The sequence below is a fragment of the Simochromis diagramma genome, unplaced genomic scaffold (assembly GCF_900408965.1).
Source record: "Simochromis diagramma unplaced genomic scaffold, fSimDia1.1 OVJJ01000802.1, whole genome shotgun sequence".
NCBI classification, from domain to species: Eukaryota; Metazoa; Chordata; class Actinopteri; order Cichliformes; family Cichlidae; genus Simochromis; species Simochromis diagramma.
Genome location: NW_024387492.1, coordinates 13958975 through 14242531, shown reverse-complemented (window position 1 = coordinate 14242531; position 283557 = coordinate 13958975). Strand labels below are relative to the sequence as shown.

The 283557-nt window shown below is 40.3% G+C and overlaps 10 protein-coding genes across 18 annotated transcripts; 5 read left to right on the top strand and 5 right to left on the bottom strand.

Annotated features, from left to right (window-relative positions):
- Nucleotides 1-65962: 65962 nt before the first annotated feature.
- Nucleotides 65963-177527, top strand: gphnb (gephyrin b). 4 transcript variants are annotated; one of them, XM_040017568.1, is made up of 25 exons: nt 65963-66090; nt 100603-100681; nt 111923-111980; nt 112125-112217; nt 119558-119652; nt 120253-120319; nt 132831-133103; nt 134365-134499; nt 152074-152115; nt 153906-153980; nt 157796-157852; nt 160912-160954; nt 161873-162010; nt 165282-165374; nt 168442-168497; nt 169034-169153; nt 170580-170638; nt 170959-171112; nt 172704-172825; nt 173003-173090; nt 173286-173359; nt 173494-173561; nt 173686-173789; nt 175185-175281; nt 175778-177526. In XM_040017568.1, the coding sequence occupies exons 1-25, from the start codon at nt 66027-66029 to the stop codon at nt 175909-175911; spliced, it is 2388 nt and encodes a 795-aa protein (XP_039873502.1). In that variant the 5' UTR covers nt 65963-66026; the 3' UTR covers nt 175912-177526. The 4 variants fall into 4 exon arrangements, with proteins under 4 accessions (XP_039873502.1, XP_039873503.1, XP_039873505.1 ...); XM_040017569.1 differs by having other exon boundaries at nt 173494-173558; nt 175778-175911; XM_040017570.1 differs by lacking the exon at nt 65963-66090 and adding an exon at nt 93400-93720 and having other exon boundaries at nt 175778-177527.
- A 2623-nt stretch (nt 177528-180150) lies between these two features.
- pals1b (protein associated with LIN7 1, MAGUK family member b) lies at nt 180151-199257 on the top strand. The gene is made up of 14 exons (XM_040017575.1): nt 180151-180360; nt 183067-183548; nt 185438-185646; nt 188477-188554; nt 191277-191396; nt 192222-192383; nt 193635-193712; nt 193805-193988; nt 195386-195454; nt 195538-195609; nt 196171-196332; nt 196634-196836; nt 197105-197215; nt 198287-199257. Exons 2-14 carry the CDS (start codon nt 183221-183223, stop codon nt 198461-198463), a joined length of 1953 nt encoding a protein of 650 aa, XP_039873509.1. The 5' UTR covers nt 180151-180360; nt 183067-183220; the 3' UTR covers nt 198464-199257.
- An 852-nt stretch (nt 199258-200109) lies between these two features.
- atp6v1d (ATPase H+ transporting V1 subunit D) lies at nt 200110-204713 on the bottom strand. Its single transcript, XM_040017579.1, has 9 exons — nt 204504-204713; nt 202544-202661; nt 202178-202257; nt 202021-202088; nt 201893-201937; nt 201691-201794; nt 201228-201294; nt 201037-201115; nt 200110-200806 (listed from the first exon to the last, which is right to left on the bottom strand). Exons 1-9 carry the CDS (start codon nt 204542-204544, stop codon nt 200662-200664), a joined length of 747 nt encoding a protein of 248 aa, XP_039873513.1. The 5' UTR covers nt 204545-204713; the 3' UTR covers nt 200110-200661.
- A 100-nt stretch (nt 204714-204813) lies between these two features.
- eif2s1b (eukaryotic translation initiation factor 2, subunit 1 alpha b) lies at nt 204814-210535 on the top strand. Of its 2 annotated transcripts, none has more exons than XM_040017576.1 (8): nt 204814-204966; nt 207462-207704; nt 208658-208737; nt 208993-209144; nt 209233-209339; nt 209422-209519; nt 209609-209752; nt 209865-210535. In XM_040017576.1, exons 2-8 carry the CDS (start codon nt 207464-207466, stop codon nt 209988-209990), a joined length of 948 nt encoding a protein of 315 aa, XP_039873510.1. In that variant the 5' UTR covers nt 204814-204966; nt 207462-207463; the 3' UTR covers nt 209991-210535. The 2 variants fall into 2 exon arrangements, with proteins under 2 accessions (XP_039873510.1, XP_039873512.1); XM_040017578.1 differs by lacking the exon at nt 204814-204966 and adding an exon at nt 205046-205207.
- Nucleotides 210536-211089: 554 nt separating this feature from the next.
- On the bottom strand, nt 211090-223998 carry rbm25b (RNA binding motif protein 25b). Its single transcript, XM_040017572.1, has 17 exons — nt 223868-223998; nt 223256-223356; nt 222832-223049; nt 222676-222733; nt 222377-222537; nt 222102-222287; nt 221913-221996; nt 218834-219111; nt 218418-218535; nt 218032-218121; nt 217087-217160; nt 216015-216165; nt 215385-215796; nt 214059-214354; nt 213739-213837; nt 213599-213646; nt 211090-212058 (listed from the first exon to the last, which is right to left on the bottom strand). Exons 2-17 carry the CDS (start codon nt 223332-223334, stop codon nt 211966-211968), a joined length of 2445 nt encoding a protein of 814 aa, XP_039873506.1. The 5' UTR covers nt 223335-223356; nt 223868-223998; the 3' UTR covers nt 211090-211965.
- A 1279-nt stretch (nt 223999-225277) lies between these two features.
- hsp90ab1 (heat shock protein 90, alpha (cytosolic), class B member 1) lies at nt 225278-230922 on the top strand. 2 transcript variants are annotated; one of them, XM_040017574.1, is made up of 12 exons: nt 225278-225410; nt 226338-226481; nt 226583-226789; nt 226901-227060; nt 227380-227513; nt 227595-227900; nt 228009-228174; nt 228290-228480; nt 228979-229126; nt 229248-229516; nt 229964-230297; nt 230389-230922. In XM_040017574.1, the coding sequence occupies exons 2-12, from the start codon at nt 226338-226340 to the stop codon at nt 230505-230507; spliced, it is 2178 nt and encodes a 725-aa protein (XP_039873508.1). In that variant the 5' UTR covers nt 225278-225410; the 3' UTR covers nt 230508-230922. The 2 variants fall into 2 exon arrangements, with proteins under 2 accessions (XP_039873508.1, XP_039873507.1); XM_040017573.1 differs by lacking the exon at nt 225278-225410 and having other exon boundaries at nt 226332-226481.
- Nucleotides 230923-244822: 13900 nt separating this feature from the next.
- slc35b2 (solute carrier family 35 member B2) lies at nt 244823-252076 on the bottom strand. Of its 2 annotated transcripts, none has more exons than XM_040018233.1 (4): nt 251915-252076; nt 248007-248194; nt 247748-247908; nt 244823-246730 (listed from the first exon to the last, which is right to left on the bottom strand). In XM_040018233.1, the coding sequence occupies exons 2-4, from the start codon at nt 248083-248085 to the stop codon at nt 245798-245800; spliced, it is 1173 nt and encodes a 390-aa protein (XP_039874167.1). In that variant the 5' UTR covers nt 248086-248194; nt 251915-252076; the 3' UTR covers nt 244823-245797. The 2 variants fall into 2 exon arrangements, with proteins under 2 accessions (XP_039874167.1, XP_039874166.1); XM_040018232.1 differs by lacking the exon at nt 251915-252076 and adding an exon at nt 250096-250385.
- Nucleotides 252077-254048: 1972 nt separating this feature from the next.
- On the bottom strand, nt 254049-262645 carry nfkbie (nuclear factor of kappa light polypeptide gene enhancer in B-cells inhibitor, epsilon). Its single transcript, XM_040018236.1, has 6 exons — nt 261827-262645; nt 258588-258690; nt 257022-257232; nt 256639-256727; nt 255621-255869; nt 254049-254920 (listed from the first exon to the last, which is right to left on the bottom strand). The coding sequence occupies exons 1-6, from the start codon at nt 262147-262149 to the stop codon at nt 254852-254854; spliced, it is 1044 nt and encodes a 347-aa protein (XP_039874170.1). The 5' UTR covers nt 262150-262645; the 3' UTR covers nt 254049-254851.
- A 5151-nt stretch (nt 262646-267796) lies between these two features.
- Nucleotides 267797-273872, top strand: tmem151ba (transmembrane protein 151Ba). Its single transcript, XM_040018231.1, has 2 exons — nt 267797-268395; nt 270536-273872. The coding sequence occupies exons 1-2, from the start codon at nt 268306-268308 to the stop codon at nt 271976-271978; spliced, it is 1533 nt and encodes a 510-aa protein (XP_039874165.1). The 5' UTR covers nt 267797-268305; the 3' UTR covers nt 271979-273872.
- A 130-nt stretch (nt 273873-274002) lies between these two features.
- tcte1 (t-complex-associated-testis-expressed 1) lies at nt 274003-282574 on the bottom strand. 3 transcript variants are annotated; one of them, XM_040018235.1, is made up of 6 exons: nt 282493-282574; nt 281109-281239; nt 280894-281019; nt 280451-280788; nt 279149-279598; nt 274003-276646 (listed from the first exon to the last, which is right to left on the bottom strand). In XM_040018235.1, the coding sequence occupies exons 2-6, from the start codon at nt 281203-281205 to the stop codon at nt 276467-276469; spliced, it is 1191 nt and encodes a 396-aa protein (XP_039874169.1). In that variant the 5' UTR covers nt 281206-281239; nt 282493-282574; the 3' UTR covers nt 274003-276466. The 3 variants fall into 3 exon arrangements, 2 of the variants coding, with proteins under 2 accessions (XP_039874169.1, XP_039874168.1); XR_005694102.1 differs by adding an exon at nt 277484-277566 and having other exon boundaries at nt 276544-276646; nt 280451-281019; XM_040018234.1 differs by having other exon boundaries at nt 280451-281019.
- Nucleotides 282575-283557: the final 983 nt, after the last annotated feature.

Genomic DNA, 283557 nt, shown 5'->3' with positions numbered 1-283557 from the left:
GATGGATGCGATGTGAGCTGATGAGCTCACCGGATGCCGGTTCTCAGGAAAACTGAAGATGAATGAGGCAGAGAAGAGTTTCATCAATCTGACACTGAAATGATAGCTGACAGCAGCAGAGAAAGGAATAGTCTTTTAAAGATTTGATTGATTACTCTTAAGTCTCTTCTTGGCCGGGCTTCCCCACCATTACCACCACCACCACCAAACTGTGCATCCCTGTCTGGCTTTAAGACTAAAGTGAGCCAGGTCTTTGACTGATCTGACAGAGGAGCTCGGGCTCATCAAAGCGCTGTTCTTTTAAGTTATCTTTTAAAACTCATTTTTATCCCTTTTCTTATGAGTGACATTTTAATATTTTTTCATTCATTTTTTTTCCTCCCTGTATCGCTGTGCTTGTTTGCTCTGAGGGGTATAAAGCGCTGCATAACCCTGAATTCAAAGGTACTATATGAATAAACGTTATTGTTACTATTATTAAAATAAATGGCTCAGAGACAAAGGCAGTGGCAAAATCCATTTGGTTTAACTGAAAGAAACAATGTGTTCGGGCTTTTCAGGAGATGACTTGGAAGCAGGTGTAAATCCATAATGTGAGCATCAGGATTCCTGATTGTGATGCATTGTGCAAGGACAAATATATATATATATTGATATATATGACATTTCCCTGTTGCTGACAATCTTCAACTTTACATATGGTACACTAAATTTGGTGATACTAGATTTAAAGTACTATACCTGTAAACCTCCATTTCGTATTGAGAGCGGTGTGCAGATTTTTAGTTGAAAATAAAAGCAGAACACTGTTCACAGCAAGTTGTTTCACAAAGAGCACAGCTGGTCTGAGAGCTGGGTTATGCCACAGATAATTGAGCTGCAGTCGCTCGACTCTCTGTTTCTTCCTTTGTTGTAAACCAGTCAAAGCTCTTTGTTATACCAGCCACATGAAGACAGAGTGTGTTATTAGCAATGATGTCATAATAATGCAGGATAATGATGGCTGTGGATCTAATATTGTTATTATTGTGTACAATGGTGTTTTAAAGGATAATTGTGGTTTGCTTCAGCTTCGGTCTTACGATAGTTTATTAGTTTTGATCGTTAACTTCATCGGCGGATTGTTGTAGGTTTAGCTGGGAATGTGTGAAACTCCCTCTGATAGTAAAACACAAGTAAACCCTATCATTACAGAGCTCAGCCTTCAAAATGCTTTGTTTAAGGCTGTTTTTTTACCACTCTTGGCTCTGGTATTAGTGAGAATAGTTATCCTTAATGTGGTCTTTTCAGCCATAGCTCTCTCCATCAGCCACACCTCCCTTCTGCTCAAACTTTGGGCCAGATTTACTAACACACCCCTCCAGGGCAAACTGGGTTTTGGGCAGAGATGGGCAGTGACGCGTTACTTGTAATGCGTTGCTGTAATCCGATTACTTTTTTCAAGTAACGAGTAAAGTAAGGGATTACTATTGCAAAAACGGTAATTAGATTACCGTTACTTTCCCGTAGGAACGCTGCGTTACTAAAACCGTGATTTTTTTTTTTTTTGCGAGAATGTCTCATGACAGTGACGTAAGCGAGTGCGACTTTCGTGACAACAGCTGTGTGCAGATCAACAATGGATCATACAGTATATGGAGTGCGGGAGAGAGTATGAGCGTGCAGCGTTTAAAGCGTGGAAGTACTGACCTTATTTTGAGTTTGATTCCATAAAAAGTGACAAAAACATTAGCGTCCGTTGTGCGTGGGAAGAAAACTTCTTTTTACAGCAAAAAAACCCCTAAACTTCCGAGCAAACACAGAGCGCGCAACGACGTAATGGGAAACTCACAGAGAAACTCGCGGATTCTTCCACTGACCACTGCGGCACACCTGCACCAGGGTAAACCTCCGCCTACGCCACTCCTGCTATACAGGTGAAAATAGAGAAACAGGACCGCTAGTCTTTGATTTTATTTTCTGCTGTGTTTTACTTGCATCTATTTGAAAGAGTGAGTGTAAACACAAAAATATATTTTATTTTATGTGCTGGAATGTGCAGAAAATAGGTTTAAATGTTTCTTCCAGTCAGAGAATGTTGCATATAATAAAATTTTTGCTTGATGCATAAAGTTAAAAGATCAAAACTAATAAAACAAGTTTTAAAAAGAGACTTTTCCATTTGATTACATTTTGTATGATGGATTATGCAGAAAAAGTAGAATTGGGCTGAAAGATCTATTTCTTTATCACCTATTCAGGCTGTAAATCATGTTTTTAAAAAGTAACTAAGTAATTAATTACTTTTGAAAATAAGTAATCAGTAAAGTAACGGGATTACTCTTTGGTGGAAGTAATCAGTAATTAGTTACTGATTACTTTTTTCAAGTAACTTGACCAACACTGGTTTTGGGGGTACAAAAAGTACTGCCTGTATTTTCAAATAGAGCGCAGTGACAAGATTGGGTGGAGGGAAAACTGTAACTGACCCTGTCACATATGCATTTCTAGGAGTTCCTTTCTCAAGGTGTAAAATATAGGCAGGAGAGTATTTAAATCAGTCAAAGAAAGCAGATGGACTTCTTTTGTTTCATCTGAGAGGCTTCTTCAGTTCTTCGATTACTTAAAATAGGTTACATAATATGGTGAGGTAATGTGTCACAGTGGTTTCACCAGAAACACCTTGGCTCATATGATGAGGCACATGATTAATAGTGGGTCAACGACCCTCTTAGGGGGCAACCCTCACTAGGGTTTAAATACCTGGGACTCTCCATCATTTGATTTTTAGAACAGAAGATGAGAGGTGACACGTCTTCACGAAACAAAAGAAGTCCAGTGCGTTTGATACAGTGGTAGCTGCAGAGATTTAAGAGCACATGCTAGAAGAGTGAAATGTTTCTCCACTTGTGTCAATTTATTTGTGGTGCTGGATTAAAACATGATTTTTAAAAAATCTAAAAAAAAGTCTTATTTTTTGTGCTTGCCATTGAAATGAACTGACTGCACCTGTGTTTCGAAAACACTCCCACTTTTGTAAATTACCCGTAAAACTAATCATGCCTGTTAGTGCTGTTTTGAGATTGCCCACGGATGCTATTGTGCCCCGTTTTGTAAATCTGGCCCTTTGTCTTTATGAAGGGCAATCAATCTGAAAAAAGTAGGGTTAGGGAAGAGAGGGGTAGCTGTAGCTAACATAACGGATTTCATGTAGAGGGTGATTTCATATGAAAGGAATCATGCATTGCTACCCTAGCAGGTCAACAAGAAAAATACGGGGCTGGTGTTGAGCATAGCAAGTCTACTTTAAAGCAAAGAGTGAAACTAAATTCTCTGCTCCAAATGTGCTTAACTGCCTACAAACAGCTGTTAACATGAAATGTTAACCATCCATCCATCAATCATCTGCTTATCCTATTCAGAGGAGGGAGATTGAATATCTTGGGCAAAGGATCATGTTGCATATGCAGAAGCCAAAGAAGGATGCATTTAAGGAGGACGTGCAGGGAAGTGGTGTGAAAGAGAAGGATGCAGAGGATAGAGTGAGGTGCAGGCACACTATCCTTTGAGACAACACCTAAAGGGAGCAGCCAAAAGAGGGACATGATCCACTTTGCAGTGTGAAGCCCATCCCAGCTGTCATAGGGCAAGAGGCAGGGTACTCCCAGACAGGTTATCACAGGACAGTTCAGCAGTGTTAGAAAAAAATGTAATGCTTTTGTTAATGTTTAGATTAAAAAAAAAAAACCCAAAAAAACTTAGGCCTACATAAAACCACAGAGAATGTGATACAAGAAAACACTATGATGAGAATTTTAATTGACCTGTTGCTTCGGAATCAATTTGTTTGCAGCAACTTGAAATTAGTAGAACGTCTGTGCTGCACTTTTCCTCATTGCTCCCTGTTACACATCCAACAGCAACTTATACATGTTTAATCACAGGGCCATCAAGGTAATCTAGCAGCACCACCTTTCAGCATTTTCCATTAAAATGTTTGTCTGTTTGTTTGTTTGTTTGTTTGTTTGTTTGTTTTTTAGTAACTAACAGATGTGGAATAGGAAAAACAAGGCTCTGCTTTAGGTTTTGTTTCATTTTTATTCCGATCTTTTGCTCTTCCTGTTCTCTCATTCTTTAGCATTTGAACTCCGTGTCAGCGCTTGCTTTCTTATCTGAGAGGAGGATAAATAGAGAGAGATCGGCCCTGAACTAAAACTTACTAAAGCGATGCATGTGAACACAAAAAACAGCCTAATGAAAGATCCTTTATCTTTCAGTAATAACACACTCTGTAATTAACTGCCATGGCCGCTGTGCCTGGATTAGACTGGTCAATCTCTTGGCTTGTTCACAGCTTGTAAGTTCAGCTTGAATTCTTGCCATTTTTGGACTTGCACTGTAGTCAGCGATACTTCAAGGGGCTACGGTGTTATCAAAACCAATCAAAGTGATGCGAAATCTGCACCATATTCAATTTTAAAAAGTAATCTTTTATGCTATATTTCTTCTTGGATAGTGATGTTACATCTGACAGTAAACTAATGGGCAGTGTGTCAGTGGGACGTCTGCTGTACAGCAGAAAGAATAATGTTCCATAGGGGGATAAAAAAAAAAAAGAAAAGCCACTATCACATTGTGTGTCCACATGAAGCATCCTGCAGCAGCAGTGGAGAGAAGAGCCCAAATCTCACGGTCCCCGCCCCGCCTCCCCCTGCTGCTGCCTGCGGGGTATAGCCTGCTGTGATGACCATTAGCGTCTGGCTGAGGCTGCAGGAGATAACAGGTGATTTAAGGCCCTGTATCCCAACACAGCCAGAGAGAAATGGCCAGTTGCTGCTTATCTCCCCCTCCGCCATACTCCACCCACTTTTACATTAGGCTCCCCTATTCAAAGCCATCTGTCTTCCCAGTCAGGGTTTGATAAAACCTCCTGCGTACTTCACGAAGGGGGAGGAGCAGGAGGCTGAGGAGACACACGCCGCCACTCTGCCTGCATACTTATAAACACAGCAGTTCAGAGGAACACGGTCGAAGTCGACAACGCCACACTGGCTGAATACTTTATACAAGCTGACTTAGAGCCTGGGGCAACACAGTGGGACTCGACAACAATAGAGGCGCGCGGCACACAAAAGATACTGTACCTGGTTGTAAAAAGAGAGACCTGAGTGTGTAACATCACCCCTGGACTAATTGCAAATCAATGGCCTCGGTAAGATGAATGTGGTAGGGATAATAATTGCCTAGAGCTGCAGTACATCAACCATTCATGAACAGTGGCATACACCCATCACAGCACCGTCAACGAAAGCTGCAAAGATGTTATCATGCCTCAACAGGGAAAAAAAAGCATATGAGCATATATCAGCGATGGCTCTCAATCTCTGAGTAGTGCAGTGACAATGACAGAAATGTCATTTCTTCTGATTGCTCGGAAAGCGCCGCCATGTCTGTGGACTCGTGGTTAAATCTTAATGCCATAACATATTGTTACGCCTCCAGCTGGAAAAGGGATTACTTCATCCCTTTTGGACGTGCATATATGAGTAAATATCCGCTGTCTTTAGGGCACGAAAGAAAAATGTCTGTTGTCTTAAGGAAAGCGCAGAGAAGATCCAGAGAAGATTGGACGTAAACACACAGACAGCTAAATTCAGATGTGAAGCAAGGGTTGTATAATTGCCTAGTGTTTGCTGATTTTCCCACACTGGCGGCTAAGTGGGCAGTGGCTTTCTTCCTCTGGTCTCCACTCTGTAATTATGGTGTCATTGTGTGACAGCAGAATAGCCTTGGCAGCAAGTAAAGGACAGAAAGTCCTCCTGTCGCTGGACAAACTAAGAGAGAGTGGATTTTTTTTTTTTTATCATTGTCCATCGACCTTTCTCATCAAGCCTCATTTTCCCTTTCCTGTCCGCTACCTCTGTCCTCCATCTCCCTTCACTTCATCAAAACCCGGTGAGAATTTCAACTTAATGCTTTTGCATGTGTTAAATATATAAGGTTGTCTTCCAGATTATGCCCGAGCCTAGAGTGGATGGCACCACTGGCAGAGGTGGAGTGAGGAAATATACTTCTCATCTAGTATACGAGGAGTGAACCAGTAGAGTTAAAGACTTCCTTTAAGTCTATTTGACCCCAGCCCTTAAGATGATCAGGCTGAGTAGATGTCAGGGTAGCTGCAGATTAAGAGTCTACAGCCAGTCTGTAATTACGCCGGTGGGGGGGGGATGACACGACACGGTTATTGTGTCAGATTATTGTGTCAGACAATTATGAAGTCATAAATTCTTGACATACCTTTGCCAAGACACATGATAGACTTGTTAGAACTACCCTGTCATTAACTCCCTGCATTATGTCATTGGGAATAAGGTACTTGGAACTATTGCGTGCACAAAAAGAATAGTTTATTTTTTCTTTTTTTAAATGGGATGAATCAAACTAATTGTCTTACCAGGGCACTGATGTCAAAGGATGCCTTGTGTGTAATTGGGAGAAGCAAGAGGCGTCTGACAAAACAGCATTATGTTACACCTCGGGATGAAAACACGTTAGTCATGTTGGTATCTTTGGCTTCGCTATGAGCTTTGGACTGCTATTAGTCAGTGTCACAGACGGGCTGTGGAAGTTGACACATGAAGGGGATAAAAGGGGGGGGGGAAGGCAGATAGATTGCTGGGGTTTTTTTTGTCCATGTGCTGCTTTAGCAGTTATTATACGTTACATGGGATAAAGCACTTGTCATGTCTAACACTCAACTGTCATGCCTGACCGCTTGCATCGTTCAGAGCGGGGCTATTTTGGTGATTATGTCATGTATAGTGCTGTGCAAAAGTTTTGAACCACCTGTAATGTCTTTCTTCTTCTAGGAAAATGGGAAATAGCTGCAGCAGCTTATTGAAACATCCAAACAGTATACAAAAATGAGGTTTGTACAACTCCAACAAGCTTGAACGTCCGTAATTGCTATGACCTCCTTTATTCTTCAACTCAGTCTGAACTCTTTTAGACAAGCTTTCTTGCCACATTTTAAGTAGTCTTCAGGAGCAGTTTTCCAGGCTCTTTGAAGGACTTTTAAAGCTCTTCTTTGGGTGTTGGCTGCCTTTTCTTTGAATCTGTCAAAATGATCCCACACTGCTTCAGTAATGTTGAGGTCCAGGCTCTGGGGAGGACCTGTTGTACCTCTCTCCTGACCTCCTCATTACATACTGACCATGATTTGAACCAAACAGTTCAAATTTGGAATCATCACTCATCATCATCAATCATTACACATTTTTCACTAAGTGATAAGTGGTGTTTTTCATAGGTTCAGCCTAAGAAATGGGAACAAATGATGTGTTTTTGTGACAGGCTGCTAGCAACAAAATCAGTTTTTTGCTAAGTTTTCTGTTGTTAATGTTACTTGGCTCAAAAAAACAAACAAATAAAAAGCATTGCCTTAAAAACGGTCAGGTACAAGGACTGAACTGAAAATGAGTGAAAAAGCATCCAGTATTTTAAAATATACATATTTAGATGGCAAGCTTTGTTAGGAGGATGCAGCCACAGACAGAATTGGCAACAAGCAACAAACAGGCACAGATACGGGCTAATCACTGCTAAGTAACTTACAAATAGAATATTCACTTGATTCACTTGACGCCAGATTACTTGGATGACTGTTATTGTCATCAACTGCAAAGCAAGCCATGTTATTTGTCAGATAATGGCATTAAAATGCCCCTAAAGGCAGAAACACATTTGAGAGATTCAGTTCAGTAACTCAAATTAGCTGAGGTGAACCCTAGGAGACAACTAACAGCCTGTGTCACTACTCTCCTGTCACTCAGAACCACTAATGATGAATAACTTTAAAGATTACCAACATTTTTGCCCGCTAATGTAAAATTCCCACTATTTGTTTTTAAGCAGGAAGGAAGGATGACTCTGGAATCACATCAGCAAACAGGAAGGTGTGACGTGGATGTGGGCTGAACATTAAAACATTACAACAGGCAGACTGCTGCGACACGCTATATTTAACCATGCTCAGAATTTTAGTGTGCCAACATGCCAGCTTTTGCCAACACAGAGGAAACACCATTAGTGCGTTAAGTGCTGAATATATTAAAAATGTCTTGATTAGTTAGAAGTCGGAAAGCTAAAGTTAATACAGTTCATTTTGATGGCAGCATGAATATGTAAAGGAGAAGTCACCGCAAGCCTCTGGTCGCTAAGATATTCCGGTGTGGACCAAAGTGGGCAATTGACCACCTGAGACTGCCTCGTCGAGTGTAACGCTACTAGCACATGAAATTTAAAAAGCTTCTGACACTGCAGCAGCCAGGCTACCTCATCCCTTGTACCTGCCTCTGCTTATTTTGGCTGCCTCTCTTCTTATTACTGTACATTTGTCTCTGTCTCAGACAAATAATGCCAAAAAGCAAAATTGCACTGCATGGTGTATGATAATTGAAGTGCACTGAAAAAAAAAACAGAAAGAAAAAAAATGTCCTCCACTGATGGACTACGCTTGTGGCATTTCAGTAGAAATGTAGAAGCATTTGCCAGTTGGCACCCTACCAAGAAAAGACTTCATTCATAAATTTTCACAGCTACAAATTCACTGCCAGGATTTTTTTTAATAGACCCCCCCATCACCATCTCCACGCCCCCCGGAAATCTTTACTGGCCCCAGTTCCAGAAAAGGCTTTAATGTCACTTTATGCATATTTTAATCATGTGTTAATTCTGGCACGTGTATCCAACATCACCCCGCAATTATCCAGTTAATATTACAGGAAGCAGCAGTTAAAGGAGCTTTGGATGAAAGGTACTACCTGTAAGCCTTATTATGAATAAGCCCAAATCTTCCCATCCACATTAGTCATCGGAGTAATTCTGCAGATGATATTTTCTTCATTGCTTACTTTTGTTTCTCTCTTTAAAGGAGAGTGCTTTTAACTATTTACAGGATCTATAACTCTTTGATTCGGGCAGATAGCTAAAAACATCGTATTTGAACGTTTATTTTAAAGCGCAGCATTCTGTTTTGTCTCCACCCTCTCCGTGCCTGTAAAGTTGATTTGTGAGGGTAACACGGGCATGTGGTTCAGGCTTTTGAAGCCTGGCCCGGTGAAGTTTCTATAATTCCAAGCAGTTTATTTCCCCCTGTGCATATGGGTGAATTCATGGCGTTTGGAGGTTCGATTAGACATGCTGTTAGATTACTGCCTCAAGCCCCAGTCTCCCTGTGATGATGGCCTCGCCCTTGACCTGGTACTTTCCTGTGATCCTAGTCCCTGTCATCTTTGGGTACTGCAAGATGCTTCTGCTGTGTGTGTGTGTGTGTGTTATCACATTTGTAGATACGTGTGTGCGCAAGTCAGACATATTTCTGTCTTTCTTTTTCCAGTTTTGATGACCTGGAAAAAATGTCATACTGCCCCTTTTATTGCTGTCGTTTGTGTAACCCACCTGATCCTGCCGAATTGTCTATTGTTAGCCCTGCAGACCGAGCGCTCGGACATATTTCAGTGTGGCCTTGGTGACGCTGGTTCCAAGATCGATGGATGCCTTTTGCTCTCTTTGTAGACACTGTTGAAATTACATGGAGCTTATGACTTCTATTTTCATTCCAACTGTGATGCAAGCTGACTTTTGACCAGCATTACAGCCTGTGGTCAAATTGCATTTCAGAGAGATTGCCACCTCCCAAGCCAAAGCATTCATCAGAAATATTCTATTGATTAATCAAACCTTGAGTAATTTTCCTTGTTAGATTCCTGCAATTTCTTTCTAAAATAAGAAATCAGAAATCAAACTTTCTCGCACATGCTGTTCATGCTTTTTTGATTCTGACGGCCCCGTTCAAAGCTGTGAGACCTCGCCCGACGCCCTCTCACAGTGTGAGCGGGTCGAAATTACGAGCAAGTATATATTAGGATTCCTAAGCACGCTGTTCATCAGCTGCACAGTGGGGGTTATTTCATTCCCAAGTTTAGTGGAAAATTCAGGTTATTCATTTCCTCCCAGATGTTTGCCAATTTTCTTAACATCCATAAAATATACTCAGTACCTCGAAGCAAACAAGCCCCCTTGCTAATCATAGGTTACTCACTGAGAGGCTGATTTTAAAGCTGTCAGTTTCCATGCAAGATGACATAATTCTAATGTCACTCAGACAGAGCAGCACACAGCAGAGGTCTAATAGTGTAACAAACTCCATATAGAAAACAGTTATAGGTTTGGCTTATTCTCCCTCTTACTTTTCCTCTTATGGGTATTTACAGCAAAGTTTTCACTTTCAAACTGACTTTCTTTAAGTCTTGTACAATATCCACTTGATTCCTTTTTGCAGATTTCTTTAAATTACACACACACAAGTGATATGGGAGCTTGTAGCAATCAATAAGTGGTCAGACATGATAGTATTTAGAACTTCAAATACATTTTAATGTTTAATATCGTGCTAAAAATCGGCTAAAATGAAAGAAGCAAAAGAAGCGAATTAGCAGGCATGAGTTTGTCACTCATTTATTACCAGTCGGTCCTCACATGGTCTCAAAGACATTTTGTCAGCACTGCTAGTGTCTCCCAGATATACATGAGGTGTCATTTGGTAAGTGCCATAAACCCAGGGTTATGGCAATAGTGTGGTGAGGTTGTCACTCCTAATTCATCACATATGGGTTGTAAAGGACCCCTTGACATTGCATTCATCACACCGGGTGAGCTTTACTTTTCTCAGAGTTGCACCTACCGACAAGAGTGCTTTCTTAACTCCGGCCCGTGGTCGGTGAAAACGAAAGGTAGAAGTGAGAAAAAGGGAATAATAAAAAAGTAACTAAATACCAAAAAGCTTCCAGTCAGGATCCAAGTCACTTAAAAAAGCTAAAATGTTTATGGTTGAACATAAATATTTAATGTGAAGTTATGAGCTTGTTTAAAAAGTTTTGTGTCTCTGGCCTTGTACATTTCTACGTGCTGTGGTTGGTATATTTGTGACTACTTTTTAAAAAGCGAATATCTATACCTAGCATATCATAAAAACTCAAAGTTTCAAGGTATGCTAAAATAGGCTGGTTATTCACTTCCAGTATTTTTTTGCATGTATTATCTCGAAACCTTTCATGCCAGAACATAGTGTATAAATTTCAGCACTAAGGCTGTTACTACATATTGCACTCGAAAAATGTCTTCTTATGGTCAGTTTCCTCAAACCTTAAATGGAAATAAATGAAAATGAAATGATTTTGTGCGTATGACTTATTTACGATGGTTTAAGGGTGGGAGTTCTGCTAGCGAGGGATTCATCAAGCAGACATGAGTAATTCACGCATCTGTGCTGCTTTGCGCAGAGAGTTCTGTGAACACAGCTTGTGATAGGGAATAGCTCCTTGCATTAAACCTAATGTCCTTGTTATGATGAATAATCAGTATTTACGGGAGAGAGAAATGTTTTCATGGAAGCTACTTTCCCATGAAAGCTGTCCCGAAGAACGCAGAAGGGTCATGGTTGGTCCAACCCATCGTGGTTTTGACATAAATGTTTTTGTGTGTGTGTGTGCTTATACATTTTTTTCTGCTTTCCTGCTTTATAAGATGGAAAAAAATATGACAGTCTATGACATTGCATGTGCACTGGCTTGTTAAATTGTTAAAGTTTCTGCATGAGACATTGTTTGATATTTAAACTTCGAAAATGTTTAAATTCTTATACATGATTTTATAAGAATTTCTCCAAACTTGACTTATTTAGTATATCTGAGCATTTTGTCACTGTTTCTGTGGGGTTGTTAAATACTTGACATGGTGTTTAAGGGTTTAAAAATCACCACATTCTCAGCACATAGTTCTTTGGCTTCATTTTAACTATTGCAGATCAACAAAAAAAATACTGTGGAACAGATTGTGATGAGTACATACTGTATCTGACAGCCTGAATAATGAGATGCAAAGCAGGCCTGTGTCTTCAGATTGTCACAGGATTAACTTAGCTGAGTTTTTATTCATCCAGGGAATGGTTTTGCTGAGCAGGCGTGTTCCTTTGCATTCTTGTTCTTTTTTAACTCTGTTCTACTTCAGTATTACACAGTAGATTTCCGCTTCAACCACAGTAGTCCGCTGCTAGGTGCTAAACTTCACTTGGTCAATTTTATGTCAGATTTGTTGCTCAAAAGCACTCGAGTAGCAGCGGGGTAAAGACTTTTGTTGTCTGACAGGTTTTGCCAGGATGTTCTGGGAGAACCAAAATGATTTGTCTAGCCTGTGGGGCAGGACGAGACAGAAAGTAAGCTCCAGCCTCCTTCTAGATTAATAATGCAGTGACACTATTCAGGGTCTCCATGACTAATCCAAAGCCCCTGAGTGCCTCACTGTGGGATGGTACCTTCAAGAAAAGGATTGTCCACCATGTGGTCTGGGCAACACAAGCTGCTAAGAGTTCATAACGCAGAGCAAAAATCCCAGTTTATCCATCCCAAAAGAGTTTTTGCTCTGTCTGTTCTGTGCCACAGCTGCATAGAAGGGCCGCCACACAAGGGTGTCATGATCAATATTCCTGAGAGTGCCTGCCAAGGCTCCTCTGTGATGAGGTAAAGACAGATCTTATCTACCGTGTGTGTGTGTGTGTGTGTGTGTGTGTGTGTGTTTGAAAGAAGTGTGGATTGCGAGACACAGCGAGGGAGCAAGTGAAAGACAGATGGAGCAAGAGTTAGATGGAGAGAGTTCGACACTGACTGAACAGCCAGGCTCCATCGGAGATAAATGTAGGGGAATGCACTCTGAATAATTTATACACGCCAAAAATAAAATCAAAAACCTTGTTCTTGCTCCTTACAGATAGATGAGTTGCCTGGGATCCCGGGAGACTTGCAGACAAAGTAGCGAGGGTGGGAAATTGTGCTGGGACACAGCAGCATGCAGGTCTTACCTTTTATCCAGCTGCCATTAGTGCTACATGATTCATAGCGGCTTAATGAGCATTCATATTTCAACGCAGAATGTATTTTTAATTTATTTGGACTAATTTGTATGGATAATAATACAAACACAAGGTTGCATAAGCTCAGTTTACTGTTTGTGCTCCAAAAGTCGAGTTACCTTTATTAGCAGAATATACAAAATTACACAAAAGTATGTTTCCAGTCTGTTAGCACTAAACTGAGGCGCAGGCAGTGTACAAAATTTAAATGTCAAAGGAGAACTTGCATTTAAAGTGTGTAATTACTAAGAATCTGTTACAACTATGGCAACGGTATTGTTTTTTGATATTCTTTATTTCATTGCATTAGGTGCAGAGAACAGAGAAAATGAAACAATCAAACTGCTACTCACTGCAAACCTAAATGAAGAATATTAAATATTAAAAATGCATGTTGTGTATTTGTTTGCAGAGTACATGAATATATCCTTTTAAACTTCAAATGAATCTTGCAATAACTGGGGCTTATTTTTAAGATTTCCAGCCTTGAAAAAATATATATTATATACTATTTATTAATTTTTTTTTACCAAATGCAATACAGAGATCAGGTGCACTCAAGGCACATGGAGGCCCTTAGGCAACTGCAGGTTGCCCAGCACATTTGGACAAGGTGCAAATGGGATGTCTTGACCAACAGACAGCTTGATAGTCTCATGAATTTCTAACCACAGGGTCTGACCTTTTAGGCATGCCTATAGGAAATGGATCAGACTGCTATGATTGCACTCGCACATCCAGTAAGATATTAGTTTGACCTTGCAGAGACATTTGAAAAGTCCTGGAAGTTTCCTCTAGCGTCACAAAAGGGAAAATGTTCCTCTTTTAAACCCTTAAAACATTTCATATATCATTTCACTTTCAAATAAGTGCTGTTGAATCAGTTTCAAAGTAACAGCTATTAGCCACAACATTAAAAATGTCTGAGTAATACCATTTAGTCCCCCCTCCTCGTGCCCCAGAAACATTCCTGATAAGTCTGAATAAGGACAAAAAGCCACTGAAGATCCATTGCAACAAGTGATGGTCCGTGGATCACGCTTGTTCCAGTACATTCAGTTCAGTTTTATTTATATAGCACCAAATCACAACAACCTCTCAAGGAATTTTATCCAGTTGTTTTGATAGAAACCCAATGATCCTTATAAGTGAGCACTTGGCTCCACTGTAAAGAACTCAAGAGTCTCGTTCTCCAGCAGAACTCAGCAGACTTGACTGGGATCTGTGAAGTGTCTTTTATTATGCTCCTTGAACCAGTTTTTGCAGAGTGCATGGGCGCATTATTTTTTTAGCTGAGCCAGGACCGGGGGATTTTCAGCAAACCACTGCATCGTAAGTAGGTGAGCAGTGTTGTTTCACGTCATCTATCCTTGGTTTTAATGTCACGGCTTGTTGGTGTATATGAGTAACAGACAATGTATAGTACAGACTGCCTGTGTAAGCCCCTTATTTTTCCCATATCTGTGGCTTGCTACACAAAATAGCATCATGTACATCATGTAGTTGGATTTTCATTTTTGTTTATGTGCAGATTAAACAGTGTTTGGATGCTTTTAAATTGCAGGCAACTGTGTTTTTCTCACCTTTCAGATGGTGTTATCTCATTTTCCCAGTTTTAATGACCCCTGACCTCAACTTATTATTAGGTAAACAAACCTGAAATGTCTTGATTTCTCAACTACTGAAAAAAAGCAAATAAGAATACATCCCCAAATGTCAAATTATTCCTTTAACAAAGACACTGGGGAACATTTGGGAACATAGGGCTTGTGGCTCTGAAAGGAAAGGTGAGATTGATGTAGATTTAGAACTCCATTTTTCTGGGGTTAAGTAGGCTAAGAGTAAGACCCAGTGAAAAAGAGATGAAAAAAGACAGAAGCCTAGTTCTTACCGCATGGGTGACAAATTCCAACCTCCCCTTTTTCCTTTAAAAATGTACTACAGGCATCAGCTGGGGAAGCTCCAGATCCAGGGATTCACTCCCTGACAACACAGAAGTCAGCATTTCTTATTGCGCCCTTTAGTCACTCTGTCCAAATTCTGCCAAAAGCCCAGCACAGATCAACCACTAAGTGCCAGTTTTTGTCGAACTGCTAAGGATATCTCTTGTTCCACCATTTCCGCACACAGTGGGCTTTTTTTCTCTAGCAATCTAATAAAACATCTATCAGTGCAAGTTTTACCTGCTGAGTTAGATTTCCAGCAGTACCCACTGTAATTTCTTACACATAATCTAAAGTGAATGAGCTTCCTCTTCCCAGAGCAAAACCATATTTCTACTAAGGTTTATGAGATTTATGTCGGAAATCGTATTTGTTCACATTTTATTTTATTTTCAATATTTCTCCTGCTTTCTACATCCCAATTGCAAAAACCTAGACTTCAACACATATATCAGACATGAATTTGAAGCACTGTAAACACAGCGGCGATGTGTAAAGAAGTATTTTTCAGCCAATGCTCGGATCTTTAAAGTTTTACTTTAACTGATCACAATAAATTGTTTCCATATGGCAGCATCCCATTTGGTATAATTTCCCTTTTGAAATACACAGTTGGCGTCTTCCCTCACTGTCACGCTCTGTGATGGTCTATTTATAAACCTTTGGAGAAGTAAAAGTCATCCTGCCACTTGCAAATTAAATGTTTTGAATATGATTTAAGTCTATGTGGGGAATATTGATGGAGGTTTTCTTGTAAGGCAGCATATTTTAGAGAATTGTTCTTACAATAAATTATAAATTCTTGAACTCCAGCTCTACTTAAAAATCTATCAAGTGCAACATTTATGAGCAGAAATAATATTAGTGTGAAACAAATTTGCACGCATAGTCAATAATCATGCAACATTGCCATAAGGCAGTAGTTTAGTTCCAAGGAAAGTGCAACTTCTATTCCCCACATTTAAATGTTTTTCACGGAGTTTTTTTTTCTCTCTCTTTTAAAAGCCCATATAGTCAAAAAGCAGGTGCATGTCACCCTTACCCACCACACAAGTTTCAACATACTGCACATATATTCAAGCCAACAAAGTCTACACCAGTTGAAATCCTACTTTCAGTAACACAGGTCACCTCCTTTGTGCACTAAATACTATTATGAGCCAGTTAATAATTGCTCTGCTTGAATGTGGCTAACTTCGTGGGCAATTAATAAATTATCTTTATGGAATGTAGTCAGTATCCATATCTTGGTTCTGCACATTCATTTCTGGTGCCTGAAGATAGGTTGCAATTTAGATGCATTTTGCTGCCTCAGACAGAAACACAATAAGTGACGAATGGATAAAAATGAAAAAATATATGTAAAAAAAAAAAACCTGTCCTTTCCATAATTCAGGCCACAGATCCATCCACTCCACCAAGTTGACTAATTGTAACATGGAAGAACAGTTACTTGACTGGAAAAGAAAAGGTCCAATGAGACACAGGACGACTAACAATTAACCAACCACTGTCATGGGTGGGATCAACGCTGTTGTCAAGCTGTGCTCCATGACAGGGACGCTTTAAAAAGCTGGTGCTTGCTGACTTTTAGCTCCCCTGAGGCACTGCTGCTGAACATCAAATAGAAGAACATGCTGGCTTTACTAAGGCTAAACCAGTAGCCGTCTGTGCATTACTGATGACTTTACGTATTCATGTGGATGTGGTTAGCAAGGGAAAATATGTATATGTATATGTATATATGTATATATATATGTGTGTATATGTATATATATATGTGTGTATATGTATATATATATGTGTGTATATGTATATATATATGTGTGTATATGTATATATATATGTGTGTATATGTATATGTGTGTATATATATATATATATGTATATATATATATGTATGTGTATATATATATATATATATATATATTAGGGGTGCAACGATACACAAAATTCACGGTTCGGTTCGGTTCGATACTTTGGTGTCACGGTTCGATATTTTTTCGATACAAAAAAATGTTCATGCATTTTTAATTTGTCATTTATTAAAATTATAAATATATATTTTAACTCAAAAGTACAGTTTTTAAATTTAACCCTAACCCTTGTGCGTGTTTTTTTATTTTGACAGCGAATGCGCACCTGCGGACCACTTATGTGCAGCCCTGGTTATTTAGCTCATCATATTGCAGCCACAGAAATTCTTTTGTCCATGAAACCATAACGCTGCACTTTCTTTTTGTCTTATAGTCTGATTTGTCATAACTTCTCCGTTTTGTGGTAAGCTTTTCTTTGGCTGTCACTTCTTCACCCTGACCTGTCTTATTTGGCTCAGCAGAACTGAAATGCTTTTACACGCTCACTCACATAAGCTCAGCGATTCTCTGCGCGATCAACCTCTCACATGTTTAAGCTTGCTGCGGGAGATTTCACTGTATACATGTATACATATATATGTATACATGTATACATATATATATATGTATGTGTATGTATATGTGTATGTATATGTGTATATTATGGAATGCCCTTTAGGAAAATATTATATATATAACCCTAACCCTTGTGCGTGTTTTTTATTATATATATATTCCAACCAAAGTCTGAATATATAGAATGAAACTTGAATATATACAATGATCTTTTGAATATATACAATGAATCTTGAATATATACAATGATCTTTTGAATATATAGAATGAAACTTGAATATATACAATGATCTTTTGAATATATACAATGAAACTTGAATATATACAATGAAACTTGAATATATACAATGATCTTTTGAATATATACAATGAAACTTGAATATATACAATGATCTTTTGAATATATACAATGATCTTTTGAATATATACAATGAAACTTGAATATATACAATGAAACTTGAATATATATACAATGATCTTTTGAATATATACAATGAAACTTGAATATATACAATGAAACTTGAATATATATACAATGATCTTTTGAATATATAGAATGAAACTTGAATATATACAATGATCTTTTGAATATATACAATGAAACTTGAATATATACAATGAAACTTGAATATATACAATGATCTTTTGAATATATACAATGAAACTTGAATATATACAATGAAACTTGAATATATACAATGATCTTTTGAATATATACAATGAAACTTGAATATATACAATGAAACTTGAATATATATACAATGATCTTTTGACTATATAGAATGAAACTTGAATATATACAATGATCTTTTGAATATATACAATGAAACTTGAATATATACAATGAAACTTGAATATATACAATGATCTTTTGAATATATAGAATGAAACTTGAATATATAGAATGAAACTTGAATATATAGAATGTATGAACCTCATTTTTAGAGATGATGTGTTTCTGAATTCTCTGCCTTTACAAAATGGCATCAGCTGAACTATTTCAGTACTTTTTAGAGCTTGACAACTGTTTTGCGACAGCTGTTCAAATTGCAAATTTCCATAGTCCACTAAACCTAGTTGTATCCTGTGGTTGTACAGTGTTCGAACATTTACTGACAACATTTGAGATATGGCCATCCAACTAAACCCCAAGTCTCGCATGTCAGTCAGCTGAGTAGCTGGTATGTTGTACCTAAAAGAGTTAGAAACAAAAGAAGAAATATGTTAACTTCTTTCTTATTTCTTGCATTCATTATCTTGTTTGCCATCTCCTGACTTTTTCAAGTACCATACACATTATGAATGAATTTGTTTCCATTTTTATCACTTACCTTGGCCTTCCTCTTTGTGATGTAGAATGATATAATGAGCCCATAACATGTGCTTCAGCTTCTGCTCGAAGTGTTAGCTCAGTTGACATCTCCATCAGTGACTGATAAATTCCCTCAAGAAGTGTGCATAATCTTCTCCCGAAACATTTTATTGAACATTATCATGAGCACTAGAAATGTTGCAATAATGAAAACGTGTTCTTCAAGGTGACGTAGTATAAATTCCAAATTATTTCTACCATTTGCAATTTGAACAGCTGTCGCAAACAGTTGTCAAGCTCTAAAAAGTACTGAAATAGTTCAGCTGATGCCATTTTGTAAAGGCAGAGAATTCAGAACACTCATCTCTAAAAATGAGGTTCATACATTCTATATATTCAAGCTTCATTCTATATATTCAAGCTCATTCTATATATTCAAAGATCATTCTATATATTCAAGTTCATTCTATATATTCAAGTTTCATTAGATATATTCAAGCTTCATTCTATATATTCAAGTTTCATCTATATATTCAAAGAATTCATTCTTATATTCAAAAGATCATTCTATATATTCAAAAGATCATTCTATATTCAAGTTTCATTCTATATATTCAAGCTTCATTCTATATATTCAAAAGATCATTCTATATATTCAAGTTTCATTCTATATATTCAAAAGATCATTCTATATATTCAAAAGATCATTCTATATATTCAAAAGATCATTCTATATATTCAAGTTTCATTCTATATATTCAAGCTTCATTCTATATATTCAAGCTTCATTCTATATATTCAAAAGATCATTCTATATATTCAAGTTTCATTCTATATATTCAAAAGATCATTCTATATATTCAAGTTTCATTCTATATATTCAAAAGATCATTATATATTCAAAAGATCATTCTATATATTCAAATATCATTCTATATATTCAAGTTTCATTCTATATATTCAAGCTTCATTCTATATATTCAAAAGATCATTCTATATATTCAAAAGATCATTCTATATATTCAGACTTTGGTTGGAATATATATATAATATTTTCCTAAAGGGCATTCCATAGTATATGTATATGTATATATATATATATATGTATATGTGTATATATGTATATGTATATGTATATATTAGGGGTGCAACGATACACAAAATTCACGGTTCGGTTCGGTTCGATACCTTGGTGTCACGGTTCGATATTTTTTCGATACAAAAAATGTTCATGCATTTTTAATTTGTCATTTATTAAAATTATAAATATATATTTTAACTCAAAAGTACAGTTTTTAAATTTAACCCTAACCCTTGTGCGTGTTTTTTATTTTGACAGCGAATGCGCACCTGCGGACCACTTATGTGCAGCCCTGGTTATTTAGCTCATCATATTGCAGCCACAGAAATTCTTTTGTCCATGAAACCATAAAGCTGCACTTTCTTTTTGCCTTATAGTCTGATTTGTCATAACTTCTCCGTTTTGTGGTAAGCTTTTCTTTGGCTGTCACTTCTTCACCCTGACCTGTCTTATTTGGCTCAGCAGAACTGAAATGCTTTTACACGCTCACTCACATAAGCTCAGCGATTCTCTGCGCGATCAACCTCTCACATGTTTAAGCTTGCTGCGGGAGATTTCACTTGTCATGTTTGCATAGTAAGCTAACGATTAATAAGACGATGTCAGAGGAATTGGTGCAGAAATTATCATCACTCACAGATCAGTGCTGTCGCTCTCTATACACAGTTCGCACGATTGCAAAGTGAAAGCAAAAAAAACAAGCGCAAATTCAAACGCGACTTCAATATGTCACATATTGACAGTGGCTCACCGATGCCAATGACATAATTACCCAGCTACATTTCTGAAAGAATGCAAAAGCATTGACATATATTTTTCCTACAATAGCCCGACGGGCAGGGAAGAGATAGATTTTGGTAGCCCGACTGAAAAAAATCGCTAGCTCCGGGACGTCGGGCTAGCGATATTGCAAGCCCTGTATCTGATTGAGGAATCACTCATCTTTGGAAAAGAGAGTTTATTACAGAGAAATGGCTCTTTCCAAAATAAAAGCTATACTATCCGCTTCTTCTGGGCTATATTCTCAGCAGCATAAGGAGAATCATGTGCTAACAGCTGTCTAAATGACTCGGCTAAAGTTAGTAGCATGCTTGCTTTTTTTTGTCTGCTTCCACTTGTCTTTGCACTAGGATGATGTCGGCGTAAATGTGCAGTCATATTCGTTGTGTTCCCACTAGTGCTTTCAGGTTAATCTCGTTGAAATGACCTTAACGCCACAACACGGCAAATCTCCGTTAACGAGCTACCGCCGATCGCTCCGTGCATGGGGCTAGACGGCAAACACGTTAACGAGCTAACTGCGCTAACACACTAGTTCACACCAATGTAATTGAGCATTGCGTGGCACATCCAACATACTGTTTTACTTTAGTCCATGACTCGCTTACCTTCAGGGTCATACGTCACATGAAAACCAAAATAATTCCAAACGCCAGATCTGAATGTTGCAAGTAGAGCTTAACTTCTGTCTCGCTAGCTTGCCCTGCGCTCTTCCTTCTGACTATGCTGTCTGTGTTAGCGCTCAGTGGATCTGCGCTCAACAGTGCAGCCTAGGCGGAGGAGTCGAACACAGATTCACGGGCCGCTCAACACAGACAAGCAGCGTCAAAAGGAAAAGTGATAAAATAAATTACATGTTTAAGTGTGCCGATACTATGCGTACCGACCGAAAGCACGTAATCGAACGGTTTCAAGATCGATACGATATCGTATGCACCCCTATTATATATGTATATGTGGTATAATGTATATGTATAATTGTATATATGTATGGTGTATATGTATATGTGTATATGTATATGTATATGATATATATGATGTATATGTGTGTATAGTGTGTATAGTATGTTATCTGGTATATGTATATAATTATGTTTGATTTAGATTGTATAATTGTATATGATTAGTATTATGTATGTTTGTATATTAGTATGATATGAGATGTATAGTCAAACTTGTGAGTCTTTGGGTCAGATTCCACGCTGAATAAACTGGCCCACAGTTTTAAGTAGTGCTCACTGATTGGTAAACTAATACAAAAATGCCCTGGCTGGCTTCTAGAAGGCAATACAGGGATTCACTTCATAATTCACTTCAATGAAATAGTATGAAAATGTTCTTATAATTTAATTTCATCTACACTGTAAACCCCTTGGAGTGCTGTTAAATGCACACTCTAACATACTGTGGAATGACATGGCAAACTCTCACCAGAGACTATATAATAATGATTAAAAATAAATAGTTTCCCTTTATACTAATAATTATATTTTTTCTTTACAGGATTCCTCATAATTCTCGAGAAAGTACTCTCCAATTTTGCTGATTCTTCTAGGAAACTAATGTGTATATAGGCCAGCTTTACTACACACTGAATTTTTGTGTATCAGGTTTTACATTTCTAAGTTGCCACATGCTCCATGGAATAAAATCTACGCATGCTACCCACAAACCACATAAAGTGTCAGCCTGTCTATCACAACCTGGCAACCCTCAAGTCGATTGCAGGGGTGTGTGCGTGCAGACGCTCTCCGAATCAATTACCTCGCTAATTTAGCTGCTGTTGTTGCTCGCATCGCTTCAGCTTACTGGTCTGAGAAGTCACAGTTGAGTGTGACACTTTAAAATGCACCAAACGGTAATGGCGTGTGTGCCTCTCATCAAACATGAGTGACAGGTATTTGCAGTCCATCTTTACAAACCTACATCTTTTCTCCATCTGTTCAAACAACCTCCAGCTCACCAAATAACTTATCAAAGAAAGGTGCGTTAAAAAGCTGAGAGCTGTGTGGATTTATTTTTCCACAGCCAACACTGTCATGACTACAGCACTGTACAACTGCTGCAAATATCTGTCTAAACACAACACAGCGCCAGCCACGAATAATGTACAGCTAAATGAATGTATCCTGGCAGCTGGAATAAATCCTACAGAATTAACAGCAGGTAGATTTTACCTGGGTAAATGGATTCCACCACCACCTAAAGCAACTATATTTTGCAACCTAAATGATGGCAGGTAAGCATCGCTCTGCTAGGGGAGGTAGAAAATGAAAATAAATACAGCAACATGACAACCAATAACAAGCAGTGAATACTTCTACTTTCCTTTCTGTGCTGAGTTGTGAAGATCTGCCCTGTAGGCAACCAGACAGACCTGATTATCAGATAAATCATGCAAACCTGAACTAACGTGAATATCAGATTACTGTAAGAAATATGCAACTGGTTTAATGGAGCTATTAAGTTAATTTATGCACAGTAATCAGATGCAGTTTCCCCTCTTTTCACAGCATTTATGTCATTTGTCTTTAGCCTTAAAGGGTCACTGAGGCATTTATTTTTTTATTTTTTGTTAATTTATTTTTTGATATTGGATTTTAGTAGGAGACCATGAAAAATGAAGATTTATTGCAGGGTTTTAGCTGCTCCGTCTGCTGGCATCCGCTCAAATTAGACTAGTGTAATTACCTTTAAAGATAAAACAATGAGATGTTTTCAGTTCTGTTTTTGAAAAGCTGCCTAAGAAAAATATCTTGTTGTTTAGCTGTCAGTGTTGCGTTATGCTGAACAAAAATCATTTGGTGGTAATATCTCTCTGTTTGGGAAATAGCACAAGCGCATGTCCAGGTCCTGTCTCACAAGTCCTGCCCTCTAACCCCGCCTCTTTTCTCCTGGCCACTGCTGAGTGTGGGCTGAACGTGTATTCTGCTGACAAATGGGAATCCAATTATTTGATCTGACACTAAAGTGCTGACTTCACAGAGCAGGATCCCTTGGCCTCAGGAGTCCCAGGAGTCTGTCTGGTAGGGGTTTGGCCCCAGGGTGTGTGTGTGTGTGTGTGTGTGTGTGTGTGTGTGTGTGTGTGTGTGTGTGTGTGTGTGTGCGTGTGTGTGTGTGTGTGTGTGTGTGTGTGTGTGTGTGTAAGCATGTATTAATTATGTTGTAGTGACAAGAAAACACTCGTTCAAAGTAATGTTATCAGGGCTTTATATTCCCCAAACAGCTACAAGTTGACTAATATTATTAAGACTGTAAAGAAGCTATAATGCCATTTGCTTACCAAGCAATGTCTTATGGTTGTGTGGATGGTTATGAAAAGGTGCAATTAGCATGTCTTTTGTTATAGTTGTACAAATCTTCTTGAACCACAGATCCTACAAGAAGTTAACCCGTTTGGTTTTCTTTCTTATCCTTTTTTCAGCCAGGAATGTCTCACTGACAATGACAAAAATCTTGTTTTCCACAAGGTCTTGTTGGCTTATTTATAAAAATGAATTGAATTCTGAAATAATTCTTGACATCTGACTTATAAAAGATGCAAAGCATTTACCAAAAACTTGCTTAAAGAGTATGCTTTATATTGACAACGTGACGGCCAAGGTGAGAGTGGTCCTCCAGGATACTGATGTAAGTCAATGCAATGTTTTTGTAGATCTGCATGATCTCTACAAATCTTAAAATCCCAATCACATTAAAATGTGAAAGAATTTAAGACTTTAAGGATGTGTTTAATGATTTTAAGTCAAAATCTGTCTGACCATTCGTTAGCCAATGAGCGTATGATGCTGTACCACAGATAATGCGCCGATTTGAAAAATATGAACAAGATTTACCAAACAGACTCAATATTTTACTCAATATGACCCAAGATGAGTAACTGAGCCTATAAACTCACCAGTAAACTGTTTACAGAGATTAAAACAGAAAGACATTTTTCTGAAACCGCGATGACTGCCACCTGGTGGCATTTTGATAGAATTGCAGTTTTAAGGCACTTCTGCATTCCAACAAGGAAGCTACGTCCAAGTCTGTGAGGGGAAAAAACTCAGAGATAACTCATTATTTGGGTTTTATAGACTCATGGTGTACTGAAATCAACACTAAAGAGACACTAGATATAAATACTAATAGTACAGCACAATTACAGAACCAGGATTTGTAATAATACGCTGTAGTGATTTGTGAATCATAGATCATCTAGAGGTATACCATACAGCTTATGGTATTACCATAAGCTGCCTTACTGGCTTCCCACACAAATAGTGGGGTATTACATTTAGGCTGAAGTAAAATGCTTGTGGATATGGAAGATTAACTAAAAAGTTATTTTGCAGAATACTAATCTGCAAAGGCTGATATTTAATGTATTATCTCCCCATTACTTGGACCGCTTTAATCTACCTTGTCTTTCCAGGTCTTGTATCTTAACTCAACTTAAATCTGCAGCACTTCCCTGTCCAACCTCTTCAATTTTGAGGGATTTTTCTTCGTTTCCTTTTGTGTAGTGAAAGAATTTGACTTTGTCTGACCATATCTCATAGAGAGATAAGCCGAGTACAAGCCAGAGAGCAACCTTAAATCCAGACAGGACCTTCCTAGCAATTCTGGCGTCTATGAAAACTGAAGATGATTAAGTCTTTTTATTCAGTCTCTTTAAACTTCAAAACCACCTGAGAGAGAAAAAAATGGATTGGTGCCTGGGGGAAAAAGGTAAAAAGATGACAACAAAATTTGCTGGTGACAGAGCTGGTAGTCAATTGGTAATAGAAAAATCAATTTGAGCACTGGGAGAAACACCATTAAAAGGGAGAAGAGACAGTATCAATGGTCTTCTCGCAAACTATGAGTGTGTCAACTGCTTGGACAGACTTTCCTAATAGACTTTTTTTTGTTGGAGTCCAGTGGAAAGGTGGAGTCACTATTTTATTTTTTTTAATACAGCTTTTTTCTGTATGTGGATTTCATTTCTATACATTTCGATTCACACTTTCACTCCAACATCCTCAGACCCCTTTGTGGTTTCTCAGTGACGGTCTCATCTCATGGCCCCTAGCAATTCTGACAAAATAAAAGAGGAGGTAAAGTGACGTATGTTCTGTGTTTAGGTCAATTCTACAACATCTGAAGATGATAGATAATCTTTTGGTCAGGTACTGCAGTAAGTAAGTAAGTAAAGTAAGTAAAATATATCAGCAAGTAAGTAAAATTCAAATTTATAACAAAGTACAGCACAATAACAACTCTGGTCTGCACCATAAAAGCAATCCCCAAAATGTGCTACTTCATAAAGTTTTTACATCCATATTTTTATATTTAGGACATTTCGATTGCTTACACAGCACTTAACTTCTAAAAAACTTTGACAACAAAAGTGCTGACATATTTAGAAATGCACAAAAAACTGGAAATCTATACATACATAATGCATTGGAAAACATAACCTAATTTCCAGGCATTATATTAAGTGTGATACACCGTATAAAACTGGGAGAAAAAGCTGATATGATTATCAGTCCTGACTGCAATTTGGCCTTAATATTTTAAGATCCACCAATTTCTCACAGTTGTTCTTTGCCGCAGTCAGAAGTGTGAAATTTGTTTTTCCGCATGAATATGAAAGCTGGAAAGTTGTCAAAGCTGATATGAAAAAAACTCCTTCCACAGCAGATCCCTGAGAAACGTTTGCTGTGTGTTCTGGCTCAACAAGATATTCAACCAGGAGCTCTGCGCTCAAAGCCATTATATCCTCCACAAAATCACACTGATCGCTCAACAGTGGGCTGGCTTGGGTACACTCTGAGCATAGAGCAGAATGAGATGCTACAAAACGGCCTTCAGACCCTATCACGTAGAATAAAATGAGGAAGACCTACGAATGAGATGAACCCAAACAGACAGGCACGGCCAATTGAATCTGACAAGAAAATTAAATTTGACAAGATGGAACCAATAGAAGCAGCTACAAATATTTACTAGGATACTCAGGTTAGGTTTTGAGGGACTATATTTAAAGTGACAGCAACAGTATCTCATTACTTTACAAATAATACACTATATCAGAACCTTATGAATTTGGATTTCGTTATAGATCAAACCCCTAAAAAATTACAGCAAGAAGTTAAAAGTGCCACCTTCAGTTTAAGGTCAACAAATTGACAGCTTACGGGGTTTTCAGCTGCATCTCACGGTCTTCCATCTGCTCTGAAAGTGCAGTGGGCTTTTATCACAAGCTCCAGGGAGGAAAGAAAGCAAGCGGATCACGACTTGGAGTTTGTTTGTTTTGCTCTTTGTTTTTTGGTTTTTTGCACTGATACACAACTTAAGTGACGTATACACAGCAGGAGGCTAACTGTGCACAGAATCAGTCAGACTAAATCAGAGGCTAACAACTGACTAACCAAATATAAATGACGAACTTGTTTTATATGCATAGGGGCTTAAAGTAAGTACAAAGAAACAATCAGCAACAGAATAGGAGGGCCCTGCAGCTCAGAGAATCTTGATTTAAAGTCTAAATGTGGCATCATCCCATGGACCAATCAAAAGGTACAAATCAGGACTCAATGTGCTTTTACGAGCAGAACAATTGAACAATGTCAATACACCCAGAAAAAAATGATAAAGACACTTACCTTCATCTTTACTAAAAAAGTACTAAACATGTTGGAGGACCACGTTTAAACATGATTTGCTCACCAGATATTTCATTAGGTAATAGTTTGGATTCACTTTTGCGTTCAAAGATGCATTAACTCTTTGTGGTATAGATTTAAGAAGATTCTGGAAACATTGTTCAGAGATTCTGGTCTGTCACACAGTTGCTGCAGATTTGCCGACTGCACATCCATGATGTGAATCTCCCCTTCCACCATATCTCAAAAGTGCTCCTTTGGATTGAGATCTGGTGACTGTGAAGGTCATTTCAGCACAGTGAACTCAGTGTCATGTTCAAGAAGCCGCCTTTGTGACACATGGGTACACATGCTCAGGAATGACACTCATGTGGGCTGTGGCATTTTTAATGATGATAATTTGGTACTAAAGGGCTCAACTATCCCGGCACACCACCACCAGCTGATCCATTGATACAAGGCAGGATGGATCCATGCTTTCATGTTCTGTATGCCAAACTCTGATCCTACCATCCAGCTGTCACAGTAGGAAGCGAGGCTCGTCACATGAGCTAACATTTTTTCCAATCTTCTGTTGTCCAATTTTGGTGAGCTTGTGTTACTTGTAGCCTAGATTTCCTGTTCTTGGCTGACAGGAGTTGCAGCTGTTGTGGTCTTCTGCTGCTGTCGCCCATCAGCTTCACCGTTACGTTGTGTGTTGTGCATTCAGAGATGCATACCTTGATTGTAATGAGTGTTTAATTGAGTTACTGTTGCCTTTGTGTCAGTTCAAGTCATTTTCCGCTGACACCTGACATTAGCAAGGCACCTAGAGAAAAACTGCTCTCTGAATATTTTCTCTTTTTCTAACCATTCTCTGTAAAAATAAATAAAATAAAAAATAAAAATTTAAAAAACTAGTTGATTGTGTAGAAAAAAAATTTCCCCATTAATTATGGTCAAAGCTGGTTAAGAAAATAGTTTTTACTCCATTTAAGCTCAGTTCCACCTGGACCAGCTAAAAAAATCAATCTATATTTCACACATTAGGAAATCAATTATTTAATACTCCAACAGCCATACTTCACCAGGACTCAGCTGAGTACACTACATAAGCATGCCGTTACTTAAGAAGAAAAATACGTAAGGCTTTTCCTTGCTAATGGGGTATTTCTACTTTAACCAATTAAGGATATGAATATTATATAGTAAAATTCTCAGTATACAAGTATAGCAATCTTCCTATGTGGAGGTTTCTGAGAAGGGAAGAGGCTCCAGCTGCAGCAGCCAAAGATGAGAGTGAGCTGTTAACTCCCACACTTATCATGAGTTGAAAGGCTGCAATGTTCACTTCTCAGGTATACACACAGGTATTTCCACTCGGCTGGCTTCCATCTATCGTGTGTGACAGGTGCTCACGCGCTGGTTTATGATGACATTGTTATGGAGCCTGAGCAGGTGACAGTGCACGACGCCCAATCAGTTGCTCATCTGCACCTCTTGCATACACACCGACACATGCACACGCACGTCCTCTTCATTTTTTTTCATCACCCAATCATCTGAAGTACACCACACTCTCACATTTTCCCCCAAATGATGCCTTCCCTCCTCCTCCTCCTCCTCCTCCTCCTCATCTTTGTCTTTTCACATCTAACCAGACTCCCAGGTGGTTGCTGGATTAGGTTCATGATGCTGCGTTATGACACATAAATCAGGAAGAATATTAGAATGAAATCTGTAGGTCCTTCTAAGTAATTTCACATCAGAGTGATTTATAACAGAGCTGTGGATTGAGACAGATACCTGGAGGTTTGCAGAAGAGAGCGTCCTGTTGTGCTGTCGAAGTGGGAAAAGGCAATTATTTCTCCAAAGTAAACATGACTTTAATTGATATTTTAATAATAACCTCAGTATGCCTCAACATTGCAACTTTGTAACTTGAGAGACGATACATTTTATATTGTAAATGGCATGTAAATTAATATATTTGTAATTGTATTACCCTTCATTCTTTCATTTATGCTGGCCAGCTTCTCATTAAGATGGGAATGGTTTGTTTTGCTTTACCCTATCCAATCTGCAGCAAATGGCACCCATCCTGCTTATATTATTTACAGAGTTTATTTATTCCTTTTAGATTCCTTCCCATTTAAATATTCTTTCCATCCATCCACCCAGCCGCGTGCAAAGCCTGCATCCTTTCAAATGGCGATCAAACCACAATTCAAGTGGTTAAGAGAAGATTGTATAGCACTTTATGAGAAAATGTCCCTCAGATATTACGAGCTCACTCACTATTACGAAGTCATACTTACTGCAAAATTATGTTGATTTTGTAAATTATGGTCCCTACTAGTGTCCTTAGGGATGATAATGTAGGGAATGCTTTACTGTGTGTTTGACACGAGCACGCAGTATTTGTTTCTGAGTCAGTTCTCATCCTCGCTTGTGACTTCTGGTTTTAAAAGCCAAGTACGCAACAGGGAACCGCTTACCTTGAAGCTTCCCAACAGCAGCTACAGTGACTGTATCTATATTTTATATACAATAAATGTTCAGGAAAATAGCATAGCTAATAAATTAACAATGTTGGCAGTAGTGACATCAAACATTCTCCATGCTAGAAATATGCATCTTTTATTTACGGAACCCCAATCAACTAAAATAATTCCTCCCACTCTTTATTTTTTGTTCAACCTTTTTTTCTTCCTCACATGTGGTATTTATGTGCATCCATACAAACTGATATCTGTGCTCATGTCAGTCAACAGAAACAGATCAAGACTTCAAAGGAGCTCCCTTTTATGGTAATCTTTTATGGCCTGAGAACAAATCCAGGATGAAGCTGGCTCAACAAAACGTACAGTGAAAAGCAAACTGCTTGGACAGACTTTGATCCCCCCCCATATGATGTGTTTTAAAGCTAACAGATAATGAACACAGAGGCCGCAGCCACAGATCACATTTCATATTTCAGACTCAGACATCCTGGATGTCGGTACGAATACCCTTGTTTGCTGTCAGACCTTCCTAAGTTACGACTAAGGGGGGAGCATTAAAAACTATCATAAATTCCAAAATGAGCAGGTAGGGCTCCATCAGGGATGGCCGATGCTTAGACAAATGGAGATTTCTGACGCTTTGCTGCGTTTCAGCCCAAGTAATGAAAATTAGGTCCCTGAACACAAAAATGACCCTAAAAGATGAGACAACCCTTTGTCTCCCCCCCCCCCCCCCCCCCCTCCCGTTTCATCTGACAAGGATTATCGATTCATGAATGATCGTTCAGGGTTTGATGTGCCCTTGAAGATGCTCTCTCTCTCTCACACTCCATTGAATCTTTTATCAGGTCCACGTTAGCTGCATCTGGCTAAAAGTATGCATGATGCCGGGGTTTTTGAGGGGAAGGGGGGGTTGTAGTTTTTTATAACCTGCAATATTCATTCCCAGCTGTTTCATCCCCCCCCCCCCCCCGACACCCAACCCACCTCAATAGGAATTCCACATTTGCTGTAAATGACACGGTGAGCTGGTGCCTCCAGTGCTGCTCTGCAGTGTTGATAGACATCAATGAATGGGATTTATTTTTGTGCAGCCTTGGACTAATCTCCTAATAATGAGGTCCATCTGCAGCAGTGACAATAAGTACAGCACCTTCAGTTTAATACTCAATCTTGCTTGACACAGACGGCATCATACTGCCAGACTAATCCACTGTCCGATGTCACGGCATCCTAAATCTAATTTACCATTCCATTTGGGGCTCAGATATTGCAGTTGCCGGTACACCTGTTGATTGCTAACACTGCTCTGCTCGCGCACCCGCTTGACGGTACACACACGCACGCACACAAATACGCACACCCCCCGCCGCCCGTTCTCCCTAAAATGGTTTCTTCCACATAGTTTCCATAGCAACAGTCCAGTTTTAGTGTTCTGTTGTTTTTCCACAGACAGAGAATGGCTAATTTTTCAGAATGAGGGTCTTTGATGATAAAGAAAGCTAGGTTGCAAGATTTACATAATGAATGGCTGCCACGCTAGATCAGTCACCACCTAGCGCTGATGATTGCTTTTTGATGAATTTCTTTCCTGCATGTCCTCAGGAGCCTCTGCGGCAGAAGCCTATTGTGTCCAATAGCTTACATTCATCTATTTAGGTCAGTCTCCGTCTCTTTGTCCCAACGTAGCCTTAAAAATTGTAGTCTAAGCGCACATAGCCTAAGGACAAATGTCAGTGTGTCACTTGAAGAGAGCAGAGAGCAAAAGTTTCTGTTTTCAACGAGAAGTTGTGTTTTGTTTATTGTTCCTGGGTGTAAACTCAACACTTCGTGCTAACCTTTTCCCAGGCCTTGAAGGCCCTCTCACATTTCTATTTTTCTTTCTTTTTTTTCTTCTCTGCCCCCTGCCAAGTACAAAGAGTATATCTGAGTGCATTTTTGTGTGCATTCATACATATTTGTGTGTGTGTGCTGGCTGGGTGATATCATGGGAATGGAAGAATTTAATCACCTCCCGACAGATGTGTGTGTGTGATATTGATTTGTGGCTGTTTGGTGAGCACTGCTCCAGGCCCTCTGGGAGGGACATAAACCCCCTCTATCAAAGCGACCTCCCCTTGAGGTTTTGCGCCACACTAACACAGTGCATCCCATTTTTCAGAGCATGTTTGTGGGTGTGCGTATGTGTGTGTAGAGTACAAAGGTTATCCCAACGTACTCTTTAAACCACTCCGGTGCTCCCAGGGAGGACGTATAGTTCTCTGCAGATGGAAATGGTTGATTCCTCCCCAGGACAAAGTAAACCTTATAAATAAACAAAATTGGGATGAAAGTATTGCATAGCTAGTTAGAGTGCATTGAAATAGGACCAAATAACTTGGGAGTAGGGCAAGCATCCTGAGTATTTTGGCCAGGTGAGTGCTCGCTTTGATAAAAGGCTTTTCCTTTCTGCCAGTGAGATGGCTGAAATTACATGACCTCTAACGTGAACTGATGAAAGTCCGACCCCTGATGCACTGTCTCTTCTGCCTTTGTCTTTGCCAGCTTGCAGCTCCTTCACACACACCCCAACACACACACACACATGCACCTACTCCTCTTTGTAACTCTGGTAGTGCTCGCCTGGGCAGCCAGAATGGCCAAATGGATTGGAGAAAGGCACTGTGTTTACTGCCATGGCTAATATCCTCGTTAGCACTAATCTGTCAGGAGTGTGAAAAACGGGGTGAAGCATGGAAGCTGTTCAAAAGAGAGAAAGAGAAGGGAGGTATGGTCAGAGCTTGAGAGGGAGTTTAGGAAAGGAGTAAAAAAAGGAGAACCAGACATGCTGAATGACCAGTGGACTCCTCTGAGCACTTGATAGCTTCCCTGACGGAACGTGATTGGCTCATTAACCCTTCCTCCTCAAGCTGGCTACACTGCATGCTCCCCTGTAATGTATCCTCCACACACACACTCCCACATACATGCAAACAAATATGCATACTCATTAACAAGCCAGTGAAGTGGGCAACTATCCACATATAATCGCTTTTTTCATTAGATACACACAGACGATGGATCATTACACTAAGTATGTTCTCTGTCAGGCCTGAAACTTCAGAAAGAACAAGCCCTGACTGATGCTGTGTCATGCAAAGTTAAAATTTCGTACTGAGATTTTAGTATTTCTTCCATGCCTCAGTAAGACCTCTGGGTTTGGCTTAGCAATCAGAAGTAAAATATGACTTATTCTTACTGATCTTTACATGTAAAGATGCATCTTTTATGGGAAATCGTTCTGTATGATGTCTTTATTAATCTGATTATTTCCTTTGGAGCTGCTTTCAGCTGCTCCCTTATTCACAAGGGGTCACCACAGCAGGTGTCTCTACATGTTTGTTTCGAGAAATCGTTTTTTTAAAAAACAGATGCCCTGCCTGACACAACCCCAGGGCATTTCTGTCTGGACTTTTGCTGGGCATATGTGTAAACTACTGCACTACTGAGCCACGGTTAATGTTAAATTTATGTCCAGTTGTCCTAAAGTTGGGGATAACGCCTTCCTATCTGTCATTGCGCTGTGATTAACATTGCATAAATAATCTTGATACAAAACTACTCCAAATACAGATCCAACTTCACAGGCTCAGTCTTGTGATTTTTATGATATGTACATGTGATGAAAGTCACACTGTGGCAAAATGCAGCAAGGATCAGCACCCATTGGCTGTCAACTTGACTAGCTCACTGTTGTAGCCCATTTCTCAAACACGACCAAACATTCTGTTTTTTGCTGTCTCTCCTTTTTTTTTTGGATCACATCTTTCTTGTCAAAGCAGAAAGCTATTCTTCTTTCAGCTGTGAGTCATCTCTGCAGATCTGTGTCACAATTTCAAATAATAAATTGAAGTCTTGGACAAAAAAAATGTCCCAGTGCAGCTGTGAACAATCATAACGTCACTCATCTAGCGCGTTATCCTCTGTAAAATTCCCAAGCGGTGCCCGCACACTCCTGCAGCTCAAACTCAAACTGTGAGTGTATGTTCAAACTGCAAAACAATAATCACACATCACCAACTCAGCGTCCCCGTTTGATTTGTCATGTTTTTATTGTCATGTTGTCTTTGCTGTGATTTCTGAGCGGTACGGGAATAAATGACCGGGAGGTTATTAACACTGAACTCTGGTTGTGTTTTACAGTCACATTACTGTCAGATTTACATTATTGAGAACTTGAGGTTGCATGTGATAAATCCCAAGGACAAGGGTTGGAAAATGTGACTGTCTGGTTGTAAAACACTCAGCAGTGTATTTATTTTAAGTTATTTTTTACTGATTTTATTACCAGGTTGTTGATGGCAGGTCAAGTAGAGGGCAAGAATCAAACAATCCAAATTGATAGGTTATTTAATACATTTATTTTTTCATGGAATATTATACCTACAGTTCATAAAACAAAGCAAGCCAATCCCAGACAACTCCTGAAAATCTAAGGCATAGTTGCAAATATACTAGCTTGATAACGGAAAGCTAGTATAATAGTACAATGCAGTTGCCTTGAAATGAAGGCAACTGGATTTATTTTTTTATTTTTTATTTTTTGTATTCATGAAAACCTCTCATCCAGGGGGGTCCTTCAGTTTGTATTACTGAAAGGTCTTTACCTTACATTATAAAGCACCTTGAGGCGACTGTTGTTGAGATCTAACACTATATGTAAAATAATAATTTAAATTTAAAAACTGAAGGAGATCCATGATTAGTGCTATTTAATGCACTAATCATGGATTGCTTGTTTTATGGTGCTGTATTTGTATACACAAATTCAATTGGTTGGTAGAACGTTTGCTTGTGACACTGCCCCCTAGTGATTTTGAAGCGCTAAAACGTGTAGAAAATGGTCTGAAAAGGTGTCCCTAGGATGACCAGTAGTTGTTAAGGGTCTCATGATCCTAGGTTTGAACCAAGGAACGAATCATTACCAGCATAGGGGCCCAAGGTCTCAATCCGTTGTGCTACGTTGCCCCACCCACTGTCATATGAGTTATTAAGGTCAGATGCATCAAGGTGTGAATGGCTGTTGAATCGCCTGAAAAGAGAGCTCAAGCCTATTTTACAGGTGGACTTAGGACTTAAGAATACCACGACCTGGATGCATGAAACAAGATAGCACAGACAAGACAACATAAAGTGGCTTTTAGGGTTAGTGTCCAGTGTGAGGTTTGGAGTCAGCATTTATGAGGTGTACGTTTCAGGTACAACAGAGCAAAACTTGACTAGTTTATCCCTTTTTAGTCACCTAACACTGCAAGTTTTTTAAACATTTGAGTGAACTTATGTTAAATATTATGTTAGTTCTAATTTTAAGTTTTACTAATTCTGTAGTGGTACTAACTCCTACTTTACTTTATAACCTTTGGCATCTTTAGCAATGACTTAACATTTTTTCAGTTGCAGCATTGATGGCATACTACAGGGAGTGCAGAATTATTAGGCAAATGAGTATTTTGTCCACATCATCCTCTTCATCCATGTTGTCTTACTCCAAGCTGTATAGGCTCGAAAGCCTACCACCAATTAAGCATATTAGGTGATGTGCATCTCTGTAATGAGAAGGGGTGTGGTCTAATGACATCAACACCCTATATCAGGTGTGCATAATTATTAGGCAACGTCCTTTCCTTTGCCAAAATGGGTCAAAAGAAGGACTTGACAGGCTCAGAAAAGTCAAAAATAGTGAGATATCTTGCAGAGGGATGCAGCAGTCTCAAAATTGCAAAGCTTCTGAAGCGCGATCATCGAACAATCAAGCGTTTCATTCAAAATAGTCAACAGGGTCACAAGAAGCGTGTGGAAAAACCAAGGCGCAAAATAACTGCCCATGAACTGAGAAAAGTCAAGCGTGCAGCTGCCAAGATGCCACTTGCCACCAGTTTGGCCATATTTCAGAGCTGCAACATCACTGGAGTGCCCAAGAGCACAAGGTGTGCAATACTCAGAGACATGGCCAAGGTAAGAAAGGCTGAAAGACGACCACCACTGAACAAGACACACAAGCTGAAACATCAAGACTGGGCCAAGAAATATCTCAAGACTGGTTTTTCTAAGGTTTTATGGACTGATGAAATGAGAGTGAGTCTTGATGGGCCAGATGGATGGGCCCGTGGCTGGATTGGTAAAGGGCAGAGAGCTCCAGTCCGACTCAGACGCCAGCAAGGTGGAGGTGGAGTACTGGTTTGGGCTGGTATCATCAAAGATGAGCTTGTGGGGCCTTTTCGGGTTGAGGATGGAGTCAAGCTCAACTCCCAGTCCTACTGCCAGTTTCTGGAAGACACCTTCTTCAAGCAGTGGTACAGGAAGAAGTCTGCATCCTTCAAGAAAAACATGATTTTCATGCAGGACAATGCTCCATCACACGCGTCCAAGTACTCCACAGCGTGGCTGGCAAGAAAGGGTATAAAAGAAGGAAAAACTAATGACATGGCCACCTTGTTCACCTGATCTGAACCCCATTTGTTAAGTTGCCTAATAATTATGCACAGTAATAGTCACCTGCACACACAGATATCCCCCTAAAATAGCTAAAACTAAAAACAAACTAAAAACTACTTCCAAAAACATTCAGCTTTGATATTAATGAGTTTTTTGGGTTCATTGAGAACATGGTTGTTGTTCAATAATAAAATTATTCCTCAAAAATACAACTTGCCTAATAATTCTGCACTCCCTGTAAAGCCAAGAAACAGCAAAACTTAAAACATTAAGCACTGTGTTAGCATTGCTTTCATTCACAGTTGATAGCACTCCATTAGCTAGTAGCTTATTTTTAGGAAAGATTAGCCTACACTGGAAATTTGAGGACTTAAACACACTCCAACCATCCTTCATATATTTCAAACTCATTACAGATGCAGCAACTGTTACAACATGCATTCCAGCCCTGTATCCGGTCCCGTACCAGCAGACTGAGAGACAGCTTTTTCCATCAGGCCATCAGACTGCTGAACACTTCATAGACACCTCAGCTTCACTACTGGAACTTTAACATTATGCACTCCATACTGTACAGTAACGCCACTGTTTTGCACATGTCTCACTCTGTATATTTTATTTTATTTTATTTATTTTATATATTCTATTCATTGTTTACTCTATTTAATTTGTAAAATATGTGTACACACACACACACACACACACACGTAGAAAAATATTTAGTATACACATCCAGAAATGCATATACTATTATATATTGTACATATATTTATTAGTTTCAGATGTAGCCATTCTTGTATTTTGCTTGTTTACATTATTGTATTTTGCACAACTCTGTTGCTTGTGAAGCTCGCACACAAGAATTTCACTCACATGTGCTGTACCAATGTACCTGCACATGTGATGTGACAATAAAAGTGATTTGATTTGATTTTGATTTGATTTATCCTCCATGAACTACAATGGCTATAAAACACATAGTTAGAAGAAGGTTAACGAGCTTAGCAAAAGCAATAAAGCAGGATCAGACTGAGCAAATATTCTGTGGTATCCTACTGTGTTCCTGGTCGATTAGAAGGAGTAGGTCCATCCTGTGTCCTTGTGGGTTATGTTAGAAAATTAAAAGCCTCTGCCGTGAGCTTAACCTTTCAGAAACACCATTGTCTATTTTTCTTTTCCACATTTCTGCATTACCCAATCAATCTATGCCTATAGATTCATATGTCACCATACCATGGACTGCATTTACTCTTCATTTATATTATATTCTCCTGTTGTTTTTATCTGGTGTTGTGGAGTGCTTGATTTCATGTCTCTGCCTGATTTCTATGTAATCAAATCATTGATTTGCCCTCATCAAATCTCCATTTATCACCATGAAACTGGCTGTCTCAGTATGTGTTCATCAGAGTTACTCCAGGGGAAAGCAGACACAGCCTGCTCAGATAAAATGTATTAAAAACCTTGCAGCATATCCTTTAGTAGCCATTCTAGGCATGTTTTTGGTATGGCCTCAGTAATATGTTCGACAGATTGCATATGCATGCATGAACTCATACATGTAGGCCAGGGAGTAGGTCGTAATTTAAGCCTTGTGTGGCTGTATTCTTAACGTGTAGTTGTAAAGCTGGCAAACCACAATCACTTCTTCCCTGTCATGCAGCTCTTCTGGGGTGAGAGGCACCAGCTGAATGTATATTAAGCTCCATCTCTCATACTCTGCATGCTCCAACACCTGGAGGATGGGCCGAGCATCAGCGCCAGGGCTCTGAGTCAATATTAATCTGCCAATATGAAAGACTGGATTATCACTGGGGTCGATTGCCCAGGCCTCATGTAAGAGAAGCGTATAATGGAAGGGAGAGTTGGGAGGTGGGAGAGTGAAATGGATGGGGCTGCAGGTGGCAAGGAAGAGAGATCGAAAACTTCCAGTGCTTCTTTTCATGTGTCTTGCAAGTGCAGCACCCCACCCCCCACCCCATCCTAAAAAAGTGGCTTTGAATTGAGAGGAAGGAGTTAGGGCAGAGGGCGGAATTAAAGGAAGGGGGGGGGGTAAATATGATGAGGGACCCAAGGACATCGAAAAGGTGGCTGTCACTGCATGAGCCCATCTGCTGAGTGTTTGTGTGTACGCATCACACTAGTGCTGTATGCGTGTGCTGCGCAGAGAGAGGGTGCATGGAGAAGGTTGAGAAGGACAACCTAACCTAACATTAGCCTCCAGGCTTGACTAAGGCATGCAGTCATTTAGTTGCAATCTCCAAAGAAAAACCTGGAGGTTAAGGTAACTTTCAGTGTGATATTTAAAACAAATCTAATAAGGAAAACTTAAGAACAGTTCTGACGCTGTTCTTGAAACCATTTGTCCCTTTATAATTACAATGGAAGCTTTCCCAGACGAAAGTACTCTATTATTTAATTATCAGAGAGAAACCTGATATTTTAATCAGGAGTTGGAGGAGAGCAAATTAGAACTAAAAGGAAAGTGGATGTGGGACTTTATCAGGTTGTCAGAGATATAACTGATGTGTGAATATTTAACTGCTAGCAAGTTTTGCCTGCTACTTAAAAATTTATAGTACGTCTACATTGTGTCTTCACCTTATTTTTGGTCCCATTAGGTGGTTAGAAAAGAGTTTTAGCACATTAAATTACCTTTCATGGTACAGACCCAACAGATTTATCACATCACACAAGACTATTTTCTCGTTTTTATTACATGCAGCATGTAACACAGTGTTTCAAACATATAGGAGTGTGTTTGTGTTTCTATATCTTGCTTTTAAAAAATATGTAGCGCTGACTACAGCAACATAGAGGTTTATAATTTCAGTTTACAAGGTCAAAATTTAACATTTATAATAATCTAGAGTGTTTCGTGCATACTCTGGACTTTAGAGAGTGGAAAGAAGTGAACAAAGTGAAAGATGAAAGAAAGAAAATATGATTCAGTATCATGATTTAGCATGATATAGTTTAAGAGGTGTCCCCTAACTATGCATGTGTGTGTGTTTGCGCGCACATCTGTTCATGTGTCATCCCAGTGTGCAGTGACGGCTCTGAAGAGCAGTAAAGCATTGAGCAGCACAGCCCAGGCTGCAGGCTTTCTTCCAGGCCTTTATGCCTTCTCATCTTCCTCCCCACTGAGCTTAGCTTTGTCTCTATGTCCTTCTTGACCCACTGTTGATCTGTTCCTCCATTATCCTTGTTCTACAGAACCCTCTCCTCATGGCACACACTCCACCCCACAGGCTGCTGTCCCTATGTCCCAAGCCCGCTCCTCCTCCCCTCTTCACACCTCTTCTGGGCCAGAGATCCAGCTCCACCTCCTTGATGGCCCTCTCTGCACTGCGACACTCCACGCAGTTCCCATCCTTTGCCTGCTGCCTGCCTGCTAATCGCGATTGGTGGGGAGGAACGAATCGCTGTGAGCCATGGCCTTCCTCTGGAGCCTACAGAACTGGGCCAAGGTCACTCACATCACTCTTACGCTACTGCTGCCCACAGCAAACTGGGAGAAAGGGAAAGTGAGGGATGCAGGAGGTAAAGGAAATAGAGATAAGGCTGCTGCTGAGCAGGGCTCCACAGTCAAATGAGGTCTCATAAATTGAAAAGAACACAAGTCAATAGCAACGCTGGAGTTCATTTTATTTTCCAAATTAGCGATTAGAAGGAAAGCTTTGGAATATTATCATCATATGAAATGCCTATTTACCCCTTTTGATGAAATATTCACGCATGTCACTGTGTTTGAATGTCAGCTTATAGGTAACCTATTTTCTGCTTTCTCCTTGATCAACACTCATCAATAATTCACTCATGGCCCATTAGTTTTGTAAGAAATGCCAGAGAGCAACTTGTCAGGAATTAATTTTTTGTGTGTGCGTGCTGAAACATATGGCATAAGAGCAGCTCTCATTGAGAACATTAGAGGGGTTTCAGGGCTGAATAGTTGCACACTGCACAGTAAAGCAAACAGCTTGCAGTTAACCTTGAGATAATATTTACATCAATTCCAATTCACTGTCATATCAGACTGTCACGAGGGCTCCCTGCCCCCCACCCCCAACCCTCCCGCATATATTTCTTAGCAGATCTCCGTCAGGAACTGTTACGGTGTAGTACCATTCAGTGGTCCATTTCCCCTGAGAGCTGACAATGTGTTTTATGAAATAAGTTGAGAGATGGATACTAAAGTGAGGACCTCTGTCACAAAAGCACACAGTGTTGTCATCAACAAGGCTGTTCTTTTTCCAGCCCATTGCCTTAGCTGTAATTTGCACTCTCTAGCATTCTCCCCTCCTTCTGCCACCATTATTTCAGAGAATGTTTTAGAAATCACAGCCAGTTTCCCAGTCAGCGTTCACACATTTGTCATTGTGTGTCAGCAGGGCCTGGGGATTTTGCAGCATCAGTTGGCAAAAAGCAATTGTGAGCTTCAAGCTCTGGCGTAGAGGCTGACACACCTGGAATGAAAAGGCCTTGTGGGGAAAGGCGGTTCTGATGTTATTAGCCTGCGTCCTTCACTGTAGAGTCCAGTTATTTTACGTGTTCCTCCTGTGAGCATGTCTCTTTTGGCTGCTTCTAGGCCATCTGAAGGCCAGAACCTCGCCTCTTTCTCCACGATTCTCTGTCCTTTTATGTGTCTTACTGTATGTTATAACACACTTGTAACACGCCAGATTGCAGTAATTATTTCTGATTTGGCGGCTAAAACGAATGTATTTAGTGCACAGTTCTATATGATTATTAGTACCACTGGCCAAGGACCCAGTCAGGGAAAACCCAGCATCAGGTAATCAATATGTGATATTACACAAAGCCAAAAAGCTCAGGTTTCAGTCTGCTCTAAAACATAGACTGTATATAAAAGATAGACATGGTTGCATTGATGTTACTCATTTGTTAGTGAAGTCGGTTGGCAAACAAGGGTTTGACTTGATTGAGAAACTGAGGAACACTGCATTCTCTGTCAGTTATAAGATAGCATCCCAAAGTCTCTCCCTTTATTTTCCTTTTTGACTCTAATGGGTTTCATGCTTCACGAAACAATCGTGCTTCACTTAATAAAACTTGAAACTAGCAATAAACTTTATCTGGAAAATGTGGAGTTACAAACTGAGGTAAATGAGTAGCAGGGAAATATATAGAAGCAACAGTATGGTATATAACAGAAATTGTGACTAATCAGCCTTTCTTTCTTTTTGGTCAAAGTTGTTGAGAAAGAGCCTTAACTGAGTAAAATGACCTTGTTGCATTTAACTGGCAGCTAGGATAAGAGCTGGAGGGAATGCAGGGTTAAAGAAATTCCACATTGGCTTTACTTTTCAGACCCCATCTAGGTTCAAAATCCATCATTTTAAACTGTTTTTCCTCCTGCTCTCTGGTCTGGTTGACGTCAGCGAGAGGGGGTTTCCATTGTGCTTTTTATAACTTGGAAAAACTTAGCAGTACGCCTACTCTGCAAGTGTTGGAAGTTGCTTTTTTGATTGTGAGGAAAAGTTCAATTTCTTTGGATGTCCAAAAGGAGAAAACAAGACAGCCGTGGATGCAGTTTATTTTTTCGTACCAGTAACAGCCAAAGACCAACATGTTTGTTTGTTCACGCCACTTAACTTGAGCCCAGTATGAATTTGGAGTTTTGGCTAGAGGAGCTGTTCCATTTATAAAAGGCAGTATTACGTATCTGAGCCGCAAGCTGTAAGCAACATGTGGCTAAAATATTATGCTTCTATTGATATTCGAACCAAAGGCCATAATCACAGTGTTAAATATAGCTAAGCTGCTCTTTATAATTCCACTAGCTTTTGCAAGCTGTTGGTGTTATAAGCAATGATGCAGGAAGATACAGTACAGTTAAAATCTAAAATCTATTAACATTTTATTCGACAATCACTTTTATATTTCCTGGCAGATTCCCAGTCCAACTGGCATTTCAGTTCATTTTCCTCACATACACCTTTTAACGGGAATACGTTTAGACACTGTTTTAATAAAGTGACTTTGAAGACTAAAAGACTAAACCCACCAGTAATATTTACTGAACACAGACAACCTGCTGTAATATTTGTTGCTTTCTTCATGTCTGTGATGTCTACTCTCATATTCTTGTTTGAATTAGGGCTTCACTGTACATCAGTTGATTTTCTTGCCATTTCCAATCAAGTATAAGAAATGGTTTTTGTTTCTTTGTTTTTATTTATTCGCAGGTTTGCAGTTTGTTTTTAGGTCTTTCAGATTGCAAGAGGAAAATGCTCAGTTATAGACTGTATATAAAAGGTGGAGGCAGATGGAGATTTCTGGACTCGTCACTTTGAAGCTTCAGCATGATCTTTTTGGCCCCATCACCATGTAGGCTTGAGTGTGCATTCTAGCCACTGTCTGTGCTTTTCATATTATATTTTTTGTCCTTAATGTTTTGTTTTGGGGGTTTTTAACACTTTTCCCATTCCTAGTGAACTCCACTGTCACTTGCCTGCAATCGGACTGCTCAGGAGCATATTTGCATTGGTTAAAAACCCCTTTCTGTAGGCTGTTCATAGGAAAATAACTCCATAAACGGAGACGGACGCAGTCCTAAAAATTAAGCAATAGACTGCACTGGTACACAGATATCTGCGATTTAGTTCTAAGTAACGGACTAATAAATTACTAGAATATCATTCACTGGATAATCACACAGGACTATACTATTCATGAGATAATGCAATTAAAAGCGCTCCAAAAGGAAGCGAAGGGGGAAATTATCTATAAAGGCTAAAACCAGTTTGGTACCAAGCTGTAAATATGTTATTTTCATGGCTGGTACTGTGCATTTTTACATGAAATTTAATGCGAATTGACTCACTTTTTAAGCCAGCTTAAAGCGCCTATTAGAGGAACAGCAGTTTTAGACACTTATATGTTGGCTCCATTTTTCACCCTAGAGGTTCCTGAAAAAAGGGAATGAACAGCCAATCAAAAAAATGTGAGAATAATTTTGAACTGTGAATCATGCAAGAAATTCTAATAGAGCCCAGTAATAACGATGTGGAAAATACTCATTGTGATGCAAAATAATCACTTTTAGAGTGTACCTGAGTCTTGAAACATAGCATTTTGTGTGCAGAATTTATTCTTTTGTTGAAGATTAAGAATAATAGTGCAAGTCTTGCTTTTTAAATTTCTCCTCCAACTTAATCAGCTACATAGTGACCTCATGTAAACTACAGCAGAGCTTTATATCACCCGAAAAACACACGTGTGGGACTGCACAGCTTAAATTAATCAAAGTGTAAAGGCTAATTTAATACTACATTTATGTACAAATGATGAATAGTGCAATCAAGTATGAAACAGTCCAGTGGAGCAGTGTAAAATCACACATAGTGAGGACTCAAACACAAAGTGCAAATTTACTTTCCACCACCCGTAATAGGTTGATGTGACATTAACCCTAACCACCAGTGTCTTACTTTAACTGACCTTAACCTCAGTCCACAGCTATTAGTAATCTGTTCTTTCAAATAGAAACTCAATGAGCTTACTCCAACAGTAATCTGCTCATTTCGAGATTTTCCATCTTCTGTCAGAAAGTCATGTCAGCCTTCCTGCCGTCGTTCAATATTTCCATGTATTTTGGCGCATTTCAAGTAAAAACACGAGACATGATCAATTTTGTCAGAAAGGAAGAAAATGAATGAATCTTATCCACAGCTGCAGCTGAAGCCGAATATAAGGGGGAGAAATCTGCTGCACCCTGGCAAGGCTGTACCAGTGTGAATACAGTATTTTTGAGAAAGCAATCAGAGCTGGGGTTTGGTTACATGAGTAGCATATACCTTGGAATAAGTTGAGGGATTTTTTTTTAAGTCTGTACGAACTTTAATTCATTAGTTAAGGAAGCATCTAAGAAGCACACTGTGAAGAAATGCAAATCACCAACTTGTGCATGCTTCTTCTTCTTCATGCAGCTTCTCGTCGGTGTTTGCCAGTAACTTCTGCCTTCCTCGAGTTGATCCTGGCCTTCCGGCTCTTTTCGCCATTCTCGTGTGACTTTCAAGAGATCATTCAGCTCAGCGTCTGAAAACGTTCAAGGAGAGCAATGGGACATAAGAGGGACACGAGAACATGCAGGGCTTCACAGAGAGCTGTTCAGATGGGTGAGTACAATTGTCATGAAACTCCTGTCCTTGACCTCATGAGGTTTTCCATCGAGGTCAAGGGATGTAAAAGTGAAGAAGCAGGAGGAAATATATATAGGAGCAGCAGTATGGCATGTAACAGAGATTGTGACCGAAGACTCTTTCTTTCCTTCAATTCACTCAGTTAAGGAAATGACCTCGTCGCGTTTTCCTGGCAGCTAGGATAAGAACTGGATACATTTTTAAAATCTTTTTAGAAAGATGCTTCAATAATTCACGTAAACTGAACCATACTCAAAATCAGAAATGATGCTAATAAGTTATTTAATTCAATCACACTAATGACTCACGCTGATAAATATGAGCGACCAGGTGCCCCAGCAATAATGTGATATTTTGTTTCAGCTTTTGTGTCTGATATCTTCCAACATCTATAATGAAGTAATATTTTCACTGGGCTATCCACAGTTTTATTGCCTGCATGACACAACATAGTAAGAAAGCATGGGCCCAAGTACAAAGATATGCTTTATGCTGTCCATCTTTGAAACACTGTAGTTTCACCCCAGCAAACCCAACATCTGTCACTGTGTGGTATAATTGCATTACCTTTACCTTTACCTGTCCCATTGTCATCTCCACTGGTGTGTCGCTGAAAGATTGCGCCCAGCTTCGTCCATGCCTCTCAGTCCTCAGATGCTCTCGGATGGTGTGAGGCCTGTCCACTCACTGATGTTGTCCTCTCCCGTCTCTTTTTCTATCTTTCTCTCTTTCTGCCTCCTTGCATTCTCCTTACATATACATGTATCTTTTTTTCCATGACTGCAGAAAAAAAGATCTTTGCATGGTCTGATCATTGTGTTGCTCTGACATGAACTTTGACATTAGTGATGTGGTCCTTGTAAAAAATACAGAGGATGTGGTGGAAACGTTTCATCTCTAATGCCTTTAGCTTTTTCTCTTGAACAGATGTTTCAGTAGCTTAGAGGAAGTGCATTTGACTGAGCTGACTGTGATGCTCTTGTCATTGGAAATATGTTTCAGTTTTGAAAACACTGATGTTGTCTTACTGAAAACTTCTGGCCTTGATCCCTTGTCTGAGTCTGTATTTACTGGTTGCTCTCTTACTCGTGTGCTGCGTCTGGGGCAGCTTACTCCTGGCGGAGTCCATCCTTCTCCAGGCTTAACAGCTGGTATCCTCCCCCTTGGAAATGAATACATAGTTGTTGAGGTGACGCGGCAGCCCTTTCAGCCTAGCCCTTGCCTTCGTTAGGAGTTTCTTCGCTCAGTGCTGCGGTGTTAATGGCACCTTATCATGTGTTTCAGCCAGCCAGCTGAAGAGGTATACCTGGGTGTCCCACTTGGAGCCAGTATATGACAGATTTAAGCAATCTTTAAAGTGGGAAAGTGTAAAATAGCTGCAGCAAATCACTGATACATGCAAATATACAGGAAAATACAGTATATAAGGAAAAAACACAGTTTGTACAAGCTTAAAAATTAACAACTGATATGACCAACTTTATTCTTCAACACAGCCTGAACTCTCTTAGACAAGCTTTCTTGTAATTTCTTTCACTACTCTTCAGGAATAGCTACCCCGGCTTCTTGAAGGTCATTAAAAGCTCTTCTTTGGACGACGACTGGCTTTTGTTACATTCTTTGTCAAGATGACCCCACACTATGGCCCCATAACGTTGAGGTCCGGGCTCTGGGGAGGCCAGTCCATGCCTGCTACTGTTCCGTTTGTGTGTTTATCTATCCAGTTATGCTTTAACTACACTGACAACGTCTTTGTGATCACTGTCATGCTAAAAAATGAAGGTGGTGCCAGTTCTGTACCATTGTTGTACCGCTCAAAAAAATAAATTATTTTATACCCCTAAAACTGTTATCATTTGGTATTTTTCACAGATTTCTTTTCTTTCTTTCTTTTTAATGGGAACAAATGATGTGTTTGGGTGACAGGCAGCTAGTAACAAGGTATCTAAAGGTACAATTTAAAACTGGTTCTTTGCTAATTTGTCTGCTATATGTAGACACAACACTGCTGTCCACTGCTTTCGGTGCCATTTTATCCTTGAATGATTTATAGGTCAGTGTTGATTGGCTTAATTAACAAAAAAGCATTCTTCTAAAAGTATTCAGGTACAAGAATTGGACTGAAAATGAGAGAAAAAGCTCTCAATGTCCAAAGAAAACCTGTAACAGCACAGACACCTATTGTTCCAGATCACTTGTAAAAAATCTGAAAGTCTGCCTCCTCCGAAGCAAAATATAATGAAATGGGCGGTGGTTCAAGACTTTTGCACAGCACCCTAAATTGCCCAGTGTAAATTGAGACATACATGTACCCCAACAATTGTAACAATTTTAAGTATCACAATGACAACTTTTATCAAAATCACCTTAATAAAAAGAATATTTATTTCACCACTAATTGGCACGTCACATCTACTGTCACTCTATTAATAACATTTCAAATAATTTGTATTTTACACTTAGTGCGCTACAGCCCTTTATGTAGTTTGATATCTGACAGATGAAAGAGTGCTTACTGGAGGTGGAGGCTTGATAATGGGGTGCCAAAACAACAGCATGACCCCAATTGTCAGCAACAAGACAAAACAGCTCATTTTTGACATTCGGGAGAGAAGTGAGAGCCACACTCCCATCAGTGAGACTGGAGCAGCCATTAAGGCGGTGAACAGCTTATACAGCTCCTACAGGGTGGGATTTCACAGCAGCCTGCTGTCTTGCTATTTTTCAAACAATACAGCTGTCAAGCGGACTGGATGAAGACTCAGTAGATTACAGAGCAATCTGTTCCACCTTGCTATCGCATGCAGGTCTAATTCATTACTGCCACTGGTAAAAAAAAAAAAAAAAAAAAAAAAAAACAGAGTAATCTGATCAAAAATAGAACTGATTATTTGTAGGATCAGTTGGAGCATGTTTAGTGGAGAAAATGGTATTTTGATTGTGCGCGTTGGGACGCGAACGTAATCGTAGGCATCTTGAGACAATAGTTCCCGATAACACTAATGAAGCTGCAGCTCGAAAACTAAAATAAATTGCCTTCTCCGCTCGTGTCTGAGGCTGGGAAACCCAAACATGAGAGAAAACAACCACATTTTATCAGCGAGTTTGTGCATGAGTGATTAGTTTTCCAACGGTAAGATTAGGCATGACTGTTGGTCCGTGATTCTTCCCATTTTGACATAAACTTTTCAAAGAGCAGAACACTGAGGCAGACCACAGACATGCCACAGCTTTAGAGTTAATTAGTGGCATGCATCTTACGTCCGTGGAGGACATTTACTCCGCCTACTTGTGGCTAAGGCGACACATTAATTGGGTCAATAAAAGACTTTGTGGTGGCAGGGTGCCACAACAAACACTTTTATGTCGATCAGTTGCCAAATAGTAGGGGGGAAAAGAGCCCATTTTCACAACTGGCACAGCACATGCACCTCTGCTGAACCCAGACTGAAACCGTTATCTCCCTCACTTTAGACTTTATCAGCAGTCACTGGCATAAGCTCCAAGTCCACTTTACAGACTGGTGGCAAGATAAATGACTATTTCGACTACAAAAAAAGGCTTGTTTAATTCAACACCAGAGAAATAAACATGAAACTGGAGCGGTTATTAGTCACTTCACACGCATCCATAGACATATAGACACGTGCCTGCTCAATACATATTAATGTGCTCCACCCTCGACACGATCAGCGGCCAGAGGCATTAATATTCCCTCAGATTTCCATGCACACAGGCATTAAAATACTGTCATTAACATCATTACCGCCATGGAAATATATCAACAAGTCATGTTGAATTAGTGTTAATGTGCCCACTGACGGGGCACGTGCTCCCCTCCGCCCGGCTGAAATGCCAGCATGCTGTTTTCTGCTCAGTCTGGCAGGAGGCCTGATCTGGCTGCCCACTCATGACCCTCAAACACTTGCTGTTGTCGCGGAAATGGATCTGCTTTTCTGGTGCGCTAAGTTCTTCTTCTTCTCTCTCTCTCTTTTCAAATTGGATTAATTGGAGTAATAGGAGGTTGTCTTACCCTTGCCGCCATGCTTTTTATCTCTCACTAATTGCTCTTTCCTTCACTGCCTCCTTCTGTCTCGCTACCTTCACATATTGTTTGTGTTTGGTGTGTCTTCCCTTTTCCTTTCTCACCACCGTCAACCTATTATACAAGCAACCGTCAAAGTCTTTGTTTATCCTCCCATGGATTTCTTTTATTCAAAAAAATTAATAAATCAATCAATAAAACATCCGCCGAGCCATTGTTTAAATCTGAATGACTGCTCATTTTGTGGTTGAATCCATATTTTTACATGCTGCTGTTCAACCTTTCTTGTTTTCATTTACCGAGTGCTACTCTCGTTCCCACTTTGTGCACACTAAGCTTTCACAGTGATGTATGACATGGTTCGCAGTAACACACACAGAACTGACAGAGAGCGCCGATTTTATCTTCACATAATCGAGAGTGCACACAAACAACTCAGACTTGTGCATGAGTCAAAACAATGCACGCCCAATGCTGTACGTTGGTCCACAGGATGAGAAGAAACTTGTTGCCATGGTGAACGCATGGATGTGTGACTCAGTGTTTGACAGTGGCATTTTCCTTCCACTAGTTTGTATGCACAGAGAACCAGCTGCTGACCTTATTGTGGTTATTGTGTGATTATAAGCTATTTGCATGAGCATTTATCACCTGGTGTCGGGAGTTTCTACTAAAATGATAAACGCAGCTGCCTAAATATCGTTTACTTTACCCGCAGATGTTTTTGCAAACTATATGTAACATCTTTCATGACAACAGAAGGTGCGCTTTCCAGCAGGTGTATCAAACATAGGGCCTTCAGGCCAGCCCGCTAAAACGTTCAAATGGGCACACTGAATAGCTTTGCAAAGTGTGACAGTTGCACAGGAGGGCCTCGTTTCTTTTTACTTTTCACTGCATTTTGCATCAGAATGCTTTGTGGTGCAAGAGATGAAGAGCGGATCATGTCATGACTGTGGTTGTCCAAACTATTTGATCAGAGTCAGAGGTCTGAATCATCTCTAGTTGTACAGCAATCTTTCTTGGCTTTCCATTTCACTACAAAGAAAGATTGTGAAGCCAAGGGGCTGACTCTTTGAATTATTAAAGCAGTGTTTCATTGTAATGAAAGTTGACTGAATATTGAAAAACTAATACTGAGGCATGCCTCTGTTGTCTTCTTTTGCTTGAGACACCGCTTTGTAAATTCATGGTTCATTATTCAATTCAGTTTTAATTATATAGCACCAAATCGCAACAGTAGTCGCCTCAAGAAGCTTTACATTGTGAGGTAAAGGTCCAACAATAATACAGAAAAACGCCAACAATCAGACGGCCCTATTAGCAAGCACCTGGCAAAAGTGGGAAAGAAAAACTCCCTTTTAACAGGAAGAAACTTACAGCAGAACCAGGCCTAGGGAAGTGCAGCCATATACCGCGACCCGTTGGGGATTAGGGGAGGCAGATAACTAATGATTAAATTATTTGTACATCTATATATTGATCTGATCTGAAAGTATACATCTATTTTGACTATATCTGCACTTCTTTGACATTTACATATAAATATTTATATATAGGTTCTTATGCAGTGTTTTTCGTTCCGGTCTAACCCAGTTGAGATCAAACAGCTTTACAGAATCGAGTCACAACCTAAATTTAATAGCTAGGAAAGCATTTGTACTGTAGCTGTGACTCTCACATGCAAACATCTAGTGTATTTATGTCCAAGGACTCATCTAACAAAAGTCAGCAACTGCCAGGGATACTGTAAAGGCCAATAACTACTTTGACACACAAACCCATGTAAGATTACAAAGGTTGTTTTTATGCTTTAGCCTTTTTGTGTGTGTTACATGTAATGACTTAATTGGAGAGGTTAGAGGAGCTGATGTGCAGATTTTGTCACCTTTTGTTACCTCTCTGTTTCACTCTTTATGCTAAACTAAATAATTGGTTTCTGGCAACAGCTTCATTTTAACTGTCAGATTTGGCAGAAGTATCAACTTTTTCTCTTTCAACTAAGGCTGTTTCCACAAAATGTCAAACTCTGGCTTTAAATGTGAAGATATTCTGCTTTTCTGTGCCTCGTATCTTGGTCAGTTAAATATTGTTGAGTTGTAAAATATCATGCCGGGTCCTTGAGTGAGGTATTCTTTACAATTTTGTGACATTTTTATAGACCAAATAGTTAAGCCGTTCATTAAGAATATGAACTGCACATTAACCAGCAGTGAATTTGTGATCATTTTCTGCCCAGCTCGCTTTATTCCTGCATTTCAGTGCGTGCATTAAGAAAATAAGAAAAATAGTAATATAACATTAATAGTGGAGATGGCCAATGATCCTTTTGCGCTTTTCTTAGTTCTAGCACAAGCCGTATAACCTTGATGTGACTTTTATGAGCACGGGTTCTATCATTAACCACACTGCTGCCATAATCAGGTTAAGGAGGAACTTCACTCTGCGTGTAGCCACTGGCAACAGCGGACAAAGTCCACACAGGAAGAGTTAAATGTTTGCATGTGCAGTATAACCTGCTGAGAGAGACAGGAGCCCAATGATCTAAAACCCGAGAATGATAAAACTCAAATTAGGTGTCACCACCACTCTCCCATTACTGCTTGGCCCTGTGTGCACTCTGTCTCTGGTTTATGTGGCTTCTGATGGGAGGCGGAAGAGAGGGAGGGTTTATGGCTTTAAAGCCCAAATAGGGCACTCTTTGCTTCTTTAACTCACACACACACACGCTTTCATTCTCACTCATGCCACAGAGTGTGGAACAAATTTATGTCCTGAGTATCTGACACTTTCTGATGGTTAAAAATGAGTTATACTTAATGACTTATAAGATTCTTGCCAGTCGGAGGCTCCATAAATTCTGTACTAGGCCGTGTCATACTGGCCACCCGAGCTTGCTCTTGCTTATTAATAGCAATTTACCCACCTTGTGTTTGATGCACTGCGGCTCTGGCTGGCCAGTCCACTGCAGGCCGCTCCCCTCCGTACTCCAGTCAAGGTTTAATCTCCCCCCTCTCGGGCATCTGCGGGCAGGTTTGAGGGCTACGCTGACACCTGCTGGCCACATACGGTACTTCTACAGCGAGTCGCCCTCGATCCCCATTAACCCGTGCAATGATCCTCACACTGGAGTGATGATAAAAATGTAACACAGCTAAAGCCGCACACCATGGTGGCTGTATTCATATGGTGATTTGACCATTAGCCTATGACTTTGAACAAATGGCAGCCCATTATTAAGTTGTGATGGGGGAAGGCTAAGCCTTTAAGAGTGGCTTAAAATCTCCCTTAAGACATTAAATCACGTCCTACTTTCTCGCATTTTTCGAAAGAAAGAAAAAAACACCGTTGCCTTTAATGAATTATGAGACTGAGGCAGTCCACTGAGTAGTGTCCTACTCTGGTTATAATATATCTTGCTCGCTCTCACTCTCTTTTCAGCGGGCTGGGCATTCACTCACTCTAAATATGGAAAGTTTTATCAGGACTGAGTTCTTCTCTCTGTTCATGAGCAGAATAACTTACCCTTCTCTCCTCCTCTAGAACCCCTCTTTACTCAGCGCCTGCGCCAGTAGGCATATTGAAATTGATAGTTGGGAAGCAGCAATATCCATGCATACTTCTCGCGTGTGTGTGTGTGTGTGTGTGTGTGTGTGTGTGTGTGTGTGTGTGTGTGTGTGTGTGTGTGTGTGTTATATCTATTTGATTCCCTAACAGGTAATGTAAGTACCCAGGTAGTTCAGAGCTATTTCCCCCCTGGGACCTCTTCATCACAAATGTCTTTTGCGCTACCTCATCATCTCCCCGAGCACTGATTTTCTGTCTCTCCCTCGCTCTCTCTATCAACACACACTCCCTCCCACCAGGTAAATTAAGATTATTGGTTCTGAGGCGAAATAGTAATATCTGCGTGTCATCGCGGGTGTTTTTAATAATATCAGCAGGATTATATTGACAGAGAGGATTATATTATTTTACATGGAAGATTAGAAATCCTCAGAGGGGATGTGATATTGTAAATTGCTATTAACACTTAACGCCATCCCATCTTCCATTTAATTCACGTCTTCTTCCCAGCGTGCATTAGCATACTGTAATGGCTGGTGGTTTGCAGAAAATCCACCATCATCACTTTTTCAGTGGATACCGCTTGTTAAACACACCGTCGTGGTTTTGATAGGATCAGAATCCACATGTTGACAATCAGGTGTGAACATCTGGATTCTGTCTGGGGACAACAGCCTCATACAGGACACTCTTTTTCTGCGGCATAACCATAGTGATTCTCAAAAAGAGCAAAATCCGTCTCTGTGTTGGTAAGACTGCTCTGCTGAAGTGATATAAACCCACAGGCAGATTTTCTTTAAAGAATATTAAAAGAGGTTCAACGCCAGATTAAATGACTTTCCAAGAAAGACACTTTTTTTTATCGCCCAGAGAACTTTCGCTGCCTTTGTTCCGACTCAGCTTTTTAAGTTTATGGAGACATAACGAGGTTCTGACAGACAATTCAGCTCATGTAATTGTTACTGTAAGGAAGTTGTCTAGTCGCTTGTCCTCTGCCAACTAAAAGGGTAAGGCTACGTGTGATCAGAATGCAAGTCAAGGCCTAGGCTGGTGCTTTTTATGAAATATTAACACAAGGTGGTGCTCTTGTTCTCTGGAAAAGCCATTCCCAGCCCGATGCATGGCAAAAGGAGTCACTCCAGTTGAGGATTCAGCTATTTGACTAAGCACTTAGTAGCTAAATAAGAAATTAAGGTATATTTGTGGAAAATAAACATCACTTATTGGTCTAATTTCCATTCCTGCAACAATATTCTGCTTTTGCATATGCTGATCATGGTGTTCATGTCTAAGTTGTGATAAAATAGCTGATTTTATTTCAAATTTAAAGTTTCTATATCAATATTAGACGTTTTTTGTCATGTCCGCGAAGAAGCTGACCAAAAATTAAATGACTGCCACAAACAAAAGGGGAATTACGGAATGCCGTGATTATGTTAGATAAACAATACAGTGCCAATAAAGCATGAGGGGAAATAAAGTGTTTGCTTTCTCTTCCATTAAGTGGGCAGGGCTCAGTTTTAGGACACAGTGCGCGATCTGTCTCAGCCGGCACAGCCCTCGTTAAATCGTTTAGAAAATTGAACAGGGCCGTTTTAATGTGATTAAGGCGCAAATTGAGCGCACTACCCACCTCCTCCTCATAGCTCCTCTGCCTCTGGACAATGCAAATGTCAGGCGTGTGTAGTAGGAGCACAGAAGGAGAGGAGATGTGGGTGGCGTGCAGAGCTGCCCCTGTGTCCTTAAAGACAAAGTAAAATTGAAATTTTCAGACGACAGGGCCGGGCATGTGTGGCTCAGCAAGGCTGTGCTGGCACACAGAGAACGTGAGGAATGGACATGTTGTTAAGTGCATGTGAGAGTTTGTTTGTTTATTTGTTTGTTTGTTTTGTTAGGGGAGGGTGAAAAAACTAAAAGCGAAAGAATCTCATAGCCGTGACTAAAAAGACATCCCACCTCTCCCCTTGCTTCCCTCTTCCTTTTCTGTAGCCCTCTGTGGTCTCCTGGCCGTTCCCAAGTCATTTCAATCTAAATGCAAATTTCATCAACCTCCCACTAAAAAGACTGATATTAGTATCAAAGCCAGTGCGTTATGCCTGTGTCGTGTGGACATGTCACTCTCCATAGCATCTCCAGAGCGTAAACCTGACAATCTCCCTCTACTGCTGAGAGTGGATCTGTGCATTCTTTCTCTCTTTTCCTCACTGTTTATGCTCCCCTTCCCACTCAACAGCACACTCTCTGGCTATCATCTCGCCTTCCTGCCCAGTTTGATCCCTCAGTTTTCCCTTAAATTCGTCCTCCCACATCCCCTTATGTTTGGCCTTGTCTAACCTTTCTTTGAGAAGCCCTTCAAATAGAACCTCATTAGTCTTCCATATGTTGTGTTTTGCCTCCCCGAGCCCTCTTGCCCCTACTCTGCACTAAGCAGCTCACTGGGACTCTGCACATGCTCTCAGCAGCTCTCTCCCCTCTCTCATTCTTTGAGAATATCCAGCCTCAGTTTTCTTTCTCTCTCTATTGTTTCTGTATTTGCAGTCAGGTGAGGCGAGGTGTGGCTGTAGGGATGGAGGGATGGATGAAGAGGTCTGTGGATGGAGGGAGAGGATGGGTACACAGAGAGCAAGGGGTGTGGGGAGGCTGAGAGAGGAGGCAGAGCGCCCTGGGGAGGCTGCGCTCCAGGGATTGTTAACATGCAGGTTGCATATTTCTGAATTGCAGAGCAGCCTTATCTTGCCGTGCTGGGTCAGTGAAGCACTTCCCTCTCTCACTGAGTGCGCCGCATGCATATATGTGTGTGTGTGTGTGTGTGTGTGTGACTGTGTGTGCGCCCATGAATGCATGTCTGCATTTTGGAATGTGTGATTGCATGTGCACGTGCTTCGCTCATGTGCAAATGTGTATGCAGCTGTGCTGGAAACAGCAGCAAATGCGAAGCCCCGATGTGAAGGGATGCTCTGCTTCTCCCTCTCCCTCTCTCCCTTTCTCGCACTGCAGCAAGAAACACTCATCAAACTGCAACACGCATCTCACAGAAACCCTCAGATAAAGCAGTAGCAGCAGCAATATAGCCTGGGTTTCCTGTTAACACACAGACATGACACAGCGACAGCCAACAGCTTAACACTCTGCTCCCCAACTGGCTCTGCTCTCAGGTGGGCCACTGAGGTCTGCCAGATAAAAGCTTGCACTGCAGGGTATTAGGCGTTCTAGCCAGGGGGGTAGCTTTCTGTGTCGCTGCCGGCCCCCATTTAATACCTGTCTGACTGCCGGCCTGGTGTAAGTCAAGGATTTTGGCCTATGTGTCCTTGGGAGGTCAGGATCCGCTCAGGGCCATTTTGCATGCTGGGTCGACATCTTCAACATGTACGGGACTCCAAATGAGCCGTTCTGCTTAACATATTTGTCACGATCCCCTCCGTTTGTCACAGTGTAGCAGCAACTCTATTGTCACAGATATTGCTGTCGCCATTATCCAAGTAACACAGTGTCATTCAGAGGTCAGAGTTTACGCCGCAGGTTGTGTGTGAGAAGAGGATCATGTAACTGTAATGGTGGAGATGCCGTGACTACTACTGAATGTTCAATTAGTTCTGTCGCTCTTTTAAATGTGTTTTTTAGTCCAAAATTGATAGACAGTGGGTAGCGAGAAGCCTGCACACAGTAAAGCCTTTTCAACCTTCAACACATCTATGCATTATAGACCAGTTTGTTTCCTAAAACCAGAGAGTCTTTATGAACCACCTCAGTGAACATGATGTGTTTACCCATTGAGATCATGGTCCAATTAGAATTTATATCATTTTGTTTAATAAAAAAATATATATCTAAAACTTCCACAGACTGGCTGTTGATTCATTCCTTTGACAGCATGAGGGGCCCCTAAATATCCATGTATATCCACGTAAATGCCTTCTATCCAGCTCCTTCCAATTCTTCCCGCAAAATACACTGTCCCCTTAGATTAATAATTCTGAGAATGATTTTCTGTATTGAGTTGGGCATGACCAGCTCAATAGCTTTGTTTGATGCAGAAAATTTTGCCTAACATATATTTGAGGATGAAGATCACTGTATTTGACCATCTTTTCATGTAATTGTCTTGTTTGGAAGGCTATGAATAGGAGTTTCGTCATTTGGTTCATAATCAGAATCATTAAATTCAGAACTGATTTCAAGATGGTCTTCATCTCCTTATGCTTCCTCATCCTCTATGATCAAAGTGGAGTTCTAAAATGTATGTGTTTTTATTAGTATCTTAAATAAAGATTTTTTTTTTTATCTTTCTTTATTTTTCGAGAGAGTGAGAACCGTGATCAAAATAATCTCCACCATTAGGATCATCTCTGTTTCTCTTCTCTATCACTGCTAGATGCCAGTAGTGCGACTCATTTAAACTATAGTAGTTGGTTGTCTGTTTGGTCCCACGGTATTTGAAAAATTCATATCTGCATGACATTAAAACTACCCATTACTGTTAAATGCAAGTATGCTTAGAGTGTGCTGTAGAGTTTTTTATCGCATGGGAAGGCTAGACCAGATCAGCAGCAATGCCGCAACCCACCCCTGGGTCTCACACGGTGACTAAGTGGATGTGCATGTTATAGATTCAGGTTAAAATATGCTGCTTATAATAACCACACTTTGGATCTTAGCAACCAGCTTTGCTCTTGTTTTGGATGTGGCTCAAGGTTGAATAGAGCATGTACTTGTTGAGGATATAGCATAGCATGTCTGTGCTAAAATACATGTGTGCCCTGGGTCCTTGAGAAGCACTCTACCAGAGGCAAAGCTCACTGGTTTTTCCTCAGCTGGCCTCATTGTTGATCTCTGGCCCCTGCAAACGCATTAAAGCAATATTTGCCACATCCAGGCCAGTGTATTTTCTGAGAGGAGTCCTTTTCAGCCGCTGATATGGCTTAGCTTAAATCCCCTGGCCTTGTGACGACACACCAACGCAAATGGGCCAGACAGAGGAGGGTTCAGGATTTAGAAAGCCAAAGATGAGGAGGCTTCTAATTATGCTTCCTCTTCCCTGTCTCCTCAAATCATAAACAGCTCAGTCGTTAAATCACAAGCTTGAAATGATTTGGACTTCAGAAAAAAAAAATCACATACTCGTTCAAATTCTAGATTATATTTATGGTTTCATGTTGTTTGTGAAAACTGACCTTTTTGGGATTAAATATTGAAAAAGGTAGCATTTCCTCAATGTCGTGTGAAATGTTTGATGCTCTGTATTTCACCATTATACCCAGATTTGTAAAGATTTTACTTGTGAGCTGACAAATGTGAGACGTGTTTTTAATTGCTGTGTCACAAACAAGTGGACTAAAGGCACAATCTTCAAAATGTCAGTGTTTGTGACCACGCTTTTACTCCTAAACTGATTTCCAGGCCTCAGTCTGAGTTTTAACCCTAAATATAGGATCAATAATAATAATAATGATAATAATAAGTTATTTTCTGCCCATTAAAATATATTGCGCCTTATACTCCTGTCATTATTCTCATACCTACATCTATTTTACTAACACAAATTCTCCACCTTCCTCTCTTCATTGTTTCCTTTAAAAAAAATTTTTTTTGCATGCCTTCCCTTTCTGCATCATCTTCTGCATGGCTGCCTCATTTTTTTGACTGGCTTGGATGTGAGTCAGGGTTCCTGCGGTGAAATGGGAGACCATGCAGAGGTCACCGTGGGTGAGCGCCAAGACTCTACATGCAAGCCAGACAGGACGAGAGAAGCTGTGTGAAGAGAGTGTGCTGAATCCATTTTGGTGGTCATCTTTGAGGAGGAGGATGAAAGGTGGGGAGGGGGTACCTGGACCAGTGAAAGGGCTAACTGCTATGTTGCTTTGGTACCTGACAGATTGGCTGCTTAGCTTGTTGATTGACAAGCTAGCTGGCAGAACAAGGAGAGTCTGGGCTCACAGCTTTGCAGTACTGCCAGCAGGCATGGATGAGGCTCTGAGGTCCACCAAAGGCCGAGATGAGTAATAAGTCATGTAACTCTGGCTGCCATGAATTCTTCCTTCCCTGAAGCATCTTGACTTGGAAAAGAGGGAGGGGGAGGGGGATATTAGGAGGAAAGAGGCAAAAGATGATGAGAGGTGTGGGGCAAGAGGAAGATTAGGGAATATCTACATTATGGGGAAAGGAATTTTCATCCGTTTGGGGTGACATATGCTTCCATCTTTGTCCCCCACATGTGCATAAATGTGGACACACGTACAGGAGTCTTTACATTCATGTGTGATGCTTGAGCTTGAGGAGAGAGCGCTGTGCAGGAAGATGTCCAATCCGGTCAAGCTATGCCGCTGATCCCAGGCCGTTGACTCTGTTCCCAGGCCTTGTCAGGTCCAGCTTCTCTCCCTCTTTGGCCTCCTCTGAGTTTCTAAACCACCCCGAACCACAACACCCACGTTTAACTCTGTCACGGAGTTGACAGCTTGGCCCCAACAGCTCGCTAACCACATTACCTGAACTCACCACAGTCATTATCCTGCACCAGGCCCACTGAAGCTTGAAAGTCATTCCAGGTTCTCTGCTAGCAGAGGTTAATAGGTGTGTATGGACGTGAGATTACATCCCAAAGGCTGCATGGCATCTGGCAAATCCCAGAAATCAATTCTTTCCAGGGAACAGCTTGGAAGAACGGTTACCAGAGGGTATTTTTTTTCCTCTCTGTTCTTTATTATTCAGTTCATGTTTCCCAACTTGCACATCAGATTTAATGATAAAAGACACCCACAGGTGTCCAGAACATTGCTGTGCATCTCAAGACATAAAAGCATCAACAGCACACCTATGAACTTAACCCTAAATGCCCTTAAAATGGCTCTTAACTTTTTATTTCAGATTTGATTATGGGTTAATGTTTCTCAGGCTGACATTAAAATGGTGCTGGTAAAACGGTTCACTTTGAAACACCTATGAAGCAAGTCAAAGACAAAACTTCAACAGATAGGCATTTCTACTGAGTAGTCATGTCATGAATCTTTGCTAAGTAAAAAAAATATTATAATCACTAGAAGGCCATTGATTTGTCAGAGTGGACAAAAAACAGACATTTCTACATGTGCATATAAAAGAATCCCCCACTCACCCTGCAGGTGGTCTTTGTCCTTCAAGCTTGGGTTCTCTCCTGAAAGCCTGGGATCTTGAGAGTCCTGCGCAGTATATCAGCTGTTCCTAGGACTGGAATCTTCTGGACAGACAGACCCATTCTCCCAATTTGGGAGTCTCCGTCCGAGTGTTTCATTTGTCACTTTTGCCTTCACCTTCCACATCTTTCCTAGATCTCTATATTATATTATATTATATTATATTATATTATATTATATTATATTATATTATATTATATTATATTATATTATATTATATTATATTATATTATATTATATTATCCTTCATCCATCAGGGTCGCGGGAAGGCTTGAGCCTATCCCAGCTATCACAGGGTGAGAAGCGGGGTACACCCTGGACCACTTGCCCTCTGTCATGGGGCTACCACAGAGAAACAGACAACCATTCACTCTCACATTTTCAAAAGTCAACAACACTCTGCTGGCTTGATAATTGCAATTTCAAACCTCTTCTGGCATTAACATTAGAATAAAAATTGCGCGCTGGGAGCTTCATAGCATGGGTTTCCATGGCTGAGAACCTCCTCTAGGTGTAATGTGTAGGTGGCCGAATACTTTCATCCACATAGCTGGCATGGATCCAGCATTATTGAATTTTTTCCCCTGTCCCTTTCAAGGTTGTGTCCTTTTTAACACTAATTTTAGATACCCCACTGCAAGTCCTGTCCTGAACACCCTAATTTTGCATCTGCAATTTTATATGGACCTTAAATTTGCAAAGAGAGGAAACAGGAACCTCTCTGTCAAACTGACCTTACTGACATCACGATAATTGGAATTGGACCTTCTCTAGACCCAGAGACCAAAAAGACATTTTCAGTGGAGCGCCATTAGAATCATGCTCCTTGGGGTGATTTTGATACTCACAAGGGCATATACCATAAATTAGTCCCCGTCATGCACTGCCACCCAACTTACTAAATACACAGGCCATAACATTGTCTACATTTTGTGATTAGATGAGGACTTTTCAGAGCAAACTGAAAATACTACGCTGGCTGAAGGCCGTGTAATACTGCCCAAGGTGACCTATAAAGAGAAATCTGACAAATATAAATCAGGCGGCCAATGATTTTAGTTATTGTGGTTAGAATCATGGAGGTTTCTGATCTACCACCTATAGGTGTGATTAACTGTCAGGGCAATGCATTAATTGAAATATACATGTGACAAATTAACATTAAACTTTAAATCAGACAGTTCTGCATGGTCCTAAATATGATTCAGTGACTGTGGCATAAAATAAAATAATATCCATAAAGGCAAAATCTATTTGAACTTCCTTCTATTAGTCAATTAAAAATAAAGAAAATGAAAATTGTTGCCCTAATGCACAACCCAAATGAAACTGAGTGGTTGTGTATCATCTGAGGTTCTGCTTTACATAAAGTCCTATATACTCCCAATTTGCTTGAGACTGCTACTGTCAAACCAAATGTGTCCAGGATGTGATTTGGAAAGCCAGGTTTTTGGCCACAAAGAGTATGGTCGCTTACACAAACATTACATCACACTCCAAAAAATGAAATTGGGTGATTGTTACATGTACAAGATTCAAACTTGTAATTTGAACTAAATAATTTCATGTTTCTATGGTGAACATAATTAAATCATGTAGCATCTGCATGAAATTCAGCAACTTAATTTGTTGTTGAGATGACATGATACAATCTAGTAAGAGTGGTTAGTTGCCTGGACTCACGAAATTCACAAGATCACATTAGATGTCAAACTGCAGGAAAATCGCTGGAGTTTTAAGAGGCAAACAGCTACACCCACACCACGTGTATGCTATTGCTATTTATTGTGGTTTAGCCCAGCGGTCCCCAACCCCCGGGCCTCGTTTGGTACCGGGCCGCGAGAGTTGAGGCTCAGGTGTGAAATGTATGGTTTTCAGGGTTTTTATCGGTTTTCAGCGTTATTTTGTTATCGTTTTTATCGTTAACTCGGTTTTCCTGGGTCTTTTCACGTGTGTTATGAATAAATCTTCTTTTTTTCGGTACCGGTACTAGTTTTATTTTGTTGTATTTATCCGCAACACCTTAAAGGCCGGTCCGTGAAAATATTGTCGGGCATAAACCGGTCCGTGGCGCAAAAAAGGTTGGGGACCGCTGGTTTAGCCTGTCAAGGACAAAAACGTACAGAAAATTCTGCATCAAGCCCTGTAATCATAGCTTTCCTAGTTTTGTTAAGCCTGGATTGACAGCTTTGTGGCGTGATGGGTTGTGCTGTTGCCTCACAGCAAGAAGGACCTGGGTTCAGATCCACAATCTGGTTGGTTTGCTGTGTGTAATTAGAGTTAGTTTAAATGATGATTCTAAATTACCCATGAATATAAGTGCAAATGATTATTTGTCTCTATGAAATCATCAACCTGCATGGTCATTAAGCAAGACTAGCAGTAACTGCCTTGATTAACAAAGTAGTTGTTCAAACAATAAGATTTCATTGCTTTTTCCTGAAGTTTTTAACTTGTGTAGAATCAATTAAAATAAATTTTACTCTGCATACTTAAATAAATCACTTCAAGGCAATGTAAGTATATTACGTTAATCCAACGTAATGTGATTACATCAAACCACCAAATGCCAAATGTGTTGGTTTGACATGGTCAAAAATGGGTTATTGTACTTGGTTAAATCACGTGGAAATAGGTGCCATGATTAACTTGTGTTTATCCAACAACTGATTTTTTTTGAGTGCAGGCGTGTCACTACGAATAGAGATGGATGGATGTATTACCTTCCCTTCCACACGGTGTAGCTGAGACAAAATGAAGGCCGGGCTAGATACTTCACAGAATAACACATTTTATGGTTGTATTTAAGTGGCTTCAGTTAAATCTGAAAATGGATTCTGCATACAAAACGGGATTTCTAGATACATGGTATTTTATTTATTTATTAACTCCGTCATGTAGCAGAGGTCCTTTCTTAAACTTCCAAAAGTCCAAGCTGACTGATTATCACAAGGTGAACTCATTAACAAGCGTTTTGGGTTTTGTTTGGGTTTTTTTTTATTAGTATTCTGCTTTAAGGGCAGAAAATCTCTACGCTTAACTCCTTTGCATTAGGAGCCAATTATACAGCTGAAAAAAAAATGACCCAGGGTAGTTTGGTGTCCAAGGTTGTTTGTGCTGACATTCTGCTTTTCAAATGCCAGTCTGTTAATTATGCAAATGGACCACAGGGCCTCTGTTCAACATATACATAGGCCCCCTTCATGTGTTCACAGTACCATATACCGTGTGAGTTATTAGAGTCAGCCGTCTCTTTTCCTAGATACAATAAAAACTGAAATATGAACAAGGCTCCTTCAGCTGCAGCGAGCCTCCCTTTCCAGTGTCCCTCTCAGACTTTCAGGCCCTCGCTCTCCTCCCCTGTCCTCTTTTTCCTTGTGGTGCAGTTCTTTGCACAGCGATGCTATGCGACACCGGCCAGCTTTAGAGGAGGCGAGTCCACATTGCATTAATTCTGTGCAGAGCGAAATCCAGTATCAGATGTAATGGGTTTGAATCCAAAGCCCTGGAGCAATGTTCTGTGCTGCTGTAATGGTGGTGAGAGTAGGCAGAGATCCTGCACTCATCAGAATGGTGCCTAACACACACACACACACACACAAACACACACTCACTCTCTCTTTCTCTCCCAATCTATCTCTCTCATTCTCATGTTTTCTCTCTTGTTCTTCCCATTTTCCACTCCTCCCTTAATTTCTCTCCCTTCACTGGAGCAGACCAGAGGTGTACACCACCCTGCCTCTTACTCGTCCCAACCTCCTTGCCATGTTGTTGCCTAATTACTGTCTCTAAACAAGGGTTTTGTCCCCAGCAGTCCTCAATTAAATGTCTGCTGCTCATCCGCAGATGGATAATTGTTTTGGGGGGATTTTTCCCCTTCCTCGCTGTCTTCCCCTTTTTCAGCTCAGGCCACATTTAGTCAGGTATTCTGCAGAAGGCATCAGGGAATAATGCTAAAAAAGCCCGAAGGTAAGTTTCCCTTTTCTTGTTTACTTTTTTCCACCTCTTATTTTAATTAAGGAACAGCATCCCACCGTGAGCAGGGGAACATTTCCAAGATGACATATGATTGGTGCAGGGAGTTAGAGTCAAACTGCCTGCTCCAAAAAATGCAAGTGACATAAATCCATGAAGTCTTTCTCAAAAGAAAAAAAAAAGAAGAAAGACTGAACTTTGACTAATCAAACACACATTTGGTTTTAAATGAAATATTTGACCTATATTAAATGATGAGGTACATCGCCATAAAGTGGTGTTTAACTTTGTGGAACCCTGTAAAACTTGCAGCTGCACGCTTTATCGTGCATGTAACAACTTCAGCCTGCTGTTTTCTTTTTAGGAATGGGGGCAGGCTTGGGATCATTGGAGTGGAAGTAAAGCTTTACGGCTCTTTGGTGACAACATCCTGCATGTTTTATGGCATTGGAAGTATCTGTTACTTTTTCCAGCCATTTCACCAGTCCAGAGACTTTGGGGAAATTATGAAATCAAAATAACAAAGGGCATTTATGCAGAAATATGTCCTTGTTTGTCTCTGAGGTTGAGTAGGTTATCCTCTTTATGCTGTGTTTGCATTTACAACAGCTAAATTTGCTTTCCGTAGTTTTGTGGGAGATTCCCCTGCCAGAGTCCCCAGCAGCCTAAAGACAGAGTTTAAGTGCCTCTAATGCTGTAAAACACAAACACCCAGAACAGGCGGCTGTCCTCTGGCTGCACCCCTTTCTCTTCTTTCTATCTTGGGAAAACAAGGGGATTCCCTGCGCTCACCACAAAGATGAGGATGCATATGTTTACGGCTCTCTCTGTCTTCCGAGGCTCCGCTTTTTATTGTGATGGATGGTGAAGCAAAAGGGGAGAGCGATGGCCCTTGCCTCCCCGTCACCTAGCCATGAACAGCGAGCAGCTCGACCGACAGTGAGGTAATTACACCATCATTATAACACGCACTTGTGCACAAGCATACTTATTTGCACACTACATAAACACAGTCCTCTACACACCAGATGGGGTCCCCAATGTCTTCAGCCTGATGACTCCCTCCCTCCCCTCCTCTGTACATCTCTCCTCTACTATCTTTTTTTCTCAGTTTCCCTCTCTATGCCAACTAGGGAATTCCAGCCTTCCAGGAAAGCTTGCCAGCTCTGGACCACAGAGTGTGTCTGCGAATATTTGTGTATGTGTGTGTGTGAGAGAGCAAGAGAAAGAGAGAGGCACCGTCTGTTTGCATTGTATGTGCACATATGCACAGTTCATCTGGGCATGCTAATCCTCACTATTAACAATTGGTAAGTATTTAACACTGGTGTCTCACTGACAAGCTGACAGATGTGTAAGCTTTTGTGATGCTGTGCTGGAGGGAAGAATACCGGACATCTGTATTATCGCACTTTACCTTATAATATAAAGCACCTAGAGGCAACTGCTGTTGTGATGTGGCGCTATATAAATAAAATTTCATTGAATTGAATCGAATTGAACATGTTTTTCAGCGTTTCTAAAAGAAAGTCAAAAAAGCATTGACTCTTTCTTTTTTTCCCCTCCCTTTTTTCTCTGTGTGTTGGTGTACTACGTTGTTCTGTCTGTGAATCTTGGGTGTGGCCTTCTCCAGACCCTCGCTTCATTCAGGTTCTCATCACTCTTCTGTAAATCGTACCACCTCTTTGATGTATTCATTTCAAAGAAGACTATTTCCAGTGCTTTGCATTTTGGGGTAAATAGTTTTGAATTTGTCTGTCAGTAATAATAAAAGGATTGCACCGGTTTTATTTGTATATTGTATATGTAAGGTTTTTGACTGTGTGCATAGTTTTTTTTGTTTTGTTTTGTTTTCTTGTTTTTTAAAGAAAAAGTACATGAAGATGCGTGGTATGTATTCCATGGCCTTAATAAATGTGAATTTAAAGAGAGAAAAAACAGGACCGGGAGCATTTAGCTCAGACAGGTTATGTAGCTGGTATCCAACTGAGGTATGCGGTGCAGGGTAACAGTGCACAACAGGACATCAAACTTCCAGGGAAGATCAGCAAGGCGTTCAATAAGCCCTTGAATGTCTTGTTTCATGTCCTTGTCAGAGCACCCCTGATGCTTCGCTGTGTAACCGATGAGTAAGAAAAGAGTGGAAATTGTGCCATGCACTTGGTTGGGTCATTGGACAGGAATATGGCAACACTGATAAAAAATCTAGAGGAGCTGTCCCATTTCTTCCCCCTTTAGTGTGCTCATATACCTGTGCTGATGAATTATGATAGATCCCCCCCCCCCCCTCCAATGACAATAAACAAGAGAAATTATACACCATGGAAGCATGAGGCCAGTCTATAAATAGCAGCGGTGCTTTTTTGCCCGGGGATGTAGTTGCATTTTTACAGGTCAAACTGTGATCTCCTCTTAAGCCTTTGCATTGAGACACAGCCGCAACATCTCTAGAGTGTTGACCTTGCTGTTTGAGGGCCCCCCTTTAATCTAATAAAGCAGGCGGCATCTTAAAAAGGAAGACCTGGACGGAGGAAGGGGCTTAATTGGGTTTTCAGATCGTAGAAAGGATGCTGTTATTAATCACGTTTTAGGGTCCATGAAGCCTTCCTAGCTCCGAAGGATGCATGACATATAAACTGAGTGACGTCTGCAGACGTAACTGCTGTTAATCAGTCTCCCTAAAAGCCTTCTCAGAAAATAATGGTCTCCATAAGAAATAATCTAGGATCCACACTACAACCGTGGCTGGCGGCCAGCAGAGTGATGTGTGCGGTTTAAACGGCCCCCGCATCCTGCCCGCTTATCTGTAGGTGTCCCGATGATCGCTCGGCGTTCTACTCCTCTCGTCTATTTTTTTTTTTTTTTTTTTTTTTTTTTTTTTTTGCTGTATCCCAGCCCTCCTCCAGAGCTTCCTCCTCCTCCTCCTCTTCCTCCTCCTCCCCTCCCTCTCCCGACTAAGTTCGATGCGATCGGCTCTGGGCCCTGCCGTGAGTTCTCGGTGCGGGCGACAGCGCTGCTGAACATGGCGTCAGACGGGATGATTTTAACGAACCACGACCACCAAATCCGGGTCGGAGTCTTGACAGGTAAACGCAGAAATGTCCATCGCCCGTTTCATCTTTCGCTCATGTTTCTGTGAATTCATTTCCGCCGGCTGTCGGCCCGGTTCTTCATACGTGTCGGCTGGCTTTGCTTGGCGGCGGCGGCGGCTCTGAGTCTCTCGCTGATTTTTTTTTCAGCCTCTTGAAGGCGACGCTGATTTAAAGCCGGGTCTTGGGTTTTTTTTCCCCCCTCTCTCCTCTCTTACCGGTATGCATGACAACCAGTGCTAATGTGGTAAATGTGGGCTCTGCATTGGCGTGTGTAGATTTCTTGTCGAGCCGTTTTCCCTGCTGCTGATGCTGAAGAAGAAGAAGCGCTCAGTTTGTGCATTGAATAATTCATGCCCCTATCTGCTTGTCAAAGCTGAGAATTACAGCTGGCCGTGTGTTGTGTCGATACTGAAGATGCTCAGCCTCTATGTTGCATTACGGACACCCAACTGACCACAGCATTTTTTTAAGTGCTGCTCACGACAGTTGCTGAAGGTGGATGTGGTGGTGATGATGATGAGCGCATCTCTGGCCTATTTAGAGCAGTGGCTGATGTGAGAAATTCAGTGAAATGAGTGTTAGACGGCTCACTGGGGGTTATTTTGTGAATGACATTGCCGACCGAGAAGTTTGGGCTGTATGATAACAGCTCTGGCTCGGTTTGGTAGGGCTGAACACACCGGTGAATCCCGACATTCCTCTGAACGCAGAGCGATGACGGCGCGTCTCTCGCTTACCAACACTAGAAACGTTCTGCGTTTAGATGCGATGTGAGGCTATGAGACGGCGGATGGTGTTGGATCTGGTCGCCGCCGGCCTTCATTTTACCCATATCTGTCACGCGCGCGCGCGTGTGTGTTAGACTGCTGCTTTGTCATGTTTCAAATCGGTAAAGCATAAGGCGAGGCGAAAATCAGCAGTTGTGGTCATGATCGGAAAGTAAATGAAACAGATTTGCTTTTTTTTAGTGATATGGAGCGAGGGAGGGAGGGATGGAGACGATATCGGTGCTGGTAGTGGGAGCATGATAAAGGCTGTGCAAAGGAATACCCCCCCCTCCACTCCCCCCCTCCAACCTTCCCCCCTCACCCCCTCCCTTTCCCTCTCTCTTCCTCTCCGTGTCCATGAGGCTGGATCGATCAATATTTCATGAAAAGCCGTGATCTCTCTCACACACATACGGTATTCCTCCGTATGGAAATCCAGTACGGAGGAGGTAGTAGGCGGTTTGCAGCGATGGAGGAATGACTGTGTAGACCCTCTGCTGAAATCTGCCAGGGAAACCCCCTCCATCACCAACAACAACACCACCACCACAACCACTCGTCTCCATCTCCATCCCTCCTCCTCCTCTCCCTCCTTCTCTCCTAGCGCTGGAGGAAAGAGGCAACGCGCTGTCCGTGGTGCTGAAATCCAAGCGTCACTCACAAATCAGTGCGGTACTGACCCTACCACAGTAAATACTGCATGAGGTAGATACAGCCGGGAATGTAGCGGAGGATAAACGCATCCCAAGCCACTTTGATTTCTCTTCTTATCTACATCATCGTTTTTGGGCTGTATGATGGGGAGTTCCAAAGAGAAATAGTCATCAGCTGATGAGGATTTGGCATTAAAATTGGAAGTAAGCTTTTCTTGTGGATTCTGATTATGTTGGTGGCTGTTAGGTGGCTTATGTTCATCACCAACTGGAGGTCAAAGGATACTCATCCCTTTTTCATTTTTTTTAAACTGACATTAAGGCCCACGCCACATTAGAGGCGGTTAATTTCTGTGTGTGTCATCAGTCACTTAAATCCCCAACTGTATCCCCAGCAAACTGACAGATTGCCAGTTTGATCTTGCTGTGCAGTGTTGACAATTCCCGCATACATATGCCGGTGTTGAGACGCACAGAGACACAACCGACAGCTTATTTGTCTTTTTGATGTATTTGTGTGTGCATATGGAAAAGGAAGGCTCGCACTGTCAGGTGAAACAAAGCATCAAAGGCGTGAGGGGAAAATCCTGCAGGAAATGGTGCACAATGGCATTAAGTTCCCATGTTGTACCTGACCCTTGGTCTTTTAAGACTCTAATCATGCTAGGATTACTACAATAACCTCTGCGTGTTTTGTTTTGGGTGGGTTTTTTTCTCCTTTTGGGGAATTTACTGAGAGATGATGTATTTTGACAGCAAAAAAAAAACTCCCCTGCTGTGATGCCAGAAAGAAGCAAAGCATTCAGGTTGACTGAATCTCTCTTACAACTCAGAACCTTGTTGCTAAGCCTCAGTCTTCTACATCGACAGTGTTCATTCCGAGTCTGCTATGGTATGGGCCGTGTGTGTGAGCAGAATGCTAATGGAGTCTGGAGCGTTGCTCAATCTCCTTTTCTGCCAGGGTCAAAGGTCACCCGTCCACTCCTGCATTCAGTCACCAGGGAGCAGATGAGACCTTGGCTCACCCTCCTCCATCACTTAGCCCCACATCTCTTTAGACAGGTGACAGAGCCCAGGGGACATCTCTGTTTAGACCCTGGACACAGTGCAGGAGAGGTGAGCTGGCATCTCCAAGTGTGTGTGTGTGTGTGTGTGTGTGTGTATGTATTAGAGAGAAAGAGAGAGGGGGGGGGGGAAGTAATGTATGTATTTTGTTGAACGTTTGAAGAAGAGGTGGGGTTTATTTGTGAGGAGAGGGAGGTAGAAAACTGGATAATTGGGGTGAACATGCTGTCACTTGTCAAAGATATCACATTGAAAATATGAGCTTTGTTAGGAGTGGATGAAAGCTTCTCACGCTGAGCTCAACCTTTGTGTGTGCTTGTATTATTTTTTTGCGTCTACCTGTATGTAAGTGCTTGTGTGGTTGTGTATTTTTATGCATGATTGCTCAGTGGCTACTTTCGAACTGTCTGTGTTTCTTCCACTTTACCGTGAATTTTAATTGTCCTATGCCTCCCACCCTGGGCCTGCCTCAGGGTCTGAGCACTCATCTACACACTCACTTCCTGTGAGTGTGTACTTGTTTGTTGCATATGCATTTGCGTGCTCCATTCAAACACTCACATGTCATATATTTCTTGCTAAATTAGTGGTCTGACTTGGCATGATGTATATTATGCATTTACAAAATGTACTTTGTATAAAAATTTGGCAAAAATTTTGACTATTCTATGACATCTCGCCTTGTGAGGTCCAGGTTCGCTAATACTAACTACATGATAATTTGCACTCCAGTTTTTGTCTGAATTGTGTGTGTATGTGTGTGTCCTTTGCATGCACAGTATGTGCATTTGCATGTGACTCCGCTTTGCTCTTCATCTTTGTGTAGTAATACCAAGCTCTGGCTGGGAAACACAGCTTCCAAATCCCCCCAGCCCCAAATATAGCCTCTGTATGCATACCTCCCATGATCACGCACACTGAGAGAGTGTGTAAGAGAGAGACTGAGTGAGAAAGAGAGAGCAGCAAAAGGCATTCAGTGGCTTTTAATCTGTGCAAAGCTGGCACGTATGTGTGGGACCATACAGTATTATTACACGGCAGCGCCCCGTGCAAACGCCACGGATGCTCTTGGATGTGTGGCTTGATTCGCAGCCCACTGAAAACTCCATTGATGGTGGATGTTGTGTGTGGGTTAACGCTAGCCTTTCCTCAAAGAGACTTGGACACAACCTAACCACCAAGCTTCCGACGAAGAGCCGAGGCAGGAAAGCTCCACTGTGCGACAGTCAGCACATGTTTTTCCCTCTCCGATCTCCTTGTACCCCTTTCTCGGTCTTGTCTCCACCTCCCCACCCCACACATATTTTTTTTTCTCTTTTTCTATCTTCCTTGGTTTTAAGAACTCAGAGAGGCTCAGGGACATGTGGGCATCTCTCCAAACTTACATGTCTATCAGAAAGACATGAACTGACAGCAGGCAAGCTTCCCAAAACAACCACATTTAGATCACGCTCTCCATTCCTCTCTTAAGTAGAACTAATTCTGTGAATCTCATCAGAATGAATGAATGAAGCATTCATTTGGAAAGGATGGTGGTCTTTTTTTTTTTAATCATATGAAGTCTGCATTTTATTACTGAGTTAAAGACCCAACATGCTGTCCTAGAAATGAGACAGAGCAACAAAAAAAGAAATAGGAGAGTAAAATAATTATTTTTTGAACATATATGTATTTCCCCTGCTTATTGAACAGTGCCCCAAAATTTTCAACCACAAAAATTTTGCATTAGTTCCCTTCAGCCTTAATGTATTTTGCTCGTGTGCAAGTGTGCAGGCTCACGGGATTGCGGAGATGTAAGTGTACCTTCTTGTGTGTGTACTTGTCTGGCTGCAGATGGGATAATAACTATTTAATCAGCTTTTCCACATAATTTAATCTCTGGAGTTTATCCCAAACTCACCTTAACAACTTAGGTGCTAAAGAGGCTCTCAAGAGTAACAGGAGTCAAGTCAGCAAGAGGTGGCGCAGCTTGCCAGCGTACCTTGACCAAAATGCTATCGGGTGTCACCAAACAACACGGGTGTGTGCCAAATAATGGAGCAATTTCCTCTTAGTGTCTATTTATGACTCAACAAAGCAAAGTGCAGTTTTTGGCATTGTGGCCATTCCCATCTTGGGCTTTTTTTTTAGAGCCAACAGTGACGGCATTTAGACAATATGGTCATTATTATTGCTGCATTAATTGGCAAGCTACAGGGAGGTTGGCAAACTGTATCCATAAATAGTAGGATTGAATCACACAGATACCTGATATTTAGTGTTAAATAACATATAAATAAAATGTACAAGTTGGCAAACCAAAACAAGGAACACATGTTCTGCATGGTCTGTTTTTACAATTAACTGCAAGCCCTGTAATTCATCTTTCATTAAGTGCAGCAGCAGCACTCCCATTATGGCCTAGAGGTCCAGTTCCATGTCTGAATTAGGGGAGGTGAAGGGCAGCAATGCTAAGTTACTAATGAAATACTAGAAATGAACTAAAGACAACAACACCGCAAACATGGTTGAGAGGTTCAGCTCAGTCATTCGGCAAACAGATATCAGCTACAGCTGCAATCAGAAGCTGTTTCTTATTTACGGCCTAATGAAATTAACAGTAAATAAGGGAGAATTTATCAATAGATACCAAATCCATTTTTATACCAGGCTGTAAACTATTCATGTAGGCATATTTTATGCTCTAAAGCCATTTTAATATTGGAATCTATGGGGATTGACTTGGTTTTGGAGCCAAGTGGCGATTCCAGGAACTGCAATGTTTTTGGCACATACGTGTTGGTTTTATTTTTCATCCCCCAGGGGCTGTTGCTTTGTTGCAAACAAGCAAATGGACATTTTTTTTGCTGGTGGGAAGCCATTGTGGGATTACCTTATGGCTTCAAGCGTTAAACAAACAAGAGCCAGGAGACTGATCAGTATTGTCTGCAAATGTTATATGAAATAGGATCTTAAAGAAAGGTTTTGGCTTCTTGTAGAGTGTGCATGTTCTCCTCAAGCCTGTGGATTTTCAGCAGGTGCTCAGGCTTCCTCCCACAGTCTGATGAGATGAAGGTTAGGTTAACCTAATCTGCCTGTAGGTGTAAAGGTGTGTGATCTGTGTTTGACTGGCAACCTATCCACAATGGACACCGATTGTCACTAAGGAAGGATGTAAAATGACAGTGCGTGGCGGTACTGGATGGATAAGTGATATGGGTTATGTAGTTTAGCCTATTTTTATATGAAAAAAATGTGATATAAGACAGATTTAATTCGAAATTTGCATCCTTTTCAGTTAAACTCTTTGCTTTTTAATGACAGCACTATGTACTGAAAGAAGCAAATAACTGTTTATACACTTTTCTGGTTGTCTGTACAGTTAACAGCAGTACAATCTTTCAATCTGGAAGATGTTCTCAAACTCATTGTAGCTGTTGTAGTGTCGTGTTTTCTTCATTTGGCCAGTTATCCATAGGCAATGGCAAAAAATGCACAACTACACTACAAAGCAAGCTCAAAAAAGTCATTGCTAACTCCCTCGTGGCCACCAGCCTGTCATTGATCCCATTAGCATCACAAGATTATTATTATTCCTTCCCATTTTCCACTTCGCTGACGCTTAGACAGGCAAACGTAATATCCTGACAAAGCTGACATCATGACAGGATAACAAAAACACAAAATAAATGTTAACACTCGGTTCTCTGGTGATATAAAGATACGTGGTTTGAATGGGAATCAGTGAGCCCCAGGCGTGTGTCTACCCACTAGCATGATTTTATTCCTCCTTTTTCCTGTTTTGACCCTACTCTTTGTGTCTGCGTACGGTTGAATCATCTCTGAGCTGTTACTGGAGTGATCCCTTGCAATGATATGTGGGCATCTGTTCAACAATATGCTAGTCTGAGAGGGATACACTTGGAACAGAAGCGCTAAATCGGGGAAAAAAAAATGAGCATATACTTGTTCCTGCTGCTTATTTCTCATCTGATTCCAGTATTTTTAGATCATCTCTGAGCCAAATCTGAGGGATTTCTTTGTATTTATTTAGACTTTGGTGGTTGTTGCCTGCATCATCACTGATGCGTAGGCTTCCAGCAGGCTGTCAAACTGGAAATGTTCATCATGTTACAATCCCATAGGCATGGAAGGCAAAGTGGTGCCGTTGTTAAAACGCAGGCATGCACCTTAATGGTTCCTCTCTGGACTCTACATCTATCTGAGCCCTTTTAGTTGCATGTGGTCAGACAAGGATTTGTCTTTTGTATGGGTGCAGCTCATACTGTAGCAGTAGGTAATACACAGACTGACCCTTTTCTCGCTCGTTCTCTCTCTCTCTCACTCGCTCTCTCTCTGCATCAAATACACATACACACACAGCTGTCACAGCGGACAGCAGTAAGGCAGGCAGACCACATGACCAGAATAGACAATACGGGATCAGGGACACGAACACAGAATGAGAATTAAGTCTTCACTGCAAAGGAATTATTTTCAGCATCTAGTAGCGGGGATTGCAGGGTGTGCTGGGCCGGGAGGGGGGTGACTCCCCTCTACTCTCCTGTCCTCTCCTCTCCATTGCACACACCCCTCACTCTCTCTGGCTTTCTCTCTTTCTCTGTCTCTGCTTTCATAGCCCATGGAAATGATTCTCCCTTACTCTAAATAGTCTTCAGTTGGAATTGCGAGTTAGAACAAGAGGCAGACTGTATTGGCGGGGTCTCCTCCGCTTATGTAGGCTCTTGTCAACTCTCCAGAGAAGAGCTCCGTCGGAGCTGCCTGGAAAGCCATTCCCAGACTAAACGCGTAGGTGTAGGAGAGTTGGTTGGTTCCCACTCCCTCTAGGCATAAAGCAGTGCTACAGTCTGTCATTCATTTGACGCGATAAGCAGTTTAGACAAGAAAAGGACATTTGTGCTCGGTATTTTTAGAATGAAGGATTTGGAATTGTTAGTTTTGTGATAGTCTGGCTACCTGTACATGGTGTACCTCTCCTCTTGCGCAGTGTAGGTTGGCATAGGTATTATCCCACCACCTGTGACCCTAGGCAGTTAAGAAAATAGATGAATGGAGCTTTTTAGTCGAAGCACTTAACTTGAAATGATTGATGATAAACAGGAAAGACTATCCTGACTGACAGGATATCTCTATGGCATCTGTGTGATGTTTTCTTGCCAACACATGCATGATGTCACTCTCCTGTTCCACCACATCCCAAAGGTGCTCTGCCGACTGTGGGAGCCATTTGAGTGCATAGAACTCATAGAGATTTTTTGAGCTTTGTGACATGATGTATTGTCCTGCTGGAAGGAGACATCATGAAGATGGTGAGCAGTGTGGGCATAAAGGGTCGGAAACAACGGCATTATGCCACCACCAGTTTGAATTGTTGTGACAAGGTTGAATGGCGCCATGCTTTCATGTTCTTTATACCAAATTCTGACTCTAACATCTGAATATGACTACAGAGATCGAGACAAGGCAACATTTCTCCAGTCTTCTGTTGTCCAGTTTTGTGAATCATAGCCTCATGATTTAGGTTCCTGTTCTTAGCTGACCAACCCAGTGTGGTCTGCTGCTGCTGTAGCCCATCTGCTTCAAAGTTCAGTGTGTTGCACATTCAGAGATACTCATCTTCATCTCTTGGTTCCAGCAAGTGTTTATTTGAGCTGCTTTGCCTTCCTACCAACTTGAAGCCATTCTCCTCTGACTCGAGGATCAACCCCGAGAGCTGTCGCTCACTAGATATTTTCTCCTTTACAGAAGGTGTTTGGTAAACCTCGAAGAGTGTTCTGTGGGAAAATCCCAACAGATCAGCTATTTCTGATGATGCCACATTCAAAGTCACTTAAATCACCCTTCTACTCCGGTCTGATGTTCAGTTTGAACTTCAGCAGGTTGTCTTGACCATGTCTACATGCCTAAATCAATGAGCTGCTTCCACCTGATTGGCTGATTAGATATTTCCACAAAAGAACAGGTGAACAGATGTACCTGATAAAATTTATTACAATTAGTTCTTAGCTACAAATTTCTAAAAAGGCATCATAAGGTCATGAGCTACCAGATTATTACCAGATCTCTTGACTGAAATTATTATGTTATTATTATCAATATGATAGACATTTGCATACAGTTGGTTTAGTAAGTATTCACATTTCGTTTAAACCAATTAAAAACAATTCAAACCTTTTGCACCAGTGACAAAAAATAAACTGAAAACTCTGTTTTACAAAAGTATTCAGACTCATTGTCATGACACTTGAGAGTCAGGTGCATATTGCCTATGATTGCCCTTGAGATGACTCTAGACCTTGATTGGAGCTCAGCTGTGGCAAACGTAATTAATTAAATGTAATTTTTAAAGGCACGCCCCTTTCTATAAGGTCCCACAATTATACTGTACACCAGGACAAAAACAAGCCATGAAGTCAAAGGAACTCTCTGAGTGTCTATGAAATATGTAGCAGTGAGCAAAAGTCTAAAATCCACTTCGAAACATCTGAGTGCTCACTCAGTGGCCTCAATAGGAAGAAGTTTGGGACCACTGGGACTGCAGCTGTCCAGCTAAACTGAGTAACTGAGCACAACCGAGACTGAACTCCTTTGCTCAGGCCGGTGTCTTTTCTCTGGGAGGTCACCACAAAGCTCATGGCCACTGAGTTCCAGGATTGATGTCCTCTGCAGAGGTAAGAAAAGCACCTGGCCTAAAATCCAACCATCTCAGGAGCACTCCATCAATTTTATGAAGGAGTATTTAGAGGAAAGCCACTCTTGACAGGCATTCCTCATCACCTGTTTAGTGCAGACTTTTCCAGAAAAATGTGGTGGCACCATCATGCTATGGTGTTGCTTCTCAGGGTCAAAGGCAGGGAAATCGGAAATGAGAATGGAGGAATCGAGCCCAGTGTTTTTGCTATTGAAGTTTTGAAGAAGTTATTTACCATTTGTTTTACTTCAGTGCAGTGTAAGAGTTTCTACTGCATTTATGTAATTTAAGATCTATTGGTTTTTGTTCTCAGTACATAAATTTGTGTATATTTAAACATTTTTCACCTATTTCACCTGAAATGGCTTGGATCAAAGTACAGAGTAAGTACTGCAATTACTCTACTTTTTCTGTCTTCTTTTCCAAGAGAAGTTTTGCACTTTGACAACAATGTAATTTGACCTTTGGAGAAAGAGAACAGATAGGGTTAATTGTTGTAAAAAAAAAACAAAAAAAAACAACAACAATAAAATAAATAATCCATTTACCATCAGGAGATATATCCCATGCCCTTTAAAATTATCAGAAGCAAAGTTATTGTTAAATAATTGTTTATTATATGTATTATATGTTTATATGTTTCCAAGAACGCTAAAGTTTCAGCTATGACAGGACACTTCTGGGCTGTCTACAGACAGCAAGGGGTGCCCCCCCCTTTGCTCAGGTCCGTCTTCTGCAATGACCTGTGCGAGGAGAGAAGCTGCTGAGTGATGGAGATAGAGATGGAGATAAAAGATAGAGTGGTGGTTTTAACTGATGAGTTACTCTTAATGCTGGATCCTCTGTCTTGGCTTGAGCTGTTAATTAGGGCTGGAGGAAGCAAAAGATAAACGATGATGGAAAAAGAACGAAGGGGAAAAGCATCAGTGGCCTCCATATGCTGAGATGCCACCATGCGACTTTATCATTCCTGATCTAACAGGCATCTGAAACATATACTTCCACCATGTTTTACTCTGAGGACAAGGTCAGATCGCCTGTATCTAAGATTTGTTGCAGACTGACTGGGTGCTGATGAGACAGGGAGCTCCGTGTTGAGAGCAGGGGCTAGGGTAACAATGCTAACAGTCTATAGGTAGGGCCTCATTTTCTTGAAACAAATGCTTTGGTTTCTGGATTGTCTCACCTGGTGTCTGCTTCAATGCAATACAACATTTCAGTTGGCCCAACAGATCCATAAATATTCTCCAAAAGTTGATTCTGTTCATCTGGACGTAAATATTCTGTTTCTTTAATTTAAATAGCAGCTCAACTCCTTTTCCTAATGCGATCTAGTAGTTCTTCAGCCAGAGAGCGTCCTCCCCCACTGACACTAAACATACTGTAGCTAGAACCTGGATATAATTTAGATGTGTTGTACAGATTTGAAATATGTCTGACATAATCATGATGAAATCAGATTTGTCCCTCAAAATGCCGGCTGCTGGACACATCAATTATGCTGAGATCCTCACAGTAAACACCTTGCTTACATTTGGTGTCTGTTACTGTCTGAGCTGCCCACTACCTGCTTGATATACACTGCTGGTGTTTTCTGGTTGGATGCACACACAAATCATTATGTCTGTTATAACACTTGAATCTATTGTTACCATATTGGTTTAATTATCAGATTTTCTGGGCCTCAATGCATCTTAATTCTGGTGATAAGACCGGAGGATAATTTCCTGGATTTTTTTTTATTGATCGTAGGTAACGTCAGCAGAAACTGTATTATTATCAGCCTTTTTTATGTCATGTCATGGCAGACAAATTCATTCAAAGGCACACTACAACCAAGATCAGAGACAATATATAAATGGCACCAATTAAATAGTCTTGATTTTGGCTTGGAGAGTGCAGATTTTTAGTGCAGAAGCAGTGTTAGAATTTGGGGCATGGAAAGGTATAAGTTAGGACTGCACAATTAATTGAATTTTAATCTTGATGAAAATTTTGGCTTTGCACAGATAAGTGAATATGACTGACGTATACAGAAAATGCACGCGCCAACCGTAAAATGCCAAGCAAAAGTGTTCCCTAGTCTGGATGAGTAAGACTACATTAAGAGTAAGCTATACAACAGATAACAGACTGTGGAAACAAAAATTAAATGTCTAGCAAAGCAGAGTGCAAAGACTTGTCCCTAGAAGCTGATCATCATCCACTTTTTGGAAATACTTTTGATTTAAGACAATTGATGTTAACCAAGAGCAAATCATGGGCCGAGTGCTGTAGAGTTATGTGTACACTGCAACTCCCTGAACTCTAGTATAATGAATATATGAAGACCCAGGAAAGCATTTTGTCCAAGTCAGACATCCATGAAAGCGAGCCTGCACAGTATGTTTGCGTATCTGTCAATCTCATAAAGATGCACTGGAATTACTGAAATGTGATCACATTCCGTTTGGCCAAAGATATGTGTCTACTTAACACAGCAAGTAATGAAGGCTTCAGGAAAACGAAGATATGTTATCTCCTCTCGCAATTATTTTCCCAAATTGGCAATACCTGCAGTGTAAGCAAAACAGGGGAAGTGTAGACGAATCTCACAGCTACTGCATAACTTTTAGCCACTTCCGTTGTGCAGCAACAATAAAAGGAGTGAAAGACTTCTAGGGGATACTCTTAGGTCAGGCAGACTGTAGCAGCTGAGGATTGAACCACCAACCTTCCAATTAGTAGATGACCTGCTCTACTTATTGAGCTATAACCACGTGCCTTGATATGTACCACCTACCTAAGCATTGCTGCAGACGGTAATATGAGACGGCTGTGGCCTGCTACAAAGTAAAAATTGGTTCAAGAATAGTTTGAGGAGCACAACAATGAGTTTGAGGTATTGATTTGGCCTCCAAATTTCCTCGCTCTCCATCCAATCAAGCATCTGTGGGACGTGCTGGACAAACAAGTCCTAGCCATAAAGGTCCCACTTCACAACTTAGAGGACTTAAAGATCCGTTGCTAACATCTTGGTGACTGATACCACAGCACACCTTCAGGGGTCTAGTGGAGTCCATGGCTCAATGGGTCAGGGCTGTTTTGGCGGTAAAAGGTGTGTGTGTGTGTAGGGGGGGCAACACAATATTAGGCATGTGGTCATAATGTTATGCCCTGTTGGTGTATTGTTTAACCTCATTATTTGAAACTTTGGCCTTAATCAATATGATCACCCACATTTGTAAGATTATGTATATATAACAGAACAAAAGGAAAAGCATAATAGAGTAGGTCTTCAAATGTGTGCCCCTACTTTCATAATACTCCGACCATCAGTAGTTCCCCTTTTCATGCAAACATTTCATTTCTAAAATTTTCCAATATACTTATCAGCTAAATAACTGGCAAAATGCAAGACATGCTGCATGAGCCATGTAACAAAATGCCCTCCCACCCCCACCCCGGACCACTATCAGTGACAGGAGTAATGCACTGAGAGGGGGGCTTCTGAGATCTTCTATGTAGTGCAGCAGCTATTAAATTTGCTTCCCTGCAAGAAGAGACGGGGAACTTCATTTATGTCAACATCACTCAGGTTTCCAGTATTTCGACATTTTGTTATTGTTTGCCAAACAGAGCAGGAGAGTGGGGTGCAGTTTGAACAGGGATGAGGAATGAAACACAGGAGGCAAAACAGAGTAAGTCAAAGCAAAGTTATGACAAGTGAATAAATAATTTTTCAAAACGGTAATATTTTTCTCCCAAAAGGTGTGCAGTGCACGATTAAAAACCACAAGCCCTTTAATGTTCATTCAGACATGCAAATAAAAGAGGTTAGAAAGCATCAGTCAGCAGCACACAACATCAGCCATTCATAAGAACAAAAACAAGAGTCAAGAAGGAGGAAAAGGACCTCTGGGAAGTGCTGTGGTGCTGTGTGACTTCTGGCTGTCACCCTTGGCAATGGCCCTTCCACTGCTTCTTGACTTACTGCCAGCTTATCCATTGGCTCGTCACTTCTTCAGCCCTCTTCCCTCCCACCATTACTCCGTCCTTCCCGAGGCCACGAGACCAGCCATGTCGAGGTGAGACGTGCTGATTGATGTGTGTGACACATGCTTCTGGGAACCTCCGTCATCTGAATTGCTTCTATTTTAGAAACAACAAATGCAAAGGTGCCACACTGGGGGGGGGGTTGTTGTTATTGTTGTTGTTTTGTTTCTTTTTCTTCTTTTGAAAATGTATTCTCACTAACCACCATGTTTGGTGGTCCCCATTATGAAGGTTTGACTGCAATACACTAACAATACACTCATAATTGACTGCGATAATTTAAGTCACTGTCTTGCTTTCACATGTATGTTTGCGTCAGTTTCACAAATCGCTTCTGAATCAGTGATGACTGACACTGAGTTTGAAGAAAGTCTGAGGATTTCAGAGATAAATATAACACATTCACCCTACGTTTTCTACTCTTATAACACATTTTATCCCAGACCGTTCCCCCTTTTTCTCACCTACTATATTTGTCCCTGTCTCCTCACCTCTCTTTCTATGTCCACCTTTATCATTTTTTTTTCCTTTGCTGTCTGTCTACATTCGGCTCACTCCATCTTCCCCGCCAAAGCAGTATGAGGGGAGCATGTGCCTGTGAATAATGGAGGAGGCCAGCTTCCCCTAACAAGGTGTGTTTGATGGCCGGCCTCGTCCCAGTGTGTGTGTGGTCAAGGTGTTCTCCTATTCTCCTCCTCCATTATTCAGTGTCATGCCTTTTCCGTTTCTACCACAAAATCCTTTCAGATCATGGCACCTAGGAATCAAATGTTAATAGACACCCACGCGCCCGCACACTCACACACATCATAGCCATAAAAGCTCAACACATGAACACAAAAGTCAATTTGATTGACAAGGCTTGACAGCTTTGTTGCCCTTTTGCATCATTTATGGTCTTGCAACAGGCATGACTGGTGATTTTTCAGTTTTGGCACGTGACACTGGACATTTAAAGATGTGAGTCAGGGAGTGTCTCACTCAGTTTCTTCAGTTTTGTTACATTAGCCCTCCTATTTTTACTTGTTTTGTCTTTTCTTACATTGGCAGCAGATTTCGAGAGATAAATAATTATCAATACTTGTGGCTTACCTTGAAATTCTGCCTAATGCAATAGAAAAACAGACATTCAGTAATTCCAGTGTGGTGCTGCACTGTTGCTACTGAGATTTGCATAAGCACATCTACATGTTGTAGCAGTCTTCAGCCATTTGGGGACATTTAAAAAAAATACACACGCTTCTTTTGTTTAAGTTTAATCTATATGTACTTTAGCTGCAGAGAGGATAAATGAAACCAAAACATAGGGGGTCAAAAACTGTAGCTTCTCTAGTGACCCTTTGGGTTCATGGAAATGTGTTTAATGTGCAAGGTAAATGACACTGGAGGCCAGGAAATGCCTTCTAGAGTAACTATCTGGCAAGACAAACTTGATTTTGAGAATTATATGTGCAAATGCAATAATTTTGTATGCATATCACAGTAGAGAATTACATGCCATCTAGCCCTTATAGTTCTTTAAGACATGGTGATAGTTTATTTAAAGGATTTGTGTAACCTTGTTTCACAGATAAATATAACTGAGTGGCATCTGCATTCAAATGGAAATGTATGCAGTGTTTTTAAAAAAATATGGCTCGAAACAACCATGTGTAATGTGAAGTATGGGACCTAGAACAGAGCCTTGGGGGACTCCATGACTAACCAGTCAGTCCAAAAGTCAAGCTAGTAAACTAGTAAGTCAGTAGTGTAACTTAATTTCTGTGCTGTAAATCCTGGCTGGATTTCTTGTTATTATTAAACTATTCCTCTGCTAAGGATCACATATTTGATTTTCAACAATTTTTTTGAGAAGGTTGGAAATGGGTTTGTAATTGACTAAAACACCTGAATCAAGTATAGATTTTCTGAGACCCATGTCCACATATAATTTGCTAAACATGCAGTGGTGTAGTGGGTTGCCTGACAGCAAGAAGGTTCAAATCAACTCGCTGGATGGGGCCTTTCTGTTTGAAATTAATATGTTCTCCATGTGCCTGTGTAAGTTACCTTCAGGGACCTTGGCTTCCTCCCATGTAAAATGCATGCAAAGATGTGCATTTTGGGTTAACTGGTAATTCTAAGTCCTTAGAACTGAATCGTTGTGTATCTTGCAATCTAGCCTTGTATCAGAGTAGCAGCCTGTCCGGGCTGTACCCTGTCTCTTGCTCTGTGACAGCTGTGATTGGCTCGAGCCCCACCATAAACTGATCCATGAACTGGATAAGAGGAAGAAAATGGATGGATGATAGCATTTTCTGTCATAGCTGACAGCTATCCCAGCTAATTTCAATTCTTCTTAGCACTAATTAGCAGGCCTATGTGTCTGTGCAGTGCACCCATACGCTCATATTATACTATATAGCTGATAACTTGGCACTCCACCTTCTGGTATTGTCAATTGTCACCTGTGGCTTCAAAACAACAACATGGAGGTACCCCAAATGCACCATTCATAACAATTATACCACTAACAGCAACTGAAGGAGCACTTATTGGATCCTGCTCCTCAAGTATGAAGATTTAATGCTGTTCTTTGTCATATATCAAAGTTAACTGAATATTTTTTACAGTTAGTTGTGAAGAGATTACCTTAGTCTTTTTGTCAAAGTGGTGTACTTTATGATTATTTGCAAAATAGTACATTTTTAAATTAATTATAATGTATGACCTTTATGAAGAGGTTTGTTAACAGCCTGGAAAAAAGGTCATCCTGTGGATATAAACTGAGGATATTGTTGTTTGTGGCCAGTGCCTGTGGGCAACCAAAGGCTCCAAAAGGACTAATAATACTAGGAATGTAATAAGGTAATTAAGGAGCATTGAAAAAAATCAGTAGCTGCAAATCCAGGGGGTAGAAAGATGAATGGGTGATTACCATCTACCGTCATTTATTTACATATCATCACATACATATGGATATCTTCATCAGCAATAGTGGGATTGATTGATTTGATAGGCTCCACCCCCCACACACAAAAAGCTGGATGGATGGATGGATGAATGGATTTTATTTAAACACAGAATTATACACACAATCAGACCAGTCCCAAAAACTCTCTGATCCTTAAGGACCTTCCCTCTTCACTTGCCCCCACAGTGACATGTAGATGTATGTGTCTCAGTGGGATAAGTGATGAGATGTGTAAAATATGGCAAGTGGAGCACTCTATTAGGACGCTTCCCCCTTTGCCTCCAGGCTTCCCTTCTGTTCCACCATACAGAGAGGCTGGTAGAGTGAGTCGTCACAGGGGGTATGCTGATGTGGTGGTAGATCTAAGTTTGCATTGAGAGGTTTGGGTTTTAAAGAGCCAAGCCTGAGCCAAACACCCACTACTAAAGAAGAAGAGGAACAGGAACTCCTCCCTGCATCAACCTCAATTAGTCTGGAGAAGAGAAGTATCCAGCTGTAGTGTGTGTGTGTGTGTGTGTGTGTGTGTGTACATACATGTGTGAGCTCTGACAGTGGGAAGCTGCAATGTAATTGCTGACACTGTCCAGAGGATTGAATGTAATGAAGGTAGCTGCTTACAGGCTTCTTCATTAGTACAGCTGGGCCCGGGGCACTCCTCTGTGTGTGTGTGTGTGTGTGTGTGTGTGTGTGTGTGTGTGTGTGTGTGTGGGCATGTAAAACTCTGCATCCTGGGAAATAAGGGGAGTCAAATCATTTGCACACATTCATACTGATACACCCATGTATTACCACCCACTCACACATTAACAAACACATCAACAAGCACTGGCAACGTGTGGAATGTGTTCATCGTAACTTTCATCCACAGGACTTTATTTCCACTGTGAGTTTGCAACTTTAGGTACATTTTCTCAACAATGACGCCATTTCTGAATATATCACTTTTTGCATATCCTGTGAAAGATCTTTAATTCTTTGTAGCAATGCTGCACTGCATTTTTGAGCGCTTATACTGGATGTAGTCAGATTTAATGCACTGATAGATGTAGGCCTGCAACTAATGACCCTTATCCATACTCAGCTGATAATGTCTACATTTAATCAATGCACTGTTTGGTCTTTAAAAGATCACATAACAGCAAAAATCCCATAACAGTTTTCAGTTTGTTTTATTCAACCAACAGTCCATAGCCCAGAGATATTCATTTTTATGTAAATAAGTCACAGAATGAAAGCCACAATTTAGAATTGAGAAGCTAGAGCCAGCAAAAGCTTAGCAAATTTAGTTGCTGATTAATTTCCCTTCAATTGAATTGCTTATTCGACTAATCGTTTACGCACTTGAGGGATTTGCAAAACACTTTGCTTGTTCCTCTTCAGGCCTATGTGGATGTGGAAAGTGTAATTTGGGCTTGTTGAGGTGCTTCAAGTGTTTGGCATGTCCAACCACAAGGAGACTCTGGGAAACACTGGATGCCTTTGCTTACAGTGCTACTCCACAACCCTGAACTGAATAATACTTAGAAGGTTGATGCATGGATCTGTCAGTGGATGGGTGCATTAGAACAGCATCAGTTTCTGATTCATGCTTCTTTTCACTTTCTTTCAACACCTACCAGCTAAATAATGCAGGTGTCATTGTTTACTTTTAGGAAATAGTAGCCACAAGTTTCCACACCTAAGAAGCCCATATTGTTTAAAGCTGCAGAGTGCAGTGCTCAGTACTCTTGGTTGCTGCAGAGTTTTACTTTGCTCTGTTCCACCGATTTCACGATGATTGTTGGCACAATGTCCTAAAGCCGCAGCTGTGCTGATCAGGCTTTTGTTTTGCCTTTTTAGAAGCGAGGCTGGCATGAAATGGGATTTGTGGACAGAGAGCGGAGACTGGTCATGGGGAGGGCAGCTGGTAGACCAGGCGATGATGAAGCTGCCATCTTTGCCACATGGGGACCCTGTGGAGATGCAGTTTAGATTAACTTTCCACTTAGTGAACAATGTGTCACTTACAATATGGACGACTCTTTTGCCCCAGAAATCGTCTTGACAGCTGCACCTCTTGGGACTTGTTTGACCCAATCAGGATTGGAGTTGTGGTTGTGCATTTGTCCTGCCCATCAAATGATTCCCCTCTCAGCATGAATGTGACCATTTGCTCTGATCAGAAATGAGACATTGATTCTCAGTGGCTTTCTGTCAGTATAACCTTGACCTGTAACCCTTATTGCAGTCACCATAACCGTTGGTCTGTTCCTCCCTCTGCCTTTGAGCTTCTCTACCTTCCTTCATATGAGTGAGACATATCGAAGAGGAGCAGGGAGAGCATTAAGCTTCCTCCTCTATGAAGACCAATCGATACCTGATCTGATTAGGCCTCAGCACATATGTACCACTACAAACCCTGAACGCCAACAGATTAAGAGCCCCATTGCTTATCTTAGCCAATAGCTATACATTTCAGAGGCTAACCGCTCTCCACCCTTCGATCTTTACTCATTTTAATTGACGTTTAATAAGTGAGGTGAGTGGGGTTTTTTTTTTTCCATGTTGTTGTTCCATGTTCAAACTGGGATGCGTAAATCTGTGGTTGTACTGCTGCAGCCTCGCATGAGCATCTTGGAAGGATAAAGGAGGAGGTGGGGGTGGAAGAAAGTGGAGGAGAGAGAAAGAGAGAGAGAAGGGAATTGGAGGCAGAGGGGTGGGGTGGGGGGGCTTCTAAAGGAGATATCAAAAATGTACAGCTATACCGATGCCAGTGTAAGCACTTCTATTGAAATCAATAGAGCTGCTCTCAAACTCATTTTGGCTTCTAACAAGAGAATGGTACCTGGCCGATTAATGGAGCAGTCATAGATATAACACACACAGCTCGGTATTTGTTTGCATTTTGTAATCCTCAAAATGACAATATCCATTATCTTTTAAATATGTTGTTTTCTGAATTCCGTAAATCAGCCAGCGAGTTGGTTCACAGAAATTGCAAACACACACACACACAACAGAAAAATACTTTTGATCTAATTTTCCTATATTTAAAATGTTTTGGTAGCACACAAGGACTTTTGTGCTTATAGCCAGTTTAAATTTGAAATCGGCACATAATTTTGTTAATTCTGAGCAAAACCTGGATAATAAATGTTATTTTCACAATAGCCTACCATCTGAGATGTGACTATTCCTTTAGATATGCTCCTGCACATCAAATGCAGGCGAAGTCTCTTAAATTAAACTGTTATGCATATCACATCAATATTAATTTTGGGGTCTCCAGTACTTGGGCAAAATAGGAACTGTCAAATAAATTTAGTCAACAGGTCATGCTGTTTATTGCTATCCCAAGTGGTAGCCACAAACAAAGTGGTATTACGGATTATTAGGAAATAAAAAGGTAAGAGTTTTTCAGCACTGAGCTTATTTATAAATTAAGTTACATCTGTAAACTGTATATAAAAGATGAATATAACAACCGTAATAAAGCAATAGATCTTTCAGCCCAATTCTATTTTTTCTGCATAATCCATCATATAAAATGTAATCAAAAGAAAAAGCCTCTTTTTAAAACTAGTTTTATTAGTTTTAATCTTTTAACTTTACGCATGAAGCAAACATTAAATTATATGCAACATTCTCTGACTGGAAGAAATTTGTTTAACATTTAAACCTATTTCCTGCACATTCCAGCATATAAAATAAAATAGTTTTTTGTGTTTACACTCACTCTTTCAAATAAATGCACGTAAACCACACCACAGCCGCAGCGGTCAGTGGAAGGATCTGGGAGTTTGACATTCCCGTGGCAGCGTACTGTCGGTGCTTGCTCGGAAGTTTAGGGTTTTTTTCGCTGTAAAAAGAAGTTTTCTTCCCACGCAGTGAACAGCGGACACTAATGTTTTTGTCACTTTTTACGGAAACAAACTCAAAGTAAGGTCAGTACTTCCACGCTTTAAACGCTGCACGGTCATACTCTCTGGCGCACTCGTTATATTATCCATTGTTGATCTGCACACAGCTGTTGCCACAAACGGGGCACTCGCTTACGTCATTGTCATGAGACACTCGCAAAGAATCACGGTTTTAGTAACGCAGTAACGCAGCGTGCTTACGGGAAACTAACAGTAATCTAATTACCTTTTTTGCAATAGTAATCCCTTGTTTACTCGTTACTTGAAAAAGTAATCAGATTACAGTAACGCGCTACTTGTAATGCGTTACTGTAATACTTGTAACGCATTGCTGCCCATCTCTGCAGAGGATGCAATGCTGCGTCGCCTGGTTGTGTAAGTAAGCTTGGTTAGTAAACACCTTCCAGTGTATGAGTGAAGCACACCAACACACACATCTGCCTGTTAGTGTAGTAACTAACAAACTAATAAAGAACTAATAGTGTCATTCACCAAGACTGTAGCGCAGCCTTTTTTTCGACAGCCTGTATTGCACAGCAAGTCATATTATTTGTTCTGTTTGGCAGCTTTTGGAGCAATGGAGCAAGCTATGTCCGCTAACTTTACAGTATCCAAATGGATGCGTTATGAAAAACAAAAAATCACCCACGGTGTAGATGACATGAAGGGAAAACTCATCCATAGAAAACAAAACCATGTGTGTACCAAGCTGTAAGCTTTTTAATGCTGTTAAGCTGGAAATTGTAAAAAAAAATAAAAAATAAAAATTGGAGCCAGCCTTTCTTACTTGCGAACATTAAAAACTAAATCTAATCATTTTTCAGGAGGAAGTTAAAAAAATTTGGAATCAGAACCTCAAAAACGTTCTTCTGCAGTGAGAGACTGAGAAAATTACATTTAGTGGATGTGGGCGTGTGTCATACTAGGTAGACAAAAACCCAAATTACCCACATTGCGAAATAGCGTTGGTGGCAAAATAGAATTCACTGTATACATACTTTATTTTTTAATTTCTTGTCAGCTACTATAGATAGTGTGTTTCCCTGCTTGAACCCCTGTGACTTGTGTACATCCAATGTGAAAATTACTGATTTCTTTTTTGCCCTCACCTATACTTCAAATGGCATATAGTAATAGTAATAGTAGTAATAGTAATAGGCCTATAGTAAAATGAATGTGTGAATGCTTGCTCTCGTGCATTCTACATACTAGCACTCGTGTTTATAAAATGCCCAGTGAACATTTAGCTTGTGTGTATGTGTGCATAAACAGCTGTTGGAAATGCCACAGAGAGCTGGCTTGCCGTGGGCCCTCTGCCATCGAAATGTCATGCTACATGGGGGAAAAGCTGTGATACCTCATCCCCCAACAGCCACACTCTCGCCCAACCTTCTTACTACATGCACACACGCGCACGCACTCCTGACTGGCTATATTGTAATGCAACGCCGAGCCACAGACACATTCATCACGCCTGTTGTCATTAGAAACAAGCCTCATTATACTCAGAGCCTGTGGTTTATGATTAATATTTGCAAGGGGTGTGGCAGATTGTCAAGCCCCTCCAATCCATTGATTTCATTGAACAAGAAAAACATAGATGGGGGAAGAAGATGGAGGCTGCTGAGGGGTAAGTGTGTGTGTGTGTGTGTGTGTGTGTGTGTGTGTGTGTGTGTGTGTGTGTGTGTGTGTGGGTGGGTAGAGGGTGAGCTGCAGGGGCATTCCAGCCATGGTGTGGGAAATAAGATGAAGGACAACGAAAGAGAAAGAAGGGTGACATAATCAAGGCCCCTGTACTCCTTGCTGCTGTAAATTGTCTCTGGAACTTTTCTACGCAGCTTCATTAGTAAGTGTCTTTTCAATATTTATGGCTATGTTAATAAAACATTAGTACCTGAGGCCTTTGTGGAGAGCTGCAGGTGGCTGCAGGTTTTTAGTAATATTTGGCTCATAAAGAGAAGTTCAGGTAAGTGTGATGCAGAGTGACTGCAAGGAGCTCACTTGTGGTGGGACTAACATTTGGATGACTGTGGCAACTCTGATGGTGGGTAGTTTGCAATGCACTGCCTCACACCACCTGCTTTGACTGCTGGTACTTTTGTCATTCGGTATTGATTGTAGGTAGTGTTGTAGAGTAACCATAAACTACATTAACGTGGACGCTGTTTTTGGACGGGTTTTGTATCAAGCATTGAAGTGTTGAGTTGGGCATTTGGAGATGAATGCACACAAGCAAAGTATGAATATGGATAAGAAGCAGGGAACACTGTAAATGACAATGTTGCCACACTCTAATGCATACTTTCCTTTTTAATCACCTGTTTTTCTCTAAATGGGACCAAAATGTGCATAATGAACATCACAATGCATTAAAGAAGACTTCAAGCTAGCAATTGACACCATAAACTCATTAAGATGTTTACTCTGGTATTAAATAAAGTGAGAAGCTCAGTCATTTTCACATAGGCTTCTTTAAAGAAACCGCTGGAAAGAATCTAGGTTTCCTTTTGCAGTGCACTCTCAAAGGTTTCACTGTAAAACTAGATGTGAAAAAAATTTGTTTACTAAAATACAAATGAAAACTTTTCACAAACAGTAAAAGTAACTGAAATGATTTTGTGAACTTTAAAAAAAGTAACTAAAATCAAATCAAAAGGAGAGAGGAAATATCCTTAGTTTTAGTATTTATTAGTATGGTAACTTTTTATTAGAAAACTTGCCTGATGAGCCTTTGAAGGCGGTAATTTGTAAGACTGGATGAGAGTCAATTTTATTTCAACAAGTTCTGTGTTTTATTGTAATACCAGTGCTGATTTTCCTAAATCTTCCTAAATCTTGCCTCTAACATTTGCCCTCTAACACTGAAACTACTAAAAACGCAATGATAAAGGTAGGAGCCAGATTTACTAAGGTTTTTTGGCGTAAAACAAACTGCTGTCAGTATCTACAAAGACACTGAGAAGATTGTGTGTAAGAGGCCGGGATGTTGCGTTTTTGCAACTGAGCCTCTTGGATTATAAAAAAAAAGGTATAGATTATATAGCCGCCTAATTCAAAATTTGTTTAGTGAATTCAGAGGTGACCTCGAACCTTCACCCAAAGGGAGTCAGCTTACACCAGCAACAACAAAATCCTTCCAACTCTTTCATTTTTGGTGTTGGTCCTTTTCAGAATACTGTGGCTTCTGTGGCAGGAATTTCATGAGGTTCAAAGCTAAATGCCTCAAAAACAGAGAGAACAGAGCGAGGACGATGTTGTCTTTGGACCCTATCCTGAATATACTCAGGCCCCGGTTTGATATCTGGCACAGGAAGTCTTAAAAAGCGGTCTATTTTTTCATTTTGATGTTTTAGATGGTTTGATAGTTTGAAGGTGCTTTTTGTTTTTGGTCCGTTAATAAACTAAACACATTTTTCCCTTAATAAAGTTTTATTACACTTACACAGTGAAATATTAATTCAACTTGTAAACTTAAACTGAACCACAGACAGTGCAAACAGTTTTCACTCTGATTTTGTAGCTATGATCGAATATGGCTGTTTTTGGTCGTAGATCTACACAAATACAGCTGCATGCATTTTGACAGCACGTGAGGGATAGATCACAGATGGACAAACATGCACAAGACTCACCATGAAATCTTCTAATCCGTTTATTTATTTGTTTATCTTTTTAATTAACATTGATAGATAGCATAGATAAATTGTGCTGGTACTGTCCACCAGTTGCAAAGTATAGAAATAAACGTTTGTCAATCAAACATTTCTGGTTCATTTTATCCCTTCAAGTGTTGTAAGTTGTCTTAATACATGAATGCTGCATAACGCTGTGTCAAAATATTGTTGCAGTTTACAGTTCTACATTGGAACCTGTCAATTAATGAAGCTTGTTTCCATTATAATGACTCTGTCAGGCAGACTGCCACATAGGCCTACTTTTAACGTGTACGTGTGACCTATATTTAAATGCTTTTCTGATTACAGTGAACAAGTCTGTCCTGTTAGTAATTACCCGCAGCTGGCAGATTGGGCATGACATATGCATAAAACAGCAAAACCTTTGTAGATCACCGCAAAACTAACCCATTTGGGGTTTGTCCTCACAAGCCTTGTTTTGCCCTGTTTAGTAAATCCGGCTTTAAAAGCAGAGCTTGGTCCATTTGAATATTTAATATCCTAACAAATCTCTGAAATCTCAGCTATATAAAGTATTTTTACAATGGCACCAGCCTCTAGAGGCAGAGGCTCAAGTAAACAGTTAAACGTGAAGTAAAGGAATGAAACATAATCAACCTGGCAATGACACGGCAAGTGCTAACACACATAATCAAGTATACTAAAACAATGCTAACACAACCTTGCAAAGCCAGAAGCATTTATGGCGAAACTAAAAGCTGAAATGTAAAAATAGAAAAAGAACTACAGAGGTGGAATATCATATGCCGCAGAAGAGAATGGGAAAAGAGAGAGCAATAAGATATCTGCTGCGCCTAGATATGAACCTAACAGCTAGATGTGAAGACCTGCAGAATAGACTGAGAGGCAATAATTTGAGAATATATTGTGTGCCTGAGGGGAGTGAGGAAAAAGATGTTAAGGAGTTTGCAAAGTAGCTGATACAATTCACAAATAGAGAGCTCACCGTTCACTAACAACCAGAGATGGGCAGTAACGCGTTACTTGTAACGCGTTACTGTAATCTGATTACTTTTTTCAAGTAACGAGTAAAGTAAGGGATTACTATTGCAAAAACGGTAATTAGATTACCGTTACTTTCCCGTAGTAACGCTGCGTTACTGCGTTACTAAAACCGTGATTTTTTGCGAGAATGTCTCACGACAGTGACGTAAACGAGTGCGCCGTTAGTGACAACAGCTGTGTGCAGATCAACAATGGATCATATATCGATTGTGGGAGAGAGTATGAGCGTGCAGCGTTTAAAGCGTGGAAGTACTGACCTTACTTTGAGTTTGATTCCATAAAAAGTGACAAAAACATTAGCGTCCATCGTGTGTGGGAAGAAAACTTCTTTTTACAGCGAAAAAAACCCCTAAACTTCCGAGCAAGCACCGAGTGCGCAACGACGTAATGGGAAATTCACAGAGAAACTCGCGGATTCTTCAACTGACCGCGGCACACCTGCACCAGGGCAAACCTCCGCCTACCGCAGTCCTGCTTTACAGGTGAAAATAGAGCAACAGGACCGCTGAGTCTTTGACTTTATTTATTTTCTGCTGTGTTTTACTTGCATCTATTTGAAAGAGTGAGTGTAAACACAAAAAATATTTTATTTTATGTGCTGGAATGTGTAGAAAATAGGTTTAAATGTTAAACTAATTTATTCAAGTCAGAGAATGTTACATATAATTAAAGTTTTGCTTGATGCATAAAGTTAAAAGATTAAAACTAATAAAACAAGTTTAAAAAAAAAGAGACTTTTCCATTTGATTGCATTTTGTATGATGGATTATGTAGAAAAAGTAGAATTGGGCTGAAAGATCTATTTCTTTATCATCTATTCAGGTTGTAAATCGTGTTTTTAAAAAGTAACTAAGTAACTAAGTAATTAATTACTTTTGAAAATAAGTAATCAGTAAAGTAACGGGATTACTTTTTTGGGGAAGTAATCAGTAATTAGTTACTGATTACTTTTTTCAAGTAACTTGACCAACACTGCTAACAACCAAACTAAAAAACCCACCAGCGATCCTTAATTGTAATATGTGTGAACTACTTGGTCATACAAGCATGGACCTGAAAACTTGTCTACAAAGAACATTTACTTCGACCATAACTACTCACTTTTTTAAAAAAGTCATCCCCCAGCATTACAATCGGATACAGGCCAGGACTTTGACTAGGTCACTCCAAAGTCTTCATTTTGTTTTTCTTAAGCCATTCAGAGGTAGACTAGCTGGTATGCTTTGGATCATTGTCCTGCTGGACAAGTGCACTTCAGCTTGAAGTCACAAACAGATGGCCGGACATCCTCCTTCTGAATTGTTTTGGTATACAGCCGGTTGGTTCCATTTATCACAGCAAATCTTCCAGGTTCTGAGGTAGAAAAATAATCCCAGACCATCACGCTACCCCCACCATATTTTACTGTTTGTATGGTGTTCCTTCTCCGAAATGCTGTGTTAGTTTTACGGCAGACGCAGTGGAACTTAAACTTTCCAAAAAGTTTCGCTTTTCTTTCATCAATCCACAGATTATTTTCCCAGATGTCTTGGGGATCATCAAGATGTTTTTTGGCAAATGTGAGACAAACCTTTGTGTTCTTTTTGGTCAGCAGTGGTTTTCTCCTTGAACTCGAACATGGATGCCATTTAGTCGTTTTCTTATTGTTGAATCATGAACTCTGACCTTAAATGAGACGCCTGCGGTTCTTTAATATTGTTCTGGGTTCTTTTGTGACCTTCTGGATGAGTAGTCGTTGTCTTCTTCTTCGAGTAATTTTGGTCGGCCGTTCACTCCTGGGACGGTTCGCCACTGTTCCAAATTTTCTCCATTTGTGCATAATGGCTCTCACCGTGGTTCATTTAAGTCCCAAAGCCTTAGAAATGTCTTTGTAACCCTTTCCAGACACTTGGAAATCAGGAAGGGGGAAAACAATTTTTCACACCACTGTACATGCTGTTCACACATATAACACTAAACAAAGAACCCACCCAACAGTTATTACCTCATACCCAAGCTATCAATAAACAATTCCTGAGCACAGGAAAAATGGAGCCAATGCAGTAGTTTTCTTTTCCTTGATCAGGCAGATGCCAGGGTTTTTTTAAGGACTCCCCCAAACCTTTTTGACAATTTGATAAGGAAAAATTAGAAAAAACATTTAAGTGTTGATGTTGAGTCTCGTGATCAAATGTCATTCTGTCATGTTCAAAGAACAATTATATACTGACTCTGACTCTTGGCTTTCAAGTTACGAATATTCCCCACAGTCTCTGCCTATTTAGGCAGAAGAACGGAATAAATTGTGAGGCTAAAGAGAGACTGAAACTATAGATAGTCAGGCGTATCTGGGAGCACTCGGGGTTCTCTTCCCCCATTTTCCTTCTTCTTTTCTTGTACCTTTATATGTTCTATTCATCTCCATGTGTTTTATTTATTCCTCTGCATCTCTCTTCTCACACACTCCCATTACCAGTCTTTTCCCCGTCTTCCCATTTTACCGTACAACTCCCTTTCCTCTCCTTCTTCCTTTTTCTGTCCTCCCTCTTTGTTTTCAGAGTACTCCCACTGCTGCTCCCATCTGTCTTCTTTTCTGTGTTCACCTTCTTTTTTATCCAGTGTGAATTGCTCTGTTAATCCTCTCAGGGTTGGGCTCCAATTTACCCTCCCTCAACTCCACATGTCCATCCTACCACCTCTCCTCCTCCTTTTTTTTTTTTTTTTTACTCAGGCTGGGATGGAGCTGCCTCATCTCCAGGGAGGCAGGCAGGGGGAGAGTTGCATGAGCCGGGCTGGGAATGGTCCCTCCCTGCATGCCTGGGACACAGCTGTGAAGAACAGAACTGTCTTCCTCTCTCCGTCCTTCTTTCTCTGCACATCTGGTGCGTAGGGGGGACTGGGCCATGCTGTGCTGTGTTGTTTTGTCCTTGGCGCGACACGGCTGCCGGATTTTGGCCGGACCACTTTGTAGTAGGTTTGGATTTGAGATGCAAATCGGCCCATTGCTATGCCCACACGGATGAGCCAGGCTCCTTTGGTTATAGTAAGCAGTGGTTATTAAGCCAATGGATTAATTATTAGCCACAGTACTAGCGTGGGCCCAGTGCCTTTTTGAGTTGTTTCCCTCTGTAGTTTTCTTCAGCGGCTGGCTCAGTAGTAGCAGGTGGAGTGTCGCACTAGTTGCATTATGTAACTCCACCCCAATTTAGATCTGACTTCAAATAAATGAAAATCAAGCTGCTGGTTGGCTCCTTTCCCCATGGATATAAATAGCATTTTCAAATCTTATCTAGAAACAGTGTTGTAGAGGGGAGAGGCTTTGAAATGCAGCCCGACGATTAGGATCCCATTGTTCCGCTCCACACCCCCTCCATTCTCCTGACTGCTTACAGTAAGCCTGAGGTTCTGTGTGCATGTGACTATACGCGTACTCTTGCACATGTGTATGCCTTGATCTTTAGCACGTGTGATTGAGATAGCAGGTAATGGCAAGATAGCATGTGCATCTGCATGATGTCGTGGATTTGGGAGTTTGAGTAATTGGTGTGTGTGCGTGTGTTGCTGCTGGGTGTGTCTTTGATGATGGATGCTGTGCTTCTGCTGCTTACCCCACTGCTCCTCACAGAATTAACAAGGTTGCTAAGATACAGTGGGCTTATATTAGATTAGGTTATCTGCCGTTATTGCTGTTACTATATTTTACCCAGCACCGTGAAGCTTTTATTAATTTGGAAATTTACCCTGCCATGGAATGAAGATGCTGGTATTTGTGCGCCATTGCTCCTCTCCTCTCCTGGCTAAGAAAGGGGTTGTAGTACTGAAAGCCCCCTAGTCAGATGTCTACCCCACCCTGTTACAATCTGGAGGCGGATCCAAACCTCTATTCATCATTAAGCCCATTTAATCCAAGGCCTGGGGCCCAGTGTTTCCATTTGATGGAGAACAAGCCAGTAAAATAGATGACAAGAGGTAGTGATATCACTTTGGTAGAGGCTTATTGGTGTGCAGAGGTGTTGTCCCTCCCACCGGTAGATGTCAGCCCAATCCAGTGTTTGACCCCCCAGAGCAGCTTCTCCGGGGCTGGAGGGCCACTTGCACTGCTGTTAGCAGATAAAGAAGAAGAAACAATAGAGGTGCCAAGTGGGCTGCTGAGAAAATGAGACGATACCCTACTATCCCAGCGCTAGTGAAATTGCAGATTTTTTTCACATGTACAGATGTAATGAGCAACTTATAGCCAGCTGGATTTCTGTGTCCTTCTTTCAAAGCAGCAGGGTATATAGTCTTACTCATGGCGGAAGTGTCACAATGGGACTGGAAGCAAACTTTATCCATTCTGCTCTGCAATGATTTGTAATCAAGCTAAGCCCCGTTGCTGATCCATATAAGAGCCTCCAAGGTTGTGCGTGTCAGTGTATAGGTGTGTTCTTACACCTTGAAAGTAGAGTGCGACATTTAATAGGCATCTAAACACATCTATACACCAGCACACTGTGTGTGTAAGCTATGTGATGGGTGTGCAAGGACCTGTTATAAGAGAAAACCCCATTAGTGTGGAATCCCAGGGAGATGATGAGAGTTGACTGTTTTATGTCCTGGAAATGATTAAGTGGAACAGGCTAGCGGTTTATGAAGCAGCAGTCTCTGCTAGCGGCTAACAGACTGACAGCACACAGACAGCTAGCTAGTCAAGCAACTTACTCTTTTACAGACGCTTCCTGCCTAGTTGCATGCTAGCATTACCTATATCACAGAGACACCTAACCTGGTCTGTTTGCTGACTTCATTGTGCGTTTCACCATCACTAATAGCATAGTTTTATTTTTGAGGCTGCAGCTGAGTCCGAGTTATAAACCAAAATAAACTAATTCTAAGTCGGTTATGGACTGATACTTATATAGTGCTATTTAACACATAAAGCACTTTTTTACTACTCATTCCCCTTCTTAACTTTTATCTATGCTTTGTTAGTGCTTAGTAACATTCAGTCAGGGATCAGTCCATCGACCTTCTGATTGGAAGATGATCCACTCGATCACCTGAGCTACAGCCTCTTATCACTTCAGGTTTATACTAATCAATGAATAGACTATAACTAATTAATGCAGTGCAATATTTGGAGATCCTACTCACAACTTGAAAACAACAATTCAGATGTTTTGTCTGTTGTTTTGCATGTTTGCTTATGCATAAGTCTTTTGCATCATCTTGTGACATCATCAAGAATGGCAAATGGCAGGCAGGCGGAATGGACACCTAATTTTATGAATGCGATAACTCGAGAAGGAGGCAGCGTAGGAGGTTCAAACTGATACCACATCTCTGACGAGTTCGAAACTCAGTGACCTCAACCTCAAGGTCAGAGGTCAAGTTTTCTGAAAATCTCGTGAACGCAATAACTGGAGAAGAAGGTCTAATGGTACATCGCAGTCTGCACTTTTCTCCACCTCTGATAGGTGATTTGTAACGCACAGTCATAGTTTTACAGTTAAATAACTTTTTGCACAGCAGCAGTACTTAGATTGTCTGGAATAACTTCACTGATGTGACAAATCTTGTCATGTTTTGTTTTGTGTGTGTGTGGGACTTGCTCAAATCGAAGATCAGGATTTGCAGTTTTGATGTGATTTTATTTTCAGTTATATTAATGTGCGCACAGATGTTTACCATAATCGTCACCACTACATACAGCAGATGGCAATGAAAAGACACCTTTTACTGAGGCATAACTTATTATTAACATAAACAAAAATGAGCATTTTTTTGTAAATGACATTGTTTTTGTCACTCCTTAACAAATAAGCAATGTATATTATTTCGACCCCACAGTCTTAGTCCAGCTGAAAGTTTCTAACCCTCTGAAATATAAGAACAAGAACAGTCAGCAAGGTTTCTTGCAGGATCCTTAACACAGTTCTGTCATGTAACCTCTAGAAGGGAAGCCTCTTGGAAATGAGATGTCCTTTCTAAAAAACTAAAAAGTTTCCATTTGCTCTTGTAGTCCATGTTGTAGTCTTAGTACTAAAGACTGGTCACGGTAGGGAAGACATTAGTTGCAAGAAAGCAAACAGTCAATAGGAAGAGCAAAAGAAGAAAAAAGACCTATGAATGACATCTCAAAACCACTAGCTATTGTTTAATTCTTTAACTTTTTATCTGCTTTTTTTTTTTAAATGGACTCTGCATCCAAGTACAATCCATCACAGAAAGGAAATCTCAGCCCAGATGTTCGATGGCCACACACACCTCAGTCAGCCAATGATTGCCTCTGGTTTTCTAGATTGATGTGTAGGCAAGATATCTATACTGTACCGGGCATTCTTCCACAGGTTTTATTGGCATTGTCTCCATTATTCCAAGGTCAAAGATACATAGCATCAAACTTTTGTCCTATGATGACATTTCTTTCCATTTCCTGATTAGTTCTCTTTTCTTTGTACTCTTGATGTGCTGTCCTGTGCTCTCCCGTGAACTAGCAGTTTACCCTTTAAGAATGTGCAGGAGCCTGTGTTTGCGTTAGGGTGTGATCTAGATCTCATGCGTGAGTGGTGCTGCCCTGTGTAATGCTTCTGAAGCACAGGCCTCCTGTTCCCCTCCCACTACTTTAGCCTGGGGACATCCAAGCTTGTGCACTCACACACATTCACAGGCAAATATAAGATGATAAGAGTCAATACCGGCAGACACCCCAGAAAAAAAGAGATTAAATAGAAAATTGATCAGGATAACGGAGATACCTGTATGGATAAATGCAATACTTTTAGGGACGTTAAATCAGTACTCAAAATACTTGTTTTTCACTATTTATTTTTTAATCATTGAAACAATTCAATAGCAATGCACTATAACATTGGTTCAACTTTGTAAATAGTTACTTAGTGGTTCTCCTTTCTTAATATAATATGACTCAGATAGACAGTGACATAAATGTAGAAAAACAATGTAAAAAAACTGAACATTTATCCCTAGACTCAATATAAATAACATTGAAAAGAAGAGGACAGTTCAAGGGAAATATTTGGTAGCACTTGTTATCATTGATGTCCAATATAAAAACTAAATGCATTTGCTCAGAACTGAAACTTTTCTCAAAAGATATGAGCCTGACCACAAAATAGCAGTCAAATAGAAGTCTGTCTGGGGTTTAGCCGTCTGTCTCCTGCTGGATGTCCAGCCATGTAGAAGCATTGACCTTTAGGTTGCAGTATGTACAGTATGCAGCATGGGGTATAGCACCCTCTGGGGTGGGACAGAGGTCACTGCATTGCGTCTTTACTGTCACCGGGAACAGAGTTGCACTTCCTCAGCTGCTCACTGATCAGGTATCATCGTCGTGCTTGTAGAGTTGGAAGTAAAACTCTGCATGTGCTTGCTCTGATGATTAAATCCCTGGTGGCTACTACACCGCATCAGGTGTGAGTAGAATGCAGGCGGGCAGTGAAGGCTTGAGCTGCAGATTCACCTGGAGAAAGGTGCATGGGTGGAGCTACACGGATGGGAGATAGCGATGTCATAAATTCTCACGCCCCTTTTTCCCCTTCCCTTCTCTCTCTCTCTTCCCCATCTACCCTCCCTCTTCCCCCTTCTCTTCCCCTGTCTTCAGCTCTTGCACAGGATCACATTAATATTCCTTTGAAGCCTGTTTCAACTGCAGCCAGATCTCCCTGTCCCTCTCTCACCCGCACTCCTTTCCCCTCCTCATTTTGTTCCCCTTTCTCTCCCTCCTGCTTTCTTTTTGTTTTCCGAGCTATTGTTTTCTAGGAGGGATCACTTTCCCACCATTTCTAACCGGTGCAGAAGGGAGGGGCAGTTTTATTACCCTCAGTCAGGAGTTCCCCTTGTTGCACAAATGCATGCACGCGCACATGGACGCACGCACATACACACTAAGGGGTGGTGGATGCCGATGCCTTTGACAGACCGTGTTGATTGGTTCAGAATGGTTGCTGCCTCTTGTAGGAGAGTGGAACGGCTATTTTTAGATCAAGGGGTAGCTGGGAGAGAAAGACTGAGGAGGGCTCTGTGTGTGCGCGTGTGCAAGAGTGTGTTTGTAAGGAATACTGCAGTCTTGAACGAAGTTTCGTCCTTATACACATACATACGCTCAACCTGATACACACATACACATCCTTGCACTTATGCAGCAGTCCCCCTGTAAAGCCAAGGTGGTGTGTATTCCATGTGCTATCATCCCCTTTTCTCTCCTCCCTCAGACTTTTTCTTTTGCTTCGCCACCACCCCTCTCCGACAATCTTTCTGTCTCTCTTGCTTCTGCCTTTCTTTCTCTCTTTCTGAGAAGGCTCAGTGTGCAAATGTCAGCACTTTCCTATTTATTTGCCAGAGCCTAGAGCAACGTCCTGCTCCCTCTGTTTACCTCCACAGCGCTGCCCCATCGGCACAGCTTTTTTCGCCATTGCCCTTCCCCCTCTTTAAATTTTTTTTTCATCTTCTACATCTTCCCATTTTCTCTTCCCCAACTCAATCTTTTATTGCCCGCACTCAGATCACGCCATACTTTCCCATCTTCTTTATACAGCTTTGTTGCGTTCTCTTCATTTGAATTCCTCCCCTTTGCCATCTCAATTCCATTTTTTGCACCATTCTTGCTTCACCCATGTCCTTACCCTATCCCTCCGCCCCCACCCCCCCACCCGCTCTTGTTCATGGATCATGGCACTTTCATTGGAGTAACATCATGACATTTCCAGTGTTGGCTACGACTAGTGCATCAAGTTTTTTGGCTTAAATCCACCGCCATCACCCCCTCCATTGACTCGTTTTGGATCTGTTTTCAGATGCGAGTGCGTGTCTGCTCATGTTTGACCCATCGGATTACAAAACACCTTATCCCTCTCTCCATTATCTTGAAATGTCTCTTTCTGTCTCCTTTTTCTTTGTTACTCATTTTTCTTTCTCCACATATTCATCTTCTTCCCGTCGTACTCTATCCATCACTCTATCTGTCTATCATCACTGCGATGACTCATGTGGCTCACACCTGCTCTGCAGTCAAGGGGGGTTTGCGTGAAGGTGTGGCTTTCCATAGGCTCACCGATATCAAAAAGCCTGCACAATGAAGGGTTTGGAAGGGTGTCACTATGTATTTTTCTCACACCCTGACCGTTTTTTTAATTTGCACTATGGCTTGGGTTGGAAGACAGGAATCAGGCGACAATATAGCAGTTACACCAGACATGATTCTGATATACAGAAACACCTGCCTTATAATAGTCGCAGCTGACAAGTGTGGCTGCAACAAATATCAGCATCCTGTTGTCCCCGTTTTTGACAGGACGAAACCTGTGTGCTGGAGATTCTCTGTTTGCCAAGGCATAGGTGTGAAATGTAAGAATGAAAACAAAAACAGCAGAGATCCATTTAAAGGTGCGTGTGGAGGGATGTTTCCTGGATTTTCCTGCTCTGGTGTTTTTCATCTGTTCACAAGGAGAATCGTTTTGGTTTATTTCACTATTTTCCTTCATCTGGTAATCAGTTCAGTTTCCCACTGTGGATTCACAGGTAGGCACAGTTTGGAAAATTAGAGGAGTAAAAAATAGTAATTTTTCTTGCGTACTGCATTAGGAGGCAGACACAAGAATAAAAAGGTTTATGAACGTAAATTCTTGAGGTTTTCTTTTGCTTTTCCCTTGTAATTACTTGCATTTATGGCAAAGAAAAATCTTTTTCCTGGACTATGCATGTAATATAACATTAGAACTTGGAGCTAACCGCATTTTTTCTTCTTTCTATCGCTGCCTATCCAGTGAGTGACAGCTGTTTTCGAAACCTAGCAGAGGACCGCAGTGGGGTCAACCTCAAAGATCTCGTCCACGATCCCTCCCTGTGAGTACTGCCCTTTTCTAGACAAATGAACACACACACACGCAAACACACAGATCAAAGTTGTTTTAAATCTACCACACACAAATGTGATGCACAGTCTCCTGCATGTGTGCGTCTTTGAGTGTAAGCCGCCTTCTTTTAGTGCAGGAGTGTAACTAAGAAGCTAAAAATATCTCTTCAGCTCAACATCAGTGTTGCCCCTCATGAAGAGAATTTCCCAGCATGCATGGCAACAACAAAAGCGCTTGCAGTTCTCTTATCTATAAGGATGAATTCTGGTAGCCGCAAGAAGTCATTATTTACTCAAAAGAAGTTGAAGGAGGGGAAATCAACAGTTGTTAAAAATGTCCCAGTTCCACCGTGCTCATTTGGATCATTTATTTCTTAAATAAAGTCATTCATTCAGTCACAAGAGGATTAGTGAGGTCAGGCCGGGCTCACTGTTTAAGTTCATCCTAAAGGTGGGATTCAAAATGGTTGAGGTCAGAATTCTGCGTGAGCCAGTCAGGGAAAGCCGTAAAATTTCAAGCACACCATTGTCTTGTATTTCTTCCATTTAGTGATTTGAGAGTCTTTTTATACCCCTGCAAATATCACACATAGAAGTGCCATCTCATCCTGCGAATACAACACTAAAAAGTGTGACCCCCAACACCAGCCTCAGACACGCTTCTCTAAACATCCGAGCAATTTCTCATGTGACCGTAGACCTGCTGGAGCTACCCTGCTCCCTTGTCACTGTCTCACACTATTCAATATCACTGGAGTGTCACGAGGCCCCACCACCCCCCTGTTGTGGGACCCTGGACTGATCCATGCTTGTCATGTCCTTTACGGTATGTTTATTTTGAGCCTGATGTGTAATTCATGTGTCAACTCCGTGTGACACAAAGAGGGAGTGTGAGCAGCCCTATGCCATGTCATGTGCGTCACGCTCGACAGGGTGCCAGAAAGTGATTAGGGATTCATGACATGCTTGTTTGTACAGTGTTGTGCAGCAGGAGTAGAAATTTTAAGTTGCTTGTTTCATTTTGTTTGTGTATCTATCAGTGCATGCATGCTTTAAACCACGTGTGCGTGCATGTGCGTGTGTGTGGCTGCGTGCCTTACAATATACATATTTTCGAAAGATATTTTAGAGTTGACGGGTCAAGCAAAGCAACAACAGTGTTAAAAGATCCTTCAGTTTCCTTCTGGTATTGATGGAATTGCATTTATTTGCATTAACTCTTTAGCCCCTGCTTCCAGAACAAAATCACTCGATGTACATCAGAATTTAATGAAGGCGATCTCTTCCTATACAGTTAACTGGGGAAAAAAAACATAATCTGTTTTAATGGTCATCAAACCACATCTTTATTGATGTATTTAGAGTCAAGACTTGTCGCTAAGGGTACTCGGCAGGTTGTCAGACGTCATCTTCATGAGGGTAAGAGTTAAAGACGGGCAACCCTGTTGATATTTGAATATAATAGGTGGATCTATTTTAATATGAGGGATGTAAAAGACTTACAGAGAACTCTTGGCTCGCTCGTTGTGAACTGGGATATGAGAAAATGCAATTGGCTGTTGACAGCTGATAAAAGGTTCTGTTGTGGCCAATAATTTTGTTATAGCCAGTTCATTGTGAGACTGTTGGCTACACGTATTTGATGTTTGTCTCCATGCTGGGCTCCCACTGACTTGAGGGACTCTCATGCTACTAAAGAGCACTTGAGACGAGTGTGTTTTATACCAGTTAACTGACAGAGATGACTAGTGGTAAACCAGCTGCTGTTAAGCATAAAACTGGAAATTGGAAGGCAATGTCAGCATTGGCATCTGTTCTCTCTGGTCTGTTGGGTCGTGGTGATGATTGACCTCCCCTGGCTTAAGAGTCTCCATGCCATGTTAATCCACACCGCACCACAAGTCAGCAGCTCCATCAGGTTGACCACCCAGAACGCCGTGCCCTCAATGTGCCACTGCTGCCATGACAAAGGCACATAGACAGAGATGAAACCAGAAAGAGTGGAGGGGAGCCAGCGAGGGAGAGAGTATTGCAGCACAGCAGGACACATAACATAAACTGTAATCACAGTGTCTTTCAGGCACGCAAATACACATTGGCACATGCAATCAATCAGTCTGCCCAGTTTGACATTCAGGGGTATCCAGAGGTGTGTGTCAGGGCGAGAGAAAAATGATGTGTGGCAAGTAACAGAGGGGGACAAATAAACAATACCTCGAGTCAGGGACACACAGATGAGGATGAGGTGGATGCGCGAACAAGCGGCTCTTTGTATGTGTCTTTTTGTACGCGTCCATACCAAAGTGTCAGCAAGTTTTTATTTGAGTAATTTAGCATGGCGTTAGTCGAGCCCAGCTGCAATCCCAGGCAATCAGCTGATCTCAGTGCAGTCTAATATCAGCTTAAGGTTCAGGTGATAGCTTTCTATTTTACTGGCACTTTTTTTTTCCTGAACACAGCTGCTGTGCATCTGCAGACTGCACTTCAACCTATCATGCTTTGTCTGACTTAAGGTTTAGGGGATGGTGTTGCTGCTTTCTGTATATATCCTTTCTGTAAGGACACTGAGATCCCTCTATCTATCTGTCGATCTATATTGGTTTGTAATTTACGGAGGACAGATGTGGTCAGGACACTATAGCAGTCCTGACTGAAATATTTTTTTATCGATCCACTTTTTGTGAAAATCTCTGATGATACTATAATTCAAAATAACACTTTGATTGAAAGCCCATGCTGATGGGTGTTTTTCTTTGTTATTGTTTTGTTTATTTTTATTTTTTGTCATGCATTTTCCTCTTTTTTGCTTTTTGTTCTTTTTTGTAACTTACAAGTGTTAATGCTCTTTAGCCCTTCATCGCTCTACCTTTAATAAAGCTGCAGCATGCCAATTTATGAACATGAATCCCAGATATAATGATTGCAAAGCTATATAACCCAATAGATACATGGAAACTTAGGCTCCTTCTGGCTTATGTTAATTGGTTACTGCAGTTAACATTGCGTATTATCATCTGTTGCCAAGAAAATGTTACATCTATGACATTTGCTTCATGGGTCATTGTAGCTATTAGCATTTATGTTAAAGGTATGAAGGTATGTGTATGTGTGCCTCCCTTCATAACAGTTAATCTCGTGTCTTTCTGGGTCTCTGCCTTCCAGTGACTCGTGTTGTAACGACCCTTGTCAATTTTATAAATGATTATGGCTAAGAATAGCTAGAAGCCAATCAGATGCATGATAGTAGGTCTAATTTTGTTGTCAGGAGATGGTCGTGGGACAAAGACGCAATTGTAAATCTGTGCTGCTAGAGATCCAGCACCAATAAACAGTCGAAGGCCAGACTTGTTGTTATTTCAGATTAAAATGCTGACCATTTAAATGGAAGATTCCTGGTTTTTACCTGACTTGACACCTTTGTTAAATATCAACATGTTTACTTTACTTTTACCTATTTTTTTTTTTACTCATTCTACATTTTAATATATACTTTATGAATATATATTTATACAGCAGTCACATAATAGTGTAAACCTCTCCTTGCTACTACCTCAGTTAATATTGTCAGTACTGTTGTTAACACTACTCCTACAACCATGAGCGCTGCTACTTCTGCAAGCATTATTATTATGTAGCAGTTGGAATTTTGACACTGTTGTATCACAATATAAGCAAGAAGTGAATTTATATGTATCCATACATACTACCTGCAGTATGTAGTTCTCTGTGTAACTCTCAAATACATACGAAGCAATTGTGCACATCAGTAAGAATTTAAATATACCTGCACTGCATCCTGAATGTTTTTATGGATTTTATGGATTACCTGGATAAATCTGCACCCGTGCCAATGGTTACTGCCACCATAAACAGTGGTACTTTTTTTTTTTCCCAAAAATGGGTGGTGTTTACTTTGAACCGGTGGGTTGGCATGTGTGACTTTCAGGAAAGGAACCAGAGGTTACCACAGAAGTGTTTTGGTTGCTTCATCTGTTGAGCTCATCAGTGGTTCACGGAAAGTTAAATGCTATTACACAATCACAACATAGATTTTCTTCCTTTTTAATTTTTTTTAATAATTATTTTTAATTAATGCACATTTTGTTGTATTTGTGCTTACATTTAAATTGAATTACTTCTGTGTTTCCTGCGTAAATTTAGTAAATCTCTGCAGTACAACACTGCCTGCTGTTGTACGACATGTACTCGCAGCAGTATTTTGTTATACTTAATTTAATAAAATGGATTTGTTCTAGAAGTCTTATCATTTGTTCAGATGCAGTTGTGCACCCCTAACCAGTGCTGGGATGGGGGTTTTTTTTTTCAAGAGAGTAAGACATAACTTTCTTATTTAAATGAGGCTTATAGGGTCTGAGATGTAGGGGATATCCAGTCCTGGGCTGTTGTGGCATTGTGTAAACACATCTAAATGCTCCACACCAGCAAACTGCCAAAACTTCTGCTTTATAAAGATGTTCATTCTTGCTGATCATCAGTTAATTTAATTATCGTCACCTGGCTGCTTCTCACCCTCTAAATTCCTAGCTTAGTTTTCCACAGGATTGCATTAAGTTCTGTAAAATCATAAATCTGATAAAGAAGAATATGCATGTGGAGTGAATAATGTGTAGCTGTCTGTTCGTAACCATTATCAAATTAGCTGACAATAAAGCACTGTTGTACTTTAGAAAAAAAAAAAAAAAACAAGTGCAAAAAAACCGCATTTACTTTCTTTATTGCTTTGCTTACATTTTAACGGTCTGCTTTGCATATTTTGCCATCATATCGTGACCAGTTTTGACTGGAGGAAATAACATCAGTATTTCAACCATGTTTTTGAAGATCAACTTGAATACTTGAAATGAAAAAAAAAAGAAGCTGCACCTTTCTGAAGGTCTGGGCAGGTCAAAACAGACAACCTTATCACCACAGTGCCCTCAGCTGTGTGTCAATAAGGCTGCATTATTTTAATGATCTAAATCGTTATATACAGTCTCATTGTAGAGACTTGTCTGCCTTATGGGGCAAAAAGCAACATCCTTGTTTAAATAGTTATATTTTAAGGAAAAGACATGTTTTAACATTAGGGTAAAGTTCAGTTAAGGCTCATGTAGTAGCTACGGTTTAGGTTACAGTCAAGGTTGCAAACGTCTAACGTCATTGAAACTTGACTCGGTGTGCTGTTTCTGTGGCTCTTTGCATGTTGTTTATTGGCCATGAGTGGAGTCATGGGTGTGGAACGCCACGCTGGGCACTCAGAGCTCTCATCACAGTAGGACCTTGAAGAGGTTGGTTAGTCCACTCCTCCCCCTCCATCCCTTCATCGTTCCCTCTATCAGCGAACATGTTGAGAGGTGACCTCTTGAGAGCTTTCCTACATATGGATGAACCAACAACTTAGCTCTAATGGGCTCAGCTCCATGCTACTACCAGGAGTGTGGAGATGTCCAAGTCTCTCGTCTCCTCCCTGGGTGGAGTGTGAGTGTGTAAGAGAGCAAGAAAAGGAGTGAGTGAGATTGAGTGCCCTGTACAAAGAGCTTGTATTATTAATGAAATCACCCTGGCAGATGGGTCTCATCTTGGAAGTGTCCCACAACCACTGAGATTTGCAGCTGGCTCACATGCATACACACACATTTGCTTTTCCTCTCTCTTGTTAAGTGTGCCCCTGACAGTCTAGCCCTCTTCTTTCCTCTTTTTTTTCTTGCTCTTTTCACTCTGTGCCTCTCTTGCTTATTCTGTCTTCCTCTCTTTATCCTCTTCTCTGTGCTCGTCTTTTATTCATAGACAGATTTGGCCGATGCGTCCAGGCTTTCAGGCCAAAACTACTGCCATGCTCTCCCCTCACACCCCCCGGTCTCTCTCTGCTTACCCCACTCTTCCCCCTGCTCCTTCCTCCACCGGCATCAGGATTTGTCCACACCTCAAACAAAAAGCTTTTTTTTTCTTTTCTTTTTTTACCAGGCTGATTACCTCCATCCTGCAGTTTGAGGAAGAGCTTTATATGCCATAACCCCCTGCAGTAGAAAGAGACATAGATGGGTTTTGGAGATTAAAATGTTGCAAGCCCTTTCCCCTCTAATAGGCTTCTCTCAATTCAGAGCACACCCACCTAAAATACAGCCAAGCACTCTATCTGCAAAGAAGAAGCCAGTCATGCTGAAACTAACAATTTATTCATATACTCTCATATGTATAAATAACCATTTTACATCCTAGATGCATGATACTTCCATGTGCACAAATATGTATGTGTATTTTGCATGTTCACATACTGTAAGCAGCGTTATGTGAATGAACAAACCACTGTTTTGCATTTGTGGAAATAGGTGGGCAGTGGTAGGGTGATGATAGCAATCAAAGTAAATTCAACTACCTAGGTTCACACAGTGTTCATGTCATCGGATCTTGCTGAGTTGCAGGGTTTCTTTGTTTTGTTTTGTACCAGCCATCAGTAAAAACTTGTGTACACTCCTGGTGTTTCCATTTTCATTAAAAAGAAAAAGAAGAAAAACATCAGTAGTCATCAGAGATAAGGAGCACCTCCTCAATTTCATCCTTTTGAAATATTTTTGTTAATTTAAACTTTGGTTGCCCCTAGGCATGTGTGCGGCCATATTTCTTACTTTTTTTCTCACAGGTAGGTGGTAGGTGGCTAACTAAGAAGATGATGCCCCATTTTCTTAATCCCACCCACAAAGTATCATTCAAGTTAATGGTGCACATCTGTGTTCTATGTCTATGTTTAAATAGTATACACATATTTGTGTGCAAACATGCACAGAAATATACACAGGTAGGTCTGGAAATTTTGTCTCTATATGCCACTGCAATAGATTTGAAAACATGCACTTGCAGCTTCAACTCGGGCATCACGTAATGCTTTGCCAGGCCTTTACTGCAGATCTCTTTTTCATTTAAACATTTAGTTAGATCCATAAATATTTAGACAATTGCAGTTTTTTGTGATTTTGCTTCTGCGCACCAGCACAGGAGATTTTAAATCAAACAGTCAAGATGTGATTGAAGTGGAGACTTTCAGCTTTAATTCAAGGCATTTAACTGAAGTCTTGCATTAACTGTTGTATAGTTACAGACATGTTTATACCTGGAACCACATTTTCTGTGGCTCAAATTGCATCTGAAAAACTAACATAATTTTAAATATAAAAATGTTTTTTAATACTTGGATGAAAATCCTTTCCAGTTTTTGACTGGATGAAGTATAGACCCCACAAACATCGCCAAATGCTGAGGTTCCTCCTATTAGATGCTCTGCTCGGCCTCTGCAGACACCTTCAGTTGTTTCTTATTTGTGGGCCCTTCTGCGTTCAGTTTTGTATTTAATAACCGAAAAGCTATTATTGGGTTGACATCAGATGACTGACTTGGACTCTGAAGAATATCCCCACTTAAAAACCCTTGGGTTGCAGTTTGTTTTGGGTCGTTATCCATTTGCAGTGTAAAGCGCTTTTTGATAAGTGTTGCAGCATTAGGCTGAATCTGAGCAGAAGGTAAAGCTCTGTGCAAGAATTTGTCCTGCTGCTCCTATCAGCAGTAACATCATCAATAAAGACTAGTGGGCCGGGTCCACTGGCAGCTACACATACTCATTCTATAACATTGCTTCCACCTTGTATGACAGATAATGTGGTATGCTTCAGCTCATGAGCAGTTTCTCTTCTTCTCTGTAATTCTAAAGTTATAAGTTCATCTGTTATCATCTGGCAAAAGAAAGTTTTCCAGAACAGTGCGATCTCTTTTTGATGTTTCCCTGCAAAGTCTAATCTCGTTTTGTTAAGTGCAATCAGTGGTTTGCACATTGTTGTAAATGCTGTATTTCCATTAGCAAAGATTTTTGTGAACTTTTTGCTTTTTCTTGTGATGGGGGTTTTATAAAGTCAGGAAAGAAATGTCAATCATCCACTTTACTCATCCATGTTCTTTCAGATCTTTTGGTATTGTTAAGCTGGCCAGTGTGTTCTTTCTGTATCCCTTAGCCGTAAAAAGCCAATGAAGTATTGTCGTCACCCCACCAGGGTGGTCATGCACTCTGTGTGGACATCCAAGCTTCTGAATGCAAAAACTGGAGAACGAAGCAACGTAGGAATTTCAAATTGATGCCACAGGTGCATCTGCTAAAAAATCTCAGACAAGTTGAAATCTCAGTCACCTTGATCAAAGTCAGAGTTCAAGTTTTTCTGAAAATCTTGTGAATACGATAACTCGAGGAGGAAGTCGCCTGGGATTGTGAAACTGATACCACAGGTGCATCTGCAAAAAGTTTCGGACAAGTTGGAATTTCAGTGATATCGACCTCAAGGTCAAGGTCAGATGTCAAGTGTTTTGGATAATCTTATGAATGCAATAACTCGAGAACAAGGCGACATAGGATTTTGAAATTGATACTCGTGAGTGTATCTAATAGGAGGCAGCTGCAGTATTTTTAAAGAACCAGGTTGTGGTTCATTTGGTCTCTCTTAAAGTTTTTGCTTTTTCTCTGATGGGTATACTATATACTGATAGCATACAGTTAGCACATATTATTATAATGTAAGCAATATCCAGCTATCCATTCTTCCTATTATAAATAAAAGGCATCTACACACATCCATGTTGATGAACAGTTTCAGCGCACACAATAGAGTGCATCTCTGCAATTCTAGTGGAGGCGTGAACACCATTTGTCCCTCATTTGGTGTTTTCAGTGGGGTTGAGATCTGGCCTTATAGCATGTGAGTCACATTACTGTCCCCCTCATTAAACCGTTCAGTGACACCTCTTGTTCTATTAATCAGGGGCATTAAAGAGACCTCACCCGTTATATGACTGCCTGCTGCCCCCTTGGCCGGGTCATTCTTGAAAAAGAAACATTTAACCTCAGTTAGACTTTTACCTGAATAAATAAAGGCTCTGATAATAAAATAAAGTAAAAGTTTTTACTCAGAAGAACAGATTTGCAGTGACCTTTCCTTTGAAGGGGGCAAGTCGTCACTAAAATCCCCCTCACAGCATAACAGAAGCACCGAATTGATAAAGTTGAGGTATTTCCTTTAATTTGTCTGTTTTTCATGAACATGTACCTACAGACAAATGCTCAAAAAAAAACATCTAGTCAACACAACATATTGTTGCTTTTGCAGACAACTGGTGTCCCCGATAGTTACAAAAAACAAAACACACACACACGCATGCATGCACCGGCACACACAAACTCTCACTCTCACGCACTCTCTCACATTGAACAACACAGCAACTGGAGGCTTCAGACAGGAGGGGTTGCCTAGGAAACGGTGGGAAGGAACCCTAGCTATTTGTGTTGAGCATATTTTCATTTGGGCTGAAACAGAGAGGCATAAAAACCCCAGGAGAGCGAGAGAGGTGATTTGTCCTGACAGCTCCTTTACTCTCCCGAGGTGTAACACAGACGCACGCACACGCATGCACAGACACATCAACAGGCGAGTGCGCGCGCATGAACACGTATACACACACGCGCGCTCACATGCACGCGCAGATACATACAGAGATGCCAAAACCCCCACCCCTTCCGAACACATCAAGAGAAGTAAATCAGTCGTGCCATCACAGGAATGTCAGCAGGGAAGTTGTGCGGTTGTGTGTCTGTGCATGAATGCACAAGTTAGTGGATGCTAAGTGGCCCTACATGTGCAGTGTTACATGCAAAAGTCATTCTTAAATGATTCTTCCCGACTTCTCTGCATCTTTTGTCAGAAGCAGCTTCCCTCTGAACCTCATGCATGCTTGCTGCAGTATTTCGGTGTTGTCTAGCGGTGGCTCGTCTCACTGCTGCTCCATCGCACAGCTTGAAAACGAAGCAGAGCCAATGGATTCAGCGAATTATATTTCCAGGGCGCACAATTTGTAACTCCGTGTGTGAAGAGTTAGGGTTCCCATGTGGATAAAAGTATCTGAAAGGCAGAAAAAGAGTTTTAATGTTCAGAGTTAATGGGTGTTTGTCTAAGGGAGGGTATCATAGCGTTTAAGTGTCTGATGCGGAGGGGAGACATCATGCAGAAGTCTCCCAAAATAGTGCTGGCTAGAGAAAAAAAGAAAAGGTATTACATAAGGGGGTGTCTGTGTAGAGCCTTCACCTTGAGCCTGGGGTTGTTTTTTTCTTGCCTTGTTTTGGGGTTTTTCTTCTTAGTGCGGTACTGAAACTAACCACAGGAGGTCACTATGGCTCGCTCTTAAACTGAAGCACAGCCCTGTCCTTGACAGAGCTCCTTCCTCACTGGGCCATCCTGTGGAAAATCCTTTCAGGAAGGGATGTTCAAGGGCATTCTCTCTCTGGACATTTTTGCTGCTGTAAAGCTGTGTCTCTCGCTCCTTCCTGCCTCTGTTTTCAGTCTCGTAGACTGTTTTCATCCCCTTCATTTCGCCCACATTTAAAATACATCCTGAGAGTCTCTGTCTTCTCTTCTGTATTTTCTCCATCAGTGTGTCCACAGCTGTGTGTTTTCTTGAATGTGTAATAAAGGTGTAGGCCTTATTCTAAAGGCCAGTGGTAGCTGAAGGACAGAGGATGAACCTATCTAAAAATATGCCACATTTTCATTTCTGCTTTTTTCAAGCAATACTTTCTGCTTTGCTGCTTTGGGAAATATATAGGAGGTTGTGTAATATTAGTGTAATATTGTATAATAGCTTTAGCCTGCTGTTTTGCAAAGGCTTTTCACTTGTGTATGTAAATGATGGACAACATCCGCTTGAGTTTGCAAATTTCCTTTGTGAAGTTTCTTGTTGATTATAAACCAGGCGTCACAAAGAATGCAGTGGATATGCTGCACACTTACTTTCTTCACTTTCTTCGATCGCAAGGTAGAAATTTTCTTCAGTATTTTAATCTAAATGGGACTGAAATTTACAAAGTGAACATCAGGAAGTATTAAAACAAAACTGAATTAGTGATTAAGACCAGAAACTCATTAGGAAAATGTTTTTCTGTGTCAATAAATCAAATGAGAAGTAGGGTGATTTCCACATGGACTACTATACCACTGGACTTTTTTCAGTGAACAGAGAATTCGCCTCCTGCTGGCCAGGCAGTTTCTCAATGGCTTCCCTTTTTGGACCTTGAAGCCAAGAATATTGTAATACAGACTTATGGTATATACTGAGTGCATAGATTTTTTTTTTTACCTCACTCTGGTGAGAGGTGAACATGGATTACTGCTTTGTGATCAAATCATTTTTTCTACCTTTTACAGGTTGGGTGGTATGATCGCGGCCTACAAGATAGTACCTGATGAAATTGATGAAATTAAGGTAACTGCCATCTATTTAATGTATTCCTTTATTACAGGATATGTGTTTTTTGTTTGTTTGTTTGTTTTGCTTTGCTGTTTATCTGGATAGGTCGATCCCACGGTGAGCAGTAATTTGTACTCGCATGTGTGTTCTTTCTATCAGGAGACACTGGTGGACTGGTGCGACGAAAAGGAACTCAACCTCATTCTCACCACCGGAGGCACCGGCTTCGCCCCCAGAGACGTCACACCAGAGGTTAATTTACACATTTTTCATGAACACGTGTCATTCGAGTCATGCAATGGATTTACGCATAATACATAATGACGTACTGCACTATAGTATTCAGGTGCTTTAAACTCTTAATGCTGACTTTGGAGTAGCTAGCATGGGTGTCATGGCACAAGATCGTGGCTAAGCACTTCACTATGCATGCATCTTACTGAAGCAGTTTCTCAGTGTTATTATTTACTGCGTTCACACGCTGAATGAATAAGAAGTTCTCCCCATGTTTATGTCGGTTCTCTCTGGGTACTGTGGCTTCTTCTTGTAGTCCAAACACGTGCATGAAGTTAGATTAACCTGTAATTCTAAATTGTGCTTACGGGTGAATGTGAGCACGAATGATTGTCTGTCTCTTTGTGTTAGTCCTGCAATAGCTTGGCGACCTGTCCAGGGTGTACCCTGCCTTTCGCTTTATGGCAGGCAGCTGGGATAAGCTTTAGTCCCTCGGCAGCCCTGAATTGGATAGAAAGCGGAAGAAGATGAATGGTTATCCTCTTGATTTAATAATCCATGCTTGTCTGTGTTTACATTCAGGAACTGAGTTGCTGCCCTTTGTTTTTGTATCACTTCTCTCAGTAATGCAATGAGGGGGTCAGTGGTGCAGGTGCAGAAGAGGGCAAAGGCACACCAGAATGTTTTTTGCATTGGGAATTTAGTCTTGGTTTTAGAGCAATGACACGTGTGCTAACTCATGAAAATGCTTCACAAATCACATTTTATTGCTTGCAGTATTTCATAACTGTAAAATTAGGTTTAGGGTTGAGCTGAAATACAGCTAGAAACATGTTACATAAGAATGAGCGAGGACAGCTCGAGTTGAAATATGGGCACTGTTTTCTCTAAGAGGTCGTATAAGGCAAATAAGGTCATACTACTAAAACACAAGAATGATTGCAGTATATTGACACGTAACGGAGCTTTAGAGGGTAGCGGATTTAAAAGGCAGGTGTTTCTTTTTGCTGCACGTGCTATATTCAGAGAACTGCAGCATTTTTATACAGATCACATACGCGTGTTGCAGCACTGATAAACACACAGTGTAATTAGCCCCACAGTCAAATGGGAAATAAGAGGTAAGATTCTTCTTGACTCCCTTTGAAAAAATAAATAAACAAATGTGCTGTGCTGTTGATAACTCAGAGATAATGGGTGGCATGTGGCATTATGGCTGCACGGGGAGGGGTTTTTTTCTGCTTACTTGACAACATGAGGCCATAGCAGTTCCCAAATGTAAACACAATTAAGATCTCATTTTTGTGTCCAGAATCAGTCTTTAGTTAATTTAGATCAGATTATTCACAAAGTATGACATTGCGTTCACAGTTCTTGTATTTGAAGAGTATTATTACACAAATCAACAGTAAAACTTGGATTTTAGCTCATAACTTGCCTCCATCAAAATGCAAAATACACAGTTTTTGTTTACTTCTTTTAAATCCACAAAATCAGTAATGGGGGAAATTCTCTGGTTGAAATTAGCCTGAACAACTTTATTTAGCAGTTACAGAAGCAACTGCGCTCACTAGACACTTCATTAGATACAGGTTGCTTATAACTGGTTGGACCCCCGATTGTCTCCATAACTGCTTTTTCATTAGCTGGGCCCACATCCTCATTTTAGGTTTGACAGCGTTTTAGTGGTAAAGGTGAATGGCTTGGACATGACTTGAGCAGCAGTTTGGGGAAGGCCTCGAAGGGGACTGGCGGCGGCTCCCGGGCCAGGCAGATCCCCATGTACTAAATAGAAGTGAAGAAGTTAACGAATTGAAAAGGGGAGGGAAGGTGGGGCATATAAACGAGAGTGAACAGAACTGGGGGAACCGATATAGATGAGAACCAGAGGGAGCGTGTTTGGAGGCGTGGTCCCGCTCCTTAAATTTTGATACATAATCTCCAAAATTTTTCATGTCACAGATTCACCAAGTTGATGGAAACATTCCTCACAGATTTTGGTCCCTGTTGACATGACGGCATCACACAGTTTCTGCACATTTGTTGGTTGCACATCCCATTCCAACATAGGAGATGGGTACACTATGATTATAAAGGAAAGGACATGGTCAACAGTAATACTTGAGTATATTGTGATGGTTAAACCATGCTTAGTGGGTAGTAAGGATCCCAAAGTATGACAAAATAATGTCCCCTACGACTTACAGCGTGAACTGTTGATACAAGGCAGGATGGCGCCATGCTTTCATGTTGTTTACGTCAAGTTCTGAGCCTACCATTCAAACGTCACAGCAGATATTAAGACTCATCAGACCAGACAATGTTTTTACAGTCTTCTGTTGTCCAATTTTGGTGAGCCTGTGTTTTAATTGTAGCCTCAGTTTCCCGTTCTTGGCTGTGTGGTCTTTTGCAGCACATGTTGTGCTTTCACAGATGCTCTTCTTCATAACGAGTGTTTATTTGAGTTACTTTTGCCTTTCTTTGAACGTTTAAAAAGTCAAGCCATTCTCTTTGTCTTTTTCTTGAGGTTTATTTTTGAATATTGTAGCCTAGACAGCGGAGCACACAGGAAAGAGAAAGAGCAGAGGGAACAGCAAACAGGAAATGACCCAGAGAATTGAACGCGGGCCTCTTGGGTGACCATTCAGTTGCCACCTGAGTCTAGCTGTTGTCCTCTGACTTTTGCCATCAACAAGTGATTTTTCTCCGTGAGAACTGTTGCTCACTGGACATTTTCTCTTTTTCAGACGATTCTCTGTAACCCCTAGAAATGGTTGTGTGAGAAACTCCCAGTTAGATCAGCAGTTTTGTAAATACTTAGACCAGCCCATCTGGCACCAACAACCATGTGACAAGTCACTTAAATCACCCTTCTTCCCCATTCTCATGCTCAGTTTGACCATGTCTACATTCTCAAATGAGTTGCTGCCCTGTGATTGGCTGATTGCTCTAGTGTTAACAAGCTTGGGGAACAAGTGTACAAAGTTGTGGTTGAGTGTATGTTGTCAGTGCACAGTCAGAAAAGGGTTTGTTGTAGTTTTTGCTACAGCTATATAGATTTTTTTTTAAATTATTCATGAGTAGTCGTCGGTACTGTATCAAAAACATCTAGCTTGATTTCAGCCAACATGAAGTACAACGTTTTTAGTGTTATATTTTATTTGAATCCATATTCATACACGTGTAAATAGAGCCTAGTGTGAAGGCTGTGCACAAAGTCTTTTGTCTTTGCATGCAGTCAGCAAACCTCTCAGTATCACACTCACCAACACAAACGCAGACAAGCAATCTGTGGTTCTCAGCAGTATCATTGGTCCTCATCAATCACGGGAGACAGCAGCAACCTTCCTGGAAAAGGAAATACGCATACACGCTGTAGTCACTGATAATACTTGCTATCTGATTCAACCCTGCATGCTGGAAACAGTCATATCTTTCTTTCTGTCTCTATGTTTGAAGGCTGTACATGACACATGTAACTGCTCTGACTTGCTTTTAGTTATAACAGAAGTAACAGTGACACTTTATTAACAAATTACCAGTAATTTCATTACCCTGTACCTGCTTTCAAATGCTTAAAAAGATGTGTAAGTGTGAATCTCATCTTAGCTGTAAGTGTTAATTTATTCTTAAACACTACATGTTACTGAATTGTACATTGCATCCATTACTGACTATAATAATCCCTGTCTCAGCTCTCTGAATGCTAATAAATCCTCATCTGATCAGCTTGCTCTTCATCTACATTTATCAGCATTAGCCGCCAAACCACTAGAGTAATATATATATAATATATTCTTGGTCAATCCATGCATCTATCCATCAAGACAGTTAATGCTGAATGACTGTAAAGTCAAACCTGAACTGACTGGGCATTAATTGTTTTATTCACAATGTTTGTTTGCATTATGGAGAAGATGTTGTGTGAGTCTTACTTACTTTTTAAGGACATGAACAGCAGAAGTGTAACTGAGTTACTGTATCTTTCATTGCTAGTACTCTGTCTTGTAGATGTGCTGCTATCCGACAAGTCGTTTTTCTTTATGAAAACCATACATTACCAAGCATCTGCTTTTTTCTACCTTTTATGTTGTTTTTATGTCTTTTTACTGGCTTTGTTACCTCTGCCAAGCAGGATGTGTTTTTGGTAGAGTTTTCATGTGTCATTCTTTCTGAAAACGTGATAGCCCGAAAAATTTAGAACAAATTCTAATAAAACTTTGTTGACGTGACCCCACTTGACACAATCTATTAAAATTTGCCTAACCTTAACCCATCAGGATGTTCAGGGTCAACTTAATGATTTATTGACAAAATCCCATAAAACTTTAAACTATTGTTCTTAAAAATGTGGTGCGTATTGTCAATATATAGAAAGTACTGCATGAGGATTTAAAATGTCATGTCACATTTGACCTTTAACCCCTCCTACAAGACCTTTAACACCTCCTACAAGATTAATATTGTTGATCTGAATATCTTAAGCAATAATAATGCTATACAGACCAATTTTAAACTATCTTACTGCAATACTATGTATTGACAACATATAGGTGTAAAGGTAGTAATATATAGGGGTTATAAAACATCCCATTATGTGATATGTTATATATGTTATGTGCACTACAGTAAAAATTTATAACTGTTTAAATACATAACAGTTTAAAAACATGATCAATGTTCCTTAATATGCTTTTAAACAAAAACTTGTGATCAAAACTTTTAAACATTTTTTTAAAAATCTGCTACTAAACAATGAAATGAATGCTACGGATTTACTGCATCCACATAAATGCACAACTTCTGTCAGGAATATTAAAATGGGTTTCAACAGTGCAAATAATAAAAACCTGCACTTTGCACTTGTTTTTACTTCACTACAAACATCTTAAAGTACAGTTAAAAAGAAGAAGAAAACAAATGCATACAAAATACAATGCTGTTCCCGTAAAAGTAAATACTGCCTGGAGAGTGAGCTGCCTGGGTAGAGGTTTATATTCTCGGAGTGCTTCTTGGATTTTTATGTACTCGCAGCTCAAAAAGCTTAAAACTGCCTTCTGTAGATTCATTCCCCTTCATTTTATATGATTGCAAAAGGCAAACAGGCTTCCTATTAGTTTGCATTTCTCTAGTCTCATTGACCACCCGTGTTACTAGGAGTAAGATTCGCCCATTCACTCATACAGCCATTTATTCTTTGTATACATACATGCACACTGATGGATGCATCAAGGACAATTTGGGGTTTAGTATCTTGTCAAAGGCTACCCCAGTACTCGGATTTGAGGACCAATTACGCATTGTCCATGGAATAAAGAAACCTTACGTACAGGTCGGTATTTATCCGGATGTATAGCTTTCTTTTAAGAACGTGTTCAGTGTATGACTTTAACAAGGGCACATATTTTTTCTGAAGCTATTAATGTAAAAATCCCATTCTTACAAGATTTAAAACTAAATGACTTCTTACTTTTACATGAATACGTGCAAACCATCATCACTCGGCATTTAGATATTTGATACATTTGAAATCTTTTTCAGGTTCCTATTAAATAAGATTCCATCACATAACATTACATTGTGAGTTCTTCAACCTGCACTTGCCATCATATACTGTCATCTCATACTGTCATCAAATGCATATCAATTAAAAAACAACAAAATCACATATTATTTTGTCTATAAGTGAAGAAAAATGTGTAAAATCTGGCAGAGTTCATCAAAAGCATGCCACAAAAATATTTGTGGAGTCGAACATCAGGCATACATCTCCGCCTTCTTGATTCTGCGTGATGTATTCGATGAAGTATGAGTCGAGCTTAACCCCTTACTGTCTCCATCCTTCCCTCTTGTTTCTCATTCACTCTTCCTCAGTTCCCTCCCACACTCTTTCCCTTCTCCTCATCTCTCTCCCTTCCCTCCCTCCCTTCCCTCTCCTCTCCTGAGTCCAAGCCTGAGATGCTCATCAGTGGCTCCTCTCCTTTGAAGTTCTTCCTCCCCCCTCTCCCTCGCTAATGGTGCGTTTGAAGTGTCACTCAACTCAAGGGCACCCAACACACACAGCTGGAGGACCAGGCATTTTTTTGCCATCTATCTGTCAGGAATGTGCTGCATCAACTTTGGTCCCATAAACATATCTGTGTACTAAAAGATTAAAATCAAATATTTTAATAAAGAGCTGTTTCCACCATATAGCCTTTAATCTGTCTGACTTGCGTATTATGGGCAACAACGAGATACTATTCATTTTTTATATATATTATTTTTTTCCTATAGTCGTTTTTGCTTAGGCAGCAAAAGTCTGTACAAAAGTATTGAACCACCAATCATTTCTTGATATTTTGCAGACTTTTTAAGTGGTCTTGAGTAATAGTTCGCTGGGCTTTTTTTGAACATTGGTACCTGACCACTTTCAGGTACCACTGTCCAATTGTTTTATGCCACTTAACACTCACCTATGAATCATTTAAGTGTAAAAAAAAAAGCACATAACTCAAGAGATGAAGCCATGTTGTGCTCACACATACCAGATAATGTGTCTTTAGGCACCCTGTTACTTGCAGCCTGTCAAAACATCATTTGTTCCGTTTGTTTAATTAAATCTGCAAAAACAAAAAAAAACTTTACACAGTTTGATAAGCATAAAATAGCATTTTCACACCAACAAGCTGATTCCCAAGCAACTGTTAAAGTTTTTGAGGAAACTAGATGAGTTCAGAAGCAAAGAAAGGATGGCAGGCCTAATAAACAACTACAACAGATGAACAGTATCTGAAAGTCATGATCTTAAGAAATGGGAAGAAATCCAGCAAAGACCTGACGCAGGACATGAGAGATGCATCTGGCCCTTTGGCTGACATCATGGGAATACAGTTGGTTTCTATTTTTATTGATTTGTTTAGTTATATTTGCAATTTCTCGCATCAACACACAACAAGAGATCCACTTCAGAGGCTTCTGCTAAGAGCTGGGTTTAGACAAAGGTGCTGCCAGATTAGAGTATGCACACTGTGAATTCATTTGGCAATTGTCTGCTGTGCTCTTATATCGGTTAGGAGGTGAAAGGCTATTTAAGTCTGGTAAGACTGGATTGGATGTTTGCCTTCTCGTGTGCAGCTCTGTCATGCTATGCTATGCCACTGATTAGAGTCAGTAGCAGCTAAACACTTTCAAGCATGCAGGTGTTTACCGCCATCAGATCTTTACAGCATATAATATAATTCCAGTGTTTCCCCTAATGAATATTGCTCCAGTTTGCTCAGAGAAGGAACAGCAGCAATGTTTTTAGTTGACATGGCATGGCTCGCATGGTTGGCTGGACAATGATCACACTAACAACTCTCCTCCTGTCTCTCCAGGCCACTAAGGAGGTGATAGAGCGTGAGGCTCCAGGGATGTCTCTGGCAATGCTGATGGGATCCCTCAACGTCACACCACTAGGCATGCTTTCCAGGTCAGACGCATTTTTAGTACAGACAGCACAGCAGAATCACACACACCAGAGTTATTATAACACTGCATTTTCTAAGTAATTTTTATTTCATTTTGATTTTTCGGTTTTATTGTTTGAAAATCTTTAGTTTCAGTGTTAGTTTTAGTCTTTTTCATTATTAGTGTCTATGTTCTAGGACTTATGTCAGAGGAAACATTTAGGAATGTCAGTGAATATGTTACGACAAAACACATTTTATTTTCATTTCATTATTTAATTCTCTTATCACCCTAACATGAGGAAAGTTTTCCCTTCAAAGTGATTCCAAGTTCAGACTAAACTGCAGCTCAGCTAATGTTAAAATGTCCTGTGAATCTGACATTAAAATCACTGTATTTAGAAGTGTTCAAGGCAGGTAATTAGGCAGGTTTTTTTAGTAGACCCTCTTTCCTCATGGTTAAGAAGACCATAACACTTTTTTATTTTTATCACTTGATTTAAGGAGATTTTGGTTTTACAGTGAAAGAAGAGCAGCACCCACATTTGTCACTATAATTGAGCGTATTTCTCACAACGCTTTGTTCCGCTGTATTCATTAAAACTTTCTCTGTCTGTTTACAGACCTGTGTGTGGTATCCGAGGGAAGACACTTATTATTAACTTACCAGGAAGCAAGAAAGGTTCCCAGGTAGGAGACACCGCAAGCATCCATTACATGGATGTAAAAAAAACAAACACAAAAAAAACAGACTCACCTGAAGTAAGAGAGGAACATTCATATTTATGTGGTTCAAATATATACTGTACATCACAATCTGCGTGAAAGCTTCCTAGAGTGAGACCGATACGGTTTTTAAAGCCAGTGCTAGCAGACGCAGAAACACCTTTAAAAGGTTTAGACACAAAAGGGGATGCCGAGTTGAGGGGTCCAAGTAGTCGGTGGTCTCTAGCTATTGAAGGCAACCAAGCAGGATATGCAAACTTGAGAGGAGAATCACAGGCGGGCAGGGAAGCTGACAGTTTGCTGGCACACATATAGTCTAGCAGACAAAGAGAGCTGAATTACAAAAGTAAAAATCACAATAAGGACTAGGAAACAATAGAAGAGCCCACAGTTGATACTTGACAATTGAATTATTATATGTGAGAGCTGATTTCGGGGTGTGTGTGTGTGTGTGTGTGTGTGTGTGTGTGTGTGTGCGCGCGCACCTGTCTCTCTGTCTGTCTTCCTGTCAGGTCAGTATGAATGGCCTGTTTAAGGTCATGCCAAAGGAACTCAATCAGAGTCCGAAAGTCCGAAATTTTAACTGGGGATTTTTTTGTTTTGTTTTGTATTGTTTTTTAGCCTTTTAAGCCCTAGGCTGGTATGTTTTGGACTGTTGTTCTACTGCCCAAGTACTCTTGAGCTTGCCAGACATTCTCCTTTTCTAGTAGAGAGCAGAATTTACGATTGCATTAAATATGGAAAATCGTCCAGGTTGTCCAGCATCAAAGTAGCCCCACTTCCACCACCATGTTTGATTGCTGGTATGATGTTCTTTCTATCAAATGCTGTGTTAGTTTTACTCCAGATGTAATGGGACTCAAACCTTCCACAAAGTTCAACAAGAATATTTTCCCAAAAGTCTTGGGGATCATATATATATATATATATATGTGTATATATATGTGTATATATATGTGTATATGTATATATAATTTTTTTTTGTTTTTACAGTATATACCCTGGTTTGGAGCAGGTTGTGTTCATTTTTACTTAAAAATGGGCTGCAAGCTTTCATTTACGCTATGCTTCTGTGCTATACAGATTCTCTGCTGAACACGTCTTTCATACATCCAAACTTTTAAGTCTTATTTTACCGACACCGCAGAATGAAGCACTCCTGCAAAGTCGCCGCAGCACAAACTGTAATACATCACTGTCACTGGAATTTGCATGCATTCTTTTTGTGATGCTGAAAATGCGTGAATATGTTTTTATGCTGATCCTAATGCCCTGCAAAGTCTTTTTTTCCACACTGTTGGAACTGTAGCATTTGTAAGCTAATATTTAATTTAAATTTGTTTTATCTGACCTGTAAAACCTAGTTGTTCCAGATCATTAGACCTGTTTGCATATGACATGTTTGCTTACTGCCAACCAAGAAAACATATTGTAAAATATTTTAGTTAGTCCATGTAGAGTTAGAAATTTGGAGCTTAGTGAATTATTCTTGAACAGTTACTGTATCCAACTGTGTTTGTTTCAAATTTTAGGCTGACCTTTCTGTGCAAAATACCTCTTTTGAAACAAAGTAAAGAGCAGAGTTCATGGTAGTGCTTCTGGTTATTTATTGTTGTAGCTAGTTTGCTATGACCTGTTTGCCTGAACAGCATTAGCTTAATGTTGTAACACCTAAAGCTCATCTTATGTTGGATTCTGCACACTGTTGCATTTACTCATTACCCCTGTGCGTGTAAACACCAGGTGCACCATTTGTATATGGATTTGTTGTTGTATGGTGTAGTTGTGTGCCTCTGTCTGCTCGGTTTGAATGATTGATTACTTCTGTGCAGACTGATCTGCAGGTGGACTTTGGTGTTTGTGTTGTCATGGTAAGCCCACATTGATGTTTTAATGTTTCTATGTTTTGATTTGCTTTAATATAAAGGTTAGCGCATCTCTGGACAACATTACTTAAATGTCAAACGAGTGAAAATTGCAAATTGGGGACTCTATAAATTTTATCTCTGTGAGTAGTGGGTGAGACTTCATGTATAGCTGGCATCGTCTGTGCAAACTACTGGTAACCGCAGCAATCTGCTACCGAACGAATCAATCACTAGAAGGCTTTTGGTCCAGCATTAGATACCTCTTTGTGATCAAATTCACTTAATGACTGCAATCAGACACACCGACTAGGCAACCTGTGCAAGTGCCTTGTGATTGAAGTGGTCACCCAGAGCTTGAGGATATTTCATACTCATGTCCTGGATGTCACAAGGATGTTACTGTTCTACTTTTAACTTAGTGTAAATGAGCCATTACACTGATTGCATTACTTCTAAGTTGATAAGCAGAATCTTTACAAAGAGCTTCTAAGCAATGACAGGCTCCAAACTCATTAGAACTCAGAAACTCATTAAACCAGTAGTAAATACAACTGCAATCACTGATACAAAAGTCAGAAAACCTGTGATCACTGAAAGATAATCGAATACACCTGTGATTACTAGTAGGTCTATTTGCATGAACATGAAAATGTCCTTTGTATACCAGAATTGTCTGAACTTTAGTTCTGTGGGTTGCATTAGCATGGCTCCACACAGAAAATAATTTCTAGAAAAGTCTGATTTTTAGACCTTACAAAGGACGGAAAAGGATGCAGGTGACTTGGTGAACAGATAAAAAGCAGGGGAAACACGACAACAACAGTATGAGCAGTAAAAAAAACAAGCCATGGCGACACGGCGCAACTCACTCCCTCTCTCTTTACCTCAAAAATGTACGATTAAAAGTTGCTAAATAAAAAGAAACTAGATAAATATTGGGAGCACATTCTTTGTCCACATGAGACCAAGATAAAATTGTTTGGTGCAAGCCAGGGCAAAATGGTCACCGGAAATGAACAGTGCCAACAGTGAAGCAATGAACCATTTTGCCCTGGCTTGCACCAAACATGTTGGTGTTAGGAGATGACATTTATAGATGGCACTGTGAATCCCTGTAAATGTGTTTAAAAAAATAAACTGGCTGATAAAATGACTCTTGGTCCTTCAGAAACCTGCAGAAGAGAGGAATTCCAGCTTTAAGATCCAAAGCATTCATCCAAAATCACACAAGAGTTTCTAAAGATGGAAAAACTATGAAACTAGACCTCGCCAAGGGTATCACCACACCAATCCAATAGAGTACCTTTGGGCTATTTTGGAAATGTAGGCAGAGTAACTAGCAAAGTGCAGTTACTCTGTGTTTTAAATGGCAAAAAACTAAACTCTCCATAAATCTACGATTCTCAACTGTTGTTCCCGTCCCTCAACTGTTCACTTCAGAAGAAATTTAGTTATTGTACTTAAATTTTGAACCATTTGATAATGAAGTCTTAATATTTACTATTAACTGTTGTCTACTGTATATCTAAATATATGAATTAATTTGTGGGTTTGAGTTTATAACTTGTGCATGTGATTTCATATATGTGCTCATATTTGTTTATTGCAATGTAAAACTCTACATACGCTTGTATTTATATATACATGAACAGTGTTGGGCAAGTTACTTTGAAAAAGTAATTAATTATAGTTACTAGTTACTTCTTCAAAAAAGTAACCGACTTAGTAACTGAGTTACAATATTCTAAAAGTAATTAATTACTTGAAAAGTAACTATTGCGTTACTTTAAAAAAAAAACGTTGAACCCTCTGGGGTCCAGGGTATAATTAGCCATTTTTAACTACTTTTGATTTTCCCTCCACAATTCACCTTTAAAAACTATTTACTTTGCCTTGTTTGGTATCATCCCATTTTTGGCACAACCTTACGTGTCTGAATTTACAGTTCTGTTTTCATTTTGACATACTGTATTAACACAATTGATCTAAAATCACAAACATGTTTAATGAATCATATTTCATAACCTTAAATACAAATATAAATTGTCAATTTTAAAATCATATGCACAAGTTTTCCAAACAAAGTTATTTGCATCCATTTACCTTTTACCATTTTTAAAATAACCATTTCAAACTATTTACAGAAAAATCAGCTGTTCTGCATTCAATAAGATGCCACACAAATTATTTGTGCCACTACAAAAACATAATTTCTGTCCACTATAAAGTGTACTTTTTTTATTGATCCCCGTGGGGAAATTCCTCTCTGCATTCCTCTCTCCCATTCACTCAGTGAAGCAGTGGGCAGCCATTGGGCGCCCGGGGAGCAGTGTGCAGGGACGGTACCTTGCTCAGGGGTACTTCAGGGTAGCTGTTCAGGGGAATCAAACCCCCGACCTTCCAATTAGGGAGCCACCACTCTACCTACTGAGCTATCCCTGCCCTATGGGAGAACATCACAGCCTGATACCTGCAGGTCTGACAGCAGCAGGTGTATCACTCCTGTTTCTACCTGGAGACAGCAGTCGCCTCATTGTTCTGACACACAACACAAAACTATCCACAACACTACACACTAACTACACAAGACAACACATTAACTACACACCCCAAACACGCTAAATGTCACAAATCTCTCACATCTGAAAACTTGCTCTCTCTCTTTTTCTGCTGTCTCTCTCTCTCTCGCCGTCACTCCTAAAACTTCCCCTGTTGTTTTTTTGTTTTTTTTTCTCTCATAAGCAGAGAGTGCTTGCTAGCGCTGTCCTTAGACAGTAAACGCGACTAAGCTATTGAGGAAAAAACGCCGCTTATATATTGTTTATCATGACTCTGGTTTTACGTGGCCTATCAACACAATTTAAAAACTGGTAATTCATCATGTTGTTGCTTTGTCTTTAAGTGGTCATGTGATTGGCTTACCACGACTACTTTATTCTTCCTCAGTCAAACAGCAGCACTCATGCGATCGTTTTGCCCCCTTAGCTCCAGGTGTTGTGCTAGACAGTGATCGTGATTACCGTCCGCGGGAGCGCGCGCAGCTGCTTGAAGCTGCAGCGCCCAGATTACTTACAGCTACTACCGTGCAACTGATATAAGATGCGGTAAGCTGAACACAGCTTCAACCTTCTGTTTGTTGAAAAATAGTAGCGGACAGCATTTTGTTGTTAGTAACTGTAACGGCATTGTAACGATAGGAATAGTAATTAGTTAGATTACTCGTTACTGAAAAAAGTAACACCGTTAGTTACTTGTAACGCCGTTATTCCCATCACTGTACATGAATGTGTTTTCACCTACTGCTGTCTCCTTCTCGACCTTCTTCACCCTCTCCGCCTTGCTCACCTGCACATCTATCTCTGTCTCGTTACACGCCCGCATCTCCTGATCGATTTTAGTATTTCTTTCAATCAATTACACCACCTCTCCCCATCTGCTGCCATATTAGTGTCTCCCTGAACAACCTCCAGTTAAAGTTAACGGTACAGGAAGCCCATTGTGGGCTTTTATTACAATGATCTCCTGTCATAAAGATAACAGGGATGTCCAGCTGAGCCAGCCGGACGAAGCCCCTTGTGTCCGACTGTCAGCTGCATACCTTTTAGCTCCTCATTTAGTCTCTTTGGCCTCATTTATGCTGCAGATATAATCCAAAGCATGTCCATTTGCAGCATTTACATATCAAGTTTTCAGCTAAATACTTTAGATCTTTCTTTTTTTTGTACAGTGAATTATTAATATGTGTTGTTGATGCTTTAATTCTGTCTCCACTGTAAAGAGACTTTGAAATAATGGCGATGAGAACATGGTTTTACCCTCAGAGCCAGTAAGCTGGTAGTCTTCTATGGACTGTGTTCTGTAACTGCTTTTTATAAATACATTCTGACTAAAGTAGAAATACTTTTGATATGAAAATGACATGAAAGGTTGCTCCAGTGATTTGCCAGTGGTACTTTTTTTTATTATGTTTCAATAATCACAAGACATGAAAAAACAGAAGCAGCAAACGTGCATTTATTGACGTGAAGCTTGGAAATCGGTATCTTCCATGATGCCGCTCAGTAGCATGCTACTTTTGGACTCTTGTGACAACCTTGTTATCCTTCCTTCTGGGTGCAGTATTAACATTTTTGCTTAGGCATCATAATTTAGGCAACAGTGTTTTTCTTCTCACATCTAGTCTAATAGAAGCTTTATATGTTAGATTCAAACTGTAATTGATAGGAAACTGATCATTACCATATAACTGCAGGTTGCTGTTGCTCTCTTCCCCCAAATTTCCATTCGTGTTGGAGTGTGGAGACATGTTATGTATTCTCAAACGGTGCTACTTAAGTGCTACATAAAAGAATAACTTAGCAAAAGTTACACTACAGTTGGAAAGTGAACAATTTTATTTCTTTCATTTCATGCATTTTGTTTTTTGCAGTCTCTTAGCATTACACAGTCTGTTTTTGGAGTAATTTTGCTACCACTATCTTTCACTTCTGGGAAGATTGTGGCATTATATTAACACACACCTGAATGATCCAGACAACCAAACTGCCAAAACCTCTACATTTGCTGGTTATAAATTAATGCATGGAAAATATGCAAAAGCTTTATTTTTCACACAGTATATGTATGCATATTTCGAAGACTGGGTGTATCCACTGTCCTGTACAGAAGTAATTACATTGTTGAACAATGTAATCACTTAGTGATGACGGGAAGGAAGAATTTCCTTTTAAAAGGAAGACCCTTCGGCAGACCAGACCAGATGGGGTGCTATGTATCAAGTCTGGTTGAGTGATGAAGGGAAAGAGAAGTGAAAAATGTTGCATGGATGTTGAACTTTCAGCTATCAGCCCCCTCACCTGTGGAAACAGCTCCCAGTTGTGGTTCAAGAGGCAGATAATCTCTCTACTTTTTAGATTATGCTTCAAACTTAAATTTTTTAACAGATTTTAGAGATGGAGCTGGATTAGGTGGCCCTGTATCATCCCTTACTTATGTTACTATATGCTCAGGCTGCTGAGGTCCCATCATACATTAAGATTATTTTCTCACCTCCACAAGTTTCTGCCATTATGCATTTGCAAGCCACCGCTGGCTCCCATAGTTTATGTTTTGTCTTTGACTACCCATGCACTTCTTTTTTCACTTTTCTTTCTTTCATTCATCAACCAGACTTGATAGATGGCTCTCCATTCAGTCCTGTCTTCTGAACGGTTCTTCCTTTATAAAAACGGGGTTCTTCCTGGCCACCATCACCAAGTTTTATAATAAATATTAACCATTTATAGGCATTATAATATTTACTTACAGGGGCTTAATTGTCTAATTTTTGAAGAGGTTTTTTCAAAAAGATTTGGGGAAATTAAGACTTTTGCAAGGCAAGCTGTTCAAGCATCCATTTCTTGTTAAGTAAACATAATTTTACATAATTCAAAGTCTGCAAGTCCAACTCAGTGTTAAAGCAGAAAGAAATAGGCCATTTGGTTTGTTTGCATGTGTGAGGCTATGGACAGCTTTCCTTTTAGGTTTTGTGAAAGCGAAGCAGTAGCAAAAAAGTGCCTGCAAGTTTCCAGACTAAAAGAATAAAATTACAAGATACACATGGAGTGAGATTTTCAGCCTATTTTCAGGACGTGAATCAAAAGTCAGTCCCCTCTTTAGAGTACATTTTCTCTACTGCTTTGGAGAGTTTTGACCACAGTTGTGTTTAGGTTCTGTCCTGTTGCCCTTTTAGCCTCTGTTCATTACGTCTCATTTATGTAATGAACATTGCATTTCTGTTTAATTTAATTCAGTGCTGGCACTTACCGATAACGAAGATAACATCAAGATAATAGTCCATGAGATCTTTAAGATCTCTCTGAATCTCTCTCTCTCTCCTCTACCCCAAAACTCTTTATCTCTTGAGATCTCATCCACTCTCATCTCACTCACTACTTTTCTCTCTCCTTCCATCTTCCTGTCATCCTTTCTCACCCTTTCTCAGAACAGCAATGCCTTCCCCTCTTCCTCCATGCCTCTTTCTCTCTCCTGCTCGTGTTTCTGATCTGTTGGTAGGGATTCTGCTCTTTAGTGTTCTTGACAGTTACTCTCCTCCAGGACAAAACAGAGAATAAGAGCAGAAAAAAACCACCCCTAATGTAGCTAAACAAAAGAAAGAAAGAAAAAATTCCCAGCATGTATTAAATATGCAAAACTGTAAAGGATGAATATATCCAGGCTCTTGACACAATCCTCACTCATTCTTTAGTGGAGTCCATCCTCTGTACATCTCAAACCCACCCAGTCCTTCTCTCTGCATCCTCCAGACATGCTCAGATGTAGGCTTCAAACTCAGCAGCGAGAGACATAAACAGCCTTCATTTTGCTGAGGGGTTTTGGAAGAAAATGCACGTGAGAGATGGGGATGTAGGGTGTAAAGGTTAGCTTGCGGCTACGCAACAGGACAGACTAGCTTTCATCTACTGTTTTGAGTCCTCCTACCTGGCTTTTTTGATGTTTATGCACATTGGTGCTGAGAATGCTGTCTCAGTAATGCATGAATTGCAGTTTGGATTTATGAAATTTGAATTCAGTCAAGCTGAGGTTAGCATTGTCAGAATTAATGCGGATTCCGATATGTACACATTAAAACAGACAGTGGAGTGGAAGAGTTGCCCCGAAAGCCCATTCACGGGCAGTGTAAAGTGTGGGGGCGATTAATAATGTATCTCCTCCATGCTTGAAATACACAGGAAGATAAATAATTTCACAGATTAGCTCTTGTCTTGGGAGTGAAGAGAATGGAGCGTTTAGCCGACGAGCCCACAGGCACATTGACACACACATACATGGAGACATTGGAGAAGGAAACTGGGATGGATGCAGAGAGGAAGTACCAGAGCAAAAGCCAATAGACGTGTAGCCAGGGAGAGGAACTGTGATTTGCTCAAATGAAATCTTTGTGCCTCAAACAGGTCGCACCTCTGTGTGTCATATGGTCAGTAGTTTGCACCCTAAAATCTCACAAACTGTATATTACGGAAATGCTTTCCTCACATGTTTAAGGCATCTTTTCTCCAGGAGCCTTCTGTCTGCGGGAATGTCAATGCATCACTTCCTGCACGTTTGACTGTCATAACTATGATAATACGTTGCTCCCACCTTTTACCTAAATAAACTTTTATTCTCAGTACTGAGTGAAAGCCTTGAATCATCACTCAATTATTTATTTACTGTTGGGAAAATGGGAACTACGGGCAGGGAATTATTAAAAGATATGTGAACATACATGGACAAACAAGCAAAAAGTGAGTTTGTATAATTGTAGTGAGTTTGAAAGTCAATATTTGGTTTGACCATATTGAACTCTCTTATGCAAGCATTCTTCTAATTTCTTTAATTAGTCTTCGGGATTAGTTTTCCAGGCTTCTTGAAAGACATTCAAAGCTTTTTTTTTATGGATGTCGGCTACCTTTTGGTTTTTTCTCTGTCAAGATGATCTGACACTGCTTCAATAATGTTGAGGTTTGGGCTCCAGTGAGACCAGTCGATGACTAATAGTGCTCCATTGCGTCTTTTTTTATCCAGGTATGCTTTTACTGCGTTGGCAGTGTGTTTGGGATCATTGTCATGCTGAAAATTAAGATTTTGCAAATCAAATACTTTACAGATATTATTACATGATGGATTAAATTTTCAAATTTAGATTATTTACTGCATAATAATAATAATAATAATAATAATAATAATAAATTTTATTTATGAGCGCCTTTCAAGTCACCCAAGGACACTTTACAATAGGATAAAACACTTAGTAAAACAATGGCAAAATAAGAACAATAAAATAAAAGCACAAGATAAAATGAACAAACAGTGGATTCACAGTGAATATGCAGATTTGAACAGATGAGTTTTGAGTTGGGATTTAAACTCGGGGAGAGAACCAATATTTCTTATTTCAGGGGGCAGAGAGTTCCACAGCCTGGGAGCAGAGCAGCTGAAAGCTCTGCTTCCCATGGTGGTGAGGCGGAAGGAAGGTACAGTAAGCTGGATAGAAGAAGAAGAACGAAGTGAACGGGCAGAACAAGTGGTGGTTAACAGGTCAGAAAGGTAAGAAGGAGCGAGGTTATGAATGGCCTTGAAGGTGAGCAGAAGAAGTTTGAAAATTATCCGGAATTTCACAGGGAGCCAGTGAAGTTCCTGAAGAACAGGGGTGATGTGCTGGTAGGAGGGGGTTCTGGTGATAATGCGAGCAGCAGAGTTCTGAACCAGTTGAAGCTTATGGAGGGATTTTTGGGGGAGACCATGCAGAAGAGAATTGCAGTAGTCAATACGGGAGGTAACAAGACTATGTACAAGAATGGACGTAGACTGGGTGGAAAGAGAAGGAAGCAATCTGTTAATGTTACGTAGATGGAAGTAGGCAGAACGGGTGAGATTATTGATGTGAGATTTATAGGAAAGTGAACTGTCTAGGATGACACCAAGGCTCTTAACTTGAGGAGAAGGGAAAACTGTGGAGTTATCGATGGTGAGTGAGAAATGGTTTGCCTTCAAAAGGTTGGATTTGGTGCCATTAAGGAGGATCTCAGTTTTATCCTCATTGAGCTTTAGAAAATTAGAGGTAAACCAGGATTTTAACTTGGATAGACATTCTGTAAGGGAAGAAGGTGGGAGGGAGGAATCAGGTTTGCAAGAGAGATATAACTGCATAAGACCTGTTGCCCCTAATATTCAGTCAGTTCTTGTGTAATTTGGCATAACTCAGCCTTTTTTCCATGTTTCCCTTCCATAAGAATGGCTGACAGCTTCCATTGAGGCCATTTGTGATGAAGCTTCAGGGAACAGTAGATGGATCAACTGAAGGGCCAGATGCATCTCTCAGGTCCTGGGTCAGGCACTTCTTGGATATTTTTCGTAGTTCTTAAGACCATGGCTTTAAGATGCAGATTCCAGTTTCTTCAAATTTTAAAGGACAGAACAGGGCCAATTTTTGACTAAAAGTTATTTGGGAATCACCTTGTTGGTGTCCGACTGTGATATATTCAGTAATAATTGGCTAAATATACAATTTGAAAAAGGTTATTGCTAAGTTGGTTCATTGCTGGGTCTTCTCTTGAGTTAGATGGTTGTTTTATGCCTGTATAAATCATAGGCCAGTGTTAAACGGCTTAAGAAACAAAAAAAAGCACAAAAAAATGGTCATGGACTGGACTGAAATGAGTGAAAAAGCAACTAATCTTCAGAGAAAAGCTGGGAGACCTTCAGCAAGTTTGGAGAACTATTTCTCAAGACCACTTTGTATGTATGGCACCTTGGAAGCAAAAACTAAAGAAATGTAGGATGGCTTGAGACTTTTAAACAATATTGTAATATTCAGATTACAGAATACATGGCCCAAAATGTAGTTTGTAACGTATTCTGTTAAGTTACTTAATGTGAGTAACATATTCTGAATACTTTGGGTTACTTTACATATTGTCATACTTTTTACAACTACATGAATGTACTATTGCTGTGTGATTTATTACTGTGACTGAAGGCTACTCGCCACCTAGCTAACGTTGTTAGCTGGTGTTAGCTGAGGTTAGTTCATAGACCGCAGACTGCTAGTTGCAAATAATCCTCTGCAGTTCTGAAAGCAATACCAACTAGATCTTTAAATCTTAATATAAAATGAGTAACAGTAGGGTGGACATTAGGTAAGGCTGCGCTTTTTGCAGTGATCTCGTATAGAAAACTATGTCTTTATCAGTATTATGTTTTCTTTCTGTCTTCTTTCAGAACTGCACATGATTATTTACAGCTAGCAGGTTGTAATGCACCACATAACCCAGGTACCTACCACAACCAAAACAAGGAGGTTTTAGTAAGCTAACATTAGTTTTTAGAAAAGAACTTACTTCCAGATGTTTCTTTAGGTTGGAGGTGGAGTCTTTTGACGCTGAGAGCAGTTTGGTTGCTGGCAAACAGTTGCATTGAGTTTGCATTGCACGCTCAGATTTCCTGTCAGAGCCTTTATTTGCATGCTTTGTTTGGGTTTCCGACAATGCGTGGAATTACCAAAATTAGAGAGGGAATATGAAACAGGAAAAGACCGCAGTGTAATACATTTATTTCAACAAGGTAACAGTAACGGAATACAGTTACTCATATTTTGTATTTTAAATACATATCACCGCTACATGTATTTCGTTACTCCCCAACACTGTTAATATTTAAGTTAATCTTTAACATTTTTATCATGTATTTTCTACATTAAAAGCCTCCAAGCCTAAGAACATCATGTTCACACTGTAATTTTGAGAATATTGGCAGTCCTGTATGACCTGGAAAATGTTGAGTTTAACTAGCACTACTTCAATATTGATTTAAAATTACAGGAAGAGAAAACTTAATCTAATTAGTGGGGAAAAAAACAACATGGGTTTGAAAAACTGATACAGATATGTGTGAAAGAGGTCAACTGTAAATCTGTTCTTTCACCGACAGAAAAGGTCCTTCAGGTTCAGGTCATAACACTCAAATGTGTTCAACCAACCTTCACTTTCTTCATGCTGGCAGCTATTAGATGAGATTGTGCCATGATTTAAACCCTCATTAGGACAACTGTGCTTAATCTGTTCCAGGAATGCTTCCAGTTCATCCTTCCAGCGCTGCCGCACGCCATCGACCTTCTTCGGGACGCAGTGGTGAAGGTAAAGGAGGCAGCAGACGAGCTGGAGGACTTGCCTTCACCACCACCGCCCCTCTCGCCACCTCCAAACAGTTCGCCACGCCGCCAGACAGAGGATAAAGGCGTGCAATGTGAGGAGGAAGATGAGGAAAAGAAGGACAGCGGTGTGGCGTCCACCGAGGACAGCTCCTCCTCCCACATAACCGCCGCATCCATTGCCGCCAAGGTACCAGGACAGAGAAGAGGAGAGGGGAGGGTTGGTTGTTCCATAAAAATGACATTTTTCTCAGATATGATTTCATCCATTTCATCGTCATTACGTGTTCACGTCATTCATAGAAGATAATGTTAAAGTAGTACTTTCAGCACCAGTAAATTGTTGAACATAACAACTGAATATAACAAAGCCTGTGCCAGTGAGATGTAATTATAAAAAATTATGTAAATAGCAATTGCAAAGTATATTTTTCTGATCTTTCTTTGAAGTTGAGAGTTCAAATAGAAAACAGTTATGCACAATTGCTGCTCATCCAGGCAGATGAGATAGTGCCATGATATTTATTTTTTGCAGACACTCTATATGGACAATACTGGGCCATATTGCATCATCATTGAATTCACATGTTTTCAGTCCCCTTGCCACAGGTGTGTAAAATAAAGCATCTAGCTATGTCTTTACAAGCCTTTGAGAAAGAATGGATCTTTCTAAAGATCTCTAAACCTCCTGTGGCATTAACATCAGCATTACAACACCAACTGTCCCTTCCCAGACGCCCACTCACATCTTGTGTCAGTTGATCTCAATAAGTCACACGATTGGATGAGGCACAGTCTCATAATGGTTTCACCCGAAACCTCTGCTGATGATGACCCACACCCTTTTTCACACCTCGATGAGGTTCATGATCAATACTGGGTCAACGATCCTCTTAAGGGACAACTCAGGCTAGCGCTTAAAAATTGGACTCTCCACCATTTAGTCTCAGAAATGAAGAAGCTTCTTGGATAAGATGTACAACGTAAAGAAGCTCCTTAGATAACTTTAACATATCGTGGTGTTGTGACTGTCTGCCTTTGTGTTTGTGTGTGTGGGTTTGTGTATACTCTGTGCATTCACATGTAACATCAAGTACGTCTCCATACTCCTCCAGTCTGCAGCCTGGACCCTGCTTAATGACTCCATTCTCAGTCTAACATCTCATCTCATTGTCCAGTCATAGATTGACCTTGGTAAGACTCCACCAAACAGCCACAATCAATGTTCTTTTTAAAAGGTCCAATTTTTCTCTAGCATTTTATTAAAAATGTTGAAAGACTTTGTCCTCACGGTCATGTTACATGTATATAGGTTTGTAGGAATTATTCATGCGCAGCTTTTTGAATTTTCAATGTCAGGATGTGTGCTATGGGTTCATGGTATGTGTGTGTACATGCGTACGTGGTGTTTATATGCATGTGCGTTTGTGTTTGGGTGTATGTGATCTCAGATCCCAGATTCCATTATCTCGCGGGGTGTGCAGGTGTTGCCCAGGGACGCGGCCTCTCTCAGCACCACGCCCTCAGAGTCACCCCGTGCCCAGGCCACCTCCCGCCTCTCTACCGCTTCTTGTCCCACACCCAAAGTAAGTAAGCATACAGTACACCCAGTGGCACGCATCGGCATGTAATTACACTAGCAGGGAATCTAAAATGCTACGTTAACCATCAGCCGTATAAGGTTTGCAGCTCAGTTGTGAAGAGAACACATCTAGAAAAAAACAGACTTAAAGCAAGCGAGCGAACAATACCGGTAATCCTAAGCAAACTTGGAGGAACTTTACCAAATCTGAGCTTTAGCTCTTGTTGCTCATGGAGTTATCATTCAGATAGAATTTTCGCTAGATAAGCTCAGCAGCTGTTTATAAAGCTGTTATATGAAACAGGATTGCTTTTCATGGAAAATGCAGCTATCTTTACAACCTATAGCTTAATTAACTTATTTAACAGTCACCCAAGCTCTGTTTAAAAGATCAAATGCTTTCTAGCACACGTTAATTCTGAGCCCGGTTCGTATAATCTATAAAAAATGTTTGGTAACCAACATAACTCTGGTTCTCTGAGAACCGAGTGAGGTATCTTACTGTGGGAAGTAAAACGGGGTCTGCTGGATTCTGCTGTGACTAGCTGCTGTCTGGCAACACGTGACTCTGTGGGAATTTGAAAAAGGTTGCACAGCAGCTAAATAAATCTGGTTTGTTCTTCGTTCTACATGTCTGGGTTTAAAATGCATCTTAAGGGTTCCTCAAAGGACCACTTAGTGACATCACAGTAGCTGCATCCATCTTTGATATACAGTCCATGATTTTTTCGAACGTTAGTAGCAGCCAGTGAACATAGACAGAAATACACAAGAAGAAGAAAAATTGTGTACAATTTGATTCACAATATGTGCATGTAGAGGGGAAACTCGCTTGGAAAGAACATTTTCGATGGTTCCTTCATTGTTCACAGCACTTTTCAAGGTTTCTTTGGTTAAGTACTTCCACTTTTTTTATATTCAGGTTTTCCGCAAATTGTCTAATTTATTCTTAACGTTTAAGCCAAAATGACATACAGATATTAAAACTGGTATGAACACAGTAGTGACAGCTACTGAGCTTGAATGTCAGCAAGCTGCAGACATTGACTGCACTCTTGAAAAAGCTGGTAAGTAGATCTTGAGTGTTTTTGTCAAGGTCAAGAGAAAACTCTAATGCTTTATGGTTGGTTCAGTTCCTAAAGCACCTCTAAATCTGATTGTAAATACTAATTGTAAATGTAATTCAACCCAAGCCCCAAATCAGATTGTGTACTTGGTTCTCACTGGGAGAGAAGTACAAGGACATGCACTTCCAGCAACACATATGCATGCTCACACAAACAAACAAAGGCCGCCCCTAGCCCATTTTTCCCTTCCGCTCAGCCCTACTGTTCGTCTCCCACAGCTCAGTTGTATTTGTCATGCCCTGACTCAAACATTTAATGCTTATAGACTTGTACAGGAATAGGAATACTGGACAAAACCAAGAGTTCATCATATTATTTCTTTTTAATATAGAGAGGAATATGTTTTCTTAAAATCTTTATTTTTTGCATCTTCCACAATTAAAATCTGATTATTAGTAAATGTGATGTTGTGTAAAATGATTATGTTGTGTAAACAGCGCACACACACTTCAATGACCGGTTTCAGTGTCACAGCATCATAAGTGTCTGTGTTTCTCTGTATGTTTTGTGTTTGCTTCTATGTGTTTTATGTGTTTATGTGTGAGTGTGTTTATGGAGACAGCAGGTTGTGGTTTTTTATGCTTGGATGCTAACAGTATTATTTAGCAGGTTTCACTGCAGTTTTATGCACTTGCTCTGGGCTTGCTTTAATGGGATACTGGAACATTTCGTGTATATGTATTCCCATTTTTTTTTCCCCTGGCATTGTCTCGTTGTGGCTATTTAACTGAACATTTGCACAATTCTTTGTGAAAAGACTGTTTTAACTGATCTCTCCTGCAGGTTTTTAAAATGCCAAATGGTGTCAAGTCTCTCTTTCTGTCTCTCTATTCTCTCTCTCTCACCTCATCTGTCAGTGTCGCGTCTTCGTGTGTCTCCCGGACAGCAGGCAGGTGCCATGGGAATAGATGAGTGGGGTTGCCATGGGAACAGAGGGATGGGATGTTAGCAAAGGAGGAAGGGCGGGTGCATAGATGGGTCATGCAACTGAGGAAGCAGCCATGAACAGTGCTCTCTCTCTCTGCTGTGCTGTGTTTGGGTGTACATGGAGTGGTGAAAGGTCAGACAGGCAATAAATCATTGCAAGTAATTTCTAACAGGCTTGTTAGATATGTAGATATTTAAAGATATTTGCAAGTATAAATGAGCAGCAAGATGTGAGGCAGTGAGAAGTTAGTCATGACATGGTGTAGTGAGTAAGGATTCTGTTAAATCTATTTGTTGAAAATGAATCTTGAAAATATTCATCCTCCCAAGAGGCCACTGCGCAAGGCACTGTAGGTCTGAGGTTAATAACTTTGAGAAGATGGTATGTGAATATCAGTTCTTTGGTGAAACACACTTCCTTGTCTCTGGGTTTTATTATTTTGTGTGTAAATATGAACACACTAGCGCTAAACTTAGAAATACAGTTTCTGATTCTTCTCTTTCTTTCGCTGACCCTAGAAAAGTTCCTAATGTTTTATCATTGCTTTATCATTCTTTTTTAACCTAAAAGGGCCCATAACTTACAAAATGAGTATTATGCTGTTATGAATAAAACTGAAAAACAATGATTGAAGCCGTAAGTCCATTAGGGAAATTGTTTTTCACTGTATTAAATCAGATGAGAAGGAGGGTAATTTTCTTTTCAGATACGCTTCAGATACGCTTATCACTTATGCACGGTCTATAGGTGTAATCCACGCTTTACTCATTTTTGTTGCGTTCCTCTCCAGATTTCCTCTTGCTCTGGTCCACAGCTTGTAGTGATCGCAGCCTATCCCGCTGATCACATTTAGAGAGCCAAGGTGTTTTTGACCTCGACTGAGCCACAGAGTGTGGAGCTGTAAATAATTGGACAGTGGGGAGCTTTAATGCTGCTGTTGGCTCCACTAATGCATCGAGGTAGCCCTCACCCCATTCCTTTCCCGCAACACCCAAGCACACGTGTGTCTCCACCTTTCTTTGCGAATGACCCCATTTGAGTTATCGCCAGCTTGTCATGATCACATTCCGGCCATATTACTCAGGGTTTGTGTGTACTGTGCATGCCTGGGAATGTGTGTTTTTGTGAATGGCAGATAACAGGCAGTTAATGGCTTTTCTAGGTACAGCTTTTAGCTTGTTTAGATTCTGACATGAGCTTTTACCCAGCGACAAGCTGCCATATGTTCTTTGAAATTCCCACATTGCAAGCGGCTGCTGACAGTATGTACACACTGTCCCTAGAGCCACAGCCAGAATGGCTCTGTTCACTGATGCATTTCATGTGCCACTGTGGGCTGTGTTAGTTTGTTAGCTAGGTCTTGTTGGCAAGGCTGTGTGGTTGCTTTGAGAAGAAAAGGTATGAAGTAGGTCTTAATCTTGTCACTGCCCGAGCTGCTGCTGCGTTTTCTGTACATGCCAATCCGACACCTCAGCTCACAGAGCGAAACAGAAGCAAAAGGGCCACTTATTTTTTGCCAAATAGAAACGTGCATAAATCCACACAGAGGTGGTGTGTTAGCACTTTAAGTTCAGGTCACAAGTCAAGTTATGACACTATGCATGCAGTCTTTTTTCTTTTTAAGGGGACAGCAAATGTGTTTGCAATAATGAAGTCACTTTTAAATGTGCACATCAACACCGTGTGTGTGAGTTTGGATCCTGCACGCAAGGATTCGCTGCTAAGTATAAAGTCTGTGCGTAAGTGCAGCGTGTGGAACTAACTGATGGTCAGACCTGTGTGTCTGCTGCAGCACGGCAACTTGGAATGCACACAAACACTGCATGTATTAAATTTTGACTCACATCCTCCAGACAGAAGGTGTCTGTGTTGCTCTCACACGCCCCACACAGCATACAGCCCAGGAGCAACTTTACAAACCATTCATGTAACCAGATTTCTGTCTCTGTCATACGGTTTCTTAGTTGCGCACACACAGAAAGATGCCACATGCACATGCACAAGATGTACGGAGAGTAGTTGTACCCTTCCACTCTTGTGAGCATTTAGTACAGTTACGTAACGGTGAGTTTGGATTAATGAACCATATGGGAGATAGGGCTTTGATTCAGAGGATGGCTGACAATGTGTGTGTGTGTGTGTGTTTTGCCAGTGTTTTCTGGGGTTGTGTCTCCTGTTCTTATTCTCACTTAAGTGGTTAGTTAGTTAGGCTTTTTATGTTCATTTGTATAAAGTTTGGGAGGTTTTTTTCTTGCTGTTATTTTGGTTTTTGTAAAGACATAGTCTCTTAAAATCCCTGGAGCTGTTGCTGTAGCAAGTTGATATGTAAGTAGATTCTCTGTGTTTTATGCAGCAGTCACAGCAGGTTTCATTTCTGCATGAACATTTGGCTGAACTCAAAGTGTCTGAAATCATTTCTGTTTGATTTCTGGGTAGCATCACATTTGCTGCCAATATTGACTGGAAGCAATATCTGAAGCAATATCTAATGTAACCTTGATAATCCAGTATAATACTCCTCTCACTGATTCATCAGTCATCCAATAAAAGCGCTAAAATTCCCCAGTAAGGAAAGTAAGAAGTGGTTAATGAGTATTTACTTCGTGGCTGCTCTTACTCTCATTTATTGATTACCTATCGGTAGATTGAGTTGAGTTGAGTTGTTCAAAACTCAGCACCAAAAACGAGGACGTAATATTTCATTTACATTGTGAGGTTGTTTTCTTGTTGGTAAAAGACTTTTATAATCACTGCCATCTTTTGGCGCTATTGCCAGTAGTTCTTTATGGAATTGAATATTTTAGTATTGAATTAAAGTTTCACCTCCTTTTTAAAATAATACTCCTGCCTTAGAGTGGCTGCTGCCCTTACTGTACATCTACACTTCCCTTTCCATCAGAGCTTTCTCCTTGATCGCCACGCATTTTCCAGAGCCAATATTATTTACCGTCAATATATTGTATACTGTTCCAAACATCCCATCAGCTTGTCAGATTTGGGCATTTATTTTGATTAAAATATTCAATGCTCTCACTTTCAGATGGTGCCTTTGCACAGGTGCTGGCTGAGCACCTAGAGGACACTGCCTCATTCCACCCTGGTCCTATAGCATTTTTTTTTTTTTATTAGTGGTTTGATGTATGGCTTTGGAGCCAAAGCCAGGGCTTATGGAAATCACGTCCTCCTCTGCAATGTAGGACATGAGTCACTTTGCATCCCAAACCACTTCGGTAACCTTCACCGTGGATATTTGACATTCAGCTCACTGCTGCAGACCAACAGGGAATATTAATGTACACACGAATGCAATCAATTTAATTACAGTAAATTTAATTACCAGTTAACTGTTAGTTTGCCAATTGATCGTGGAAAATGGGAAAACATCTTCATCGAAGGTTCAGAGAGGCAAATTTATGAAAGAAATAATGGGTCATTCAAACCAACACGAGCCTTCTGCTCAACCTTCTCCAATTTGCATAAAAGCTTTATGGTGCAAAGTTTATATATATAAAATGATTGGTGTGAAATTTCAGCTTCATATATTAAATAATTTTCATGATCACAAAAACAAAAGAAATTACATTTTCATTCAACTTTCTTGTTGTATTGAGCAAATATGACAAGTTTTACAACAAAAATAAAATTCTCAGAGTGTCTGTCAAAATAGAGTAAAAGTATGGATTTTCCAGACTCTAACTATAGCTCAGAAAATAATATAGTTAAATATGTGAGTAATATTCATTTTCAAGACCTGGGTCATTCGATTTTTACACCGTTTCCGCTCCATTATCTCTGATTTGTCCATAGCTGTCATTATCGTACCATCTAGAACAGTGTTATATTCAGATTATACCATCTATCAATATTTTTGTTTTTGTGGTACAACACAACTCGTCATATTAGCTTAAAATAGCACGAAATTTAAATGAAAGTGGGTTGGGTTTTTTTTTTTCATTTTTGTGTCCTAAAAATTTCATGTTAAAAAGTATTCGACATGCTTTATTTTACAGTATGAGATTTTATGAGAAATCCAACTATATATCATTCAGACATTGTCACTAGTTGTCTTTTGCTGTGTTAGTGTGTACTGTAATAGGGAACTTTGCAGGAGTGCTGGATGTTTTTTGGTTTGTTTGTTTGTTTGTTTTTTCATATTTTAACTAGCCAATATTCAGACTTTTTTATGTATCTGTTTTAAATCACAGATTCTGATTCATTTTGAAGCTAAGAAAGACCAGTGAAAATTTCAGCCTTTTATATTTAAGAGTTTTTGAGATATGCGTGTTCAAACATTGCAGCAGATTTCAGTGTGGGGAAAAAAAGAAGCCTGAAAGTGGGTCGACGTGCCATTTTTAAATATATATATATATATATATATAAGTATATATACTTTTTCTCTTGAAAAGTATTTGATATATGAAACTAAAATGATGGTCGAGCAGAAAATGTTCTAAAAATGAGCTGATTTGGGTTGGATTGAGTCTAATATTTATAAATTCATGTTTGATTAAAAATTTAAAATGACACATTTCTTATTTTTCTGACTTAATCATCAGCTGTTTGTTTGTTGCACTCATCTGAATTTTCCACACCTTTTTCCTTTTAGTGTAACTACTCTGATTTTGTTCTATTTTTGGGTAGCTTGGCTTTCAACAGTCTTAATAATCTGTCCCTTGCAAGAGTTTGACAGATGTCAAAATGCACGTTTTAACGTGATGTATAACATGAGCATGAAAAAACGAATGCACATGCAGTTTGGCCTGGGCCTAGTCTGTACTCAGATCACAGCATCATCACTTGCAAATATGTAGTGACAGAGGATCACTGACAAACTGAAGTGATCTGTCAGCAGGACATGAATGATTTATGCCCTGGCTGTATGCGAATGCCCCATTATGGTGTCAGCTCAGCTGGCTCTATGCGTGACAGATCAATGATCTGTAAGCTTGTATGGCAGATTTCTCCTTCTCTAACCCTGAACAGGAGATATGACTCTTGACTGTCCAAAGGTAAGAGTTTGTGGTACAGTGTGGGTATGCAGGTGTTTCTCTGTGTGTCATCTACACTCAGTTTGGTACTGTGAAGATGAAGCCAGGTGTGTGTGTGCCTGGTTTTAGACCTTTAGCAGCAATAACTTGAAGTAATTGTTTTCTATGTGACTTTATCAGTCTCTCACATAATCTTGGCCCACTCTTCTTTACAACCTTGCTTTAGTTCATTCAGGTTTGTGCGTATTAGCTTATGCACAGCTCTGTTAAAGTCCTCATTTCAGTTGGTTTAGGGTCTGGACTTTGAGTGCGTCGTTGCAAAAACTTCATTCTGTACTTTTTCAGCCATTCTGCTGTTGATGTGCTGGTGCTGCCAATTTCACCCAGGTTTTAGCTGTTGAACAGATGGCCTCATATTGACTGTAGAATACGTTGGTATACAGAGGGGTTCATGCTCGACTCAATAAGTGCAAGGTGCCCAGTTCATCTGGCTGGAAGATGAGCCCAAACCGCCATCCATGTACTAATGTGCTGGATAGTCTCGTGGTTTGTTCAGATGCAATTTTGCAAAACTAAGCTGTGCTGGCATGTTTTTTTGTTGTTGTTGTTGTTGTTGTTGTTTTTTGGGGGGGGGGTTGTTTATTTGCTTGTTTGTTTTTTTGAGAGAAGCATCTTTCTCCCAAAAACCCTTGCAAACAAGCCATAGTTGATCAGTCTTGTTCTAATTATGCCGTCATAGACTTTAACATTTAACAAGCTAACCAAGGCCTGTAGAGTCTGATATGTAGCCTTGGATTATTTGTTTGGGGTTGTTTTTGCATTTTTCTGAGCATTGCACAGTCTGACATTGACTTCAAGTGCATTTTATTAGCAGCTTCTGGCTTCTGCTTAACACTTTAATAACATATTGAAGCAGTAAAGCAATGCTTAGTATTCTACATGAGTGCAGAGAATCCTACAGTATGAAAACGTCTGTACCAGGCTGTAAGTGTGCTTCATTTTCTGTGCTGCAAAACTGAGCATTTTTAAAAAAGTGAGAATCTGTGTGTTTGTTGACGTTACAATGGGAGTCTCCTTCAAGTTGCACTGCAGTTTTTCGCATTTCTGCCTCGGCTTCATTTTTTAGTTCCCAGATATTGCCATTCGGTCATTAGCGCCTTTATCCAGTTCACGCAGTTACAAGATTCATTAAAAGTGTAATGTCAAAGAAAGTAAGAAAGAAAAAGCATAACTGAAAATGGCCTCAGTTCATTTTAATGTATCACAACTTAGAACAGAACGTGATTAAAACTGAAAGTAAAAGTGAAGTAAAAAAGTTAAAAATTCAGTTAAAGCCAGTTAAATGCGTATGGCTGTAGTTTTGTTTCAGATGAGGATAATATGCTGAGCATGCAGTTTGGTGACCTGTGACCTTTAAGTGAAGAGTTAGGATCAATAACGGTGCCACATAGATTAGAGATGGTATTAAAAACTGCCATTCACAAATCCCATATTCAGTGTGGCCTGTGGTGCTGCCCTGCATGCAGCCTCGACTCTTTTATGGAAGTGGTTAATGCATGTGCAGCACGTCAAACCAGGACAGATTTTCCAATGGAGATGATAAAGTACAGTACATTGTTATGAAGATCCTAATCAAACTTAATTGATAAAAGCACACATAGTACAGGTAAAATGTATTGATTGCTTTAATGATCTTTTCTTTTACTCTACTACATTTGACCATTTACTGTATGCTGCAGTGGGCGAGAGTGTTACAAGATACTTTACTGTTGGAGCGAAGGCGCAGTGTGACATTCCGGCGCTTCTTTACAGCTCGCATCGTCGTTCTTTTAAGGTTTATTCCCCTGCACAAGTGATAGATAGGATTTTTTATATGCCTTTGTGTTCTGCTGAAAGTTTTATTATGTTTGATTTAACTTGACAGTAGTGACCGCTTGTGTGTATGCTGGTGTGTGTGTGTGTGTGTGTCTTCGGCAAAGCGGCAATAGTGCTAGATATGTGTTATTGTCCTCCTCCATTGCAGTAAGGCTCATAAATGTGACTCCTCGTCTTCTGGCCTGCTGGAGGTGTGGAGGATTTATGATGGAGTGAGTGAGAAAGTAAGAAAGGCGAAAGGAGAGAGAAGAAAAGAGTGGGAGGGCGTGAAAGGGATAGATAGCTAATAACTTCGAGAGGACAGGGGACTGGGAGAGAGTAGGAGGTGGCGAAAGGGTGATGGAAGGAAATTAAAATGCACACAGAGTGAACAGTAAGGACAGTTCAGCTATTTTGGCCTGTGTCTTTTTGTCAGTCTTTATTCATCTGTCCATCCCAGAAGTTGAGTCCGGTAGCTCACCTCATATTAGCCTCAGCATTCTCCCCTCCCCCGGTTCACTCATCTCAAATCAGTGTGAATGTGACAGAAGGAGGCAGAATAAAGTTGAAAGATGCAAGAAAGAAAGATGATCGTGAAGAGGAGAAAGTCACATCTGTCACTTTCCCTCAACGGAAAGGCTCATGGGAAATACACACTCCCGCACACATAAACACACACACACAGACCTCAGTCATGCATGTACAATTTAGGACAGCACACATCACCGTATGTGCAGCTATATGCCCTCCTCCTCACTCTCCTCCTCCTCATTGTCTCTCTGGCTGTTGCATTTCCTCGCCACTCTCTCTGTCTTCTGCATCCTTCCTGCTCCTGCCTTCCCTTCTTATCGCGTTTTCTCTCTCTCGCTCTCTTGCTCACCCTTCCTCACTCACCCTCTCACAGTTAGCGAGTGTGTAAAAGTGTGTGTTCGTGTGTGCATGTGCTGGGGAGCTCATTCTGTTTCGACTCCAGGCAGAAGATGGTAAGTAATGTCTTTCCTCCTGCATATCTGAGAGTGTTTACAGGTTTTGAGTGTGGAGGGTTGTGTGTGCGGAGGTCGCTTGTGTCCATGTTTAATAAGTGAAGGATTTTGTATTATTAGCTGAGTGGGCATGGGGGGTGGATATATTGCGTGTGCAGCGTTGTGGTTTGCAAATGTTATTTGTGCATGTGTGCTGCTGTTGATGAGGAAGCTGACGCCTGAAGGAGGTACAGTGTCAGGCCATGGATTAGTTAGGAGGTAGGAGGGTGAGTAATGTAGGATACTGTTGACTAGCTTAAACTAGCGGTGGGCTGCAGAGTGTGGATAAAGAGTAAGGGACTTATGTGCCTCATGTTTTGGTGGTGGTGTTACTGTCGTGTTGGACGGTGGCAGTTACATAAAAAGACAAAGAAAGGATGATGAGTATGAGTAAGCGACACAATATCTCATAGGGCTCTGCACTCCAGCAGTCAGTCAGTCACTTAAGAAGTAGATGACACTCCATCCACATTTCCCTTCCTCCCTCAGCTGCTGCTTTTATCCAAAGCACCTTACAATTTATGCAGAACAGGAATCAGAAACCCCATGATGCCGATGCCTTTACTGTTATTCCTTGTCCCTGGAGTTATCATGTGCTTCCTTCCAGGCAATAACAGAGCAGCTTAGCTGGAGCACTACTGTAAATGGAAATGAGGGCAATATGGATGAAGAAGTGTGGAAGCAGCGCCTTCAGAAATCCATGATGGCTTTATACAGTTGACAAGGAGAAGCAGCAAGATACTGATGTAACTGTGGAGAATGACGCCACTAATAGCTAAATGTCAGGTACGGCAAAAATAATGGCTATTATGGAGGCTATGCTTTGTAGAGCCTGTGAGAACCTGTGGATAAAATAGAGCTCTGCCTCTTTGTGCTTGTTTGGACTAAGAGATGACCAAAAGAAAACCACACACAGCTTACATTAGGAAAAAAAAATGAATCCAGAAAATTGCATTTTGTTAAAAGATAAGTTGGACATTTTAAGCTTTTTGGCTTTCTTGCTTATAGATATGTTTTAAATTGATACCACTCTTGTGTCTGCATTATAAATACAAAGCTGCAGATTAGTAGCTGATTAGCTTACCTTTAAGATGGAAAGCAATGAGATAGTTCACCTTTCAGCACCTCTAAATATTACTAATGAGCCTGTGTTATGTTGTTTATGTAATTTATAGCAAAGCCGCATCATGTTACATTTTAAAGAGGCTTGTGGGAAGCTTGTTGGTGTATTTTTAGGTTGTCTAATAGTCGTTTGGTCACCAAAGGGTTGGGGCCAAACGTAAAGGGCTGTTGTTACCATAAAGAAATGATAGTTGTATATTGCTGAAGCAAAGAAACCACATTTCTTGAAATATTGAAAATTTTAAGTGACAGAATCTGTCATCCCTGTTTCCTTTTCAAATGAGTCCTTTACAAGACTGTTTTAGAAGTGTCTGTGTATTGAAACCAGACAAAACAATACTGACTGCTGCACTGGATTTTCAGATTTATTGTTTTTATTTTAGAAAATACACAAAAAAAGCTGGTTCACTTTGGAGACACTAAAATATTCACATCATACTGACAGTTTTTTTGCTTTTGAGAAATGAGACCCTTAGAGTCTTTGTCTACTCTTTCTCCCTTTTATAAACCTGCTTAATCCGGTCTTTATGTAGCCTTAAGGAAAGCAGAAACATGGATGTCAGAGTCTTCAGAAGAGACACAACAGCCTTCAGTAACTGGATGAAAAAGGTAGACTGATGTTATTTAGCTGTGAGGAGTGACTGCACTGCAAAATGTCAGGTACAGAAGGATGGCTGAGAAAGCTTAAAGGGAACCGACTGTATTGTAATAAGTGTTGAGTGTTGAAAAGACCAGATGAAAGTAGCTATGGCCAAGAGGAAAGTGCTCTTTTGTCTCTGATTAATGTACACACAGTTGGCCCTCCCTGCCTTTATTTGGCTCCAGGAACCCATTGACCATTTGGGTCAAACTGCTGTAGGCTTTAAATCAAAATAAGTCGAATGTGCTTGTTCATGTGTGGAAAGAGCATGTGCACACACGGTGGATTTTCCACTTTTGTTATCGAGATTATTAGATATTCAGGAGCGTATATTTTATATGTCAGCGTCATCCATTTAAAATATCATGTCTTCTACGCACATGCAGCGCAGACACGCATCTGCATGTGTGAAGTTTGCGTGCACCGTGTGCGATATTATATTTGTCTCGAGTTACTCACGCCCACTGACTCAGAGCGTTTGCCTTTAGGGCAGTCGAGGGAGAATAGAAAGCGTACAAGTGCAGTGAACAGCGGGACAGAACAAGAGCAGGAAGAGAAGACAGAAAGACAGACAGGAAAGGCATTAAGAAGAGTGGATGAGTTGTCTGACCAGCTGTACTGAGTGTGCTCCATCACCATGTGGGCTGGGAATGTGAAGCGGGGAAGACTGGTAAGCGATATAACACAGGCCTGTCAAATCAGCTGTGCTAATGCCACGCTCTCTGAAAATTCACTCAGTAGCTCATTAATTTCTAATATATGTAGACATGGCCATAGGAGCGCTGTGATGAATGACTGGGGCAAGATAAAGATGCACACAGCACATGCTCCGGGTCAGCCTGGCTACTAGTTGTTTGGCTTTTCCAGTGTGGACTCTTAGCCAATATTAGTTATTCTTGAGGGAGCTGTTGGAGAGCAGAGTTTGTTTTTTTGTTTTTCTTTAGTAACTCTGTTTTGAAACTGTAAGCAAAAAACTTGAAATTACTTTAAAGCAGTGACAGCAGGAAAGTTTAATTTGACAAGTAAAGAAAGCAGCTCATCATAAACCTGCACAATCAGCTGGTGATATCATTCAAAAAATGTTTACTTCAACCAAACTAAATCTATAATTCAGATCACGTATGTGTAATCTAATCCCAGAAACTCTAAGTGTGTTACATTTTCTCATCTTTCTTCTTCTTTTACTTTCATACTTTGAACTGTAAGTAAATTATAGACTGCATCTAAAAAAAAAAAGGTATCCAGCATGATGATGTCACCCATTAGTTTCTAGACTTCTGCTTGAGCTGTGAGTTACAGGTAAACAGATTAGCAAACTGCATCTACTAGACCTAAATTAAATAACACATTCACACTCTTAGAAATTGAGCACAGAATGTTTGGATGGCCGCATTACTTTTAGATAATTGCATTAAAATGATGCAAAATCCAAAGGTCCAAAAAGGATCCAAAAGGCACCAACACTACAAACACAGTTATGAGGTTAAGAGGTACTCAGTGCATTGCAGTGCCGATGTATCAGTTAAAATATATGAACATGAAACAGCACTGATTGGGTGGCATTCTGATGCATGAATATTATTACTGTCCCTATTACCGGTAATATGTTTGGAAATATTTGATGTTAACATTGTCTTTCACCTTGTTTTTCTATTAATACTAGTCATGCTAGCTTCACATTTACCTCTGTTGCAGAGATGAGGGAACCACTAACCCCAGCGAATATCACTGTGTGTAATATGAAGCGCAGTGGGACATTTATTAACCCCATTTTCACATAAACGATTTTAAATGCATGTCTCCAAATCTGACCAAAAAGCAACGCAGAAATTTGTGAACTAGCTGCCCATTGATGGCTTTATTTAAAGTGCTGTGTATGATGGTTTCTGAAGAAATTAGTTTGCGTTTCACTATTAAAATTTTCCAAATAAACAGAGGCTGTGCTGTAAAAAAAATTGATGACTTTAATGAAAAGAAATTGTGTAAACAACGTTTTAATATAATATACTAGATTTTTTTTTTTGCCTTCAGCGAGTGCAAAGACACATTGTTATTTGTCAAAAATTATTACCTAAGAGGTGTTATGATCATTGTTACATTTTGGGAGGGTTACATTTTGATTTTTGCACACGTGTGATGTGGTTTGTGAAGTGTTTTTGTATCTGAGAACAGTGTTAACATTTGGCTGATATCTCTGGGCCAAGAGTAATATCTTATCTTACAAGTCATTCCATCTCAAATGAGCTTGTTTGACAAAAATTTTTGAGCTTTAAAATTTGGACGTAGGTAATTATATCTGTAGCATTTCATTTATCATGTATCAAATACTTTTCTAGATATTTTACCACTGCAAATTTTGTTGTAAATACAAATAAATATAGCAAAACAACTGACAAGTAAAAAAAAAAAAAAAAAAAAGAGTAAAGAAAAAGGAGTTGGTAGCTCATTTCATGAGAGTAGTCTTATATAGCCGATTTGTTGTGTCCACATGGTGTGATTGACACAATACGAGTAAGGATCAATCAAGAGATCGGCATGCTGCCTGGAACAAATGCTGCAAGAGAAGTAAACTATATGAAAATGCTACATTGTTGCATTTTTAATGTCTGTTAGTATATTTTGACGTTAACCTTACAATCGTGTAATAAAGTAGAGTATACGGTTTTTTTTTATTGTAGTGCAATATACCTATATAATATTCAGAAATTGTCACTAGCTGTTTTTGGCAATATGATTCAATTTTATGGTAAGAAAGGCCAGTCCAAAGTTTAGACTTTTATCTTTAATAGATGTGAGATTTGTGCCTCAGATTTGTGTGATAAAGCATGAAAGCTGAAAAAATATATCTTAAAATGTATTTGATGTATGAAGATAAAATTTAGTAGAAATCATTATTGGTCGATGGATGGATACCATAAAATTTTGAAGCAAATCAGAGATGGTCGAGCAGAAAGCCTTCGATGATTTGAGATGGAAAGAACCTAAAATAACAGTCTAATGACAACCTGACAGTATTATACTGGAAAGTCTTTATTTTATAAAACACCTTAATTTATTTCATAGAAAAAAATTGTAGATCACAAGAGTTTAATTGCAAAATAACATTCTGATGTTTGGAGATCTATCTGCTAGCATTGTATTGCTGTACTTTAACAGGGAACTTTCTCACATCTTGGGGATGATTATGTAACCCAGTTTCATTACAAAACACTGTCATATTCTTGAGACCAACCCTCCATCACCACAATAAACTCAAAAAACAGCCCTCATCTAATAGTCTACACAACTACTATCATATACATATAATTAAATTTTAATAGAACATGGTAGACTAAAATTCTGGGTTGGAAAAAAGAGAACCGATGTATTCAGTCTATGGTAGTGAATTGAGCCCTACCTCACCGCTACAGTATTTAGGAAAACCTTGTGTAGTTTACTTCTGAGTTTCAATTTGTAACCTCCTATGGTTTCCTGCCAGTGTCCATTATCTGAGCTGTGAGCCACATGAGGGCAACTGCTGTGAATGTAGAGCATTTCAATTAGGAAGGATGAGATGCTCATCTCCTTCACAGTGCTGCTTTACAAAGGCTATTTATTATATAATCTGAAATGTTACTGATTCGTGAGGAAAAGTCAGGAACTGTCTAATGACTTTGCTAATAATTCATACTGAGCTTTGCTTTCATGTTAGGCATTATTTGGGGACTAGATGTAATACTTCTAAGTGGGTTTCCCAGTGATATGTCATAGCTGGAAGGCTCTTCGACCAGAAACAAACAGCCGACCCAGATGGCTGCGTTTATGTGCAGTTTTTGTTTGGGATATTTTGGCAAACTAGCACATGAATGAAAGGCTGTAGAGCAGTTGTCATAGACACAGGGATTGGCTTTCCGACTAGCACGTGATCAGCTTAATAAATCAAATTAATCTGATCCCTGAAATCTGATGAATCTAATGATTCAGTGTCTCTAAAGTAAGATAAACTGGATAATCTATGAGCACCGTCCTGAAATATCACCCTAAAATAGGCTGAGACATAACCTCCTTCTAGCTTCATTAGGGGAGTTAATAAAAAATTTCACGTGCCTTTTGGCGAATGGATTGTTATTAAAGTGTTGTACCACAGCTTGAATAAAAATACACCAATCATGGGTGACCCCAGTGGAGCAGTAACAGGTGATACCTGGGGATGGTAGAAATAAATTACACTGCCTCATTTATTCCCCATGTGCTTTTGGCTTACGGAGTCCTTTTAACAGTATGTCACATGTGATGTGAAACTGCAGTTGGAGGCATGTTGGATCCGTGACTGACATCTGTCTTGACTGTAGAACTGACATTTTTACTGTGTTGTGGTCAGGTTTGCATTCTTTTTCAGTTCAAATGGCACCTCTGGTGAATTCAGTTCTTCCACTACATGTGACGTAAAACTTTGTGTTCGAGTAGTGTATAGTCAACAGCAAATGAGTGTGTTATACATGCCCTATATCACACTGATATTTGCTTTTACACAAAGTGCCCTGGTCTAGGATGGTGACATACAAAATGATGGGATAATCTAGTTTTGCAACCATTTATTTGAACACATTTTCATCCCTGGTGTTGCAGAGACATGCGAAAGGTGTCCACTGGCATTAGTGTGGCCATGTTAGGAGTGGCGTTGGGGTTTGAATCCTTTCAGCCAGGAGACCACAGTTTCTGTCCTGTTTTAAATCTTTGAGTTTTGCAATTTATTTATTTTTTTCAGTCGCTAATTCATTTTCTTCACATGTGCTTTTTTACTATTGCTTTCACCCTCTGCTTGGTGAAAAACAGGAAATCATCAGCATTTATAATAGCCAGTTGATGAGAAATGTAAAAGAACAATGGAGATGGTAGAAACACTCTTTAACTGAATTATTAACGGTTATGTTGCATAGTCTGTCCACCAGAGGGCACTTTGCAAAGTCCATGGGGAAAGCAGTAAAGTCGGGTAGTAGTCTCACATTACAACCGATAACACAGCAAGTGTGAACCATTGCTGATGCTATCCGTGTGTTTTCGCTCCTTTAGCCCTTTGTTTGGCCTGCTAAAATGGCGCTTCGGCGGTCACGCCCCCTCCCGTGACATCACGCTCCAAAGCCCTATAAATGAGTAATCACCGACATGCTGCGACAGCAAAACAATATTTTTTAAATAGCATTGTCATATTCTCTTAGCAAGGATTGGGGAAATCTGTTTATGTTTTGTGTCTAAAAAGAAGATATATTGGATTTTCAAATGTCTGTATCAGTAATGATTTTAAAATTGTTCAGTTAGACTTAATTTGACAGACTGGGAGTGAGAAACCTGCCTGGGTATTCTTATAACATGCCCCAATGCTGAAGGACACCCTGTGTTTATCTGTGGTGCAAGTGGAACTTGGTGTTTCACAGATATGCATGGATGGATCTGCCACCGTGGGAATGGAAATAGGTTGGTCATTCAGATTTCTGGAAAGGGCTTAGCAGAAAGTAGCGAGAGCTTTGTGGATACATGTGGATTCTCTCTGGTCAATTTTAAAAACATGACAATTCTGGAAAATGCATTGAGAGGCTAAGAAAATGTTACATTAATGTGTGATTTATTTATTTTTTTGTTCCTGTGAAACCTGTTCTCCTATTGTTCTGATGGGGAATGAATCCCCATGTAACTCCTACCTGCTGTCCTGACCTGTCATGTCTTGTCCTTCATGCCCTTGGCTGCCATGGCCTACCTGAGACAGTCACACAGAGAGCTGTCATGCAGATGTCCTCCTGAAAGACAGAGGGCGCTGTCCGCTCCACCCGCCAGTCTCTGTGTGCCTCTGTGCCCGCTCAACCCGGCTTTGGCTCTGTTAAACCTCTTCTCTTCTCCCCTCCTCTCTCTCGCGGCACCAGGCGCGGCTCCCCTCCTGTTCATCCACCCTAAGCATTGCTGAGGTACTCCTGCATGTGTTCTAAAGCATCGTTACGGTCATCATGGTGGCATCAGTTCCTACTCCTTCCCTCTCCAACAGCACCTCTAATTTCCTGCCTGGCATGACTGCTTCCTGCCTCCTTTCCTTTCCCTTGTGTGTATGCTGACTTGCCTGCTACACTCCTGCTGTCTCTCTGTGTTTTTTGACACACAACCCACAATCCTTTGTTTTTCTCCCTGTGTTTTTGTGCGTATTTGAGTCTTGTAGTGAAATGTTGTCTGATTCTCATACACATACTGTATCTAACCCTTTGCCTGGTTTCCATGCACACACAGCCTCCAGAATAAACAAACGTCCATCACTTGGCATATTACTCAAACGCGTTTCAACCTCACAAGTGAAGTTGAAAGTTGCTTGAATTATGTATTTGAATGAAAGTGATACTGGTTGCACAAACAAAGTATGTTTCTCTCCCTCTGTGTATGCACTTCAGTTCTTTTTAAAGCGCCTCGCTGACACACATTCATCAGCTCGTAAAAGAGAAAAGGCCCGGTAAATATAAGCTTTGCAGCTTTGCTGTGCTTGGCACACTGGTCATGGCCCCAAGTGACTCTGATCAGTGAGTGATAAAGACATGACCTCTGTGTAGGGCGTCAAATGGTGCTGGCGCTGTCCACTGTGATATTGAAGCCCATTGATTAACTGTAATTGCACAGTAATGAAACTACAGATTTTGAATACGTTTAAAAATAAATTATCTAGCGAGCTAATGCACATTTCAATTTCAATTTCTTTTTCAGCACTAATGCATTAGAGGTAACTTTTTATCTTTAGTTTTATTTTGAAATGCAAAATCGGACATTAACTCAAAAGTAATTGTTGCCTATTTAGTGTGCTATGTATGCCATTAGTCTTAATCTTGCTTTAGACTTAGGCTGATCTTGTCATGTACTGGAATGGGATGCATATAAGTAACAAGGTACTACAGTACAGAAATGCCCAATGTGCAGTATATTTGAGGTAATTTAGAAATTTTTGCAGTGCTCCCAGCACAGGCCTACTCAGGTACTTTCCGTATCATTTAAAGTTGTATTTATGTGTAATTTCATATTTTTGGTAGCCATCTTAATCTCAGCTTAAAAAAATAAGATATGTCTTTTTATTTTATTGATTTTAATAGAACTTATGGTCTCAGGGTATAAAATTTAAATAATTACGCACTTAGAAGCATGTTTTCTAATATTTATTTGTAACTAAATGAGTTAAGGAATAAAAATAACTAATTAAATTAATAAAGCTTAATCTCTTTTTTTTAATGTACATCATTAAAACAAAACAAAGACACCGAGCACGGCGTTGAGTAGGGCCAAGGGTCAAGCACTTGCTTGGGTTCACTTCTTTAACATTCACGTTAGTTCAACAATGTATTTATGCTAGCAGAGCTCACCTGGAACTGTTGTCAGATCCACTGAACTGATTTTGTTTCTCATCCGTCATTCCTTATGTTGTGTTTTTTGGCAGTTTTCCAGTGACTTGTTTGCCACTTTTTTTTTAAAATTTATTTAAATTGGTCTGACTGCCGAATGTATGTCATTCAATGGCTTATTTCTGGCGTGTGTGTGTGTGTGCGTATTTGTTGCATTAGTATGCTAAATTAGCAGACTGTGTGTGCAGCTGTGTTTAAAACACTACTAATGTGTCGCAACAGTCCGAGTGGGAGTGTATGCCTGTCGTCTGTAGGTGTGTGTGTGTGTGTATACGCATGCGTGTGTATGTTATGAAGGTGAGTGACTATCCTGTGGCTTCCCCCAGGCCTCACGGAGAGAATTCAGGGCTCACCTGGATGAGGTCATCACGCTCAAGTCAAGGTACTCTACCTTGGACCAGGTAAACCCGCTAACCTTCTAGCAACTTCTTCTCTACCGGCATGCAGGCCACTGGCATCCCACTGAGCACCTAACCACACTAGTGACATGCACAAGCATTCACGTACACAGACAGGAAGGCTGATGGAGGGACAGAGAGGCGCACGCTGTATTTTAGATTGCAATGGGCTTCACTTTGCTATAGCATGTACCTGCAGCACTGGAGCAGGTGAGAACTTGGCACTACTTTAGTAATAGACAGTATCTAACTGCTTATGTTAAGTTGAGATACGGAGATATGAAACATATCTAAATGCAAGAGATCACTGCAGGGTGAGACTGTTCCCGCCATCTCAATTGGTCAGCCTAAAACTTAACAAACTAACTTTTAAGTGTTTAAGTCTGCCGGTTTGCTCCAAACTGAATTGCATATAAAGTAGATTACTTGGAAATTACTTGCAAATAAGTAGAAAGCTTAATATTACCAGCTGCAAATGCAAAGGCCAGTCTATATTCTCTGTATGACCTGTGTGGACACAAATCAAATCATGTATAGCAGGTGTAAAAGGGATCTTGTTTAATGAACACAAACACACATAGGACGCGTCCACATGTTGCATATTTCTACAGCAGAGGTGTCTGTTGCCTGAGCCATGCAGAGCTAGGTTCAGATTTAGAAGTGCAGTGGTGATACACATGGGCAAAAAGACAAAATGAAGTGTTTTCCAAAGTCAGATGTATTTGGACACTGATTTCCATCTGATTTTAGTCTATAAGTTGTCCTGTGTACCACCATCTTCAATAGTTTGCAACATTTCTTCTCCATGCCTCAATCTCAAGAACTCCACCAGCACTCATTCTCTTCCATTCATCCCCCCATCTGGTCATTTGTCAGGTTTGATGTGTGTGTCAGTGCCTGGTTTCTGCACAGGATGCAACGTATTTGTGTGTTTGTGCCTGATATGGATATGCCAGTGTGCTGCTGGATTCACAGAGGGATCATTGAACAGTAACTGACCTCCCCACGGGAAGCCATGAGTGCACTCTCCAGGAGGTTGAAGCCATCGCTCTGGATTGCCACAGTAGCATTTCCCCCTGCCCTCTACTACTCTGTCTCTATCATCCTGGCATTTTGTCCTCTGCTCCATCCCTCTCTCACTCCGTCACAAGGGGTGAGGCGGTTGAAGCCAGTTTACAGCAAGCCTCCATGCCCTGTCACAGCCTTCTCCTCCTTGCAGAGGATGTATTAATCTTCCCCTTTTTGCATAATTTGTCTGACAGCTCCTTTGTTTTTGTGCTGAGCTCAGCACCGCGGCAGTTGCATCCCATCATTTCCTGGAACATCTCCTTAGCCGGCTAGTTATTGGCCCCATCGATTTTTCCCCGGGCGGCTCACAGATGCCGGGCCACGTGTCTCGCTGACCTGGCCGTGCTCGCTATTCTGTGTCCGTACACAGAACCGTCACCTGCTCCCCAGCCCATTGATCTTCCGGGCAGATCTCCATGACAACCCGTTGTCAGGCTGTTTCCGCGGTGACGGCAAGGTTGCCGTTTAGAGCGCTTAGTGTTTCTGGCACGAAAGCCGGTGGTTTTTCCATTTGCGTGTGTGTCTGCATTCCCTGCAACATGCCTAATGCTTCGTTGCAAACACTCACACATGAATGTGAAAACTGCCTGCTTTTTATTTCCTTTATTTTTGCTTATCCAGGGAGTTTTGAAACTGTTGTTCTTGCGTGTATGATGTGTGCCTGTTAAAATTTGCATCCCTCATACAAGCCCATTCTCTTCTCTCACTTGGTCGGTCTCTCACCAGTAACAGGGGATTGCAGCGAAGGGTAGATTAGAAATGAGTGCGAGAATGTTTGACAGTCTGCTTTTATGCCTTTCCTCTAAACGTCCAAAACATCCCAGTCTGCCTTTGTACTCATTCTCCATGTATCCTCCTCGCCTCTAACACATCCCCCTGTAGCTTTTTTCCCGTGTTCATCTCCATATGCAAACTGTCTTTCCCCATGGCTCTCTGATGGTATGATCTTTTCTTCTGAGCTATTTTTTGCCATACTGAGGTTTTGTTTTCAACCTGTGTCAGCATTAGTGTCATCACTCCACATTGCATTGAGGTTTTTCCGCTATGTGCTAGCTAATGGTGACCGTATATTGCTGCAAGACAGACTAATGATCCATTACTACAGGACAGAGTGTGAAACTGGGTTAGGTAGAAGAAGAAAACTTGATCTTTGTGGTTTATCTGTGTGTTTAAGGAGACCAGTTAGGCAGTAAGATTTTGATGTAATTGTTATGCTTTTTTTAAAATTTATTTTATTTTATTTTAGATGTCCTAGTCCTAGTGTTCTTGGAATGGCACACCTTGTACAAAAAATGCCCTAGCTGTCAGTCGCTAGTTTTCATATGTGCTTTTCAATGTCTGCAAGTTTGATCTGTGCCTTGCTGTAGCTGTAATTAGCCCCCTTAATCCCCACCTTTGTCCTTTTTTGTTTTTTCATGCCTGCCTCTCTCTGTTTCTTTCTGTTTCTATCCCTGTCTCTATCACTCTCTCGCTTGCTCTCTCTCTTATATATAGGGTTATATAAAAGAAATATAAGGGCTTTCGAGCTTCAGCACAAATTTGCTAGCATGAGCTGTTGCCATCATGGCATCCGCTGAAAAAAGCTTGTACCAACTAAGAGAAAGTGGTAAAATTGTAAATATGATGAGGCATTTTAAATCCAGAAATCAGATTCTTAAGCACTAATGTCAACAATTACAGTTGTTGTGTTACTGCTAGTCCTCAAAATATTAGGTAGTCCATCTGCGTGGTGACCTATCTGCTGCCAGCCTAAACTAAAACTTCGTTAGCATTTGCATCTGCTGAAAATTGTTTATAAATGTCAATATGGGTATACAGCTTACCAACATGGCAGTATGGGGGTTAAAATGCTGAAGGGGAAACTGGTGTTTCATTCACAAGTTCTGTCCGCCTAAACTGTGCCGTTGTACGGTTATAATCTAAGGCTACGTCCACACATGTTCAGGTATTTTTTTAAGACAGGTTTTTTTTTTCTTTTTTTCTTTTTTAATAATAAAAATCTACGTTAAATAAAAGATGTCAGTCGCCCTCAAAGTAATAGCCTTATTATAGCAATTTATTATACAGTTGTATTTGCTAATTTGTTTTTATTTTTGTTTCATTTTGACTTTTTTTGTCTTCTTTTTTCAGTTTAGTTTCCCTTAGTCTACAGAGTGAATTTTCTTTTCAGTTATTTTGTTTGAAAATGTTTAGTTTTAGTTTAGTTTTTTATTAGTTTCAGTGTTAGTTTTAGTCAGTTTAATTATTATTGTATGGAGGGCACATGTCGGAGGGAAAATTGATGGCTCTGCTCCAGCACTGCATCAGAGGTTTACGATACAGTGTAGTAAGTCAAGCTGTCCCAGTGAAAAAGAAAAAAATCTGCTCTGTTATCATTTTTTGTAACTGAACATTTTTAAAGCATCGCGGTTTAATATGTTATTATAACTTCTGATCGTTATAGAGCGCATCCATTATTTCCGGATCAGCAAAATCACAACATGAACCTCAGCGAAAGTTTTCAGGAAGCCAAAAAGCCACTAGGTGTTCATTCTTTATGGGCCTGCTTTATGCCACCTTTCTCTTTAGCTCTTTTTCCTTCTTTCTCTCCTTTCTGCTCCTCTCCCCCCAGCTCCTGCTAGGGTTGCTTGTTGTAGTGGATGCCTGTCTGTCCGTCCGTCCGTCTGTGTGTCTTGTCTGTCTGTCTGTGGTGTTCTGGTTGCTGGGACAGATGCACTGATGCCTGTGATTCGATGCTTTATCTCCACTAGCTCCAGTGTAGGTTGGAGGGGCTTAAAGATGATCGCAGGAGGACCTTCAGCTCTCGAGTAACTATCCCGCCCCCGCCCCCTCTCCTCTTTCCCCTCTTCCCCTTCTCCCCCCCTCACCCTCCTCCGAGGAGCGCGCAAAACAAATGTCCTGCTCTTTGTACCTCCCCACCCCCCCCCCCCCCCCTACTCGCTTGCCTAGCTATCTCTCTAGCTCTCACTCCCTCTCTTTCTCTGTCTGTTGCCACTGGTCTGTTTCTTGTACTCAATCTGTCGCTCACTCTACATCACTCTTTGTCTAGCTGTTTTCTCTGTCCGGTCTGTTAGGGTTCCTCTTTTCTCAGTCTCCCACGCACACTTTCCTGTCTCTTATTGTTCGCTTTCTCTCTTTGTTTCTCTCGCTCTTCTTCCATCTGCTCATCTTTCTCTGTTTCTGTCTCTCCGGTTAACATGCTCTGCTTTCAGTAGCTATGTCTGGTGTGCTGGATGTCTGTTAAGTAGATGCCATCAGGCCGCTCTAATGGTCTTTATTGTTTTCGTTCTTTTCTTCCTCTTTTCCCTCTTTTCTGCTATGTCTCGGCTCTGTAGTTTAGTGAAGTCTGTCTAGTCTGTGCTTCCTGTTTTTGTTTGTTTCTTTCTGGGCTGTGGGACCACGTCACGCTGATCCTCATCCTTCCACCCCCACCCTCCCTGTCTATCTGTCTACCTGTCTCCTCTATCTCTCTGCCTGTCCATCCCTCCTTCTCCACCATCCCATCCACCTTTGCCTCACCTCCCATTTACCACCTTCTCACCTTGGCTGTTTGGTGCCCAGTGGTGTCACAGTATTAGGCATTGAGGGAGGGGAGGAGAAAGAGAGGGGTGGGTGGGTGAGTAGAGAGACTTTCACCTTCACCATGGGTGTTTTGGTTCTCCATACACAGCACACTGCCCACACCCAACTTTTATGATAACCACGGGTCATAGAAGTTACTGAGTTTCAGAGGACTTTCAGAGCCCAGAGGGATTGAAAGACATGTTAGCGCAGACAGATAATGACTGCCAGAGTACAATCAGCTATGTCAGTTGACAAATCTGAATATTAAGGTTGAAAGACAGCCAGACTAACGAGCAGGCGAGAAGACAAAGGGAGAGCCAAAACCAAAGAAGCGGACAACATTGGCACAAATCCCATACTTTCACTCCAGTGTATCCAACCGGACCTCTATTTGTGTATGTGTCTAAAGAATAATTACTTTCTGATTATGTGCCAAACTAGCTTAACAAAGTGCCTCCTGTGATTCTTCTTCCCTTATTTATCGTTCCCTAAGGCTGAGTTTCCCAAAAGCATGCTTATTACTGCAAGCCAGCATCTTCCTTTTTAAAGGTGCGCTACAACATTTTAACATAAAAGCATCAAAGCGTTGCTTGATTTCCAGAAATACAGCTAAAAGAGACAGGAGGCTAGAGCAGTAGCATGTCCATGGATCGGTGCTGCTTGGCATCACATCTCTTTTCTTTCACTAGCAGCTAGTCTTGGACTAAATTACTAAATGTAAAGCAGAATAAAGGTGCTTAAAATTGGGAACAAAACTGTGTTCCAGACACACACTACATTCCTTTTGGCATGTAATGTGTTTACAGTTGAGAAGTTTCATTGTTTTAACTCAAAATGTCAGCAATCATGACAATTTTCTAAAACGTTACTGTCTTGTACAAAAGAAGGCAGGAAGTATTGACAATTGACCATCTTCTACCATTTTCTACCACTTCTCCTGATCCGGGTGGCAGGAGGCAACAGTCTAGACAGAGATGCCCAGACTTCCCTCTCCTGGTCACTGTCTCCATCCTCCATCAGCTTTTCCTGGAGGTCGCCAAAGCTTTCGCAAGCCCTTTAGGAGACATTTTTACTGACGATTGGAAGTAAAACTTGAGAATTGTCCTAAAATTGTATTTGAGAAACAGGAAGCATTTTTTGTTTTATTTTGGGTTCAGTACTGATGTTGCCATCCAAATAATTTCCAACAGGTTGATTTCCTATAGCACAAAAACAATAACCAACCATAGACTGTAAATAAAAGATCTTTGAAATGAACAGATAATAGAAATAATGGGGAAGCTCCTCTAGTTGGAAAGAAAAGTCTGATTATCCTGAAGTCCACTGGACAATTACAGAGTTTACAGACTTTCACGTTACATTATTATTAAATACAACATCATCTTCTTTTTATCTTTTATATAAAGTCTGTATAACAAAGTTTGATTGAAACGGTAATGTTTAAAATTTAAATTTCTCACCCATACTGTGCGCATTTACTATGTTGTATAGAACAGGGGCACAGCAATCGCCTCCAAAATAAACTCCAAAAATCCAGAGTGGCCACTCAAGCAGGAAGACAGAAGTCAATGGGAAATGTAAATGCAATTATTGCTAATTTTGGCAACACTGATTATACATGAGGAAGTTAAGAGTTTTATAGGAAAATTACAAGCTCCACGTGCCTTCTCTCAACCATGGACAGCACCTGAGCTCCAGCCTCAGGTTGTTTTTGGGAAACTCAGCCCAGTTTTAACCCGCTCTGCTCTCCTCCCCACCTTGCCGTAGATCACGGGTAGCGTTCAAACGCAGCATCAGCAATTTCCAGAGAAATCTGAACCCTCTTGCGCCACATCTGAACAGCCACTATCGTAACTCAGCACTACATTTCCACTACATTTGGTGTTACACTGTAGCACAGTTAAAACATCTTGTGATACAATATTGTCACTCTGTATGTTGCTGCCTTTGTCCGTATATTCTTTAAAGTGCTTTAATTATAGTGTGACATGTCAGTGCATTTATCAGTGTGACAACCACCTGTGATATGATGATGTAGTGTACCGTAAGTGATCATAATGGTCATGGGGGAGATGTAACCATCACCCAGCAGCAGGACAAAGTGCACAGTGTAGTGTGACGCAAGCTCTTGCCAGTGCTTCTGACTGTTGTATAAACAGCTTGTCATTTCAAGCATGTGAAAAGAGCAGCTTGGTTTATCTCAAATTACCACCACCTCTGCTCTCTCTCTCTCTCTCTTTCCTTTTCTCTTTCCTTTTGCCCTTTCTTGTCTTTCGTTCCCAATCACCCTCTCAATCCCCAGGTGCAGTCACGATGCAGCAGCAAAGAAAATATCCTAAGATCAAGTAAGCACCAACTTTCACGTTTCACATCTGCACGTCACAGACTGTGCCCTCTAACACTCAGATAGATTTTAAGTGTGTGTGTGTGTGTGGCTTCTGTGTTGCATTTACATGTCCCTGTGTGTTTGTGATGTTTTGCCAGAGGTTGTTAAGCCTCATGTTAAGCATCAGAATATGCTGTGGAAGCGTAAGTGTATGTTTAAAGGAGAGAAATTGGGTCAAGGGAAATCAAAGCACAGCGTCTATTCTTCGCTGTGAGGCAGAGGGAGAGCGAGGCAGAGAGAGATAAAGAGAGAAAGAAAGAGAGAGCAGATTACACATTAGTTACACCTTGCTTTGTTCCTTTTACCTTTGGAATTATTAGAGAGGTATTATTAGACCAACATGGCTGCTATCGAGCACCTCTGTCATCCAGCTGCGTTTCACAGGAACAAACAAACAGGACTGTTTTTTGCCAGTCCCTCCTCATGGCATTCAAATAGCACATATATGCCTACATGCAGCAAAAATAAGTCGTCTTAATCCAGTTTTCTTACCATGGTGTGAAGACATATTAGATGATATATCCTTTTTTTTATAATGATAATTTGTGCATTTTAACTGTATGTCATGTAGACTCTGGACTTAACAGCTGAAAATCCAGAGTGCGAGGTTCTGTTTGAGATTTTAAAATTGTTGTTCAGAGTTGTTCAGTTCCCTGCTTTTAGAGCCACGTAGATGCCTGCTGCCTTGGGAGTGAATCCCAGTAGAGTTCTCACTCTTCTCCTTCCTTATCTTCCAGTCTTCCTCTTTCAAAGTGTCTAAATAAAAATAAATACTTTTTCTCTTCTTTTTTTTTTTAATTGTTCAAATTTAACATGGAGAATTAAACCTGATTTTGTGGATTTTATGACTACATCTGTATGTTTCACATCGTCTCAGGTCACAGTGCTGTGGACATCACCAAGGTGGCCCGGAGGCACCGTATGTCCCCCTTCCCCCTAACCTCCATGGACAAGGCCTTCATCACTGTGCTAGAGATGACTGCAGTCCTGGGCACTGAGATCATCAACTACAGAGGTGAGGAGGACAGATAGGTGGTTACCCTTTAAAGCCTGTAGCCATGCTGCTACAGAAAAGCTTCTAGTTTGTAAGTCTTTCCTTTTTTTGCATCTCCAGCTCATATAGATGCTGGGATGTTGTGGTGGTACTCCTTTCTGATTGCTAAGTACACATGACAGCATTTAAACACCACCTGTTCACAACCAGACACCTCACTTAATCAGCAGTTCCTGTACGCAGGCCACGCTGTCAGTCACACAGACTCAGATTGTCTTTGCTACAAGGTCAAATGCATAACAAACAAATGACTTGTGTGTGTTGTTTGACTTCCCACAGCTTGTGAGACACTTTATACAGACAATGGATCCAATTTTTTGCTCACCTGATGCATTTGTTTGTTTATTCATTTATTAACATGTACCAAGTGGGAGTTTCGTTTAGAGCTTCTTTTATTTCTCTGTAACCGACAGTGACATGCACGTGATTGTAGCTTTATTCCTTAGCCATAAGAGCGCTACTGTGTTTCCATCAGAGTAAATTTCAGCTAAACAGAACTGAATTCTACAAAAGCAAAAATTATCAGAATTGTGGCCCCAATATTATGTCAAAAGAAGAGTGAAACTAATGTTTTTGTTACTTGAGGCATTTGAAATTGAGATCACAACACATCAAGAGACAAATTGAGGCTGAAGCTAGCTTTTGCTTCATGGGTATATGGGTCTATATATAACTTTTGTGTAGCAAATAGCTAAAGCCAGTAATTTTCAAAGTTGATGGTATGCCAGGATTATTTACAGCTCATTTCCGCTGCCCCCAAGTGGTCAAAATAATGACAATTTTTAATGCAGTTGCAAAACTAATTCCTGTTTATATAATTCTCAGTGTCTGTCATGACATTTGTATGTACACATTAGTGCTTGTGTGTTCATGTCGCTGTATGAGTTAACCGTAGCAGTATTTTTGCATTGTGTGCTTACAAGTCTAAACAGACATCCAGATTCTAAGGTACAAACTTGCAAGACAAGTAGGTTTAGCACCTGAGGGTCTTGTCATCCTTCTGGCAGAGTGGCTTAAGTGCCAGCGGAGGATGACACAGAGTCAAGCTGAGGGCTGGAGGGGAAAACACAGTCTTTAATTCATCTGTAGAAACCGTAGCAAAGACTGGCGGCAATAATGGCCTGCAGCGCACATGACTTCTAGATCAATGATGGTAGCAGGAGCGCTTTCGTTTTCCAGGTGTAAAGTGATGTTTCATGTTATGGAATAGGGGACTGGATTGCAGGATTTGCAAGAGCACAGCTGGGAGGCGGACAGTTGGGTAAGGAAGAGAGAATGGGGGGATTTGAGAGATGAAATATTTAGACAGTCAACAGCTGGAGCAGCTCCCCTGCTGGATTTAGAACAGTGTGTGTGTGTTTGCTAATGGATGTGTATTCTGCATTTTTTGCATATAGTGAGTATTGAATTAGAGGTGTCTAGCGCTGATTTTATTGTTATAATTGGTTACTACATATTTCTACGTAAGCTATTACTGGAGGAATAGTATAAATTAATACTAGATCCCTGTTTATCTTTCTTATTGTATCGTAGAGACATTTGCTGTGATTCAGTACTTAAATATGAAGTTCTTGACAGTTTAATATTTAATGCTAAACAGTCTAAAACACTTTAAAGGAATAGTTTGAAATGCTTACTCTCTTTCACGCCCGGAATTAGACAGAAATATTTATCTGCATGTGAATTATGAAGCCCTAACTATCTGGAGGTTAACTTAGCCCAGCAATTGAAACAGGGAGAAAAACAACATGCTCGGTTACACTTGGTTGGTTTTAAACACAGAGACCTTCAGATTTTTTTACTTCAGAGCAGTTTTAGTTTAGTCCGCCCTTGTTTTCAGGCTAAACGCTGGGCTAACCTCACTGGCTTTAAATGTACTTTTCTGCAAAGGCATGAGAGTGAGTCATTTCATCGAGTTTTAGTTAAGGAAGTGAGCGCATTTGTCAAAACAACAAAACAAAAAATTCATTCAGTTCCTCCCTATTTTCCTGTCATAATAACCAGTGTTATTGTTCTTAAATAGGGCTAGTTCTTAAGCAGAAATAGTAGACATTAAAAGATTTAATAAACCTGTTTTGTTTTTTGTGTTTTTTACTTTATTTTTCCGATACGTATTAGCTCACACTACTTTTTAAATTACTGACGTAAACATTTGCATTTCAACTGAATGAGACATTATTTTAACCACATCTGCTTTTATAAGTTTAAACTGATACACTTCAACAGACGAGGTGGTGTGAGGTTCAGTCTTATTGGCCTCAGAAACGCTGGGAACCGCTGGCTTAGACTGGTGTCCAGAACGTCTTACAAAAAGAGTTTCTTCTTTTTGAAAAGCACCTTATCAAACGTGCACTTTTCTGCTGCAACAAGACATCACCTCTGTTCTATTATTAGTCACAGCTCAGCTTCAGCACATGGTTTTAACAAGCTTTTCAGTTCCAGCTTGTGTGTAAAAATACACCAATTTAAATACTGTTAATATAGAGAAAAGATGGGAGGATTTGGACACGAGCATGTGTGCCTTTATCCATGATGGAGATGCATTATGTACAGCAGCTCAGTATTCCTGTCATCTGCATGTGTGTGGGTGTCTGTATGCACATGCATATTTTTTCCCCTTAAACTCGTTGATATCAAAGCTTAGATCTTCATATTAACACCCACATAATCACAGCATGAAGGCTCAGCTATATATAGGCACACAGCAGCTTAAGGTATTTTAGTGCCTGGATTTTTTTTCTCCCTCCACCCACTCTCCCTTCTGACTTCTATGTCTTTCTTTCCTTCCTTTACTTTCTCTGAGCCATTGTCTCAGTGAAGAGGCTCTGTTTTTCCTCCCTGACATTTTTTAAGTTGTCTGGCTGTTGGAAATGCTAAAGAAATGTGCACATGAACATTTGCAAGCCCCCACTTGCAGTGTGCAAATCGGTAAACTGAAGTAAAATAGCGCAGTGTGCAAGTACATGTCCGTGTGTGCAGGTCAGGCGGTGAGTCATGCAGAGAGATGCTGATGCGTGGTGTCACACTATGGCTCTCTTTAAAACATGCACACACACACACACGCATATACACACCTCCAGCTCAAACATTTCTCTGTATCTTCATCAGATGCACTGTTTCACCCTCTATGCCTCTGTCTCTCTTTCTCTCTCTAACTTTTGCTCTCTCCTTCCACCGATTTCTTCAACAAGCCTCTCCACTCCACACTCATGTTCTTCCTCTTCTTCTACAGATGGGATGGGTCGAGTCCTGGCTCAGGACGTTTACGCCAAAGACAACCTGCCACCCTTCCCTGCTTCTGTCAAGGACGGTTATGCTGTGAGAGGTAGGTAACATCAATTACGGCAGGTGATGCAAATTGAATAATATCCTCTCATTCTTGTCTTTGCCACATTTTGTTGCCCATCCATCTGACATCCTTTCAGTATTTAGTACTTTGGATCTTAGCCTCAGTTTATCAAAAATGTACATAAGTGTAAATGTTCCAAGGATTATACTGTTATTTATGATATATAGCCCTTGTTGTGTTCAAATGACACATCTTACCTAAAAATCAAACACATTTATGTTTATTTTTAGTTGTTTACGGGTCCTTTTTTACCTCTTGTTATTACCATGAGAGCAATGAGACAGTAGGCCTGCTTAACCAGGTGTTCGTAAGTGCAAACTTTGCATGGTTATATGTAATTATTAAATGGAAACCATTTATAAAATTACATTTTACAAAGTCACAAGAAAACATAAACACTAACTGAAACAATACTGTTACAAACCTTACCTAAAAGAAAATCCTAAATATTCAGGAAATGTCTGTAGTTTTTTTTTTATTATTAAATTTATATACACGTTTGTGCCTCATTATAATTTTTATTATATATAAAAAATATCAAAAATTATTGAAAATTACTACTAATTACTGACTAACTGAAACTAAATGGAAATAAAAATATTCATTTAAAAATTAAAACTAAAGAAAAATTCAAAACTGTACTGATTATGCTTTGCCGATCTAGTTAAACAAAAGTAACATAAAGAAGTGGATCACTTCAAAAGCAGTGCATATACTTAAGAGTAGTGGTGTCAGCGTTAATCTCGTTAAAATTGCTGCATGTGGCAAATCTCCGTTAGCGCGGATCACCCCGTGCTGCACGGCGTCAACGCGTTAGCGCGGTTAGCTCGTTAATGCGTAATGTGGTTATGGCGTTAACGCGCTTTTAACGAGATTAACGTTGACAGCACTATTAAAAAGTTGATGGACTGAGACTGAAGCTAACGTGTTAACAAGCTAACCGCGCTAATGCATTGACACCGTGCAGCCCCACGCACAGGGTGATCCGTGCTGACTTGCTAACGGAGATTTGCCGCATTAATGCGGTTATGCCGTTAAAAGGTAATTTTAACGAGATTAACGCTGACAGCACTATTAAAAAGTTGATGGACTGAGACTGAAGCTAACGTGTTAACGTGTTAACGAGCTAACCGCGCTAATGCATTGACACCGTACAGCCCCACGCACAGGGTGATCCGTGCTAACTTGCTAACGGAGATTTGCCGCATTAATGCGGTTATGCCGTTAAAAGGTAATTTTAACGAGATTAACGCTGACAGCACTATTAAAAAGTTGATGGACTGAAACTGAAGCAAGTACAAACCTGAAAAGATGTGCAACCTTTTGATACAATTAACTAGTGTGAATAGATTGCACATTATTTTGAGGAAATACTGTGCACTCACACGTCCTTCCTCACATGGCGGATTGTGATTGATTCCCGTTAGGCACTGCTGCAGAATTTTTTCAACTGATCCGAGCATATTTATAAGGTATAACAGAGACAAAGTTTTAATAGTGAAATCTGACAGTTGAAAAGACAATTATGAAATAAGAAAAATAATCAAGGTTACTTTTTGAATTCTACCTCACATTGACGCAGCTGTACGTGCCTGTCATGTCATCTTATTCGTAAAGTCACTGCTGTGTAACAGAGCAGTGATGCTGCAGAAGGACTAACTGTTTCTGTCCCAGTGAGATCACTGCAGGACACCGGAGCAGGAAAAAACTGCTTGTGGGACAATGTAAAGGCTTTTTCTGTCGCTGTGATTGAACGGTGATCCTTTCAATTATTGTACATAAACGAGGCTGTCCTCCACAGCTGCCAGGTGGCAAGAGATAATTCTCAAATGGTGGAGGATTTACCTTTGTTCAGACATCCAACTCTCAGAGTTTCATCCTTATGGCTGTTAGAACTCCTTTCTAGTGTTTTTCTAGGTGAGATTCAGAAGACGTTGGTTGAGATTTTCTGTCAGTATTTTAAATGAAGGGAGTCCTGTAAAGCACTGAGGGCTCTGTTAACCTGAAGAACAGGGTGACAACTCGCTGACTTCAGGCAGCTCAAAACCTCCTGTACATAACATCTGCTGTTGGTTCCTACTGAACGAGTAGAGGGAGAAGAATACCACAGATCTCTCAGGATTTTCTGCATCTGTCCTAAGGGCCTGTTGCCTGCTAAAGGATACGTGTGTTTTTTAGAAATTATAGTGCTTAAAATATGGGTCTGAAAGGAGTCTGTTGTCTAGAGCTTGAATTTTTCCTTTTACCAAAGTGTAGCTTCTGCCTTTTATTGTCACTGGAAGTAATAAAAAGCACCAAGAAGCTGACAAATTAGCCTTGGTTAACATCCAAAAAGTGATCAGGGAAGTCCTGGGTTCTGCTACGTGTGTAGTGTGAACAGGTAAAAATGCAGTAGATGTTAATACTAAGAACTGAATTGGTATGCATTGGTATGAAGCAGAGTTAGATGAGGAGAGATGCTCCATAAAAACCCATAGAAACTTATATTTCCATCATGGCTCTCAGGTTTTTCCCAAAAATGTGAAAAACCTCTTCATGTCAAAACAGATTTTTGATGTCATCAATGGGATTTTTTAAACTTTCTGCACTAAAGAGAATGGCAGATTCACCCAGCAAGGACATTTTTAATGTCAAAGGATGCAGTATATCCGTGTTCAAAGAGCATCTTGTGATGACTTTCGTTCCTCTTTCTGTGTGTTTGTTAATTGATAAAGAGGGATGCTAAAAATGATTCTTGATTTCTCAATTTTTGCGTTTGCTCTGGTCGGTCACAGTACTTGGCTGCAGTAACAATAAGGGTTGGGCTGTGCAAAGGCTATCAGACTGATTTTTGATTAAAACTGTAAATATCTGCTTGCCCTGGTAGTACTGTTTGTGTCTATTTTGGAGATGTTTAATAAACTTTTCCCCCCAGATCTTGTTTTTATCATTTCCCACTGTATTTTACCAAAAGAAATGACTCAGCTCAATACACACTCCCACACACCCACAGGTTTTCACCTGCACTCGTGCGTAATACTTTTCAATCTTTCTTTTATTCTAGCGGCTGACGGCCCAGGCGACCGCTTCATCATTGGAGAGTCCCAAGCTGGAGAGCAGGTTTGTGTCCACGCTGACACCTCTGCAAGCACACAAAGACACCCTCACTCACACAGTCGGTCTCACACAAACACCCACATAAGCTGGATATGAAAATAAAGTACTTCACTTTTGCCCTTCACCTTATGCCTTGACCAGCCTGTAATTGCACATCAGTGTGTTCCCTTAGCAGGTGATGAAAAGCCCTTCGCGCCAAAGCATGGCCAGAAAGTCAAAGTGTAAACACATGAGATCACTGAGACAAAAGTAAGCCTGACAGATTTTGGATAACCCCTCACATCTCCTCTCAAACAGCATCACCACACATTCAAGCATCTGTTTCCTGTTTGCCTTTATACGCTCTTAAAATTTCAATTATGATGTACATAAAGTCAGTTTTCTGTTTTATTGTATAGATTACTTCAGTCACAAACAGTCCGTCATTTATTCCATAACACCTATGGGTTAAATGTTAACACAGTGTTTTAAATTTGACATGATATTGTTTGTCCTTTCCTGTATCTTTGACTTATGTTTACCTTTCTGTGTTTGCACAGCCCACCCAGACAGTGATGCCTGGCCAAGTGATGAGGGTGACGACGGGTGCCCCTATACCCTGTGGGGCAGACGCTGTAGTCCAGGTGGAAGATACCGAGCTCCTCCGCGAATCAGAAGACGTGAGTGTGAAGTTTCATGCTAAATGAAGGACAGTCAGAATCAGAACGCTAAAAGGCCTTAGTATGCTCATTTCCAGCTTCATATTTTGAATCTAAAACTACTCAGTTTTCCATGATTCATAGTTTTAAAAAGTAATAATTATTATTATATACTGGCCTTTGATGCAGTGTCTGGGTTCATCTACTGTCTGAACAAGATTGTTAAGCGCATGTCTCTTTAAGGCCTGAGGCCTGCTTTCTTTTAATTGGTTGCCCCTCACTTGGCTATTGCAAGCAATGCCCACTACATGTAAGCACCAATTCCACACCACAGACACAGCTAAGGGCACACCTGGCCATAAAAGGAAATCCATCCCAAGCTGATGTTAGCTTGGTCAAGAGAAGAAAAACATTAGAAGCCAAACATCCATGGCGCTCTCAAGCCCAAGCTTTTGTCTCACTTCCTTTTTAACATGCCAGTATCTTTATTAAAAACTTCAGCTATGTTTATTATAACCATCCTATAAGGTTGTCTTTAACCCAAACCTGTGAAAGGTTTCATTTAATTCAGTTCAGTTTTATTCATATAGTGCCAAATTACAACAGCAGTAAACTCAAATCACTTTATGTTGTAAGGTAAAGACAAGAAAACCCTAACGATCAGCTGACCCCCATGGCCAAGCACTTGGCGACAGTCAGAAGGAAAAACTCAATTTTAACAGGAAGAACGCTCCAGGAGAACCATGCTCAGGCAGTCTGGTTCAGGGAGTGATCGGTTGGGATTCTCTCTGTGTACTGCAACTGCTTCCCAAATTCCAAATACATGAATGCTAGGTTAATTGTCTATGTGTTGGAGCTGCAAGAGACTGGTGACATGTCCACTATGTGCCCGTCACCCTGTGACATCTGGGATGGGCTCCAGTCATGGACAATTTCAAGCTCTCAAATTTGTGGGATAGCAGTTTGGGGATAGCCTCTTCCTGTTTCAACATGACTGCAGACCAAAGCAGTTCATAAAGACAGTAAACAAATTTGGTGTGGAAGAACTTTACTGGCCAGCACAGAGTCATGACCTCAACCCGACAGACCACCTTTGGGATCAATTAGAGCGGAGACTGTGAGCCAGGCCTTCTCATCCAACACTGTCTGACCTCACAAATGTGCATCTAGGAGGAATGGTCAAAAATTCCCATAAACAAACCTATGAAAAGCCCTCCCAGAAGAATTCAAACTTCTCATAGCTGCAAACAGCGAATCAGCATAATGTTAAACCTTATGGATTAGGAATGGGATGCCACTCAAGTTCATATGTGTGTGAAGGGAAACAAGTGACTACTTTTGGCAATATAGTGTCTTTTATCCTAGAAATGGACAGAATACTGAAAGCATCATTTTCTTATCTGTCACTGACCCAGCCTGTTCAATGTGATAAATGTTTTTCCGGTAGGGGACGGAGGAGCTGGAGGTACGAATCCTAGTACAAGCTCGCCCAGGGCAGGACATCAGGTTAGTCCGTGACTGAGATGTTTGTTATGTATTATACTTATTAAATACTGTAAGGCTGGAAGACACTGTTGGGAGTTAACTTGAAAAAAATTAATGCAAGGTATAGTGCACCACTACTACTGCCTTTATTATAATTCTGTCTGTCTGTCTGCATGTTTTTGATTATTATTGTTCTTTATTTAACATTATAATAATGATGAAGACTGAAGGAAAACAGATGCTTAGAATACATTTCATGTCTTTACCAGAACATCTATGGCGAATGTAGCAGTACCCTCGTTCTTGCAGGCTTTAAATGTTTAGTGCTCATCTCTTCATAGGCCTATCGGTCACGACATCAAGCGTGGCGAGTGCGTGCTGGCCAAGGGCACCCATATGGGCCCATCTGAAATTGGCCTCCTGGCCACTGTTGGAGTTACAGAGGTGGAGGTCCAAAAATTCCCTGTGGTGGCCGTCATGTCCACAGGAAATGAGGTAAAGGTTAAGAAAATCTTAGTTTTTGTTGTGGTGAATTATGCCTCTCGACTTGGCTGCGAAAGGTACAACAGTATGCCTTTTTTTTCCTAACAACACACCTCGTTCATATTTATGCACAATCACCATTGTTTGCTTTGGCTGGCGACAACAGAACATCATTTAGAAGTGAATGTGCAGTCAGCTGTTTCACATGTGCTTTCAGTTGTGAAGAACGTGTTTATCTGTGACCAGGTGGTTTCGTTTAAACAGTAGAGTCAGATTTGTGCATTTTCTGTGTGACTAATGCGCAGTTTAAATTTCATGGGGTGCATGAATATGCATAGCTCTCCATTTTCAGGGCCGTGCAGACCCATATTTAAACTTTATCACCTGTTTGTTAGCATATTTCACTCATCTGCCGTCTTATGAAGTAGAGGATTAGATGCAGCTACATTTTATTCATGAGCACTTATTTTGGTGGCAGTGGACAAAAAAAATCCATGATATCCTTTTAGCATGTTGTGATTCAAAGATTTTAAGATACAACTAGACTTCTGTACCTCTTCAGTGTTCCAGTTTCAGATATTACAAAACCTAATCCATGACGGCAGACTTTGGCTAATTGTAGCTCTTTTCCAACCTGATCAGGTGATGTGCTATAAAGAGTGTCATGGTGCCCACATGGAAGTAAGATGTGGTGGCACCGTCAGTTAAGCGTAGCGCTTTTAGAACATGAAGCTGAAAGACTGCATGAACCACATGCATATGCCCGTGTTCATCTCATGGAAGGACTAAGAAAAGGAGAGGGGCAATGGAAAAGCAGTGACTCTAAGATATTGGCTGATATTAGCTTTTTCTGATATATCAGTGTCTGCATTGATAACAGCCAATAAATGAGCATTTAAAAAGTAATGAATATGATGAAAGACCAGGTTGACAACGTGGTGACAGGTGGGTTTGTAATACAAGAAGAAGAGTCAGGCGGATCGTAAAAATAATTGTGCAATTAAAATGTTTATTTTTAAAAAGCATTTTCATATTATTTTTGTAAAGACTCTTATATAATTACACACAGTAAATGTTAAGGAAATCTGTCTGTTGCAACATTGTGTATTTCAGACTCTTAAATGTGTCAGTCATGTTCTACTGTTTAGTCTTAAAATGTGACAAAATGGTGACAAGAGCACCTCAAAAGTTCCCAGAGGCCAAGCTGACATCTTTAAAGTGCATTGGTTTAGATGACACTAACTTTAGCACGAACAACAGATGGGTGTTGCTAATTTGAAACTTCAGAAAGTGTTTTTTTCTCAGTTTTAAAGTATTATTTTATGCAGCATTTTTAACTCAAGGGTAATAGAACCAAAGCAGATTTATTCAGTACAGAGAGCATGTTAAATATAGTAACTACATGACTGGGTACAAAAAGAAAAAGTTTGCATAAGGATTATAATATTGTCTCATCTTCCAGCAGAATAATTATTTCTTTACTTACCAGACCTCACTGCAAATCAAAAAGATGCAGAACGATTTATTTAATGATTTTCACAACAAATAATAAAAGATTGCCATCAAATAGGAGTTTCTAACATGTGATTTGTTTGGGCGATAGCTTCTGAACCCAGAAGATGACCTCCATCCTGGAAAGATCAGGGACAGCAATCGCTCCACCCTGTTGGCCACAATTCAGGAACATGGCTACCCCACTATCAATCTGGGCATCGTGGGAGACAAGTATGCCGTCAGATCTTGCCTCTGCCACAGTTCCCTTTAGCTATGCTTTTGTCCTTTTAATAAGCCCTGTGTACTTATCCAAAGATAGGCCAGTTTTCTCATTTTCTGTGATTTCTCTGTCCTGGGTGTCGCGAGGGGGTTGACATTTGTATGTATATGTTTGTCTGTGCCCTGCAGCCCCGATGACCTTCTCAACGCTCTGAATGAAGGCATCAGCCGTGCTGATGTCATCATCACCTCAGGAGGAGTGTCTATGGGAGAGAAGGTACAGTGGCAGAAAGTCCAGTGGTAGAGTTGTGTTGTACTGACACCATGTGGTAGCTGATAGCCAGACAGCTGAGCTTCACAGTTCGTTTGAGTTCATTATTTTATGAAACACATTTTTTGGAGTACTTGTTCTTCATGTCTGTTGAGTATTCTTAAGGGTTTTAATTTTCTTTCTTTCTAACATCATTTTTAGGACTACCTTAAGCAGGTGCTGGATATCGATCTTCATGCTCAGATCCATTTTGGTCGTGTGTTCATGAAACCAGGGTAAGAAAAAGAATCTGCTTCAAAAGTGCTTCACAAACAATACATACAAATGACATGCAGAAGGAGTCATGTGGTGTAAAATGACAGCCGGTGGAGAATTTATAAATTATGTTTGTCTTTGTCTTTTTTTCCAGTCTCCCAACAACTTTTGCCACGTTGGACATAGACGGTGCTCGCAAACTAATCTTTGCCCTCCCAGGTAGTGTGTGAAGTTGAGAGAAAGAGTGATTCACTCCGCTGTTTGCGCAGAGATGTTACTCATATATTTCCCCCCCCCCTTGCTTTCTCTCCTCGCCCTCCTCTCTCTGTCCCCCCGTCTGTCCTAGGAAATCCCGTGTCTGCTGTTGTCACCTGTAATCTTTTTGTCATCCCTGCCTTGAGAAAGATGCAGGGTATTTTGGACCCCAGGCCCACCATCATCAAAGCGAGGGTAGGACACACAGGGCAACCAGGACATCCTGACTTCATCGCGTTCCCAAGTGCAAAAAGTGTCCTTTGCTCCTGTGAGGGATGATTCAAAGTCGCTGTTGTAACAAATAGGCTTTAAGAGTGTCGATGCAATCAGCTGCAACAGAGAGAATATATAATATATGGGGACATTTACAGTTATGTTTATACGTAAAAAAACAGGGTGTATTATTGCAGCCCGTTGCAGCCATGATTTGATATAATTTTCATCATCTGCTTGATACATATTTATGACCACAGTGTTTTGCTCTGATTTGGCAGAGGAACCAATCACGGCCCACACTGACCCGAAGGCCTGCTCCCCGGTCATGAATATTCATAACTGTAGAGTGAGAAAATCATATCACGATAATACACAGTGAGCACACACAGCCTATGTCCCCAACTACCATCATGGAGTGAGCAATCTGGTCCCCTGCCATTATGGGTGCTATTCAGGGTGCAGTGTTACATCATTTGCTGTTATAAAGCAGTTAGAAATCAACTTGAACACATTACTGCCACTTAGGGGTGCAAATGATGGCCTTTGCCAGATGTAGCCAGACAATTTCCCAAAGCAGATGGCATCAGACACAGGTCAGATAATACTCTGAGAAAACGTTTCCTTTTGCCAGCAAACTTAGATAATCTTTGAACTAATGTATTTGCCCTGTTTTAAATGTGTTTGGCAGAATTTTACCCAACTTGCTTACGTTTTGTGACAGTTCAGATCTGGATTTTTGCCATTACAAGATTTGTGTGTGTACATGTGTGTGTTTAGCCTATAGACTGTATATAAAAGACGGCTGTGGCTCTGAAGATGACTGCACTCTGTTTTTTAGAAGAGGCCATATTTGGACGAGCCTGGTTTTTTCACTTCTGCTAGGCTTTAAATTATAGCCCTGTTGGAATTCACTTGGTATAGCTAGGCCATCTATTGTGTGGCATTCAAGAGCGAGGAAGGTTGTTTATTATTCAACTTCTGGGACTTGGTTGAAAATTAAAAGACATGCTAAATAAACATGAAGTGTGACTGAGTCCAAAAGCTTGTCCAGACCAGAGTGCACAGGAAAGTCGGAAAGAAAGTCATGCATGTTTTAGATTGTGGCTTTCATCAGCATCTTTAGCATTTCGTAATCAGTGTACGTGAACATCTGAACTCAAGCAAGACTCCTGTTGTGACTTTTGTCTTTGTGGTTCCAGGTAACAGTAACATGAGAGCCAGATGGATTCCAAGAAATTGTCTGAAAGCAAATTTTGCAGTTTTTTTCTCCACTACATTGGGTGTATCCTCTTCAATTTCATACTTCAAGGACAGTGGTGATTAAAAAAGGGTGATGCAGCATTAGAATTTATGTTGTGTGTTTCTTCGCTCTAGTTGTCTTGTGATGTGAAGCTGGACCCTCGCCCTGAATACCACCGCTGCATTTTGACATGGCATCACCAGGAGCCTCTGCCGTGGGCACAGAGCACAGGTACAAAACCGGCATCTGTGGGGGGAAAATAACATTTGAGCACAATGATAAAATAACACTCATAGGTGTGGTTAGTTTTATAGTGATTTACAAAAATTGTGTTGTTTTTTTAAACATAAGTGCAATCATTTAAGAGCACCTTAAATTATCAGGACTGACAAGACTGGCAGCAGTTTCTTAGACGAGTTTGAAGATCAGCATTTCGATTCCCAGTCATGTAAACGTGTGATCATTTTGGCCATTTAGTATTCGTCAGAGTGGAAATAATAAAGAGACTTACCAGTGTTCAAAATCTCTATATGGAACACGGAGCAGAAGTAGACATGATTCCATACTAGGCTCGCCTGAGGGTTTCTTTGATTTACTGCAGGTGAAACTACTTCAAATACATGGTTTCTGTAGTTTTTGAATACTAGCCAGTTTGGCAGTGGAAAAAATAAAAACTGCTCTTTTTAACAGCAATTATTGTTTCCCCTCATCATCTTTTCTGATGCAGGGAACCAGGTGAACAGCAGACTGATGAGCATGCGCAGTGCTAACGGGCTCCTGATGCTACCTCCGAAAACAGAGCAATACGTGGAGCTGCACAAGGGCGAGGTGGTCGACGTCATGGTCATCGGCCGGCTATGATGTCATAATGGAGGGACGGAGAAACGGCGTCACATAGCGAGGGAATGGGTGGTTCACGGTGCATGTCCACATATCATTGACTATTCTGTAATATGCAACGGCACAGCTAGTTTTTATTGATTTGGATAACGTTGAGGTATAGTCAACATCTTGATCACAACCTAGATACATATGAAAAAACTAATTTAAAAAGATTATAGTATTTCAAACAAAGAAAATATAACTTTTAATGAAAAAAATCTAATTATAAAAAGAGATTTATTCTGTAATATATTATTATGATTATTCTTATTATTATTATCATTATTCTTATTATTATCATTATTATATTAAGGCAACTTTGTTCCTTTCATTGCAATTGCTTTGTGTGTTCAATGCTAGACCTTATCTATAGCAGTAGCATTTTAATAGACAGCTGTAGGTGCCTGCCAGGACAAAAAAAAGAAAAAAAAAAAGAAAATTATTATTTTCTCATCTTTAGTGGAAAAAAAAATACTCTGTTTTATGAAAATAAAGAAAACACCGAGGAAGGCTCCAGATTCCCCACGGTGCTCAGCTAAGAGGAAGAGGGGGGGCACATAAAGGCCACTTCCTCTTTGGAGTGCCCATCAAGGTGACACTTCTGTTTTTCTCTCATTAGTATGCATCATAATGGCTTCACAAAGAGCTTTGCTTGTTGTTTATCTTGTGAGTCTTGTTTATGTGCGCAGTGCCAAATGCCTGGGCAAGGAAGAGGCGGTGTCGGGGAGGGTGGGGAGGGGGGGGCACACCCCAGTCGGCCCAGGACCCTAAAGCTTCCTTATATTCATGGTGACCGGGTGTAAACTCCGTCCCAAACCCCACCACGGGCGAGCTGAACCTGGGAAAAATAATCTTTTATTTGATCAACTATTTAAGAAAAAAAAAAATGAAAGAAAAGAAACAGCTTCTTTAAGTGCTGACAGCCTTTTTAACCAACTTCACAAAAAATGTACAGAAAAAAATAAGAATCATATTGTACAGATATATGTGACCAGCACTCCTAAGGAAATTATTAAGCAATGAGGAGACATTGAACAACGCTGTACTATAACATTTTCTGTAATGAAATGAAACTGATGAAAGAGACTACGATAATAAAAATCCTTGATCATTATGTAAAAAAAACAAGTTCTTGTTGGGTTTCCTTTTTTTTTTTTTAAATAAAATATATCTAATGAAAAAGCAGTGAATTTCTTCATTGGGGCTAAAAGTAGCGTGAAGGTTAGAGGAGTGTATGAATGAATCAAGAGTTTACCAGCCTTAACAATCACTGATCATAACAAGAGGGACTCAGTGAATACAGTTATTAAATATGGATTTGACTAAATGTTCAAGAAAAATCACAATTTCTGTTTAAAGATTAAAAAGTGGTGGTTCATTTTTGGTTTGTGACTTTTAACTTTAAAAAAAACACAATTTTAGGGTCCAAAGATTTTCAGCTTTCCACTATTTTACAGTTTTTCTATCCCTTTATTTTTCTCATCCTCCTTAGGAGTAGCATGTAAAGTTGTTAAAACTAGGGTCTGTTTTTTAATACTGAACTAATGTAGTTTTATTTATATGACTTTGAATGGACATTGCTGTGCAAAATTTTTGAGTCATTGCTCATTTCTTAAGATTTTACTTCCAAGGAGCCAGACTTCTTGTAGTGGTCTTGAGCAATAGTTCTTCAGGCTTTCTGAGGGGCTTTCAAAGTCTTTCTTCGGACACTGGCTGATTTTTCCTTCTTTAAGCTACTTAACTCTGACCTGTAAATCATTCAACAATATCACACCTAACTCGAGAGATGAACCAGTGTTGTGGCTACACATATCAGAAAACTTATCAAGGAACCAATTTTAAATTGTATCTTTAGGCACGTCGTTACTAGCAGCCTGTCACAAGAAAAGATTTATTTATTTCCATTTTTTTACTTGAATCTACAAAAAAACATGACATAAAGAAGAGGAAAAAATCTAACACAACCTGAGAGAAGCATGTAGACCTTCAGTGTATCCATCTGCTGTTCACTATCCATCTTGTCTTGAGGTCTTGTTTGATGCATAACTGGATAGTCAGTGATGGCTTGGTTTACCCAAAGCCCAGACCTCAAAATTATTGAAGCAGTGTGGGATCATCTCGACAGAGAAAAGAACAAAAGGCACCGAAATTCCAAAAGAGAGGTTTGAATGTCCTTCAAGAAGCCTGAAAAACTATTCCTGAAGACTACTTAAAGAAATTATAAGAGAGTTTGCTGATCTGAGTGGATACTAATGGAAAAGGGGCTTAAGAGAGGCTGTGGTGAGAAATAAAAGTGATCATACCAAATATTGACTTTCAAGGTCATTAGAATTATACGAACTTGGTTTTGCCTCATATACTGCATTTCCATGTATGTTTGCGCATGTTTCAATAAATCACTGCATCTGTTTCCCATTTTCTTAGCATATATAGAAAAAAATAGAGATGGCTTGAGATTTTTTCACAGTTTAACGGTTTTTACACTGTTAATTTTTTTTAGTTATTTTTGTGGTTACTTTTTTAGTACTTCTTTTACTCACTGCTCCTTAGATAAACATGAAAAAATCAGTTGCATTGGAAGAGCCTAGGAGGTTTTAACTGTCTATCTTTCTAGGGAAGCTAAGTATTTAAGAATTGGGAACTGGCAGAAGGGAGCCTAACGAGGAAAAGAGGTTAAGCACAAAAGTGTCAGAAAGGATTAACCAAATAGAAAGTACGGCTAGAAAAGGCAGCTCCTGGCTTCAGTGGAGATATTTCTTAGGCAGCTTGAGATTAGACAGTTTCTCTTCTTCTCAGCAAGGTAAAATGACAGTAGATCCAATTAGCTTGCAATGAATAATAGTACTGTGACAAGAACTTAGTTAAAGTCATCAGTGTGGATGTGTGTAAAATGTGTTGAATGTAAGAGGATAAGAGTGAAGATGATGGCAGGAATAATCGCGCTTTCTTCATACCCTCAAGTGCAATGACTGTGTTTATTCATTAGAAGATATACATAAGTGTCTAGTTTTTGTAAATACATTCAACTAAATTAGGCCATTTAGATTAAAAAACAAATGAAAGGATTTATGATCAGTCAAAGCCTCTCTGAATATACTAAGTTGTTGTTTGAACCTTTTGAAAAAGCTTATAGAAAGTAATATTATTATTAGGAGGAGAATAAGGCAGTCCTCCAAGTGTGATGCAGCTTCCTCTGTGATCTTCAGTCATAATTTTATACACGCTTCCTTAAAATTCACTGTGATATTTTGTGATCTGTGGATGTGCTGTCATTAATTCCGTTTTATACTACTTTATACTTTGGAGGTAATTATGCCACTTTTACTTCACTAAAATAAAGACAGGTTAATTTACAGTTAGCTTGGACTTTTAGAGCACATTTTCAAGAAATGTAGTCACAAAATAAATTATATAGCGTTTAGAACTAACTTGACTTTTACAGGCAGCGGCATTAAAGTAACGCTCACACGCTAGTCAGCGAAGAATCATATGAATGATGTTTCATATGTACTCACACCCGCTGGTCACTTTTTTTTAGCTACATCTGTTCAGTTTCTTGTTTATGCAAATATCGTATTACTCAATCACATGGGAGAAACCACATTTAGGCATTTAGACGTGGTCAAGCCTGCTGAGGTTAAAACCTTGTATAGGATTGGGCAAGAAATGAAGCATTATTTGCGAGTTTCCAATACGAATTTGGAAGAATTTAAAAATACAGTGCTTTAAAGGCTATTTTCTCAAAGTGAGTGTTTTCTGAAACTATCCAGTTTTATTTCTGTTTATATTCTAAAGGGTTTCACTTTTTTTTCATTTATAGTGTGAATTATTAAAAATAAATGCATTTCTCTCCCTAACTGTTGACATTTTGTGATCTATTATGTGATTAAAAGATATTGATCTTATCTTTATTGTAAGAACAAAACGAAACAGTAATTTAGAACCTTGCTTTTCTGTCATGCAGTCTGCACATTTGCACACAAGTGAATAGTTGTATGTATAAGCACAGCATTTCAGCAAAGAAAACAAAATTAACCTTATTGTTGATTCCAGGACTTTTAACAGGGATTTTATGGGGGAAAATTTCACTCTTACTCACTGCGTAACTGATCTAATCGGCTTCAAGTACATGGTGCAGTTCGGCAGATTGGGGGTCATCGCGTGCCTGACAGGGAGGGGGCGCTGTGGGGCGCAAGTGTTGCCACGGAGACGACTCAAAACAACAAGCGCAGTTCCACAGCAATGGCCACAAGTGTTCCCGACTGTGTCCGGACAAAACTCACAGCGGCGGCTGAACGTGGTTCTGTGAAGACCGGGAGACACGTCTTCCTTATCCTGCTCGTACTTGTGTGAACAAATCACACGTTTTCTGAGCGACGGACAGTAAAATAATACGAAAATCTCATCCACTTCGCTCTTTTTAAAGCGGTAAGTACACCGAGTTTGTTGCGGGACAGTTACCGTTAAGCTACGCAGTTAGCGGTACCATGCTACTAAGCTAAGTTCCTTGCTATTGTTACGTTAGCGCTTAACACTGATTAAAAATCCAATTTTACACTTTTAAATTAGGACCGCTGCTTATTCTAAGCGGATGTGGTACTGCTTTGTAGAAATGTGCTGCTACTTTTTAAAAGTTGTACGAAGCTACAAATTAATGTTTCAACTCAATAAGTAATATTTAGACACTAACTCCTTACAATTTGCCTGTTCCAGCTATCATGTCATATTTATCATATTCATATTTTCAGTGAATTATGGATACTATGAACTGAAACTCATTTATTTTATTTTATTTCTACCTTTGTTACTAACAAGACAGTTGGTGTCTCATTGGGAATAGAAAGTAAATTACAAGTGCTTTAAGATTCACTGTGCAAATTTTAAAGTTACCAATTAACTAAGAAGCATTTTTGTGTCTTTATTTGCCTTTATTAGACATTTCACAGTATCTACTGTTATGCTGGAATGGTACAAGCCCATTTCCCATGTTTACTAGTTATTATGAAATCATTTGTAAGGCCATATAAAGAGAAACTAGCCGAGAAAAAGCATGCCAGTGTAGGGTGCTATCCGCATTTTACAGTGAGTTGTAATACCTTATCCTCGGAGCAGGCTTTAACACTTTTGTTGCAGAATTATTATGTGCACCATGTTCACTTGACAAACATTTTTCAGGACTTTTAAACTGCTCTCAGTAAGTAAATGACATACATGACAAATATTCCAGGACTTGCTCAAAGCTAATTTCGGGGTGATAAGTTTAATGGAGCCATAGTCTGAAAAACTAGGAATTCAGGGTGATTCACGATAACGTTTCCTATTTATTTGTGTGTGGTCATGGGATGTCCTCCTTCATGATGTTATTTTGTAAGGGTTTTATATGTTTGGTGTTCCACTGTCACCTAAATCTTTTAGTAGGTAGGTGAGCTGATTTGAGCCATTTATCACTGTCTAATTTGGCATCAGTATTTATTTTCCCAGAAATATTTAATCCCTTGAGCAAATATCTAACTGGAACCAGTTTTTTTTGTTTGTATTGTCTTACTTGCTTATGTTTAGGTGGGTGGGTGAGTGGGTCTGTGTGCGTGTGTGCCCATTCATGCTCAGTCTTCCACACAGGTATCCTGTCCCCTCCCAGCATCCCTCCCACTTCTGCTGTGGCCACCAAGCTAGGATGAGATCCCATGCTTAATTAAGCCCTTGGGAACAGATGGTACGCTGGCAGTCTTTGCTGTTTGTCAGCAGTACATCGCCACTCTAAACACAGCTAAATGCTTCCATGAGGGAGGGGTTTGAGAGACAAGACTGCCAGCCGTAATTAGCTTTGAGAAGTAGGTAAAAGGGGGGGGGGGATTGCCATGTAGTGATGGGTGACATGAGTATATGACTTACTTACAGTTTTTGTTTATATTTATTTTATTGTTGCATGTAAAGGTTGTCTTAACTGCAAAGCCTTTGCAATAAGGTCAGGTGAAAGCTTTCAAAATCAAGCTTTTAATCCTGAAATGTATTTAAGCCATAGCTGGTCGTATTAGCTATGCCACAATATGGTATTTACACAAACACATTATGTAAGAAATCAAGACATGGTTTTGGCTTTCTACATGTCCTGTTATAAAATACTTTCACTACTCACTTATTGAAAGTTTTTTGGGGGGTTTTCTCATGAATTGACCAAAGCTTCATGTCTGCTGTACTACCAGAATCAAATGAATGCATGTTACGTCCTTAAAAGTAAATAAAGTAGCAGTTACTATGTACATATATGTAATAGAATAATGGGCACCCATACATACAATAGAGTTGATTAAGTTTTTCAGGTGAGCAATTAGGGATAAGTGTAAACAAGCAAATGGCTGGATGGAGCTGCACTCAAGGGATTTTAATTGACTAAGGTTAAAAAGCCTTTCCTGTTAGGAGTTAGATTAGTGGTGAGACTGATGAGAGGACGTAGGAGCCGGTGCTGGCACTGATCAACAGGCAACACAAAGTCTCAGCATGACTGAAATTTTGCAATGTGAGTCATTTGAGACGTTAAAGAACTTCAACATGACAAGTCTAGGCTGCTGAAACATCACAGATTCAGTATGAGGTTTACATGCCTGAGCAAGTTTTTTAGTAACACAGTTATTCAGGTTCAGACGGCAACTTCTGAAACTGCTACTTAGTAGTAGCAGTCTAAAACAGTCCTATAACATATTCGCTTTACTGCAAAGTTAAGGTGAAGGGAAAACGATTTGAGAAACTAAGTAGGAAATCTTTGCATATTTAGTTTGAAAATAGGTCTAAATGATAAATTAATATTAAATAGTGTGTTTAAATCATAGTTTATATTACATGATCGTAGACTACATTAATAAGGCTTGCAAATGTTTCTATGGGTGTATTTTATTTCAAGTGTGAACAAATAAATGCTGAGAGCATATAACAACAACAACAACAAGAAACAAATCAAGATTTTCGTTGAAACATTTATTTATAAATTAAGTGACACTCTTTTTAATTTACAATCTGTAAAATTATAGAAAAAGTAAATGTGCTGGCAGCAAAGACCTCAAAGATATTTTAGAATTAAGCATGTAAACACTTAGAGGAAGTGTTTTAAACCTTTGAAACTTTCTGTTTGAATTTCAGGATGACAAATTACAGAAAAGGGGAAAAGGACTACATCTTCCACTGCTTCAGTATGGCCCCTGAGTTGAGCAGTCTCAGCATCAGTCCCTCCTAACACTCCAGCAGATCTCGGGAAACACTGGAGTGCTTTGAGCGGTACACTGCTGCAGCAGGGATGATCACATCCCATATGAACGGTTATGTGCAAGAGGCCTCAGGCCTGATCAAGAGCCACAGGGAGAGGGCCGTGGACTGTCCAGGGGATGAAAGCAGCCTTGTCAAATCTCCACAGTGCAGTGCCCACATGGAGAGGATCCAGCATTACCAAGAGGAGCTGAGAAAAAGGAGGGAAGAGGACAGCAGGTTGAAGCATGAAATTGACCTCAACTCTTCCCTAAGGCTCAAGAAGCTGTCGCAGAACCCTAAAGTGGGCATTGACAATCCCACCTTTGAGGGAAAGGAAAAGGCCACCAAAGACACATGTTCCCTGGATTCTGTAGTCGGTGAGTTAACAGGTGTGAAGTGAGAGATTGCAGTGAGGAAGACATGCCTGAAAGAATGAAGAATGGGATGTATGCATACTTAAGAAAAAATTTTGGTAAAACAGAAAGAGTCAAACTAGTGACTAAACAGTGAAAGGGTAAATTGAAAGATGTTACTAAAGATGGTTGGTTTGGTGTCACTGATGTCCAGTTTCCACTGATTAGTTGAACCTATCCATCCATTCTCTTCCACTTATCCTTTTCAGGGTTGCAGGGTACCTATCCTAGCTACCATAGGGCGTGTGATTAGCTGAACCCAGCACAAAATTCATCATCATTATCATCATCATCATTTATTTATATAGCACTTTAAAAACACACCTGGTAGACCAAAGTGCTGTACAATACAAATATAAATATAGTAATAAAATAACAGAAACCAGAAATAGCAATAAAATTAATAAAAAATAAAAATTCAGCATTCCAGGAAAAAAAAATGTTGTTAGAAGAAGAGTGTATGGCATAATATGAGCGCACCACTATGGATCAACATGTTTTTTGTTTGTTTATGTTGAAAAAAGTGTCTTTGTTATATTTTCTATACAGTTTAAAGATCATTTAAAGTCATCAGTATATAGCTAAGATGCACTCAGTGATCATGATTTATGTAGTATGAGCCTTATTTTAGTGGGTAAAATACAAATTGTTAAAGTAATTTTTTTCAGCCCATACTCTAATGTATTTATAACAACAACAACAACAACAGTAGTAATAATAATAATGATAATATTTTTTTTTATCACAGCTGGACAGAAACAGTGTGATTTTCCTGGGAAGTAACTTTTACCGGGTCTTCAGGGTCTTATCTTTTTTTTTTTTTTTTCACAGACAGTGCCTGTGTAACTTGACCTGTCTAAGACTTTGGTTTGACAGAGCTTTGCTGTGGTATAATAAAATACACACAATATTCTGTAGGATTAGTTAAAAGTTTCTATTATTTCTTTACTATATAAATACTTCAGATGATATTGGTGTCAAGCTACTTTTTAGCACGTTCAGTTATAAAATCTAATTTCAGTCAGTAGTAAATAATAATAAACATTACTCTAGACTGTAAACTACTTCATGAACGTTGTCCAAGAAAATGTGAAGTGAAAAAAAAAGGATGCCACAAAATGTATTCTTACTATCTTCCATATTAAATCTCCGGTGTAAACACTGTAGCAACTACTGAACTGAAACAAAGGTTGACTAAAAATAAAGACTCATAGATAACTAGTGGCCTGGGAGCAAATTTCTGGACCTCCACAGCAAGATGTCTAATTATTGTTTTGATTTTTGCTCCCAAATGTTTTCTTATGCCATGACTCCTGAAGATTGCACTGCTAACCTTAAAATTTTCTACCTTCTTTTTATATTTTCATTGCACTGAAAGTAAACAACTATTCATTTAGCAGAAGCATACTATGTACAGTATGCGTGGTGGCTTTGCAGCAGAGGTGGCTATTACCTTTGAAAGCAGTGGAGCAAAATCAGCTCTAGTTCCACTAAAATTAAAGTAATTATGCCTCTGAAAATGAAAATATTTTGTACATGACTTAGAAATAACATGTTTTAAGAGCAACAGACAGCTTGTGTGCTGCAGTACTAAGGTTGTAGATCTATGTGTGATGTAGCTAGAGATTACCCTGGGCCAAATACAGAATGTGCTAGTGGAAAACTTTGATATACAGGTATAAGACTTAGAATTTAATTGCAGTGAGAAGCTATGCTGCCAGAAAAGTAAACCTAGAAGACAAACAATGAGGAAAATTTTAAACTTAAAGGACTAAAAGCTAAAGTCCTGACTTTTCCTCGGCATTGCCTCTGTACTATTGTTCCCCTACTCACTGTCTGTGATTCTTTCTCAGAGCTGGAGGAGTTGCTGCAGACTCTGAAGTGGGTGCAGCACTGCTTGACTGATGCTCAGAGCCAGCAGGATGTGGAGCTTATAATGCAGCTCCTCACTAAGGAAGACTTCAGGACTGCCTATTCAATATACAGCACTGTGTCTCAGCAGATGAGCAGAGTCAGTCCCACCTCCCCCCTTACATCACAAGCTCAAGACCTCTGCCTGGAGGTATGTGGGATGATCATTTTCTAGTTGTTTGTTACGGCTGAAACATTGGCAATACTATGTATACAAATATACAATACTATATTTGCAGATGAAGCTGTCCGCAGTCTTGCGTTGAGAATAATGAAGCCCTCACTTTAATTATTTGAACCACGTCACAAAACCAGTTTTGTACCTCATTAGTCCAAGGGTGGCCTCTGCAGAGGTTGCATTTTATGCATAAAGGCAAAAAGGCACTCGGGCTGCAATTCCTAATTCCTAATTCCTTGGACCCTTTCAGTTTATATTTGCTTTCAAAGCGCATATGTGAGTAAAGCAACTGAGCAAACTCAGTGAAGCATGAAAAATCTTTGCTCGAGGTGATGATTAATTCAACAAAGCTGCCCAAAAGACAGCCATGCCAGTCTGAATAATTATGAAATGTAAATTGTCTTGCGGTTAACAAGGTGAGTCAAAACAAAAATGAGGGATATGTGAGATCCAGGCTGCGCATAAAAATTGAGTGAGCTGCCAACAAAAGAGATTCAAGAACGTTAATATGACAATTAGGTTGAAAAGTGGATGATGTGACAGGGAAATAAAGGAGGAAGGTGTATTTCAGGTTATTTGTAAATATAAAAAATAATGAGTGTTTTTTAACTAATTTTTTTATTTTTGATACCTTGCATCGGGTAGTTGCTGTTTTCTATTTAAATAACAGTTTACAGTGCCTGCAGAGCTGCAGTACAGAAGGTGACAGAGAGCGACAACCCAATTCAATCTTTAAGTTTGAGTAGGTGGTAATCTGCCACACCTGAATTCCTTGTTGACAAAACACCAGCTGGTCTCTGCTGAAGCAAAGCAGCAGTAATTGATTTGTGTCCCAGCAGAACTGAGCCTCTGCACACAGTGTTCAAAATAGAGCCTGTCACACAGAACAGACCTTGTAGAAAGACTGAAATTCTGATGTGGTTTGCCATGAAACACATAGAAGCTCTGTATATCTGTGACAAGTTACACCCACAATAGGCACTTCATTAGGATTAGTGTCAACTTGTGATAGGTGTAACATGAAAGAATGTAATGGAGACTTTTCAGGACATCGTTCAGTGTGATGTTTAGCTGATGGCTAGATGTGTAATAGTACAACTTATGTCAACAAAACAGACTGTGAGCTGTGTAGAGTTCATTCAAAGGCCAGCAAGCAGCACTGCAACAGAATTGCTATTCCAGTCATGACAGGAGTGGTTTGAAGATAAAGAGGCTGGGTGTGATGATCTGTTTTGCCTCACGCACACAGCACATTGTCTTCCCTTCCCTTTCTTGTGTACAGTAAATCAGTGTGCGCACCCATCCGCCGGGCCAGCTCCCGAAGCGCTTATCAGTGCATTAAAGTTTGAGCTGCAGCATGTCTAAACTAAGTGGCTGTTCTGTGTGACACTCACTTTGACCACTGGGTAAACTAATCTCTCGGCAGCCCTTGATGCTGGCTGAGCAGTGCAGCGCACTGCGGGAAGGAAGCCAGGATCTGGGCGGCCAGAAAAAGAAACTCCAGCAGCTTACAGCAGCGTGGGCCGCGGCGCCGCACCACTAAGGGGGGGAAGGGAAAGTGCGTCACCTTGTTAGTGAGAGCTTTGATTAGTGTAACGGATGAACTAAGCTCCAAACAAGAGAAGAAGGGGAAGAAACAGAAGGCCAAAATAATTAGCGATTATTCATGAAGAGTCCAAAGCCAGAGCCACTGCATTGTTTCATGAAATTACAACACAAGAGCCAAAGGATTAAAATGGCACAGAGAGAAAGAGAGGAAAGAAAGAAAACTGGAACATTTTTTGACAGGCTGGAAATCGACCAGAATTTTGACATGCTGCCGTTCAGATCGGGGATTTTCCAGTCCCCAGTGCTTGTTAAATTTGGTGAAACACAAAGTTCGCACATTATAAACACAGGATGAAACTTGCATTTAACAAGACTGTATGTAGAGCAGTTTTCTGCACGGAATTCGAACTCCTGCTGTGAGTTACATGAGCGGTTCCAAATTAACTCTGTGTGAGGGACCTATGTTTGTGTGCACTTTGAAAGATATACTTTTTTCCCCCCAAATGTTTGGAAATTCTTGTGTTATACATAGATCACTTCAAAAATGTTATTTGTCTTGCAGTTTTCTTGGAAAACATTTCTTCCATGCCACAGGCTTGTTACCAGAATGTGCCACTAGCATGGTTTTTATGGTGTACGTGGGTTTAGGATGGGAACAGTTTAGCATCTAAACTTCATATAGATATTTACAGTATGTACGTTTTGGTACCCAGACAGCAAAACAAGTGAGGGTCACAAGATGAAAGAGCTACATTTGTAAAATATCATACAACAGGGCAGATTCAGAAAATAATGTCCATGACAATGGTGATAAAGTCATTAGTTGAAACCTTTCATGCACATTTTACTTATATATTATTCATCATAACGTTCTACTCCTATGCATAAAAAGTTAGACCCCTTAGCTGTACAGTAAGGAGAAGACCATGGAACTATCAAGTGTTTGCTTTCAGATGTTAAAGTGTGAAAGAAGAACTAACCTTGTAAAGTTAGTAAATAGGATACATAATTATCCTTGAGGTCTACATTTGATATCTGTTAATTTTATAAAGGGGGATTTAACTTTCTAACTTTACTTGGATTCTTGTGACTTATTAAATGACTTAAAAGTCATGTTATAAAAGATTAAGAGGTTGATTGTCCCTATTGTGTTAAAAGTTTTTAATTAGCCGTTGACAGTTTGTTCTGACTTGATGCACTGTTTATAGCTCTTGACAGAATTATTTTACTGTGGTGTGTCTCTGTTTCTCTTCAGGTACAGAAGATTCTCCAGTCCAGCCAACATAAGGAGGGTTTAGAGCTCAGAGCTCTGCTCACCAATCCTCATCTCCAGGTCAGAGATCAGCCTCCCAGCCATGACCTCTCCTTACCCGCAATTTTATTATAAGGCAGCACCATTGAGGCCGAGAAAGCCTGCAGAACCTTTTGGGCCAACTCATTTATTTAGTTAATATTCTGATAATTGCACAACTGGAAATATAATTAATATTTTACTGGACTCTTTCCAAAAGGCTAATTGTTTTTCTTGCACCTTCCACTAGGATGTCAGAGGTCCTAGTGGAAGTATAGAATATGCCAATAAACCATAAGACTTGGCTGCCTACCAGCTCAGAGACAGTTGGACAGTTTTACATCTCTGTTGCTGTCATATGCACTTTATTAGAAGGTGAAATAGGGCCCTTTCTCTTGAATGAAAGATATAGAGGTCAGGCTCTCCATCATTACAGCCACAGGGTTATGAAATGGATGGAATTTACTGTTTTGATCAAGGACACTTGGCCAGGGCGGATGGTTATTAAAGACCTTAAATCCTCTATGACATATTAATTCTAAAACTCTTATTTTTAGGTGTTATTCAGGGTGTGTGTGTGTGTCAGGCTTTTTTTCAAGATCAACTTGTTCCTCAAGCAGTTTAAATGAGCCATTTGGTGTGTTGTTCATCCACCTCCTTTAAATCAATTTTTTAAATTAAATTATTTTTTTAATAAAGGTTGTGAAAAATTAGGTTTGTTATGCTAGTTTATTTTTTACACATTTTTACTGAGCACAACCATAAGTTTTAATAGAGATGTGTAGTGTTGTTGAAGCAGTAGTGTTTTGGTGAGCTTTCCTGCAAGGAGTACAAACACTGAGCTCAAGCTTTAGCACTTTATGCTCATGTGTCCAAACACTCCCTCCTCCGGTCTGTTCAAGCTGCAGAATATACCATCACTTTCTTTGACATGTCAGTCCTGCCCATCTCCACTCCCACCTGTTTTGAGCCATCCACCAACCCAGTATCCATATGTAGTCTCCAGCGGGGTATTTACTCATCAATCATATTTGCAGGGAGGGATGAGCTCAGAAATTAGATGCCAGCCTCTAACTATGTTTTGCCGCTGTAATAAATCATTTTAAACTGGAGTTGTCTCACTGAAATTAGCACTAATGATGTCAGACAAATTGAATTTGTTTAAAAAAAAAAAAAAAAAAAGGACCATTCTGGCCCATGCCTACTTGTTATGGAGGGACACTTAAAATTTAAACTTAAATGTGGCAATATGAGTTTAGTTATATGTAATTTGTAAATTGGTGAAATGCTGTATCTGTCCTTAAATTACGCATATGTAATTTTGAGCAACCTTCTTGTCGGACTGCTTAAAGAGCTTTTTTTGTCCACTGTTTGTGACATGGCTACAGTTCAACATAACGAGGTCCGACTTGTCCGTAACCCGTGTAGTAATGACCTGACAGTACACTGCCAAAGGCTGCTGCTGGCCTAGCTGACCAACTGGACAATTAAGATGCTCCTCTCTCATGTGCTGCTTTTTGCATCTTTACAGAAACATTAGCATTGCAGTAGACAAAGGCCACTCCCACAGCTCTGTTTTAAAAGAAAAACAAAATAAAAAAACATTACACGCTTCATTTTGGGTAACCCCTGCAGCATTACATTGGGAGTTTTGTGTCAACGTGAAAAGAACAACAGAAACTGCATTTATTTGATGTTGCGTGACACTCTGCCTTTGTCAGTTTAGACTAAAGTGACTCCTCTGTAGGAAAAAATGAAGTCACATTATCAGGCTGTCATCGTCTATTAGCGAGGCACTAAGGTGAGAAAAGACCCCAGGTGCGTTACTCTGCTATGATTTTTATGGTTGAGGGTCTTGACAGGGGAGCGCCACGGGGTCTGATGTTTGACCCAGATGACCGTGTGAAGCATCGCAATCTCCCACCCCCGATGCCGGTTAACCCCTCCACTGAGTTGGAACCGTGTAGCCGGCAGGGGCAGAGTGATGAGATGTGAGCCTGCCTTGTGGCACAGAAATTGGAACAGATTATGCTGGTTTCTCTGCAGGGAGCAGAGGCTCACATGAGTCACCCTGTAGTACAGGTAAACAGCTTCATGTGAAAAACTAATAGAGACATGTGATAGAGGAGCAGGGCCCCCTCAAGTCCCCTTGTCTCCCTCTCATTGTTTTCTGGGACACCGTTTCCTCGGGAGCAGTCCAGCCAAAGGTGTTTGATGATTGATGGCCGTGCATTTTGACTCCTAAATGCAGGGGAGAGTAAGACGGATTGTGTGTATGCCAAAGCTTAGCCCGGCCTCTGCTCTCTCAGGTCCCCTCTGCTGCAGGATAGAGAAACTAATTTGGACCGACGGTTATTAATCGTGGGGTACCGAGCGCTTGTCACATTAAATGAAGTGAAGGAGCAATATCTGTATTATTTCTGGCTTAGAGGTGGGTTTGCAGACTGGTCTTGTTAAAAAAGATTGGGTGGCAGGATGCTTCTGCTTGCAGGTGCATGTCAAAGGGGTCTGGAAACTTGTTTGGTATCACTTCGTCTTTCATCATTTTACATTAAAAAATCACAGCCGTGAAGAATTTGATTAAAACCGTATAAGATTTATGATCATTTTATTTCCCATGTCAACTGCTATAGAACACAGCATCCTTTGTTTCTCCTCAAGTCCTCATTTATTCCTTTCACACTTTATTTTTGTTCACTACATTTTTGTATATTTCTGCATGATCGTACTCTTTCTCTACAATATATGTGTGTTTGCATTGCAGGCACTGATGCAGGCCCATGACAGCGTGGCAGTGCAGGAAATGGCAGAGGAAAGTGTGACCCAGTACCTCGGAGAGACGGTTAAATTAGTGCGGCTGGAGAAGGCCAGAGACACTCCACTGGTGAGATGTCATCAATTTTTTTGGTTGTATCTGCAAAGAAAGAATGAGAAACATGGTAACAAGGATAGTCAATCATAATTTATTGCAACTCAACCCATAAAAATGCCTCACCTGATTTCATTTTTGCTAGTGTTCCTTCAAGATTATCTCCTCGTATGTCTCTGCGCTGCTTCTTACTTTGAGTTCACTGTCTGAAAGTCTCATTCTGACCAGTTGCACATGTGCATCTGCGATTTCATCATGGATTGTAAACTGCTTACTTTCAGTAGCGTACATCAGCTTCTCTGTCAACCTGACCCTACTACATCAGTAGAGAACGGAACAGATACCAGACGGTAGTTTTTAGTTGAGCCTACAATACCACTCCCAAAAGTGGCTCATCATGTTAGGAATGCAAGCAAGGTATACTAATCCTTTTAATATTAAACGTAGAGTTGTACTATAACATCCTTTGGCCTCCGAGGGAGAATAGTTAGCAGAAATTACTTAAGCCATGTCTTCATGCACCAGTACATAGTCATCATTAACTACCTGCCCTAGCGCCCACATATGTTTCTCCTTTGACTCTGGTTTTCTGTGAAATGAGGATGGAATTGGAAGGGTTGTTGCATTCAAACTGTGGAGGAGAATGAGTCCCTGTCAGCCTGAGTGTCCCATATCCAATGGGAATGAATTGGAAATGAAAGTGGTGGTCGCATTTCTTTGTATTCACACCCGTTCCTCTCCTTGTGTCTTCAGACTTGTGTCTTTGCTCAATGTAAGGTCTTTTTCTTGTTATGCCATCTGTACAAACTTTGTAAGTGTGTGTCTGTGCGTGGTCATCAGGGTGCAACAGTACGTAATGACATGGACAGTGTGGTGGTGAGCCGTGTTGTAAAGGGCGGAGCAGCAGAGCGGAGTGGCCTCCTCAGTGAAGGAGATGAGATCCTGGAGATCAACGGGATTTCTATCCGTGGGAAACACGTCAATGAAGTCCACGACTTGCTGGTAATTTCAAGTGCTCTTTTATTTTTCATAGCAGTTTGTTTTGTTTTAATAATGGCACAAAGTATTTCAATACGGTGACATGAAAAACTATTTGTCCCATTTCTGATTTCTTTTTTTTAATATTTGTCCCCCATAAATGTTAAATTAATCTTAAACGTCAGCTCATCAAACAGATTTTAAGATCAAAGATGGATAAAAGTTAATCCAAGTAAGGATTACTAAGTGTGGCTGAATTAAAATAATTCTGCAAAGAAGAAAAGGCAGAAATTCCTCCACAGCGATGTGACTTATTGCCAGTTATTGATTACAGTTCTTGCTGCCAAGGGTGCCTCAACCAGTTAATAAGTGGGCAGATTTTATTTCCCTTAATAAATTAAATAATCAAAAATAAAAACTGCAGTTTGTATTTCTTCAGGTTATCTTTGACTACTATTAACCCTTTAAAGCCAAGCGGATCATATTTGATACATGTGTTTTTGTGAGTTTTTGAGACTTCTACATCATCAGTGTGACTTTTTTTTTTACCCCAAAAGATGATAGAAATTGCATGACACACTTTTAATTACTAAATTGCGAAAATATTATTTATGTAGCAAATGTTCTTCAAATTAAAACTCATATATGCAGATTTGATATATTTTTATATATTTTGTCTAAAGATTCAACAAACACTCCATTATCAAAAAATTAAAGATTTCTGACAGGTCTCTCATGATTCAGGTTTTAAGGGGTTAAATTTGTTTGATGATCTGAAACATGTAAGTGTGACAAATATGCAAAAACAAACCCTAAGAAATCAAGAAGGGGACAAATACTTTTTCATGTTGTAATGAACATTCAGATTGCTGCTACTTGGACACTTTGTTTGTAACTTTAATATCACAAAGGGCATCGAGATATATATATAAAACAGGTATCTTTCTTGAGATGCTGGTTGCAGTAGGTTTCACTCACAGAGAATATAACTTTAAAAAATGATTATTTCTAAATTGAAATAATAAATGAATATTTCTAAAAGAGTTTTAACATATAATTCTTATTAATAGATAAAATAATGTTACTGCTAAAAAAAATGTTGTTTAGGCAAATTGAATATAAAAGCTGTCATTTAAAAAAGATATGCAAATAATAGTTGTTTGAACTAAGTGTGCTCTCAGAATATAAAATCCATCTCCTAAATTACAAGTAAATGAATAATGTCTCTTCATATTCCTGTTGTGTTCAATTTTTTGCAATTCATGTTTTCCACAGCAACAAATGCATGGCACTCTGACCTTCCTCCTCATCCCCAGCTCTCAGATTAAACCTGCCCCGCACAGACAGACTGTGGTAAGTATCTTACAGTATGTGGCCGTATGTGCGTGAGATGGCCTGTCTGCATGCGTGCAAGAGTCCTTCACAATGTAAAACCCTGCCCTCAGATGCACGTACGAGCGTACTTTGACTACGACCCGTCTGATGACCCCTTCGTGCCATGTCGAGAGCTGGGCCTGTCCTTCCAGAAGGGAGATATACTCCATGTCATCAGCCAGGATGACTCCAACTGGTGGCAAGCCTACAGGGATGGAGATGAGGAAAACCAGCCCCTGGCTGGACTCATTCCAGGTAGAAGTCAGACCGGAGCTGAATGTCATTATGAAGTTTATTGCTTAACAAGGACAAATAATAACAGCAAGGACATAATGCTGCATAATATTTACAAATACCTATAGTTGTGATGTCATACACACAGCATGGAGTAATAAAAGACATATAACTATATTAAAAAAACCCACATCGTATTATATTTTATAATATACATGCTGTTTTTTTAATACCTTTTGCAATGTACAAGGCTCAAATGTGTAAGAGGAGGAGCAGTAAAATGTTATTTAATGTTAAGCTCCTGTTTTGGTATGAGTAGCTCTTTTTTTATTTATTCTTTTCTCTTTCCCCTCACACCCCAACCATCCGTGGCAGATGGCTGCCCCTCCCTGAGCCTGGTCCTGTTGGGGGTTTCTTCCTGTTAAGAGGGGGGTTTTTCCTTTCCACCATCGCAAAGTGCTTACTCATAGAGAACGTTTAATTGTTGGGGTTTTCTCCAGAATACTGTAGGGTCTTTGCCTTACAGTATAAAGCACACCGAAGCTTTGTTGTTGTTGTACATTGGCGCTATATAAATAAAACTTAATTGAATTGTATTTATTTTTGTGGTCGGTTAAACCGTCGGTCAGTAAGCACAGACAAAATGCTACGTGGAAATGTGTACATTAAGATATGAAATTATATAACTTGGGTAGATTTGTTGATTATTAATCATTACTAGATGTACTGAGTATCATCTATAATGGAAAAGCAACACAAAAAACTGGAGCCCGTATATGGATATATGCAAAGCGAATACTATTTGTGGGGTTACACACTTAAAATTGCCAGAAAGAATAACTGTGACACTGCCTGTAGCGTACACACATAATTAATTCACATCGTGGTAACAACTTTCCAAAATGGCATATTTCTGAGAGATGATACATGAAATAAAATCTTTAATAATTAATGCATGGGCTACATAGGAGAGCTTCTTATAAAATAATGATAAGCCAGTAATGTGCTCGACCCCTTCTAGTAACTGGAAACCCAGTCTCAGAAGAGTACTTGAAAGTGACTAATAGCTAATCTGGCACTACTACCCTGGCAGGAATCAGCATCCATCTGGCACGTCAAGCAGATTAAAGCAAACACCTGAGAATTATTTGTGATTACTTTCTGACCTAGGCCTTGTTGTGGTGGGACGAAAGAGAGGGTTAAGCACTGGAAATGGAAAGCAGGGCCATCTTTTTGTCTCCCCCTCTTTAGGTAGAGAAAGAAAAACAATAGTAGGCTTGCAAAAGCTTAGGATTTGTAATATTGGTGGTTTCTGGCCACTTAGTAATCATCCAGCCTAGGCACAAATAATGTTCCAGTATAATAGAATTTATATAAATTACTAATAACTGTCTGTACGTTCTCTTTTTTTTTTTTAGGTAAGAGCTTCCAGCAACAGAGAGAGACATTAAAGAAAACTCTAACAGACAGAAGTCGAGAGCAGCAAGGTAAGACGAAGTTAACGTGCTCAGCGTGTTTTAACAGTCTTGTGATAATTTGCCTTTTAAAGCAAATTTCTTTGTAATAACAGGGAAGAATTGGTACCCAAAGAAGAGTAAGAAACAGAGGAAGAAGAGCACGTCACAGTCCAGCAAAAGTACAGGTAAGGCTTTCTTCTCTTGTGTCGCTCTTCAGTGGTTTGAGCAATAATCCCATTTAAAAGTGGGCTCTGGTTACAGTCTTAACCCAGTGTCGCTCTGTCTTTATCACACGTGAAAGACCACTTCCACACCAGAGCTGACACGTCTCGCCTTTCTCACTTCAGCTTGATCAGACTTGGTGTGTCTCCGGTCAGATTAGTCCTGCCCTCACAGACAGGATCAGAGGGCGCACGAACAGGTGACCAGCAGGTGCCTAAATGGCTTGGAGGAACCTGTGCTGTGATTGGCTCACACATAGAAACACAAATATTCACTAAGTAGCACACATACTGTTCTAATGAACCTGATCCACGGCTAAAAGTGGCAGACTGTGAGCCATGAGGGTCAGATATGAAGCACTGTGGAAAAAAAACTTTACTCAAACACTGTAAATTTATTGAACTCTTAATCCCATGCATCTTTCTATCCTCCACAGAGAGGTCACAGGTCAGCCCAAGAGCTCAAAGTAATTTGGTATGTAGGTCAGGGATGTTTCAATAACCCCTCCCACGCTGTCTCCTCAGACTACGATGACATCCTGACCTATGAGGAGATGTCGCTCTATCACCAGCCTGCCAACCGCAAACGCCCCATAGCTCTGATCGGCCCAACAAACAGCGGTCACGATGAGCTGCGCCGGAGGCTTCTTTCCATCGAACCCGAGAAGTTTGCTGTCGCTGTTCCACGTAAGTCTCCGCTTGGTCAAAGCAACAGAGCCCAGAGCGAGGCAAACGTGAAATGTTAATATATAAAAAAAATATATATTTATATATATATATATACGATATATGTATATACATATATATATATGATATAATATATATTGATATATAGATATAGATATATATCGATATATAGATATATATATATATATATATATATATTATAGATTAATATATATTATATGAGGGATATTGTATAGCTATATTGCCAACTTAAGCTCAGAAATGTAAACAGTTATAAGCTGGTCGCTTCTTAACGGCTCAGATACAACCAGGAGCCCGAGGATACATGAGCGGAATGGGCGCGAGTACCATTTTGTAACCCGTTCTGCATTTGAAGCCGACTTGGCAACGGGAAAGTTCATTGAATCGGGGGAGTACGAGAAGAACTTGTATGGCACCAGCACAGACTCCGTCCGACACGTCATCAACTCTGGACGCATCTGTCTGCTCTGCCTACACACAAGGGTAAGAGACCTCGTTACTGTCCAGACACTAACATGTTAATTATAAAGCCCGTTAGATCCTCCCTCATCTGTGATCTTAACCACTGTGGCCCTGCCAGAACATAATGACCCCCTTTCATTTCCTCAACATAAGTCTTAATCCTGTCTAAGCCTGATCAAAGCTGAAATAACACATTTGAAGACACCATATTTAATCTGTGTTTTTTTTCCTTGTGTTGCTCTTTCCATTCATTTTGTTTCTTTGTGCCTTGATTTTTTTCTTCTGTCAGTCACTGCGAGTCCTGAGATCCTCCAACCTTAAGCCATATGTGATCTTCATAGCTCCTCCTTCTCAGGAGCGACTACGCACCCTGCTGGCCACAGAGGGGAAAACACCAAAGGTAAACGCTGACCAGCTCAGAAAAGAAAACATAGTTCAGGCAGAGCAGGGAATGACCATTATTTACTCACATATATTGCATAAAAACTGGTCTCTAACTCACAGAATCGCCATGAGATAGTAAAACTAGAGGCAAGATGCACACAAACCAAACAAAAGTGAAATTGTGTGTAAACACAAAGGCAGAAAGGGGCATTGTTTCATCAGTTATGGAGAGCAGTACATAGTCCTGTTTATAAATTGCATACACTGTTAGCTCAATTCCCAATCCCAGCTTTAGTCATGAATTAATCTGGGTAATTTTGCTTGTGAAAAAAGACTCTTTAGACCATAAACTCTTAGACAAAACTGTGACTAAAGAAGTAGAGAGAAGGAAAGGTGTTTGATTTAATGGTCTCAGAAACAACCAAGCCCACACAAACGCTTTGCGACTGTTTGTCTGTGAAAAGCGCTTAATTAATAAATAAATTTTACTCACTTTACTAAATAAAATGACATCATCACATCATCGGCTTTTCAAAGGTCTGTCAGCACAGCACCGGTCTTTGAAGTAGTGCTGGCCAAGATGATGATATAAAAATAAAAATAAAAATGGATCAAAAAACAAAAACAAGATCTCATCCTTTTCATTTATGTGTTAACTTATAGAGAGAAAAGAATTTATAGCATCACCCGAAGAGAAAGGCAAATCAGTTTTATTCTTTTATGAAGAACAAAAGGTGATTCCATAATAAAAAAAAATGCCTTTTTAAATTATTTTAAATTTTATCACACTATTTTTGACTTGAACTTCATAACAGACTTACTCTTAAAAAAAAAAAAAGTGTGTACACATGGTGTGAAGTACACATGATACATTCTTATAGATCACAGTTAATATGTGGGGAAAAGTCCCAGGCACGTTTTTATGTGTGTACACCGTTGTTTAAATGTATTGGATCCCAATTTAGATATAAAAATCAGTAAATAAACATTGCCTCTGTTCATGAAGACTGCTATTGAGAATGAAGACTCGTGATAATAAGAGTCACTACTGCAGTTTCTTGAACTGATGTCCATGTCCTGTGCACAGCCGGACATGCTGAAGGAGGTCATTGAAAAGGCCCGCGAGATGGAGCAAAATTTCGGCCACTACTTTGATGCAACCATCTTGAACGTGGATCCAGACCAGGCTTTCCACGAGCTGCGCAGGCTGATAGATAAACTGGACACTGAGCCCCAGTGGGTGCCCACGTCCTGGCTGTGTTAGAGGTCACTGTGTCCCAGCACCATGAGTCGAAGGACGTAAACAGAAGACTGGAGAGTGAAAAACGAACCAGGGACGGTTGGTAAACTGTCACTGGAATTTGACTTGCACATTTTCCTCGATTGTAGAGGAGGTGATCGTTACAGGGATGGACTCAATTTTAATCTTTGATTTTGTTGTCGGTGTGTGTGTGTGTCTGTTGGTGATTTTTGTTTCTCTGTTGATCTCAGTTTTATGCAAAGTCATTTATCAACAAAATAGAACCATTTCTATTCTATGCTTAATAGTTATTTATAACTGTACATACATATTTTCTAGACCAAAGGATCAAGTGTTTTACTGTTACAGTTTGTGTGTGAGAGTCTTTATGTGTTGGTTTTTAATTGACTCCCTAATGAAACAGCAGATCAGAAACTCTTTAGGTACCAAACAGAAGAGAAGCATCAGTGCTTTTTGCAGGGCACCGTCTTCCACTCAGAAGTGCAGGAGAGAGATCTGCTGTAATCTGCACAGTTTGGAGGTACTTCCATTGTCAGTATTTTATTTTGTGTCTCATTTTATGATTTTACGCTGTGATAACAAACCACTGTAGCTGGTTGTCGTTACAAACAGTAATGCTGCTAAGTACTGCCGAGTTTCTGGTTTTGTTTTTTTTGTTTTTCTATCAGTATTGATAAGAGCAGTTAGTGTGATTCCAACAAATACTGTATTGATTCTTTGCAGTTCATTTGCAAATTCATAAGCACAATTTTGTGCTCATGAATTGTTAATAAAATAAAACACATGTGAACAAGTCACATATTTTGTCTGGCTTTTATATCAAAGAGAAGTTTTTCTTTTTATCTTTTCTGTAGTTCTGAGTTTCCATTTCAGTTCAGATTCCAGGTTTAGTGGTTTGAGTTTAGCTTTTAATGTTTGAGAATTTTTAGGTTTTGTTTTCAGTGTTAGTTTTATTTTTTATATGGTTATATTTGGGTATTTGTCAGGACAAGTTAACGATAAAAACCCTGAAAACCATAAATTTCACACCCGAGCCTCAACTCTCGCGGCCTGATACCTGTTACTAGTCTGTGGCCCTGGGGTTGGGGACCGCTGGTCTAAACCACTAGCTACTTGTCAGGGCCAAGGTATGCAGAAGAGCATCTCCGAATGCACAATATATTGAACCTTGAAGCAGATGGGTGACAGCAGTAGACTATCAAACCGGCTGCAGCTAAGAACAGGAAGCAATAACCATGTCCATCAAGGCCATCAGGCACGTTTACAAAACAAATTTGACCAAACTGGCAAAAGACTAATCAGCATGCTAGATTTTTTTTTTCTTTCATAAGTTTAGATTGCAGTTAAAAACATTTTTCAACACGGTGTTAATGTGTCTAAATCTACTGTGGTGCCACTCTTGCCAGAGCCACTGGGTAACTAACATAAGTTCCTTATTCAGTTTCTCCTCTCACTTAAATGGGATGTATCCAATAGTGAGAACACCTCTGAAATGGATCTCCTTTGAAAAAAAGATAACATTTAATTTTGCTTAAACACAGTATAATTTGCACTTGATTAAAGGTTTTGAAGCCGTCTCTTAGCAGTCTTCACATATGGAACTTAAAATGTTTTCCCTTCAGTGGGGAAAAAAGAAATTCAATCAGTGGTTGAATATTTAGAACATCTTTATTTGAATGAAGTGTTGGGCTGTTTTGACTTGCACATCACATTTTACAACAGGGTCACATTGGGGCTTCTGGTGAAATGGTAAACAGCCTGCAGTGAGGTAACAGGAACCGCACGATATGAAGTGAGCAGCAGGACGGGTCTCCACGGCGCACACTCGCACCCTCTGAAATCCACAACCACTTTAAGCTGTACAGCATGCAATGCCTCTATATATGATAAAACTTGAATATCTACAAGGTGATCAGTCACACGGGACGCTTCTTTATCATCACTTGCACACCATGTGTAAACATATTCATTGTAATATTTGCTTAATTTGTTAGAGACTGCTTTGGTCTCACTTGTGTATTATACCGAACAGCACTTTGATCCCTGTACACATCTGGAAACACTCAGAACTAATCATCACGACGTGGACACAAAAAAAAGAAAGAAACAACTTTCATCGCTGACGTAAAGACACGCAGACGTGGCCAGAGAGGCACAGAATAAATAAAAGGATTAGTGAAGTCGGTGGCCTGTAATGTTCCTCACTCAAACAGCAGATCTTCATCCGCCTCCTCTGTCAGCATGTTGGCGGGCTCAGCGATGGGTCCCAGAGCAGCTAAACGGGCGGCTATTTCCAACTCCGTCCTTTCCCTTAGCTGCTTCTTCTTCTCTTGGATCTTCTTCAGTCTGGCAAAGCAGAGAGCAGAGAACATTCTGTGTTATAACCAAAAGTTGAGGATTGGGCAGTCTGGTTTTGGACTTAAGTTGCTGGGGTAGTGACAGAATGAATTCGGAGCTGTGGACAGCCAGTTGGAACAAGAATATCTAATAAACATGCAAAAGATGCCTCCTGATATTTTTTTTTTTTTAGGTTTATGCACTAAAACTTTCACGAGGCAGACAGAAAACATCATCACCTGTAAAACTCCTCTCGCTCCCTCTCATCCAGCTCTGTGATGATGTAGGTGAGGGTGCGATCAATCCTGGGAATAATCACTGCAAAGCAGATTCAAAATGATTTTAGCTGCACCAACCCTTTTTTTATTTAAAAAAATAAATAAATAAATGTATTAATAAAAGGTTGCAGTTGAATGTTAAGTGTGTTTACCGTGCTCGATGGCGTTCACACGGCGGTTGGTGATCTTTATGGCTTCATCCAGAGTGACAAAAGATGTCTGCAAACCAAAATTGAGCAATTTTTTCCACTTAAACTTCAGCTTTTCTAGAGTATAGATTACATTTTATCTGCATCTGTAATCCACACAGGCTCAGTGTACGAATGTATCCTTTGTGGTAATGTTGTAGTGATATGCCACACAGGAGGAATACACAAACTATAGCGGGAGACGCTACCCCTTTGTTTTCATGAGTTGTTTTGGTCATTTAGGATGTGAGCCTTTGATTATACACTCACATTGTGCACAGTTACATTTGAGATCATCAATACAATTTTAGTTTCAATGAGGGACGTTACATTGTGCTTTTTTCAATGATAATACCATTGGGGGGAAAAAAACCCTAACTATAAAGCATTTTAAAGCATGCTTTTAATATGTAACAGCGCCTCCTACCTGTAAGGAGGCCAACTCCACAAGCAGCTCCACAGCTCTGGCATAGTTCCTCTTCAACCTCGAGAGCTGCTCTCCTCCTCTCGCCAAACCGGTGAGCTCATAACCTGACAGACACAAACACATCGTGGGGTGAGCGCTCTCTGCGATTCCCTTCAAACCCGATGTAGAGTTACACCAAACTCAGACGTGTGACTGGACTTACTGTCTCCGCCTTCTTGGTAGTGTTCGAATACTGGAAGGGTGACACCTAAAAGAAGAAAAGCAGCAGATATTTTAAACAAAATAAAACAAAAAATGATTAAAAATGAGAAAATATTTTTTGATGCTAACCTGCCACATTATCTTTCTTGGCTCTGACCTTCACCTGGGCTTTGTTAACATTCTGGATTACAGTTGTGCTGTAGGCCAAAAACAACAGATGGAAGTTGCTTGTGTATCTGCACCAGAACACAACATCACGTCGCTGACACGTTATTCTCATTCTTACCTGAAGTCTCCTGCAGCAAATTTAGCTTCAGCCAAAGAGAAGGCAGCCTCCCTCATCACCTCTCCCATCTTGGTTTTAGTCTAAAAGTATAAATAAACACACCTTTGGGAAACATGTAGCTGAAAGCCTTCAGGAAGATTTTATTTCATGAGGTTTTGATTCAGACTGGCTGTAATTTGTTAGTTTATAACAATGAAGGTACCCAATTAATTACTATAGAAACACCTCTTAGTATCAGATTAATTGAGCATTATCATGAGCTACAGCCTCCAACCAAAGAGCATGATGTATGAATAAAGTATTTGTTGCATCATCGGTTCTTTTGACCACATTAGGACCAAAAACGAAGGCTCATTTTAAACTGACTTCAATAATTTTGCGAAGGATCTGACGGAAGCGCATGGAGAGGGCATCGGATTTCTTCTTGAGCAGGTTGCGGCCGGTCTGTGCTCCCTTCAGCCGAGCCTTCATGATGGTCTGAGCCCTGCAAATCCAGAGAAAACCCACATATTTTTTAACACTATTTGAATCAGATGGTTAAATTAGGGGTAAAATGACACAACCAAGTTTCATTCATTTCATCTCCTTGTCATGTTTTCACTCAGACCTTGAGCCATCCCAAGGTCTCTGTCTCTCTTCTCTGGTAGTTGATACCCTCACCCCAGGTTTTTTTTTTTTTTTTTTAAACCGGCAGATTTTCCTCTTTTCTCTCTCGACCTCTATGCTTGTTAAAGCTCTTTTTTTTTTAATGGATTTGCTTCTTATTTTCCCCATTTCATCATTTTATGTCATATACTGGTTCAATGGGTCATCTCTGAAGGACAGGAACAGCCTTAATAGCATTATTAAAGTCTTATACTCCAAGAGTACCAAGTCCAAAGAAACGCGTAGTTCAGAAAGAAAAGGGTCTTATTAATCAAGGTGGCCACATTCTCTCTAGTGAGTTTATTTCAATGCCCTCATGGGCTATCCTGCGCCCATGAAGCGAAAAAAAAACCACTACTGAAACTCCTCTGTTCCCTCTTCTACCAGGCTACTAAATGCTAATTGTCAAGAGTAGTAGTTTGTTCTGGAGCACCAGTGTGGTTCACTGGTTTTAGCAGGCAAACCTGTATATTATAGGGCTATAGTGTGGAGGCCTGGGTTGTAATTCATCCAGCCATTTGCTAGCTTACCTTAAAAATGAATAAGTAGTAGTATCTGTTCGTCTCTTTCATCTAGCTAATATATAAGTCCATGTGTTGTAGTTCTGGTGGGAGACCTTACAATGAGCTGCTGACAAGTTGAATTTTATCTGCTAAATGGCTAAGTAGTTGTAACTCACTTGTCATTGACTGTTCATTGACTTTTCATTTAAATTATCATGACTGATAACTTTCAATTTAAATAAAGGCTGAATAAGATTTTCCAAATCAGAATCTTTCCCCAGCTCTTTCCAGACTTGAGCAGGTGACTCATATGCTGCCTTAGGCCTGTGTTGGAATTTAACAAGGCTCCACAGTGTAAAGGTTAGAGATCCCTGGAGTAAGACCAGTTAAATATGGGGATCCATCTTCTGTGGATCCCTCTTTGTGAATAAGGGAGCAGCCGAAAATATACAGCCATCAACATTCAAGCCCACTTTTGTGTCACATTACTCACAGATTGTTACATGTTAGGTTGTTAACGATGTCATCCTGATCGTCTATAATATAAATTTACTTTTGTTGCTCTATGCTGTACATCATCTGCTGAATCCCTTCCCATCATGGAAGAGAGATCCCATTAATTTTCCTGAGATTTCTTCTGTTTTTCACCATTTCAGAATTTTAGAAATTTTCAAAAATTTCAGATTTTTTTTCAGGAGATCTTATCTGAACCAAGAGTCTACGGACAGAAGGTGTCACATGCTGTGATTTGTGTAATAGCGTTATTTTTAAAACAAGGTAAGGAACAACACAATCTGCACCACTCCTCTACATACACAGCTCACTGATATTTGCACCCAGGACCTGATAAAAGGGTCAAACCTCGGTGTTTTACAGTTTCAGTAGTCCTAAATGTAATATAACTGGAAGCAGGTGAAATTAGATTAAAACGAAGTCTCTCCGACTGACAGCTCACACTTGGATAATGTTAGAAATATCACATGACAGCAGCAGGATTCTTCCTCTTTTAAAAGGTAACCTTGGCACAAAACAAAACGGCGATCCCTGCTTTTCAAATGCATGCAGAAAATTATCCACAACTTTCATATATAAAAGCAAATATGTCAACAAAACAGTGGTATATGAGCTTTAACGAAGCTACATTGCTTTAGCAACTAGCCATCGCACAAGCTGCTTACATTCTGGAGGGGAATATGTCGATCCTGTCTTTTCCAGACATCTTTCCGTTTTTTGTCGATTACTGAGATTTTCAATTCACTCCCGCTTCCCTAAATCAACACTACAACTTTAGCTCGAATCCTGAATTATTAATCTAGACATATAACAGCTAAAATCTTGCTCTTCGTGTAGGATTAGAAGAGCAGATCGAGTTGACGGTCGTGATCTTGTCGGCGATGATCAGCTGGCCCTCCGCGTCATGTGACCAAAGAACCAAACTCGTTCCGCACATGCGCGCGTGTGGAAGGTCCCTACGATCTTTTCCGGGTCGACAAATTAGCACACCCATGAATGTGAGCTAGCGGGCCCGAGTTACTCATTAAAAAAAAAACAAAAAAACACCAGAAAGAAAACCGAATCTGACATTTAAACAAAGTCAGCACGGAACATTCAGGCGCGTCGTTCTGTAACCTTATGACACAGGTGAGTTTGTTTTATGAAGATGTCGTTTGGCGGGGACTGGGGAACGATCGGAACTGGCAGATAGCCGGCTAACAGCTTAGCCTGCGTGTGCCGCATGTGAGCTGGGCACCGGGTTATTAGCTGGGAAGCTAACTGATGTTGAAAGAAAGCGTTTCTGCGCTTGATTGAACATTCTTCTCGTGGTTTTAAATGTGATAACTAGGAAGTCATACAGTCGCTGGTAACACGTACTAAATATTTGGTAAGCAGCTTTTTGTGTCCATATTTTGTCGCCGATTCTCTCTTTTAAACAGTAAGTGATTTTTCTGCGATGATGATGCGTTACATCAGTCCATTCACAGCAACAGGAGAAAAAGACAAATGGCAGAAGTTTGTTTCATTTCGCTGCTTTTATTTTATGTCCTGGATATTTTTATAAGCTAAACCTGGGCATTGGATTTTGTTCGGTGGGAAAACAGAGTAACACAGATAAGTGGCTCCATTCAAACGGCCTGGGACTTTTCGTTTAATATTGAAGGTATCTCTCTATTTTGTCCACACCTTTCTTGATAGTAGACTAAGGATTAGAGAGAAAACATCTGTATGGCCAAAGTCTTTTTTTACAGGTTAAAGCCTCTAAAAATGACCACAGCTAATATTTTAAAATCTGAGTAAAATAGAAAAAGTGATATTTTTCATTAGTGTTCTTCCATAAAGCAATGTCTCTATGGGTAACTGAGTTTACTTCATGAACAGACACTGCAGTGTATAGTTGAAATACTCTGATGTAGAAAGGGATTGCTGTTAATTGGCTGACTGCAGCATTTTACACCCAACAGATTGTTATTCAAACTCAGAGTACTTGTGGTTGCTGACATTGTGTCCCAATTGCCTGTCTGTGGCCTGCATACCCATGATATCACATCAAGGTGGTTATCATCTTGATGTGATATCAACTCTCAAAGAAATGTACTAGCCATATACTAGCCCAGATAGTGGGTCCTGGAAGATGAGCCGACTCTGACCCACCAAAGAGGCATGGTATTTGTAAATGGGCTGTATTTGTATAGCGCTTTACTAGTCCCTAAGGACCCCAAAGCACTTTACACATTCAGTCATCCACCCATTCACACACATTCACACACTGGACTATCACTAGAAGATGATTTATATGTAAATGTTAAACAGAAGCAGAAGATACAATATCTAGAGTCTTAAAGACAACAATCAGGAGTGATGAGATCAAAGAATGGGAAAACAAAGGTGGTAGGATCTAAGGGTCAAACACTCCAGGGGGTAGGCTGCTGTCCTCAGGTTACAGGGACAACAGGATGTTAAAAGCAAAAGATTTGGGGAATAGCAAGTCTGTCCCCTTATTTGTCATCTCAGTCTAGCTACAAGTGCGGTTACATGAGAGAGCTGGCATTAGCAGCATCCAATCAGTCATAAACCTGGATAAGCCTACTGCCAGCAGGGACGTTGATTTTTAAAGAGGAGACAACTGTGATATTAGAAGAATATAAAGTGGTCGTACACATAATACAGGCCGAAAGCAGCACGGCTGCTGCAGACCAGTCAGCGGTATGAGTGTTTGTAACAGAAAAATGTTCAGGAGATCTTGAATGGAATGATGACGCTGTTTCAAGGAGAGTTTGTTTGGTCATTAGGCAGTGATTTCATACAAGCTAATCTAGAAGTTAACACAGTGATGTGCCCTGGTAACAAGGGATTTGTGCTTCTGTGTTGAAAGCCTGTGTTGTAACCTGACATGTAATTAGACATCGTGTGGACGCAGCCCACAACTATTACGATTGTTCTGTATTTTTGAGTCCTCTTGTGCATTTCTGTCTACTTTTTCACAGCATAGTTTGTATTTTATTAGTGAGAGAATAATAATCATTGGCTCTATAATTTGTGGCTGACCCCACATATAAAACACTGATTCACAACCATTAAGTAATTAACACGTAATAGACCAGCATGAATGGGTCACGGGTCCTTTACTTAGGTTACGTTGTAGGTGCTGTAGGTGACTGCTCCCTTTAGGGGTCACCACACCAGATCCTCTCATTCTGTCTCTAGCATCTGCTCTGACACGTGCTCTGCATGTCTCTTTCACTACATCTAAAAGGAGGATTGTCAGAGGGATGGTGTGACAGATTATTCACAAATTGCTATGATTGAGATTAAAAAAGACAAAGCAAACCAGAATGAAATAATTTATACATGGTTCTCTGCTAATTTTATGTTGAGCTTTGATTGTGTTTAGTTGTGGGACTTCTTTTTAAACAACCTTTGGTGAAAACTGAAGCAGTGGAGGCAGAGATGCTAGTTACAAGTTATTGACTATTTTTTTTTATTAACTAGAATAAAAACTGTATTTATTAGTACCGAAACACCAAGTTACAGGCCGAGCAGTACTTTTCACAGTGTTTAAAACTGCAAAGTGAAGATTTGTGCCATGACTTGCAGACGTTAAGCTCCCCCTGTCTTCTTAACTGTTTCTGACCTCACAGCAATGCCGGGGCTCAGCTGTCGATTTTACCAGCACCGGTTCCCAGAGGTGGAGGATGTCGTGATGGTGAACGTGAGGTCCATCGCTGAGATGGGCGCCTACGTCAGCCTTTTGGAGTACAACAACATCGAGGGCATGATCCTCTTGAGCGAGCTGTCGCGTCGACGTATCCGCTCCATCAACAAGCTCATCCGCATAGGCCGCAACGAGTGCGTGGTCGTCATCCGAGTAGACAAAGAGAAGGGTGAGTGTCGACTAGTATAGTTGAAACTGGCGGTGTGTCGGATCTGCAGGGCAGTGGTGGAATAAAAACTATATGAAATGAAATCTTTTTTTGTGGTCCACATTTCCTTTTTTTGAATTGAAGCTAGAGGTGTTATTCTGTGACATCAGGTGGACTGAGACAGGCTGTGGTTGGTAATATGATCAATAACTTCCATTATGTTATAGCATTCACCAGTTTAATGTCAGGACAGTCTCACATGACACACAGAATATCTCATTTGGAATAATTAAAGGGGACCTAATGAGGTCACCATTTGTATGAGTAATTCCTGAAGCTCAGGCTTCAGGCTGCTTTTTAATGCACCGTTTCAGACCCTTCTTGTGCTTTCGGCTCTGTATGATGTCACTAGAAGGTGATATCTTTATCTGTTCAACAGTTCTGTGGGAACTGCAGCTCCACCCACCAGCAGCAGCCCAATCAGATGCAAGTTTGCCTTAAACAGCTTGTCTGAGAGAGTGGGTGAACTGAGGCTCATTATAAGATGAATGAAGATGATGATTTTTGAGTTTATAACACATCGGCATATTTCATACATTCAAAAAAAAAAAAAGGAAAAACAAAACTGACATGAATTAAGCATGAGCACTTTGAACTGAGGTACTGAACTGGACATTTTCTGCTAATCGCAAGATATGCAGCTCATCTGACTCGTATTACGTGACTATTTTCTTTATATAGATAGATAGTTGTGCAGATTTGACCTGTGATCCATGTACCGACACTCGAGTAGAGACACAGGATGGAAATGCAAAGGTGGTAATGAGGAAATAAAGACGAGCACATTTTGAAACTTAGACCAGCAAGTGGCCATCGAATCCCTCCCTGTTAGTTAATCGTATCATTCCTAATCGTAAGAAACTACTTGCTGCACTAAAACAGCTTTTTTTGCATTCCTTCTGTTTTCTTCTCAGGATACATTGATTTATCAAAAAGAAGAGTTTCGCCAGAGGAGGCCATCAAGTGTGAGGATAAATTCACCAAATCTAAAACTGTAAGTTGGTCAGATGCTTTTTATCTGTCTCGGTCATTTTGGTGCAAGTTGCCCAGCCTGGAGAGGACTTCCTTGTCTTGTGTAAAGTTAAAGTAGATGGAACTTGCCTTTTGAGCCTTGTTGTGGTCAAAGTAGTGGTCATTTGGTTCAGGCGTTCATTATAATATTGTGAGACAAGTGAGACGTGTATTTGTAAGAAATTGTAAACGTCTATCTTGTTTGTTTGCGCTGAGCTGATTTTGAAAGTGCTTGCAGGTTTACAGCATCCTGCGACACGTGGCAGAGGTGTTGGAGTACAGTAAGGACGAGCAGCTAGAGAGCTTGTACCAGCGCACCGCATGGGTCTTCGACGAGAAATACAAGCGGCCAGGATACGGCGCTTATGATGTCTTCAAACAGGCTGTATCGTAAGTTCTCATTTCAGCACCTCTTATTAAAATGAAACACAGGTTGTTCAGTGTGTGCACACATTTACATTTTGATGGCTTTCTGCAGAGATCCTGCTATTCTGGATGGCCTGGATTTAACAGAGGAGGAGAGGAATGTGTTGATTGATAACATCAACAGGCGACTCACTCCACAGGCTGTCAAAATCAGAGCAGGTGACTGTTTACTCACAGTGTTTCTCAGTTGGACTTAGGAATAAATTAGAAATGTGAAGATAACCTCCTCTACCTCGTGCAGACATTGAAGTGGCGTGCTATGGTTACGAGGGGATCGACGCCGTGAAAGAAGCTCTGAGGGCTGGGCTGGGCTGCTCCACAGAGGCCATGCCCATCAAGGTAATCCTTCTCTCTTCCATCAAGAAGTAAAAAGTCTCTAGCTGTAGGCTCTACTTGGATCTGTCTCTCATGGCGTTTACCTTCTACAGATCAACCTGATCGCTCCCCCTCGCTATGTGATGACGACGACCACCCTGGAGCGCACAGAGGGCCTCTCTGTCCTCAACCAGGCCATGGCTGCTATCAAGGAGAAGATTGAAGAGAAGAGGGGCGTGTTTAATATCCAGATGGAGGTGAATGATTTCTTTCTTTCTTCTTTTTTTTTTTTTTTTTCATGATCATGTTTGTCTTTAGCTCATCTGGCCAAAGGATCAATATGCATAAACTGTAAACTTTGTCCTGCAGCCTAAGGTGGTGACGGACACGGATGAGACAGAGCTCGCCCGGCAGCTGGAGAGGTTAGAGCGCGAGAACGCCGAGGTGGATGGAGACGACGACGCTGAGGAGATGGAGGCCAAAGCAGAGGACTAAGAGTCGGTCCTCTTTGGAAAGCTGGTGAGGAGGAAAGAAGAAAAATAAACGTGGACAGACCTGGCCTCAGTCACCCAGTCCAACAGATGTTAACTTTCACATTGCAACCATTAACTGGTGTTACTATTTTTATTGGCAACATCCCAGTTTGTTCAAGAGAGGTTTGTCTCAGAAGAAGGTAACTGAAACGCGGTCTTTTTAACCAGACACGGACACAAGGATGGTTAAATTACAAGTTAAACATCACTTATAGTTTTTATTTTAAAGTACCCCATTTGATTAAATAACTCTAAGACAAGAAAAGCTGTTTTCAAGCTGTGGCCTTTCATTTTACCTCTTGCTTTAAGAGCCCGGTGTCTTCAGTATCCACGCCGCTTTATCTCCGGCTGCTTGCTGGATGTGACTGACTGAAGGGGAAACGCATATGCTTCGTCTGTCTCTACACCGGCGACTTTATGTGCTGATTCTCTTCCAGTTAAAGGGTTTTTACTGGCTCTTGTTTAGCTCCCATCGTATCAATAAAGATCTGGAAGTTTTGATCTCAATGCCTTTTTGTCAGTTTAATTAAATTGTTCCACCAACAAGAAATAACATTTATTCTCCCAAAAAGCAGCAATTATTATTGGATGAATTCAAGGTAAATCCTGTCTGTTACTCTCGCCTTTTTTTTTGTTTTTTTTCCAAATGGAGAGATTGTAATGAAGCCAACTGGAGATAGGTTTGACTGTATATCAGTGTATGAATGCCAAAACCCCTCAACATTGATTTAATATTCAGAAAACTTAGATCTCAGACTGCTTATGTGGAGGGAGTTCAACTCCACCATCAGGCTGGGATCTTTCTGTATAGAGTTTGCATGAGTTCTCTGGCTTCCTCCCACAGTCTAAAGACATGTAGTTAGGTTAATTGGAAACTCTAAATTGCCCATAAGTGTGAATGGTTGTCTGTGTTAGCCCAGGTGTTGAATATCTGGTTATTTGTCTGCTCACAAAGAAACAGGGAACAACCCCCCCCCCTTTAACCCTAAATCCAGCTCCATATTTTAGGACATGAACTCAAATTAATGGTTGGGATTTAATGCAAAACCAAAAAAGTCAAATGATTATAAAAATTATTTATTCAAATGTTCACCAATACAAAAACAAATGGAGAGCATCTTCACAATTTCAGTTGTTTTCGTTCTTAGCTCATTTTCCTATAGTGGTTATGACGTGTGCTTTTACAGCATTGAGGATGACACAGTGCCTATGGGTCTTGTCAGTAGACACATTTTAAATGACAACTAGATGTTTTAGAGATGGTCTGAAAACAACATGCCAGTTTGTCAGGAATGTGACAAGAAATTGAGGGAGAGGGGGAAGAATGTGTGTACTGATTACAGAAATAAAATTCAGTTGCATCCAAAAACCCTTAATAAATACCCCTGTAATTAATTTAAAAACATAGCTGTAGTCATTCATACGCTTTAGTTTGTGTCTACTTAACCAACCCACATTCAACTGTAAGCCCAATTTCACAACTCAAAAGAATAGTTTGAGAAATGGTGAACTGTTTGTAGCAAACCTGCAAACTGTTCTCACTCAGTGTGTGTTGGCATGTATATAATAAAAAAAAAAAAAAAAAGTATGCGACTAAAGGGTCTCATCTCCAACACAGTGACCCTGGGTGGCCAGAGCTGTAGCTTCTTCATAACCAAATAATGACAAACTGTATATACACAAAAGCACACAGACACAATCAGCACCTGCAGAGTGGAGGAGGTGGATGCAGCCTGAGTATGTTTAAACAGAAGGAGGGAAAAAAAAAAAAAAAAGGAGACCCAACAACTGGTGCAAATGTGAGAATGAGCAGAATCTGCAGTTACAGTCTGTACTGGTATGGTCAGTCACGTCTTCTGGGGTGACATAAATTCGCTACAGTATTATACACAATGAAGGTGAAGGAGAAGAGGAATTCATCTTCATTCGGCCAACGATTATTTTACCAGCCCAATCTTCTTTGCTTCAGTTTCATAAATGAGCAACCGCCACATCTTCACTATGAAGACCTCAGCTTCTTCATCAAGAACCTGACCCGGAACAAAAGGAAAGTTAGATATCGAAAGAAACTTAGAGGACTAACCTAAACTCATGACGTGTATGTGGAAAAGGTGAATGTTAAAATACTGACCATGAACTGCTAATTAAAATACATCTCATTTGACATGGCTCTACTTGTGCCATCGAATGAGAGACATTAAAACATTTCAAGGCCAGTTTCTTTAAAGATCTTGAACTCTTAGTCAAATGTTACAATTTCAGTTGCCTTAAAGGGTTACATTTTTATCTGGCACTCACCTTGATCGATAAGAGGTGCGCCTGAAATCCCCCCTCATAAATCTCCCCCCACACATCTTAAATCAGATGGAACTAACATACTCTTCAGTTCATTAGGTACACCGTGCTAATACCTGTTGCGCTCTTTTGCCTCCAGAATTGCCTTAATTCTTGATGTCCCTGATTTACTAAAGGCGCTAGAACCATTGCTCTGAGATTTTTGCTGATATGATGTGAATCTTGCACTTTTTCACATCTCAAAAGGTGCTTTCTTAGTTTGATATCAGGTGACTGGAGGCCCATTTGTGTACAGTGAACTCACTATTATGTTCAAAAAGCCAGTTTAAAATGATACAAGCTTTGTGACACATCCTCCTGGAATCAGAAGGCGAGTACACTGTACATGGATGGTCAGCAGAAATGCACAGGTAGGCTGCATAGTTTAGGTGATGCTCAGTTTGTACTAAGGGATCTAAAACAGGTTTAGAAAATATCCCCCTACACTATAACGCAACCACCATCAAGCTAAACTGTTGATATAAGGTAGGATTCTGATCCTACCATATGACTGCTGCAGCAGAACTCAAGATTCAGTAGATCACTCAATACTTTTCAATCTTCTGTTGTCTGATTTTAATGAGACTGTGTGTGATCCAAGCCTCCGTTTCCTGTTCTCAGCTGACAGGAGTGGTCTTCTGCTGCTTTTGCCCATTCAGCTTCACGGTCTGACACGGTGTAGTCATAGATACTCTTCTGCATACTTTATTTGTAACAAGTGGGAAACTTGAATTACTGTTGCCTTCATATCAGCTCGAGCAGCCTGGCCATTTTCCTCTGACAACGCTTTTGAACCCAGAGAACTGTCACTCACTGAATATTTTCTCTTTTTCAAACATTAGAGGTGGTTATATGGGAAACTCCCAGCAGATCAGCAGTTTCTGAAATATTTAGACCATGCTTGTGGCACCAAGAACTATGCTATGTCCAAAGCCATTTAAATCACCTTCCTTCCCCATTTTGATGCTCAGTTTAAATTTCAGCAGGCCGTCTTGATCAGGTCTACATACCTAAATGCACTGAGGTGCTGCAATGTGGTTGGTTAACTAGATATTGACATTAAGCAGCTGAACAGGTGTACCTAATGAAGTGTATTTTGGTATAATTTGATTGAGAAGGTTAGTAAGGAGGTTTAAAAAAAAAAACAAAAAAAAAAAACAAAACTGCATCCTGGCAAGAAATACAATCACAGAGAAACCAAATAAACAAGCATCTATGAACTGTGTCTTTGCTCACCATGGCAACATCATCCAAGATAGTCTGCGGTGTACTGTGGGCCATCACCTGAAAGTACACAGAGGAAGATATCAGAAAGTTTACATTTTAATCGTTCCACTTTCTCTAAAACAGATGTCAACTAGTGACATGTCTATTACCTTGGAGCAGACAAAGTCCACTAACGTTGGCTCTTCCTCTCCAATGTACTCAATTATCTTTTTATTGATCCAGGGGCGAACACGCCGTTCCATTAACGTCTGTAGGAAAAGGGATGACAAAGAGAAATATTCACCGTTTCTATATTATTTTTTAGCAATAAGCAGAAAATAAGGTTGTGAATTGACCCTCCTTGATCATTTAAATCCTGCGAGTAAAATATTCTTAGCACAGGTTTTCTTTTCTAACTTGCTTAATTATAAATTGATTAAAAATAAGACACACTCAGTGAGATGCCACAAATTGTCCCTCTTCTCCTCACCGTGTCAACCATGGACCAGTCCAGTGGGTACGAGAAGAGCTCGGGCTTTGCGGTGGGAATCTTTTCGATCAGGCTCTTGATGTGTTTGCGTTTCTCCTCAGCATTGGCTCCCTTTATGCTGGAAAGTCCAGCACCGTCCACCCCGAGGCTCTTGTCGTCATCATAATCCAGGGGCACCAGCTTCCTCTTGCGCGGCTGCTCATCGGCCTCTTCGTCATCAAATTTGTCAAATACGCTGTCCACCGGAAGCTTCTTCCTCTTGCCGGCGTTGGGTTGACTGGGGCTTCCCGTGGCACCTGGCAAGGACACAGAGTTTAACTACTGTTCTGTCTGTAGTTAAGGAGCAAGAATTCTGTCTCTGCAACCCCAGAGTTATTTAAACGCCCTTAACAGCATCTGAAAATGTTGAAACAATTGAAACACCTGCCTGACATTCATATAGTTCATATCAAAGCTCATATTCAGGCACATGACCTTGCAAAAATGTAGCTGATTAAAAACACCAAAAACACTGTCATAACTTCTATTTTGTTACTGTCTGATTAAAATTTTGATTCAAGAAAACATCAGATGTAAAACTGGAATTCTGCCAGATTTCATCTATTAAAGGGAAATTAGGTTTGATAAATGATGCCTGACCAGATGACATCGATTAAAATAAGTCCCCTCTGTTTTTCAGACGAATGTCATGATTCATATTCATATTCCTCAGTCCACTAGATGAAAATTGAGGCTCTGCTCTTTAATTATCTGTTGCCATGGTGAATATTGGTATTTGAGCTCCATTGATGTTGGCTTTCTTTAAATACCCACACACACTCAAAGTGAAGACACTGAGGTGACAGAAACAATGAAGTGGACGGGAGTCAGAGTTTGTTAAACATGCTTTCTGGAACACGGCCTGATCCATGTAGGAATCTGTGTATAATAGATTTGTTCCTATGAAGTTATTTAGCTTCAAAATAAATTAAAATATAGAAATATCCTTTCCTTCAGTCCAATTCACACTAACCAAACAGTGTAGCAGGTGCCAAATTACCTTGACTACATTCAGACAAGATCAAAACCAGAAGAAAAGCAACACATCACCTATTATTCTTTTTTTTTTACCCTAAAACCAGTTTTAAACAATTATTTGTCTATAGAATGCAACTTAAAAAAAAAATGCAAAAAACTTGTTTCCTTGTTATGAATTTTTTTTTAATCAATTATTGAACATTTTGCTACTTTCTGCCCATCAACTAATCGATTAATGAATTCATATTTACATGGGTATGCTGTGTGTCTGTTCATCCTGTAATGAGGTAAAAGATCTTTTAGACTCACCCAGTTTCAGGCTGAGGCCAATCTTTGGCCGGTGTTCCTCTTGCGGAAGAGCCTCAGGTGGGGAGTTTTCATGGGGGATGATGATGCCACAGGGTGACTCTTCCCCGGGCGTGTTGGGAGACACATTTCCACTGGCTGATGACACAGAAGGCGCTGCTGTGATTGGTCGCATTGTGGGCTTTAGGCGTGGTTTCACGTCTGGGTTGTCTTCATCGTTGTCATAATCTTCCTCCTCACCCTCTTCTACCTCGTTGTCAGACTGGGGGGGTCGTGAGCGTGAATCTGCCCTCTCCTGCTCCTGTCGGCGCTCCCGGTGATCTCGTGAACTCCTGTGGCGCTCACGTTCCTCCTCAGGTTCTGGCTCTTGGACGATGGGAGGTTGTCTCAGACGCTCCTCCTCCTCCTCCTCCATCTGGACCAATAACAGGCAGATATGCAGAAAATAATCATCCAATCACAGCATTTTACAGAAAAGAAGGTCAACAGATAATGACAGCTAGACGTACATAATGTGCAGAGCGACTCAGACGATAAAGTGACCTTCACACAGACAACAGACAGCATCCCCCACTCAGCTCAGACAGATACAGGCAAACACACACATTTATATTACATTACAGACAAGCATACCCTGCGTAGCTCTGCGTCTGGGTCTGGATGTCCCTCGTCTAACAGCCTCTGTCTGATCTCTTCCAGCTCCTCCTTCTCCCTCTTCCTGTCACGCTCATCCGCCTCCATCTCCTTCTCTCGGTCTCTGAGACGCTTCTGCAGTGCACTGCCCCTAGGGGTCATACGGAAAATAACAGCTTTCAGAACAATGGCTGCAGTACTGCATGCGCTGCCATGAGCCACATGTGGGTCACACAGGATCTGCTGATAGTGAGGAGGCCCTATTGTGTATGCTCTGGGTTTTTTTTTTTTGTTTTTTTTTTTTTGTTTTTTTATTTCTTACCCCCCCCCCCCCCCCCCCCCAAAAAAAAAGAAGAAGAAAAGAAATTGGCTTATTTAAAGTCCTACACATGCTCTAATTCTAATTAAATTTTGCACATGTGTCAGGTCTGCTGATAATATATACATGTTATGGGCCACGAGCAAAATTATAGCACCGTTCAGCAAAACAGGAGCCCCACTGCTGTGTTGTGTGTATATGTATAACATTTAATAAACATACGTAACACAGCACGGTACACACACAAAAATAAATAAATAAATAATAAAATTAAATTAATAAAAACTCTTGTAGGTAAATTGCAAACCATTTAAGTTTTCACTGAAGAGCGCCCCTATGTTGCCATAGAAAATTTCAATCATTCCCCATGAAATTTTAATTTCCTGTAATTCACTCATTAACCAAACTTCTCATGTTTGATAAGGGTCTGCCTCTGAACATGGGTATGGCAGTATTTAACTATAATCATAGACTAGTGGCTATGAATATGGTTACATATTGCCATCTGGAAATCTCATGTAAAACTCTTGCAGCCACTACCATAAAATTTAGAGATTGCTCATTTCCTTTACCGTATGTGTCAATATTAGGTCACATTCATAGTGCCGCCTGGTGGCAACAGGAAATCGGCAGTGTATGGCAAACAACATTATATGTATCCACTTCTTAGAGTGGATTTATAGTGACCTATAATTAGCCAATTAGGATCCTGCATGAGTGCATTTGTTTTTGATGACCTGGGTTAACACTCACCTGTAATACTTGGGGTCATCTCTGTCATCATCATAGTCTTCAAGAAACTCTTTTAACCGTTTGCCTTCTTTAATCTAATGAAAACAAAGGACAAAAATGAACTTCTCCACAAAAATTACTTCTAACAAATTCTACCTGTCTGAATTAGTGAACTAAATCATATGAACACAGAGAACTACAACATGGACAACACAAGATATGAAGTAGAATTCTTTTTAACTGACAAAAATAGCAGACTTCAAACTCGTTAAATGCATCCCACAAAGACAACATTTCAACGTTTTAGCTTAAAACTGAAAAACAGACGTGTTTAGGTAGTTTTGTGGGGAAAAAATGACTGCTCTGCTATAAAATATAATCAACATACCCAGGATATGACTTCCTTATCTGGCTTTAATCACACCAAGATAAAAAAAAAATTAGGCTAAGTATTTACACAAAGGTGGTTATCAATTCGATAAGGCAGCCTTAGGTCTAACTATAAGTGCATTCAGATGAACATGGTGTGTTAGTGGGTCTGTTAGTAAAGAATTCAAACTAGTAAGCAGGTTTAGCCTTCTTGCAAATCTTAAATTAAGTTTGGCGAGTACAAGGCTTAGGGTGCAGACCGTCTCAAAAACATACAAAGCCTCCAACTACCTGCACCCCGAGGTCCAAAGGTTTCTCCAAACAAGGCAATACCATTTCCAGAAAACTGATTAGTTTGTAGGCTGTGGCTCTGTGTGTTCATCTCTTATCTCTATTCTAACCTTTACCAGAGCAGGTTAAGTCTGCAGCGCAACATACCAATGTAGTCTGGTAATAAATAAACCACTTTAACTCTGTAACCCCAGAGTTAACCCCAAAGTTACTTTGCTATACAAATCCCTAGTTAAATAAATAAATACAGTATGAACTTAACCTGTATAATAGTACAGAACCAGTGATCATTCAGAACCCGCTTACCATTTCTCGTCGGCGTTCATCTTCTCTCTCTGCCTCCTTAGCATAATCCCGTGCCTTCTTCCTCTCCCTCAGCTCCCAGTTTTTCAGCCGCTACAACAAATATATTGTCAGGCAAGCTGCAAACATCACACAAGAACTACCCCTAGCTAAGGTAAACGAGTAATACAAGGGCTGTTACTCTGCTAAAAATAGAAATGATGCTGAAGATTTATTGGATTTTTGACATATGAAGAATCATTTTAATTGAATTTTGCTGCTTGTATTGACTTTCTCAGACAAACAGTTTGTATAGTAGGAAATAGAAGCTGTGACCTCACTGCTAGTAGGATAGCTTATATTGCTCTTCAGTGCATGGCTTTTATCATTTTTAGCACAGCCAGTCCCACCTCTTGATAGGCTGCTTCCTTGTCTCGAAGTTTCCTCTCCAGTTTCCTGCGTTCATATGCTTCTTCTTCATCCTCTTGGTCTCTCTTCTTTTCTCGGTCTCTGTCTCGGCTGACCTCCCTACAACAATGAAATCATAGATACATTTTCTTTTATTTGTGACCATATAGAAACACATGGCAAATCCAAGTACTAAGGTGTTGATCAAGCATGGTACATAGTCTTAAGGAGTTTCATCAAAATGAGATATGAATTTTAACATTTCAATTTAAAATTCAAGCGGTTTCAATTAAATCCTGAGAAAATCAGCTTGCAGAAACTTGTCAGAATTCAGTCACCAGCAAAGTACCTGCAAACATTTGCATGTGTTTAATTGTAACATGTGTCTTTATACATTATTCTGTTTTTTTTGCTTCACCTGGATCGGCTGCGGTCGGCACTCCTGTCACGGCTTCTGTCTCTCTCCCGTTCTCGCTCTCGTTCCCTTTCCCTGGTCCTGCGGTCACGGTCTTTGTCTCGGTCCCGATCTCTGTCTCTCTCACGTTCTCGTTCCCTCTCCCGTTCCCGCTCTCGCTCCTTTTCCCTCTCGCGGTCCCGCCGCTCTCTTTCCCGCTCTCGCTCTTTTTCCCGTTCCCTCCTTTCACGTTCAAACTCCAGCCGCTCCTTCTCTCGTTTATCCTTCTCTTCCTCAAGTTTCTGCAGAGTAAAATACAGACAGGTTCAGCTTATGCCACACAAGATGCAGGGAGCCCCTGCAACCAATTCACAGCTGTGCACAGATCAAGTGGTTTCCAGGTTTTGGTTTCATAGATGAACATGCTCTTTGCTAATCAGCGCAAAGCTTGTATAAGAAGCCAGAATCCTAAATGGAAAACCAGGAACAATCAAAAAGCTCTCCCCCCACAGAGAGACAGCTTCAACATTAATCTAAAACTATAGGACAAAGTTTATTGCTTGAAGCCTGCAGCATAAACTACAGCTTAGCAAGAATAGAACTGGAAACCACTTTAATGGCCTTAAAGACCCGTGGAACATATCCAACTTGAGGCATTCATAACAAAAAAAACAAAAACAAAAGAAAACGCGGGAAATGACAATGCTTTTTGTCTCCTTAAGAGTCCTCCTCTCAGAACAAGGAAAACAAAAACAGAAAACAGGCATCAGTCTTTTTTTTGAACTAGTTGTTTGTGACTTACAGGTGTTGAACTATGGACTCAGCCCTTCGCTGCCCTTACAAGCCTTTTAAGTTAGGCCTGGGAGGAAAGCAGGTCACACGGTATACAAGGGAAAAATGTTATGGGATTCTGTCTTGCTTAAGCATCATCATTATCATCGTCATCAAACAACAACAGCCTTTCCTTCAATGAGTAACATGGCATTTGGTATTTTGCTAAAATCAAAAAAATAAACATTATGAACATCAGTTATATTTCTGAACAGATAAATGAAATTGTAGAAACAGTCTTACCCCTGCAGAAGTCTTCAGGAGCTCTTTAGGACTGATTATTCACACACATACACACACACACACACACATACACACACACCAAACTCTGGTTTTATGGACATCACACACAAGGCTTTAACCAGAATTCCTTTGCAGTTATACTGGCATCTGATGCAAAATAAGACTTTTAAAAACAATGATTGAATATACTGAGCCTTAATATAATACTATGTTCATCATTTTGCATTCCTCTTACATTGGCACTGTTGTATTTGAGGTTAGATGGAAAATAACTTTACAAAAAGTTTTCTTGTACAAGTCATATGCAGTCAGTTGGTCTTTACAATGACTAACTAATTAAAAGCCTTGGGTGTTATGCATCTCAAGAGAAAGAAACGAGTGACATGACAGAGATAACATAGATGTTAATTATTTTAAAAATCTATAATGCTCCAGTTAAATTGTCTTTATATTATTTAATACCCTCGCTCTAATTCAAATCTATGATTTCACGTTAGGTGTTTTTTCCTTTTTTTTTTTTTTTTTTTTTACTTACCTCTGCATTGTCTGCCAAGGCTAAATGCTAAATAAACATGCAACCATGTAAAAAATAAATTTTAGTTTATTTATTTACAGTAAGCATGTATGGGTGTATAATAGCAGTAATATTTAGGCAAACTTATAATTATAAAGAAAAATCTGGTATTATTAAAACATTTTGCAAAAATACTTTCAGCATTTAAGCGCTTCCTTTAATTTTCTTTCCCCATAAAAAGCCTGAATTCACTCCCTGCAAAGTCACTCACTAAAAACTGATTAACCACATTAAATAATCATAATGATATTGAATTAAGTATGATTTCTTTTTTTCCTCTGGGGCTAAAAATCAATCAGCCCAAATATGGTAGGTCACAACAGGCAGCAGAAATTTCTCCCTTTGTTTAAACGCTGTTTTGGCAAGATCACGATTACAGCTGGAGGACACTTCAAGCAAACCACAGTTATGCATCCAAAACCCAACTAGATTGCTACCGTCCCTGTTGTTTTAATAAAAATTAGAATTTAAACAGTTGATTGAATAAACTCACTAACTAATCGTTCATAAAAAAATAAAAACTAATGCAGACAGAGTAAGATATTTATCAAATGGAAGAGAGAGAAGAAAGAAATTCCACAACAAAACATACAGAGAGCACGTACCTTGTTAGTCTTCAGATCATCTTACTGCTGTGGAGAGGGCGCCCCCACCCCACACTAGAATAATAAGGCTACAGCCAAAGTCACTGCAGTAGTTACTGAGTCCTTGTGCTTCAACATGAACACCATTATGACAGACCATAATTTACAGAGGACTCGCACAGGTTCACTGACTCATCAGCTTTCGAGTGAAGCACCAATGCTGTCATAAATTCAGGATGATCTAGGGAAACTGTCTTTGCGTGGTGGAAAGGTTGGCTAAATCAAGGCCAACACACACACACACAACTGAGCAGCACAGTTGCCCCAATGCAAGTCCTCAAGAGGGGGACGCCCAGTATATGTATATAGTAAATGAAGGCTGATACTTACATCCTATCCTGGCAACTTTTTCCAAAGCTCTGAGATTCATCTTGCTTTAGTCACCATATGATCACTATCATAATGGTGGGGTTTAATGAATAGATTAGCTTTTAAGTAACTTTACATCGTCTCCATGCATTTTTGTGTGATGAATGAAGATATGGATCTATAATGGTCACACCTAGATAGTTTGGCAATAGTGGCAGGTGTCAAATCACGCCTGAGAAAGGTGACAAGAATACACTAGCTGTCTGCCCACTTGTAGTGTTCAAACATTGAAAATAAAACATTTCATATAGTTTAGGGCAGAATAATATGTTTGGTGGTGTTGTTTTAGGGACCGCCAATCTATAGTAGAGTATGCATGTTACTGAGTTAGGGCAAAAAAAAAAAAAAAAAAAAACTGTGTCAACTAAATGTGCAAGCTCTAGGAGTGAACTGCTGTCCAAAACCTGAAATGTCAACTACAAGATCAAAGAAGCCACTTTACCTTGTGAGTGTCACGAAATTTACTAATCTCTCTGGAAATCAGGTCCCTCTTGTCCTCCTCCATGTCAATAGTGTTTATGTCATCCTGAGGAAAAACAACGCATTGACAGGTTGAAATAACAATGCTCACTTTCAAGCTAAGGAGTAAACAAAACAGTAGCACAAGTTAACAATTAATCAAGGTTAGCACCTCTTCTTTTTTCTCCTTTTTTCTCTTTCGTCGCTGGGACTCATCATCCTGTGAAGGTGCATTAAGTTCCGCAGCATATTCCCGCATCAGTCCATCGATGGCACCCTTGATAATCTGATCTTTCTTCTTTGTCTCCTCATCTAACACTTCTTCCTCATCCTCTCCTGCATCTTCACTCTTTTTATCCTGTCAATAAAATGAGTCAAGTTTAGCAATTTTTCACCTTCTCTAGCTGCTGCAAACATTTATTGGAATTGCCGTTACAAAATTCATACCCCATTTGCAGTCTTCTTCTTGGCCTTCCACTCATCCAGCTGTGCTTTTGTCTTGGCATCAACTTTCACAAGTAGGTTTTTATCTCCAATCTGGAGGTCGTGAAGCAGCCGCAAGGCTCGCAGTGTGGACTCTGGCTCCTTGTACTCACAGAAACCAAAAGCTGGAACAAATATTGACATATAAATAGACATAAGGGCATGATCAAATGTTTATTTATAGACTGAATTGACGGTTTGCCATGTATCTAGATATTCTTCATCTTTTAATACCCATATACTGACTACATAATAAAAATTACCTTGAAGCTTGCCAGAGGCTCCTTGTACTCTCTTCCAGCTCAAAACAATTCCACATTTCTATATAATTACAAAGAAAAAATAAAGTTGTCAACTTAAGAGGGTGCCTGCCTTTGCTGATGTAGTTCTACAAATAGAATGGGTGTTCCCCATCTTACCGCCAGCAGCTGTCTGATCAACATGTCTGAAGCCTTTTCTGATATGTTCCCCACAAACACTGTTGTGGTGGGGCCACTGTTTTCATCACTGTCTTTGGCAATCACAGCAATGGTTTCCCTCTTAGGGACTGCAGGCTTGCTGAGCACTGGTACTGAAGAAACCATTACTGCAGGTGTGGGGGCCATGATACCCATGTGAACTGGGATCATAGGGGCTCCTGAAACAGCCAAAGAAAACATGCAACAAGCAATTACACCATTTTCACTTAAGATCTATGACTGCAGATTAGTAAAACGATTCTCAAATATTTTCAGTAATGTAGCGAATCTCAACTACCTTAGGTGTTGCGAATATGCCTCTTAATAATGACATTGTGGTAAACCTGAAACAAAACAGGTGAACGCCAATCAGAAGGGTGCTTACCTGGGGGAAAGCCTGTGTACTGAGGAGGGATGCCTGGAGGTGGCAACAGCGGCCGATTTAAATGAGGGGGGAAGGACATTGTGGAAGTGAACTGGACCAACCTGAAGAAGGAACCAATTTACCCGTTATCAGCAGCATCAGATGTGTAATTAAATCAAGTCCTCTAAACAATGTAAATTAAAACAAAGAGCCAAACTTAAAAAGATTAGTTTAACCCAACAACACTATAAGTGAGAAAGCACAGCGATGTTTATTGGTATCTAGTCATATGAATTTGAAGTACCCGTCGGTGACTTCTGCTGCCCAGCAGCAACAATACTTAAACTTAGCTTAGCTCAATGGGATGGCGTTTGTAGGGTGACTATTATAAAGTCCCAGGAGCCACGTATTGTTATTGTGTTACAACGAGTTAATTTGTTCACTGTTTATGCGGCCAAAAAACTAGCAGCTTAGTTAGCTAAAGCTAGCACCGAGCACGCTCCAGTGTCCCCGGCATAGACTTAGGCTAAGCTAATATTAGCGCAACCTGGCGTTACTTAACAAACAACACTCAACTATTAGCGGGCAAAGTTAAAGTTCAAGATAAATCTACACATGCCCAGGTATACATACCTTTAATCAGGCGGTGTTTAAAAGAATAAAAATACTCTCAGAAGGTTAGTAATTATGAAAATTCCTCTAACGTTCCAAATGTTGGATTAGCACGTTGGCTAGTCGGGCCTTCAAAAAAAAAACATTTGACGCAAGCGCTTTACGAGCAACACTACATGAGCGCTTGCTTTGTACACCAAGACTTGACCACTGGACGGAGTTTACTAACGATACTAGTATCTACTGCGGCAATAACTGTACTACTATTATTACTAGCATTAGAGTATAGTTTTATACTAGTATTATAATATTAACATCCATAAGAAAAATCACTACTCTTATTATTATTAATATTTAGATAGCATTCCTAAAGGTCGTCTAGAAGGTTAATGAAACATAAGGTTAGGGAGCGTTTGTCGATGTTGAAGGTTTGCTGGGTTAAAAATAGATTTCAATACTATAAGATAACTCCTGCACTTGTATGTACTACTTTGTGGAAATTTTAAGACACCGTCAATTTAGATTTTTATTTTTATTTAATTACATTAATATGTAATCCAAAGACGTAGTATATTATTTGTGCATATGAGATCCTCCATAATGTCTTTTACGAATAAAATAATAATTTTGACATCCGACAGAATAAATATCTGAAGATTAATTATTTATTTATTGCATAAGCAGCGTTTTGGTTTTGTTTGTTTGTTTTGTTTGTGTGTTCGTTTTGTTTTGTTTTTTGTCGGTGCCTCTCCGAGACAGCGGCTGTTATGTGAAGACTGCGACTGACATCGCGTGACGTCACTTTAGGCGGGATTTTCATGGAAAGTGCTAGAAGAAACGAAGCACACCCTGCATGTTTTTGAATATTCCTCCATCAGATTAAAAAGATCCAAAGTATTTGTTGGTCTCTCGGGAAATTAACAGTATACTTGTGAGTTTTATTGACTTTATTTGTTAGACTGATTTAAATTCTACATTGATAGCATATCGCGGCAGCTCTGGAAACTGGTATAAAATAGATCGGTTCTTACAATACTTTCGTTTTTGGTTTTAACGGCCACAAGATGGCAGCAATGATGCGCTTGTCTCAGAAATAAAACTGTAATACTGTGTTTTCCAGGAGATTAGTATAAAGTGTTTTTGGATTCACTTTACTAATTAATCTTGAAAAAGTCCCCTTGTGTTTGTATACCTAATATAATGGCTTTAAATCTCCAGAGATTTGTTTTCTTTAGTACACATTGCACTTCAATCCACTGAATTAATACCTGCTAAAATGTCTTAATAATATCATATTTATTTATTTAGCTATCGTATTTCCTCAAGTCTTCATTCAAACTCATCACATGGTGAATGTAGCCTTAAAACATTAACTGTAATTCACTTGATGCACTTCTCCTTACTAGATGGCGCACCGCGGATGGATACGACTGCACCGTGAAGCACGTGTATAAAGATACCGGTCTATTAAAAGGAGGCCCCTTTCCATTTCTCTGCGTCAGACAGCGTAAGGGATAGCGATTTGGTTGCATTTTATTCAAGAAAAGTCAACGAAATTAACAAGGTATGTAGACGAGCGTTTTCTTGTCGGTTGCTACGTGCTTTAGCCTTTGATATTTGACCTTTTATTAAACAGTCATTGAAGTATACAGCTCCTATTCTCACGAGTTACGGTTGTAACCATTAGTAACTCTGGTCAGGGACAGCTAACATATCACAGTTATCACTGTAGTAGTCAGAATTTTGGATTTTAATTACTGTGGAGTAAGAAATGTTTGCACTTGTCATGTAGACGTCGAGCAGTGTAAATGCTGCATTCTGCCGCACTGCCCCAGCCGTGTGTAGTACCAAGGCAGGTGTGGCGAACATGACAGCGCTGTATCGGTTCATATATTGTACGACTGGTCCTCATTAACCGAATAAATCCTCTTAAATGTTTATAAGAATAAAGTGAACTGGCTTGAGTCGATTTCGCTTAGTTCGTTGTTCACGTTGCTCTCGCGTTTCTATAAAACGCACGAGTTAGTCTCAAGTTGCCAATGCTTTCAGATTTATGCTCGTGTTAAGTGACTGGTGTTTTTAGCTGTTATTTATTCGAATTGGTGGCAGAGCCGTTTTATATGACAGTCACGTTTGCCGTCGTTAATACATGGCTTTAAGTTGCTCTTCTGGGGGAACCTATTTTGCCGCATTGCATAAGCTTTTTTTCGTTATTTTCATCGGTAGCTTTTCCTTAGCACGTGTTTGCGGGGTCCATTGTCTGTCGCTCGACGCCATGTTGGTTAACGGCCACTTCCGCAACATGACGGCAGTTATCCATATTATGTAACCGACTTCTGACAGGATCAAACGACGATACAATTTGCGAAACTGAAAGTAGTTGAATGTATGTAGTTTAACCGGATCTGTCTTCCCGTAATTAGCTTTATCATCCTTTTTCCATCGAAATCCACCCATTTTATTAAAGCATACACAAACTGTTTTAATGCAGATGCCTGAAGAAATGCACCAAGAAGAGGAGGCTGAGACCTTTGCCTTCCAGGCTGAGATCGCTCAGCTGATGTCGCTGATCATCAACACCTTTTATTCCAACAAAGAGATCTTTCTCAGGGAGTTGATTTCCAACGCTTCTGATGTAAGTTAGCAGGAGCAGAGCTTTTCATTCAGCACTAATGCATTTATTGTTTCTGAATGCTTTAAAGAATGTTAGCTTTAATCCTGTTTAAACATTTGCAGGCTCTGGACAAAATCCGCTATGAAAGCCTGACTGATCCCTCCAAGCTCGACAGTGGCAAGGATCTGAAAATTGACATCGTTCCCAATAAGGCTGAACGCACCCTGACCTTGGTCGATACTGGAATCGGTATGACCAAAGCCGACCTCATTAACAACCTGGGTACCATCGCAAAGTCTGGTACCAAGGCCTTCATGGAGGCCCTGCAGGTATGAAGGGAATGCATCATGGAACTGTAGGGACGCTTTATAAGAGGACAGCATTTTCCATGTTCACAATTGAGCTGAAATCTAACATTAGAACTGACTGTGTTCCTCTAGGCTGGTGCTGACATCTCCATGATTGGTCAGTTTGGTGTGGGTTTTTACTCTGCCTACCTTGTTGCTGAGAAAGTGGTTGTCATCACAAAGCACAATGATGATGAGCAGTATGCCTGGGAGTCCTCTGCTGGAGGTTCCTTCACAGTCAAGGTTGACAACAGTAAGTGTCTTGATGTTACAATATCAGAACTAAACCTGTTTTTAAATATTGTGGGTACATCTAAGGATGTCCCTGATTGCTCATTAATTGGAAGCAGTTCTTACTATTAATGGTCTTGATGTTGTTGTGTATTTTTTCATGTGTCTGAGGTTACGATGTAGCTTTAAAATATTAAGAGGGTGGTTTTCATTCTTGGCGTTAAAATTGGCATCGTCCTTTAGAGGCTTAAATATGGAGTTGAAGTATCTAAAAATCGAATCTTGAATCCATGGACACTGTTTAGTACAAAATGTATTAAAAGCATCACAACTGTTCACAGGTGAGCCCATCGGCCGTGGAACAAAGATCATCCTGTACCTGAAGGATGATCAGACAGAGTACATCGAGGACAAGAGGGTCAAGGAGATCGTGAAGAAGCACTCTCAATTCATTGGCTACCCAATCACTCTCTTTGTAAGTGACTTTTAGAGAGGACGTTGTTAGAATACTGTTGAAGAACAGCAAAGTAAAAATTAAAGTAATGTGACTCTGCAGGTGGAGAAGGAGCGTGACAAGGAGGTCAGTGACGACGAGGCAGAGGAAGAAAAGGCAGAAAAGGAGGAGAAAGAGGAAGGTGAGGACAAGCCAAAGATTGAGGATGTTGGCTCAGATGATGAGGAGGACTCGAAAGACAAGGACAAGAAGAAGAAAAAGAAGATCAAGGAGAAGTACATCGACCAGGAGGAGCTGAACAAGACCAAGCCCATCTGGACCAGGAATCCTGACGACATCACAAACGAAGAATACGGCGAGTTCTACAAGAGTCTGACCAATGACTGGGAGGATCACCTCGCTGTTAAGGTAAGCAGGTTAACCTGAACAGCTCTTCCATGTTTTAATTGGCCTACTGGGTTTTTAATCTAGTCATAAACTACAAATAAAGCTAAACTGAGTCATTTTCCTCTACAGCACTTCTCAGTGGAAGGCCAGCTGGAGTTCCGTGCCTTGCTCTTTATCCCCCGCCGTGCGCCTTTTGACCTCTTTGAGAACAAGAAAAAGAAGAATAACATCAAGCTCTACGTCAGGAGAGTCTTCATCATGGACAACTGTGAAGAGCTCATCCCTGAGTATCTGAGTAAGATGACTTGCTTTTTACCTTTAGTCTGAAAGTACTTTAATTTACAGCTTAGCACACAGTAAAGAATTGCTTAAAGGCACAGGTTTAGTGTAGCATCTGTATGCTATTCCAGACTTTATCCGTGGTGTTGTGGACTCCGAGGACCTGCCCCTGAACATCTCCAGAGAAATGCTGCAGCAGAGCAAGATCCTGAAAGTCATTCGTAAAAACATCGTCAAGAAATGTCTTGAGCTTTTTGCTGAACTGGGTGAGGATAAAGAAAACTACAAGAAGTTCTACGAAGCCTTCTCAAAGAACCTAAAGGTATTTATAATATTCTAGCTACTTTTCTTTTTTGTTTGACTTTAGGAAAGTTGTCTCTTAAAATTGTCTTCGTTTCATGTCAGTGCATCTTCATGGACCTCAAAGGTTTACCTCTTTATTCTTTAATCTGGTTTGTAAAGCCCTCTTGTTCTTCAAAGTAGTGTAGATGTTTTTGTAATAAACAGATCTTTAAAACCCAGTAGAATAGCTGTTTTGGCATTTATGTAATCCCATGCAGTCAAATCTGCATTAGGAATAGGAACTTCCCACATTTATGCTGCAGCCTGAAAACATGAACTTAATTAAAAGCCTAAAGTGACAAACTATGTTGTAGCAGAATTCATGCAATGTCAGTGTGACTAGAATTCTGACATTGCTGGCAGTCAATCTCACCTGACCATACACAGATGGGATTGGCTTTTTACTTGAATCCATTAACCTACTGGTGTATGAGGTTGTTTTTGGATAAGATGATAAATCTTATTTGTTCACTTGTAGCTGGGTGTGCACGAGGACTCGCAAAACCGCAAGAAGCTGTCTGAGCTGCTGCGTTACCACAGCTCCCAGTCCGGTGACGAGACTACCTCCCTCTCGGAGTACGTGACCCGCATGAAGGAAAACCAGAAATCAATCTACTACATTACTGGTGAGTAAAATAAACCTTAAGTAGCTTCTGAAATGGTAGGAGAGAACTGCATTTACACAAGTTTTAAAAATGCAGTTTTATTCAAACTTTATTGCTTTTTTTTTTTTTTTGTCATTTGTAGGTGAGAGTAAGGATCAGGTGGCCAACTCTGCCTTTGTTGAACGTGTCCGTAAGCGTGGTTTTGAGGTCTTGTACATGACGGAGCCCATTGATGAGTACTGTGTCCAGCAGTTGAAGGAGTTTGATGGCAAGACCCTGGTCTCTGTCACCAAAGAGGGTCTGGAGCTGCCAGAGGATGAGGAGGAGAAGAAAAAGATGGAGGATGACAAGGCTAAATTTGAGAACCTCTGCAAGCTCATGAAGGAGATCCTTGACAAGAAAGTGGAGAAGGTCAGTAATCCTAATGAGAGCCCAACTAAGATTAACCCAAACTTCCATTCGTGCTCTAGCCTTTAGGGTCTCAAAGTTCACAACTGTGGATGACAGGATTTTGTTTGGTAACAGGTAGTCTAATTGGTCCCAACTTCTACTGTGGTGAGTTCCTGCAGTCTTGGTGTGATGTGAATGATTTGCATTCTTTGCCAGATGTGGCGCTGTACATGTTTGAAATCTGAACCCTAAAGTGAATGCAGTCAAACTCGTGCTTGTTGCAGTAATGTGCATCTAGTACTTACGTTTTTGCAAGGATTTGGGAAAGTAAACTAACTAGACTATATTTAAAGTTGTAATGTGCTGGTATTATTTCTAACATGCTTGACTAACTTGACTTTGTCTCCTTAAATTATCAGATGTGTCACCTGAGCCTCTTTAAATCTTAATGTCTTCTTTCTCCTTCAGGTGACTGTGTCAAACAGACTGGTGTCATCCCCCTGCTGCATTGTGACAAGTACTTATGGCTGGACCGCCAACATGGAGAGGATCATGAAGGCCCAGGCACTCAGGGACAACTCCACCATGGGCTACATGATGGCCAAGAAGCACCTGGAGATCAACCCTGACCACCCCATCATGGAGACTCTCAGGCAGAAGGCTGAGGCTGACAAGAACGACAAGGCTGTGAAGGACCTCGTCATCCTGCTGTTCGAAACCGCACTGCTGTCCTCAGGCTTCTCCCTGGACGACCCACAGACTCACTCAAACCGCATCTACAGAATGATCAAACTTGGTCTTGGTAAGAAAACTGTGCAGATCCAGACCCTCTTTACTTTCTAGAAGTGGGTATCGGTCTAGGTGAACAACTCCTTTCCTTTTTTTGCTCTCAGGTATTGACGATGACGACATTCCCGCAGAGGAGACCACCACTACAGCAGTCCCAGATGAGATGCCTCCCCTAGAAGGCGAAGCTGAGGACGATGCTTCACGCATGGAAGAAGTGGATTAAACAAGATGGCACCCCAAATTTCAACACATAATCCTCCCTTTCCAACTGTTCATCCTTAAACTGTAAAAAAAAAAATCTATTAATGTTGTGTGGTGGACCGATATTGGTGCTCTTGAGTGTGGCGCCTCACACTGAAGAGCTCTTTAAGAGGCTGTCTTTGATTTTTCCTGTAGAAGTTCATGGTGACGCCACATTTGTTTTAATGAGAACCCTGTTGCACTGAGTTTTAAATGTCAGAGCGGTAAATGTGTGAACACAAGTACATTCCACAGTCTCATCTGGAGGGTTTGGGGGGAGTGCTGTTCACGTGCAACACTGCATGGAGAGAGGACTGTATGATTCCTTTGCCTGAGTTCAGGCTCGTCTGTAATTCCAAGTCTTGTTTTGCAAAAAAAATTAAAGATGTGAGACCTTATTTGTCTTATAGTATTTTTATGCCTTAGTTTAAATTCCCTAAGTGTTTGCACACATACTTGGACCTGGCACACTTCTTCAAAATTCTTACTGGGGCAGTTGCTCAATGTATCCACTAGGTGGGGACATGCTACAGTGTGAGAGCCATTTCCAAACATCAGCATGAAAGTGGTTTAGAACCAGAAGAATGAGTTTTGTAAGTGTTACTATTGTAAAGAGTAGTCCTGCCCTGCGCCTTGCTTAAAGCGGCATCAAAATGCCAACTACATTTTAATGTGTGATCTGGTCAGTTTAATGTAAATCTACTTTGTCTTTATTCTCACTAAAATCTGTAATTTCTCTTTAAGACCTCTCATACAGCTACATAATTACAGTGCAGGTGTGCCTGAGAAGGCAGTAAAAAGAAACGCGAAGTAATCCTGTTAATCTGACAAAGAACGGCACTGAGAAATGCAAATCGTTGCATTAAAGGACACAGCCATGTGCTGGAGGCACGTGTTTCTTCAAAGCGTGAGGCGGTATCAGCTGAACATTTGGGGGAAATGTAGAGTGTGTAGCTTTCCTGGAAGTCGTGTGTTTTGTACAAGCTTGAGTAGGTGGCAGCAGTTTTTCTGCTCTTGTCAGTAAAACAGTGACGTGTGGGTGTCTGTCCCCTCACACACTAACTCGCTCACACTCGCTCCAGTCAAAGTGATAGTGAGGAAACTTGAGCTCTGTCATTCAGAAACTGACTCCGCTGCTTCGTTGCCACCTCTTATCTCTGTGACTTGACCACCTTCTTAAGACTTGTGCTGTGTGCGCAAATACTGACAACATTATGTAAATAAATGTAAAAATACGGCACAAAGTGACAGCGGGACTAACTGCATCAGCCAGGCACGGTTAGTAAAGGTCATGTTAAACTTGCCATGACAGTAAGGGAAAGCTGACTGTGCAAAGTATATTACAATAAATATGTGGACACTGAACATGAAAATTAAGTTGTTACTACAGCAATCAGGGGTGTAGCCATATAGTGAAGCTTGGGGTGACCGTGTCCCTCAGTGCCATTCTCTACCCTGTGTTGTCCTATCAGTAACACCATAATGAACCAGTCCATTTCTGTAAAACTAAATAAATGAGTTGGTTTTTTTAAGGATATCAGTGTAAATATCACCGTATAATCAACACATCTACGTTTCTCAGCCACCTAAGAGCATTGTGTGGATTTGGAGCCTATCCCCCACTCAAACCCAGCCTATCCCCACTCAAACCCCTAACAGTAGTTAATGATACAGTAGTATGTTTTTAAAATCTAAATATCTTTAAGGATTGGATAAGACCATCCCCATGTGTCTTTGCAAACCCTACTCACCTTGCAGCAGCAGTGCAAGTCTTTTTCTCTCCATGTGGTATGTGTAGATAAAGACATGCCTGAGGTTGGTTTGGAAGGTACACCACTCGTTGCTATACCTTGTCATGTTTTCCTGGCTGATGTTTGTAGCTTTGGTTATTTGGCAGCTTAAAAACCACAATTCTAAAAACTCAGTCTCATTTTAAGCTGGGGCATATGAGCCAGTTTCCTAAATATTAGGGTCCTATTCATCATTTCTAGATACTCTTTCTGCTCTCCCAGAAGCACGTGTATATAAATATGTTGTGGAAACTCATCAAAGGATAAGGGTTAGATGAGGTAAATCAAATAACACTATAAATGTTAGTTTTTTTATGTGTTTATATAGCTGATCTTAAAGGTTTGATCAAATGTGTGGAATATTTTAACTTGAAACTTGCCTGGACCAGTGGAACTGTACTTTCTGCCAGTGTACAGAAGTTTAACTACACATTTAATCCCTGAGATATTTTATATAAAAAAATGAACTGCTATTTTAACAGGAAGAAATCTCTCAGCACAACTCTTTGGGCTTAAATTTTAAGAAGCAAATGAGTAAAATTACAGATATCTATAACTTCATTACTTTGGTGTAGCATGAAGGGCCAAGCAGAAGAGGAAAAGCTGTAAAACTTATGAAAGTACAATTAAAAGTCCAAAATATATGTTCTCTTTCAACCTTTTCTGCAGAGCCATCCAGTGGGCCCCACTGGAGTCCTTGCTGGGCCGATTCTGGCCCCCGGTCCTTATGTTTGACACCCCCTGGTCTAGACAGCCCTGACCATCTCATCTTGTTTATCTGGCAAGGACTTCGATATCCCCACATGTCATCAACGGCCTTGCCTTCTGAGCGTACTCCCTTTTCAAACTATGAAAGCACAACCATACATGAAATTTAAGCATGTGAGCAAATGTAAATTAATATTCCTTCACTCGTTTATTAAGAAAGATTCCACTACATCAGCAGGCTAATGCATCAAACACTGACGCTGAGCATAATCAAAACCTTTATTGCTGCGGCATGGATGCACACCAGGGGTCTGAACTTGCTTCCCAAAGGGTTCAGTGCAGCCTACGGCATGGTTATGTAAAGTGTGAAAATTGCAGAGGAGGAAGAGCAGAAGGAGGAGGAGGAGGAGAACCCATATCTGGACTTTCCACTGCATTTTGCACCAGTAAGCACGGTGACACGAGTCTTTCAGAATGGATCACAGCACAAGAGTGGTTGAACTATTAATTTCATCTGAGCCAGAAGTCTGAATCATCACACCTTTACAGCAAACAATAAACATGACCACTGTGGATCAGTAAGCTGACTAAATGTGAAAATGCTGAGGCATATTATTCAAATTGGACTCTTTTTTTTTTTTAAATGTTCTTTCCCAGCTTATCATTAAAATACTAGTTTTTCAGATTGCACTTGTACTTTGCATTAAAAAGAGACCGTTTTCAGGCACTCAGGTGTTCCAAAAAAAGGTTTACTGGTCTGGGTTTGGCCCCCATGATGCAAAATATTATCATGAATGAACTTTGGTGCCAACAAGAAAAGTATTGTGAAACAGACTTGCCTACATGCATGCACTTTATATTTAAAGTATTCTTGCTATTATTACTGATTATTGGCCTGTCTATGCAGGTGTACCTAATAAAGTGGATATTTACTTATATGTATCAAATTCCTTTACTCATTCTCAGTCCTCTGTGTGATGAACTGTTGGTAGTCATCTGGTAGTCTTTAGCTGGACAACATGAAGTTTAATTCTTGCCTGTGCTGAAGAATTAGCTTTTTTTACATGCACAAAAAAACATTTTGAACTCAAACACTAAAAAACGATGGTTGTCCTCCATTTAGAGGAAAGGCAGATTTAATTAGAAGGAAAAAGGGGAAACAGGGATAGATGCATAACTGTTTTTCCCAATAAACTGAATCTAGACTGACAAATAGGTAACCTCAAAGGGATGTTCTAATATACGGTGACATCTGTTTACGACAGCACTAATGGAAATTTCCTTGTGAGGTTAATCAAGAGTCAGAATAGGTTTCCCTTGTAAAGTTGAAAGGTGCTTCTGATCTGACTTGTCTTTTTTCTTTTTTCAACAAAAGACATCCTGTGGAAACATAACTCCTTTGTGTAAGTCTGTTCTCAGCCCACAAATGCTGAGCGCAATAATGGAGGGGTTCCTGCTGTTTGGCAGCAGCGTCACAGTTGTGAATGCATCTTGCGACCTTTGCAGACTGCAGTCTGTCTTGCTGTGGTGCGCGATACCAGCGCAGAAATGCCAAGAAACTGGTTCAAAATACGTCAGACTACACGGCTTTTGCTCTTGCAAAGGAGTGCTCCTGATAATTTTAGAGGACCCTGAGAAGAAATCAAAATGCTCCTCTCTCTGTGTGGCTCTGCCTATGTCATGATGACCTAAACGAGAGAGTTTGTGTGTTTGTGGCCCACTGATAACAGACCACCACGGACGTGTAGTTTTAGTATGAGTAAACAATACCTATCATATACACCGCAAATCTAGCTTGACATTACAATGCTTACTGCGACCACATCACCTTGGTGTCATGTGTTAAGCGTGGCGTATTTTCGTTTCCTTGACATTTGAAATACTAAATGTCAGAAAAATCATAACTTCTACTCATGATCTGAAACATTTTTATTACACCCATAAGGCAGGGTGTTATAATTGTCATATTGACAGCAGTTAGTAAATACTATACAGGAACAGGATAAACACCCACACTAAGTAGGAAGGAAGCAAGATGAGCAGATAACAGTTTATCATGAAGAATAAAACACAAACATCGGTTTAAATGTTAACCTTTATGACTAGCTGTAAGAGGGTGGCACACGAGCTGTTTGTGTTGCTCTACAGCCCAGGGAAAACTTCTGAGAGAGTGTTTAAAGTAAAATCTGGTTTAAATTGTTACTGAGTTTTTAGGGGGAACGCTGTGGCGCCAGAGAAATGCAAATCAAGTGAGGTGCACATGTACACACAGTTTTCAGTGGTGTAAAATTAATAAAAAAAGCCATTCAGTGTTTTACATTTTACACCTGTGTACACTGTTTAAATGAGGGTTAATTTTTAATTGTAATATCAGCCTTCTTATCTGTTTATGATTGCTTCATATGATAATATTGTCACTGTTTTTTTTAATCTAACAGTTTAAAAAATGAATTTGAAATAGTATACTAGAAAACATAGCAGAGTTATTACCACCCCACCTCAACCTCAGCCTGCCAGGCCACGTGAAGCTCTTGTGACCACATGGAGAAAAGCCGGTCCCTCTTTATATTTTGCTAGTAAAATGGGAAATATATGCAGCGATTTATTGAAAGATGTGCAAGCATTTGTGGAAATTCAGGCCTTTATTCTCCAACACAGCCTGAACTCTCTTGACTAAACTTTCTTATAAATTCTTTACATAGTCGTCAGAATTGGTTCAGGCTTCTTGATGGACACTCTAACATCTTTGGATATTGGCGTCCTTTTGCTCTGTCTGTGTCGAGAGAATCCCGCACTGCTTTAATTACGTGAACGTTTGTGCTACGTCTATGGGGAGGCCAATCCATGACGGATGCTGTTCCATTGTGTGTTTATCTATCCAGATATGAGTTTACTGCATTGGTACTGTGTTTGGGATCATTGTCCAACTGAAAAATAAAGCCACTGCCAATCAGATGCTTGGCAGGACTGTACTTCTCTGCGTTGTTGGTTCTATCAGTTTTAAGAAGATGTCCAACACCACTGGCTGAAATGCAGCTCCAAACCATGACAGAGCCTCCAGCGTGTTTTACAGATGACTGTAGACACTCACTGTTGTACCTCTCTTCTGATCTCCTGCATTCATATCAATCCATAAAACCTTTTTGCTACTGATTCTTGTGTAAATAACATACCCCAGCCTTTTCTCCCTGTTTTCTTTCCCTTAAGAATGGCTTCTTGACAATTGCTTGACCCATTTCAGACAAAGCTTTGGTGAACAGTCACTAGATTAACTGAAGGGCCAGATCTCAGGTCTTGGCAAGTCCACGAGTGAATGTCATAAAAATAAAACTCCCAAACTTTAAAATACCTTCAGAAACCCTGGAGTGCTATTTCTTAAGACCACTTAAAAAAGCACAAGAAAGTCTGGCTCCTTGGAAGCAAAAAGAGTAAGGAAATAAGGGTGGTTCAAGACTTTTGCACAGTACTGTATGTTGGTTTCATCATAGCTACATGTACCAAGAGAGGAAATCCAGGTTACGGTTAAGTGAATTTCATTGGTGAAAGTTCCATGAGTCACAGAACTTTCAGCAGCATATTATGAAAATGAAATATATTACTTGTGGTAATATATATATTTCCTATCTAGATTTTATCTGGATTTCCGAGTACTAGGATTCAAACATAACGTCAGAGCAGAGGTCAAAAGGTAAGTAGAGAAAGTTTAGTATTTGAAACTGGACACGGCATTTCAGACTTGGTGGAAATCCAACTCAAAAAAAGCTCAGTTCCTACAAAATAAAAAAAATACTTGACTCAAATGACTCACATCTAGGCCTTTGTTTGTCAAAACCCATTGGTCAAAATGTGTTTTACTCCTTTCTGGTTTCAGTTAAGAAGTTTTGGTCCTGACTGACCTCTCAGCATATCATGAAAACTAGAGACAGCCAATCATTTTAAGGATCTGTTTCAGATTCAGTGACCCAGAGTTAGTAAAATCTTACTGTAATTATTTCTGAAGCATTCTGGCTGCAGGTCAGTTTCTCTGGCTAATCTGGAAATCTAAACACATTCCATCTTTATGTAGTTCCCCCCTAAAAATAAGATTCCAAAGAGAAATCCAGATGCTCTGATTCTTGGAATTGTAATTATATTTTGAGATCTTTTTTGTCTTTTGGAAAATACTGCTATTAAACATGAAGTTGGAGTTTGGAGAATTACAAAAACAAGCCATGACTTCAAACCTTCATGACTTTGACCTAAAAAAATGGTGTCCCTAGTCTGTCTATGAAAGTTCCTAAATCCTTTACACTCACAAAGCAAACTACCTTTAGTCATTATCATTATATCAAGTCTTATTGAAGTCTGGTAACATCTGCATTGTTTTAAATTCCCTCTTGATTCCTTCACAATTGTCAAACCAGTGAAGACAAATTCTTCTGTATTGTCTTTTCAGGGTAAAAATGATTTATGATTTTTATTTAATTCGACTGATTCAAATGTTTATATTACAGTACTGTGCAAATTCCTAAGCTGCCCCCCATTTCTTTAAAATTTCCTTCTATATTTTGATTTTCATTATTTGACCTTTTGAACTGTACTCTGACCGTAGATTCAACTAGGAAATCTATTAAAAAACTAAAAGACAAAGGTTTTTTTTTTGTTTGTTTTTTAAAAGCATATTAATAAATACCACACATAATAATTTTTCATTTTCATAATATGCTGTTGAAATGACCTATGAATCATCCAAGCATAAAAAATACATAAGGGAATGAATCAGTGATGCATCTAAACACGACAAATGGCTTCTTCTTTTTTTTTTACTAGTTCTTTATCTGAATCTATGAAAAATGTCAAACATAACACAGTGTTGGTGCAACAGTATAGTATTTTTGCAGCAACAAGGTGATTCCCAAAGAGTTATTAGCCTGAGAACTTGAGAGTATCTCGCTATTGTGTGCACTGTGTCCTTACAAAATTTGAGGAAGCTGAATTAGTGGAGAGCAGAAGAGGTTACAGGCCTAAAAAACTAAGTACATCAGATGAACAGTATCTGAAAGCAATGATCTTAAGAAATAGGAAAAAATCCAGCAAAAAGCTGATACAGGACCTGAGAGATGCATCTCAGCTGTTTGCTGTTCACTGAAGCCAGAAACTGTCAGTAGAAGGGTGGTTGTCAAGACGTCATTCTTAAGGAAATGAAACAGGGAGAAACCCTGATGTATGCCACATTACATAAGAACTGGACTGTAAATCAGTATCAAAAGGCCTTATCGAGTGGTGAGTCCAGATTTTAAATTTCTGGGTCAAATTGTTTTGTCAAAATGAACGAAGGAGGTCAGGCGAGAGGAACAACAGTGAGTATCTACAGCTATCTGTAAAACATGGTGGCGGGTCTGTCATGGGTTGGGCCTACATTTCACATACATCACATACAAAATTGATTAAAGTATGAACACGGAAAACTACTGTCAGATTTCGATCCACCATTTATATGGAAATTATCTGATCGGCAGCTGCTTCTGCTTTATTTTTCAGCAGGACAATGACCTCAGACACACTGCCAATTCAGTAAAATTGACCTGAACTATCAGTCATGGACTGGCCTCCCCAGAGCTCGGACATCAACATTATTGAGCCAGTGTGGGATTATTTTGACAAAGAAAATAACAAAAGGCTGCCAGGATCCAAGGAAGAGCTTTGAATGTTCTCCAAGAAGCCTGGAGAACTGTTCCGGATGACTACTTAAAGAAATCAGAAGACAATTTGCCTAAGAGAGTTCAGGCTATGTTGGGATTAAAGGTGATCATACCAAATATTGACTTTCAAGCTTATATGCTGTATGGTTGCGGATGCTTCAGTAAATTGCAACACCCATTTCCCATTTTCTTAGCACTATATTTAAAACAAAACTGAAGTGGTGGCTCAAGACCTTTTGCACATTACTGCATCTGTGTCACAATATTCAAGGTTATTAATGAGCTGACATTTATCCATGTGACAACATCCCCACAGAATCTTCCCTTGGCCTCGCAAGCTGGGCTCTAAATAAAATCAGTAAATATATTTTCTTTAGGTGTATATTACCATATGATTGTATTATCAATATCATATTATCATTTCATGTATCAAAATCCAGAAGAAATAGCACAATTTATCTCTGAAACTGCTGATTTCTGAGGCATGCTTTGTAACTGATCTTTATTCATTTCACATTTCTCTGGTGCTGCAGTGTTACCGCTAAAAAAGAAGCAGCGCTTTCTATCCTATATATTGTATTCATATGTAAGCTTGCATGTTTCATTGTCCATATTCAAAATAGAAAGAAATTAGGGTGCTTCAAGACTTTTGCACAGTAGTGCAGCTTCTGTGGAAGGCAAATATTGTTTCGGGAAGCTCCCAAGTAATGGAAACAGTCAAATGTTCTTTTAATAAAGGAATAAAAAACACTCGGAATGTGTCATCCCTGCAGTCAGAGCGAGAGCTCACAGTGACTGGTCCAGTGGGGGCTGAAACCAAAGGTCAATCTGTCTGCAGCTCTTATTATACCCCACCTCTCGTTTGTTTTTTTCTTTTTAAATCTCTCTCACTGAAAAGAAGAGTGCTAAGACTGACGCAGTGACGCACTTCTACTACCCAGATGGGGTGTAGGACTTGTGAAAACGAGAGGTGTAGGGAAATTCCCCAATTGAGCCGCTTTGAGATTGATAAACCAGGGGGAAATGTTTTCTGGCACTTCACAGTCAAACCCGGTCTTCGTTTTGATGTTCAGTGAATCATAATAGTGGACTGATTAATGAATCAGTGACAAGCGCAAAGAGTACCTCAAACGTATTTCGAAAATTATATTTGCTGTCTTGCCGCTCGATGAGACAGGAGAGGGTGGAAGGGGCACGGGAGCCGTGGCATTTCGGAAAGAGAATCAAATGATTTGAACCGAACAACTTGCAGTTATGGTAAAAACTCAGGCCCCTAAAGCTTTGAAGCACAGCAACCTCAGCACTGTGCTGCTGCTGCTATCACTGCCAATACAGAAATATACATTCGCTTCATGAAAATCGATTATCAGCTTTTTTTTGCAGATGACACCCACCTTTACACAGATGTAAATCCTATTCACCAAAGCCAAATTTACTCCTTTGAAATCTGTATCTCTGACATGAACAGATGGCCCAAAGTAACCTCCAAGGGACAAAAGACAAAACCGAGATTCTAGTTATTGGTTGTGAAAGAGCAGAGAGTAAAACTGTACTTTGATTTTACCATCTCGGGACCTCACACCTCCTGAAAGTGTGTTGTATGTGACTCAGACTGAACTTAGTAGCAACATAAGATTACTGAAATAATATCACCAGATTCAGACCTGCCAAGTGTGCTTTATAACCACATTGAACTTTTCATACATGTTCAGAAAAAGTCGGTAAATCAAATACCACTCATACAAAATGTGACACCAATTTTATCATAGACTAAACTTAAGACAGTCTGCTTAATATTTACACCAGTCAATCACCAGTGGGCCATTGGGCCACTGGTGATTGACTCATTATGAGCAAGATTACAGGAAAAGTAGAGTAAAGTTTCTTCCTGCTCGTGATCTTGTAACAAATCTCAGTATACTACAATGAAGGAGGTCTTCATTCCTGAAATGCAACTACAAGCAAGAAGCAATTTGCTAAATTAACTATAATCAAGGATGCAGAGGTGTATTCATCCAGAAATGCATAAAACAGGCTTGATTCATGTGGCACACTGTTGGAATTTACAAATCACATCACAGAAGAAGGACCATAAGGCGCACTCTGCCTACTGGTGTTGGCCAGAGGGGCCGATGGCGCGATATGGCAGCCTCACTTCTGTCAGTCTGCCCCAGGGCAGCTGTGGCTACAACCGTAGCTTGCCTCCACCAGTGTGTGAATGTGAGAGTGAATGAATAGTGGCATTGTAAAGCGCTTTGGGTGCCTTGAAAAGCGCTATATAAATCCAATCCATTATTATTATTATTATTATTAAAATCCTTTAGTTTTCTCAAAAATCGACAGTGCGCCTTATGTATGAATTCTGGTTGTGCTTACTGACCTCGAACCGATTTTATGTGGTACACAGCGCTCACAAATGTGTCAAAAAATGTTTTTGTACCACTTTGGTAAAGTACGAAGCCGCACCGATCATTAGTCAGGAGCCTCGCAGAGTGATCTGGGTCCAAAACTATGCCTGCTTCAGGTCCCAAAGTCAAATGAACACTGCAGTAGGGCTGGGCCATATCATACTGTTCACGGTAATACCGGTATAATGTCAGGCAATAATAAGAAAATGAAATATCGCGATAGAATATGGGTAAAACGTGCATGCGCAGTGCCCTTGTTTTTATACACACATGGCGGAAAAAGCAGGGCGGTGACGGAGAATGAGAAGGGCGAAAGCGGATTGTTTAAAGCTGAACTAGAATTGGTTTGTAAAAATGGTGCAACTTCAGTGGTGTGGAACTGGTTTGGCTTTCTTCTGTCAGATACACACCAAAGCACATTTTTGGTAGAGCATGCAAGCGGGCCGTCGTTATTACCGAACTGATTTTATGTGGTACACGGTGTTCTGACAAACCATCCTACTTTGGCAAAACGTCCTACCGTAAGTAGTTTATGCACATTTCTGCTGTCACAGAGTAATTCCAGCACAAATGTAAGTAGGTATGACCGTTTGCCACTTAACTTTGCCCATCAGAGTATGCTTGTAGCTCATATTCACAAAGGTAGGACAGATTGCCGCATTGTGTGTGTATAACCTCTTTTTAAGTTTTGTGGAAATTATACATGGTTATGCTCCACTGGAAATGCCTTTTGATTAAACTGTGAGCAAGGAATTTGCATTTGCACTGTTAAATTTTTATATAGCTTCAATGCATATAAAAAAACAGCTGCTCGTTTAAGTGAAAATACATCAATGGGGTTTTTTTTTTTGCACTAATAAAGTTGTGGAGATGTAAAGTATTTTGTCTCATGTCAATTATATCGTCAGTTATATCGTTATCGCAAACTTTCAAATATATATCGTGATGAATATTTTTGGCCATATTGCCCTGCCCTACACTGCTGGATCACTGAGAGTTAAAAACGGTCTAAATTCTTTCATCTTTAATGAAGTGATCAGCGTTGCTGCTTTACCAGGTGTAACAATTAAGTTTAACATCCAAGCATCCATGAAAACAGGATTTATTAAATTTAAATAAGTTAGAAGTTAGCAGGAAGTTAGCTCGCTAGTTACCTAAGCATGATATAGCAGGTTCTGACTGAGAGATTTCTGAAAAAAATTAAAACGTACAGCTCTGCTATCACTTCCAACATAAATGAAGACAGAAAACTAAACAGCAGTGACTGTTGTAGGGTTACTGAAGTTGGACTAGCTGGTACAGTGGGGCAAAAAAAGTATTTAGTCAGCCACCGATTGTGCAAGTTCCCCCACCTAAAATGATGACAGAGGTCAGTAATTTGCACCAGAGGTACACTTCAACTGTGAGAGACAGAATGTGAAAAAAAAAAAATATCCATGAATCCACATGGTAGGATTTGTAAAGAATTTATTTGTAAATCAGGGTGGAAAATAAGTATTTGGTCAATAACAAAAATACAACTCAATACTTTGTAACATAACCTTTGTTGGCAATAACAGAGGTCAAACGTTTACTATAGGTCTTTACCAGGTTTGCACACACAGTAGCTGGTATTTTGGCCCATTCCTCCATGCAGATCTTCTCGAGAGCAGTGATGTTTTGGGGCTGTCGCCTGAGCAACACGGACTTTCAACTCCCGCCACAGATTTTCTATGGGGTTGAGGTCTGGAGACTGGCTAGGCCACTCCAGGACTTTCAAATGCTTCTTACGGAGCCACTCCTTTGTTGCCCGGGCGGTGTGTTTTGGATCATTGTCATGTTGGAAGACCCAGCCTCGTTTCATCTTCAAAGTTCTCACTGATGGAAGGAGGTTTTGGCTCAAAATCTCACGATACATGGCCCCATTCATTCTGTCCTTAACATGGATCAGTCGTCCTGTCCCCTTGGCAGAAAAACAGCCCCATAGCATGATGTTTCCACCCCCATGCTTCACAGTAGGTATGGTGTTCTTGGGATGCAACTCAGTATTCTTCTTCCTCCAAACACGACGAGTTGAGTTTATACCAAAAAGTTCTACTTTGGTTTCATCTGACCACATGACATTCTCCCAATCCTCTGCTGTATCATCCATGTGCTCTCTGGCAAACTTCAGACGGGCCTGGACATGCACTGGCTTCAGCAGCGGAACACGTCTGGCACTGCGGGATTTGATTCCCTGCCGTTGTAGTGTGTTACTGATGGTGACCTTTGTTACTTTGGTCCCAGCTCTCTGCAGGTCATTCACCAGGTCCCCCCGTGTGGTTCTGGGATCTTTGCTCACCGTTCTCATGATCATTTTGACCCCACGGGATGAGATCTTGCGTGGAGCCCCAGATCGATGGGAGATTATCAGTGGTCTTGTATGTCTTCCATTTTCTGATGATTGCTCCCACAGTTGATTTTTTCACACCAAGCTGCTTGCCTATTGTAGATTCACTCTTCCCAGTCTGGTGCAGGTCTACAATACTTTTCCTGGTGTCCTTCGAAAGCTCTTTGGTCTTGGCCATGGCGGAGTTTGGAGTCTGACTGTTTGAGGCTGTGCACAGGTGTCTTTTATACAGATGATGAGTTCAAACAGGTGCCATTCATACAGGTAACGAGTGGGGGACAGAAAAGCTTCTTACAGAAGACGTTACAGGTCTGTGAGAGCCAGAGATTTTCCTTGTTTGAGGTGACCAAATACTTATTTTCCACCCTAATTTACGAATAAATTCTTTACAAATCCTACCATGTGAATTCATGGATTTTTTTTTCACATTCTGTCTCTCACAGTTGAAGTGTACCTCTGGTGCAAATTACTGACCTCTGTCATCATTTTAAGTGGGGGAACTTGCACAATCAGTGGCTGACTAAATACTTTTTTGCCCCACTGTATATAATGATTTGCTATGACATCACTAGCGACACAGCTATGTTAGCATAAACACAGTGAAGCTGGAGGATGAACGCTTACTTTTTCCACTCGAAAAAAGTTAATGTGAGGGTTTCTGATGGTTAGGGATAAATGCAATCGCAACGCAGGGTGCTGTAAATGGACCAAACTTGAGTCATGAGAACAAATGAATTAATCGATCCACAATACGAGATTAGTCATTAATATACTGCAACAACATAGGAACAGAGCAGCTGCAAGAGAATTCAACATTAATGAATCAATGGTACGGAAGTGGAGAAAGCAAGAAAAATGAGTTGAGTAAAGTTTGACTTATCTGACCGTTTCATTTCGCTTAATGCGCCTTATGTATGAAAACAGTCCCATCCATCGACAGTGCACCTTATAATCCGGTGCACCTCATGGTCCAAAAAAATACAATGCACGCAAAGTTTTTCTTTGCGTGCATTGTATTTGATTGAAAAAGGTATAATTCCATTTAGTTTCTTTTTGTATTTTTCACCTGGTTTTACCCAATTTGATAAAAATGATAGCTTCAAAGAAATTGCTCATTTACACAAAAAACCAACCATTGCAATGAACTCCTTGTAAATACCAGGTTCTAAGATTGTGGTCAATGCCATTGAATGTCGGGCTGAGGCCTAACAGGAAAAATGATAGGTGACGTCCAATAACTCTTTGGCGACATGGCTGGTTCGATTTCTCCAGATGTTACTACCTTCTTTTCAGTCTCCTCTGGTTAAATAAAAACAATGTAAACATCACTGCAAAACACTTGATAGTATTAAGTTATTTTAATATTAATCCAGTTACCAGAGGAAATAGTAGAATGATAAAAACAAGGTACCAGTTACATTGCATTTCCCTTGTATGCACTCCGTTCTGCAAACTGACCCCTGGGTCTACAGTATCTTCACATCATTTGTGACAGCAATGAGGCATCAGAATCATCCATTCAGTGTTCCCCAAACATTCACATCAAAGCAGTCCTTTTACAAAAGTACACAACTGACAAGTTGGCTTGAAAAAACTGATTTAAGATATATATATATATATTTATACATTTTTTTTTGCCCAAAGTTCAAAACATTAAGTAAAACATAGTGTGGAAAAAAAAAATCTAAAACAACCCACAGCAGCATCTGATTCTTTCATTATGACCCAGAATTTTGTCTGCCTGAACCCTAACTGATGCTAGCCTATGTGACATGTTAATATATTTTAAATTAAACTAAAATGTATGCAACATGTTTTGACACCATCTTAAGCCACATAAAGACCCCTGCTCTCCAACACAATAGGTTGATAGATAAACATCTGGCTGCTGCGACTGAAGGATAACCCAACAAATGGTGCCATTAGCCTGGATAAAGTTAAATAAGGGACAATATCAGTAACGCTTGGGAAATAATGCCTAGCTATTAAACTCGTACATTTTCCATGGTCATAGAAACCCTAAACTGGATGCATGGGCAACGTATGGAGGTTTAAGGAAAAAAAAAAAAGATAACAAAGAGCTGAAGAGGCAGTTTGCAGGCACTCAAAACTTCTCTGACCTAACGAATCACATGAACCCCTTGGGGGTACCTTGGTGTAAGAGTAAAAACTGCAGAATCCCTTTCTGTACCATTGCTAATAAAAATAAAATTAAAAAGAACTGAACGGTAAAAAAAAATTAATAAAAGAAAGAAAGATGCACACAAATAGACAAATAGCACCACAGAAAACGTGGTCTTAGTTCCCAGTTTGGAGCGCTACACCTTCTGTGCAAGCGGCTGCGCTCCCCGCCGACCTGACTTCATACGGCTACGTGCATACACCCGTAGGAAAAGTGCCAGGAACACTACAACGACACCAAAGCCACCTACTAAGGTAACAGTGTGACCGTAAAGGAAACACGAGAGAAGAATGGCGAAAGCTTGCCGTAAGGTCATAATGATGGTGAAGACGGCAGCACCAAACTGGCTGATAGTGTAAAAGATGAAGAGCTGACCGCATGCCGAGCACACGGACAGCAGCACGGCATGAAAGGCAAACTCGGAGTGGCGGGTCATGAAACCCAACGACTCAAAGAAGGCACCCTGCTCCAGCAGCGACCCGACGGTGAAGAGGCAGGAGAACAGGTTGACTCCAAACATCATCTGCACTGATGACATTTTGTACTTGAACAGGTTGTCCTGCCAGTTGGAGGTAAAGCTGTCGAAGACGATGTAGCCGATGAGGATGATGACCCCGCTGAAAGTGGTGACGGTGGATGGATGTTTGTCAGTTGTGCTTGAGAGCAAAAACATGCTGACGCCGACCGAGATCAGCACAGCAGTGAAGTACTCCCAGTATTCGTAGCTTTTATGGGACACGATCTTGCCCATGAGCATGACAGGAATGACTTTGGAGGCCTTGGCCAGGACTTGAGTGGGGAAACTGATGAACTTGAGGGCCTCGTACTGGCACCAACTGCTCAGGATGTTGGAGAGCGAGGCGAAGGAGTACTTGTACATGGGTGCTCCATGGCGAGGCTGCTTGAACATGACGCACCAGATGCCCGACACAGTCAGAGCAAGGATACGGTTCATGAAGACCAAGAACTGCGAGTCCTTAAATTTCTCTCCCTCCTGATCTGTAGTTGCGGCTCCGTAAGAACGAGTCATCACCCTCTCCTGGAGGACTCCCCATGTCAAATATGAAACCTAAGATAAGAAAAGAAGTTTATTCTTAACACTGAGTTAAATCACTTTATCAAATAAGAGCGTTAAAAGAGTTATTTCAGGTGGTGTGAATTCTGACCCCAGTTTCTGCCACTGTAGTATTAAAAGCAGGAATCACACTACTACTACTCAAACCCTTTACTCTTTTTACATTTAACCGTGTTACTGTCAATGTCTGAATTAAATCCATCATTTCCCCTATTATAAACTCACTGCCTGTATATTGAAAGGAAAGCGGAAGTATTCAGGCCCTTTACTGAGTACTTAGCTGAAGCTTTGAAGTTTTGTACACCTCGTTTTTGGAAATGTTTTGCCATTCTTGACTGCAGAGTATCTAAAGTGCTATCACAATGGAAGATGAGTGTCAGAAATTTGAGATCTCACCAGCGATGTATGTTTCTGTTTGAGAAGGGGGTTCAACTGTGCCACTCAAGAGTTATCCCAAAGCCACTCCAGTGTTGTTTTAAAGTCACTCAGACAACACTGGAGTGGGCTTACGGTCACTCTGTTTTTAAACAAAGAGGAGAGCCTATCTGAGCTATCACTGGGTGAGAGGCGGGCACACCCTAAGCAGCCATCCCCGGTCGCCAGTCTAATTCAACACAAGTGAAATTTATGGTCCAGCAGGTGTGGCGTGTTTGCGATCTGCTTTAATCTGAGGATGTCCGGTCTGCCTGTAGTGAGCTCTGTTATCAATGAAGGCAGAGAACAAAGTATCCAGTACGACTGGTCTGTGACGACGTTACCATCATGCCGCCTTTTTAAAAAAAAAAAAGAATTATACAACCTTCACTCCTTGAAAATCTTGTAAATAACTAATTTGTCTGCATGGATCAGTACCTTTATTGCTGTACTGCACTGTGCTGGATGTTGCTCTAAATACAGTATCGACAAACAGTGGCATACTTCAACCTCCAAACATTGGGTCCTCAGAAATAGGACATAATGTGGTAGCATTAGCATATGCAATTAATGACTGAAGGTTTTGGGGGAGGATACCTGAAGTCCGGCAGCGCAAAAAATTAACTTTAACGCCTGTTTGAGTGTTGAACCCGAATCAGCCTCATTCCTGCTTGCTGCAGACGTGTCATCCAACAAGCTGGTCTTGGCCTCGTTTCCAAACACGCAGGTCTTTATGAGAGGAAAGCAAAACCCACTCCCTAAATAAAGGTGAGAAAGACAAAAGCCCAATGAGTTTTAGATCAGCAGCTTTCGTGCATTTAAAAATAAGACAGTAAAATTCTCTCAAAACCCGAACCTGTTTCTGCATAATTGGTGCGCTTGAAATAGCTAATGAGGAGGTAGCCAGGGATGATAATGGTTGAGTATCCCAGCATGTTGACGAGAAAGCGGAAGAGCCAGACATCGTGCCAGCCATCCAGCAGCGAAGGCTCTTCTGCAGTCACAGCGGAAGGGAACAGGAGCAACACGAGTGCAGGCCAAATCCTACAGGGTGACACAAAACTACCAATCAGGCTACATAACAGAAACAATATCAATGAGAGTCTGCTGGTGATTACAGCTTATACACATAAACAAGACAGCTTACATTACTTTATATTTTAACAAGGCTGATGATAAATATTAAATGAACAATACACAAATGTTGTTTATGTCTGCTCATTTAAGCATCTAAAATTAAAGCTAATTTGTGAGCATTGCAATGGTTATTCAATTTTCACGCACTTTCATTAAAATCTAATCAATCCTCTACACGGAGTAGCGATTCTTAGCAAAAATGAAAACATGCCCGTAAAATGACATATGCGACCTTGTCCCCGAGCACAGTTTGGGTGAAGGTTTGATTAAACTGACGAATACTGTAGAAGAAAACACCATCACATTATGCATCTTCACAATATCTTTAATTAATTATCTTTCCCTGATCTGTCTGTCTGTAGGTGGATCTGTCTATTTACAGATCCACCTATATGACGGAACCACTACACCCTTATTCTCCAAACTGGGTTATCAAGTCCTCAATTATCTCCCTTTCTCTGAAACTAAGGGGGATTCTGCCTTCCTTCCAGACCTGAGCTCCAAAACTATGGGGCAACTTACCACTCTCTGTGCATTTAACTCTGCAGCATCCTTTAAAAAAGCAGCTTTCTCTTGAAAATAGTTATAAACTTAACTTGCTATCTTTTAAATGCAGTTTGTAGCATGTTAAAACATTTTTTTATTAAATAAATAGGGCAGTTTTTTCAGAAAACCTCCTCCAGAGCCATAAATCCCACCTTAAAACTTTTTTCCAAGCTAATAACATAATAATAAAGCATCAAGCATAGTGTAGTGTGGTTGTGGCTACAGCATGAGAGCACTGGATGATGAAATGAGCTGACAGAATCAGTTAAAACAACCAACTTGCTAACTGAGCCGTGAAGACATCAGATGTGCTTCATCACCCATTCCCACAAACAGCTTAAGTGTTACTAATGACTAAAGGACACCTGTGGTGAAACTCAGGCTTCCTGTGAAAAGGTGTGTTCCTTGCCGACAACAGCACTGAGATGTATCCCATTTGGAGTGAGGCAGGGCCTCCTCCTGTGGGGGCCTGTGAGCCCGGCTAACACAGAGCCTCTTTGTGTTGGGACTCTGCAGCGCCCTGGTCAGCCAATAGCCTACTGCAGGGAGACCTGGGCCCTGAACAAGAAGCTTATTACATGAAGGAATGCACTGCACCAGACAAGCCATCCTACATGCTGCTACGCCATAGACACACAAACAGAGAAAATGAGCACTTGTTTAGATTGACGTGTGCACATATATGTACCACTAAAACTGGAGCAACAGGTCTTCATTACAATAACGGAACTGTTTCTCCCAAGTTGCTAAAAAAAAAAAAAGGCTGGTGGGGTAGATGTAGAAAGTGTAGAGTGGAAAAACACCAATACTTGTACCAGTATTAGGTATTTTTCCATAGGTGTTGGAACCATTTATTAAACCTTTAATGAATGCACACATAACTCTTGGGTTAGTTGCAGTAAACTGACTTAGATATGAAACATATTTCAACATATTTGCCTGCAGACAGACACGCCCACTATCAAACGGCCGTCTACTGTACAGAAAAAGCGGACTCTCTCTCTCTCACTCGCTATAAAACTAAATTAACCCATTTATGGTAAAGGCTGGCAAACGAAAGGGTGTTTAGGTCGGACCGTTAGTTGCTAAATTAGTGTAAGCTAATACCAGTTCCGTAGGCTGCTTACAGCTTCAAAAATCTGCCCCCGTAAGGCTGCATCACAGAAAGGTTCACCGTGAGCTGAATGAGCCCATACCTCAAACTCATCTTCAGCGTGACACATTTTCCCAGTTAGCTACACTTCTGTCTGAAAAAATATTACCTCCGTGAGAAAGAAGGCATTTTCCCTGCACTCCGTGGCCGACACCCGGCGTAGCACACACGCCGACAGACTCAAGCGTCCCCGCTGTGACACACCATGAAGCCCCGTGGGTCCGCCAGGTGAAAAATGGCTAAATAATGAGATGCTGTTTTCTTTCAGGCTAGTCGCCTTTAGATCAGAGGTCTTCGACTTTTCCTCAATAGCCGATGTGTTCACTTTAGCAGGAAAGGCCACCTCCTCTTTACTCAGCAGCATCACCACAGGATGCTGGCGAGAGATAACGGCGCCCTCCCGGCGGCCCTGACCCCTGTCGGTGTGGAGGAGGAACTGCAGAGCTGTTGGGCTATGACGTGCACAGACAGCAGGGCACTGAGTGGGCCCACCATAGCCCTGTGATCAACTATTGTGATTGGAATGCCATGAATTTTCACCATGGTGATCTTTTGTCCAGTATATCCACCATCTCTCCTGCACACATGTCCAAACCACCTGAGCCTCGCCTCTCTTTGTCTCCAAATAGCCCAACCTAAGCTGTCAGTCTGATCTACTCATTTCTAATCCTGTCCATCCTGGTTACGCCCATCTTCAGCTCTGCCACTTCCAGCTCAGCCTTCTTTTTATCAGTGCTGCTGTCTACATCATCGTCTTGTAAACTTTCATACTATTGCTGCTGACACTTATCCTGAGCCAATCCTCAGCCCTGACACTCATTTATACTCACTCCACCTTGCTTGCACTCTCTCCTGCACTTCTCTTGTGCATTGTCCTTTGCTTTGGATGGTTAACTCCAGAAGTAATTAAACTCACTTCCACACTCTTGCCTTTCTTTCCCCCTCTCCTCTTTGGCCAACAGTAGCACAAGTTTCTCAACCAATCTAATATTGAAATCTTCTTTGGGCCAAGATTTTCCACCAGATGGTGGAAGCTATAGTTTGGAAGTATTCTACTCTATACTCCGTGTTATTCATTTTAAAGCTTGACATACATACTATTTGTCACATTTTAAAGTATAAATATACCATATCTATAAGATGGCACATGAGCCTGAAATAATTATCTGCTCTAGTTAAAGAAATACCTAAATTTGGACCAAAACATATCATATTTGTGGTGTAAATGTAAATGCATAACATAAGAAAATTAACAATCCAAAGATTCAGATCTTTGAAAATGAATCAAACAAACAAACAGGGGGGAAAAAGATTAAAATGTAAAGATACAGGTCTTTACTTTGATGCCAGTGCTTCCCACTGCTCAGTGTCTGAAAATCTTCATAGTCTAAACTTTTAAGCTGTTGTTGTGTTTCTTAATTTGGCTTTTCCCCCCCTGCTCATAGACATGACTGTCTGGATGACAGTCCTTATTTTTATTGATATGTAAGTAAATACAAATAAATGCAAAAGCAGCAAACAGATCTTCTCTTCTTTACATGTAATGACTCATTTCTCCCGTTTCTTGGAAACATGAAGCATCGCATATAAGACGTGACATACCGTTTTTATATTTATATATAAGAAAAAATGATTAAAATGTAAAGATATATATAGTTTTTGAAGAGTTCCAGTATAAAAGACAGTAAACAAGGCCCAGACAACCAAGACATCCACTCCATGCATCTCTGAAGAAGGTTAAGCTGTGCTGGAAAGCCTTATGCATGAGGCATTTCAAATGAATCCTACTTCATAAACACGTGCACAGTAAAGCACTTCCTTCATGCCAGTGAGTGAGCATCTAAATAGGCTGCTGTCATTGTTGCTGATAAACACATCTGAGCTGCTTCTTCAACGACGCCACAGTGCCTGCCGTACCCCTGACTCACTTCTAAAACAGGTCACCAGTAAGGAATTCCTTTTATTTTCACGCAGGGGAATGTGTGCCCTTGTTCCACTACACCTCAGTAGTAATTCCTCCAACGTTTGTCTCGTCTTTGTTTCCTTCTGACTGCAAAAGTGAAGAGAGACATGCCGTCATAAAAAAAAAAATTCAATACAGCAGCTAATCATTAACTAAACCAAGATATTACAGAGAAACCGCATTTCAAGATATCACATAACAGCAGCTGATATATTTATCTGAATAATATCCCACGTAGGTGGATGTCTGCAAGAATGGAAATTCCGGCATTCCATTAGAAAGAAATGTTATTTCCAGGAGTATTAGTCAGACCTGATGAGATAATTGACCTGCTGAGTGTATTACGCATACTATCATCATAGATGTTGATTGAGAAGGATCGCACAGAGCGGAATACATGACTTGAACACACCATTTTTAAAACCTTTTGCAGCACTAGCATGGTCTTTACTGTACATAACACAACAGTATCAGTTTTCCAGATTACACTTGAATGGAGAAGTAGACTGGTATAGTTTCATAACTCTGTTCTAGCTACTGACCACAGAGGTTTGTCGGTTTGGTAGCTGTTGCCATAAGTTTTGTTTGTGCACATGTGATAATGAAAGATGAGAAAATCCCATAAAATTAACTGTTATATTCAATATAAAACTTGAGTTGTGCTTTGCAACCGTACAGCTAATTTGACCAGGAAATAGATAAAGACAAATCTGCTGCTACTGCTTCTGCTGTCATGTTTACCTGGTCAAAGGAAAGTAATTTTGTAATTGCCAGGTAGTTAGTCAGGTCAGTATACCTGTATGAACATGAAGTGAACCTGTTCTGCGGTGGGTAATGTGTTTATAATAGAAATCCAACCAACTGGAATTTCCACAGTTCCACCAGTCATTGTACTGTAAGACCCACAAGGAAGAAGCCACTTACAGGAAAACAAAAATAAACCATGTTTCCAGTCAGCTGATTTTTTGTTGTAGGAGCATTCCTGTACAACATAACATTTAATCATCTCATCTTTACTTTCATTTAAGTGGAAGCTAAAATATATCTGCATCACCTGTCTCTGTGCGTATTTGAAACACCTTCTTTTGAGGCTTTCAACAACTTGGAATTGCACATGTAAGACCGTTGGTAAACCGTGTCAGGCTTGTGCACGTGCACACATTAGATAGAGATGCATGCTTGAGTAAGATAGGACACCCTCTTTCAATTCTACGGTTTTACATATGAGGACATTAAAAAAATCCAGTTTTTAAATCAGGTTTTAAATTAGGTAAACAGCCTCAGATGAACAGCAACACGTGGCATACTGGCAGCATGTGAAAAATTCGGTATTCCCCATGATTCCATAACTTGTAGAAGCATTTTTGTTTCTATTTCACTATCACCCGCTCACATCGTTACGGAGGAATTTTGCCTCTCCCTTTTTACAACGTTGCCTCAGGAGGTCTGTGGGGATTCGTTTAGGCCCCGCCTAGGCATTTGGCAGGTTCAGGTCTGGACTTTGACTCAGCCATTGCACTCCCTTGATTCTTTTCTGTTGTAGATTTGCTGCTGCGCTTGAGATCATTGTCCTGAATAAGCTTTAACCGCTGAACAGATGGTGTCATGTTCGGCTCTAGAATACTTTGGTAAACAGAGGATTTTACAGGTGACTCAGTGAGTGCAAAACAAACTCAAATCATGACTCCTCCACCACTGTGCTTGACAGCTGGTCTGCACAGTTGTGAAGAAATGGCTGTATAATCCTTCCCAGATTTGTCCTCCTCTGTCATCATGTTAACACACACCCTAAAGTTTCAGAGCAGCAAATTACCAAAGCTTCTATTTTCATAGAGGTGCTTACACTTGCCCGTGCTCAGTTAAAGTTTACTTGATTGGCTGCTGTTTATCTATTTAGTTCCTAAAGACGTCAGATTGTACTTAGTTTTTCCACACATAAATAATGAAACCGTGCCACATTTTGTAGTTTATCTGAAGCTGTATTCAGCTAATTTTAAGATCTGATTATTTTTTTATTATGTGCTGATATGTAAAACCTTCAAAATTAAACACGTCCTTTACCATGACTGTTTTTGCAATTAAAAAAGACACAACATTCATGAATTTCCTGTCTTTTTATTACAAAATAAATGAACTCTTAACTAGACAGGCCAGTGTAATTACACAAAGAACAGTTTCTGCTGATGAAAGCTAGGTTGAGATAAATAGTTTCACTATTTCAAGCAAAAAACAAAAACTACAAATCAAAAAGATCAAGCTGCATTTCCTGTTATATACATTACATTTTTAACCACTTGTCACTTTTTTTTTTTTAGCAAAAGCAGAGATGAGAATAGTTTGTTTTTGCAGGATTTACATTTTTTTAAATATCTGTTCACACCTCTGATTGCATTCTTCCAAAAATCTCTTTTATGCACTACAGTGAAAGGCCACATTTTCAGAGTTAAAAACAAAATTAAAAAAATTAAAACTTACTTCAATTTCAATGCAAAGTCACTGATAAAGTTTGAGAAACCGAAACTATGCATTTTGCATACTCTATTTGTAGCCACTGAAACCAGGTCAAAATGATAAAGAGGTAGATTTTTTTTTGTGGGCACTGAACAGGTTTAGAGACAGTCTGGTACTCACAGTGAGGTGGGGTTTTACAGCTGAGTACAACCATCTCCAGAGGCATGCGGAAAGAAGCAAAATAACCAAGCTTGTAAAATCTTTCAATTAAGCGGTACTACTCTGTTTAATCAGAGCGAAGTGAGATTTATACTGTGCACATACTTGTCTAAGCATATGTATACTAATCAACAATGTTAGCTCAAAATATAGGTTTTTAAAATTTTTATTTATATGAGCTGCAGTGAGGCTCCAGACAATTAGAGGACTGTTGTTCAGCCCGTGACTCAGCTCAAAACTTCACGCCAACCAACGACCTTCCAGAGATCTGGATGTCATCAAAAGGAAATAGAGCCAGAATCTGAAAGACAAGAACAAGAAGCAGGTCAAACTTTACTGATCCTTAAATAATGATTAGAAAAAAATACCAGAGAACAGCATTTATACAAGCGCTGCCGTACAGATGACTTATCCCTTATCTAAATGTCTTTCTAGGAAACCCAGAACTAAGCAGAGCATTTAGAGCACAAGAGGTCAAAATTGAAACCATGAATAGTGTTTGTCTGTGAGCTTCATACAAACTGGAGTAAAATAAATGAAAACAAATGAACCAAATCCACTTCTGCTGTGACTACTCTGCTTTTTAAAAGAGTACCAGGTCCCCTGCTTGTATGCTTTGGTAGGTTATTCTGAACTGGTAGCTTAGTGATGTTCAGGGTAAACCCAGCCTGACATGATGTTGACGTCAAGACTCTATAGGGGCTATAACATCTGTTGCAGTTTGTGTTTGTTTTAAAATGTGCACTATTGCTTGGGGGGGGGGTCGTTGAGTGCCCCAGACTTTTAAACCACTTAAAGAGTAAACGAAGAATGAGTTCAGTCAGGCAGTAGGAGGAGGCTTGACAGATTAGGTTTGTGCGTTGAGTTAGTGCACAGTTACCACTGAAAGTCTGCAAGACATACATATTGCTGGTTTTGTTTTGTGGTTTTTTTTGGGGGATTTAAGTCTTATTATTTAAAATATGTACAACAGTGCATTTCAACCCTTAATATTTGCTTACATCATCATTGCCGTCAGCCAAATCCAACGCCGTCTCGTCCTCCATGTTTCGCAGCATTTTGTCGGCGCCATTCTGACAGAGGATGGTGGCGATGGTGGCGTCCTGTCTCCCCACCGCAAGATGCAGGGGTGTGCAGCCATTAAACATTGCAGCGTCCACGTTGGCTCGGCTGCCGAGCAGCAGCTTCACAGATGTGATGTCATGCAGCTCCACAGCGAGGTGAAGAGGCGTTTTGCCGCTGGTTCCTTCCTACGAGGGGAGCGGACGAAGAAAAGCGATGAGAAATTCCACAAAAAGGGCAGAAATTCATTATGAAATTTAAACAGTTTCACAGTTTTATTTTTGCAATTCCACATTCTTGAAATCAGCTAGTAAAAAGGTCAAAGTACATTCTAATTAGAATAATGAATAATTCAATACATTGGACGTGAGGCAGACTGATATGTTAGGCCACTGATTTAAACTAAGAGGAATGTCTGGGGTGGTTTCGGGACTGCCACGTTCCCTACCATCAATAGAAAGTTAAGAGCGGCCGGCTAGTCTGACCTAATCATATCTCAAATCTAATTATGTCTCACTGAATCCTGCAGGAAGCCCCGAGCTCAGCTCATATCACTATCAGCATTGCACAGGTGCAGCTGATTTATGATAGGAACACAACATAAGGTCCCGATGTGGTAAACACAGTTTAAACAGGACGTATGTGATTATAAATGCAGACATATGACTGGATTAAACAAGTACGGAAAGCCCTCTTAGGGGAAAAAAATAAATAAAGATTGCAGCTTTGCTTCCACAAAAACAAACTCTTCATCCGGTCCTTTTCCTTTTCCTTTTCAGTGTTATGAGTTGAAGTCTGCAAGTGGAGCTGCACTGTTTGTGATCATTTCAGGCTGAATTACACGAGTGCAAAAAAGGCTTTCTGTTTAGTGTGAATTCTACCTTTATGCAAAACTTAATTACACAAATACAGCTCATATGATGCATTGAGTTGGGGGGGGGGGATCCACAGACTAACCTGTATATTCAGATCTGCGCCCTTTTTGATCAGGAGCTTCATAATTTCATGTTGCCTGTTCAGTGCAGCCAAGTGAAGACAGCCAAGACCTGAAATTACAAATGTTGTCTGAAATCTGCAATGTGGAGCTCACTTTTAGGTCAAACAGTTTTTACAAACTTCAATACAGACCAACACTGTATCGATACAACACAAAACATGTTCTACATCAATGCTAAATGTGGGCGTTATTTCTTCTGCTACTGTCCAAGAAAATCCTCATGTATCTTTTAGGAGGACATCAGGGAAAGACAAGCTAGTTAAATATAAAACAACTTTTGACTTTAATGCATAAAAACTCGCATAAACAGATTTAGTAGCAGCCATGACTGTTTTCCCCTCACCTCTCCAGTTCTGGGTCTCGAGGACCGGAGCCAACTTGCTGGGAGAAACGTCTTTGGTCATCTCGGTTGCACACTCTAACTGCCCGTGCTGGCAGGCCACGTGGAGCGCCGTGTTCCCGTCCTGGTCCTGCAGCTCTATGCTGACCTGTTTCTCCATCAGACACTGCACCACCTCTCTCAGGTTTAGGTAGGTGGCGAGGTGCAAAGGGCTCTGAGGAACAAAACAAAAACTTTACCTGTGTGTCTCTGGTCAATATAAACAACAACACGTCAGAAGTTCATATTTAAGTTGAGATGTTAAATAATCTACTAAAATGTTGAGTTGATATTAAGCAAAGACACAAAAAAAAAAATACTAGCTGTCCATTGATTCATCAAACATACTGACAATAACAGGTTGATGGTGGTCTTATATATTTCTTCAGCTGTTGTCCTTATACCCTGTCACTTCTCCTTCACAGCTGCAGCTTCCCTGTATTTCCAAGAATGCTCTTATCCTCATTTCTAACTCCTCATTATTATTTTTGGACTCTAGTAGAGTAGCTTAGCATGAATGATGATTCTGAACGTTAGAGTAATCCAAAGCTTCACTAAAATTTCGGCTCATTGAGATTACCGACCTCATTATACCAAACTTTTGACATGTTTAATGTGAGCACCCATTACTGAAGTGGTATAAATATGAGAGGAAATAGGTAAAAGTCTAATAGTTCCCTTTGAAAATCCCCAGAGCGCAGGCCTGTACCTGCTGCATTCAGGTACAAGTGAGGAAAAGAGAAAACCCTTTCCGAGAAATTGAGTTTTATCTTTAATCCACAACAAGTGATGCGGTTACTCTGCACTGTGGTTTACTGAGACTGCTGTAGGTGTAGAGTATGATAGTGCTGTCTCTCCCTCTCTTTTTTTTTTTTTTTTTAATGTGTTTTGCAATTTTTTTTTGTTAACAGAATTTTGCTGCGAGACTGTACTCACAGGACCACGTGTTAAAATATGGCAAAAATCCCTAATCCATTTGTTTTCCTTTTCCTTCAGAAATAAAGATGCATTTTTATTTTAAACCCCCTGGGTTGCAAACAAATTTCTTCTTGGTAATGTGTCCAAATGTGAAATCTTAGAATGACTACTAAGAGGAAATTAGGAAACCAAAAGAGCCCAGCACAGAGCTAACTGAGTCACTACATGAAGTGCTGAGTCTCAACTTCACATGTTTCCTTTTGACAGTTCTGCAAGTTCAAGTTAAGTCTCTGGTCGGACTTCTTGAAGGACTGGAACAACTCCTCCACCCACATCCACACAAGGATACACTCCACAGCTCCCTGTGGTTCTATTTCTACATGAAGTAGAGGAGGGGAGTTTCCATTCAAAGTCCCTTATGAGTTAACACTGGAACCACCCACAGTGACGTCCCCGAGTGAGGACGGACTGCAAATAAAGAGGAACAAGAGTTCTCTGGAAGTACAGAGATATAAATAAAGCCACCGCTTCCACAATCAAGGTGCAGATGAGGAAGTATTTGTGGATTAAAAAATTCCAGCAGAAGCAACTTGTAGGACCTGTTGTACCTACCTGATATAAATTATTTTGGATGTCCAGGACTTCTGTTGGGAATATCTGTATCAACTCCTTAGCAAGTGGTGATATTTCGTGGATAATTGCTAAATGCAGGATTCTACGGGAGTGAGAAAGAAAAAGAGAAGATGAACATTAACCGTTATGCCTGGAAAAATCTGCAGCCCTACTTTATCTCAAATTGAGCAACTTACCCCCCCCTCAAAAAAAAAAAAAAAAAAAAAAAAAAAAAGCAGCGCTGTGAATTTCAACAAATGTTGCCTAACAATTTTCCTCGGTATTCATTTCAAGAGACTACCTCGAAATGTAACACTTAGTGGGCTGAATGGCAAGACTGAGTCGTTGGGGTATTGAGCAATACAAAAAAAATTCTAGACAGCACAGCAAGGTGCTGGTGGTTTAAAAAAAAAAAAAAAAAAAAAAATCAAACATCTGTGAGCAGATATAATCGCACAGGCTTCAGTTTAAACGCTTACAGCAAAAGACAAAACAAAACAAAAAGCACGCCACCCAAAAAAAACACAGTGGGAAGTTGTAGCAAACAAATGTGTGCGCAAAGCAGGAAATGGAACTGTGCATTAGTGCTTAATTTAGACTCAACAGCAACATAGCGAGGGCCCCATCTGGAAAAGGGATCTTAACAGATTAAAATCAAAGTTTGAGGCTTCAAGTTCTTTAAACTCACTGCTGAGTCCAAATTCTGCGGACATCAGGTTTTATCTTACGGGCTTGAAGCGTTGATGTTTTACTGCTGCACGATTCGCCGCAGCAGTTACTTCTCTGTTAGTTTAGCAGCGAGACGTTCTGCTTTCAGAGTAAATGTCATTTAACCCAAAGCTGGACGCCGCGGGCTGCTTCAGACGCAGACAGAGTGGGATCAAAAGTTCCCACGACGTCTCGCTGTACACTCAGCTTTGAACACTTACAGTGCCACATGTCTAATTATACAAAGTAGTAAACAACGTGGCATTTATCGATTTGTTAAATGGTAAATGTGGTTACTTTATTTCAAAAGACCCACACCAAAGGGGGGAAAAAAAAGAATTCAGTTTTATTTAGTCACAAATTTAAAATATCAGCGTTTCAAAAAACTAATGTGCAGCGGTAGCGATAATACAGCTGCTTTTTTAAAGTGATCAGTTATTGAAATCTATAAGGATTAATCATGCAACTGAACATTTTGTTTGCAGCTACTGACACTGAGAAACAAAGAAAAGAAAAAAAAAGATAAAGTACCTGCATCAGGTTTATTTTAAAAAGGTGACAATATTTTACGCTTATTTTTGGCACAAAACAAGGGGAAAAAGCATTTCTTGTAGTTACTGCCATAAATACATAAAACGTATTACTACTTTACTATTATCAACACCGATTAAGCATATAAGTTGGCTTTTTTTTTCCACTGAATTAAATATCTTTGGGCTGTTTGAGAAGAAGCAATGAGGAAACAGACGTGGGGCATTTCTCACTGTGAGTAAATTAGGAAGGCTGCAGGTGACAAAGTGCATGATTCCTTGTGCATTTCTAGGAATGTAAAATTCCCAAAAACTGTAGAGAAAATGAAAATAAATGTAAAAATACAAAGCTGCTTGTGAGTGTTAATCCATCGCTCGAGTACCCCAGTAATGGTTAAGATGAGAGGATACTGCACGAGAAGCCACATTACATTTTTGTGATGCTTAAATGTCAGCTACGTCTGCAGACTGATGGAGCTGCACTGACATAAACCTGTCAGCAAATGTCTTTGTGTGAAAGGGACTTCCTGGTTTGAGTAAGACTTGAATGAATAAGAACTTTTAAAAAAAAATCCCACAGGGGAAAATTAGTGTTTGCATGATTCTGTCAGTCGAAGCAATGCACTGTGGTGTGTTTCAGGTGTTTTTTTTTTTCCCTCCACCAGGTATCTATAGTTAGGGTGTGAGAATGAAACCATGTGGCCCCAACAATCAGCAAGCGGAAATGAAAAGAGGTCAGAGACACAACAACACTTGTGCAGTGTGATGTGACTACATCAGGATCACACCGGCTGGTCGTGGCTGCAGGATTCATTAAATCGGTCTGCTGGTTGATGACGCTGCAACTCTAGATGAGTGGGTCACATAAGAAACAAGAAGGTCTGCATGGGCTGATAAGGTTGTGTGTGTGTGTGTGGAGGTTGAGGTGTTTAGATTGTGTGCAAAAGTTTCACTGACTCAAATTGAGAAATGAAGTGCAGCGAAAAGCTGCTCAGTTGCAAATGATTTTTTTTAGCTGTCTGGAAGAACGAAGGGGGAAGAAAGTAAAAAAAAAAAAAAAAAAAAAAGCAAGGGGGAAAGAAAGAAGCCTGTGAGGAATGAAAACATGCGTACACACTGTCCTGTCCTGATCAACAAGTTTCTTGGATGAAAAGCGGGCCACACAGCTACCTCACAGCATGTGCTTTGTCTGTGCTGCCTGGGGGAAGTCCAGACCTATCTGTTTCACTTCTGTTTTCTGACTGAGAGTCGACAACTCAATGGAGACCGGTCACATATGCGACAAGGACAAAGTTCATTATAAAAGTCTGCAGTATCACACTCTTATGAAATCCCCTTTAAAACCTGTATCGCCATGGGAAAAACTGTGCCTGAAATTTAATGTGATTTACAGACTCCAGCTGCAGTAGAAATGCCATTCATGACGATTTTAAGTTCATCAGCTTACAGCAGACTTAAAAAAAAAAAAAAAAAAGAAGAAGAAGAAAAAAAAAGTGAGAAGCTACTACCCTGCTCAAAATTAAACCAGCAACTATTCTGGTAACCTTTAAATTATTCTGTGCAATACTTAGAGCAAATACACAAAAAGATCTCTAATTACAGGTCATCAATTATAAAAAAAATATATACTTTTTTTCTTGTTTTAAATCATTTTGAATCGTACATTGTCTAATAAATCCCCATCACTACATATCAGGCAGTGATCCAATTAAAACTAATGTGGTGGCATTAATGTACAAATCACTAGATAATGGAAATGATAATCATAAAGAGCTTGTGCAAACTAACTGTAGGATATTGCCAACCATATCAACTAAGGATAAAAATCACGGGTGCCAAAAAAGCTGGTGAAACCTCTAAGAGAGAAACAGTTAAAATGCAAAAAGGTTTGTATTCACCCACCAGCGTGCAGCAGCATTCCTTTCAGCAAATATTCTAGCAAGATGAGCAAGAATTTTTAATTTTTGATGGAAATTAAATGAATAACAATTAAAAACCTACGTGTCTCCATCCTCTGTAATAGTTGTAAGCAAGTTCTCCTCCTGCTCCTGCTCAGAGAGTTCAGAGCTCTGTACTTGCTGGTTGCTGCTGGAAATCGTGCAGCCCTCCACTATATCCGACAGGCTCTCTACCGTGAGAGACGAGGAACCGTAGGCTGAGTCCAGCCATTCCTCCCCGCCGGAGAACTTGTCCCTCGGCCCGCTGAGGTCATTGCTCGGCCCCCGGGGCTCCTCCGACTTCACTATGGAGCGGTACGACTCAATGCCTGAGTCTGTGCGGTTATCCTCCGGCAAGTGTTCTTTAGTACAGTCATGGCTCGCCATGGTAGTGCTGCTGTGGTGATGATGATGGTGGCCTCGCTGGGTTTCCCCCTCCCGCCTTCCCCGAGGATTTAAAGGCTTCCTGCGGGCGCTGTAGCCGCTCGGTGCTCGGTGATGTGACCGGACAGCCCGGTGACACCTGTGATAACCGCCGCACAGTCTTCGTGAAACCAGAGGAACGAGCCGCTGCGTATCATGCCATTAACCGACAACACTGTGCCCTCTGTGTAGGAAGAGGCGTTCACTTTTTACCGATTTAACGCGTTTTAAAAAGTTTCGAAAACATGGTGTATCGGGTTTAAAACGAGTGAAACGAGACACTAACGACTACCCGTCGACTAAATATCCGGTAAATGCGTGAGCTCCAGGCGGAGAGCATATGAGCAATGAAAGGCGAGAAGGGGAAGAGCTGACATGTGAAAGGCAAAGCTGTTTTTGTCACGCGGGGGAATCCCCAGTGGCGTGATCGAACGCACACACACAGTATGTTCCCTCGCGAACACGCGCGCGCAGAAACGCCGGAGAGTCGGGTGTGAGAGCGGAATTACTTTGTGATTATCAAAATAAAAGCACACTATCTAAGGCTTTACATATATATATATATATACCCATTGATGACTTTCCATTTCGTGTCTTCTCATTTTTTTTTGTTAAGTTCATTTATTAATAATATAGCCACAAATCACAACAGCAGTCTCCTCAAGTGGTGTAGAGTAAGGTAAAGACCCTGCAATAATACAGGGTAAACCCCAAAATTAAAACAACCTCCCTGGGCAAGCACTTGATGACATTGGGAATTAAAAAAAACTCCCCTTTAAAAGAAAGAAACCAGGCTCATGGAGGAACAGTCATCTGCAACCATCTTCTGAGAGCGAGCGGAGGAAGACGGGACAAAAGACTAAATACTATGGAAGAGCGTCAGAGATTAGTAATAACTAATGATTAAATGCAAAGTGGAGTGTGAGTACATAATGAGTGAAAAAGATGAGTGAAGAAGAAATACTTAGTGTATGGGAAGCCCCCAGCAGCCTAGGACTATTGCAGCATAACTAAGGGGGGATTCAGGGTCACCTGATCCAAAAGAGTGTCTGTCTCCTGAATCCAAACTGGGAGCTGGTTCCACAGAAGTGTAGCCTGAAACCCGACGGCTCTGCCTCTCATTCTACTTTTAAATATCCTTGGAACCACAATTAAACCTGCAGTCTGAGAGCAAAGTGCTCTATTAGGATGACATGGTAACAGTTCGCAGGCTTCTGACTAACTCTTACTGGAATTTATTTTCAGGGGCATGTCCAGAGGGGGGCATAGGGTGACATCTGCCCCCCCCCCCCCCCCCCACAAAAAAAATGACTGCTTGTTAATCTTACAGTGCTAAACATAGATAAGACCTGTTGTCTAATGTAATCATGATACCTACAATCACGAGGTCTGGGTAGTGGCTGAAAGAATGAGATTGTGGAAGAAGTTCAGTAATTTGGGAGGGATTTGGAGATTAAAGTAATAAACACATTAATAAAAAATAAGGAAACGACTAATAACTATTATTTTTAAAAATGATAATGATTCTGAAGAAGGACGATTCTGTATAATCTTCATTTTCCATTAAGTGCACTTTGATGCCTCGCTGCACAGTCACAGTGGAAAAACCCCAAAAGTCAAGGGGATAAGGAGGAGTACAATCAGTAGCTTTTCCCACACCCTCTCCTTTTCCCCCATCGGTCTTTATCTAAGAGTAAAGTTGAACTATTAAACTCCAGCTTCCCTCAAATGACTTCAGTAAGCTCATCATTCATTTCTGACTGTCGGCAGTGTCAGGAGAATCCCCGCTCATGGGTTTTTGCAAAGTTGAAATACCTTTAGTGCAGATTAGTGTCTATTCACATCATCCAGTGCAAATTTCACTTTGTGGCTAACATGAATACATCTTTAGGCTAAGAAATATGAAACATGATATTCGCTTACACAAAGAGTCTGTCATATAACATCATTTATATTAGGGCATAGAGCTACACCAGCCTCAAATTGTATTTACTTCTGATAAAATATTCTGATTTCCAGCCTCCCCTCTTCCACCCAACCTGCCCTGTTATTCTTCTATCCTGTTCCATCCCATTAACGATTCCTGGAAACACCCCTGTTTCTTTCATATCAACATTCAATGAGGCCAACAAACGCGCAAAATAAGAAATATACAAAATGCTTAATAACAATACCCCCCCCACACACACACACACTATGAAATCAACCTTGTCTAGTGTGCTAATAAAAAAACAGTAAATATATAATCAAATAAATGAACTGTGTTGGATTGCATTTCCAATTTTTGATGTTTAAGTCTCAGTTGTTCTGAGAACCTTAGTCTTCACTGTGTACCACAGCTGCAGGGATACTGAAAGCAGCAACATCACATACAATAACGAAAAATGAAACAATAAAATCAAAAAACCAAACAACTTGTTTATGTGATTATTCCCCGCTTGAGTTGTGTGATTATTACTGCCTCTGAATGATGCATGAGCCCATGCACACTTTCATAAACAGCATTAAATGAACTGCTTTAACAAAACAAATACTCAACTGTCAATAAAACCAATTAAGTATGCAAAATCTGACCACAGAACTAAAACTTGCTAACACAATGACATGTTCCTTTAAGCCCTTTTGGAGCATATACAGGACTCACATCTTCACAACTTGTAATCCTGGTGACACCCTGTGCAATACGATTTACCACAGAGGCTACAAATACTTTGGAAGGTATGCTTGTCTCTACATGGACTAATTATATCACCACAATAGCATGTGTGCAACATTGCACTCATCAAACTTCACATGTGTGCAGTAGATATCAAAATAAAGTTTGACCACGGGCGTTATCTGAAGCATAGAAAGGAAGGAAGTTCTATTATTTTTGTTTGAAAGACGCCATATAAAGTAACCTTCATCCGGTGTGCATTTACAAGATCAACACAAAGCCAATTTGTGTTTATTTATGATTTTTTTTATAAATAAACCTGTTGGCCTATTCATTAGGTGAGATAGAAGAGCTTATCAGTCTGAGTCTGTCTGCGTCAAAACAATCACTCGGAACTGTGCAAGGTGCACTCATGAAACCTTATTGATGTGTATTTGGTATCAAAACAGCGGGGGAGTTCAAAGGTGAGCGTGGTTCAGAGCACAATCACAGTAAAGTGTGATAATCTAAGTATGGGATCTAAGTCTGACTTACATAGAAGTATCAAATCTCATTAATGTACTCATTCAGAACACAACAAGCATCCCACTGTGATACTCCGTTCATCTGGCTTTTATTTTTGAAGTCCACAGCGGAAGTCTCGGTTTTCAGGCTTGTCACTGGTAGCAACAATAAACCACAAGCACATTATTATTCATTGAGCTTTAGTCCTTTTTCTAAGAAGCTGCAAAACCAGAGCTTGGTTTATATAAATCTCATTTTGCTGGATTTAAAAGTGAGGAGACATTAAACATGAGCAGCTACTGATATGTGCTGAGGGGTCCTGTCTGTAGCAGCAGGAGCTCACAGTGTCAGTCTGTAGTTGTTTTGCATGCTTTTGTGATTGATGCAGTCAAATAAACAGAAGAAAATATTCAGAGCTTTCCTTTTTTAATCATCTGTATTTTTACTTTTACTTTTTTGAGACGCTTCCTGTGGTTTGGCCTTTAGAGGGCTCACTTACACAGCTGCTTCTGTACTTTAATGGGAGGGGGGTAGGTCCATGATGAAAACAGTCTACAACATAAAACAATGCTGACTGTTAGAGGGAAGCATTTAGTGCTGTTAAGAGTTACCATCTGTTTTTCTCTACTGTTGTGTTTACTTTTTCCACTTTACACCAGGAGTCCAGTCCAATGTCCATACTGTGCTCTGTGATAAACACAGGTCAGTGTTCCAGGATCATACAGGAAAGTGTTCTTGTTTAAATAGGGCTGTGCACAACAAAAGCAAGGATAAATATTCAGTTTTCCCTACTTGGTCTTCTTATGGTCTCTTCTTTCACAAAAAACAATGAAATAATGACAAACGCTTTGGGGCAATTCTGTCTTTTTGCCCTCTTCTCCTTATTCATAGCATTAAGTAAACCATATCTCAGCTTAAACTTGAACTTTTGTACTCTTTTTCTTTTTGTCTGAAAGCTATATTTGGTGGAGTGATGAGATTAATTTGCTAAGAATTTAAAATACAACTTTATTGTAGAATCATCACATGTTCTTTAGGAAGTTTATTTGAAATGAAAAGTGGAATCATCCAATCACATGACAGCAACTCAGTGCATTTAGGCATGCTGACATTGTCAAGATGACCAGCTGAAAATCAAACTGAGCATCAGAATGGGGAAGAAAGGTGAATTAAGTGACCTTGAAAATGGTATGTTTGTTGGTGCCAGATGTGCTGATGTGAGTATTTCAGAAACTGCTGGGATTTTCCCATGCAACTATCTCTATGATTTACAGAGAAGAAAATGAGAAAATATGCTTTGAGCAGCAGTTCACTGGGTGGAACTGCCTTGTTGATGTCAAAGGTCAGAGGAGAATGGGGAGACTGCTTTGCGCTGACAGGAAGGCAACAGTAACTCAAAATAATCACTCATTATAACCAAAGTATGCAGAAGAGCATCTCTGAATCCACAGGACATAGAACCACGAAGCCGATGGTCTAGAGCAGCACAAGACCACACCGGATGCCCACTCTAGTCAGCTTAGAACAGGAAACTGAGTGTATAATTCACACAGGCTGAACAAAACCGGACAACAGAAGATTGGAAAAATTTTGGCTGCTTTGATCGATTTCTGCTGTGACACTTGGATGACAAGGTCAGAACTCGACATAAACAACATGAAAGCATGGATCTATCCTGCCTTGCATATAGAGTTCAGGCTGCTAATGGCGTGGGCCACTTTTGGCCACTTGAGCGTCACTTAAACATCACAGCCTGTAGCCGATTGTGTCCATCCCTTTATGACTACAGTGAAATTATTTTCTAATGGCTCCTTCCTGTAGGATAAAAGCTATTAAAGTCTGACCAAAGTGTCTAACTAAAACACTTTTCATCGCAAACGCTGTCTCGTGTTTCATCTTGTACAGCATGTCTTCAAACTGCGGTGGTGTCCAGGGTGGAAGAGAGGGACCCAAATGCAGCACACATAGGCAGACTAAAACGAAAGAGAGACATTTATTGACCCATATAAAGTCCAAATGGATAGATCCAGGGAATATCAAATATACACAAACAATACATAACAAAAACCCACAGAAATAAAACAGCTGCAAAAAAAGGAAACATGACCTGGGAATTATATTTGCATTATATTATCTGATGATTAGGCCCCTACTCATAAGATGTGGTTAGCTTTTGGGGAGTCCCATTTAACAAATGGCTATCTTGTCTATTATGTTGGAATTTGTATTTTTGATTGATTTGCGAATAAACTAAACTAAACCCTTTGACAAAAAGAAACAAAGCCAAACAAGCCAAAAAATCATACCATCTGAGGAGCATCACAGGTGGCTTATTTAATTTCATATATATAACGAATTTAAACCCTACGTGAGCTTTTACTATTACTGTTTTTCAAAGAACTTGCTTAAATACAGATCAGAATAAAGATCTCTGCTGAGAGGAGGCACCCCCTCCTCAGCAGCGGCAGCAGCAGCGCCCCTCTGTGCTGTTGTGAGTTACGTGGACACGTACGTGCGTGTTATTTACATCGTGGTGTCGGGCTGGCTGCTCGCATGTGCCGCTGCCCGTCTCCTTTGTCCTGCTTCACAGCTTCACTGGGTGTCATGGGCTCTGCCTGCAGGGAGAGGAGCTTTGTCACTTCCCTCATCACACTGGATCCCTCGCCGCAGCAGTCATCACCATCACCATCGCATCGCGAGAAGAGTCACAGCCTCTCAGTCTTCTTCGGAGGCACAATGACCGCGTTCCCGTAGGCTACACCATGCGAAGTGTGCCCACCTGAAACAGGCTGGGGATGCAGCATCCTTTGAGCCCTTCTGTTTGGGTTCCTGCTGCACTGGTTTCCTGCGGATGATGCGCGGAGGAGTTCGCGGCGTGTTTATGTCTCACTCTGCTTTGGAAAGCCCCCATCCCATCAGGAGATCCATGCACCACCGGTCTTTGTGTTGTTGTTATTACCATGTCCCCAGCATCGGCTGCAACGGCAAGTGAAAGCGCCACCGCCACCACCACCGTCCCCGAGGAGGAGACGGAAAGCCCCCGGGAAGAGGTAAGAATTGTTTGCAGTAAATTAAGGCTTCTGAGTAGTGTTGCATGTTTAAGTGACAGGCTGCCTCTGTGCATGCTCACTGTCATAATCTCACTGTAATAATCATTTGGCTTTTTTTTTAAGATTCTGATTTAAGTGTTTGCACAGCACTTAAAGCGCTTTATTTGCCTATTATACGAACCCATGCGCGCACTCGAGCGTGTGAACGCCATGATTACGCTCCTGTGTCCTCCGGGCAGGCTTCCAAAATTAGGTTTAAGAATCAATCACGGTCCAATCAGATACACGAAAGTGTAACAAAAACTTACTTTGCTCATATCTTTCCAGAAGATATTGAAAGTCACGCAGCATTTAAAAGACATGTTGACGTTACTAGGGCGGGGAGAAGTGAGATGTTGTATTGGGGGGGGGGGAGTCTGTAAATTTCCCTTAAGGGAAAAACTAAAACAGATTTGGAAACATAAGGACTCAACAGCAGTTTTCCTGAATTAAACTATAACACCCAATTCCTCTCCTTCTTCTCCAGTCTTCCCCTACATGCACACATGCTGGGCAAGTTACATATCCATTACACAAGAGAGTCTTTTTATATAACCTAGCTGGTCTTATTATGTCAAGAGAAAGTGTCCATGACTGCGAGAGGCACTAAAGGCACCACGGCAGCCTTCTGAATGTGAAGACTGTACAGATTTGAACCTTCTTGAAACTGTTTTTCCTTTTAACAATAGCCACTTTCATATTAAAATCTATGACTCCTATGAGTGCAAACTGTAAAATTACATTAGGATATAAGCACGTAAGTTGGCGTGCTGAAGTGATTCTCAGTTGTTGCTTTCATGCAAAGGGAATTTTCACTAAATACAAAACAACACTGAAACCAAATATTAAAAAATGATACAAGAGCCTTCAGCTAACTGTACACAGAAGACTTTTAGAGCTGTTTCATACAATAACTGCCTTAAATATAAATGTAACTCACTACAATTAAAAATGGATTCTCCTTTCATATTTTAGGACCAGCGCAAGGTTTTTCTAACACATTTTTAATCAGATTGTAACATGCAGAGATGCATTTGCTTTGCAGGCACATAATCAGAACGATATCTCCTACTGCACAACTGTTCATCATTAACCTCGAGCCTGTAAAATGTAACACTGGCCACAAAATGTGCCACGTAGTATTGATTGTAATTTTCGAACGTGGCCAGAATGCTGGTGAGCGAGCACTCCTCCTGCAGGAGGTTTATCTCAATGGGGAATTTCACTGTTAATCCCTTTTGCTCTGTGGGGTGTAGCCTTGGGTTGGCAGTGTGCTTGAGGACCATGTGACCAAGGTCGGGAAGTTAATTATGATGCAAGAACATTGATTATTTATGCTCGTCTATCACTCGAAGAGCACAGAGCTGACATGTCGAGTTCAATAAATCAGCGCTGTGATAGAGCAGATGCTTTTTTTTTTTTAATGTGGTGTTTAGAGGCGACCTATAGATCAAAATCTAGACATTTACAGTCTAATCTGAAGTGTTAGAAGTGAGGTCTGTCATGCAAATTTTTTTTGAATGAATTTAGTGATAATCTTCCCCTTCCTGGGACTTTTGAATCTCTGCCAGGTTTTGTGTGGCTGTGCTCCTGCAGGGCGTAACCAGCTCTCGAGCTCTTTGATGCAGCCACTGGGGCTTGCTGTGCCCCGAGGAGATAAAGGATGGCACCATCTAAATGCTGCCCAAGTCAGACTACAGCCTTTTTTTCTGCCTGTCTGCCTCAATGTTTTTGACTCTTTAAAATCATATCAGTTCTTTCAAGTCTTCAACTCTCACGTGACAACAGGATTTCTTTTACATTTTAATGGTAATAATGAAGGAATCGTCTGATTATAACATGCACAGAGCAAGAAATGAGCAGTTGGCTCTTGGCTCATGCATAAACTATGCAAAAGCACTTACAACGAAGAATATTTCCTTAAATATTTTATACACATGAGCCGCTGCTCCTTAACTTTTTGCCTACAGGTATTTAGGTTGTGTTCATCAATGCCACATTAAAATGTGCCATTCATTTAAATCTTCAGGTATAGGTTACTCCTTCTTATATTATTATGTTAATACCTGTGTTTGTAATCGTTTTTTTCTCTCTTTTGCAGCAACAGCCTCAGAAACAGTCTCTGGCTAAGTCCTTGTGTCAGGAAACTCACTGGAAATGCCTGCTGCTGTCACTGCTGATGTACGGCTGTGTCGGGGTGATGGCCTGGTGCCAGGTGACAGAGGTCACACGCCTCACCTTCAATAGCGCCTACAAGGGAAACTCTATGATGTACCATGACAGTCCCTGCTCCAATGGCTACATCTACATCCCCCTGGCCTTCCTGGTCATGCTCTATGTGGTCTACCTGGTCGAATGCTGGCACTGCTACACCAGGAATGAGCTGCAGTACAAGGTTGATGTGGACAGCGTGACGGAGCGCATACAGCGCATGCAGCAGGCTACGCCTTGCATCTGGTGGAAGGCCATCAGCTATCACTATGTCAGGAGAACGCGACAGGTGACACGTTACCGTAACGGAGATGCCTACACCACTACACAGGTCTACCATGAGAGAGTAAACACCCACGTAGCCGAGGCGGAGTTTGACTACGGTAACTGTGGGGTTAAGGACATCTCGAAGAACCTGCTGGGCCTGGATGGTTTCCCCATCACCAAGCTGAGGTTCACCAAGTGCTTTAGCTTTGCCAATGTGGAGTCTGAAAACTCCTACCTGAACCAGCGGGCCAGGTTCTTTACAGAAAACGAGGGCCTTGATGATTACATGGAGGCACGCGAGGGGATGCACCTGAAGAATGTCGACTTTAAGGAGTATATGATTGCCTTTTCTGACCCTGATCACCTTCCATGGTATGCTTCCAACTCCACCTTCTGGGTAGCGGCTGCTTTCACCTTGTCCTGGCCTATGAGGGTGCTGACAGAGTATCGTACTGCCTGTGTGCACTACCATGTGGAGAAGCTGTTCGGCTTTGACTATGTGCCAGTAACGCCATCTGAGGAGCGGGTGTATTGCAGACACATCCCACGGGTCAACACAATTGACAGCACAGAGCTTGAATGGCACATCCGCTCCAACCAGCAGCTAGTGCCCAGCTACTCTGAGGCGGTTCTCATGGACCTGGCCCAGCTCTCAGGGAGCTGTAACAGCTACTCCTTATCCGGAGGCTACGGCAGCTACAGGCAGAACTGCGAACGCTGCCACCGTGCCATAAGCAGCTCCTCCATCTTCTCCCGAAGCGCCCTCAGCATCTGCAACACTGGGAGCCCCCGCATCCCGTTCAGCGCCAGCCGCTTCTCGCTGGGTCGGCTGTACGGCTCCAGGCGGAGCTGCCTGTGGAGGAGCAGCGGGAGCCTGAATGAGCAGTCATGTCCCACAGAGAGCACGCGCTGTCTGTCAGGCCAGCAGGCCGGTGAGGAGAACCCTCCAGCCTATCAGGACGCGCTGTACTTCCCAGTGCTCATCGTGCATCGCAACGAAGGCTGCCTCAACCACGACCACCGCTCGCTGCACAGAAATGGCTCCTGTGTAGAAACTTCACTCTGATGACACGAGCTAAGGCCAAGGAAACTCTTCATACATGGACTCTTGTGTCTCTTTAACACAGAGATTTAAAAAAAAAAAAAAGAGCATTCTCTGAGTTACCACAACAAAGGATTTGTTAACATTTCTAAACATACTGTCACCTGACACAACAGCAATTACAACAAAGTATGTGTGTGGAATTTATCACTCAATACATCAGGGAAAAACAGACCCGATGAGACTGTTGTTTAAAATACAGCGAGGCTTTAAAGGATACTGCCAAAGTGTCATGTGCAGCCCTAAAGAGTCTGTTGAGATTCAGATAACCAATGAAAATCAAGGGCCATTCCATCCTAGTGTAAATGCCATATTTACAGATCTTAGTCACAGACAATTTACAAAGATATGAGTAACATTTCCCGGTATATGAAGCCTGAAATGGGCTTTGACTCAGCAGCAAATTAAAAAATTAAATGGATGCCAAACGAGAAATGGAACGCAAAGATAAGCAACCTTGTCAAAACACACTAACGAGACTAAGTAGTTTTGCTGAAACCAAACACCCTAACCCTCTCATGGCTCTTATCAAAGTGAAGTCAGTACAGTCGACAAATACAGAAATCTGCATGTTAACACATTTTGATCCTGGATGATTTAATGTCTCCATTCAAAGTTAATGCTCATGGAAATCCATTCAAAGAGAAAAAAACTGAAAATAAATGTGCGGATAAAACATTCAGTCAGCTGATATGTGCTTGGCTGCAATGACATTAAACTCCGTGGCTCGCCAAATATAGCACAGGAGGAGTTTGAATAATTTAGCAGACGAGGGCTGAAGGACACGAGGATTTAAAACTGATTCATAAACACTTCTTTAAACTGTTCAAACTGTACATTTTGTAAAGCAGTAAAAAATACCCTCACTGCACTGCTGAGAAATCAGTGTCAACTCCGCCAGTTTAAAATCTTAAAGATCCATTTAGGTTCGTGTTGGGCAATATTTTCATTGAGCCTACCTCTTTATTTAAGTGCCTAGCATCAACCGTTACTGACAAGCACAAGCTGCAATGACTTCTCATCTCATCTCACTATCCTCCCATTAAAACAAGCAGAAGAACACATCAAGGTTATTGAAAACATAGGCAAAAATCCACAAGTTTGTAAGAATCAGACACAAAATGCTTTTCAGATTTCTTTTTCACATTACTCACACAGCCAGCCCTGTGCTGCTGCTGCTGATGCATATCAGAGAGACAGCTAGAGAGCTGGCCATCGAAAACACTCGAAATAGGCAGAGGCCTGGATTCACTACTGATAGTGTCAGATTTAATTATATAAAAGGATTACTTTAAAACACTAAAACCTACTTCCTCTCAGCTGAGTGCATGCGGTATCTGATGGGAAATTTACTTTTGCAGCCAAGAACCGAAGCAGTGTTTAATGCAAACAGTGACAAAAGCCACTCCCCGCAGCACAACCCATCGCTCAAAGTTTGGTTTATTTCTTCCAGCACTCCTTAATATTTTTGGACAGTCATTTAGCCACTTGAAGGAATGGAGGTTAAGCATAGAGGACGTCCATAACGACGGATATACATGGATCATACTGCCATTACGGCCATCACTGAATACTATGAACCTCACCTGCGTTTAGACATTTGGTGTTGAGATTTGCCTTCCCGATAAAGTGATCAATCAGCCATACTCATTACATTCCATGTGTGTTGTTGTGTTTGGAGCTGTGGACTGAGACACAACCCCCTCATAACAGACTGAGTCACGTTTAACTAACAATTTTAACCTGTTTTCACAACTCAAGGTCATCTATGCAACCTCACCCCAAACTCAGGATAGTATTCAGGTCAACGATTCTGCTTGCAACAACATCCCGATAATCACTCATGTTCTCATCTGCACATAAAGAAGGCGGAGGTGCAGATGCAAACATCTCCAGTCATTGAGTTTCACTTCTGCACTTGCTATTCATAAATCCATCACTTAGTCTGTGTGTAAAGGTCCGGTAAACTGCAACGTTTTAAAGTCGATTTTTGCTAAAATTGATTCCACCATGAAACACAAGAAAAATGCGGTATCTTAGCATGAAAAAGAGGTTATTACCAGAGAAATCTTCCACTAGAAAAAACATCTGCATTATCAAAGAAAACAAAACAACTCTTCAGAATAATACGTCTCATATTACCTCTCTAACAACTTAATGCGGTGGGTTATGAACAGCTTCAGGCTCCTGTATTCAAGATGCTAACACCAAAATCTCACCTGAAATCTTGAGATAGGGGGACATTTATGACAAGTGTTTGAAATTAATTCATTTAATCACAGAAAAACTGAAGTGTACAAATGGCAAGTTATTATTTTAGGCTCTCTATACATCTCTATTTTCAGTGGTTCCAGTGTGTATGGTAAACTATTCACAGAACAGATGTCAGTGATCTGAGCTAAAATGGCTGGGAATCAATTGAGCTAACAAGTTAATTTTTAGCCCATTCAGATTCTTTACTTATTTTGTAGCTGTGAAGGACTGGATCAAAACCGAGCTCGTGCTGGTCAGAAGTCAGAGACTCAAGTGGACTTGCATGACTCAGAGGACAACACAAATAACAGCATGCAGTCTCCACAGGGCATTTAAATGTACCGAAATGTCTTTTTTGTTATGTTAATCAAAATATAGGAGGATGCACTGGATGTCAATGCTAAAGTCACTGTGCCACTCTGAAATCATCACAATCTCTCCTTCATCATCATCATCAAGCCTCTCAGGGGGCTTCACTGTGATATTCATACATAGTCCCGTGTAAGAATAAAAAAATGTGTTTACCCGTGAAATGTTTACGCAGCAACAGAAACAAGCTATTTGACCGATTACAATCTGACTGAAAGTTTTAAAGCTATACACTTTTCCTCTATAGATGACTGTTAGAATAACATTTCTGCAAAGAAAGCAGCTATAGCCGTTATCATGTCTTATGAGGTAGATTAGGCTCGTACGATTTGTATTCTTTCACTCAATGATGCTTTGGGCCTCATCTTTTTATACTTCCATAAATCTGTGGATTTTTAACATTGTAGAGCAGGATGGCTTTGTACTGTAAATAAATAGAGACAGGAGTGTAGAATGTCAGTCGATGTGGATATTGTGTGCACACATGCACACAAACACACACTTAATGGTAACTGGAGCAGGGACAGATTTGATGTGTTGCTATTAAATGGAGAGAAGCAGAACAGTCCCCCTAAAAAGGCTGTTTTGGGATGGTTTTGTTTCCCTTTAAACACGTTTTTAATCATTTTAGAATACTTTTTTAAAAATACAAATGCTGTTGGTGTGATTTGACTGCTTTGGGATAAGGTATATCTAAGCATAAACATATGCTTAGTGATCACTAAGGATCTAAATATAATAAATCAGTATCCTGTCATAGATTTTTCTGCTTTTTGGCTAAATTAGTCCAGAATAACCTCTCTTCAAATGGCTCTGGAGACTGATTTGTGATTTTAGGTGTGACGCCTGTGACATACACCTGATTCATGGCTATGACTGTAAATTACATCTGACTGATAATTTTGTTGCCGCCTAGTTCAAGAGTTACACTATTTACCAGTAGATTATAGGTAAAAATAAAACAATGCAAGTCTGTATGTATTCCAACACCATCACGACGTTGCCTTGATGTTACATAAGGACTGAATACCAAACATGTGTATCAAAGTAGAACAAAAAACTCAATAAACTGAAATGCTCACTAAAATATCTGGTCTATTTGTTTAAAAATACACAACAGACATGCCAGAAAGACTATGATCACTGATCTGAGGTCAACTGATGCAACCAGTGTTGCATGTTTGTCAGCCAAAGGAAACTTTTGATACTGTCAACAAGTGTAGTAAATAGAACAGAAGCAACAGTGTGCTGGTCCATCCCCTCGGTCCCAAGCTCATTGGTTCCTGTTGCTTCATATGAATCAAAACAGGACATATTTTTCACACTTACTCATTGTCTAAAAAGTCTCAGCTGGAAGATTTCTGGAAATGTTACTCGAACTGGAGTAAATGTGCATTGATTGTGTTTTCAGGTGTTGAGTTGTGATGTTGTGATCCCTCCCCCTGCTGGCTACGCAAAGTAGGTAGATCCCGATATAAACTTTGCTCAACTTGCAGGAGACTGTTTGAAACAACAACTAATGACAGCACAGGTTACCCATGATTGATACATGACCTGGTCTGCCAGCAACCAATCATCTGCTTCAATCATTATGAATTAAGTAGATATCAGACAACTCATTTGAGATAGTTTAAAGATCTTAATGACACGTCATATCCTACATTTTTCTCACGTTAGAATTAGTGTAGGGCTCACTTACATCTGTTGTGTTTTAGACCAAATTCGTTTGAATTTTGCTGCATATTTTTGTTTATTGTGGTTTTAGATGAATACGTTCATCTATTGCAAAGACAGACGGCTGATAAAGATGGGTTTATATTATAAAAACCATCAGTTGGCATTCTCAGTATTCTTCTCTCTTGGGTTTGTTTCTTGTTTTCTAAACTGGTTGTTCCAAACCATTTGGTTAATGACGGAAACTCTCCGCTCTTCGATGTCTGTCAGGTGGATATTGCATTCTGTCACACTGGTGTTGTGAGACATCGCCTCCTCCAAAGCGTTCCCTCCAACCTGCACAAATGCAAACACACACACACCTAAAAGCTCTGCTGATGGCCTCAATAACCTTGAAAAACATCTCACTGCTAACCTTGCAGTTCGAAATACGGCACACTTTATAAGCCCCCCTTTGCTGGTGCTACCAGTCTTTTGCTGTTTTTTGTAAAACAGACATTTCTATTTCTGAAACCAAGGTTAAAAATATTGATGGTACTGCATGTTGGATTTCTGCTATGTGGGTGATTTTTGATCCTCCGCAGTGTATTCCAGTCAGAGATACAATATGCAGTTAAAATCCGAAGAAGAGAGAGCATGAGAAGGGGGAATTCAGATCTACCTCTCTTGGGGAAACAACACTTACTCAGTTTTCCATTATTACATGTTTTCCCACACATATCTATGAATAATTGAAAATCCTAGTACTTTACAGCTGCTCTGTTGACTTCACTGTGCTGTGTCTGCACAGGCGTAAGCATGCTTTGAGAGTTTTTCAAAATAAACCAGCATTCCTGACAAATTTAACAAGAAGAAGTAATAAGTGGTTACAGTGAAACCATAACTTAAAATAACAGTTTCACTCTTCCTCTCTTTCTTTTTTTTTTAAATCAATTATCAGTTTTATTAACTTATTGATATACTGTTTATGAGCCATGTTGACCAAATTAAAATAGCTTCTTTGGTCTAAACAGCAGTCAAAAACAATTAAAGAAGAAATAATATCACAGAATAAAAAAACGTATACACTTTAGTAGCTCGGACAGATGGATGTTTTCAACACTATCCTTAATTGTTGCTGAGTAAAGTTCTAATAAATGAATAATCAGTTAATTATTTTACACATTAAATTACATGAAAAGATGGCCTCATCGAGCTTCCTGATGTGGTCTTTACAAGCCTACGATGGCAATAGCCTCCTACATGGCATAGAGGACCTAGAGGGTGAGATGAAGAGAAGGGCACTATGCAAATAAAATAATTTTGGACCTACTTCTAGACAATAAGAAGAAATGTATCAACTGAATGTCTGAATTTAAAGGAAACTATTCAAATGTCTTAATTCTTATGCAAAGACGCCCAATATATCCATACAATGTTATGTTTGTTAATGGTCTTTTAAGGATTCACTTTCTTGGTGGCACTTGCTTCCAGATTCAAAATACAACACTAGGAACGTAGTTAAATCAAAAGAGAAACTGTGAAAAAAAGGAAAGTTTTAGATTAAAATTAAAAATTAAAGAGTGTGTCTGATGCTGATACACTATATTGCCAAAAGTATCCACTCCCTCATCAAAATTATTTAATTTAGGTGTTCCTATCACTTCCATGGTGTATAAAATCAAGCACCAGGGCATGCAGACTGTTTCCACAAACATTTGTGAAAGACCAGGTCATTCTCAGGAGCTCAGTGAATTCCAAGTGTAATGCAAAGCGTTGAATGCAGTGGTGTAAAGCAAGCCGCCACTAGACTCTAGAGCAGTGGAGATATGTTCTCTGGAGTGATGAATCACATTTCTCCATCTGGCAATCTGATGGATGAGTCTGGCTTTGGCCTCATAGTTCTACTGAAAGGAACTCTTAATACCAAGTCATTTTGGACAATTTGATGCTTCCAACTTTGTGGGAAAAGTTTGGAGATGGCCCCTTCCTGTTCCAACATGACTGTGCACCAGTGTACAAAGCAAGGTCCATAAAGGTCTCGATGAGCGAGTTCAGTGTGGCAGAATTTTAGTGGCCTGCACAGAGTCCTGACCTTAATCTGATAGCTTTGGGATGAAATAGACTGGAGACTGCTAGCTAGACCTTCTTGTCCAACATCAGTGTCTGACCTCACAAATGTGCTTCTGGTAAAATGGTCAAAAATTCCCATAAACATACTATTAAATCTTGTGGAAAGCCTTCCCAGAAGAGTTGAAGCTGTTATAGCACCAAAGGGTGGGCCAACATCATATTGAACCCTATGGATTACGAATGGGACATCACTTAAGTTCATATGCGTGAGAAGGCAGATGAGCGAATATGTTTGGCACTATAGTGTAGCTCAAGGCTTAGTCTCCAATTATAGGAACTCTGAGCATAAAGGGCTCTGTTGGGATAATAATCAAACCAAAAGGTCTTCAAGATATGAAGGGGCATGGTCATTCAGGACTTTGTATGTACTTTGTATGTGCGGACAAGGATTTTAAATTCACTTCTGGATTTAATTAACTAACAAGGCAGAAACATGATCTTTCTATTCCTGTTAGTGCTTTCTTGAATATAGGGTTGTAGGGTTTTAATGGAGATTTTATCTTTGTCAACGCAAATTTCATAGGCTGGTTAGGGTGCAGAATTTATAAATTTTGGATAAAATGCATTCTGCAGTCCGGAGAAATGCAATCAGTTTTCTTTCAATAATAAAACAGCCACATAATAAGGAATTACAATAGACTTCTTTTTCAGCATCTTTCTGAGACAGCATGTTTCTAATTTTAGCAGTTTTCCTTGCTGCAAAAAGTAGACGTATGGCTCTCTTACCTCACCCAATGCGTTGCAGGAGAGATTGATGCTCTTCAGGGTGTTATTCTGTGCTAACATACTAGACAGGGAAAGCGCAGTAAGCCAAGTCACCCCATTGGCTCCCAGTTGCAGGTGAAGTAGGGTTTTGTTGTTCAACAAGGCCTTACAAATAGCCTGACCACCCTCATCCTTCAGACGGTTCAGACATAGGTTGAGGGACACAAGAGTTGTGTTCTTGGACAAGGCATGAGCTATAGCTTTGGCCCCAGGGCCGCCAATATTGTTGTCATACAGGTTAAGGATCTCCAGCTTGCTCTTTGTGAGCAATTTGCCGATGGCTCTGGCTCCGCTGTCTCCAATCACGTTGTGAGAAAAATCTAGAGTGCGCAGGGAGGGGTGGTCTAAAAGGTACTTCACCAACAAACGACACTTTTTATCCTCAAGGTGGCTTAGATGGAGCCTAAAGAGCTGAGGAAACAGTAAGAACCTGTGATGGGTCTTTCCAAGCAACACACAAAAAATAACATGCTTACGCATCAGCACCACACGATCAGATAAGTAATGTCTTATGGGTAAACATTGAAAAATTAATCAGGACACCCTCAGAATATGCTTGCCTTCACTTTTAGTGCTACAGGCTCTCAAAGTACAAAGTGGATGCTGGAAATTTGGCACTTTTTAGATCGGATTAAAATTTATTTTTTGGGGGGGATGTACCATCATACCATTGTGTTTCTGTTGGATAAGTAGAAGAAAAACGGATGGAATAGATGTTCGGATAGACTTAAAAACTGACTATCCATCCATACATCCATACATAAAAACAGTTAAAAACTATAATAAGATCAAATTTTTATCAGCTTTTTTGTTCAGCAAAATTTCTTCTATAATCAACTTTGAGCATCAGTATTGGAATATGAAATAGATAGAACTTGGTTATTCAGTCAGAAGAGTAGCAGCTCTGAGTAGAGCTGCTACTCTTCCACATTGAAAGTCCAGGTCAGGGGCTTCTGGCATCTGATTAGGATACCTAATGGATGCAGGTAAGGTATTTGGGTGTGCACTAGTAGAAGAAGGTGCCAGGGCAGACCCATTACTCACATGAGAAATTACATCTCTTGGCCTGCTTAAGAATGCCTTGGTGTCCACCCAGATGAGCTCTGAGTGTCTCTGCTAAGACTTCTGCCCCCCACTCCTGTTATTTGAGGGCTTGAAAAAACGTACATGGAATGGGGATATATTTCTGCACGAAGTCGGGCGGGAGCTTTTTTCAGATAGGATATCTGGAATGGGTACTATGTAATTTAATGCAATACTTACCTTTAATGTCTTACAGGACTTAAGCGCCTTGGCAAGGGACTCACAGTCCCGGTTGGTCATCTCAAACATGCTCCATTCAAAGTTCATACCACATGATTTGACTTTGTACACCAAGTGCAGCTCTTCCAGGTTTGTAAGCTTGTCAAGCAAGATCCTAAAGTCAAAGTGGTCCATACCAGATTTATCATCCTCATTTGCAAGTGTCAGCTCTGATGCTTGCTCCTCATCCTCTGTCTGCGGCTCCTTGATAGGTGGCAGAAGCTGAGCAATGTTTAGCTTCTTGATGTGGTCTTTACAAAGCGTGACCATGTCTAGAACTGTCTTTGGCTCTGTTATGCCTGGAACGAAAAGTTCAATGATGTTCTCCAGCTGCCTTTCAAAAAACATTCGTTTCCAGCTTTCGCCGTAATTAGAGACGTCACAAACTTTCCACTTCTGCTCACAGCATCGCTTCCAGTAAACGCCATCTGGGAAAACATTGGCTGCGAAATGCAGAGGCAGGGAAAGGGACACTCTGTTCTGAATGAAGTCCTTCTCACTGGATGTAAGCTCTTCATATATTGGCCTTTCTGCAACAGGTATACATTTTGCAATTAAGTTCCAGCTTTATTACAAGTGAGATTATAAACTAGTGGATAATAGCGATACTAAAAACCACCTTCAAAGTTGTTCACTATGCACTGGAGAGAGAGGTTTGACAAACTGGACACTGTAGCCAGTGACCAGTCTAGATCTTCAGCAACGATCCTCCTCATGTTACTGCAATCTTCACTTTGGATAAGATTAGCCCTGGAGGATAAAGAGAGGCATTATAATATAGAGATAAGGCACTTAAGTGAAATGTATGGGGAAAGTACAGTGCTGTATTTGGCCCCTTCCTTATTTCTAACTTTATTTGCATATTTGTCACATTTACATATTTTGGAACATCAAACTAAGTTTAACATTAGACAAAGATAGCCTGAGTAAATACAAAATGTAGTTTTTAAACGATCATTTCATTTATTAAGGGAAAAAGCTATTTAAATCTATCTGGCCCATCACCTTACAAATAGCCTGGTGATGTGAAAAATCTAATACCTGGTTATGCAACCCTTGGAAGCAAGAACTATAATGAAGCATTTGCAGTAACTGGCAATGAGTCTTTCACATCAGTGTGGATAAATTTGGGCCCTAATTTTGGATGAATATTTTCCCAAAAGTCTTGGGGATCATCAAGGTATTTTTTGGCAAACGCGAGACGAGCCTTTGTGTCGTTTTTGTCAGCGGGGGTTTTCTCCTTGGAACTCTCCCATGGGTGCCATTTTGCCCAGAATGAGTCATCACTGTCCTCTTGGAGTAACTTTGCTATGGCGGCAACTCCTGGGAAGGTTCATCGCCATTCCGAGTTTTGTCTATTTGTGGATAATGGCTCTCACCGTGGTTTGTTGGAGTCCCAAAGCCTTAGAAACTGCTTTGTCATTGACTGATAGATCTCAGTGACTTTGTTTCTCAACAGCTTTTTTCAACCGTGGCATGGTGTGTTACTTTTTGTGGTCTTTTAGTCTACTACAATGATCACTGCAGTGATCAGTCCTGGGTGTGGATAGAAAATTGAACTCAGCTTTCTGAAAATGTGGTTAAAATAATAATTTAACAAACGGGGTGGCAGGCAGGCCAGGTAGGTTCAAATAGCTTTTCCTCCTTAATAAATAAAATAATAATTTATAAACTGCATCAGCTTAGTTTAAATTCAGTTAACGAACTCACTTACTTCACACATTTAAAGTTTCCTTCATAGACAGATATTATATTTTCAATTGTAGTTATATGGTGAGTCTAACTAGCTCAGCTATTGGGCTATTGAGTTGCTTTTGAAGTTGGGCAGAAGTTGCTAGCTTCTGGCCAATACGGTATCTTACATAGTTAGCTGAAGAGCATGTAGTCCCACCACTGTTATAGCTATCGAATAAAAACTTTTTCGCGGAGCTATTTAATATTTGTTTTATGTCATTTAGTTAGATATACACAGCCTAATCCTTGTCGTATACATGCTAACATACCTGCAGTACTGGTTTAGGGTTCATCTGTTCCCATGGGAACGGAACGCAGTGAGTTTACTTTAACGTCTCTGGGAAATTTGAGTTTCTACTCTGAATGTTGACCGATGCCTCGATGTACGTATAAACGTAATGTTTATACTGTTTACTGCTGTGTTTAGGAGACAAAGAAATAAATACAAAATTTAGTAAGACACATGGAAATATGCATTTCACATGGAAATCATTTTCATTTTTGTGAGTCACCGGTTCGGGAAAACAAATTTCCGAGTTTCATGAAATGAAACAGTTTTTCTTAAATACACAAGACAGACAATGACAAGCTATAGTATTACTACTACCACTACTACTACTACTACTAATATTAATATTAATAATAATAACAATGAGCTGTAGAAAGAGAAGAAGAGTACAATCATAAGTTGCTTAATTTGGGAATCAAAGCTACCTGGAACAAATCGCATGTTTAAATAACATCCAGTATTTATACAACCACAGCTTTATTTTCACAGAGAAACGAGTGCTTTGTGTTTAGGTTTGCATCTGAGGAAGCAGTGATCATGCTGTGAAACACTCAGATGCCACCAAACTGCCAGATGGACCTTGGGTCTGGACCATGGGCCTTTTGGAAAAGAGCACACTGGAGTGGATCCATCTGTCTCACAAGCAACACAAAACAGGTGCAAGGCTACTGTGTAGGAGGTGAGAAATCTGTAAATACCACCTTAAGAGACTCATGGTTGTTATTAAGCAAAACATCATTTAAAGCCAAGTTATTTTACATGGATAGAGATGGAGTCACAAATTTTAGAGTCGGCTGTAGGAGCTAATTGCAGTGAGAGAATGAGATGTTTGAATTTGACACCACTGTTATCACATAAGCCACAAATTACACTTAGAGCATTTTTTCATAGTCTGAAAAGCATTGTAGCATAGTAAAGACGGAACGAGAGTGTGTAGACTTGCTGCTTTGATGCAGTGGAAAGATGTAACACTTAATTTCATATATTTGTGTGAATCTTTGCTTTAAAGTGCCCGAATCAAATACCAAGTAGATGCAGGATAAAT

Excerpts from the sequence above, each read along its gene's own strand:
- atp6v1d (XM_040017579.1), bottom strand. The coding sequence starts at position 204,544 with ATGTCTGGAAAAGACAGGATCGACATATTCCCCTCCAGAAT. Across the intron at positions 202,662-204,503 it reads GACATATTCCCCTCCAGAAT|GGCTCAGACCATCATGAAGG; the intron begins GTAAGCAGCTTG and ends CTGGATTTGCAG. Across the intron at positions 201,795-201,892 it reads CTACCAAGAAGGCGGAGACA|GTTATGAGCTCACCGGTTTG; the intron begins GTAAGTCCAGTC and ends TGTGTCTGTCAG.
- hsp90ab1 (XM_040017573.1), top strand. The coding sequence starts at position 226,332 with ATGCAGATGCCTGAAGAAATGCACCAAGAAGAGGAGGCTGAGACCTTT. Across the intron at positions 226,790-226,900 it reads CCTTCATGGAGGCCCTGCAG|GCTGGTGCTGACATCTCCAT; the intron begins GTATGAAGGGAA and ends GTGTTCCTCTAG. Across the intron at positions 229,517-229,963 it reads TTGACAAGAAAGTGGAGAAG|GTGACTGTGTCAAACAGACT; the intron begins GTCAGTAATCCT and ends TTTCTCCTTCAG.
- pals1b (XM_040017575.1), top strand. The coding sequence starts at position 183,221 with ATGATCACATCCCATATGAACGGTTATGTGCAAGAGGCCTCAGGCCTG. Across the intron at positions 185,647-188,476 it reads CTCAAGACCTCTGCCTGGAG|GTACAGAAGATTCTCCAGTC; the intron begins GTATGTGGGATG and ends GTTTCTCTTCAG. Across the intron at positions 191,397-192,221 it reads AGGCCAGAGACACTCCACTG|GGTGCAACAGTACGTAATGA; the intron begins GTGAGATGTCAT and ends CGTGGTCATCAG.
- slc35b2 (XM_040018232.1), bottom strand. The coding sequence starts at position 250,115 with ATGCCTTCTTTCTCACGGAG. Across the intron at positions 248,195-250,095 it reads ATGCCTTCTTTCTCACGGAG|GATTTGGCCTGCACTCGTGT; the intron begins GTAATATTTTTT and ends GTCACCCTGTAG. Across the intron at positions 246,731-247,747 it reads TTTGCGCTGCCGGACTTCAG|GTTTCATATTTGACATGGGG; the intron begins GTATCCTCCCCC and ends TTCTTATCTTAG.
- gphnb (XM_040017570.1), top strand. The coding sequence starts at position 93,519 with ATGTCCATCCTACCACCTCTCCTCCTCCTTTTTTTTTTTTTTTTTACT. Across the intron at positions 170,639-170,958 it reads CGCCCAGGGCAGGACATCAG|GCCTATCGGTCACGACATCA; the intron begins GTTAGTCCGTGA and ends ATCTCTTCATAG. Across the intron at positions 173,790-175,184 it reads CCACCATCATCAAAGCGAGG|TTGTCTTGTGATGTGAAGCT; the intron begins GTAGGACACACA and ends TCTTCGCTCTAG.
- tcte1 (XM_040018234.1), bottom strand. The coding sequence starts at position 281,205 with ATGAGGAGGATCGTTGCTGAAGATCTAGACTGGTCACTGGCTACAGTG. Across the intron at positions 279,599-280,450 it reads AGTCCTGTAAGACATTAAAG|CTCTTTAGGCTCCATCTAAG; the intron begins GTAAGTATTGCA and ends CTGTTTCCTCAG. Across the intron at positions 276,647-279,148 it reads CCTGCAACGCATTGGGTGAG|GTTGGAGGGAACGCTTTGGA; the intron begins GTAAGAGAGCCA and ends GCATTTGTGCAG.
- rbm25b (XM_040017572.1), bottom strand. The coding sequence starts at position 223,334 with ATGTCCTTCCCCCCTCATTTAAATCGGCCGCTGTTGCCACCTCCAGGC. Across the intron at positions 221,997-222,101 it reads AAAAGGAGAAAAAAGAAGAG|GATGACATAAACACTATTGA; the intron begins GTGCTAACCTTG and ends GTTTTTCCTCAG. Across the intron at positions 219,112-221,912 it reads AATTTCGTGACACTCACAAG|AAACTTGAGGAAGAGAAGGA; the intron begins GTAAAGTGGCTT and ends TTTACTCTGCAG.
- tmem151ba (XM_040018231.1), top strand. The coding sequence starts at position 268,306 with ATGTCCCCAGCATCGGCTGCAACGGCAAGTGAAAGCGCCACCGCCACC. Across the intron at positions 268,396-270,535 it reads CGGAAAGCCCCCGGGAAGAG|CAACAGCCTCAGAAACAGTC; the intron begins GTAAGAATTGTT and ends TCTCTTTTGCAG.
- eif2s1b (XM_040017576.1), top strand. The coding sequence starts at position 207,464 with ATGCCGGGGCTCAGCTGTCGATTTTACCAGCACCGGTTCCCAGAGGTG. Across the intron at positions 207,705-208,657 it reads CCGAGTAGACAAAGAGAAGG|GATACATTGATTTATCAAAA; the intron begins GTGAGTGTCGAC and ends TTTTCTTCTCAG. Across the intron at positions 209,753-209,864 it reads TGTTTAATATCCAGATGGAG|CCTAAGGTGGTGACGGACAC; the intron begins GTGAATGATTTC and ends TTTGTCCTGCAG.
- nfkbie (XM_040018236.1), bottom strand. The coding sequence starts at position 262,149 with ATGGCGAGCCATGACTGTACTAAAGAACACTTGCCGGAGGATAACCGC. Across the intron at positions 257,233-258,587 it reads TCCAAAATAATTTATATCAG|AGCCCTTTGCACCTCGCCAC; the intron begins GTAGGTACAACA and ends TTTGTTCCTCAG. Across the intron at positions 254,921-255,620 it reads TGGCTGACGGCAATGATGAT|ATTCTGGCTCTATTTCCTTT; the intron begins GTAAGCAAATAT and ends CTTGTCTTTCAG.